The 246,561-nt window shown below is 43.3% G+C and overlaps 2 protein-coding genes across 4 annotated transcripts; both read right to left on the bottom strand.

Annotated features, from left to right (window-relative positions):
* Positions 1-53,798: 53,798 nt before the first annotated feature.
* CSTF77 (Tetratricopeptide repeat (TPR)-like superfamily protein) lies at positions 53,799-203,778 on the bottom strand. 2 transcript variants are annotated; one of them, XM_087401663.1, is made up of 24 exons: positions 203,298-203,778; positions 202,993-203,070; positions 177,256-177,318; positions 167,762-167,871; positions 151,218-151,318; positions 147,624-147,685; positions 147,370-147,510; positions 146,856-146,984; positions 137,491-137,537; positions 126,368-126,431; positions 124,739-124,859; positions 115,089-115,147; positions 114,940-115,008; positions 114,530-114,670; positions 114,359-114,423; positions 114,161-114,257; positions 113,980-114,039; positions 107,533-107,685; positions 75,539-75,608; positions 75,245-75,364; positions 74,810-74,956; positions 70,733-70,900; positions 70,323-70,580; positions 53,799-54,380 (listed from the first exon to the last, which is right to left on the bottom strand). In XM_087401663.1, the coding sequence occupies exons 1-24, from the start codon at positions 203,409-203,411 to the stop codon at positions 54,214-54,216; spliced, it is 2,604 nt and encodes an 867-aa protein (XP_087257789.1). In that variant the 5' UTR covers positions 203,412-203,778; the 3' UTR covers positions 53,799-54,213. The 2 variants fall into 2 exon arrangements, with proteins under 2 accessions (XP_087257789.1, XP_087257790.1); XM_087401664.1 differs by lacking the exon at positions 70,323-70,580.
* A 16,445-nt stretch (positions 203,779-220,223) lies between these two features.
* LOC147882210 (Tetratricopeptide repeat (TPR)-like superfamily protein) lies at positions 220,224-237,144 on the bottom strand. 2 transcript variants are annotated; one of them, XM_087402061.1, is made up of 3 exons: positions 235,435-237,144; positions 230,265-230,332; positions 220,531-220,668 (listed from the first exon to the last, which is right to left on the bottom strand). In XM_087402061.1, exons 1-2 carry the CDS (start codon positions 236,893-236,895, stop codon positions 230,312-230,314), a joined length of 1,482 nt encoding a protein of 493 aa, XP_087258187.1. In that variant the 5' UTR covers positions 236,896-237,144; the 3' UTR covers positions 220,531-220,668; positions 230,265-230,311. The 2 variants fall into 2 exon arrangements, with proteins under 2 accessions (XP_087258186.1, XP_087258187.1); XM_087402060.1 differs by lacking the exon at positions 230,265-230,332 and having other exon boundaries at positions 220,224-220,668; positions 235,435-237,143.
* Between the last annotated feature and the right edge of the window lie 9,417 nt (positions 237,145-246,561).

The raw sequence follows: 246,561 nt of genomic DNA, 5'->3' as shown, positions 1-246,561 counted from the left end.
GCATGATTGATGCAATGCATGGAAAGCCATCACATGGCAATTAATAGCATGCATGGCCGATTGAAGCGCAACAAAAGAGACATGATGTCGAATTGCTGAGATTTGTTGCAACCCCTCTCTAAGCTGAAGGGTAGCAAAAGAGATTACAAGAATATAAAATTGCCCCCTCTATATCTAGATAACAAGAATGATCTCTACTAAAAGGATCACACAAAACATCCCAAAATTTCAAAAGATAACAAGTTAAAATCCTAGGAAGGGCTTGGTTGGAACTTTCTATGCAAGACAAGTTTCCAACTTTCAAAATATGTTCATGGTCCACCTACAAGCTACAACTGAAAAATTTACGCTAGTGGTAATGTATTAAGTGCTTATCGCATGGATTTGTACATATCCCAAGAGCACGTGACCAACATATCAATTGTACAAATAATAGAGTCATAGTTGTTTGTTGTGATCCTCCTCCACAAATTTTGGAGCATCAATAACAAAGTTGCCACCCTCTTGTACTACATGACCCTTGAATTTTTTCTCCTTTTCGTTGTAACCTTCTAGTATATTTAGATCCATGACCTATCTTCTTGTAGTAGGTCCAATTCTATACTTTCAAAGGAGTACCACGCCATTTTGTCTTTTATTGGAGGGTGTTTTGGCATAGTTTAGAGTCTTTGCCATGGTGGCCTCGATTTTGGCATGACAAGGTCCCTTGACTCAGGGTGGTAGCAAAGTACTCGAAATCCATGCCTGAGGTCATCTCTCTCGAGACCTTGGATGTGGGCTCCTTTTGTTAGAGGGTTGAGGTTTCAAAACTCCTAGGGTAGTGCCTTTTCTACAAATAGATGAGCGCCTCATGAGAGTATGCCCACATAGAATAGGTTGAGCAGTTATCCCTTGTAAGATAATAGTGGGAGGGCCATGTAGCTAAACCTTTGCACAAAGATAGACAACAAAATGAGACCTAGACTCCATGAGTCGAGCCTTTTAAGGGATCTTAGACTCTGATGGATAAAAGAAAACCAATAAGTGAACTACGAACAATCATAGACATTGGGCACGTCATTGTCTAGCAAGTAGGGGTGAGACCCCAACCATCCCTCCACGTCTTAGTAGTAGACTGAGGGATTCCCCACAAGTCAAACTCAAACACTAAAGTGGGAAAGTCTTTTGGAAAACTCTATTCCTTTGTCTACCCTCTAGGGCTCCAAGCTAGTTCATGAGTCCCCACACCAATCCAACCTTAAAGGAGGTACCCCTTACCACATCCCCCCCACCCTCATCAATTGACCCTACCCTCACCCTTAGATCCCTCCTTCCTCCCCCCTCCTGCCAAACCACCTCTCTCCTCTTCATCCTCTGCACTTTGGGTTCACTCCTCTCCAATCCCCCTTTGCCTCCCTTCGTTGACATCGTAACAAAGTTGGGAATCACCCTCACCACCTGTCCCCCTCCCATACCCTTCTCGACCCCCTTCCATTATCACAACTGTTTCTTCCTCACCCTTCCTTGCATCGGCCACGTTTCCCTCCCCTCGTCCACCTCTTGGGTGCTCAATGTCACCCTCCACTTGGTCCTGGGGCGGCTAGAAAGCAGCTTCATTTTCTTAGTCCCATTCTTCTTCCTTGAGCATAGGACGTGACTACTCTTAGGTTACAAGACCCTCCCCTTTTTCTTGGACTCGTGTCCCAACCCTACCTAGGACAACCCCTTCTGTAGGAGTTCTCGTGGCTTGGACAACCTGTTCAAAAGGAATTCTGGTGGCTAGAGCCCTTCAAAATGAGTTCTAGTGGCTAGAGCCTTGGATATATTTTGACTTTCTAGATAAATTTCCACTTGCACTTTTGATTTTGCAACATTGAAAGGGGGTTCCATTGCTACAACGGGAAGACCATCCCATCCTTCTTGGGGCTTTAACTTTACTTCCACAGGGGAGGAGCAGTGAATCTCCTTCCTCTTTGACTTGATGATGAGGCATGCTCAAGATGATGGAGTGGTTGCGGTAGCAGGGGAAGTAATTGGTGATCATGCATGGACACACGTGACTACTTTCTAGCTAGCTTTCTTTCAAGGGTCATGATGGTCTACTGGAGAGACTTGATAGATCTTACGTGGGAGATTGGGTGATATGTAGAGGGGGAGCAACGACCATTTTGGCAAGCACAACCATATCAAATCACACCTTGATTGTGATGTGCCTACAATTGTGGATTCCCATAGAAGGGGATCTTCATTTCAGATGCTTTGTTTTAGGAGGAGGAGGAGGTGTAATAAGCTATGATAGAGATCTAGCAACAAGAAATAGAGAGCCCCCACGCGCTTAGGTTTACTTTGATGCCATTCACTGCTGAGAGAGAGAGAAAGAGTATTGTGATTGGATATGGCATCCATTGAGTAGTACAAGACCCATCTCAAAATAGCACTGCCTAGACCTTCAACTGACGGAGATTTGCAGGGATGAGTTCTCCTATCACTCATCCAAGGCATGCTAGGTCTAGCAGGGAGACAAAATGACCAGACAATTATTCTAGACCATTGTCCCTTGCTTAATTGTAGTATTGGCGAGATAGACCAGCTAGATGCACTCAGAATGTCAGGAGATTCTAGAGTTGACCGTTTCCTTCTATTGACATTTGTTTAAGTCCGAGGAGTCTTCCTAGGATCTTTTAGCTCGGCAGGAATTCTAGACCCACATTATGCCAATGGTCTCCTTGAGCATCAGTAGATAGGTGGAGACACCTTACACCTTTCGTTGATGATGAGCTCTTAGAAGCCCTCAAGGCACTCCCTCCACAAAAGTTCCCTAGTGATGATGAATTGATGACAGGTGGAGGCCCCTTTCACTAATGATGAGCTCTTAGGGGCCCTCAAGGCACTCCCTTTACAAAAATGACCTAGAGGATCCAAATTTTTTTGTTAGGACCGCTTCATGCATTATACAATGGGTGCTAATGCTAATAAAATTGTATTCTCAAGGTTAATTTTATGCGCATAACTCGAGTAGTTAAATTTACTAACATGACATAATGGTAGGTGGAAACAGGTCCCTAATCTAATTTTCTACATTTCTTTTTGAACTAGATGCATGATATCAGTCATCCAACAATCTCAACTCAACGCTAAGGATCATATATGTATATTTCTATGTTTGGATGTGTTATGTGCTTTTTCTTCTTTGCACTATAAGTCTAGACCAATGTCTTGGCTTTTAAAAAACATTATAAAGCAATTTATTGCTTGATGCAATTAATGTTCTTATTCACATTATTCTAATAATGTTTTGTGTTTTCAATGGACACACATAGGAGATTCAACCTGAGAGATAAAGTTTGGAATACTAGTTAAAGCTATTCGTTTTTCCACTGCCTATAACACTATAATTCAACTAGATATAAATGGCCTTGTTTTTTTCAAAGTCTCTAGTTGATCAGTGACACTTGGCCTTTGGCCAAGTAGGACTCAGTGCAATACTTCTTGCATCAAAGCACAACTCACCTGGCTCTCTTTTGTAGTTCTATTTATATCCATGAAACCATATGTTCATAATTGTGAGACCATAAGTACAAATTTTTGTAATTGTTTGTGTTCGTCTCACCAAAAAGGGAAAATCCCAATTTACTCATTTTTATGAACATTTTACACTCAAAGGGCGTAATAAATAGCCCATATATTTAAAACTATAAAAAGGGACAAGTCCAATACAAAGCCTAGGGCACAATGGGCACGATGTCAAGCAATGAAGTAGTCAGGTTTTTTCTCAAGAGAAAACTTAGAAGTACTCCATCATATATGCTCAACTCACACAATTCATATATGTACACAATACCATATATACATAGTACACACTATATACATTGCCCACCATATATACATTTTACACAAGTCCCATATGTACACAATAGTCAAGTTACAAGATCGCATGTACATAATATTTTAATTCCCGAGGCCATATGTAAATAAAATCTCTTGCAAGTGTTTATATTCATATTAAGAAAAGGGAAAGGTCAATATATACATTTTACTACCAATATGAAAAAAGAAAAGCCCAATATATACATTTTACTACCGAAGGAGTATATTTGCAACTTTAGAAAGTACATTAGTCCACCAATGCAACACAATGTTAGGGACTCAAGGAGAGGCATAGTACATAGGCCCTTTTATTGTCAAAGGATGTAGTATACACAACCTACAACTAGATATATTGTTCTACTATGTAGTTCCTCTAGGCTAAAAGGCCTTTGGTACGTGACACGTGGCCTTGGTGAATATATAACCCATATACAAATGTGTATTCAAGTGGGTCTTGTATAAATGAAAGGTGAAGACCCTCCTCAATCATCCCAGATGGCTCTTTTGGATGATTGAGGAAGCAGTGTGGCTAGGAGGCAAGGTGTGGTACACTCGGCGCTTCTCTGGCTACCATGTGGTAGCATTTGGAAGTGGTGGGTAGATTTTCTAACACGGTATTAGAGCAGGGCGGCCTGCAGACTAACACATGTACTACGTGCGGCAGTTTACTTGTGTGTGGAGGATTTCAACTTCATGGCGGTGTGGCAGCTACATTGAAAGCAACTGCACGTGAGGAGTGGCAACCCTACATGCTTTGGACTCTTGCGACTATTGTGTGCAGAAGTGGTGAGCCGCCCTACCGCTTGTGCTTGGCATGCATCTGCGCGCTCGGTGGTGCTCTCTAACTACAGTTCTTGTTTGGACTTCAGTGGTAGTTTCTATGTGTTTCTGGTAGCCATTGAATGGTTGCATTGATTTTTGGCGGCTCTTGAACCCTCTAACGGGTTACCTATGTGGTGGGGTCAATTTAATGTGCTAGATCTTTAACCTAGTGGTTGGGTTACCTTTGTGGGGAGTCAATCTAATGTGTCTTGTCATGTTTGGAAGTATATGTGTGGTCCAAACCCCCCACATGGTGCCTTGGTTGATGGAAATGAAAGGGGGCTAAAAGGCCCTTGGTACGAGCAAGACATGTGGCATTGGTGAATATATATTCCACATACAAATGTGTATTCAAGTGGGGTCTTGTATAAATGAAAGGTGAAGACCCTCCTCAGTCATCCTTGCTTGCTCTTTTGGATGACTAAGGAGGTAGCATGGCTAGGAGGCAGGGTGTGGGCCCCCAGTACTGGCGCTTCTTTGGTTGCCATGTGGCAACATTTGGCAATGGTAGGAAGATTTTCTAACAGCTCCAATGTCTAATCTTCAGTTCCACCTCCACTGAAGATGGAAATTGGAGAAGAGAAAACAACTTACATAGCTACTACTAATTAATATTTGTTACATTTTCTTTTAATTGGGTTCCACCACTCCTTCCTTTATTAATCTCCCCTCATCCCTTCCACTCATTAATACATTTAAAGAAATTTTCAATATTGTGGGTACCTATTGAACATAGGCCATATATTTACAACTTAAGCCCACTAGTGCAAAACTTTGGGTTTGCCCATGCCTCTGCAAATGCATCCACAACCACGTCCCCCTCCTGTGTGAATGTATGTAAGAGAAACCTGGAAACAAGGTCCTCAATTGTTAACAAACCAACCATACACAAAGACTAAAAAAAGCACCTGCAAATTAAAATCACCTGCTCAATCCAAGTTGTCTCTCCGCACCACCTCGCACGAACTTGCGTCCCTCTTGTGTGCCTTTGAAGGTGTGGATTTTTGTCTCCCTTATCCAGTTTGACTAGCTAACGCATATGTCATGCCCAAGGCTCTAACAAGTCAAACTTTTGCAAATTTGTACATAAACATATCTAAAACAGTACCACCATTTAAATGATATTTCACGTACCATCTCCTTGGGATTCTCTCGCATATAGCCACAGTCAAGGTATACCATCAGTGTGCGAACTAGCTCAAATCCATTATCCATTGCCCCCAATTGAACAAAACACATATGTTCTGGCAAGCAAGTACTGATGAGCCACCCACCATCTTTGACTATATGGAATGCAAATGCTAGAATATCATCCACAAGACCCATATTTAACCAATTCCACTCCGGAATCTCCTTTCTAGAGGTGCACTCAACCAGAGATGATGTGGGAAAGTCTGGCCTTATCATGCTTGCAGCTGCCTTTGTTTCTTTCTCTTCAATTGTGATGGATGGAGGGGTCAGCAACTTAAGAAAATTCCTTACTTTCATATGAGACCCGAAGAAAAATGACGTTCACATTAATAATCATATTCATACCATTTTGATTAAAATACACTTGTAAACTATTGAATACATACTAGTGCCACTTTCCATCCACTAGTTACAAGTGCACATCCAACCACTCAACTCTCACTACCCTATGATATACAACCTCCTCTGCAACTAGTAGAAAACACAATGTCAAGCAAGTACTTGCAATGCCATCTACGGACATAATATTGGAGGCACCTTTGTTCCCTTACCATCTCCCCTCTCTAATTTCATGTCATCATATCTGTTGTCCCCCTCATCTTCGTGACTACCCCTTCCTTCACCAACAGTACCAAATTGCAACACCCTACTTGCCTGCGATGCGCTCTCATCATTCCTTCTCTTGGTACGTAACTCCTTGGTAGTGGAACCAAAGTCCCTTGTCCTCTTGCCTGGCGCTTACCTCCACATGAAAAATTTGAAACCGTGCATAAAAACGATGGTAATTCCAATGTATTCCTTGAAATATGAGTGACACACTCAAGCAATGAACTGAGAGGAACACATACTTACCTTTGCGTAGCTCCTTTTCTGATTCGAGAACCTTGTTATTAAGAGGATAATCCAACCACCAGGGGCATCTCTGCATCTCCCACTCTGACAACCCACTAGGGCGTTGCGACCATGTGTCAGGAAACATGCATAGTGGCCCTTTCATTATCAACCAATCATGGCACTCTATTGGCATCTCATTTACAGCACGCTCTCCCATCAGCTTGAAAAACCACCTGCAAGCCATTCACATAACTATTAATCCATCATCATATACTATTATGTGACTTTCCATATGGACTAGAGCATCCAACATTCATTACCTATACACTAGACACCGTACAGACATAGCCATTTGCAGTTGCTTCTCTGCAACTAGTGAACTCTTCATATCGCATGCTATGTTATTGACATGGATTTTATGAAACAATGTTCCGGCATGATTTCAAATATTTAATTGCACAAACGACTTTCCAAAACCAAAATTTCTCACCTACTAAGTCCATAAACGTATTTTGGAATTGAATCTGCCGGCATGCTCTAAAATACTTCACTGCATCGCCAGGGAACTGAATGCCTAGACCATCAAATGGCACATTCATCTATCCTATCATCTTGCATGCCTTCTCGATCATTTGAGACCAATATTTCTCCCTTGCAATGTACCTCCTCCACTCCTTATTGTCACATGGCATGCCTAGCTCCATCTGCACGTTTGTATCTCCTGCAAGCACCCTCAAGACCTCTTTTTTCCTACCATTAGAAAACCCATTAATGAAACCCATCTTCCAACAAGCTGAAGCAAACAACACAAAGAAATAAACAAAAGAGATGGAAGAGAAACCTCTCGGCAAATAGTTTCGATGCACCAAGCATGGTAAGCTTGTCCTCCATTACGATCTTCCTTTTTGCTCCCAGTTTATGGAGAACAAGACGCTAAAAAATCCCTCACCATTCGTTGGATTGGCAATCGACTGTAAACGATATCCTCTACTCTCACCTTCTCCAACGCCTTGCCTTGCATCTTCTCACACTCCTCCAGTGATAGGGTCGAAGTGTCCATTTTGTTCATCTCTTCTGCTGGTACTTCTTTTGATACTCATCCTACAAAAAAAGCAACCACAAATTTTTTGACATAACATAATCTAGAAATCATTACCAAGTAATCAACCAACTCCTTTAAGGCACTCACCCTAAAAACAAACTGTCCAAGTACGGACATGGGCAAGTTATACTATGCCTTTAAGGGCCCACTCCTCTCCTTCCACAACATACCCTCAACCAATCTTTTGTCCTCCCCTGCTAAATAGTACATGAGTGTCTCTTTGTTTGCACTACCGAATTTTTGCATCATAAATATATCATGTGCTATAGTGTGCAGGACATGTACACGTGCAAGCCTATACATGGACATGCAATTGGTTAGACTACCATTTTAACACACCAAGAAACTAGAAAGTCAAAGAATAACAATAAAAATGATAGTGGATTCATACCTATTGACCTTAGTTAGTGCTAACAGCACCTCACCTTCCTATATACACTCAAACTGCAAGAACTTGCAGCAAACTCGAATGTGCCGATCCATGATATTTGAATACACTATAAAGCAAGTTCACCCTTAAAATTTAGAAGGGGGAAAGAAAAACACATGCTAGAAATAAAATTTACATACACTAAATGCAAAGGAACATACCTATGTTTATCCTCCCTAACCATGCCTTGAGTCGATGGTTTCCATCCCAAACTAGAAATTTCATTCCCTTTAGGTTGACCCAATATGGTCTCGTATCCAGTTCATTCTCAAATTGTTCGTTTACCAATTCCCATGTACGGTCTGCACATTGCCAATCCTCATGTGTCCAAGTGAGCTCCAGCTCACCCGGATGCTCGAGTGACACCAAGAAGTCACCGTTGCTGTTCCCTACTAGTCAAATATCTTTGCCAGGACACCTACATTGTCTCCCACCATCCTAATGGCCTCGTTTATGGACGAGCCTACACAAGGGTATCAGAGGCACATTCGTATCTTTCTTGACAATGAGTGTGTTTATGACCTACTACAACAAGTGCACCTTGATGTGCTTTCTATTGGTTCATAGAGAAAGCAATGAGGCACAAATGTAAAGCTTTATTCAAAGAGTGGTTACATATATAGGCAACTGCCTCCATGTTGGTAGATCCTAGATCCACAATCATCTCCATGATTATCTCAATCAGTCACCTCCTATGATCACTCACACATTGCACCAACCTGACACACCTAACTGATGAGTCACTAGAACCTTCTAGCACACCTACACTCACACACTCCTTGCATAGGACTCCAAGCTCATAGGCATACACACACACATATTAATTTGCCCCTTCATTCCCCCCCACAAATTGATGACCTCATCCCTTAGCAGTAGTACATGGGATGCTCCATGGCTTGCCCACCATCATGTGGTGACACACATGGCCCCACCCTGTGACTCACTCTTAGGATTCTTGGTTTACAACTGGGAGATAGACAATGCCAAGGTATGAAAAGCCCATGCGTCCAACAAGGAAAGAATCTCAAAAGACTAACAATCATTTAAAGATGGACTATCCATGGCAGAGAACCATTATTGACCTCACACACACATAACTTAGAAAACATATGGATCCTCACCCTTGTCAGAATTGACTTGGGTGTTGTAAGCAGTGACAGCTTTGACATTCTCTAGTTCTTCTTCTTCTTCAGTCTCTACTTCCTCAACAAGATTGGTTGAACATCTCTTCTTTGCATAACATTCCTTTTCAAAGTGTCCAGATTTGCCACAAAAGTTACACTTCATTTTGCTCTTTCCCTTGAAGTTGCTTTTGGCCAAATATACCCCTTCTTTGTAATCACTTCTTTGTTTGATCTTTCTTTCTTTCTTCTTGTAAGAGGGATGCTTCAATTTCCACCAGACTTATCTCTAGTATATTACTGAGTGTGGTTACAATAGTGCCATAATCTTCAGTGAGACTTCTAAGTAAGATGGCAATTACAGTATCTTCATCAAGATTAAACTTGATGCCAGATGACTGTTTCAAAATGCTCTTCATTGAATTAAGATGTGAAGAGATGGATTCTCCTCTATCCAATTTTAAATCAAAGAACTTGATAAGCAAGCTAAACTTAAAGCATCTTCCCTGTGCTCCAAAAACATGCTCAAGATGAGTCCACGCAGCATGAGCAGTCTCACATCCATCAATGTGATGGATAAAAGAATACTCAAACCAAGAGCAATTATAGCAAGTGCTTTTTCATCTTTGGGAAGCCATGAAGCTTCTCCTTCCCTAGTTGTAGGTTTAGTTTCTTTTCCATTTACCACCTTCCATATTCCCTTTTTCATGAGAATAAACTTCAGTTTTGTTTGCCAAGTGTGGAACCCCTCTCCTTCAAACTTATCTATTTTGAGTTTGGAAGCCATTTCGGGAAGGTCTTACCAATTTAATGGCAGTGTCTAATCCCTTTACAATAGATAAATCTTTTTGAACAAAGAAATTAGTTGTTTGGCGTATGCATAACCGGTTGGCTTCTCCCACAACCTCTTAATTGGGGTCTTTTTTACCTTGTACTTTGTCTTTGTAGTCTTCTTGGCACTTGAAGAAGATTGAGAGTTTGGCATTTTGTCAAGAAATCAACATCAATTGAACTTCAAAGAGAATTCTCTAAACTGAAAAAGAAATCTCTGAATCTTTGATTTGAATTTTAACTCCTCAAGCATCAACTTAGCATGTAGTGTAGCATCTATTTTCAAAAATAGTCAAGAAATGCTTGCAGAAAATAGAGGAACCTTGGAGGATTGCTACCTCACACCACAAAGCATCAACCAAAGGGAATTTGCTATGCAATTAATGATACTTGGAAGTAGAAGACTCAATGCAAGTCTCAGACCAAATGAAGCTTCACACCTCCAGGGCTAGCAGCATCTTCTCCACCTCCAAAAACCATGTCTTCTTGAAAAACCTGACTCGTTTTTTTGTAGTTTCTCCTCATTTCTTGAACCATTTACTCTCAAATTTCACCAACAGGTAGCCCATAGGGTCGCCTAAGTACACCTCAGACTGTTTTTGAAATGGTGGCTCCAGCAAGCTGTATCAATAGAAATGGCACGGGATGGAGCGAGTCTCAGCACAGGCTATAGAAGCCATAATCCTTCAATTACTCTTAGGTGGAAGTGAACCCTAACTAGGGGAATCTACACCTGAAAGGGCTGGAGCAATGGTGGCTTGTAGGAGGAGAATGAGCTTAAGGAAATTCATGGGAAGAAGGTGGAAGAAAACTCCATTTGGGGAAGAAGAGAGAATCTAGAGGGAATCTTCAAAGAATCTCTTTCTAGGCACTAGGATTCTAAGCAAGCTCTGATACCACTTGTTGGTTCATAGAGAAAGAAATGAGGCACAAATGTAAAGCTTTATTCATGAGTGGTTACATATATAGGCAATTGCCTCCATGTTGGTAGATCCCAGATCCACAATCATCTCCATGATTATCTCAATCAGTCACCTCCTATGATCACTCACACATCACACCAACGTGACACACCTAACCGATGAGTCACTAGAACCTTCTAGCATACCTACACTCACACACTCCTTGCATGGGACTCCAACCCCATAGGCATACACACACACACACATCAATTTGCCCCTTCACTTTCCATATCGATTGTAGCTTAGTTTTCTAGGAAGGCAGCTATCTTCTGCCTCTTTACCTTCAAGCAAATGTCAAATTTTAGAAAAGCATTCAATTATCAACCTCAATACATAAGAGCATCGCATGAATAATACGAAATCATAAATAATTTTTTATCATTCTGAACTATTTCATAACCTTTACCTAAGTATAAAAAGTAAAGTGTTTAAAACATTCATTCACATGCATGATTGAAAGAATAGTATATTCATTCAAAAGTACACATCCAATTCCTTTTTTGCCCTTTCGAGCAAAGCCTTGTAACAATTCAATGATAAAGATAGGCTGGCCATGCACTCAAAAGAGGGGGACCTAAGTGTTCTATAAACATAAGAATGAATATATTTCAAAAACATTCATTCATTCACATATGCAAGTGGAAATTTTACAAATTCATTCACATGTAGACAAGTCCGCTACTCTCTATTGGTCTCTTCATTTTTTCAGATGCCTTATGTTTTTTTTATGTATGAGGATTGGGCACTTCTTCCTCATTGATCCTCTCCAAGGAAGATATTTGAGATGTAGGCACTGCTCCAAAGGTGACCTCTGGACCTTCTGACATTATAGTCTCCTTCCATCTTCGCTAAGATCGCAAGGAATAGCGGGATCCAAGTCCACTGTTGGACTCCATCTGCAACATTTTAGGAAAGAACCATTCCATCTGAGTGAGTCTACTTGCACAAGATAATTTGCTTCCTTTCCAGTTTTCATACTTTTCTGCACATCTCTATAAATCTATAAGTCATTCAAGCTATCTAACTAAACTGATACCATTTAAACCCAAATCCTTTCATCAAAAAATGTAGTCTAGAAGAAAAATTGAGCAAGATCATTGATTGGTATGATAGGAAGCATAAAGGGAGGATTCCATTTGATGACATCAAGGAACCACCAGAGTCCTCTAGTTCTTAGCAAAGATGGATATGGCTGACCACCATAGCATTATGCTACTGAATCTTCTCCTCTGGTTGCTCGACCCTATTTAATTTAAATCCAAACAAGTGGAATATTTATATACAAAACTCCGACAACAGTGTGCCAAATCGGAGCCAAAAATTGGAAATCCAATGGTGATCATGCTCCTTATCCATCATATGTTACACCATTCAATTCAAATCCGCGACTAGGTGGGATATTTATATACAGAACTCCAACAACACTGTACCAAGACAGAGCTGAAAATTGGAAATCCAATGGTGATCATGCCCCTTATCCATCATATGTTACACAAAAAAAGGCCACTTGGCACCTTTGGAGCATCAAATTGGAATCCAAGACCTCCCCAAGCCACTCCTGTAACATCCACCAGCAACCAAGCCACGACCGCATCGGGACAAGATGAAACTCGAAAGGAATAAGAGAGAGTTGAAGCTGCGGCCCAGTGGGCAGACATTATGGCTAAACACCACAAGCATAACGTGATAGCCCCCACCCTTGGCCTTCAAATTTGGATCTCAACCTCTCAAGTGGGCAGCAGTAGCCATCAAGTTCCCATGCCCCCAATCATGACCTCTAAATTTTTGGCACAACAACAATAGTGTCTGGTGGATCCCATTAATGATCAGTAGGATTAGGATTTGCTATTTAACTTTGACAAACCTTCCTGGCCCTGGACCTCAAGACCCACCACCCCACAACATATCCCAACAAATGTAGGCCTTGAGCACTAGCATCAAGGGCAAGGAGCACATGGAACACTAAGCTACTCCCCAGGCCCTAACTTTGGCATCATAGAAGCATTTGGGTTATTGCTCTTCCTTGATCTATAGCTCTTTGGACAAGTACCAAGAGCTTAAAGCCCAAGCACCCTCATGGAAGATTGCTTCATGGACTAGTGTATAGCACACAAACCACCTTGAACATCTATAATAGGTGCCGAGAAGCTCAATTGACCACACCCACCAACCATACCCTCACCAAGCTCAAGGCAAACAACTTGATGTAAGAATTGTAAAACAAACACAATAGAGTGGCAAAACAAACACAACAGAGTGGCATCTCTATAAGCAATCAGTGAAAAGCTAAGAGAAAGGGTGCAAGATAACCATACCACTTCCAATGCTCTCGAGCAACAATTTCCAAGCTGACCATACCACTTCATTGCACTCAAGTAGCAACAACTGACTCTACTAGAGAGTGAGCTAGAAGTGGAAAAAGCTCATGTAGATGTCCAGAAATGATGTTGCATTGAGCTCAAAGAAAGTTTTGAGGTATATAGAAATAATGCCGAGCGGACTCATGCAACCCAAAAAAAACATATAGAAGCCTTGCATGTTGAATTGCATGCCCAACATGAACGCTCCCTACAATAGAGTCATTCAAGCTCTATGGCCTCTTGAGCCATTTGGCTCTGCCCAATGCAAATGGCATTCTCTTCAACCCTAGGCCATTGCAGCCATTTGGCTCTACCAGGATCCATTTGGGGGCCCAGCGCAAATGCCATCTTCAACCACCTCTAGGCCCTCTTGGGCCATTTGGTTCTACTGTGAGCCATTTGCACCTAGTGCAAATGCCATCTTCAGCCACCACCAAGCCCTTTTGGGCCATTTGGTTCTGCCAGGAGCCATTTGCGCCCAGCGCAAATGGCATTTTCTTCAGCCACCAGGCCCTCAGGATGAAGATACAAGAGGAGGGAGGATGAAGGGAGGACAAAGGCGAGGGAGGAGGGAGAAGCTTACAAGGGAGGAGCCACGAGGGTGGAGTGGCGAGGGAGGAGGGGGGACGAAGGCGAGGTAGGAGGGATTTGAGGAGGAAGGAGGGAGAATGAAGGCGAGGGAAGAAGGAGGAAGAAGGTGAGGGAGGAGGGATTTGAGGAGTGAGGAGGAAGCCATTGCATTTGATGCTCAATGCCTACTACAAGATGTAGAAATCTCATTGAAGGAAGGAAATTGTGTTGTGAACAAATTTTTCTAAGTTAATAAGCTCCCTACAGGCATCATATTTGATGGAGTCAATGCTGTGATTGGTTGCTGAGACTGTTTGTGGCCAAACTTTGGTCCATATGGTGGAGCACGCTGACATGGAAGGAGGCATACATTTCATCATGGATTCAGGCTTGTCTGATAAGTAGATAGTGTCCACCATAGAGAGGACATCCTCATCGACAATGGCTAGAAGTGATCCACACATCATATATGTTGAGGGTGATGAGTACAGTGACGATAAATGTTTTGTGAGTGTTCAGACAATGACGAGACAGTCCAAGTCGTGTCTATAGTATAGTGGAAATCCACAATGTCAGGGTCCAGTTCTCTCACACCAATAAATATTATGGAATCATCTGGTAGTAAAGCCCGCACATCTATTGGAAGTATATTTTCCTCTAGGCTTGCATGGAAAACAAGTGTAGACAAGGGTGTCTCATCCAGTCGGGCTCCTTTTGAAACTATTTGTGACAAGATATTGTTCACAAAAGAGGATCAACCCTCCACAAGTAAAAGTGCAAGATCAAAGGGGACCAGTGTTGTAGAATACATACTTTCTCATTGTGCATCAACTAGCTTAGCGACATTAGTGAGAAGGAGCGGGCGCATTATGCAGGTGGATGAGCTCCCAAGAGAGTATAATGGAGACAGCGTCTTTGAGCTACCCCCCCAAAGAGCAGATCGACCAATGGAGGGTATGGAGCTCAAATATGATAGCCACTTGTGGACAAAGCCTATAACTTGCAATATTGCATTTGAAGGCACGGTTCACAAATCTTCATGTGTAGGTGCCTTATGTGACAATCCATTGTGTCCGAAATTGTTGAACAATGGAATGAAGAATGGTGCACTTTTCAAGGGTCTATTGCGAAAGAAGTGTGATGTCAGGATGGTGCCCTCTGTCAAGGATGGAGGGTCCCTGAGGTGCCATTTTTGCAAGAAAGTACTTATGTGTATTAGTGTACAGCTCACTATGTTATGCCCCACAATGCGACATTCACTCACATGGAGGCAAGCATGCACACAAAGTACAAGTTGGAACATCAAGGAAGAACTTGATGAAGATAACATCGTTGGTGCAAGGAACCGTGCAATCAAATCACATTGCTGCTGGAATAAGGAAAATACAAATGGAGAAGAATTGGAGCCTCTAGCAAGAACACGCAAGTATCTCAAAATCCTTTATTGTTTTCTTTCTTGGTGTTTGGAAGTTTTCAATGATAAATGGGTTTTCTACCTTGATTTTAACTAGGCTGAAAAGACATTGTTGGGAAGGCAAAAAGGACAAATTTACCTGGCAATGGAGGGCTAGACAATATCTTGGAGCTGAAACGAAAACGTATGTATGACTTCTTTCATTGTAGCCAATTTCCTAGACAGGGGTTTGAGGAGGAAAGATGTTTTGTGTTCAAAATGTCCACAAAGTGTCCAGCTTCAAGGGTTGACATACTTAATCGTATGAATCGCGATGGTTCCAGTGATTTAAAGACAAGCTAAGTGATGTTTGATCACACACAGAGAGTGGTTGGTTGGAGCACTTTTGCTTGTCATGTTCTTCTTTGTATCGTACCTTGCAGGAGGTGCTCAATATAGCCACATGTGAAATGAAAGAAGAGGACACAGATGCATAAATACTCTTTTGGGAGAACCTCAACCAGGTCATGGTATGGTCCGGCTATCCAAAAGTAAGTTTTTATGATTTATGGTGGCTGATGAAGCACAAGCAATGTGGTTGGCAGTACGACATATATAATGGGGGTCGTGAGATAGAAGGAAGGGAGCAGTCTTCTCAAATGATGTGGTTCTGCAATACAACATGCATGCATGCATGGAATGTTGACTCCAACATTAGTCCAATACCAGATATCATCGCGAATGTGTGGCCTGTGTAGGAAGGAACATCCCTTACACAAGAAGAGGCTGACTATGTCACAACTGCTATAGGACTCAAGTTGGAGAATGTAGGCTCTAGTGGCAATGAAGAAAGGAATGAATGTGCTAGTTCAAGCAAAAACATGGCCCAAGAAGATTTAGGTGTGCATACTATAGGTCAAAAGTGTCAAAGGCATCGTGGCAAAAGATTCATTTTGCAATGGACACTTGATGCATGTGTCGTAGAGAGGAAGGTGGTGAAGCTTTGAGCATGAAGATTTTGTGATAGAAAGCAACATAGTAGCCAATCAGTTGGTTCTTCCTGATATGAATTGTCAATAAAGGAGAGACCAAGTTGCATGTGTCCAGACTTTGAAGAAAGGGCAGGAGCTGGAAAGTCATACTTGGCTTGCAAGCATATTTATTTTGTGTTTCTGCAAGCCTTTGGCCTTGATCCAAAGCAACATAGATCCATCAACCTGTGTTGAAGATGCAAGAGGTGAGGCTTGCCCTCACAAAAGAGAGAACTTCTTTGTAGAAGGCCATGGCCATGCCACCGCATCGGCAGTTTTGGGTTTTTGTGGGTTTGTTGGTTTATGTAGGCTTTAATGCCTCTTCTACTTAATGATTAGATGGTATTATATAACTTGATAAACTAAAGCAGATTTTTGTTGGTTTTCATGAATATTTTGTCTCAGTATGGATGCAGAGTTCAATACAATGTACAAAAAAATGTGAAAAACATTAACTAAATAATTCCATGATAGATACATGAACCAAATGGAGTAGAAATGGATAAAAGTAGAGTTATATATGTCTAAATGCTTGAGGTTGACTTTTAGCCATATGTTGTGTGTAATTCCGTTGTTTTTCAGGGGAAGTTTTTCATAAATCATGTGTATAAATGATAACATTGAGCCCTATAGTTCAAGATCTAATATAAAAAGAGAATTCAGGCTACATTGTTCTGCTCGCCTAAACTGCAATTGCTTGCCTAAGTCCACTTGCCTAAACTATGACCACTCGCCTCGTTCCACTCGCCTAAATTTCTTATTCATCGACAAATTGGGTTTGAACTTGCAAAAAAATTCACTCTATGAGACTGGTACTAGATTCTCAATGGGCATTTCATTTTCAAAGGATGGTACCTCTGTCGTGCATACACCCTCAAGGCATTTTGGATCCCATTGTAGTTTTGGTGTTTCGACACATATAGCTCCACCACTCTAGCTTGAATCCTTTCAAAATCATTAAAGTGCTCCACCTTAGCCTTTTGGTGTTGCATACCCTTTTTCTTCTTCCTTGACCATCTGTTGTTTGTTCTTGTCAAAGGGTCTAGCTTGGGATACTCTATTGCCATTAATGCATGAAGGATGGCCAAATCATTATCAAAGACTTGACATTTGTTTGTGGCACTATCCACTTCTTTTCCAAGTCCCAATTAAAATATTCACCATATTCTTCAATGATGTCCTCTTCAAGATCACTATCCCATTCTATATTTGCCACCATGAAGGTCAATACATCCACCTCTTCTGATAATGGGTGCTTCTAGCTGTATCATTTGTGCATTCACATCTAGCAACATTGATGTGTTGTCTTGTAGTATCTAATTGTTGATGTCACTTTGGCTATCACCTTCTATGGGTTTTAGTTCAAAGTAATGCGTGTGACTAGTGGATGTTGTAGAAGACGTATCATCAATATTTATTCGTATAGTGGGCTTGATTTCCCCAGTTCCCAACTTTATTTACATAGGAGTATCCCTAGCCTAGATTATGATCCTATTTGTACCTCAATCATGGAGTAATGATACCTCCCAAAGCTAGGGTCTTACCAACAATATTTGCTATGTGGTCGATCCTTGGGGAAGATCCAATATGGTGAATCATATGATGAACTTGCCTCACGCAAATTTTGAAGGCACATTGCCAACCATTCCCAGTGGCTTCATCCTAGTGTCGTTGTGGCTAGTCGTATGTTGAATGTGGCATTCCTCATTGGTGGTAGTCCCTATTCTTCACAAAGATCCTTTGTGAGAATTTTGACACTTGTCCCATCGTCCACTACTATAGGGTATTGTCCAAAGGCTTTATGCCCTAGTGGGATGGTTACATTTTTTATGTAATCCCTAGCACCAAATTTCATTGATATAGCCTTATCTTCCTCTTCAAGTGGTGGGAAACATTGTGCCAATTTTATCCAACCCTTGAAATTTTCCCACATTGTAGGATAATTTCTCAATAAGGTTCCAATCGGCATAGTGTTGATGGGACAATTGATTAAGTTGGCTAGGGCGGCACCATCCAATTGGGGATCAGTTGCATGTAGATCCATTACCCTTGGGTTGGTGGTGGCTTCAATCACCATGTCCATACTGTGTGGTGTTGGTTCCCTACCCTTGGTTGTTGCTCTTTGGTCTACCTCAAATTTCTCCTATTTATGTCTTACCCATACCCTCAAGGCTTGATACCAAGCTTTCTCCACTTAAGTGTTGGCTAAGACTTCCTTGGCTTCTTGAAGAGATTTGGGGTAGATGTACTTGGTGTTGCTTCACTTTGTACTAGGGGTTGGCAAGACTTTACTTTTGGACTCTTTACTTTTTGAGCATAAATTAGTTTTTGTCGTGCTGCTTCCTTTTGCGTTCTTGTTATCACTGGTATAGGATGGACAACACTTGGTGTAGCCACACTGTGACTCACAATGCCATTGATTCCAAGGGTACATCTACTTTTGTTTCATTGGATTGTTGAGACTTTGCTCTAAGTGGGCAATCCATGCATGCATGCCCAACTTTACAATCTCTGCACACAGGTTGAAAAGTACTTGGGCTTCCTTTGTGTGGGCACTCAACAATCCCATGGTTTCAAAATCAATCCTTATGTGGTAGTGACTATCGGGTCTCAAAATGATGGCAAAAGGATTCAAAAACATTCTTGTAATATACATCTTTGCATGCATCAAATCTACGCTTGATTGGGGTGCAATTGGCCTCCAAATGACCAAGATACGGGCCCTCACAAAAGGGGCAAAGATAGGCAATTTTTGACAAAGTCCCTCCCCTTTGTTTGGGGGGAAGCTAACCTAACCTGATGTTCCTAATTGCAGTTAGTTTGACTACCCTATGGGTTAGTTATATCCTCTCTCTCTCTCTCTCTCTCTCTCTCTCTCTCTCTCTCTCTCTCTCTCTCTCTCTCTCTCTCTCTCTCTCTCTCTCTCTACTCTTTCTCTCTCTTGCTATGGGTAGTGTGGGGGAGTCTCAAGGGAAGTGAAATCGAGGGTTCAGTGTCCTGAGGTGTGTGTGGGTGGTGAGATTGGGGGCTGAGGCAAGAGTTGTCTCGAGGTGTGTGCCTGGGTGATATTGAGGGTGCAGTGGTAGGCTATTATTGAGGTGCCTAGGGTGTGTTTTATGATGGGTAGGTCACCCAACATTGATGGCACGAGCACCTCGTAGCTCACGGGTGCCGCTATTGCTAACGCACTGACATGGTCACCGTTAGCTTAGGCATCTTAGGTGAAGGGGTTCACGATGTTAAGGGGTAGTATGAGGGGTTAAGGGGTGGTATGAGGGGTTAAGGGGGGGTTATGAGGGGAATCTAGTGAGAGGATGGGAGGGGGGTGAGAGAATGAGGGAAAAAGGGGAGAGAGAGAGAGAGAGGGGGGGGGAGGCAGGGAAAAATAGAGATGGAGGGGGTGGGGTGGAGAGAAAGGGTTGTGTGAGGGTGAGGGGTGGGGTAGAGAGGGAGCATAGTAAAAGGATGTGTGCATGTGAGGGGTAAGGGAAGTAGTGAGAATTACGCTAAGGGCTTTATGGACATTTATTAGAGAGATGGATTTTTGGCACTGTAAGGGGGCCTATGGAATGAGACTCAACTTTTGTGTAGATTTTTAGTTTTCTTTGTGAAAGGTCATGTTGACTTTTTTGCCTTTGTGATTAGGGGTATTTACGTTTGTGATTAGGGGGGTTAGGGTTAGTGTTAGTGGTAATTATGCTTAGGTGGATCTCCATTCAGCTGAGTTTTGGGAGCATATGTTCATTCTCTGGTGCATTCTAAGGACATTTCTTGTGACACAATTCCCGACGAACTGCTTTTGGTTTGGGTGAGGGCATTCGCTGCAACTTGAAGCATGGCGGTTCCTATGACAGCTGCTGTAGATAGTGTCGATGAAGGTTGTAACAATCAATAGAGGTGAGGTTTTGTAAGATAAAACAATAACTTATTTGAATGATACATGGTGGATTTCATTGCTCTCTACTAACTCTTTGAAGAAAATGGTAGTTGGAGGCTCGACGGGCAATGGTTTGGCTGTTTGCATGGACTAGATAGTTCCAAATCCCTTCTTTAGTGTATAATCTGATTAAGTGAAGGGACTTTTGCCAATGCTTACCTCTTCGGTTGTTTGCCCTCTTCGTAGGTGGTTACTCACAGTGTTTCATGAAGGGATACATTCCAATATGGGGCCAAATTTTATACGCCCCAAGAGTAATCATGAAAAGGGTTTATGATTGTGTTTTTGGAGCTATGGATGAGATTTTATTGATGCATATGCTCATGGATAACATTTATGATTGAGGCATTTTGGCACTTATTGGCATTGGGATTGCCATTGCAGTTGGCATTTTCTTTTGGGCCGAATTTGCTCATATGGATGCATAGTACATGCACATGAGTCAAATGCATTTTGTTTCTTTGAGCCTTTGAGGTTTGGTGATTTTACCTTCCATTTTGGCATACACATTTGCGTGCATCTGGTATTTGGTGTGATTTCTCTCTTGCAGGTTTAGCATTTGGGATTTTGTTCCATTTGCATCATGGCATCCTCTTCCTTGTCTGAAAAATGAGTTTTTCAGCATTAAAAATTTTGATGGGACAAACTTTTCTTTGTGGAAAGAACAGATAAGAGAGATTGGAGCTAAGCCTATAGATATGTCTAAGGATGATTGGAATGATTTGGATGCATTAGCAAAGTCTACTACTAGACTTCATCTTGCAGAGTCAATTTATTTCACAGTAACAAATGAGAAAAATATGGAAGATTTGTGGAAGAAATTATGTGCCACTTATGAGAAGGAAACTGCCTCTAATAAAGTTTATCTCATGAAGAGGTTGTTTGAGCTATAGATAAGTGGAGTGGAGTTAGGGACAGAATGGATGGGGGGAGGAGGGAATGGAAGGGTGGGATGTGGGAGAGAAGGGAAGGGGGAAGGAGGGAATGGAAGGGGGCAGATGTGGGAGAGAACGGAGGGGGGGTGAGAGAGATGAAAGGGGGGGAATGTGGGAGTGGGGAGAGGAAAGGGGGTAGTGGTGGTGGAGAGGGGAAGGGGTGGAAATGGAGGAAAAGGGGGGGGGGGTGGGAGAGGGAAAGGGGGTGGGAATGGAGGGAGAATGCGGGAGAGGGTTTATATCTTGAGTGGTGGTGGATAAGTGGGTGGTGAAGGTGGTGGAGATTGAGGGGGGGGGGGTGCGAGGAGATGGACAAAAAACGAGGTGATGGTAGAGGCGATGGAGATAGAGGGCTGTGGGGGGAGATGGATGGAAAAAGTGGTAGTGATGGTGAAAGATGAATAGAAAAAGTGGTGGTGGAGGGGATGGAGAAGGTGAGTGGAAGGTGGAGGGAATGGATGACAAAAAGTGATGGTGAAGTTGGTGATGGATGGAAAAACTGGTGGTGGAGGGGATAGAGAAGGTGGATAAAAAGTGGAGGATGCAAGGGAGGAGTTTGACAGAAAAAGTGATGGTGGAGATGGTGGACAGGCGGTGGAGCATGGAAAATCGATGTGGACGGAAAATTTGGAGGCTTAACAGACCTTGGAGATGGAAGTGGCTCGCAAAAGTGAGGGGAAAGAAATGAGGGGGGGGGTTGCTTTTATAGGATGTGGGGAGTATAAAGGTTAATTTTTGTGACTAGTGGAAGGATATACTTATGTAAGTCAACATTGTTTCTCATCCTTTTCAATAATTGGAAGCATTTTTACTCTCCTTTTCCTTGAGGGATGTGTTTGGTTCTTTGAAGGGGGTTCTTTTTCACACACGTAAACTCATGCTCCACTTTTGCTTTAGCTGCTAACCTCCCCACTAGTGGTGCCAGAATGTTGTCATTGTCTCTCCTAAGTCCAAGTTCCAAGGGTGCTGGTCACCTACGGTCGTGTTCTTGCTCATTATAGTATAGGTTCATATTCCAATGAGAGGTGTAGGCTAAAACATGGAAAGCAGATCTCGTGTGCACTCAAGTGAGAAAGAGGGCTCAATCACAACAATGGAGGGAGGCTCTTGCCTCCATGGGAGTTCAAGGGTGCAGAAGGAGTTTTCATGGTTCAAAAGGGGGATAAGGTTGAGAGAGCTAGCTAGGAGTTCTAAGGTTCAGAGAGAGTTGCAAGGTGCATGGACACAATTAAGACCAATCACATGAACACAATAGTGATCTTGAACAGTAAACCATGAAGAGTGGGAGCTTCATTCTATTAAGAGAGGCTTATACATGTTGGTCTCTACACAATTCATAGGAACCTCGAGGGTGGGAACTCTTTTTTTTTCTTTTGTAGGAGACCTCTTCGATGAGAGTCTCTCCACTTTTTGGGGGGACCTCTTAGGTCTCTAAACTTTGTGGGGGAACCTCTTGGGTCTCTACACTTTTTGGGGGGACCCCTTGGGTCTCTACACTTTTTTGGGGGGACCTCAGAAAGTGCAAGCTTTTAGTATTTCTCTCTCTAGTTTTAGTATTTCTCTCTCTAGATCATGTTTTGCAAGTATGATGGATCTTTTCTAGAGAGGATTTTGGCTATCCTCTTCCTTTTAGATTCATCATACCCTCTTTAAAGCTCAAGGTATTACAAGTGGGGCTTTACTGCTACTTTACACACACAATGATCTCATCTTTACTTGCTCTAGTCTATACTTCAGGCCTTTGTACCCATAGGGTTGACATTCCCCCAAACATTTTCTTTAAATGAATTTGGAAAATTGTGTTGTCGAGGTTTCACACATGTAATAAGTATATGTGGCTTTCTTGCGGATGTATGTCTAAGTTGATGTTCACTCAAGTAGCTTAAGCAAATTAACAGAAAGGCCTGCTCTTAAAGCTCCTTCAATTGTCGCATTGCTAATTTTATGGAATAGCCTTCTCCTATCATTGCACGGGAACAAGTATGCTCTATCATTACAAAGCTTTAGTCAAAGCTTAATGGTTTCACTTAAAGCTTAGGTGTTGCTTAAAATATTTAATGGTTTTAGTAATAGCTTCAACTTCGATTGTTTTAGGCATTGTGATACAAGTGGTGGTGCAAGATCTCATGAGTGGCTATAAGCATATTGGTAGCAGAAAATTGTAATTTACGAGGGCTTCCTTACCTTACTTTTAACATATCTCTTAATGTATCATGCCGAGGTACATAAACAAAGCAACACATTTTGGTAAAAGTTTAGTTGTAAACATTAGTAGGGTTGACAAGTGCCTTGACGGCAACACACTATTTGAAGTTGCAAACAAGGGATTACAATACTCATGAGCATTGCCTTGGAAAAAAAAGAGCATGAGGTTGGTGAGTAGGCCTTCAAGTGGAGGTTGTTTCTAATTCCAACGCACTGAGAAAGGAAAGCTTTGACACTATGGAATCCCTCACATTGTTAGAAGCATATGTACTTGTTGAATTTAATCATTGGTTTAAGTGCAGCATAGAAACAATAGAGAAAAAGGCAAAATTGTTAGAAGCATATGTACTTGCTCAATTTGATCATTGTTCTAAGTGCAACACTTGTTGAATCTAATCACTATTTTAAGTGCAACACTAGTACTTACTGAATTTAATCACTATTTTAATTGCAGCACTAAAACATTAAAGAACCAAGGCAAGATTACTAGAAGCATCTGTGCTTGCCAAATCTGATCGCTATTTTAAATGCAACACTTGCTGAATTGAATCACTATTTTATGTACAACATATGTTCTTGCTAAATTCAATCACTATTTAAAGTGTAGCATAGGAACATTAGAGAAACATGCACTTTTGTTGGGATGCTATTTTGTGGAATGAATTATTGAAAATATTCCCAAGGTGAGGGATGTTTAATGAAGACAATGCTTGGGACTATTGTATTGGATATATGCAGTAAATGTGATGCATTTGTAAAAGGATAAGTTGTCCACAAGCTTTCTATTTCAGGTGTAGTTTCTTGGGGGGTGGGAAATCTAAAAAAGTGCTTGATGAGGAGCACAAAATGTTTCAAATGTTGGGCCTGTACTAAGAGACAATAAACTTCCATTTCATGTTGAATATATGCATTCAATATCACGTAGATGCATTTTTTTAGTGTATAGCACAGGCAATTATTAAATTCTTCCTATTGAATGCAATGTATTGAACTATTTTGGATTGGATTTAACTATGTAACCTTTTGGAATTCGATCAGATTCATCATAGTCACTCCTATGTTTAATTTTAGAGGGGGATGAAGTATGAAACTATTTAAATGGATGTAGTGAGTGAAATGTGGTTCACTTGGTGAGTGCTTGATTAATTCATGATGAGATGGACAATAATGGTTGTAGGGAAAACCCTTGGTGAATATGTATGCCAAAATTTGGTGCAAAAATGTTTGATGAGCTTCCTATTGTTTTGAATAAAAAGTGATAGCCTCGCTCAAACTACTCTGACCTCCAATACATCTTACTCTATTTTATGCTTTATGACTGGTATAGGTACAGTTGCCAATATGCAAAAAACAGTTGTGGTTGGCAATGCTTTGTGCCATAGCAACACCTAGCTCCCTACTAGTTCTCCTTAAGCTACTCAATGTGATGCTTGCTATAGGCAATTGCTATTTCTAAAGCTCGCTATAATCTTAAGCAACCTCACTATAGGTGTCACATAAGAGTCACTCTCCCTCCACAAATTTTGAAGGGTTATAACGCTAAAATACCAAGACCTTCATGGGAATTTTCTTAAATCAAGAGTTTAGGCAAGCTCCTTCTTAGTGAGATTGTATTCTCATATCTTTCACGTATTATGCTTGGTTCTCATGCTTTCTTATGCTCCTACATTGCTACTCTAGTCTGCTCATTGTCCTTTCATAGTTAATTGATCATGGATGTCTTTTTGAATGTTCTATTAGCTCTGTATGCTATAGAAGCCATTAGTAAAGGGCCTCCTTTTCCACTCTTTGAGATTCAAGATAGCCCTCCATGAATTTTAGCTCAGTCTCTGCATTCTTTGCATCCATTTCATTATGTTGTACTATTATTAATCTAGGTGCATGATGTAGTTCTCTGCCTCTTCTACTCAACCAACTTTTTGCTTCCCTTGCTTGGGCCTTAGCGGCCTCAACTTGCACTTATGTCTATACAACATGTTCCTGCAATGCCTTCACTTCTCACCCCCCTAAGTTCTCCCTCATGTTTTGTAATTGTTACATCATCATATTTCCTTCTCATCTCCTCTTCCCATTGTGGCATTGTTGCCTTAAGGCTAATGCCAACAAGTATGGGGTCAAAATTTCATGGACTAAGTCAATAATTTTAATCTAGCCTCACTTGGATGTTCAAGTTATTTAGCACAATCTTTGAGACCACCTTTGAATAAGAGATTTGATCTCATATCATCGCTCTATACTATTTGAACTTGCCATTACTTCATGATGTTAGAAAAGAGATGCCTTGTTTCCTTTGAAACGACTTGAACTTCTACTAGCAAGCTCAAAGTCTTGACTCCACCATCATTGTTGACTTGTGGATGGGGGAATTTCTTACAAAGATAATGTTTATGTCTTGGATGCTTCTATCAATGGTCTATAATGTGAAAAATTTTGACAGTATTTATTGGCCATTGACTTTTTATTTTACATTGATCATCAAGCCCTATTGTATCTTGTGAATCAACCATGTACAACTGGTTGAATCACCAGATGGTTTGTACTACTCCAAGAATTCAATTTCAAGATAGTGGTGGTAAGGAAAGGGGCTCAACACTACATTGTAGATCATATGTCATGATTGATGATAGGAGAGGAGCCAGAAGGAATAGAAGATGACCTACTAAATGTCAATTTGTTTCAAATTGATGCTATGCCCAGATGGTGTGTAGACATCATTGGGTATTTAATGACAGGAAGACCACCCCCTGAACTGAGACCAATGGAGGCAAGGAAATAAATTCTAAAAGCTACTCCCTATCAACTAATTACATGTGAGTTATATAAGATGGGCATGATTAGATCCTAAGAAGATGTGTTATGCCTCATGAAATCATGCTGATCATAAGATAAGTCCATTAAGGCATAGCAAGTTGACACTTTGTGGGGGAAGCAATAGCAAGAAAATCCTCTAAGTAGGATATTGGTGGCCAAACCTTTGGGCAAATGCTTATGACTATGTAGAAGATGTGATGTATGCCAAAGAACAATTAAACCCTAGCACAAAGATTTCACCTCTTGACAATAGCTACTACTCAACAATCATTTGAAAAATGGGGGATTGATTTTGTGGGATGACCTAGCCACAAGGGGAACACAAGCACGCTATATCATTGTAGCCACAAACTAATTCACAACGTGGGTTGAAGCTAAAGCAATAAGAAAAGCAGATGCTAGAAGCATAGCAAAGCTCTTGTATGAAAATGGGATTAGATTCCCCATTGAAATTGTATCAAATAGAGGCACACATTTTGTCAATAGGGTACTCAAGTAGCTTTTGTCTGGCTTTACAATTATCCACAGAAAAAGCACACCCTACTATCCCCAAGGCAATGGCAACCCAAGTCGACCAACAAAATACTATGTATTCTCCTCACCAAAATAGTGGAGCCCAAGAGATCTGACCAGGAAAAAAAAGCTTAATGGAGCCTATCCATCCACACTAAAGGTTAGTACAGGATTTATGCCATTTCAATTGGTGTACGGCCTTGAAGAAGTTGCCCCACTAGATTTTGTAATACCAATCCTATGCACAACAGTACAAGAATGCATGGGAGACCATGAGTCCCTTAAGGAAAGACTCTATTAGCTGGAAAATCATACAGAGACAAGGTTAGTAGCCTACCATGCCATGACAGCAGAAAAATGATGAAGGCATGAATTGACATAAACCTTAAGGACAAGGAGATCAAGGAAGGTGACCTAGCTCTCCTATATAATGCCAAGGTCCACAAGGGCAAACTCAAATATCTAGATCAATGGCCATTAGAGTCAAAAAGATGAATCCAATTTAAGTTGTGTTGCTAGAAACACTGGACGGAGTCCAATTCACCGCAATAATCAATGGGAGCCTACTAAAGCACTACTATATCAACACACAAGCCACCCCCAATAATAATGAAGATTTGGGAACCCCAAATCTCTCCTAGCTAGCATTACACTATATCACGAGTTGTCACTGGTTGCATGTACGTTTTCACATGGTTTTCACACATATAGGTAGTTCAATTGATTTCTACCTAGGGCTCAAAGGTGATGACTGAGTCCTAGCTACCCTATGAGCTCCCTACCAAATTAAGCATATAGGAGGAGTTCGCACCTCACTAGTCATGCATACAACACTTACATGTTTTGAGTACCACAAAATGCCAAGCTAAAGATAGATCGATAAGATTAAAAAAATGCCTACATCACCATTAGCAAAACAACATCATGCCAAATGGCCCAAATCTCGACATCGACAACCCTCCCTAAAGCACTGACCTAAAGAAGTGCAAGATCTCAAATCACCAAACCAAAGGTTAACCCCAAAGCAACCATGGATGGTGGTTTTGGTCAGTGACATTGATGAGGGAAATCATGCAACATGCCATGGAGAGATGCCGCAAGCCCCGAAGACCTTGTTAGTTAAGAGAACTGGAGGCAGAGCCATCAACTATGCAGGATGCAAACCTAAGTTAGCTTGATGCCCAAACCAAAAGGAGCTCACAAAGAGAGAACAATACAACGTGTATGGCCACGAGTCTCAAAGTTCGGTGCACACAACTTCTTGTAGTCCAAGGGCTTGGGGAACTTTTTTGAGAATCTTCATTCCTTCTTACCAACACCTGCTATGACTGAATACATCATTAAATTCATAACATTATATCAAAGTAGAGAGTTGGAGAAGGTTAAGTATGGCACAGTAATGCATAATCAAAAGCCTATACAAATCTACTTCAGTAGGTCATCCATGGAGGAAGCTTTCTCATTTACAAAGCCACAAGATGAATATCCAATGAAACATTCGGATGCAAGATTCTCAAAAATTTAGGATTGGTTCCCACCTGGCACAAAGTCACAAGGTGGGGGAATACGACATGATATGATTCTGGACCCAATATGCCAAGAAGCAGCCAAGTTTGAGGCTTAAAATATTATCATGTAGGAGTGAAACAAATTTACATGTCAATAAAAACTCTTACACTCCTTGCTAGGGAAAAACTATAGGATTGGGCTCAACACATATCCTTGCTACTAACAAAGTACGTATCCACTATCCATAATGGCAAAAGCTGCAACAACAAGATATGAAAAGACAAATGAATCTCTCCAAACCAAGTTTCAGAGTGTAGAGACTGAGATTCAAAAGCTCAAGGAAAGCATGGTAGAGCAAGTGTAACAATAAATTCTTATACAAAATGCTTTAGAAGAAAGTAGGAAGAATGCAATGCAAGCTACAATTTCTCTACAAGAAAAACACCTTTAGCTTTCTGATGCCTTGAGCAGAAAGTAAGAGGTAGAGAATTCCCTCCACCAAATAAAAATCTCTTGTGATGAACTGTATAAATAAATAGTGCACTTAAAAGATAGCCTGATGCTTAAAGATAATCGAATCCATGCCACAACTGACACAAACAATGAGTTGCAAAAAAGCCTCAAAGACTGGAAACATCAAGTTCAAACACTAGAGCAAGAATGTACAATATTAAAGGAGCAAAATTCGAATGCCAAATGTGAGCTAGATGCTCAAGAACAAGAGATAATCCAACTCCGTGTGCTTAGTGATCAATTGCCAAGATACCAAAAGTAGCTCAATGATTCAACAGTCTAAAGCTTGCCTACACCTCAGCACTTGGTAAGTATAAATAAAAATGCATAGAGCTACAAAATCAAAAGGAAATAATTTTCAAATTGGAACTTCAAATCCTGAATCAAGCTGATGATGATGCAAAGGAGTCAACACAAGATTTGTTGCTACAAGGCTTGCACAAAGATCTTGTTGTCATCCTTAAACAAGAAGATCATCTTGAAGGACGAGCTTGCATTCAATGGAGACAATTGCAACTAAAGATGCTATATGTAGTATCTCTCTAGTATCTAGTCTTGATTGGACCATGCCAGTGAGCACAAAGGCTCTTCGAGATCTATGCCAGAAGATGAATGAGGATGACAAAAATGTGTTCTGTCTCTCAATGCATGCAAGCCTCACACATTTAAAACCTAAGGCAGTACTTCTATATGAATGCTTGATGGGAAGTCCTCCTCTTTTGCTAGTAGTTGAACTCTTACTCCCACTAAAACAAGCACCCTCAACCTTGCTGGGATACAATTCTAAGTCAAATCCCACATTGAATCTGACAATGCCTTAAAAAATCGACAAAGATCTGCCCAACGAATATATGGTCTACCTTCAATCTAATATCCCCTATCTCACTACTTTCTTTTTTTATCTTCTCAGATCCCTCCCTAACTCCAGTAACATCCTTTGTAGCTTTCCTAAAATCCATGCTAACCCATATTCCTTGCCATGCCTCTTTGCCCATCCCTCTCGTCACTTCGTACTAATCCAAGAGTCTCAATCCTAACATCCGGTAACACCTAACTTTTTCCCACCACTTGAAAATCCTTTCCTCAAGGATTATCAAGCTGCTAAATCCATTTGCCATACCCTTCTTCCACTTCCCACCAATATCCCTCCTTCCCCCTTCTTTAATTCACTACTTGCTTCCACCTCATGTTTGTCTCCTATAGCCTCTTCCTCTCCCCCAAGGCCACATATTCCTCATATCACAATTGAATTTCCAATGGAAATGAGATTCACGATTTGGATAATCTAAATCCTGACAAAATACGAACAGCGGAGAGGAGAAGAGTGGAGATGAAGAGAGAGGGCACAGCTAGAGAGCCCACCACAAATGACTTACTATACACTAGATTTAGTTGAAAATGTAGAATATATACAAACCCATTTAGGATTAGGGTTAGGACATCTAACTCTTTCCTTTATAGCACTCTATAAGTGTTAGTGCTATGCACATATGATCACATGATGTTGAGCATGGTCTCTCAACAACGTCCCTCAAGATCAACATCATGAAGTAGGCCTTCCCTCAAGATGATGATTCTAGGGAATCAAAGAAGGATTGAACATTTCATTCCATCACACTCCTTTAATGGGAATGTCCTCCCTCTGCGTCAAACCTAGAGATTGTCAGTGTTTCTGGAAAAGCTCTTTACTGAGTGCGGTAAAGATGTCTGCAACATTTTCTTTTCTATCACAATGCTGCAATGTGATGTCACCATATAACACTCTTTCTCTGATGAAGTGCTCTCTGACATCAATGTGCTTTGTCTTGGAGTGATATACTGGATTCTTGGCCAAAGCTTGCCAAAGCTTGAGCCGATTGATTATCACTATATATTGTTGTTGGCTTTGATTCATCAAAGTAATCTACTTCTCACAATAGTCTTCTAAGCCATATAGCTTCACATGCACCTATAGTGAATGCCCTATATTTTGCTTCAATCGAAGACAAAGAAACAGTTGGCTGTTTGTTTGACAACCATGATATAGCACCTTGACCAAGGAAAAATGCGTATCCATGTGTGGATCTCCTGGTCTCATGATCTTCGACATAGTCACTGTCATAGTATCCATGCAACCGTGGATGACTTCCTCTATATTCTATCCGAAACTATCTTGTACCTTTGATGTATCTCAAGACTCTTTTGGCCGCATTCCAGTGAGACTGCTGTTTTGGATTTGCCATAAACTGTGCTAGTGAGCTTATTGCATAACAAATATCTAGCCGTGTGACAGTAAGATATATAAGAGATCCGATGAGCTGCTTGTAGTACGTGTCATTGATTGTAGGCTTTTCTGAAACTTTTTTAAGTTTCAAACTCTGTTCCATGGGAGTGGTTGCAATCTTGCAATCTGCCATATGAAACTTCGTCAAGAGACTATCAAAATACTTGAGCTGACTCATAAAGGTGTTGCATGAATCTCTCCTAAACTCAATTCCAAGACAATAGTGCATAAGTCCAAGATCTTTCATGTCGAACTCTGCAGATAAGTCTTGTTTTAGCTTTTTGATGAAGCTACCCTTGCTTCCTGTCACAGTCAGATCATCTACGTACAAAAGTGAAATAGTAATCTCATAGTAATGTCTTCTCCTTGAACTTTGTAGTAGAGAGTATGATCTGCATTGGACTTCATGTATCCCAGATCTGAAAAATACTTGTCGATTCTGATGTACCAACTTCTGGGTGCTTGCTTTAAGCCGTAGAGACTTTTCTTAAGAGGGCAAACCTGATTCTCCTTTCCTAGTTTAACATAACCTGCTAGTTGTTGCATGTAGACTTCCTCGTCTAGGTAACCATTGAGAAATGCATTCTTGACATCGAGCTGGTACACATTTCATCTACTGAGTGTCTTTAGTGATATCAAGAACTGTATGGAATCCATCCTTGCTACTGGAGCATAAGTCTCATCATAATCTTGACCATATTGTTGTGCAAATCCTTTTGCAACTACTCTGGCTTTGTATCTTTGAATACTTCCATTTGGATTGTATTTCACTTTGTATACCTATTTGTTTGGTATGGCCTTCTTTCCTGGTGGAAGGTCGCATAATTCCCAAGTATTATTCTTATACAAAGCATCCTTTCTTCATTCATAGTAGTTTGCCATTCTGGCTTGTCTACTACATCTTCGAAGTACACTGGCTCTTCTGTAGCCATGATGGTAGTCGTAAGAGCATAGTTGGTGGTTGCAACCTGAATTGCTTTGCCTTTCTGAGCATATGTCAATCTGGCTGGAGGTCTGCTTTCCCTAGTAGACCGTCTGAGCTGCTGCTGTGGCTGTGCTTGGGGTGTTACTGATGACAATTCTTACTCTTCTTCATCAACCTTTTCTGTAGATGACTGTGAAATCAGTGCGTCTATCTCCTTTGTATTTGAGGTTTTCCATTCTGATTCCTCATCAAAGATTACATCTCTGGAGATAATGACCTTGCGATTGATGGGATCATTCCTCTATCTAATCTCATGACTTTGATCTTTTTGCTTGTTTGGTTTTCTATCATGGCTTTGAATTCTTAAAATCTAGAAAAGACTTCAAATTTCTCTTTCAAAAAGTAGACCCAACAATATCTGTTGTAGTCGTCGATGAAAGTCAAGTAGTAAAGTGAACCATTGATGTTGCAGGTCTGGGCATAACCCCATACATTTGTATGAATAAAATCAAGAATACCCTGTGCTTGAGAGGTGCTTCTGCCAAAGTTGGTTTGCTTTTGTTTGTCAAAGCAACATGCTTCACTTTTCCAAGAAACTGTAGCTTAGGAATTCCAATTGCCATATTCTGATTCCTGAGATCTAGCAAGCTCTTGGAATTGACATGACCATATCTCTTGTGCCATTTTGAGAATAGTGGCATTTGTTGTAGTTGAACTAACATGGCATGCAAATCTGGTATTGTAGCTAGCATTCTGTACAAGCGCCCTTCCTTGACTCCTTTTCCACTAGCTGAAATCTTTTGAATTTGTCTCTAATAGTGCATTCATCTCCATCAAAGATGACTCGGTAGTTGTGTTCCATCATTTGACCTACAAACAAGAGGTTCTTGCTGGGCTTCGGAACATAGAGTACATCTTCCACCGATCCTTTCATACAGTGAAATTGTTCATAGGGATAATGCCTGCCCCTTGCTATGTAGATGACATTCTTTTGACCTTCTAATGGTTTCATCTCTGTGAACCATTCCTGATGATTTGCCATATGATATGATGCACCGTTGTCGATGTGCCAAGGATCCTGATCTGCTTGGTCGATTTGCCAGAGTTGAAATCCTCTTTTGTATTGAAATTAGTATCTAGATACACTGTATCAGTTTCTGCATTTCCTCGTTTGCAAGAAACATATTCCCATGTTCATTTGCATAATGAATGTGACTAGAATGTCCACCACAATGATTTTCTCTTCCACGAAAATTTCCTTGATTGCTGCTGAATTGACCGCCTTGGTCGTACTGCTTCTTGCAGCAATCTCTTTCATAGTGTGCAAACTTATGACAGTAGTTGCTTGGATGTTTGACACATTGGTGGGTGCATTCCCTCATCCTTGGAATCTTCCTTGGTTGGAATGATTTCCTCTTTTTTGATGCTAATGTTGCTGAGGATGATGCTGATGCTGACCCGTCTGACTTTGATGCTGATGATGACCACTTCTCTGGAATGATCTACCTCTGCCTCTACCTTTGCTTCTGTCTGAAGCTGTGAATGCCTGATCATTGGAATGACCTTTGCGTGCATGAATGGCTTGCGTCCTGAGTTCTTCAACAAGTAGCACATACTGAAGTTCTTCTAGTGTTGAATTTTGCCATTGGATGGCAATACTTTGGACTAGATTCTCGTATCCCTCTTCTAGTCCATTCAGGATGACTTGAACCATTTTTGTTGGATTCATGGTCTCTCCTGCTACCTGTTGCGAGTTGATTGTTATAGTCTTTGATCCTGAGTATGTAAGCATGGCCGGCTTCCCTGCTGTTGCGAAAACTCTGGTTGATTTGGTTTCTCAGTGTGAGAATTCTGGAAGTGTTCTTGGACTTGTAAAGCTCTCATGCGAACATATCCCATGCTTCTTTCGATGTCTTGACGATGTTGAGCTGTCCTAGCATGACATCTTGCACATTCTGCTTGATCAGATGATATGCATACTTGTCTTTCTTTATCCCATTCTGCCTGTGCTCTAACAATGGAGGATCTACTACAGGTGCGGAAAGCTCTCTCTCTCTCTCTCAAAATAGCATTTATGTGGATAAAATACAAATTAACATTATAGAATTCTATTTATATATAGAATTGCAATTAAGCCTGCAGTGAGCTTATAAAATCACTCCAATGGAAGAGTAAGACAACTATTTATTAAGAGAATTGCAGTGAAGTGTACAATGAACTTATAAATCCAGTGCAAGAGATGAGAAGGACAACTCTTTTTGCACTCAAGCCTACAATTCGTTTGACATGCAAAATAGTTGACATTTTCTCCTTATCTCAAATAGGTCATCAAAACTATGCAAAAAAGTCTATGCCTTTCGCAAAAATGTATTTATGCTGGCGGTAAAGTCTTTGGTTGCCCACAAAGTGTCATAAGATGCCTGGGGCAATTGAAAAGAGGTATTTAGCTTGACTGAAGTCTTGCCACTGTGAAAAGCAGTGTTCGGATGGGCACCTTTTTTGTTCTGGTTGTTTGCGCCGTCATGTGGAAGAGTATACTTTCGGTGGCGTACTAGCCCGTGGTTCCCTTCAATGCATGGACACAAATGGCTGTACTGAGGCATTTCCTTGGTCAGAGGTACATATGCGACAATGCGTACATGCAAGAAATTATGTTGTTGGCAGAGGCAAGTTCATGATCTGCCAACTCCCAGCAACCTTGTCTTGCAGGTAAAAAGAGCACTTCCAGCAGATATACTGCTCAAGTATGAACAGAGGCAGGCAGAGGATTCAGTCGCTCAAGCCAGGCTTGAAGGGCTTGTTAGTATTACTCAATGTTGTGCCACTCGCAATATTTGCTATGTGGAAATCGTTTTTTTTGTTTGCTGCTTTTTGTAAAGGATGCATGGGGTTAAGCGTGAGTAAATATTTTTCTCCAGGTGTATTACCCATTCTGCAGTCTACCATGGCAAGTAGACCCGGAGATTTGCGTTTTGGAATGTCCCAATCAGGCCTGCAAAAACGTTTATTACTTGCTCATGGTCCAAAAGATGTCTCATCATTATCTGATTGAAAAGTATAATACAGCAAAGCGTTCAAGCTCAATACGTCTCTCTGTCTTTCTCACTCTACACACACACACACACAGACACACGCACGCAGGCAGCTCTGTGTGTATGGAGTGTGAGAGAGTGTGCATGTGTATGCCCTTGCCCAACCTCTCCGTCTGGCACTGTGGGCTCAATTGCCCAGCACTAACCTCTGATTTGTTGTCTTGTGTATGGTCAATTGTGCCTTGTGGCTGACATGTCTATGAGACCAACTGGGTCAGGCCAGGCGCATAACAGGCGGAAGCAGTACCCCATTCCTTATCTTCTTGAGAAACTTCCTTGGGAGTGTTTAGTCCATATCAGGTTTAGTTTCTCTGCACGTGTTCTCCAGGAACAGAGAATGAGCATGGCTTTGAAATGAAAGAAAATGGGTTCAGATTCTTAGAAGACTTACGTGTTGCTCATCCAGCAGGATTGAGAGGATTAGAGAATCTCTTTGTACGAGGACATGCCTTGCTACTTGGAGAGGACAGAGTTCCCCGGGAACCCTTGCCTTCACCAAGATTCAGGGGGACACCTGAATGACAAGCTGCATCATACTTAATACTCCTGGATAGCTTCCTTATTTCCTATTTCAGATTCTCTAGAAGACTTCAATGTTGCTCTTCCATCAGGATTGAGAGAGGAGTTGACCCAGCTCAAGAGAATATTCTCTGACGAGACTTTGCCAGACTAGAGAAGGGACATGCCTCCCTACTGTAAGAGTGCAGCAGCTCACATTCCCAGGAGCCCTTGCCTTGTTCTTCCAGCAGACCTGAAGGAAGAACGACATCATGCTTCATACTTTCAGTATCGCTTCTTTATTGCCCATTGCACCCTCATAGCATATGATTATAGGAAGCAGCAGGCACAAAATTTGGTGCAGTGTCTTCTCAGCAACTCAGATGATTATAGGATGCAATCCTGGAACTTAGAAAAGGATGCTAGCCAGCCAGAAAGATTTATGTAATCTCCCGGTGATGGAACCTGGAAGCTTCTTTGAGGTAGGACTATCAGCTGCCAATGGCCACAGGTTAAACTTCCCATAGCATATAGTGCTGCTGGCAAGAGGTCAGCACCCAGGGATGCTGCCAGGGATTGGTGATAAGAGCGAAGTTGACTGTGTGCAGGGCCCAGGAGCAATACATGTGCAGATATTCGGCTAGCCTGACAGAAAAGGTAGAAGCATTCTTGATGCGGTGCCCATGCCATTTTCTTCATTGGCATTGGCAATTCATAGAGTAGCAGAACAAAGAACTACTTTATTTCAATAGCAGAGAAGGAAGCATACTGATAAGACTGAACAGCTAGCACCTGAAGAAGCATTTTCGATGTGGTGCCCATGCCATTCTTTTCATTGGCGGTGGCCATTCATAGAGCAGCAGAACAAAGGACTAGTTTATACAATAGCAGAGAAAGAACCATACTGATAAGACTGGACAATTGGTGCTAACACCTGAAGTAAGACTCTTGTAGCAGAGCCTGATGCCAGCAATACTACCACAAGCTGATATGTGAATGGAGGAGAAAGACTTGTACCAGCTTGAGTGAGGAGGTTCAAGCTGTAGATTTTCTCGCTATGCCAATGCTCAGATCTACAAGAGAGTGGCTACACAAAACCCAATACACCCTCAAGACAAACCAAGTTCAAAGAATTGGAGGGCATAGCAACATCATTTCACCCACTACCTTGTCCATCTCAATGCTTTCCAGGATACTTGGAGGCATGACATTCTTGAAGAAGAAGCTCAAGGCTTTGACCCCTGCCAGTCTCTGCGAGACCCTGTGGAGGCTCCTCATCAAGGGGGAACCCTTCCCCGTAAGGGGGGCGTATGAGAAGATCCATCTGTGTGAAGGCTGCCATTGTCCCCGAGTGCGTGGGTGTCCTTAGAAGCCCTCGTTGTAAGACGAGCTTCCAAGGCTCTGCACCTGGGGTGAGGCCGCGAACAACCACCTTGCCAGAAGGGCTCTGCTCTGCATCTCCGGATCAATGATCATACTCTGGGAGATCTTCCTCTGGCTTAGTTTGAAGAGCTTTTGAGTAGTAGCTGCTCCTTATTGGAGCAGCTATGAATGTACATTTTTCCTTTATGAAATACTGCCTTTTACGCGTTGTGCACGTGAGACGACATCTTTTGCAGTATATCTTTCTCATGCATAGGCTTTGGAGTTGGAGGAACCTTTTACTGAAAGGGAGTTATCTGATGCAATAAAATCCTGTGGTAGATGGAAATCTCCAGGATGGGATGGTCTCACTGTTGAATTTTTCCTTGCATATTGGGATACCCTCAAGTCTACTTTTGCATATGATTAATAGTGCTTGGCAAACCAACAAATGCCGGATTCATGGAAGAAAGGGATTGTCAAGCTTCTTCCAAAGAAGCAAATATGTGAATCATTGGCTGAGTGGAGATCTATCACTCTCATGCCAGTTATTTATAAGATCATATCCAAAATGGTGTTTGATCGCATCAAAGGATACTTACATGATGGCTTCCATCTTGCTCTATATGGGTTTGTTCCTCGCAGGCATATCATTGATAATATTACAAATGCCGGATTCATGGAAGAAAGTGCTTGGCAAACCAACAAACGCCGGATTCATGGAAGAAAGGGATTGTCAAGCTTCTTCCAAAGAAGCAAATATGTGAATCATTGGCTGATTGGAGATCTATCACTCTCATGCGAGTTATTTATAAGATCATATCCAAAATGGTGTTTGATCGCATCAAAGGATATTGACATGATGGCTTCCATCTTGTTCTATACGGGTTTGTTCCTCGTAGGCATATCATTGATAATATTGCAATTCCTAGATACACAAAAAAATGTGTGTGCGCGCATCCGCCCATGTGCCTGCAATGGGTTGCAGTTGTGTGTGTGTGTGTTTTGTGGAGGCTCTTACTTGGATGCATGCTTTTTTAGTTTAGGGGAGATAGAGTTGTGACAATGTACAAAGGCTTCAAAATTTTTAGTTTATTTATAGAGAAAGGAGGATTCAAGTGATAAGTGACAAGGAAACATAAGCTTTTGGAGTTCACAATCCTACAATTACAAGCACTGCTTGTAATATGTCTAGATTTTTGACAGACTCTCATGGCAACCATTAACTTTTATGGAATGGTTCAAGATTTTTTTGGGAATTTGATGGTTAACAATATAGGGCAATATGTCAAGCATATGTTTGAGTCAATGATGGGATGTGAGCCCGATTCTAGACTTTCTTGTTGCAACTCTTTATATTAACAGCTTGAGAAATTCACAACCTTGCGTATTCTAGCTACTTATGCAACAAAAAGTAGAAGCTAAACACGTATATGTGTGTGTGCATGAGTGTCTGTGTGTTTGTTGAGAGAGATAAGTGATATGATATGATATGATTAATATGAGGACAAAAGATTGTCTTCTATTGAGGATTACAATTTGACCTCTATAGGTAGCCTACCAATGACATAAATTTTTAATGTCTTTGTGCCCATTTTCCGTAGGATCTTGCCATCTTTGTTGGCTGTTGAAAGTTCATTCTGTCTCGTACACTTGGGGGAACTTTCAGCTTCCATGATGATAAGAAGTGCCTGGAATAGACCTTCAAAAAATTCACATTGCTACGGTCATAGACATTTACTTCAAATATGAATGATTTGTGATATGCATGGAGAGATTGGACCACCACTTTGAAGCACTGAATGCTAGAAGTTGGACTCTAGGGTTTGTTTGCTATCTATATCCTCTAGGACGGTGTACGACACTATAACTTTATCCTTTTTCAGTTCATTGTCATGGCCAAAAGATATCAGATTCCTAATTTTGGTGAGATGGGAAAGCTCGATGGACCGATTACCCATTGTGAAAAAAGCCACTTAGGGTTGAGGGAGTCGTGGGAGATTACGACGGGGAGAGAGTTGATGCCTCAAGCCTATGCAAAAAATAGTTATCATAGATGTGATCTAGTCAATGGTCAAAGAAATGTGTGGAGGGATTGACTATGGGAGTGGTCTAGATGGGTTGAGGGCTGAGGCATTGCTAGATTGAAGGACACATGTGAGTAGTCAGCTCCTAGCATGAGAGGTGAGTGGTGACTTAGATTGAGAAACACAATGGAAGAGTAAGCTTGTTGTATTAAGCTCTTAAAATGGAAACTCAAATAGTGTTTGAGACTCAAATGCTCTAGAATGAGAACACGGCCCTTAAATAGGGTCTTAAGGAGCTAAAAAGTACTCAAGGGAGTACAATTGAAGAACCAAAGTTCCAAGTGGATAATGGTCATGATTAGAGAATACGACTAGCAATCTATGCATGAAAAGTTTGGGATAGAACATGCCCAGATTAAGATGTTGGAAAGTGGGGAAAAATGAGTAAGAAAGAAACCCTTGATATTAAGATAAGAAAGTAAAGGGCTTGTAATGAAAATGATTGCAAAATTACGGCTAATTTTGAGGACCTAGTGTCTCTGCTTCTCTTGCATAGGAATAGAGGAAGGGCGCGAGGAAGGGCAAGCCCAACAACAAAAAGATGAATGACAGACCTGATTGACAAGGAGGAGGCCTCATCTAGTGGAAGTAAGAAAAAGAAGAAATGCTTCTATTGTGAACAGCCATGCCATTTTGCATAGGATTATAGAAAGAAGGCGGCTGACCAAAAGAGAAGGAAGAGGTCTACTTAAACTAGCCATCAATGTGGTAATACAAATAGGGGAACTTTTCTTGGTAACAACTCTTGAGTGTTGTTGAGATTAGGTATGCAGATCTTGGTGTACCTGTTTGTATGTCTGTGACTAGTTAGAGGCACGAGAGACCTTTGTGAGGTGAAGAACGTTAGTTTTTGCTGAAACCATTCTAGGAACAAAGCTGATATCACTTGCGTGAGGGAGGTGCCTTTGAGAGGATCTCAAGGATCAGATCTGATGGATGCAAGGACTACAGAGTTATATAGGGTGCTGTGGGTGCCTCCAAGAGGTACCTAGCTTGTTTTCAAAGCAAGCATACAAATGTAGTTGTTCACAGGTGGAGAGAGAAAGGAGTTGTTCACTGGGTGGAGAGAAGGGAGTTGTTCACACCGTGGAGAGAGAAGGGAGTTGCTCATAGGTAGAGAGAGAAGAGAGTTGTTCATCGGGTGGAGTTCACAGGTAGAGTTGTTCACCGGATGGAGAGAGAGGGGAGTTGTTCACTCTGAGTGGAGAGACAAGGGAGTTGTTCAACAGGTGGAGAGAGAAGGGAGTTGTTGATGGGTGGAGAGAGAAGGGAGCTGTTCACCAGGTGGAAAGAGACACGAGTTGTTCACTGGGTGGAAAGAAGTAACGTGTTCGTCGGGTGGAGAGAGAAGGGGATGGTGGAGAGAGGAATGTAGAGAGAGAAGGGGTGACCAAGGAGTGGATGGAGAGAGGAGAGTATGTCGAGAGGAGACCAAACCACCTTCACCATCTACTACACCTAATACCAAGCCTAATCTGACACCAAGCTTCATTCTACCATGGGCTACCATACCACCTTGTGACACCAAGGACACCAAGACGCATTGTACCATCGTACCAAACCTACATGTATACGAAGCCGCCTTGTACTCATGGATCATTAGATTAGCGATCATGTGACAGCATGGATTGGTTGTTTAAATTATGGCGATCGTAGTGGGACATTGCTGGTGTTGAGTAGCAAAGAGTGAATTTTAATTGATATCCTAGGGTCCTAGAGGAGAGAGATCTTATGTTGAGTAGTTTTGATACCCTTGACGGGGTGGAGAGAAGACTTCCTTTAGATCAAACATGATACAAGAAGCATTATGTTCAATGGAAGTTCAGAAAGTCCTTAGGCCAAGTGAGTCCATTGGAGCAGTCGCCAAAGCTAGTAATTTTAGCAAAACTGTCGTTGATTTGGACCAATGGGATATGTCACGGGGACGTGAATTTCTAAGCTTTAGGAATTTACGGTGACTACCCTAGCCTCCAACTGATTAAAACATTTCAAAGGACACTTCAGTGCAATTAATTCCATGGGCCAAGGCAAGGGACTGAAGGTTAGAGAGGGGTAAAAATCCCTTTTGCTAAAAATAGCTCCAAGAGCCACATTTGTCTAGAAGGTAGATAGAGATGTTAAACATCAAAAGATGATTTTAGAGAGTGGAAACAAAGATAAAATAATTTGTTTTATGATTGGAAACAAATAACTATTATGGATATTGGATGCATTGAAAGATGTAAAATATGTTTATCAACTTTAACATAAATAGTATAACTTACAAATGAAAGCTCCTCGTAAAAATGTGATAATGATTGCATCATTAGTAGTCTAATAGGTTCTATGAGAATATTATAATAATTGTATTATTAGTAGTCTGATAGGTCCACAACACCTACGTATCCATGGGTTTATAAGTAAGCGGACAACCACTCATTGAAAACTCTAAAATAAGTGGACAATCACTCATTCATAAGTGGGAAACCACTCATTGAAACCCCCTTGAAACCTCTAAGATAAGATTAGATGTACTTACATAACCTCCAAGCTCCCCCATCTCCACCCCCATCCACATTTTGAATATCCTTTCACCTTTTAAGAATCTAAAAGTAACTCGAGGTCTTCTCCACAAGTTCAAGCATGAAATATAGTTTCAAACCAAACCCCTTTCCCTCCACACCTCTAGTTTCGATCCATGCTGCCAAGACTCAAAATTTTGTGCTTCGAACTACATTGCAAGATGAATGACTATAGGTCTTTGTCACATATAATTAATAAGAGAAATTTATAGATGCAATACAAATGAGACATTTGATTAGTATGTCGACCAAGTACATGTGTTGTAATGGGAAGGACTTCTAAATATGATGGATAAGGCATATCGATGTTATGATGATATTTTTATCAAACCCCTAAATATTGAAGAGCCTTTATGTTTTGCAAGATGGATTTTTTTGTTTTGCAAGTCAGAGGTTGTGAATTACTAGCTTGATCTTTGCTTGACCTTTAAATTCTTAGAATACAACCTAGAAATCTCATGTAGTTTAGTGACAAGAATATGCTAAAGGTTTACAAGTGGTTTTACAAGATATATCTACCTTAAATTAATTCTTGTGAACTAATCAACCACATGACATTCGTATTATAATAAGTTAGAATCCAAAAGAAATTATCCCAAGCTATTTTAAGTACAATCAATGTAATTATGTGTGAAATTTCAAAGGTTTAAACCTACCAAAAAACCAATTGGTTTTCACTTGATATCCATTCTAGAGAAAGCAAGGGGCTCAAATACATATTATTTGTTAATTGGCATAGAGTCCTTATAGCTAATATATGGTTTGAGACTTTGTTTGAACCTATAAAAACATGAGATTCTAAAATTTATTACATATGAAATATGAAACTAAGGGGCATGGATATATTGGCACACTAGTAATATAATTGAAGTGAAATAACCCAAGCACCATATCGATTCATGCACACTAGTTGTCTTGTTAAGATGGGATTGCAAATGTTTAGACACTTTTATGTACATAGTCATCTTTAATAAATGATGACTACATGTATCATCTCGTTGGAGAAAAATTAATGCATCCTCAAACCTCATTAATAGGATTAGAGAAGCGTTGACCTCATTAGAAGATACATCTAAGTAACTATGGCAAAAAAGGAGTTGATTGATAGATATTAATAGACAAATCAAAAGGAAAGTATAACATGAGAGAGACAATAAAAGCTTTCCCCCATAATGAGACAAGTAATATCCCTAATAAATTTAATATGGTTGCAAACTTCTCGGTGCAAAGTGAAAGAATTTGATGCATAGTATCTCTATATTCTCGCCCACTTTCTACTTCACATCCCATGATTGTATTTAGGATTCTGTGTGATATGTTGTATGTGTGTGTGTGTGTGCACGCGCGCACACACATGTGCGTGCACGTGCATGTACACGTGTGTGCATGTGGATGTGTGTTGTGCACTCAAGACTTTTACTTAAAGAATAAGGTCCTTGAAGGTTCAATGTGTGTTGTGCGCACATGCTCGTGCACATGCGTGTGCATGTCCTTGTTCTATGGCTGTTGGTATCATGTCCCCTAATAATTCTTTCACCATATGCAATTACTCCCAGGGATGGCTATGGGAGTAGCGGTAGGTATGGAATTTTCTCCAAATTTTGCACTACCGTAAGTATCAATTCCCTGATGTACATGAAGGTGATAGAAGCTTTTCCAAACATTGCCATGTCAGGTGTCTTCATGAATTTTAATAAGGAAAGAGTTGAATGCAGCCTTCAATGGTCTCCTCAGGAAGAAGGTGGTCAAGTTATTAGTAATGAACCAAATAGTGTGATCAAACCAAAGCGGTTGTGCTTTACAATTCACCTTTTCTTCATTGCATCTACATTTAACATAAGGTCTCTCGACATTAAAAATTTCATTAACATACTTGGGAGTTCTTTTCTTTGTTTCTGTAATCTTGCTTGTACACCTTCCAAAAACCCTGATGAGTGAAAGACATCTACTTGAAGCAAAGAGACATAGGGAAAAAGTTTGCAAGAGGATGGCTTACACTATTGGAATGTCAAAGTTTCTGGTTGCTTGTTTTGCTTTAGAAACAACCATATATCCACATGGAAGGGTGCCATAAGGTTGTATCGATTTGGTCCCATACCTTATTGTCGTGAGCCATAAGTTCTGCTTCCAGTACCCTTGGTGGGAAGAAAGGGTTGGTGTATGCAAGGCCTTAGTATCCCTTGGCATTGACTGTAGGAGATACCTTCAAATCTAAAAAAATTTTGTGCTGGTCATTATGAGAACAGAAGGTACGTTGTGGAGGGGAGTTCAATCTTTGTGGGGGAATGAAACATCTTGAGCCCATATCTTATGTAGTGTTGGGGCTACTGGGGGTTCAAGTTAAAATTTAGGAAAAGGCTTCTCATAGTGTTAGGGGAAAGCTCAACAAATTCCAGCAAAGCTTTATTGTCTTCCTCAATGGTCTAGTCTAGGGACTGTTGCAACTATTTTATGAGGTTAATCATTTCCTCCATCTTGCCTTTCCCAAAGACCAATATCCTACACCAATCGTTAAATGATAGTTGCATGACAATTTCCTTATCCACAAGGTTCATCATCATAAATCCTCTTTGCACCAAGATCTTGATCGTGGGATGCTGTTGTCAAGGGTTTGGATCTCCCTCTCATTCCTTATCCAATGAAATATCGAGAAAGGTGGTTGGAATCACTTGCGTCAACCAAGGTAAAGAAAAAGCCAAAACTGTTGTTTAATACTTGTAATCGTAGGCTCTAGCGCCCAACCATGGTTGTCATCTCTATCTATCTCAATAATTCAATAGTAAGAAGAAGGAAGAAGGATATTAAAAAGATGTGCAAATAGATCCTGCAAGTTTTAGTCCATATACATTGCTTAGCTTTGTTTGACCTTTCAATGGTAACTCCTAAACTTTTCCTACGGTGAGGAAAGTAATATACTAAGGGTCTCCAAAATCATATATATATATATATATATATATATAGAGAGAGAGAGAGAGAGAGAGAGAGAGAGAGGTTGACTAAAATATATAATAATATATAAATTCCTCTTGGTAGTCCTTTTTTATAAAGTACTCAGATTATTTAGGCCCTTGATAGCAACCGTTCTAAATCTTTCCCTATTAGAGAAAAAGAAAAGAGTGGCAATGACTTTTAATATCAAGAAAAAAGTTAATACAATAAATTGATTCAGTCATCTTGCTTATATTGTTAGTGCAAAGGCAGTAAACTCTGGGTATACCATTTTCCCTCCACTAATTTTTGTGCTGTAGTATGTAAGTGGCCGGGCATTTGCCAAAACATCTCAAAGTACCCTTTTATAAAGATCTTAAAATTCCTCATACAAGTATACAAAGGTTACCCTATAAACATCTCGTATGTTCCTCGTATGTCCAAATGAAAGAAGAACATATCCATGTAAAGCATAAGTAGTATGTTCATCACCCAAGTATTACAAACTCTGCATGCGGGTTTCGGTTCAAGGGGTCGTGATTCTATAGATAGACTACGGGCCAAGAGGATCCCATTAAGTTGAAGCCAGGTGGGTTCGCATGTTCTAATGCGACTCTATGTTTTTGGCCTATTGTTGTAGGTAGCCTTAGTGAAGGTTGTGGTTTTAAGATGGGAAAATAAAATCATTGTTATTATTTATGCTCTCTTAGGTGTTAATTTGTGGTTGGTGCACTTGTAGAGTATTGATGATTTAGGGTCCCCTTGTACGACTTTTGGGCCATTCTCATTTACTCCTCTTTGCACACTCTTAATCTCCTTCCCTTGGGCCTCCAATTTTATGCACTCTCTTGGGCATTTCACCCATACACAAGCAGGCCTAATGAATGATAGATAATTCATTCACCTTGTTTGGCCTAGATACTATCAATAATAGATGCCAATCGTCATGGAGCACTGAGCTGCCACATCCAACATGGACTCGACCAACGAGTCCATCTGAAGCCTCTTGCCAATCCGTGTGGTGTAGGAAAAGAAGGGCACCTCATCCACCATCTCAGCTAGGCCGCCTCTAGAAGGCCAAAACCACTTCCGCGGATCCCACTGCACCTCTTTCAGGGGTCTACCCTCCCATAGCCAAAGTCGCCATCTAGAGGCGTCCTGCTCTGAGATACTGGGAGGGTCAATGTGCCACTCCTTCCCCAAACGTCCAACCACTCTGATCATCTACCAGTGAATCCCATCAAGGCTCTCATCCATCTCAAGGTCACTCTCAGTGAGTGGCTAAAGTAGGCCTCCAAGTCCTACACGAAAAAAGCCGAGGTGCGTGTTGCCGCGCTGCGTCAACATCCTCAAGGGAACACCACTATGGGAAAACTGCCCCAACCATTTGATGTCTATCCAAACGTGAAGTTTTTCCCACCAGGACTCAGGAATGGCTAAGTCAATCTCGCTCATCCGCTGCCCTGCCCCTCGCATATGTGCTAGGGTGTCAAGCCTCGCCTTTGTCTCCATAGGTAGTCTGCTCCAATGACCAAAAGACCCTGTTGGACCACTATCCCACTGTGGCAAAATCTAGCTAGCATGGAGGTAAGATGAGTATGGCTACAGAGCAAACAAAAGTCAAGCCAATTGCAAAAGTATTATAGCATGAGTAAAAAGTTTCATAAAGCCATGTCAAGTGCAAAAGAACCCAATATGGGTAGCAAACCTTGACACGAGCATACGTCCCTCCTGATCTCTGACCTATGGGTGCCACATAAGGGGCTGGCATTCAAACTCCTCTTTGGATTTGGGTGGAGCATGGATGAGACCCCCTGCCACTCTCTGCCAAACCCTGTGAAGGCTCCTCATCAGGGGGGGCCCCTTCCTCATAAGGGGGGCCTCTGAGAAGATCCATCTATGTGAAGGCTGCCACTATCCCCCAGTGCATGGAGTGCTCCTCAGAAGCCCTCGCTGTAAGAGGAGATTCCAAGGCTCTGAACCTGGGGTGAGGCCACTAACCACCAACTTGCCCAGAAGGGCCCTACTCTGAATCTCCGGGTTAATGATACCCAAGCTTCCCAGTGCCTGCGGCATGATCACCGTCTGCCAAGCTACTCGGGCCCTATTGTTCCTCGTGTCATCTAAACCTGTCGAGATGAAGTTCCATACCAACTGTCAGAGCTACCCAATGCATCCTCTGTGAAAGCGCCAGCAGGAGGCAATATACCAGGCTATGGCAAGAAGGACCTGGTTTGCCACTAAGGTGCAACCTACTAGGGAGAGTTTGGCCAAGCTCCAATAGAGAAACTTGCACTGAACACTCTCAAGGACCGGGGCAATCTGTTGCTCTGCTGTGATGTCAATACCTGCTTGGCATCCGAGGTATCTCGTTGTCAGGCCCCGCGGTATCCATCTGAAGCCATAGTCACTCCCCTACTCTTGGATCTCCTGTGTCTCCTCAAAGCCCATGAAGAAGCCTATGGATTTTGTCCAGTTGATCCAAGCCCCCGAGGCCTCATAGTAGATAGCCAGGGCACCTTTGACTCTCTCTAGACTCGCTGTGGTGTACTCAACATACAAGGTCGTGTCATCTGCAAACTCCAAGTGAAGAAGCTCCTCCTCCTGTCTAATTGGGAGCCTCAACCCTGTGAGACTCACCACTTGTGATCTCAGATAGTAGCCCAGAGCCTCCGCCACAAACAAGAAGAGGAAGGGAGCTAGTGGGTAGCCCTGGTGTGTCCTCCAATAAGCATTTGACTAGAGCTCCTTGCATATAGCGCTGAAAAAAATAAAGAACACATTTGTGATCTTAAATTCATTATTCAATATGTAAGCTTCATACATAAACAAAATCATTGGATGAAAAAGGATTTAAAAGTGCACATGAATTTTGAAATACCTATGGAAAAGCAAAATAGCCTTCTTACGGTTACAATAGCAAAGTAGCTTACTGAACTAACATTATGGTAGATCCAAATGGGTGCTAGACTCAAAATTTTAAGCATTATTGAATTAGGATGCCATGTAATTCTAAGTGGGGTTGGGAAATGAACACGTGATAGTATAAATGTGTGAAGTTCCTAAGGTCATAGTAGGTACACTCAAGAGAGAACTTTTGAGCTTGCACTAGGAGATTTCACCAAGAAGCCCACTAAAATTTTAGTGTGGACTTGAGCCATGAGGCATAATTGTAAAGTGCAAAGCTACTCATCTCATTTTGTAAATTTATTTCTTCATAACAAGTGTCTGAATGAATTTCTTTAAAGCACCTTTCTTACCATTAATTAGCATCCTCCATTATCTCTTATGTTTCACTATATTTAATTCCATATCATTTTGATATTGATTTTCATCCCGACAGTGAATTTGATTCCACATTGTGTTGAAGCACATAAATTAGAAGATCAATTCTTAGCTTAGAAAATAACTACATGTTAAATATATAAAAGGAAAAAGCTTTGCAATCACACTCACTAGTATTAGCATGCCCTATTACCAAAAATCATATCTCATCCTTAACTTTTACCATCACAAAGATATGTTGAGTCTCTTTTTTCATGGTCATCTTCCTCCCTCTTCTCACTTCCTTAGTTTATCATCTAGTCCATCATCTCACCTCCTCAACAAATTTATCTATCTTTTGATGTGTAATATTTAATGTATTCAAATATTTGTTCCATTCAATCTTCCTTGAATTTAGCTCATTCCCTCATCATTCCTTGAAGACATGTCTTGAGTAGGCTCTAATAGTATATTATGAAAACATGTATTTAAGGAGGTTATAAGTGACGATAGGTTGAATGCTAGGAGGTAAGCCATTTTATTCTCAAAGACAGCTACTATCACTGTGGGAAAATTTTTCATTGTAAGAACACCCTCATTATGAAAATTTTACATGCATCACATTTTATCTAAATGAAACATATTTGAAAATATGGTAAATCTAACCTACATGCATATTTCATGATCATTTCAAAAGTTTGGTTAAAAAATGTACAATTTGGATCTACTATATTGCACTTTAGATCTACTATATTGCTTAATATTTCTTCTTTGTAATGCTACAATGTTTATCCACTACTTATTTTTGGTACCTATTTACCTCAATAGTAAATCTTTTTACTTTATGTCAATATTTGATTTCTATACCAAAGTTCATATTTAGCCCAAGTTAAATCCATTAAGATAATCATACTCGTCCATACTAATTTATGCTTAGAAAATTCTCTTCTCTCTAGGCTCATATACTACCCAAAGTGATTTATGCTTCAAAAAGCCGGTTCTCTTTAGGCTCACATACCATCCAAACTTCTTTGGCAATATCTATTATCTCATCCACAATTACTCATCTATCTCTAATTTATGCTTAGAAAAGTGTCTTCTCTAGGCTCACATAATACGTAAACTTCTTTACAAATTACTATTAGCTCATCCACAATTACATTTAAACAATAAAATGGTACAGTGCATACATAATTATTGCAATACCTTGGGTGCACCAAGCTTTGAGAGAAGATAAAGGAGCTAGAAGCGATCCAACTAAGAATGATCAACAAGATTGGACTCCTTGAGAAGGGGATCCTTCTTGAATCAAATAAAATTTTGCATAGGCATGTGAATCTATTAAGGAGTGATAGTGAAAGCGATCACATAGACTCAAATGTCAACTATGGGTTTGTTTTGAAGGAGGTCACCATGACTATTCTTCATCTAGTATAGGGCAGATGAGAAAATCTAAAGAGGCATGAATGGAAATATTTGACGAAAGGATTTTAAGTTGGGACACCTACCAATGGGTCAATGGGGATAAGGATAAAGTAATATGGTCAAGAATTTGAAAATCTAGTCGAGATTGACCAAGACTAAAAATCTAGCCAAGATTGACCAAGAAATGACTTTGATAGCAATTTCATGGGAGAATCTTGATGTGGCAACTCTATGCACTACAATACCCTTTCAATGAATTGGCGAGTAGTATCTCTTGTTGCATGCCTAGCTTGCTAACTCCCTCTATTTTCTATTGCCACTTCCCCCCTTAATAAGAAAAGGCCCTGAAATGCCGATATCAAAGAAACTCGAAATTTGGCCTATAGACCTACTATAGTAAATAGAAGAAGACAAATGACTATTGCACTAAACCTCCTAGAAGATGAAGCCGAAGGACTATTGCACCAAACCTCCTAGAATATCTTCTAGGAGGTCGCTTAGACTTTATATGCAACTTGCAAGGGAGGACAACAGTTAATCGGGTCAGAACCATGCATCATCTTTGCAAGGGGTGTGCAACATGGAATAATCATTGCAAGTTGTACTTGCAATGTTATTTGCCGAAGATGAGAGGAGGTTGCTAAGAATTTGTGTGCAAGGGAAAGCTACTTACTTGGGTCAAAGCCATACATTATCTTTGCTGGAGGTGTGTCATATGGAATAACCATTGCAAGTTGGGCTTGCTCCTTTGCATGTTGCAAACCAATCTCATTAGTGGTGCGATTCATATGCCCAAGGAGTGAACATATATCAATATTAAAATGGTGGTAGCTGTTACAAGTGAGGCAGTAGGGTATCGTTTGATGAGGAAAAGTTACTGACTCAATCGTGATTTCCCTTATCACAGCTTCAATCTTAAGAAGTACTGAGAAACTTATAGAAGATGCAATCACAAGTCAAGATTAAGAGTACGATTCCTAGAGTCTCTCCTCTTGAGGTTCGTAAGAACATAATCCCTTGGAAATATGAGACAACCTCAAAAAGAAGCCTATGGCTAACAAAAATAAAGAATTGATGGAGTTTGAGAAAACAATGGAACTTGGAAGCAAGAACTTCTACCCACTTAGAGGTCAATCTGAACAAATTGGCCAAGGAGATCACATCAATTGAACCTAGCAAACTTCAAAAGGAACAAGACCAACAAAGTAAGAAGACTTATAGGGTGCGGTAGCCTAGTTTGAGGACGAGGAAATGGAGTTGTCTAATCTCTAGCAAATGCCAAATTTTTGGTGTGATATCTTGGCAAAAGGTAGCAAATCCTTGAATATAAATCGATATAATGTTTGGATCATGAACTTTCCTAAGAATGCATGCAAGCATATTTATTGAAGCTAGCCCCATGTAGTTTTTTGTAATTTGATTAGATAGAAGATTCTTTTTTCCATGCTTGATCACACAATGCGTCACTAATGCTTTCAGGACCTGTACTACTATGTAGTGAAATAGTGCCTATAGATTCAACTCAATGCAGTTTTATCAATCATAATCACATTCTTTTGGCAATTATATTAGGATGTTGTTTTCATAATATTGAGGTTAATTGGCATTTAAAACTACAACTTTAAGACTCCCTTGTATGAGAAATTCTAAAATTTAAAATTTCTTAAAGCCATGAATTCTAACTATTTCAAAGCCTTGTCATATTTCTCAAAATAACTTTTTTTGAATATTTTAAAAAAGTGTTTCAAAAAGATCTATCTAAAAAAATCAAAGGTAATTTATTTTTCGTTGGCGTTCCGAGGAAGAATACAAAGAGGAAGCGACAAAGCAACAGTACTGCACGCACTCGAAGCGTTGAGGAAAAGAAACGACTTGGGATGCATTGCTTTTAAGGTTGGCTCAAAGGAACTCACATTTTTGCACGTCCAAGAATGTGAGGGCGAGGCGGAGGGCCTGCGCATACGCAGCCGATCCGAGGGACGTCGGGGGCTTGTGGCGGGATGAGGCATTGCCTTTGGCGGAGTGCTTATGATACACCAATGTGGTGACCGCGGCTGCCACCACCAAAGCTGCGATCCCCAGCACCAATGCCCACCAGAAGTCTATATTCAAAGGTTTTCCAAAGGATTAATTTTAACAAGTGTTTCAAGTTCTTCTTCAAGCAAAATGCCATCTTTCTTAAGCCATGTTTGGGAGTCTTGGTTAATAGACTTCAAGGCTTCTTGCTATTTATAACAAGTTTAGTGATCACATATGACCTTCCCTATTGCCCCTTTTAATAATAAACGGAGTGGTAGGAGTAACAATATTAGTATTACAAAAGGGATAGCATAAGGCAATGACTATCTCCCTCCTCTAGGCTCATACACCCTACCATAGCCTCTAGTCCTTGAATCACATGCAAGGTGGGATAACCCTCTCCAAAGGGAGTGATCCCGATCCGTTGTGTATTTGGGTATATGGCAATTTAGAAGTCAAGATAACTTTTTTGATGCCTTCAACCACAAAGGAAATATAGTAGTGAAAGGAAATAGAAGAAATGACAAGTTTGAAATACATTGAAAAATGCTATAGGGTGAATACCAAGGTGTTTCCTAGTACAAATCTATTCAAATTATTGAGAATGTACGACAAAGCAAGATGATGATCATAAAAGGTATGTAAAAGGTATGTCTTATTAGATTCTCTTTTGACAAACAAACTCTTACCATTTAGTTGCATTATAATATCTCCATCAAGGTTCTACACAATATAAGGTAATTCTATTCCCTCTCCCCATTAAATTCCTAGTCCTATCTCTCTTAATTTTAATTAATAAAGCTACGGCCCAAAGAGGAAGAAGCAACATTCAACATAGATGGTGTATGGCATGTGGAAGTCTCTTGTCCAATAGTAGGGAAACCTCTTCCCATTCTTTTGGTAGCCAAGAATCTTTGTGAGACCCTACATTTACATTCCTAGGACATAGTCAGTTTCTAATGATCTTGACACCATTAGGCCCTCCATGTTGATTAAGAATTATGCCATTACGATCCTTGTATAGATCCTCATGACTTTCTAACATTAAGTCCCCGGTATGTAAGAAGGATATATGCGAAAGAACATCTCCGAAACAAGCATGATCAAGCCAATAGCCAAGATGCCTAGGCAATGACCATCTTGTTGTTAGGAAAGGTCTCCTACAAACGATTTAAGACATACTAGATGAAGTGGTCAAACCAAATGACACTTTATTTGCATCGTGAGTTTCTATAAGCAAACTTTTAAGTATTATCTAAAAATATTCCACACATTTTTGGTATAATACCATGCGATAGGACAAGTCCATTTGACCTTTTCGTCCAGCAAATATCCCATAGGGAGTATGACACCTATCTTCATCAAGGAGTTTCAAGGAAAAAACACTTCAAGACAAGCAGGATGCCACGAACAACATTTATCCAACAAATATCTAGTTCCTCTTGTGAAAGATATGCAAGTGTAGCCCAAGAAGCAAGGCTAGAGAGGCTATCACTACTATGTTTTCCAAAGATTTACATCTAAAGGAAGAAAAAATTTTGGCAAGCTTAGAAATGAGATCAAATTGTTGACATAAGTTTTGTTTTGTTTTGAGAGCCAACTTTGCTGAGGTAGCAAATATTAATAAATGTACTTAATAGCCATAAAACCCAAATATAAATCAAAAGCTCCAAGGCAAAGTGATAGCCCAAAGACATATCATTTACAATCCATATTCTAACCAATTACCATAAAAATAGAGACTTAAATGTTTCCATGGCCATGTTTGAAGTATTTACAAAATAACCATCCACTATCCTCCAGTATAGCTCATTTAGACCATGATCTAAGAAGGATATGTTCCTTCTTTTCATGATTTGATGAAGAGAAGCAATTAGATGAACAAAATAACCCATCCTATTTTCAAAAACCTTCAATCTTCTAGACTCGTACAAAAAAGCAAGGAGTTGTCTCAACGTGTGTGGCATACATAATCAATGCTAAAATTATTGATATCATTTCACACCAAAATTTACCTTAGGACAAAATACAATGACAGAATGGAGTGTGATTTCTTGATACAAGTAGAGAAAAGATATATAAAAATAATTCCCTATAGATGCAAAATCCATGGGGGCACAGAGTCTTCCCATCATAAGACATGCACATGCTCTCAAGGCGTATTTGTGAAGTAGAAGTAGGGGGAGGCGACAACAATAAAACAAAGTTCATAAAAGATCATTATTGTAGGAAATTAGTAGTATATAAAGGAGAAGAGGGTACTGCCAATAATGTTGTCACCCCCATGTACTAGCAGCTAAATCCAATAGATGAACATGCATAGCATAAGTCAAAAGATCTCTCTCTCTCTCTCTCTCTCACTCTCACACACACACACACACACACACTTTTAAAAAAAAAAATTAGTGAAATCTTATATTTCTGTGTGGGAAACCTCAAAAAGAGGTAAAAACCCACCAAATAAGTACAAGAATTTTCTTTTACAAGCCTCAGAGCAAAAGTCATGAGGCAACCAAGTAAAAAGTTACATATCAAGCTGAAGGAGGATCAAACACAGCGTCCTCCAGCTTCAAATTATTACTCTGTAAAAACACACGCGCGCGCGCACGCATGCACACACCCCTGCTAGAAGCCCTTATCAATTTTCTCTCTCTCTCTCACACACACACGCGCGCGCGTGCACGCACGCACACCCCCCTGCTAGAAGCCCTTTATATATAAAAGAACCACCATTTGTGGTAGAGATGGGGAAAGGCCGAGTGATGGATACATGACATAATCAGTCAATGTAGTGTTGAACCACCAAGAATTGTGATTTCTCTCCTTTGAAAAAATAAGACTAATATACAAGCAGAACCAATTGCCCGTTGTTTTTATTCTGAACTTCCGGAAGGTTCTCCTGCCATCGCCCCACTTCCACCTGAAGTAGAACCTGCTGGACCACTGTTTGCAACACGTGCACGTTGCAATTGTCTGAGCCGAAAGACATCACGTGGCAGGCCTCGATTTTGAGCTGAAGTGGTCTCCTCTTCCTCTTGTCCTGCTTCCCCCCCCCCCCACACAGAAAACCTCTTTTAAATCCATCAAAATCTTTTTGACAAATCCAAACATCAAGAAATAATACCAAGCACATCAAAACTTGGAATGGTAAGAAAGTAGAACCTAGGCTAGGTTAAGATGTCCTTCAGACTGATAGGAATACGAGCAACACTCCCTCATCAGGTGAAGCAGTCTTCCCCACTACATAGCCAAGTGGCAACATCAACTCCAATAGTGTACCACCAAAGGCTTGGAAAAAGAGGACGTTATCAAGAGGGGTCAAAGTATCGTTAAGTGACGGGGTGAAGGTATATCACACATATGGTGGTGTAGAACATATTTCTGCCAAATCAAAATGAAAAAATGGGATGTAGAAAGGAATATAGTTTCATCCGCATGTTTCGGAAAAACAGCTATATTCAAGCTGAGTCTTGACTACGAAAGTGACAGATGATTGCAGGATGAAGGTCAGCTCTCATGACCTCAAGGCAGGAATATGCACATTTGCAAGCTATAAACAGAGACCTTAGTTGAAGATGCAGCACGCATATTGTTCTACTCCAGCACTTGCAAGCACATTAGGATAAAGTTCAATATGTCCTCTGTATTGATGGTACAAGTAACAAGAAATAGGTCAACCTTTTGAGCAGCTCTAGGGTGGCAAAACACTTGGACCAGGGATGACCAAGTCCTCTGACATGTACGATTAATTGCAGCCTCTTACTCTATATCTCCTCTTTGCAATGCCACCTACAACTGGCCAACAGATACATCAGCCGAGATTAGGGAATGAAGATAGGAATCTTCGGCAATTTCAGAACTAGGAAAATAATAATCATAGCACATAGGATTCTTTGATGAAGCTACAGGAAGCACATGTGCCATTGTGGTGCCCAATAAATCCTACTGAGTTCCCTGAGCACATCAATAGAGCATCCAGCCTCAAATCCATATGGATGCTGTGACAGTCAACTAGTTTCTAAGATGATAAGGATTGTCACTCCTGGAGGCAACCCTTTTCTTGATGGGAATACTTTAGAAGTATGCATGCGGCGTAAGTTGCTGGAGTCATGGGAGAAGTACATGTTTCACATGCAGCACATAAAACCTATTGTATCAGGCTATTTATGAGGACTCTGAAAACCGCCACTTCCGGATGAACTCACCCCTCTTTAAATCGCAGCACATAAAACCTATTGTATAAGGCTATTTATGAGGACTTTGAAAACCGCCACTTTTGGATGAACTCACACCTCTTTAAATTGTGATGGGCCCTGGCACATTAAGGGACACCCTCTGTGTGTGTGTGTGTGTGTTTGATCGGATTAAAGGTTATTTGCATGATGGGTTGCATCCCTCCCAATATGGCTTTGTTCCACGTTGCCATATCACAGATAACATTGCCAATGCTTATATTGGGATTGAACATGCCAAAAAACGCAGAAAGATGTTCTACTCTTGCAGGTAGATATTGCAAAAGCCTTTGACACAGTTCAATGGGATTTCATCTCGCAAACTATGCGAGCTTTGGGGTTTGGACAAAAAATGCAGCAGGTTATTTACTGGCTTTACAAAGATAGCGATGCGGCTTGCATTCTTTCTGGGGATATCTCTGATGAGTGGACTCTTCGTTGTTCGGTCCGCCACTAGGGATTGTTAGAAACCAAGAGAGTGAGAGAGCAGGAAGCAAGGGAGCTGAACGTAGTGCTTGCAATAGAAGAAGTGACTAATACAAGTAGTGGGATGGGTTTTGTCTAATTGACAAAACCTTATTCTTCACTAACCATAGTTAGTGAGCTAACTGTGGTTAGGGAAAAAAACCTCTAAATGAGGAAAAAGTACCCCTAACCTACTTATTACATTACATTGGTCACTGCTGAATTATAATAATAATTCTAACACCCCCCTGCAGTGCCAATGTCATGTACAAGGAAATGATCAATCACCAAAAGGAGATAAATTCAGGGCACTGCGAAATGCCTCAAACTTTTCACGTGAAAGTGCTTTGGTGAAGATGTCTACAACATTATCATGTGTTGACACATAGATCATACTGATCTCTCCTGCATGCAACTTCTCTCTGACATAGTAATAATGAACCTCAATGTGCTTTGTGCGAGCATGAAACACAGGATTCTTTGCCACTGCCATAGCACTCTGACTATCAGTGAGAATCGGAGAAGAACCCTCCAATGAAAGATTAAGATCAGCAAATAAATGACGCAGCCAAACACATTAAAGTATCGCTGTGAAAGCTGCCTTGTACTCAGCTTCACATGAGGAGGTAGCCACTATAGACTGTTTCTTTGCTCAACCAAGAAATGCAAGCATGTCCTAGAAAGAAACAATTCCCACTGGTGGACTGCCTAGTATCATAGTCTCCAGCCCAATCTGAGTCACTTTTAGTGCCTTATCTGACAACTTGTGTCTGAGCTCCACAGGCACGTGGGCATATGCAACACAACCCAAAACTCTGAAGTGGTCCACTGAAGGCTTTCTCCCATGCCATGCCTCATAGGGAGTAATTGTCTTCAAAGCCTTTGTAGGAGCCTGATTTAAAATATAGTTGGCACACATGAGGCCTTCTAGCCAAAACCTGTGAGGCAACTTCTTACTTGTGAGCATGCATCTATCCATTTCCATGGTGGTGCGATTCTTCCGCTCAGCTTTGCTATTCTGTTGAGGTGTAAGCCTCACTGTAAGCTGATGCATAATGCCTTTTCTTTCAGAAATGTCTCAAATTCATGAGACATGTACTCCCCCCCTCGATCTGTGCGAAGTGTCTGCACCTTGAGTCCTGTCCGCCGTTTTCAACCATAGCCACAAAGTGTTTGAAATGCATAAACACTTCTGATTTTGCCTTGAGACCGTAAACCCAAGTGTAGTTGGTAAAGTCATCTATGAATGTAACAAAATAGAGAGAACCCCCAAAAGAAGGTGTCCTCATGGGACCGCAGACATCACTATGAATAAGCTGCAATTTTCTTGTAGCTTTCACTGCACCATCCTTCTTGAAGGGAAGCCTATGCATTTTGCCAAGAATGCAACCTTCACATGCATGAGGAGGAGGCGACTCCAAAGGAGGTAATGCATCAACCATATCATGCCTCTGAAGTGTCATTAAGCTCATGTGCCCATACCTGGCATGCCATAACTCCGCATTGTGCATTGCAGCAGTGGGAGTGCTAACTGATAATGCAAGATGGGATCTTTTTTCATATAAATCAAGCTGAAAAAGACCCCGATACAAAGTGCCAGACAACTTCAAAGCATATTCATTTTCTTTGTCTCTAACTGCACACTTGTCATCATAAAAAACAACCTGAAATCCTCCTCTATTGAGTGAGGACATTGAAAGCAAATTCTTCTTTATACCACGCACATAGAGTACATCTGAAATTCTGAAATCGGTGCCATCAATGGATGTGAGAATAATATCTCCCACTCCACATACTGAATGAGAAGAATTATTTGCACAAGTGACCTTCTTCTTGGTGGGTGAAGAATGCAGAGTTACAAACAGATTTTTCTTGAAAGTGATGTGCTTTGAAGCACCACTATCAAAATACCAAGTATGTAGTGTCTCATCAACACTGAAAGAGCATTCATCCTTTGAAGAATCGTAACTGCAAGTCAAAAAAGCATATGGGTCATCATCATTAGTGGCTGTAGTATCTGAACTACCCACTGAAAAATCTGAAGTGCAAGTCAAAAAGGCATAGTGCTCTTCAACCAAGTTGGCTGCAACATCTCCTCCATCATGGCAATGTGGACCTGATGCATCTGATACAACCATACCGGAATCCCTTTTCTTTTCTTTGGCTATGCGCTTCTTGCACTCTCTTGGCTTCTTGCAATAATGACATATGCCCTTCTTTTTCTGCTTGTTTGTATCACCCTGTGCCTTATAAGAAGGCTGTCCAGAATCAGCTTTATGCTTATGTGTGGGTTGATGGGCATGTGGCTTATGCTGCCCTTTATCCTTGGGCTTGAACTTAGAGAGCATAGCATGCTCGCCAGCCCGGGTTGCCATATTTTGCGTGTTTGTTCCTCCTGCAATAGAAGTCCTACCAACTCGTGAAAGGAGAGAGGATTGCTGCCCCCCCTCGATGACAAATTCAGCGAGGTGTGGAAACCAAGATAGGACTCAGGAAGAGAGTTTAGAGTGGTGGAGATCATCTCTGAATCCGGAACGACTTCCTCAATGTTCAGCAATTGTTCCCTGAGATCCTGAAGCTTCGTGAGGTGAGAATTCATGGAATCTCCCTCCTCCATATGTGTATGGGAAAGTTCTCGCTTCAGAAAGGAAACTCTGGCATCGTTTCTTGCTGCAAACATACTCTCCAGTATTACCCAAGCTGCCATAGATGTCTTGCATGACCGAATATGAGGTATAATGAACCTCTTGACAGAAAGAGAAATTACTGAAAGAGCTTGTGCATCTCTAGAGTCCCATCTTTTCTGCTCTGCTGTGGGAGCTCCTGGAGCGGCTGCTCCAATTACCTGTGCTGTATTTGTACCTCTACCCCTACTTCCAGCTGTAGGAGTGATAGGTATAGGTGTTGTATCTGGTCTTTCTTCATCTCCATTGACATAATCCCAAAGATTTCTGCCAACTAAGATATTGCGAACCATGAAACTCCAGAAGGAGTAGTTGGTGCCATCCAACTTATCCTCTTGTGTGAGAACCCCGAACACCTCATTTGAGTTGTTCTGTGCCATTTTTGCCAGATAAACTCAGAAATACAGCAAACTGAACAAGTAAAATCCCTTCCTGGGATGTAAGATGCACAAGTAAAATCTGCAAAGAAAAATATGCCCACAGTGACAAATATTGTCACAACCTATCAAAGGCTCAAAATGCACCACAATGCTCTGCTCAATGCCCAAAAATCTGCAAAAGGTGGCAAAAGTCTGCAATTTGACTCGTACCGAGTCCAAAACTGTCTGCAAACTTCCAAACTGCTCTTTTACCTGCAAAATTGCAACCCATATGCAAAAGTCCCAATTTCTTGTGGGAAATTGCATACAAAAGAGGGCAAATGGTCTGAAAGCCCCAAATGTTGCACAAATTGCACTCTGGCTGCAAAAGCCCCAAATTTCACTGAAAAATTGCAGTGTGAGTGCAAAAGCCCCAAATGTTTGCAAGAAATTGCACCTGAAAGGCGCAAATGAACTAAAAGCCCCAAATTTCAGCAATTCTCTGCAACAAATGCAAAAGCCCCAAATTTGCTCCCAAAATGCAGGCCAAACAATGGCTCTCTGCACCAATGCTTGTAAAAACCTCCTTCCAATGTTCACTTGCAATGAAAGCTCTGCAAACAACCACCTTTCTAGAGTACCCTGTAAAGGCACCCTAACCTCAAGAACAACAACAATCCGTACAGTACAGACTGTACAACTGTCTGTACAACTGTACGGACAACTGACGTCAGCTGTGCGGCAGATTTACGAACTGTACGGTGCTGATGCAACAGGAATAGAGTTCGCATGTGTGGCGCAGCTATACAGATGTACGACAGCTGGTACGGACTTGCGGTACAATGTAGTACGGCACAAGTACGGAATCAATACGACGATTGTACGAAAGGCGCTCGATGTACGGAATCAATACGACTGACGACGTTGCAAGTACGTACGGTGACAAACAGTATGGTACAGCGGCAAACAATACAACTAACTGTACGACAGATGTACGGAATCAGTCAGCAGGGAGCATGCATACGACACACGGTGTACGGCACCTCAAGAACTGAAGCGTGGGCTGCTGTACGGACGGGAGCTGAGAGCAGATTGGCGCTCGTATGGAAGTTGTGTATGGAACAACCAACTGTGGCTGTACGGAATGATTCGCAGGTAGGTAGCTTCTCACGCTTGAGCTGAAGTTTGTGGAGGCTAGGAAGCTAGGAGCACGATCTCGCTCTGATACCAAATGTTAGAAACCAAGAGAGTGAGAGAGCAGGAAGCAAGAGAGCTGAACATAGAAGAAGTGACTAATACAAGTAGTGGGATGGGTTTTGTCTAAGTGACAAAACCTTATGGCCATGAGTTGCAGTAAAAATGAGAAAATTCTTTTTATAGAGTTTTTATTAAAAACAAGTATTTTTAAAAATTAGGGTTTCGGGCCCTATATAAAAGAATGGGCCCTCATTTTCATTTCATTGTTTAAAGACCTCTCTACTCCCACACCACCTCCCACTTGCCCCTAACATTTCCACCCTTTCTCTCACACTCTCACTCTTTCTCTCGCACACTCTCTCCATCCCTCATGGCTAGGACCAAGATCAAGGCACCATGGAGACTGGCACAACAAGACCCACCTCTAGACTCAGAGATAGAGAGTGATAGCCCCCCCCCTCTCCCCCCGATGATCCCCATCAAAGGGAGAAACTGCCATTTTGGAGGCCAAAGAGGGAGCAAGGGCTACGCCCACAGATAGAGGGATAGAGGAAGGCACAAGAGGATCATCATGCAGAGGCCGATGACTCAAAGAGCACAGAGGAGGAGTGCAAGGAAGAGCAACAACAAAGGACAGAGTAGAGGACTAAGTCAAGAGTAGAGAATCAGGGTCCACACCCATGGGGAAGAGGACACTGAGCTCTAGGTCCAAGGCAAAGAGTCCCTCCACATCCAGGACGAGGCCCTCCACATCAAGGAAGAGGCACTCCACATCAAGGGCAAAGAGGCCCTCCTCAAGTGAGGCGATACAGATTTGGGCTCTTATGATTCGGACTCTGGTCACTCATATCAATATTTCTACATTTGGTCATTGGCAACTCGATCACTGGGATTTCTTTTTTGGCTGCATTGATGGCACTTTGCCTGGCTGCCCTTTTGTCTCCCACTTGCTTCTTGACTGGAAGCATGTTCTTTCTCATCTAGAATGGAATGGACGGCGATCTTTGCTTGGGAATTCTTTGAGAGCTGAAAGCATTCACTAGTCAAAAGTCTTTCAGCCTCCCTTGACATTACAAGAACCTCAACGTTCCTACTTTGTCTCGTTTAAAGGCATCACCTCGGTTGCTGATGTTATAGATGATGCTGGTACTGTGCTCCCCTTTTCTCTAACGGCCACTACATATGGATTGGGCTCTCATTATCGTCCTTTGTGGCGACAAATTACTTCTATGCTTTCACCTCTTGTTCCGATTCCTCCTTTGAAACTCCAGGACCGGCTGGAAGATTGGACTTTGACTTCTCCAGGGTCCTGTTCTCGTCCTTTGAGGCTATCTCAAATTATTGTACCACCATTGTATAAAATCCTTTTGCCTCAACCTTGGGTTTCAGAGAGAGGTGATTCTGTTTGGTGAATGCATCGCCCAACCAAGTGGTGAAGGAAAAGATTATAGCAACTTTGGGCCTTAAAAGTACCGCTTCGGCAACAGGTTTTCTTTTGGCGAGTTCTTTTGGGAGTGTTTCCATCTGGACAGCTATTAGCTCATCGACACATTGCTCTTGCACTTGGCCACAGATGTTCTACTTCTTCGGAGACTGTGCCTCACTTGTTTTGGCATTGTCTGTGCTCTCGTGAGTTTTTTTATCTGCTTCAACAGCGCCTGCGAGCAAGATTCCCATCTGTTCCGTTTGGGAAGTTCTTGTGGCTATTTGGGTTTCATCCATCTAGACCGGAGTTTCATCTTTTCTTCGTTTGGGTTCGCTACTAGGCACTATGGACTTTATGGACATATAGGAATTGTAAAGTCTTTGGTGATCCTACTTTCTCTGTTTGGCTTTTCTAGGCGTTCTTTGCAGCAATCTTTCTTTGATCGCTTGCAGACCCGCTGCATAGATCATGCACTCTTTTTGGCATATACTGAAACTTTCAGTTGATGTAATTGTAGCACCTTATTTTGAGGTCGCTACTCATATAATATAATCAATCAAAGATTTCACCCCAAAAAAAAAGAGTGTGTGTGTGTGTGTGTAGCAGACCACTCACACCTATCCTTTGAGTTGACATTACCTAGGCCACATCTATGGCAACTCTCTCACTATCCTCCTAGAACATATAGACAATCAGCCAGACATAGATGCCTAAGGCCCCCGCCGTGCACACTCAATCAATCCATCCATGTCACAACACAACACACATTCCCATACACAATCAAAACTACAGGAAATCCACCTGAAGGATCTCTCCCAAATGGCTAGTATGACAGCAAACACAGCGCGCTTTGATAACACACTTACTACAAGACTAAACAAGGACACCCTCACAACAAAACATACCACAAAAGAGTATTAATGCTTGGTACGGTGCAATAAATGACACTGCAAAAGCAAGAGTCTTAAGCATCCTGTATAGCAACTTTCCAAAAAATTTGGAAGAAACTCCGAGAAAGGAGATCACCATTTCCTATCCATGACCCTAGCCTTTGCAAATCATATGCGGATACATTTTATGACATCCTTGATCAATCCATGCCTGATACAAAGGAAATTCCTTATTCCACCACTTCTGCAATCTTCACCATAACCCCTTGAAAGAAACCATCAGAAAGTTGCAAAAGAGCAAGACGAAGGATCAAGAGGCCTTCAAACATAACTCGTGACTCACAAGGGAAGAGTCTTGCCCCGATCCCCCGGCCAAGCTCTTCATCAATGAAGCCTTCTACAAAGGCTTTCCCACCTCCGAGATCATGAACACTAACATACCCATTCACAAGGCAAGGGATCCCATGGATGCAGACAACTACTAACAATCATGGTGCGCTACTTCATGGCTGAGATATATGGGTCGGCTATTGAGACACATATCAATGAGTGCACTAAGAGCGCAAGCAGCGAGTGACTGGCTAGGCAAGTTTCAGACGAGATCAATCAACAGTGGAACACATCTTCACTCTTAGAGCCCGCGTAGAGGAAGCCTAATATTGAAAACGAGACTATACTGCTGCTCTGCGGATTTTGGGAAGGCTGTTGCTTCCATAGGCTTGCAACTCCGATCCCTAGGTATGGCACACAATGTAGGCAGTCATGGCTTTGTATGGGAGTCAGTCTCTACTTAACGAGCTCACTTCCATTGTCAACAAACTAGGTGGCCATGGATTTCACCATAGCACACACCCTTATATATTTTTGTCTATGCTGATGATGTAGTCTTGATCTAGAATACAGCAGAGGGACTACACATGCATTTGACAGCTCTGCAGACTTTTTGTCAGAGTCTACACATGAAGGTCAACCTGGGTAAAACCAAGGTAATGATCTTGAATACCGATGAGCTCCGCTTCAGCATGCTCACTCTTGCAAGGAAACCTGTTGGAACAGTTCAATCTTATGAGTACTTGGCATGCATTTTCACAGATCCCATGAAACTAATAGCATAGGCACACTTGACTAGACAATATGCATCATTATCAAACCAGAAAGACAGTGCTTCTAGGTAGACCTTGAGCACGTGAACATGAAGTTTCTCCTTTTGATTCTCTAGTCCGACTAACTAGTCTGTATTCACATGCCTTTATATGTGAAGGGGCTACCCTTTGGTCTAATCCTGCAATACTGTTCACCTTTTCATTGTCAGAACCAATGGTACAGGAGCAAAGAGAGAATTAGTGCTTGTGTCTCAGGTCATCCAATCATTTCCATAATTTAAGGCATGCGATCATTTACTAAAGTAATATATCCCTTGAAAGGAAATAAATCCAGACATAATTGATCTTTGGGCACAAAGATTATGAATTATTGTATTACCCTTGAAGTCCATAGTAGATTGGAGTATGAAAAAGGAAAATTTCCACCTGAATTATGAGTACAAACCATTACAACAATCTATTGTGAAGCCCCTAGAGATAGAGGGAGAGACACATAGTAGAGGCCAGCCAAGCACCTAGATGGCTCCAAGCACTCAATGCTGTCCTTCACTTTCACAAAGGTTTCTGACTGCTTGTCTAACCACATCTCAATGTCAAACATTCTAACTGTGACACTGGGGTCTGGATACCTTACCTCAACAACACCTGAAGATGTCACCAAGAAAAGCTCTCCACTGACCACCACATTAGCCGTGTCTATCTCCCCCGAGTCTGAGCTGGACTCCACGTTCCTCTGATCTGCCTTCTTCTTTCTGCAATCCTTTGCAAAATGACCTCGCGTATCACAATAGAAGCACTTCTTTTTCTACTTCCTTTGCTTCTTGTTTTTCTCATATGATGAGTTCCCTCCATCATCAAATTTCTTGGGTTTGCCTATGCCAAGAGTTAAACACATTGTAACCCTTCACAGAATAATTATCCATCTGAAAAGTTCCCTGAGAGGAGATTGTATAGGGTCCGAATCCATCCTGAAGAGACAGTGATAACGACTTTTGATCTCAGAGTACACAAGGCTTCTGAGAGCGAAGTGCTCCTTTGATTTGATCTTCTAGCGATTGCATAGAGTGCAGTTTGCAACCCTCTCTTAGTATCTCCTCCGCTTGACCACTCTCAATACGGAGGGAGTGTGATGAATCGCCAGACTGTCCAATTGATATCCTCAAGGAGTGGGGGAGTTAGATCCATGTATATCCTAGCAAATTGATAAAGCCCTATGCTGCAATCCGCAGGAGGTGGTCTCTGTAGAAGCTGCGCTTGACAGCACGGAGCTCCCGTGGTGCTAGCAAAGTCCTAAATGTGTATAGCTGTAAGAGATCTTCTTGGATGACCTGTTTCACCTTGTGATATGTAAGTGGGATGGAGGAGGCCTTGACGCTATATAGAAAGGGAGGTAACCCGTCTATGTTGAGTCCCAGGCTCTCAACCCATTTGCATGTGAGTGCATACCAGCACCTTGGGTCACCCTCTGCCGCTAGTGCCATGAAGGAGGACAAGGCCAACCAAGGAAGCCAACGTTGCCTTGTGGTGCAAGAGCCATACTATCTAATGCAATATAGATACATGATAACCTAAAAGGCCGCATTGAGCTGTAGTGGGGATGCTCCGAACTCAGCCAGGATTATCTGATGTAAGACAGAGGGCTTACTGTGAATCATCCGTGAAGCATGAGAACCTGAAGCCTCTCAACTCAAACCCACTTTGTCTCTAATAGGTCTAGCCCCCGACAAGGGCTGCCATACATACCTATTGGACGAACCAAAGAGTCAAAAAAGAAGGTTTTCGTCTGTGAGTCCTGGAAAGTGAAGAGAAATGGAACCCCAAGTATGTGTAGGATGCAACCACCTCAACCGGTAGCCCTACTAATGTGAAATGCTCTCTGTGCATGGCTGCTCCAGATGTGTTGAAGATCATGACCTTGGTTTTACCAAGGTAGACCTTTAGATCATGTGTCTCACAAAAGGTATGAAGTGCATCCAAGTGTCACTAGAGACCTTCTGCTGAGGAAGAAAGTAAGACGACATCATCTGCGCACACGGACATCTGGAGCAAGGATCCTGCCAGGGAGCAACCAACCCCTCCTAAAGTACCAATAAAGGTCTCAAATAACAAGGTTGGTGATAACGGACAACCTTGTTTGACCCCAATGGTGCTCATGATCTCCTCTGTCCACCCTACACCTGGCGAACTTGACCTGAGAGTCTGATAAAGTGCATGATTGCCTAGGTGACTTTCTGGTCATACCCCAACTCTTTTGTATCAACCGGTGATCCATCAAATGTGAACCACTCTCTATGCATGGCTGCTCGCGATGTATTGAAGATCATAACCTTGGTCTTACCAAGGTTGACCCTCAAATCGCGTGACTCACACAACCCTAGTAGCACATCCAGGTGTCTCTGGAGGCCATCTGCAGAAGAAGTTTCTCGGGACCACGTCATCTGTATATAACAAGATCTGAAGCAAGGAACCCATCTAGGCCACCCTAGTGTCCTGCCATCCCTCTTTTCGATGGATCCCGAACACAAGTAATTCGAGTTTGAATCAGACTCGGGACTCCACCCTTGCCCTATCCCACAGGCCACTGGCCCTTCAAACTCCCAAAGCACTCCGTCTGCCATGATCTGCATGCCTTCCGAGATCCCCTTGGAAGATCTGCAAGGGGAAGAAGACATATCCACCAGGTAGGCCACTCAAGAGGGTGCGATAGCAGTAGGGATGCCTCCCTCGAAATCAAGAAAGCGCACCCCGATGCCATCAGCAGGCGAGTATAAGGTCGTGCGCTCCCAGGTGCACTCACCACTTGGAGAAGCATGGCTCCAAGAACTGGACGTGTGCATTGTGCACTCACGCTTCGCGTACGAGAAGTCTTGAGCTCGTCTATGTAGAGGCCAAACAAGGTTGGTGATAACGTGCAACCTTGTTTGACCCCAATAGTGCTCATAACCTCCTCCATCCCTCTGGTATCCGCACTTTGCCTAAGACCCTCTCATAAAGTGCCATAACAGACCATATGATCTCCTGGTCATACCCCAATTCATGTAGTCGTCTGATAAGGCGAGCTCTCGGTGCTGTATCAAAGGCTTTGCAAAATTTTCACAAAGCAACAATAGACCCTCTACCTCCATGCCCTGGCCTCCTCTACGACACTCCTGAGTGTGACTTTGTGATCCATGGTCCCGTGATCACATCAGAATCTAGCTTGCCCCTCTGCCCTAAGTCCCATCTCTGCAAGTTGGCTTACCTTTGTGTCAAGTACTAGTGCACATATCTTAGACATGACATGTCCAATCATGATGGTCCTATAGTCTCGCAGGCTCATGGGGTCCCCCGCCTTATGAATGGGTGTGATGGTGTCCAAGGTCCAAGTGTCTCGGAAGCTAGGACAACTGCTTCATTGAAGACCTTTCCTAAGATTGGGCTAGAGAGTATATCGCATATGCAATAAACTTAGTGCATAGTCCCTCATGATCTTTCGCTCGGCCATTATGGAGCTTCAGGTGAAAAGAGTGCAGGGGTAGTACGAGGTGAGTGCGAGAGGTCCAGGGTTTGGTTGGTGGGGGATGTCATACAATGTGCATGCATAGGTGCCACATCTGGGTGCTTGGTGTCTGTGGGGGGTGATAGGGGTCGCTGCTCAAGGAACTTTTGCCAAAAGTCCTTGGAGTTGTTGCTAAGCAAGCTTTTTGCAAAAAGTCCTTGGAATATTTGGGTGAGAGATTATGGTCAAAGTGTATATCGTCGTAAGTGATGTGAGTGATCTGTGGTATGGGCGGTATCGTGAAACGAGGGACGGAGATGTTAAAGATGAGTTAGGTGTGATTTGCCCCTAGAGGAGGTGGTGAAACAAAGAAGTTAGTGATACATGATGTGAAGGCAGGATATCCCATGATGTAATCAACTACACTGCAGCCTCCCCCATGTGGGAAATAGGTGAAACCACCTAAAGAGGGCCATAGGCTGAGACCATTGTAAATGATAAGATCGTGCATCCTACCCATATCCAAAAGTGCATTTCCATATGATATGACTAGGGCCTGCATGTCCATGTCATACCTGCATCGTCAAGATCAATGTCTGGTAGCAAGACAACATCGTCATGGGGGAAGTCTAGAAGCGATACTTGTCTTCGCATTGAAGTCCCCAATGAGGAGGACTTATCTGTAGCTCAAGAAGTCCATAATGTCCGGATGGGAGGGCTACGTATGGTGATCTCTAGCAAAATGGGATGTCTCAAGTAAAAAGTAGCATATTGCGATGAAAAGGTCTTGACTAGCTATGTGTTGGATTTGAATCTAGGGGAATCTACAATGCGTGTCCCTCCTCTCTATTGAGATCGCCCTAATGAGGAATGATCTGTAGAGTATAACCCCCCCACACCCCCCGGCCCTTGTACTCCGCCTACATCCCTCGTCTCGTCTTTGTATCATGTCTCCCATGTTTATCTGCTAACCCCTAGTAGTGGGGCGCTCTATAGAAGACGATGTCGCGTCCTATGCAGGACTCCGAGAGGTTCCCTAGCTTTAATCGTAAGGTACCGTTGCAGTTCTAGATGGTACATGATAGAGTCCTGAGTCTCTTAGACTCCGGCCCCCTATGTGTCCCACTACTATATCAGAATGCATCTCTCCTCTATCTATAGGGGTGTCAAGTCCTCATCCATGGATATCGAGGGATGGTCGCACAGTAATGGTCTATGATATAATGCGCCGGAGTGCTGTAGAAGTGTATGACAAGGGGTTGCACTCAGTTGGGGTCTCTCCCCGCGTGCCAAGCCCCCTCAACGAAATGCTGTAAGACACCTAGGGTGGTGGCCATGAAGGGTCGCATCGTCCATCGGTGTGGAAATTGTACGAGAAATCCCATGAACTCTAATATTGAGAGCCTTATTGGCCCTTTCGTGTTGCTCCAAGAGAGTGGCTGAAACGGTTGCCTTTTCAGATTCCTGCCACGTCCACCCATCTCGATGCCTCCGCAATAGCCGACTGCATGGTGGCTGTCCAGCTGGCCCTCTACTGCTGGTGTGCCACTTGAAGCTGTCCCTAAGGCGGTCAACTCCTTTAGAAGCTGTAAGATACCCTGTCTATGCCCCTGTATGAGGCTAGCCTGCTCCTATATGATAAGGAGCCCACTCTTGAGTGAAGCGGACCTGCTCCTATGCAAAGCGGGTCAGCTCCATGTCCCGTGCATGTATGATGTGTACCTTGATCAGGAGGGACTCGCAAGCATCAAGTGGGTCAGCTCGAGGAAAGTCAGGTCCTCGGAATCTGGAACTGGAATGGGCTGGAGGAGTGGGACTGGATGGTAGGGGGTGGCTGAGTGAGCTGAGGAGGGTGGGCGTGGTGAGGGGCTGTCTGGAGTAGCGGTGAGCTAATTCTAGCTGTGGGCTGTAATGGTGGCTGACTGAGGGGAAGAGGTGAGAGGAAGGACGAGGTACACCATAGGCTTGCATAGGTCATCTCTGACAGTGGTAACGTCGGTGGTGAGCCTGGTGCCAAGTCTGCAGTAGCAAGAGATGAGGTCGTGGTCGTGGTCGAGGTCGAGGTCGAGGTCGAGATTGCTGGTGTTAGCATCTCCGAAGGTGGTCATGCTGTCCCCTCCAAGGTCGGTCTAGTAGCCGCCAGTGATGATGGGATGATGTCAAGGCTGAAACTGATTGGGCCAAGATTGCATTGGTTGCCTTCTGTGTGGCAGAACTATCAAATTGCAAACCACTGCAGTTGCTGCGTCTGTTAATGTCGTCAATCTTGAACTGCTTCTCATCCTTCCCATCCTTCTTGGATTTTTCTCTCCTCAGCTTTTTCTCATTTCACAATTTTCTTTCCTGAGTTCTCTCATTCTCTCTTGTTCTTGCCTTTGCAGAAAATTCTACGAGGGAGGGAAGGGTACACAACCCTTCACTTGTGATGGATCGAGGGACTGAAGGAGGCTCCAATCCATCATCAGACCCCTTACATGAGCGGATCAGATTGGAGATCGGGTATGGGGCTGGGGGCCTTGGAGGTCACATAGGGGACCAGGGGCCTCTTGCAGCAGCTCGAGAGGTCCAGGTTCACGAGCTGACTTGTTGGGTGATCTGGATCGAGGGACTGAAGGAGGCTCCAATCCATCATCAGACCCCTTACATGAGCGGATCAGATTGGAGATCGGGTATGGGGCTGGGGGCCTTGGAGGTCACATAGGGGAATAGGGGCCTCCTGCAGCAGCTCGACAGGTCCAGGTTCGCGAGCTGACTTGTTGGGTGATCTTTACGCAGGTTCGGTGTAGTTGCAGGTGGTGTCAAGGCTGTAGCAGCTCCTAAGGCCTGGGGTAGGCCCAGGTAGCACACAGGCTAGCCCGCGCAGCTAGCAAGGCCCAAGGGGGAGTCGAGGTAGCTATGGCGCAGCGATGGCTGCCCGTAGCAGTAGCTACAGCCCCCCACAAGGGGCTTAGGCGACAGCAGCCACACAAGGGCAGCAGACCGCCCCCAGTGGGACTAGTGATCACGGTCACTCAGGAAGCGCCACGTGACAGTTGGATGAGGGGCAAGGGGAGGAATTGAGGAGCAGGGGGGACACTCGGGAGGCTGAGAGGAAGAGAGAGAGAGAGAGAGAGAGAGAGAGAGAGAGAGAGAGATCCCATTCACTTACTATCAAGTTCCTTTCTCTTTTGGCCCTCAGACTTTAAAGGTCTTGCATTGGTACTGCTAGTATTACGTCCTCCAAGCTTGGTGGAGCCATTCATACCAGACTGGCCTCTAGTAGCAGCAAGCATATCCCCTAATGCATGCCCACCTCCCTTGACTGCAAGCATATGTTCAGATTCTGTGCCAGAGCTTTCAGAGAAGCTAAAAGGTATCTTTGCTTGGAGTAAATCGGACATCACCCTCTCAACATTTGGAACGGGACCTGGTCAAGTAACAGCATAATGACAACATTGAGATATCACATTACAAAAGGATTAATTCGTGGTAGCTCAAAAAACAGGTTTTAGAACAACAAAAGGAGAGAATAAATTCACGACAACCATCAGGTATTATTAGGAAAAAATATGTTCTTACCATCAATGAGTGGAAGCTGGCTTAAAAACAAGCCTAAAGGAGGTGGCAGAACTCTGATGGCGTCTTCAACAGATGTTGATGTTACACCATCAACTGTGGGTTGTGCCAAACCAGGTGCTTGGGAGCCAGAAGTTCGTGACCGAGCAGATATTGTAAGTCCTGGCACACCTGCATAAAGATACAATCAGATATTGAGCTGTTGCTTTCATCTTGATCTCATCAATTTACTAGGATCTTTGTTCCCACCTGTTTCTTCTGCACCCTCTTCAAAGCACCACAACTTAACATAGCTCACCCCCTAAAAATTTAGACACAAAATGACTATTATTTCTATCTATAAATACTGATAAGCAACAATGGCTCATATAAATAAGCTAGTAAAAACACTGACAAATATTGTGAAGATAGCCCTTTTTTAGCCTTTAGCAGGGTATTAAGGGGTCAAATCCTTCTCATTGGTGAAAAAATCAAATCTTTTACTGAGCCAATTGAATTGACCTGATACGAATTTGGAAAAAACAATGTCCAAAGACTGCACATATAGAGAAAAATCTGCACGGGCTTGCACAAAAGGGGAAGAGGGAGTGGGATAAAGGTAAGGGGCTTGTCTTCTTTGTGATGTATCAGGTGATCTCTCACCTAAAAGAACAATAGCATAATTGGTGTGGTGATGAAGTTTGTGGACAAGCTAATAGCTGGTAGATGTAAACAAATTGCAATCTGCTTTCTCCTATTACATGTTATCCCTCTCCACACGTTATTTTAATGCCAAATCATACAACCTGCCACATTGAGCGAATTTTGTTCTATATTTCCCCCACATTTTCTTGCAGTAGCTGACATGACTCTCCTATCACAGCGATAATAAATGAGGAAGGGGGAGACCTCATCGACCTCTATGGCAGGTGACTGGTACACAATTTGTCCATCTAGGCTAAGCTTAGGGTCTCTCCTTCAGCATCTGTGCTCCTCCAAAAACAACCCCTCACATAGAAGAAAGAGCTGATGGCCTGTGCTTGAGATGTAAGTAAGCTTATAGCTGGTAGATATTAAGTTTGCCATCTCCTTTCTCCTATTGCTTGCCGTTCTCACCACTCGCACATTATGTTACTGACAGTCAAACAACCTGCCATATTGAATGTATTTTAGTCCAGGTTTTCCCCCCGTACAAAGGCTTGCAGTAGCTGTGGCGAATCTCCTAAATGCATCTAGTAAAACACTTAGATGTTAAGATTCAATAAGAAAGGGGAAGATTTCATTCACCTCTGATGGGTGAGCGATACATGCTCTGCTTGTGTAGGTTGTGTTTGAGAGTTTCTCATATGAAATTGCACCACATCAAACAAGCCCTAGAGGAGACGAGTTTGTGCCGGGGATCTTGAGCAGGTGCCCGTTAAGCTCTCAATAACTGATCTTGATGAAGGTATCTTGAGCATGTGCCCGTTAAGCTCTCAATAACTGATCTTGATGAAGGTATCTCTCCAGTTCTGAAGGAACTTGTATTTATGTCAACCTCATCTTCAATACAAATAGAGCAAGGCATCACTAATCCTGTATCTAATGATGCCAAACATGTAACTAAATCCATCTCAAAAGAGCCAATGAAACCTCCCCAATTTCATAAGAAAAAAGTTATGTTAAGCTCTTGGTTAATTTTGTGGTATGATTATTTGTAGCAAAGTCATAAAAATCGAGCCATCCCTCAGATACCTCCAATTATGCTAGAGCTGAGCATCACCATTTATGGCATCGTACCATGACATACAAAGGTTCTCAAAGCAAACAGCACAACAAGATGGTCATGTACAATAGATTGCAAAAATGGCCTATATCTAAGGAATATGCATGCTAGCTACATATGCTAGCTACATGGTACTGACGACATTGTGGTGCATTGTGCGAAGGGATCTCCTGCTTCTTCACACATTACCCACCTCAGAGTCCACACTCTTATGCCAACACTTAATCACTCAATACCCACTCTTATGCCAACACTAAATCACTCAGATTGATCCTTCCCCAAAAACCCTCACAAACCATTCTACAGTTGCCTCCACATACTACCACTATCAATTTGACCACACATTGAATGCCATATATGGTAGCAATCTACATGCTTTTGCCAAGCATCGACAACCAGCCGACGAAAGATGACCAAGCCTAACTCCTTACCCACTCTATCCACATAGCTGCATAACACTCTAGGCATTGAAGGCGTAACACTCCTTGGTTACCGCATAACACTCCTTGGTTATATTCATAGCAGGGTCAAGGGCTGTCCTTTTTCTCTCGCATGCTTTAAGACTGGAAGCACATACTTTCTCGTCTTAAATGGAATGGCATGGATGCTCTTCATGGAAATTCTTTGCGAGTAGAATGTCTTCATTGGTCCAAGGTCTTTGCGCTTCCTTTGGCCTTACAAGGCCGCGTTGCTCTTATTTTATTTGGTCGAAAGGCATACGCCTTGTGGATGATGTGTTAGATGCTAATGGCATGGTGTTATCTTTCCGTGCTACACTTAGCAAGTTTGGGTTGAGACAGCATTATAGACCGCTCTAGCACATATTGTCACAGATGCTTCACAATTTTCAGCTAGTACCATGTCTTGAGATTATACACCACCCCAAACACTTGGTCTTTCAATCAGATGATCCTACTTGTCAATCGTTGCTGTTAGCAGATGTCATGTACAAGGTTTTGCTACCTCCTCCTTGGGTTTTCGCTCATGCAAATCGCATTTGGTCTGTGACTCGTCCTTCCCGGTGGTGGAGGATAAATTTGGGATTGCAAACTCCCTCTTCGTCAACAGCTTTTCTTCTGGCAAGTGTTGCTTGGGGTTCTACCTTTTGGATAGATTTCGGCATGTAGACAGATTGCTCCAGATATTTGTCACTGATGCGTTTGAGGGAGTCAATGCCTCAGTTTTTGGCATTGCCCTAAGACTCATGACTTCTTGTTTTTTCTGCAACGACTCTAGGCACGCTTCTCTAGTGCTTGCTTTGGCAAGCTTTTCTCATTGTTTGAGATTCACCCTATCCGCCAGGAGTATGATCTTTTCATTACATGGGTACGCTACTGGATACTATGGACTCTGTCACAAGATGCTGAAAGCTATTGCACGGGTGCCTTAACATCACTAGTTACCACTCAATTGACTACCAATTACCAGATCGCCCCGCACTTGATGTTAAATATTCAACATGCAATACAACACCAACAATGCTTTGCACATCCACAAGGGTCTGCTAAAACCCACACGATCTATAGTACCCTTTAGGGTCTACATAGCATTGCCAGACAGTCTTTGGGAGTGAGCCTTGGAGTATTCAACAATGATGCTTGGCTTAATGAAGACAGAACAAGGTCACCTAGTCCTTACCTGTGACGTGGATGGGATGTCCAAAACCAATAATCTTTGAGTCTATTGGATAGTACCTTGATCACTCACATGCACATTAGATAGAGCACATTGAGTTCTTAATAGAATTCAAATTAAGTGAATTTGGAGTTGCAGTCAAGAAAGTGTGCCTAGAAAGACTAGGCTTATATTTATCTAGTTCTAATGGGTAATTAATTGTATTCATGTGTTATTCATTCGCTAATACCTGGTGTTTTTGGCTTTATGTGGACATCTCAAGATAGTTGCCAAAGGCTATTTTGTTTTGCTTCTACCATTTTAGACTCCAAATTATGGAGATATCATTCAATTTCCCAAATTATGGCAATCCTAGCCTCTACATGAGCTGCGATCTAGCACCAGTTGTCTTTTTAATCTCTTTGTATAAAAAAGTGGAAGAGTGTCTCTCAATAAGCTAGGATCTAGCACCAAATGTTGTCAAGGGTGTGACTCAACAACATTGGCAGGGGTCAAAGGACAAGAAAACAAATTACAATGCTAACCAAAATTAAATTAGTAGGAGCTTATATGATCAGCTATTACGTGATGAAGTTTACAAGTCATCCACACAAAAACTCCCAATGCCCTCAAGCTTGATCAAAATCAACTGAGCCCTTTATTAGTTGCAGAGCGAACCGCATAAATTAAGGAGAAAACATAGAAGGGTTCAGATCGAATACCAAGCATAACCGAGCCCTTCATTTGTTGTGGCAAACTAGATGCTCCGCCAGGATGCAGCCCTAGTATTGGTTGTCCATATGCATTATTAGTGTGTGCTCCCATGGCACTTGCCATAGCTGAAAGGGTACCCTGACCTAAACTTTGGCCTGACAAAACCAAACTGTCATAATGACTGAAGAGATTTCTTCATATTAATGATAGCAATCCCATGCAGATACAACAGCCAAACCTCATTCTCCCAAAAAGGAAAAAAAAGGGATGATCAAAACACTCTTTTTACACGACTTTTGAGCCAGAATAGCCCCAACACCATAATAATTTCTGAAGATTACCAAAAGATGGTCATTTACATATGTTCAAACCACACCAAAACTACTTAATTTGTATGTTATAGGCTTTTGACTCAATGGATCTTATAAATAAGGCGTACTTACCTAATCCTTGCCTTGGATCATACACAACCATCTTGGATACATCAGGCCGTATTACATTTTTTGAAGACCCAGACATCCCAGTGCCTTCAATTCCTAACAACATTGATCCTTTCTCCGAAGCTGAAACAACAAAAAGCATTACCTTCAGACTAATAAATTTGCTTTTGATGATAAGACAAATAGAAAAAGAGCAGGAATCTTTGAACATCTGAGCAAAACGAGTAGTTAGATGAACCTTTTCAAGGTCTGCATAAAAAACTCCCAAAAACCAACTAGGATGTTTGGCCATGATACCTCCAGTAAAAATACCAATTTGCAAAGGACCAGTCTTTTCTGCTTTGCCAGAGAGCCTTTGAGCAAGTAGCTGCAAGATCCAAAGAGCCACTATTAGCAAGCAATTATTTTTTAGAGCCATCTGTATTCTCTCAAACTACCTCTCTCTAAAAGTAGCTCCCAAGTCAACTTTCAGGCTGACCATTCCAATATCACCACCTTGCCTGGATTTCATTCATTATATCATTCTTTAAAGAATGATATTTTTTGTTCTTCTATGTGATAAGAGAACCCTTTCTACAAATATTTGAATGTACATGTTACAACAAGATGTTGCAAATAAAAGGGAACTCGAAATAAAAAATGATTCATCAAGACGCGCGTGGCTGAACCCAAGGAACAAATTTCTTGAAGAGAAGACCGTTTGAGCCCAAGCAAGTGAGGGCTTGGTTGAGAACAAAGGCCCTAAAGGCTGGACGGCCTAGAAAATAACGTGCTCCAAGCAATTGAGGACTTGGTTGCATAAAGACAAAGATACCAAAACAGAAAAAGGGCATCTTCCCATTAAAACAATTGATTTCCAATGAACCAATGAGATCCCAAGGGGTCATCCCCATTAAAATTTTCCTAAAAAATGCTCAAAATCCCCATCAAGGATCATCTTTAATTATCACTATGTTGATCCGTGAATACCATCACAAACAAAACAGGATGTATGACACTTGTAAAACTCAAGGGAATTTTTCTTTTTCCCTAAATACAATCAAAATTGTACGTGTGTGCATGTGGATAGTAGAGACAATATGATGTTGATAATGTTCACTCAAGATTCACCAATTATGTAACAAGGAATGGACTTGGACGAACTCTACTCATGAAAGGTCTATTATGTATGAAAGAAATGGCCAAGAGCAAAGAACTCAAGGCATAAATAGACCATGCAATGCATTGAAAACAAGTGGTAAATTGCCACCGAAAATCAATAAGGGAAGCATCTATGACATATGAGAAAAATCAGCACCCGTCAAGCCGCTCCTCACTGCACCCTACGGGTTCCAGTTTGGTGATGGCCCAGGTATCTCTCAATCCTCGTTTCCATTTGGCACGATATCATCTATACCTTGTGTGTCACATGGGAGCGAGGGAAGATGACTTCACTACGACGGCCAAAAGGTTTGCAAGGCTTCGCTTGCAAGTGTATTCTACACATTTGTGGATCAAGGCATTCCATTGGTTGTATGGTCCCTCACCCTAGCTGTTGGCCCATGTTTCTGAGATTCCCTAGACAGTGAGCTTGATTTCTAAAAGTAGGCTGCACAATAGCAAGTGAAGGCACATGGAAGCAATGGACATGAAGAAGGTTGAAACAAAATGCTCAAAACCATACTATTGTAATAAATGAGAGAGAAGTACAAAGTACACATAATAAACCAACCCTAGGACTACAGTACCTAGTGTACTAAGTGGCACATGTCATAAGTGCCCTAACTGTCCTAACTACCTATATCTAGGCCTATAAGGCGCATACCAGAGAACAGAAGGCACCGATAAATAGCCCATGGGATAGCCTACAAATCCCCCTCCATGGTATGGATTGAAGTATCACGGACATGTCTCAAAATACCTGAAGAACTAATGTCATGGTTGCACATGTCGAACCTGTATGAATATACCAACCTACGACTGTACAGAGCATAGCTTGCTGGAAAGCTTCAAACTTAGGTCGAGAAAACTTTCATATAACAGTTGCCATTTTCATGTAACAATCCAAGTAAATTGGACATCTTCTACAACGTTTTCAATTTGAGGATTACAAGCCAGTATCCACAGCATTAGAGCATGGTTTTCATTTCTCATCTGATGATGATAGTGGTGCATGTGATATCACTCTCTATCAGCAGGTGGTTGGTGTTGTTTGATATATTTATGCCATACTATGCTAGATCTTCAGTATGCGGTCTCATAGTTGAGCAGATACATGCACAGCTCCTCTATACACCATTCGCAGGCCGTGTAGCGTGTCTTTAGGTACCTCAAAGATACTCAGCATTTGGGCCTTCTTTACAAGGCCAATTCTTCACTAATCATGCATGGGTTCACTGATAGTGATTGGGCTCACTATTCTGACACCTGTGTGTCACATAGTACCCCCCTCACTACTAGCAAATTGAATGCCCAGATAATAATGCAGTGGACCAAGATCTAGTAGGGGAAACCTCAGATTTAGCATCATCATGTGGGTCTGGCTGAAACAAAGGCATCAAGCTGTCAAAAATATTTGATGCATGAACTGTGGGCTATTTTTGACAGTCCAACAAATGCATGGATGATGACTCATAAAAAACATCTCTACTAACAAAAAATTTGCCCGTGCGGGTTGGTAGACCTTGTAGCCCTTGCATTCTGAGCTGTACACAATAAAAATACATTTGACAGCTTTGTCATCCAACTTTGTCCATGTCCGTGAGGCCACATGTGCATATGCCAAGCAACCAAAAGTCCTCATGTGAGCTTATGGCCTGTCCAAGCCTTATAGGATGTGATGGTTTTCAATGCCTTGGTTGGGCATCTATTCAAAATATAATTTGCACACATGACTGCATCAAAACCACAATTTATTACGCAAGTGCTTTCATTTGAGCATACACCTGGCCATCTCCATGACTGATCTGTTTTCCTTTCAGCCAAGGGATTCTGTTGAGGAGTGTAAGGCACAGTGCACTGATGATGTATGCCACGTGAGGCCAAATAATCAGCAAATTCTTTTGACGTGTATTCAGCCCCCTGTCCGTATTTATGTTGGCTATTTTCAGCCCACTTTCATTCTAAATCAAAGCAATAAATGCTTAAAGCATGTGAAGACTTGAGATTTGGACTTTAGAGCAAAAATCCACGTGTACCTAGTGAACTCATCAATGAAAGTCACAAAACATGTGGCTGCAACTCTCATGGGACCACAAACATCCCTCTGAACCAAATACAACTTGTGGGGTGCACAACTCTCCCATCCTTGGGAAATGCAAACAACCATGTCCTACTTATGTAACTTCAGAAGTGCTCCATAAATGAGGTGTCCAAACCTCTCATGTCATAAATGTGTCTGCCAAGGTAGAATCATCAACAACAGATGCAGCAACAAGTCCAACATCCTCCCAACAGCTGTCATAAGCATCAATTTTGCAAAGTCCTCTAAGCAATGTGCCTCAACACCATGGTAAAGACATGCGTAACATCATAGACTGCACCTAACACCACAAAAAAGAACCTGATATCCACAAGTAGCTATAGGTGAAATCGATATAAGGTTTTTGCGGTTGCATAGTACATTGGCTAGAGTGACTAGACCACCAGATACTGAATTAATGGCAACTTGCCCAATGCCTTTTACTGAATAAGATGCATTACTTGCACATGTAATTGTTCCCCCCTTTAGTGCATCTGTAAGTGAGCTAAATAACTTCTGGCAGGAAGTGATGTGCTTGCTAGCACCACTCTCAAAAAACCATGCATCATAACTATCAGAAACTGTCATGCAGGCATCATGAATAGAAGGATTGTACTGACGAGTAACGAAAAAAGCCCAATAGTGATCATGTGCAAACTTGGCTATCTCATACCTGTCTCATATCTCATGTGCAAACTAGGAGCACCAGAAACTGCAAGACCTGACTACTCTTTTTCAAATGCAATTCTCTTTTTGCACTTAGTGATATCATGCCCTGGTTTCCTGCAATAGTCACATCTTTGTTTCTTCTTCTTTTCTCTAGAAGAAGATGCATCAGAGGAATGACCAGCATGTGTATGAGTGGGCTTACCAGCTAAAACTTTCCCCTTGCCATTGTTTCTATGCTGAGTGGCAAATGCCTGATCACTATCCACAGAAGCATTTCTATTCACACGGCTTTGTTCTTCCTGTAACAAAAGGGCAACCAACTGGTTAAAACTGAAGTAGTTGTCATTGCCCATGGCAACCAACCGCAAGGTAGTGGCAAAGCCCTAGTATGAGTCAAGCAATCCATCAAGTGTCATGGACACAAGCTCAGAAGCTGGGACTAACTCATAAATATTTACCAACTACTCTTAAAATCTTTAACACTAATAAGATATGCATCCATGTTACCACCCTCTTCAAGCTTTAAGTCCTTCAATTGCTTGCGGAGATAGGCCATCTAGCCTCATTCCGCACTTGATATAAGGAGGCAAGCTGATCCCATGCTTGTTTAGTTGTCTTGCATGAACGGATATGAGGGATAACTCTTTTTATCGACACAGCAATCAAGGCATGTGCTCTCCTGAGTAGGAGGCAAAGCAACTAGAGTGGAAGAAGCAACTAGAGTGGAGGAAGGGGCTGTAGTGGAAGAAGCAATACACCAATCACTAGATGAACTAGAGGCATTACAAGATGTACCAGAGGCATTAGGTATAGTGGGTCTGATCTTAATACCTGCAACAATGTTCCAAACATTCTTGGCAACCAATACATGCCCCATCATATTGGGTAATTTGTGCCATCAAGTTTGTCCTTAGACCCAAGCATCCCAAATAGATCATCTTTGTTGCCAGTCATAGTTTAAAAATGCAAGGCAAAAGCACCAACTAACAATGCAAATGAAAGGAGTGCAATCTCCCAAATCCAAAGGCAATTTACTGCACAAGCTTCAAATCTTCTCCACCGCAAAAATGTGGCTATCACAAAGTGTAACTGCTGCAAAAAGACTTCCAAAGGCAACAAGGCGCCTTTCTCCAATTCCAAGGAACCAAAATAAAGAATGTTTTGCTGGAAATAAAAGAAGTCAATGCAGTAGGATCTTACCAAGTGACCTTGACCAAGATGACAGCAAAGAAAATGCTCTCAACTTGCAGACAGGTAGCCACCCTTGTAGGAGAGGTGAAAAATGGACAGCAAATAGCAGCTGAGGGTGCCAAGAAGTGTTGGAATATGATGCTGCAGCAAAGGAATATGCTGTACAGCACTCAAAAGCTTGTTTAGAAGCTTCCACGAGTGAAGACCAGCAGTCAAAAGCGGTATTCCAGCAGCCCGAAGTGAAGGACAGTTGGAAGACTTGTAAATGATTGAGCTGAAGTTGACTTGAAGGAAAAGACTTCGAAATAAATGCAGCAGCAGCAAAAGGTAGTCGCCCAAGCGCTAGAGGAAGAGGCACCTGTTGTAGAGTCTCCCATGTAGAGTCAATAGCAGCCCGAAGTGAAGGCACCTCGAAAGATAGCTAGGCGGCGGCTCAGTAGGGCTTCAAATTGCAAGAAAGAAAGAAAGCAAGAAAGAAAGTTTATTAAAGTCTTCGGAAGACCGATGGGTCTATGAGACTGTGAAAATCCTGATACAATGAGCTGTGGTAGTGGAGCTACTAAACGAGCGTCCATACCAATGCAAAATGCAAAATGCAAAAAAATGCAAAAAAGAAAGAGCTGGTTGAAAGACAACAAAAGGGCTGCTCTAGAGTAGTTGCCTAGGCTGGAGGAGAATAACAGAGGAGGTTGTCAGTGATGGAAAGCTCCGAAATGGCTTTAGATGCTCACATGTGCAGTCGCGACCTGAGAGGAAATGGCGACCAGCAAGAAACCAACCGCCAAACAGCCACCAAAGAGGTATGGAGGACTCGGGGTGGTTGGAAATGGCTGAGGGATGAAGCCTTGACCTGCTCTAATACCATTGACGGGAAATGGAAGCAAAACCATACTACTGTAATGAATGCGAGAGAAGTACAAAGTACACACAATTAAAAAACACTAGAGAGGGAAGTACAAATTAAACCCTACGGCAGGGTGTCCTAGTAGTACCTAGTGTACTAAGTAGCACATGCCATAAGTGCCGTAACTGTCCTAACTGCCCATATCTAGGCCTACAAGGCACATACCAAGGAACAGAAGGCACCAATGGATAGCCCATGGGCTGGCCTTCTTCCACACATGGATAGCCGATTTGTATGGTTGGTTTTCTCTTAAGTATTAATAGAAGGACCTTTTCTTTGGGAAAAAAATGGTTGTTGGGTGCCCAAAAGAGGTGAGGATGTATAGTCATGGGTGAGAAAGACCATCTCATACTCATTGAGTTGCACATATCTTGCAAACTCTATGTTCGCCAGGTGCACCCCCTTACTTTCGCATTTGCATTTGCATGTCAAAGCTCATATGGGCTGGTTCCTTGTTGCCTATTAGTAGTCCCTCTTGGAGAGTAATTTTTCCATTGAGATATTAGCATCTCCCATTGGGTTGATTTCTGTTCTGTAGAAGGCCATCATCTTTTTACTTCATGCCATATCTAGCCTAGGGATTTTGCCATTACAACCCCTACAACGGTGGTTTCTGTCTAGAGATTTGACAAGGCTATTCCAATGGTCTATTCATTCAACAATTACCTATGTATTTGGTTGCCTTGATTGCTTTGCAAGGATTTCATACATGTTCTATCTTACAAATGTAATAAGTTAATGGCTGAAGTTTTGCCTTCCATTGGAATCATGCATGTCTCTACAAGTGAAACCTAGGCATGGGAAAGAAAGCACGACAGGAACGGTAAAATATGATACACAACAGCAAAGGATACAATCTGTCAAGAAGCAGCCCCTAAGCCCCAAGTCCATTTCATCTTGCCCATATTTCCCCTTGTGAAGGTCAGTTCCCATCCCACAAAAGCCCCTTGTCAAAAGCCAAACTATACCAAGTCCCATTAGGTCTATGCTTAGGAGAAAGCTGCCCAAAAAACCTTATGAGCCCTCTGCTTATATTTAAAAGACCCACCGAGCTATATTTATGATCCCACGCTAAATACGAGGCTTATGCCTTTCCTACTACACTATTGCGATAATAGCCACGTTTTCTCTAGAATAGCTTTAGTTTTTTTTACTAATTTCCCTCCCACGGAATCTAAACCTCATCCAACGCTAGCTCTAGTCGACCTCAATTGTTGCCAACCTTGATTGAAAAATGCTGAATCAATTCAACTTTGAATTCAAACATAGTTGTTTCAATGGTCCCTAGCCTCAAGAACTAATTATGTTGGCTCATACCTATGATAACCAAGTAAACATGTCATTCAAGTTAGATACAAGCTGACTAGGGTTAGCTCAGGATGTAACATCATTTTTTTTTCTTTTTTTGAACATTTCCTCATAAATCAAGGCAAAAAAACTCTTTAGTATAGATAAAATTTGTCAATCATCCCTAGCAAAATATTCTTGACTCAAACTACTTCATGTACAACACATTATCCCTACCATAGACTTCACATATATGAAAGATGCAGTGTCCCATGCCACTTTGACACACAATACATTTTTAGTTCCATGATATATTTGGTGCCAAGGCGTCACAATGGTTATTCCACTCTTCGGAGAGTTACACCCTCTTCTCACGAAGAAATAGACAGGCAGCTAGTTATGTGGAATGAATCCATTTTGGATGAGCATGGAAAATCACTAGGAGTGTCACATTATATGTAGTGGTCTAGATGGGAGAGGGGACCTACTTCCACTGTAGGTGCCTGGAAGGCTTTTAGACAGCTTCCAAAGGATCAGAGACTCTTATCAGTTGGCCACCTCAGAGGGAGTGCAATCAGGATGCATCAGATAGATGCAGCCATACCAGCACATTGGATAGATATAGATGACTTGCCGATCACATAGTCCACTTGATTGGGAGCTTTTACGGGAATGGGTGTTCCCTTACAGGTCATTGCCTTGCGGGATGCACATGAGGAGACCCTTGTCTTTAATGTTTAGTCGGGAGGCAGACTTCTCATATCTTCAAATGATATTCTTTAGGAGGTTGCCTTCCAACCTGTTAGGATTGCAGGTTACATGGAGTGGAGCACGGACTCACAGTGGTATCTTGATCCTAACCCTGTTCTCTTGGCACTTGGGTCTTGGAGACTCTGGTTATATGGTGGTTCTCCCATCAGGTTCTTGCAGTGGGACCCATAGGAGTGGGAATGGATTGATGAAGGGCACCGAGAGAAGAGCATCCCCTTCTTTCGTTACACAATCTGAAATGCTAGGAGATTTCAGCTTACCAATAGAGGTTGGAGGCCCTCCAGAGCTCCTCATTCGGATAGTTTTCATGTTTCTACAGAGGTGCACAAAAACTTTTGGAGGAGGCTCTGAAAATCCCTCAGAAACAGAAAGATCACTCTCTTCTTTTAGCTTTCTATTCATGGAGGGATTGCAATGAACCTCTGGAGATCCAGGTTCGGGGCTGACCCTACTTGTCCTCAATGCCACGCAGCAGTTGAGTCAGTTCAACATTGCCTTTGGGAGTGCAGACAGGCGAGGAGGTTCTGGAAGGGTGTTGCCAGGATTCTTTGCATATTTCATAAAACACCCTTCTTCATGACCTGGGTTCAGTGGCATGGTTATCTCTTACTGACCCTCAGGTGTTTTTCGAGGGACATGACTCGGACTCATCCTTCATTATACGACGACACTCTGTGGAGTCATGCTCTCTCCAAGATGTTCCTTTCACTCCTTTCAAAGCTGTTCATGCCTCGGTAGACACATCTTCGGAGATTCTTGCTAGCATTGCAGCTTGGTATATTTGGAGAGCCAGATGTATGGAGGCGATGGAGGGTTCACAGATTCACCCTTCCCAGTCTATGGTCACTCTATGGACTGATACTATACACACGTTGATGGCCATTTGGGCGAGCATGTAGGAATCCTCCAGAGCAGTTATAGCCAAGAGAGAGATTTTTTTCAGAGTTTGCAAAGGATCTCCGTTCTTCTCTGAGTCTGCTTCAGGGTTGAGGTGGTATTTTCAGCCTCTGCCTTGGATTTTTGTTAGCTCTTTTTTAGTTGTTATTTCTTTCATGCATGACATGATGTACTCCCGCAGTTGAGCTTGCTCTTGCGGCTTTCATCATACGTAATGAAGTAGTCTTTTTTGGGGGGGGAAAAACAATAACCCATAAATGAAAAATAGACCTTAAATTCCTCAAATGATAAAACAAACTTGTCACATCCATTTTACTTCACTTAATCTCCTTACTTCGAAGTTTAAAAGAACTTAAATACAACAGTCTTACTAAAGCTCTTGACCATACAGGAAACCATTACAGGATCAGAACACTAATTTAGTAGTTTCATACAAAAGAGATTGAGGAATTTTTTTCTAATATCTACATAGAAGTCCAAGGCTTCATGACATGCAATTCATGGCTACAATTACAAAGCCAAAAGCTTTCTATCATTGTGATGTAGCTAGTCCGGTACACATTAATATCTCCATGAGATCGCACGAAAAATTCAATCATCATGCGTGCAAATAGTAATGTTCATTCAAATTCAGGCCACCCTCAAGTGCCTCTACAACTTACATGTCTCCTTGGACTTACACTCCTATTCGGACATAGACTAAAATCCACAACTAGTTCCAAAGTATTCAAGTGTCCCAACCTTTTGAAATTGTCGGTTCCATTAATCCATTAAGAGGAGGGAGTGTAGCTATGACATTCAAGTTACGTACACATAAGGTACCTAGCTACTATATGGCATCTATACGGCAGAGTAGATTACACTTCTACTCACATAAACAAATTGTCCATTATATTGTACAATTAAGAGATACATATCCCTTAATCTCACTAATACAATCATATATCACAATTACATACCTGACTAACTTGCATCAATCACAAATGAAATGTTTATGAAATAGCATCTATCCTTCGAGACTGTATGTCTTGGTGTCCCACACCACCAAAGCAAACCAAGTAAGTAATTGTCCTTTCAAAACTCAACTTCTTAAATGCCAAGGACTTGATAAAATAAACCACGTGGTTTCACTTTTGTGACTATATACAATTATGTTTGAGTAAAGTGATAAGCTTTACTCATTTAACAATTGTCAATGCTTAAGTCAATTCATTCAAACAGTATAGAGATTTGTGCAAAGCTTAACATGATGTAAATTATGCCAAGATGGTTAAACCTCAAAAGTCTAAGGACCATTCGTCTAACTATGAATGAGTAAGGCTCAGGGATGAGGTCGGATATATCCAATATCCGTATTAATCTAAGCATACGATTGTAATATAAGTTGGTTTAGACTAGAGCTAGCTTTGGACGAGGTTTAGTTCCCTTAGAGAGGGCTTTTGATAGAAAGTAGGGTTGCTTTAAGAAAAGTGTTGTCATCGTGGGAATGGTCTGATATTAGTAGCATAACACTTATATTAAGGTTGCTAAATAGGCAAATTGGGCTCTGTAATGAATATGATTTGTAGGTAGAGCATGTGTTGGCAATTACGATTTGCCGATGGGCCTGCCTAAAAATTGTGATTTTGACTTGAGGGACCAAAGCATATGTAGGATCGCAAAGGCGATCATGGAGGTTCTAGTTAAGTGTGATTGCTAGGAGCTTAAGAATGCAATTGGGAGAATGTATGCCATGCATGATTGCATGGAGGCCCCTTGAAAGTAAGTTGCTCAGGCTTCGGGGCTATAAGAGCTGACAAAGGCATCTAGAAGGTGCATGAAGCTTTTCAAAAGATAAATTTAGCTTTGGTCTGTATAGGTTTGTCCTAGATTTGGAAATCTCTTATAGAAAGATTTGCTTTAACAAAAAACTTAACACACTATTTCAGGCCAGTTTCGAGTCTAATTACACTCAGTTTTATCTATTCAGTTCTAGACCCAAATCATTAGCTTGCCGTGGAGCCAAACTCCATTACCCACATTTGAGAGAGCTGAATCTAGTATTGCTAGCCTGCTGCCCCTGCCTTGGAGTTTGCAGAACATCAATGATTCAATACACCATTCATCGAGCATACGTGTAAAGTGTCCGGATAGAGATTGAGAACTGCTGCTGCTCCCCGCTCCCTCCTGCTTCCCTCCTTGCTGCTCCCTCCCTCCCCCCTCCCCTCCTTCTCTTCCGCTGCTGCAACCCCCCCTGCGCGCTGCCTCCTCCCCCTTGCGCGCTGCCTCCCCTCTGCGCGCTGCCTCCTCCTCTCTGCGCACTGCCTCCCCCCTCTGTGCGCTTCCTCCTCCCCCCTGCGCGCTGCCTCCCCCCTGCGCGCTGCCTCCTCCCTCCCCTCCCCCTTCTGCTCCCCCCTGCGCTGCTGCAGCACCCCCCCCCCGCTGCCTCCCCCTTGCGCACTACCTCCTCCCCCCCGCGCGCTGCCTCCCCCCCGCGCGCTGCCTCCTCCCTCCCCTCCCCCTTGCCTGCTGCTCCCCCCTGCGCTGCTTCAGCCCCCCCTCGCTGCTGCCAGCCCCTCACCCTCCCTTCCTCCTCTCCTTGCTCATTCCTCTCCCTCTCTCCTTCCTTTCACCCTCTCCCCTCATCTGGAGTACCCCTATTTTTGTTAGGGGTCTCCTGGGCTTCAGGAAAGCGGACGGAGTTCTTTTTTTGGTTTTGAATCGGCCTTTCCCACCTCGATTGACGAATGGGTTCCCATTGTTTCGTGTGGTAGCAGAGATCCCCCCTCTTCCTGGCGAACCCTCTTCGGCTACTGAGGCGGTCAGGATGGATGGGGTACCTAGGGTTAGGGTCATTGTCCAGGACCCCAATATTTCAGATGACCACATCATGCTACAGCGACCCGATGGGTACTTCTTCCGCCAGAGATTTGAGGTTGCAGGTCGGCAGGACCAATGCAGGATTTGCAGATCATCCCAGAAAGCAACCATCTCGTACTAGCGTACGACAGAGAGCTGGAGCAAGACCTATCGCTCCATAGGCACCGCCTCAGACACGGGCTCCCCCCCTCCTAGGGCTACCCGAGTCCCTCCTGCACCTCGCACCATCTCTGGCCCACGGTGGGTTCCGGCCGTGGTTAGCCCCTCTACTTCAGATCACACATCCACCGCTTCGGAGGCTACCCCCTTGGAGCCTCGGGAGGAGACTAGTGTTCAGGAGCCTTGTTCGACCCCATCCTTGGATCAGGCTGTACCTTCCTGAGCAGCCCAGGTTGTTGGCACCTCGTCCACAGCACTTTTTGATCAAGATCCAATACAGGTGCCTCCTTCTTTGGATAGAGGGAAGGGGGTCTTACATTCTATCCCTGCTTCGGTAGGAATCCTCCGTAAACCCTCCCCAGGACTCTGACTCAGTGGAACTCCTTTTCTGCTTTGGATGACCTCTCTAAACTCCCAGATGATGATTTTGTAACTTCTACTTTCGGAGAGCCAGTTATCGGCATCCCTTGTGAGAGAACCTTCTCTCTTTCACCTGTGGACTTTCCTCCCCTTCGACCTCGTGTGTATGGCAGGAGGTCAGCTCCGGCGGAGGGTTCTTTTTCCGCCACCAGGTCGGGTAAGGTATTCCAACCCGCTTCCTCCCGCCGATGAGGATAGCCAATTGGAATGTACAGGGATTGGGCGGCATCCCTCATTGCCATCGCAGACAGCTGATCAGGAATCAGCTCCATCCAGGTGTTTCAGGTGGTTCCCTAGACATTCTTTTTCTTCAGGAACACAAATTGGATGTCAGAGATTGCTCCAAGTCAGGTAAGCTGCTTTCAGGCCGAACTTTTTGGCTTCCTGCCTTGGAAACCAGAGGAGGTACATGCATATCAGTTTTACATTCTATTCTCCCTCTGATAATTGGACACGGCATCATAACCCCCTCCAGGGCCCAGTGGGTTTTACTTCTGATTGACGGACATAAGGTTGATTTCCTCAACCTCTATGCTCCGAACAACAGAGGGGACCGTGTTCTATTTTGGAAAGAGTTGCTCTCGTGGGCTGACATTGCAGATTCGTGGATTATTGAAGGTGACTTCAACATGGTTGAGGCACCTTCTGATAAGCAAGGGGGCAGAGAAGGTGGTATTCATTCCCTCGAGAGAGCAGCTTGGGATGCCTTCTTATTCAGGTTCAGTGGCAGAGATGTTTGGTCAGATGATGCATTGCATATTCAGTCTCAGTCACTTTTGTTTTCATGGTCGAACCATAGGGTGCATATGCCTATCCATGCTCGGATTGATAGATTCTATGTGGATGACTGGGCTCTTGATAGAGAGGGGACAGTTTGCATTGCACCTGGTGTTTCCACTTCTGACCATTTTCCAGTAGTTCTGTCCATCTCAGAGGCCCATTTGAGAGGACGATCTCACAGTATCAGGATCCCTGATGCCTTATACACGGATGAGACTCTCACAGAGGCACTCTTGGAGATCTGGGTTTCTCACATGCAGGGGGGGTGGGCCGGTCCTTCACATGTGGCCACACCACTTGCCAGTATCAGCGACTTTTATCACTCCGTTGCTAGTGCTCGGCGAGGTGAGGTACTCAGGCGGGAGGTTGGTATCCGCCGACAGTTGGCAGCCTTGCAGAGGGAGGAGCAGAGACGACCATCAGATGCTTGGATACAGGAGCGCCTTGCTGCGGCAAGGGCTCACTTGCAGACATTGCTTGATCAGAGAGCAGAGTATGCCTTCCATGCACGGGAGTCATTTTGGATACAGATGGTAAGGAGAGTCAATAAACACTTTTTCTCTACACTTGGTCCCAGACATAGTAGAGAGAGTGTCAGGCAGCTTATTGACTTTGACGGCGTTTTGCAGTCTCATCCGAATACCGTCTTGCACTTAGTGACAGCTTTCTATGCCTCCCTCCTTTCCACAGATCCTGACACACAGGCCAAAGATGTGGCTAGAGAAGAAGTTTGGCAGAGTTTACTTAAGTTGGTCTCACCAGAGATGATATGCTTACTTGATGCACTCTTTACCAACACAGAATTCAAGTCTACCCTCTCCGCCCTTCATAACGGGAAATGCCCTGGTTCCGATGGTATTACTCCTTCTTTCTTTATAGCCTTTTGGGATATGATAGGTGATCCTATTACTTCAACCCTGCAAGGCATTTGGGACTTGGGTGAGATGCCTGACTCACTGACCGAGGGACTCATACACCTTATCCCGAAAGGTGGCAACATGAATTTTGTATCCCATTGGAGACCACTCTGTTGGGTACTTTATACAAAATCCTTGCCAAGGCGATCAGCATCCGATTGCAGCCCCTTCTTCCAGACCTCATCCATGATACTCAGACAGGCTTTGTGCATGGCAGGAGCATATTTGACAATATCTTTTCCTTTTGGGAAGCCACTGAGTGGGCTATGCAGAGCGGGCAGAGGCTAGCAGTTCTACTCCCCGACTTTGAGAAAGCCTATGACACAGTAGATTGGGGCTTTCTTGAGGGCACTCTTCTACGTTTTGGTTTTTCAGATGCATGGATTAGAGGGGTGGCCTCCCTTTATAGATCAGCTCACAGCCAGGTTTTGATTGGAGGGGTAAGGGGTGACATATTTCAGATTTCCAAATTAGTTCGTCAGGGATGCCCTTTGTGGCAGAAGCTATGAGTATCTTCCTTAGATCTCACGCTGAGCTTTTTGGGTTGAGATTGCCCTTGAGACAGGAGCAGGAGCTTCTTGACTGTGAGTTGGCTGATGACACTGCTATTTTTATTGAGGCCTCTTCGCAGTCACTTGATTCTTTCCGGACAGCCTTGAATATTTTTTGCTAGGCTGCAAGGGCACACATTAACTGGCATAAATCCTTCGGCTTTTGGATAAGTGATGAGGAAACTCCAGACTGGGGAGCTGACCTTGGCTTTTCCTGGATTCAGAGGGGTGTTCCTGTCAGATATCTGGGATGCCAGGTAGGGTTGGGCATCTCTCCAGCACAGCAGTTTGCCCCAATACTAGAAAGTATAAAGAAAAAGCTACTTTTTGGGAGCTCAGTCCAACTCGACCTTGCCTCTAGAGTTGTGGTAGTGAACCAGGTTCTTTTGAGCCACCGCCTGGTTTGTGTGTTCTTGCTGGTGCCGGTCTAGGGATTGCATCACTCAGCTCATTAGACCAGTCAAGAATTTTTTATGGAGTTGATGGCACAGCACATGTTGCAGCGAGGGTGGCCTGGAAGATCATTATTCTCCCTACATCTGAAGGGAGCCTTAACATCATTGACCCGGATTTGCAGTGCATGGCATTGCTTTGTAAGGTGGTGGTGAGGGGACTCATGCCTGGGCAGAAACCTTGGAAGGATTTCTTTTTTGGACGCATTCAGGCTTGCACACCAACCTTGGGAGATGATTGGGTGGACAGCCCAAGATGGATTTTTACTTCAGCCCCTCTTAGATCTCCTGCTTCTCCTCTCATGTCTGCCATCCTAAAAGCTTGGGGGAGCTTCAGGAACACTCTTCGAAGGGTTCCGCCCTCTACCCTAGAAGAGATTGATAGGCAGCCGGTCATTTGGAATGATAGTATACTTGATGAGCATGGCAGACCACTGGGCACTTCCCATTACATGCAGTGGTCTAGATGGGAGAGAGGCCCCGCCTACACAGTAGGTACTTGGAAGGCATTTATCAGGCTACCTGAGGATCAGAGACTGCAGTCCGTGAGTCATCTCAGAGGGGTAGCACGCAGGGTTCAGCAGATAGATGTAGCCATCCCGGTGGAATGGGCAGTTGAGTTGCCTATTACTTCCACCACTTGGATGCGAGCTTTTTCGAGGACAACAGTTCCTCTAAAGGTGATCGCTCTTTGAGGTCTCGGAGAAGATGCACTGGTCTTTTACGTTGGGGATGGAGGTATACTCTATAGATCCACGGATGATATTCTTCTAGAGGTTGCCTTTCAGCCTGTCAGGATTGCTGGTTTTGTGGACCATGGAGCGGGCTTGGAGTGGTACTTAGACCCCGACCCTCTGCTTTTAGCCTTGGGATCTTGGAGGTTGTGGTTGTATGGAGGTGCACCTATCAGGTGCTTGCAGTGGGACCCAGAAGAGTGGGAGTGGATAGATCATGGGCACCGAGAGAAAGGAATTCCCTTTTTTCGTTTCACGGTTGGTAATGCCAGGAGATTTCAGCTGAACAGTAGGGGTTGGGTTCCTCTAGAGCCCCCCATTGGGACAGCTTCTCATCATTGCAGATTTGCGTAGGAATTTCTGGAGGAGGCTCTGGAAATCCCTCAGAAATAGAAAGATCACTCTTTTCTTTTGGCTTTCTATTCATGGAGAAATTGCAGTGAACCTGTGGAGATCACGTTTTGGGGCTGATCCCACTTGCCCTCGCTGTCATTCTGCAGAGGAGTCAGTGCGACATTGCCTTTCGGACTGCAGTCAGGCGAGGACTATTTGGAAAGGGGTTGCGAGGATACTTAGCATTTTTCATACTTCCCCTTTCTTCATGACTGGGGCTCGGCCGCATGGTTATCCCTTACTGGGCCCCAGGTGTTTTATGAGGGTGAGCCTTCTTCTTGGGCACTCTCGGTCCGCCAGCAGGTGATAGAGCCCTCCTCTCTTCAGGATGTACCACTTACTCCCTTCAGGGCTTCTCATGCTTCAGTGGACACCTCTTGGGAGATCTTGGCTAGCATTTCCTCTTGGCACATTTGGAGAGCCAGATGTACAGAGGCCTTGGATGGCACCCAGATACACCCTTCACAGGTGTTCACCGGTATTTGGATTGACACGGTTCACACTTTGATAGCCATTTGGGCTAGCATGCAGGGCCCTTCACGGGCAGCCTCTTCTAGAAGGACTGTTTTTCTTCGAGTTTGGAAGGGTTCTCCCTTTTTCTCTGAGGTTTCTACTGGATTGAGATGGCACTATCAGCCCCAATTCTTTCTTTTTGGCTCTTGAGCTTTTCATGCATTGCATGGTGTATCCAGTATGGAGCTTGCTCCAACGATTTTCTTTAATACTTAATAGAAGTCTCTTTTTGGGGGGGGAAAAAAAAAACACCATTCATCATGTGCTGCAGACCGTTGTTTCCTGCAGCAAATCTTCGGGCTCCAAGAATGGACAACATTACAATTTTCTAGAAATGATTACAATCTAGAGTATAAGCTGAAGCTTCATTAGTTCCTATGAGTACCTTGAAGATTTCCCTAGGAAGCGACTTCATTGGCAGCTTGTTTGTGTTCTCGTAAGTGTATCTCCCCTTGAACTCTACCTGTCTAATATTACATTCACCCTTGCATCATGAAAGGTGTTGACAGCAACAATCCTGGTTCTCTGAAGGGAGCCCACAGGACAAGTTATGAAAATGGGTTTGTGCTTGGGGTCCAAAAACCAACGAGTGCTCTTTCAGCTGGCTCAAACAAGAAAGCAAGATGTTCGAACTTATTCCAAATCTTTCTCTTGCAGTCCCAAAAGGACAAGAGCATGAACCTTTCACTTATCCTCCATACTGAGAGGCATTTGCAGAAATTGGAGAGGACATACAGCACAATTAAGGCCAGCTTTTAATAGTCCACTATATTCCGTTTAGGATGACATTGCTCCTCTGTAACACAAGATTTTGTACAGTCATGTCAAAATTTGAAATCAATTCTTCAAGAATCAGATTATAGATTTATTCCTTTAAGAAATTCATATTTAACTTGTTGAGTCTTTTTCCCCCCCCCACCCCAAAAGGAGGACTTCTATTAACTATGAACAAAACCCAAGAGCATGTTCAAGGCAGAAATACATCATGCAAGCATGAAAAAAAACACCCTTGAATGGGCCAATAAAAAGCTCCTCAGAGCAAACAAGAAAGAACCAAGGCTGAGGCTGATAGTGACATCTGAACCCTGCTGTGGACTCCGAGAAAAAAGGGGAGTCCCACCATTCCCCAAGGAAAATAGCCCTCCACGCAAAAGCTGCTCTTGAAGACTCCTACATGTACCCCCAAATGGCCATCAGCATATGAATAGTATCTGTCCAAATAATAGCCAAAGTGTGAGGAGGGTTCCGCTGTGCATCTGGCTGTTCAAATATGCCACGCTGAAATACTCACCAATATCTCCCCATAAGAATTCGCATAAACGGGCCTAAAGGATGAAAAGGGAACATCATCCAGAGAGCACGACTCTACTAACTATCATCACATCGAGAGAGCCCAAGAAGAGTCATGTGTCTCATAAAAAACCTGAGGCCTCAAAAGAGAAGCCAGGCCACCAAGCTCCAGGTTATAAAGAAGGGAAAAGGAGCAAACATATTCAAAATCCTCTCAATCCCCTTCCAAATGATACTCACTTGTCTGCAATCCCACAGGAAATGTTGAATAGATTCCTTAGGGATTTCCACGGTCTCTCCTACAAAAAACTTCTGCACGTTCTCTTAATGAGGAGCTCTGGAGGGTCTTCAACCTCTACAATTGAGCTGAAATCTCCTGGCATTACCTATAATGGAATGCTCTTGACTCCGCGCCCTTCTTCAATCCACTCCCACTCTCTGGGGTCCCACTATAGAAAGCTTTATGGGGACTCCTCCATAGAGCCAAATCCTGCATGAGCGCAAGGATAGAAGTAGCGGGTCTAGGTCTAGGTATCATTGTGAATCTAAGCCGTGCTCCATATAACCTATTATCTTGACAAGCTGGAAAGAAACTTCCAACAAAATATCATGTGTAGATCTAGACAGCTTGCCTGTTGTCTGAACGTCGAAGACCAAGGCATCCTTACCTAATTAATTGTCGTGGTGTTAAGACTTGAATTGGAATACCTGTCCCTGTGAAAGCCCCCATCCAAGTAAAGCAAGAAATAGGTATGTCATCTATGTCAGTCCAATCCATGGGTATGGCTGCATCAATTTGCTGAATTCTCTTTGCGCATCCTCTGAGGTTTTTTTGAGAACTTTACAGGATCCCGTAGAGAAGGCACGGCCTCTCTTTCATCTAGACCAGTGCATATAATGGGAAGTGCAAAGTGGTTTGCCATGCTCATCAAGTATGCTATCATTCCACATGATCGGTTGTCTGTCAATTTCTTCCAGAGAGGAGGGAAAACTCTTCGAAGACCACTCCTGAAGCTGTTCCAAGCTTCCAAGATAGCCACCATAAGAGAAGGAGGGAGATCTGCGATGGGCTGAATTAAACATCCATCTGGTAGTATCCATCCAGTCTTCACCCGAACAAGTGCAAAACGAATATAGAAATCTTTCCATGTCTCTTGCCAAGGCATAACTCCTCTTACCACAACCTTGAACTGCAAGTCTGGATCTATGATATTCAGACCCCTTCCCACGTGGGGAAGGATCAAGGTCTCCCAAGCCACCCTGGCTAAAGCGTTTGATGTACCATCTAGTCCACTCCATAGAAAATTCCTTATAGGCCTCTTAAGTTTAGTGGTACAATCCCTAGAACAAGAGCAAACAAACCATGCTACAGGCCAGAAAAACGTTGTTAGCCACCACCACTTGGGAAGCAAGGTCAAGTTTGGCTGAATTCAAAAAATGAAGCTTCCTCCTGATACTCTCCAACACGGGAGCAAATTGATGTGATGGAGAGATACACATACCGACCTGGCATCCCAAGTATCTAATAGTGACACCCCTCTAAATCCAACTGAAAGCAATATCAGCTCTCCAATCCAGAGTGTTCTCATCACTAATCCAAAAGCGATTGGATTATTCCACGTGCACCTGCTGAAGCACAAATCAAATATAAGGCTGCACTGAGGGAATTAAGAGTCTGAAGTGTGCATCCAGGAAAACTACAATGTCACCTGTCAAATCACTATCTAAGAGCTCTTCCTTCTATCTCACAGAAAGTCTCAGCTGAAAGATATCAGCTAGATATCTAAGAAACATACTAGCCTCACCCACAAAAGGGGGCTAGAGGGCATCCCTGATGAACTAATCTAGGAATAAAACTCTCTCCCCTTATCTTCTTATAAGCACCTAGCTGTGGACTTATCTGTACAATGGGAAACCCCTCTAATCCATGCATCTAAAATCCAAAGCAAACAAGGGTACCCTCTAAAGAATCCTAGTCTACCCTGTCATAAGCTTTTTTAATAGATTGGCCAGCTTCTGGCTGCTCTGTATGGCCCTATTGAAAGCTTCCCAATGAGACGATATTATAAAAAATGCTTCCACCATGCACTAAGCTTGTATGCGTGTCGTCAATAAGATTTGGAAGAATGGGCTGCAAACGCAAATTGATTGCTTTAGCCAGAATTATGTAGCAAGTGCCCAAAGAGTGATTGGTCTCCATTATAACACCAAATTCCTGCAGCCTCCATTTTGGAATAAGATGCATGAGACCCTCTGTAAGTGAATCAGGCATAACTCTAGAGTCCCAGATGTCCTACAGGGATGAGGTAATATGGTCCTTAATCTTATCCCAAAAGGCAATAAAAAAGAAAGGTGTAAGCCCATCTTTGCTCTTATGAAAGAGAAAAACATGCCGTCTTGTATTCTGTATTGGCGAATGGTGCATCAATTCAGACTCGCATATCTGGTTTCACCAACACAGGAACACTCTAAGTCAATCAACTGCGAAACACTCTCTTTACTATGTCTCGAGCCTATAGTAGAGAAAAAGTGCTTATTGACTCTACCTCCCAACTGACATATCTAGATGAATCCAAGAACATGCCTAAGCTCATCCTCTAAAAACGAGGGTTTCCATTTTCCGAGCAAAAACCCCCGAGCGACAAGCGGACAAAAGATGGGAGGGTCCAAATATATAGGCTCAAGTCATTTTTGGGGAGCAAAAAAATCCAAATTATTTCAAGAAATATGTAAGTAAATATGAAATATTGATAAATAGATATAGATATAAATATACCTTTATATAATATACATATATAATGTCTAAGTGGTGACTTATTTACGACTTTCAAAAATCCTTTCTTTTCCTTTCACCATTTGTTGGATCATGAAATTTTGAGCAAATATCCTCTTTACAGTTCCTCAAGATGACCTAAGAAAAATATATAATACCTTTTTAATAGACCCTCTAAGTGTATTTTGCCAGAGGAATATGGTTTGAAGAGCTTGTCCCAACCCTATTCCGCCGGCGGAATACCCTTGGAGAGCCTACGCAGAAGGGGTCATAACTTTTGCTCCTTAGCTCAGATTGAGGAGCTGTAAAAGGGAAAAATGTTCAGAATCTCATAATCTATGCAATGGTAGGCTTAAAATTACACTTTTTATAGTTATAAAAGAGAGAATTTATAAATTTCAAGATGTATATGAGAGTTACAACTTCTCCCTAATTCATATTATGGTAAGAAGGAGTTCAATAGAGACCACATTTCCTTAAAAGTACTTAGGTTTGGAGAATTGGGAATATTTTAAAAATCCCTCCCTTGCCTTCCCATATTTAATAATGTATTAGAGATTAATTTATGATCAATTATAATGGCTTCAAGTATGAGGTTTCTAATATCTTTTTCCTACTCATCCAAGGAATATGGTATACAATGTATGAGAGCTTCAAATATGGAATTGCTAAAGATTAGGGAACTCTTTTAAATTGATTGAATTACCATAGTCCTCAAAAGAGAGTATGGTAGGAAGGTATTTATAGGAGTTTCTGAAGTGTTCACTGTTTGTTCATATATAGATAATGTTCTCTAAAATTAGGATTATAATGAAAAATAAGTAAGTATATGGTTCCATAAATGAGAAATTAAGTAGGAATTGTATATTCCTTTGAGAAATATACAAGCATAGTTGGTGTCAAAAATTATCGCTCGGACTTTCTGCTTGGAAACTGTGCACATCCCTCTAAAAACACAACACATAGTGCAATTTCAATCTCATGATAGTCACTAATAAGGTTAAAACCCAGGGTAGAGAAAAAGTGTTCATTGGCTCTATCTCCCACTGAATGCAAAATGACTCTCATGCATGAAAGGCATACATTTCTCTCTGATCTAACAATATCTACTTATGCGTCCTTGCTATAGCAAGGCGCTCGTGAATCCAAGCATCAATGGGACGTTTCTCCTCCTCCCTCTATAGAGCTGTCAACTGCTAGCGTATACCAACTTCCTTTCTTAGAATCTCACGTCTCTTGGTACTAGTAATCATATGATAGAAATCACTAATATCAGAAAGGACTGCTGCCCACGAATGAGTGAGAAGGCACTCCCCCCTACATATGAGAGGTTGAACACGATAACGCAAATGCCCAATCATACACATATTGACATATTTTATGTTGATGATTGGGCATAAGGCTCAGTATTCATTTCTCCGAGGATTTCCACCTCAGATCACTTTTCGATGGTTTTGACGATTTTCAAGCCTCAGTTGAGAAAAGGCTTGCAATATCAAGATTCTAAATGCCTTTAATGCAAAGAAGAATCTCACAGAGGCGACTTTGTAGAATTTGTTTGAGTTTTTTTAACTATGCATACTTTATAATTCAGTAATTTCAACCATTAACCATTAAAGAATTCCATTTGAACGATTCTTTCATAAGAAATATCTTAGTTTCAATCAATAGAAGTTAGACACTTTACGAATGCCTTGTCTCAACAAGAGAAGCCTTAGTCACGTGACGTTTAAAAAAGTTTTCTACGACTTGTGGGCCAAAAGTGAAATTCAAGACATGAAAGAAGAATAGGGGACAACATGAGCTTTTCATTGGCGATGTCAAGATAATGTCACTTTTGACATGGATTCACCTCGTCTACTCTCTTACTCTCTCTCTCATAAGGCTGAAGTCACATATTGGATTAGGTCCACGGATGTCCCATGCTTAGGTCTAACTTTAAAGAGAGTTATGATCTATGTCTCAAAAATGAGACCATGAACTTAAGCTTGACTTTGTCATATTCTAATGTTGTAAGCATTGAAGTATCAAAGTTCCACAAATGTAATTCCGCATAACAAACTTAGTCAATTGAGTTAAAATAGAGATCCTTAAATCATCCTAAAAATGAAATTTGGATTCCTTATTGAGATTCCAAAGAAACTTGTACATTTATGGACATCATCCTACAATGATTTCATGATCTCATGGGTGAAAATTATGAAAGATAAAAGCTGATCCTTTTACTCAAGGGTCAATGGTGTTAAGGCATGAAAGCTAGCTCACATATTTTGGGACCTTGCCTCATTATGCTACCAATTATTTGGTATTACATGAAATTACAGTTTATCAAAATATGAATACCACATCTACCTAGATAATTTGTCTTGGTGGTTCAAATAATACTAAAATTTACGGAAGGGACAAGAGGCAAGAGCTAGGACTCAGATATGGGCTCTGGAGATACAAGTCATAAAACAAGATGTACAAAATTGAAGACTTGCCTCTTGACTATTAGTCCATGCCCTTGGGTCCTAGATCGTGGTTTCTCATTCCAATCAAGAGAGCAGACATTCGCTTTGATTTTGAAAATCATGCATAAAGTGCAATTCATAACATTCACCTTTTCAACACTAACATTTCTCGACTCACATGTCATGACTCATTCATGAATCATAATTACTAATAAAGATTCAAGAAGATTTTAATTATTATTTTTTTCGTGAAAGAGACTTCTATGAAGTATGACAAAAGCTCCGAGGGTAGAGCTCAAGGCAAAAACTCTTCCCTCGGAGCTTTTGTCATACTTCATAGAAGTCTCTTTCACGAAAAAAATAATAATTCTTTTCGTGAAAGAGACTTCTATGAAGTATGACAAAAGCTCCGAGCGCACAGCGCACATGAAAGAGACTTCTATGAAGTATGACAAAAGCTCCGAGGGCACAGCGCATGGCAAAAGCTCACCATGCATAGCATGAGAAAAACTGAGAGGAGAGGGTCAAGTCCTACTCAAACAAAAAGGCCTGATGAAAGAGACTTCTATGAAGAATGAAGAATGACAAAAGCTCTGAAGCCAGAGCTCAAGGCAAAAGTACACCATGCATTAGCATAAGAATGCTGAGAGGAGACGGGTCAAGCCCTACTCAAACAAAAAGGCCTGATGAAAATCGAGGGCTGAGGCTTTTTTTTGTGAAAGAGACTTTTATGAAGTATGACGAGGGCAGAGCTCAAGGCAAAAGTACACCATGCATCGCACGAGAAAAACTGAGAGGAGAACGTCAAGCCCTACTCAAACAAAAAGGCCTGATTGAAAAAGCCAAAAGAAAGGAGTCTATCACTGAGAGGCTTCTAGAGCCTTCTCCAAAAAAAATTCTGCAAATTTGCCGAAATCTGAAACTCCTCCCAGGGACTAAATTGCAACTTGCAAGTTACAACTTACAAGCATGACTTTTTGTGTGTTTTGGAATAGGCCATTTTTTCTGTGTTCCCAAGACCAATAGGGTATTAAGGGCATATCTGGCTCTTTTTAACCCTTCTACTCTAGCATGCTTCAAGCAAAAATATCATGTGGAATTGCAAGACACAGGCAAGAACTTTAAAAAAGGGATTTTGGAAGATTCCAAAAAATCTGGCTGATGATGTATTTCAACTCCCTTTGCTTGCAGCTCCCTAGGATAAAAGACAAGCTGTCTTTTGCATAATGCTCCTCTGCTACAGCGCCAACTAGCTTCCCAAGAGCTTTGATACCATGTTGGACGGTATTATGTAGCAAATGAATCAGAAAAAAGGGGGAAACCAGACAGATTTCATTGATTCACTCTCATAATCGCAGAAAGACAGGAGCACACAAGGCTCAACAAGTCAACCTATATATTACAGAATTAGGGTGTTGACAACTATAGATGGATGTGGTGATGCCACATGGCAAGACAAAAATTTTACAGGCCCATTACACAAGCATGCCGACCTAGCTGAGCTTAATGGATGTCAGAATTTCAAAATCACCACTTTGTGTCTAGAGTGGCATCAACTTTCAAATAGGCATTGTATCTCAGGTCTGACAAAAAATAGTGTTCAAACTAGGCTTGCAAAATGAATTACATGGTTGGAAGGTAACCCCATTGGAAGACATCTCATGTTTTGCTACAGTGTATGATAACACAATGAAAAAAAAAACTGAATCATCAAGGGACCCCACTACCGCTTCCTCTTGAGCAAAATCAGCTCAAAGAAGGGTGGTCTACTGAAGGAGTAACTCTCATATGTCATTGAACTCGTGCTCCGGCTATCATTTTGCTGGCATACTTTGCTCCACATAGTTAGCTTGATGCCATGTATTTATCAAGGACATCCAAGTTTTTCAAATTCATACTTGGTACCAAAATTCCAGCTTCCAATTGCGATTAGACACTACATATATTACGTCAACTTTGCAAAGGAGCGGATGGAGAGGCTTTTGACAAGATTGTCCCAAGCTTGGAACTTCAAACCATTTTGACAAACTTTAATAAGTACAATATTATTTTAAAACTGTCATGGTTTGCTTATAGAATAAGCAATTAATTGTGGACTTTAGGCCAAATCTTATCGTGATCAGCGCATTCTTATACGCAAGGTTGATGAGACTATCTCTATATTTGTAACTATCTCTATATTTGTACCTGTTAAAACTTTCAAGGATTTGACTTATGAACTCTTTTATTGTGTCTTAAAGCGTTTTGTTCTTTGATTGATTTGCAAGGTACTTTTTTTAAAGAACACTGAAAGATGCGTTGCGTAATTGTACTTCGGAATCCTGATAAATATTGTCTTTAAAACAGCTAAATCAGATGGTAAAGCAATAACATAAGGATGCTTTTCCTTTGTAGTCACGACTCACCAGTAACATGGACCACAGAAATGAGTTACTCCCTGGGCAACGCTGTCGAGATTGCAAAGACCAGGATGCAGCTTCTAACAATCATTCAACCTATAAACTAACAACATACATACTAGGGTCAACATGCCACTTACTTGACATCCCCACTCACTTCATTAGTGTGCATCAGTAAATCTGACAGATTCCTATTCTATCTCTCTCTTGGATCATGGGCGATGGCATATCAGTTGTTCCACCCAGCCATACTCTCGTGGATCGCATTTTTCAACAGATACGTATTTTGTTTTTTTCCTCATGCATATCCACAAGACCCACAACTCCCTAGATGGTTCCCCTTGCCACATGTCAACATTTTAGCCCTTTTCACTTGGTGCACCATTTACCCCTCTCTTGGGGCACATTTAAACCTTTTGCCCCTTGGCATTATTGCACATTTAGGTGCACCTAGGCCTTAGCACTCACAACCACCTAGTCAATGCCATTTCACCCTCACCTAGGACCTTGGCAGTTACTTCTCTTGACCATTTTATTTACGCACATTAAATATTACGAAAGTCGGTCTTCTAAGAGAAAATGCCCACCGATCTTTCCGAGGTCATGCTATCTCGGCTAGAGCATAACATTCCTTCCCTCTTCAAGCATCAGCGTCCTCGATGATGAAATTTGGGAACACTCTCCGTAACTCGTATACGGATTCCCAGGTAGCTTCCGATAGAGGCTGACCATGCCATGCAACCAACACCGTGGGTATCTTCCGATTTCGTATTTGCATTGTTCCTCGGTCCAGGATTCTTGTTGGATTGCATCTTGCATTATCCTCTATCTCCTGAAACAAAACCACACCTTTGATTAGTGAGTCGCCAATATGCAAAAATTTCTTTAAACGAGAAACATGAAACACTGGGTGCACCTTACACCCCGGTGGTAATTCTAATTTATAAGCTACCTTGCCTATTCTCTTTAGAATTAACCGGCCCACAGTATCGAGGTGATAACTTAGCACACTCTCCTGAAGTCAACGACTTCGAGTGCAAAGGAACTCTGAGAAAAACTTTTTCTCCTTCCTTAAATACTCTTATCGACCGGTTTTCATCCGCATACACCTTGGCTCTATCCATAGCCTGGCGGATATTAGCTCTTGCAAGTGCTAGCATCTCCCGCATCTGAACTACAAAGTTCACGGCACTAGGCACTTTCTGAGGTACTCCAACTATAGTTGGATTTGCTGGTCTATAACCATAGTTCAGCTCAAACGGACTGAACCCTGTAGAGGAATGTTTTCTATCATTGTAGGCAAACTCCAACAATGGCAACCACTTGTCCCATGTATGTTGCCTCAATGATACATACTGTAAAAGTCCGGGTGGCTTCACCTGCTCGGCCTTGCTTACCTGACACGAGAAACACCGTGTCACATATTCATGAATATGCTTTTTCATCTTTGGCCAAAAGAAATCTCGCTTCACGAGATCATATGTCTTCTCAACTCCTGGGTGTCCCGCACACGGGCTATCATGGCACTGTCGAATGACTCTCTGCCTGAGATCATTCTGACTAGGTACTACAACCTTGGCATTTCTTTCTAGCATACCATCCCTTATGGTATATCTTGCATAAGTTTGGCCTTTTCTGGATGCCAGATCATCCGTTTCATTTTCCCCGGGTTTTAATACATGAGCTTTAGGCCATAAGCTCTGAACAAACTCGTCCACCTTCTGAGTTTCTCTGATCTCGGTCATTAGAGCACTCTCTAATACCGTGAAACTCAGGTTGTGCATAATGCGAAACAACGCATCAGCCACCTTATTATCTTTTCCTCTTCGGTACCGAAACGTTAGATTAAACTCCTGCATGAGCTCTGCCCACCTAGCTTGGCGGCCCCTCAAGTCAAGCTGTTTACAAAAATGTTTCAGAGTATCATGATCCACATCCACATAAAACTCTGAACCATACAAATAATGCCTCCATGTTTTCAAAGCATGGATAACTGCATACAACTATAATTCATGAGTTGGCCAATTCCTTTGAGAGGGAGAAAGCTTCTTGCTTTCAAAGGCTACTGGCCTTCCCTCTTGAAGGAGAACTGCTCCTACCGCAATGCCACTTGCATCGGTTTCCAGGAACAACGGTTTCTGGGAATCAACTATTTTTAACACCGGTCCTGTGACCACAGCTTGTTTTATGGTGTTAAAACTTTCTTGTTGATTTTGTCCCCAAATAAAAGGTACTTTATCCGAGGTCAGATCAGTCAATGGCGATACGATTCCGGAATATCCTTTGATATGCCTTCTATAAAACTGGACAAATCCCAAGAATGATCGCAACGCGGTCAGACTCTGAGGGATTGGCTAAGTTAGTATCGCAGCCACTTTCTTCGGATCCATTTCTACCCCCTGTGGAGTAATTATGAATCCTAAATATTCAAGCCTAACCATACACAGTATAGTTTTCTTTTTATTTACATAAAGACTGGCTTTCCTCAAAGTACTGAACACTACTCTTAAGTGTTCACGATGCTCAGTAATACTTTTACTGAATATCAGGATATCGTCAGTAAAATGTACTACGAACTTTCCGATATACGGACGTAGCAAATCGTTCATAAGCATGACGAATGTCGCTGGAGCATTGGTAAGTCCAAAGGGCATTACCAAAAACTCATAATGACCAAACCTGCTTCTGAAAGTGGTTTTGTGCACATCCTCGGCTCTAATCCGGATCTGATGGTAGCCACACTTAAGATCTATCTTGCTGAAAATCACGGCTCCATGTAATGCATCTAGCAAATCATCAATACGAGCCATCGGATACCTGTGCTTAACAGTGATATTATTCAATGCTCTGTAATCTATACAGAGGCGAAACGTATCATCCTTTTTCTTCTTTAATATCACTGGCGAAGCAAAAGTGAGAAACTTGGTTGAATCTGCCCCAACTTGAGGTATTCCTCCAGTTGTCTACGCACCTCCGTCTCTTCCGTGTAACTCATTCTATAGGGAGGTCTATTCACAGGTTCTGCTCCCGGGATCAGTTCAATCTTATGCTGAACTTTCCGCTCTGGAGGTAACCCATAAGGTAGCTCATCCCTAAAACATTCAGAGAACTTCTCTGATATCTCTTTAGCCAACTCGGCCATCTTCCCATCTTGGGTAGCCTCAGTGCTAGTCGATGCATCATCAATCGACTCTACCGATGCTATACACAGACACAGAAACTCTTTCGGAGTCCTCCGAATTTCCATGGCTGATATCAGTGGTCCTCGAGGTAAATCCTTCTCACCTCGCAAAACATATTCTACCCCGTTCATCTTGAACTGGTAAATATGCTTCTTCCAATCAATGGCTGGATTTTTTCGAAAATGCCAAGCCATGCCTAGGGCTATATCTGCGTGAGCAAGTCTAGTCAATTCAAAGTCTAGCTTCTCAACATAGTCCTGAATTCAAAGTTCCAACTGGGTAACCCTTTGGTCCCATACTTCAGTTGAACTTCCGTCCGCCATCCTGACCGTATAAGCATAGTCAGACAGATTGGTTTTCAACTTGAGCCTCTTAATCAGCTTGGAGTTGATTACATTGTGTGTTGACGCTGAGTCAAACAACACAATCACATCATGACTGGCTACTTGCCCTTTCATTTTAATCAACTTGGGCTCATCGAAAACCGTACAGCCCGTTGCTGCGGGCTTGGAAAGGATGTTATCAGGTGCACCGCTTACTAACTTAGTAACAGACACACTTAACAACACAGGTACTAACCTCTGAGAAGGTCCCGCCAATTGCATCTGCATATGTTCCGCATTGGGACTCTCCTGCATTTCCGCGTCGCATTCAGATATTATCATATTAGCCGTGCGACGGTCTTTATTCAGTGGACAATCTTTCCACTGATGTCGCTGAAGGCAGCCGAAGCACAATCCTTCTTTTCTAGCTTTCTCTTTTTGTTCAACAACGAGGACTTTGACCAAGCCTGGGCTGCCATTGGAGTTATTTTCCTTTTCACCCCAACGGTGGTACTTGTTTTTGCTGGTCCCTCAACCGGCTTCACCTGCTTGATTTGGCCACTTGGCTGCAAGACACTTGCCTTTGAAGTCCATTTCCTCTGGAATCCCCCTTTTCTCGGGTACTCATACTGAGTCCCTACGCGCACAAATCCACTAGATCTGCCTCTGGCATCCTCATAGTTCAGGGCTACTGCAATAGATTCATCTAATGTAGTCCCATATTTAGCCCGAACTTCCATTTTAATTTTGTCATTCATTCCATAGATATAGTCTTTTAACTGAACCGACATAGGGAGAGGGTCTCTTATTTTCATGACACATTCCCTGAATTTGTCAGTGTACTCCGCCACCGACAGACTCCTCTGACGAAGATTTCTATAAGCATCCCAAGCTCGGGATTCTTCATCAGGTGGAAGAAAGTGTTTCTTAAATTCAGCTTTAAACCCTTCCCAAGTGGTAGAAGCAACTTGATCTTTCTGTTGCTTTATCCACCATCTATCCGCTGCCTCAATAAACAGGTGAGTGGCCTCACAGATTTTCTTGAGATCAGATCTGATCTCACAAATGGCGAAGGCTTCTTCCCACTTGTGTAACCAAACCTTGATCACATCAGAACTGCGCTCGGTCATCCGACCAGCGTACTTCTCCGGTCTATAGTTAGCAATATTAGGCACCTTGACCCTCGCACGCTCTGATGAATGTATACTGGGCTCTCGCTCTGATGGAGCTTTGCCCTTATCAATTCTAGATGGTCTAGCCGACAAGGCTTGCACCATCTCCCTAATCTCATTCTGACCAGCGTTCACTTGAAGCTGCTAGTTCATAATTTGCTGTAAAGCATCTTCTAATACCGAAATCCTACCGACCAGAGTAGGTGTTGTGTGATGGGACATTTGTTGTTTAGACCGTGCTCTAGACTCACTAGGATTCACCCTGGAATCTTGTCCTTCTGCCTCCATAGTTTCAAAAGGCAAAATAGGTTTTTTTTTTTTTAATTTTAAATAAATAGATTTCCCTTTTGTTATGCAGGAAAAATAAACAACAGCCTCTGCTATACAGAACAAATCGACTGCAACTCAAAATTTGTATAGAGGAGAAAAAAAGTGCTCCCTGGAAGCTCCACGCAGACTGAGTATGCGCGTTTCGCTCTGAGGCAAGCTCGAGGGAAAAATTTGATATTTCGTGTGCCTCTCGCTTTCTTATTTTCCCTGTGTGCAAATCTGTCACGTCAAAAGCATTCACTGCCAACTGCACTCAGAATTAAACTTGTAAACATATGGCTTGCAACTGCCGCTTTGTTCTGGCCCTTCCAATTCGTCACGACAGCTATGATACGTAGGTCATCGCCCCGCTCCGCCTTCACTTGACTCCACGCAGTCGCCCATCGGTGCTCCACCAGGGAGATCTAGGCCTGGAATTCGTTGACTGACCGAATCCCCGTAGGCTCAGTTTCCGGCATAACCACTACTCCGCAAGGCCCGTCTGTAGAAGGTGCGCCATGCTATCGCAGCCCGTTGCCCATGTGTTCCGCTCGTCGAAGGCCTCCCTCACAACAACTCAACCAGCGCGCTATTCTACCTGGAACCAGTTCCTCGTCGTCACATACCACCACGAAGATCATCGTCACGGGCAACGACCTTGCAACCCGTCGCACGTCACGAGCAGCTGCAAAATTTTTTTTCTCCGCCTGCTGTCCGTCACAGCTTACGAACCCCTTCCCTTACCTTGAGCTCTGATACCAATTGAAACATTCCTATTCTATCTCTCTCTTGGATCACGGGCGATGGCATATCGTTAATTCCACCCAGCCATACTCTCGTGGATCGCAGGTTTTCAACAGATACGTCTTTTGTTTTTCCTCATGCATATCCACAAGACCCACAACTCCCCTTGCCACATGTCAACATTTTAGCCCTTTTCACTTGGTGCACCATTTACCCCTCTCTTGGTGCACATTTAAACCTTTTGCCCCTTGGCATTATTGCACATTTAGGTGCACCTAGGCCTTAGCACTCAGAACCACCTAGTCAATGCCATTTCACCCTCACCTAGGACCTTGGCAGTTACTTCTCTTGACCATTTTATTTACGCACATTAAATATTACGGAAGTCGGTCATCTAAGAGAAAATGCCCACCGATCTTTCCGAGGTCATGCTATCTCGGCTAGAGCATAACAAAATCAATTACATTGAAACGCGTTACCCCATTCACTTCATCATTGTACATCAGCAGATACACTTATGTCTCTAGAACCAAATTGAGGTGCGTAGTTCTGCATCATACATGAGATAAGATACAGCAATTACGTTTTGTTCAGTCACCACTTTCACAAAATCTGCCCAACACTGCAATACACAAAGAAACTCTGATATCAAATAGCATTAATTCACTCAAAGACACTGTAGCCAAAAGTCCACAGCCATCAGACTGAAACACTGTCCCTGGCTACAATTTTGCTTTGCTCTTTTCACAAGCTCCCACTAGATGGAAATCAAGTAGGAGAGATCAACATGGCTTGCTCAAGCCTTAATTAGTGAACTTCACAGCAATCATTGTATGTCGAATTCCTTGTCAGTTGTATTTCAATGACCTTAACATAGAAGCATAGCATCCATACATTTCTGACATGGGAGATAGTTGCAGACCCTGTACCTGTTGGCGGCTAAGGTGATCCAAATCTTGTGATGAGCAAGGCCACAAGTCCAGAAAACGATATCGGGAAACCAGCTGTTGCAAAGAGGTTTCTGACAAAATCATTCCATCATCTCCAGTTTGTACTAAAGCTTCCTTTCTCCTTTGCTCCACCTGTGAAATCAGAAAGATACCCAGTAAAACAACTAAAATATGCTTTCCCTTTCCTGCCTTAAAGACTCTTTTTCTGCAAGGAAATATGCAAATATCCGTGCTTTCAATTTGGCAAAAATGCCAAACTAAGACACCCTAATGTTCTGACTGACACAGAATGTATCATTAACAGCTGTCAGAAAAATCCCTTTTTTCATTATACTTTCCATCAGCAAACACTTACCTTACATTTCATCTAATAAAAACATAACTTAGGCCAATAAAATGGAAACCTAATTTGAAGGCTCGTATACAAAGTCGATAACACAGAAAAAAATGAACAGGGCCTCCTCCTCAGTCATGATTGGTATAAACATTTATGTCATCATTCTACGTACACTGCACAAGGTGCACTGTTCAACCTGTCCCAAAGATTGTTGAAGTAGTTGACAAGGGACTAAACAGAAAACTAGGAGGAACTTGGTCCTGTTTCTTTGTTTGAGATGTGCTATGTATCTTTTTAATTCGTCTCTCCACCATGATTTTTGACTTACAGGAAGCTCACATTTTAGTCATAATACAGAGGAAGGAAGCAAAAATATACCATCTTTAGCTGCTACTAGTCTGCTGAAAGAACATTAGTAAAGCTCATTGCATAAGCAAAATAAATTAAAATCCAGCTACTTGATGCATCCAAGCTTCAATAATTCGAGTGACAGGAAGATGGATTCAAGAGAGGGGAGCAGCAACAGCTTTGAGATCAAGATCAGAGTACGCGTACAATGCTCAAGAGGCCTCCTGGACTCAGATCGCGGGAAGGTGCAATAAGGATTTCTTCTCCATGATGGGGACAGAAACATGGTATGGAGCACAAAGCTTTCTAGAAAGATCCTTTGGTGGTCCAACAGGTCGCCATCCTTCTACTCCAAGAAAAAAGGGAAGCCATTCCACTCCATGAGGAAAATAGTCCCCCTAGCAGATGCCGCCCAGGAAGACGCCCGCATGCTCACCCAAATGGATTTGGCACAATTTCCTCTTATATTGATGGCAAAAGATCCCGTTGACCAGCAAGGCAGAAATAATCCCCAATTCAGCAACTGTGTTAGGAATGAATCAACCAGCAAAGAACAATTGAATAACTACAAAACTTGGCGGACCGTTTGAGGCCAACAATGGCTACTGTTTAGGGCAGATTTCAGCAGGGCATGTCTCCAGAAAAGGGGCGACACTCTGATATGAAGCAGTTTGGGGCTATGGGGGTGCAGCAGCAATATGAGATTCCTCCTATATAGGTGGCAAGCTGAGCAAAGACAACAGGTAGCTCACCTCATCCCCGTATCACCTCACAGATACTTCCATTGGAAAGCGCACATTTAGATAAAGCTGCCCTGAGCCAAAATCGTGCCTCATTGAAGCTTGAACTAGACCTTAAAAAAGAAAAAAACATAGGCGACAGCCTGCAGATCTGGAACAGGGACAGATATAGATCAAAGGCGGTGACTCTGCTATAGGATGAGGTACAGCAAAGGGAAAACCAAAGTAGAGGTATTAACAGCTACAAATGGGCTGATTTCCTCAAAGAAGGGAAACAAATGTATGGAAAACAATGGTAATAATATAAATTTGAACATTCAAGGATACAGGGAAGCATTTACTTTCCAAGTTATGCACCAATTTAGTCCTAACTACAGAATGGCTCTGTAAGTTGGGCCATAGCTAGAGAGGACTTACTTGAATAACTCCATAAGTTTACAGAAGAGCAGACAGTTGATCCAACTTGGTAGGACTAACAGTCCCTAGAGTCATACATTGACTAAGAAGACTAAGCCTCCCAAATGAACTAGAATCTAACTAGAACTAACAGTCCTAGGCCTACAAGGCTGTACCAGGGCTAGGTCTAACAATTGTATGGGAAACAATGGCAATAATGTAAATTTGAAAATTCGAGGATACAGGGATACACTTACTTTCCTACGGAATGGCTCTCTAAGTTGGGCCATAGCTAGAGAGGAGTTAATTGAATAACTCCATTAGTTTACAGAAGAGCAGACAGTTGATCCAACTTTTAATGCAAGCCTGATACACCTAACACTCCTCTCATCAGTTCTATGCACTTGGTTGAGCACAAAGATGCATAGGTATTTCTTTGTGATTTGTTTATATTGGTGGGAAGTTATTTGCATTAGATTGAAAAGCTCTAAGTTTTTGTATGAATTTGCTGATGTTTTCCCTTAGGATCTGCCTGATAATTTCTTCTGGTCTACTGAAATTGAGTTTGGTTGACTTTGCTATGTGGTATAAACAGCAGAGATGTCGACCTCTACAACCTCTTCAGCCCCGTATATCATAGGATAGAATTAGTCTAGGAGTTGCCCCCATTTCTAAAGTTTCCTACAGTTAAAGCAAAATGAAAGAGGAGGAAGTAAAATGGTAATTATCTGAGCACCTTAGAAAAGAGTAAAGTCAGCCTAGGACTTCATCGCGGGCTGCCCCAATTCTTTTAGTTAGAAAGAAAGATTGGTCTTTGCGATCATGCATAGATAATTGTGCCTTGACTAAGGTAGCAACTAAAAATAAGTAACCAATGATAAGGTACTTGATCAGCGCTAACTATTTTAGTAAGATTGACTCAAGATCTGAGTATCATTTCACTAAGATCTATCCTAATGATGTGTTGGGATAAGTGTGATCAAGGGCTTGCTCTATGGTGCATAAGTGCATCTAGGGGAGTCAAATGTGTGTTTGTGTGTGTTGTAAAGGCATATCAAGTGCTATGATGTATCTAGTGTGTGACCTAAGTGACGATGTAAGCCAAAGGCTCCACATGGGAGGTTCCTTTGATTTAGGCCAGTCCCACTGATGTAAGGGCTGATTCCCACTGATGTAGGGGCTGATTGCCACTTATGTAGGGAAGGTGCTACCTTCTCCCCCTTTCTATAAGAGAGAGTCACCTCTCTCACAATCTATAATAGAGAACTACATTTTGGTTTCATCTTGTGCTCTCAGTCCTCTTCCAAGATGCATCTATTCTATCCCACGGGATTCTACACTTCGTATCAGAGCTTTAGGTTCTAGATCTAGCCTAGCCTAAAACCTAGTTAGGTGCCACATCATCATCTCCTTCCTCACCTCCATCTTCCACCTTCCCTCACCAAAGTCGATTTTGCAAGTGAGATTTCTCTTCAAGCTCGCATTCTCACCCTCTCATCTTTCGGGAGAGTCTTCCCAAGGTCATGGCGAATCTACAGAACAAGCTATACACGCTATCTCGCCATTTTCGGGGCGGCATTTTTTCAAGAAACTGCGTCGACCTTCTTCTTGGTTCTCACCATGGAGAGCAACATTGTCAAATCCCTTCAAGAGGGAGCTCGGCGACATCACTACCTTGTTGCTCATGAAGTCTGAGCTCATTTGGAGCAATATTCGGGTCGAATTCGTCAAAAAAACAGTTCGGGGTTCTTCTACAGTGTTGGCCGACGTGCCTACATGTTTTCCTTCCTCACCACTGCAAAATCCCTCTAAGTTTCGGCCTCTACATGTCGATTTGGAGCAGATTTTCGAGCTGCCTCTTTGGCCATGAAAGCTTGACCATGCTAGTCTAAGTTTGACTTTGGGCAGTCAAAGTTTGACTGGTAGTCTGACCAAGACTTATTTTCAGTTTACTATGCTCATTTTCTAGCATGTTCTTGGTCATCTTTGCTTGGACATCTTGCATAAATGTTGTTCTGACTAATTGCCTCATGCTTAAGTCACATAGAGAAATCCAAGTCAAAGTATTCAAGTTGTCACTCTTTGAAGGATTATTTTTTATTGCTCATATTTCACTTGTAAGGCACTAGACACTGCCCTCGGGTAAGACCTTGCCATGGAAGCTAACACCTTTTCTGATAAAGATGATGGAACTAGTTTCCATACTTGGCAAACAAAAGCTAAGTTTATGCTTATGAAAAAGGGGATATGGAATGTTGTGAATGGAAAGGAAAAGAAGTCTACAAAAGAAGAAGCTAATTGATTGATCAAAGACAAGAAGGGCTACTTCAACAAAGCAAATCTGGCTGAAGGAAGAACTCCATCAGCAAATGAAGAATCAAACTTTGAAAATAAAGACTATGCTGAGGTTCTCTGCCTGGAGTAGTACTCCAAAAAGAATATCATATGTTTTCTCTTTTGTGAATCACCTCTGGTCACCATATGATGTAGACCATGTGATATGTGTTTTGTCTATCCCATTTCTGTGAACCTCACACCCTTGGGAACCCTTGCTAGCATGAGATCCTAGCCATAGATTCATCCCTGACCACCATGAGATGGCATGAGAAACTATGAGACTAGATGTATCCTTGACACTGCAAGAGGCAAACCCTTGAGGGAGGGTATGTTGGGATAAGTGTGATCAAGGGCTTGCTCTATGGTGCATATGTGCATCTAGGGGAGTCACATGTGTGTTTGTGTGTGTTGTAAAGGCACATCAAGTGCTATGATGTGTCTAGTGTGTGACCTAAGTGATGATGTAAGCCAAAGGCCTCCACATGGGAGGTTCCTTTGATTTAGGCCAGTCCCACTGATGTAGGGGCTGATTCCCGATGATGTAGGGGCTGATTGCCACTTATGTAGGGAAGGTGCTACCTTCTCCCCCTTTCTATAAGAGAGAGTCACCTCTCTCACAATCTATAATAGAGAACTACCTTTTGGTTTCATCTTGTGCTCTCACTCCTCTTCCAAGATGCATCTATTCTATCCCACGGGATTCTACATGATGTACACAAGACTTGGTTTGGAACTCAAAAGGATTATTCTCGGTCTAGAGTAATACAATTTGACTTGAACATTCTCATGCTATGTTCATGACGTTGATGAATAGTGTGCTTAGGCAAATCTAGGCAAGCTTGTGGTAGTCTACCTGAAGACGTTCTTATCTTCAGTAAGACTAAGCAAATGCATTTAGAGCATTCAAATTTAGTTTTTGAATTGCTTAGGCACATAAATTGTATGCCAAAAAGTATAAATATGACTTTGTTTGTATAGAGGTAAGTACTTGGATGATATTATCTCGGAAGATGGGATACGTATGCATCTAGAGAAGGTCAAAGCTATTCTAGAATGGCCTAGTCTGACTACTTGAGAAGAGTTGCAACTACTCCTCGGTCTCTTAGGCTTTCACCAGAGCTTTGTCTAGGATTATGTTAAGGTGGATCAACGTAAAGGAAAGGGTGGATGAAAGAAGCTAAAAGATGTTTTCAGCCTTTTAAACAATTGATATCACTAGCTCAGGGTTAAAGGTAGTTGAACATAATAACTTTGATACTTGAAACTTATGCAAGTAATAGTTGTGGGAGCCGTGTTGATCCAAACTGAATGATAAATAGCTTTTAAATGTGAAAAGTGCACAAGAAAAATGAGTCAGATTTTAGGAAGTTACATACTGAGTTCGTAGAGTCTTTGAAGGGCAAATATTACTATCATCACATTTACTCAAAAACTTAAGGAGTTGTCGAAGGAAAGGGTGCTATGGAGATTATGTATGTTGATGGTAAGCATTCTATAGTTTCAACACCACTGTTGGCATTGAAGAGCAAATACCAAAAAACGGTGAAGTACTCTTTCCAAGATGAAGTAATAGTAGATACGGTCGGTAAAGCACCTATAGCTGGTGTTAAAAAGGACAAGAGTGGGGGATAGTATACCCTAGTAGATGGTTATCTACACAATAAAATGTTAGTAGTTGACAAAAGTTGAGGTGTCTTGGGTGCAATTTTCTTTCATAAGATCTTGAGCACATGTTAAAACTTCACATTCATAACAAGAGTCGCTTCCCGTAGATGAGTAGGTACTCCTCTCAGAAAGCACATGCTCTGTGATGAGCCACCATATCACTGCGTTTTAACACGACTTCTAATAGATGCTTCCTGAAGAATGATGATTTATGCCAATGATCCGCACGTCATGTAAAAGGTAGCTAAAACCCAAAAGGCTTGTCAATAAATTACTCCCAGCTCAAAAGCTGTTCCGTAAAACCTACAAATCTATGCAAAGAAAGAAAGAAAGCAGAGGTAAAAAGGAAACCAAGGGCTTTCTACCCAATATCTTTTGATAAACATCACCGCTTCTAACCAAGCTAAGCTGCACTACTTATTATATAGCCATGCTAGCTATACGATTACCATGCTCAGCTGCAAGCCAATTTAAACTAGTAATTGAATCTTCCATATAGATCAAACTTCCACAGAAAGAAGTACATTGGTGAAAGGTAGCTATCAATTATCACTCATAAGACATCTCAACTGGTATTCATGGTGGCTGCTAGTAAATACTAACCTTCAACATACTTGAAAGATCGCCATATGTTTGTTCAAACCACATGAAGCGATTCCATACCTGAAGGAAATAACAAGCATGTTGCATTTGAAGTGTTGATTTCTGGAACTATCAAATGAAACTGTCATCCTAACCCTCATAACATGGTCTGTCAGGTCAAAGACAAGAGAGGGACACCCACCTCAACAGATTCATCAGGAGGAAGAACACTCAAGGCTCGCTCAAAAAGGACTCGAACATTTTGATCATCGTTCAAGCGACACAGAAAGTCTGCATATCTTAATCACCAGGAGAAAAATAAAAGTCAGCAAATTACAAGAAGAGTAAATCTTGTGTCGCAACAGCAGGGAAGCTATACTTATGAAAGAAGAGAGCTTACTCCAGGACATAAGCCGGTTCATGAATGAATTTCTTCAATCCCATTTCAAAAATATTCCGTGCAAGCTGTAGGAAAATTAATTGCACCAAAGACCAAGCCATAAGATACATTTTTATAAGTAAGCTTTAATATTTGATGGAAATGCATGAATTTCCCTGAAAGCAACCACACCTTGGAATCCTTCTCAAGACACAACACCATGATAGCTGCTGCCACATACACATGGTATGTACAATGGGGTGACTTTCGAGCATCCACCAGTATTTTCAGAGCAGCATCCATTCCCTCAGTCCGTCGGACAAAATGCATAAGCTACCAAAACAAGAACCAATCAAAAGAGAAAGAAAACAAGCTTCGTTTGATAACAACCCCTCCACTTGTGACATTTGTAGATGAACACACACGGAGACGAGCTTGATTTAATATCAAGCCCTCAACTTGTGTCTTTTGTAGATGAACACACACTTCAACAGCATATAAAAACCATCATGTCTTGTATCGTCCTTGCATTCCTTTAGTCTTCCCTTTGAGGAGCCCATAGCTTCTCTTTGGACATTGAGTATAGGACGTATCCAGTATACCTGAATGTAAGCTAAAGCAGTACATGTGGCTGTGTTTCTCACAAGTGTTTCATACACCTTCTTGGCCTCCTGAGAAACAAATCAAGGAACAACCTTAGCTTCAAGAACTAACAATGAATTGCACAACAGCTAAAAAGTGACATTCATACCTGGATGCCACCACGGGCTTCTTCAAACTCTGCATAAGCGTAATGTAATAAAGATTTCTCTGCGCCAAAAAAAGGGGTGAAAAGATGAGATAAAATGTACATTACTCGAGTCATGAGACACATTCTACTTAGCAAAAATGAGAGCACATATCACCGCATCAGAGATGTGATCAGCTCAATGTTTAAGCATGCTAAGTTAAAAGGTACTTATTGAGGATAAAAACCCAAACACAAAATCCTTTCATCACAATATTCTTGAGCAGAGAGAGACTGCTCGAGACTCATAGCTGCTGCACCTCCCCATCACCTCCCTCCCTCCTGCTGCCTCCTCCCTAACTCCCTGCTTCCTGCCTCCCTCTCCCTCCTCCCCGCTTCCCCTTTCCTGCTCCCCGCCTGCCTTTCTGGCCCTCTGCCTCACTTTCCTGCCCCCTGCCTGCTTTTCTGGCCCCCACCTCCCATTCCTGCCCCGCTCACCCTTGGGTACTCCCCCAACCTCCCATTCTCTACCCCCCAACTGACATTCAATGGCCCCTGCCTCCCCTCTCCCCCTCCCCCTCGCCCTCCCTCATCCTCCTCTCTTCTCCTCTCCCTCTCTCTCAGCCTTGTTCAGCCCCTCCACTCTCAACATCTCTCAGACCTCCCCTCTCAGCCCCTCCGCTTTCAACCTTTCTCCCTATTGACGGATGGAATTTCCTTTGTGTTCGAATCGGCCTTTCACCTTTGATTGACAAATGGATAGCCATTCAGCCAATCCTCTACCGCTTCCACCAGCCGTGAGAAACTGCATATTTTCAAAAGACAAGTTGATGCAGCTCTGAAAGAATGTGGAGCTCGACAGCTCCACCACCCTCTTCACACGCATCCATGGGTCCAACCCTTCAAGGTCACAGGCTAGGGACTGGATGCTTGATGCCTTACCTACAAACCTCAGTCCCACGTTTCCGATATTTGATAATTGGGAGGACGAAGCTTCTTCCAAGTGGCTTCTGATTCTCCTAGGACCATGAGCACAATGCTCTCCCTTCTATATTTGTTTGTGGTTGAAGCAATGAGCATCTTTTTTAGATCTCCGGCAGCATTACTAGGTTGAGACTTCCCTTGAGAGAGGATGAGGAGATCTTGGACAATGAGGTTGCTGATGAGCTATTTTATTGGATGCCACTTCATAGAATATCACTTCCTTCAGTGCACCGTTGGATTTATTTTGGTTTGCAGCACATATTAATAGGAATAAATCCAATGGCTTAAGGATTAGCAATGAGGTCACTCCAAATGGGGGGGGGGGGGGGCCATGATTTCGGTTTTATTTGGATTCAAAGGGATGTTTCTACCAGATACTTCGGTTGCCAAGTCGGTGTGGCTCTCTCTCCTTTGCAGCAAATAGCTCCTGTGATGGAGAGCATCAAGGGAAAACACTTGACCTTGCTTCCAAGGTGGTTGTTCTCAATCAAAGACTACTAGCAATGGAGTGGGTTGGATGGTTTAACAAACACCAGAACCAAGGTGGATTGGGAGACCTTGAGCCTCCCCGTGTGAGAAGAGGGCCTCAATATCAGTGATTCAAACTTGCAATGCAAGGCCTTGTTGTGCAAGGTGGTGGTTAGGGGGCTTTTGCTAGGACAAGAACCTTGAAAATATTTTTCCATTTGTCGCATACAGTCTTGTTCTCCTTCCAAAGGTAGGCATTGGATGGATAACACTAGGGGGATTTTTACTTCACCTCATCTCAGTGTTTCTTCCTCCCCTCTCATGGCTGCTATCGTAAAAGCTTGGGGCAACTTCAAGAGTTCTCTTCAAAGAGTTCTCCCTTGCTCTATAGAAGAGATTAACGTGCTCACTCTTTCGAGGCCTCAAGTCTTTTACGAGAGGCACAGCTCTTTGGCACTATCCTTACAGACCTTCACATGACTTCGTGGATACTTTTGGGCGATTCGGGCGAGCATGAGCGTGGCAATTTTTGGAGATTCAAATGCACAGAGGCTTTGGATCGCACCCAGAACCACCCTTCACAAACATTGGGTGCTATTTAGACATATAATGTACATACTTTGATCTCTGGATAGCCCATGAGATAGCCTACAAACCCCCCTCCATGGTATGGGCTGAAGTATCCTGGACATGGCTCAGGATACCTAGATATCTAGTGTCATGGTTACACATGTTTGTCCCGTAGGATATAGCAACCTATGACAGTACAGAGTAAAACAAATCAGGTTACAAAAGGTACTAAGTTTAAAGCTTGCCGAAAAGCCTCAAACTTAGGTCGAGGTAGAGCCTTCGTAAAAAGATCTGCCAAGTTGTCTTCAGTGGGAGCATAAGACAACTCAATATCACCTGCTGATAATCGCTCTCTGACATAGTGATAGCGAACCTCAATGTGCTTTGTGCGAGCATGGAAAACTGAATTCCGTGCAACAGCCAAAGCACTCTAACTATCAGTGAAGATGACGGTAGGAGCAGTCTGACATGCACAAAGATCTGCAAGTAGCTTCCGAAGCCAAGCACACTCCACTGTAGCTGTAAAAGCTGGCCTAACAACCTGAAACAATATGCCATAGATTCTTGGCAACCAAAACATGTCTCATCATGTATGACCACATGGGGTAATTGGTGCCATCAAGCTTGTCATCGGCCCCAATCAGCCCAAACAGATCATCTTTGTTACCAGACATGGCGCTGAAATACAAGGCAAATGCACCAACTGGCAAAGCAAATGAGAGAAAGGCAACCTCTTAGAATCAAATGCCAGAAAAACTGCCCAAGCTTCAAAGCTTATGTCTGCAAAAGACTCTGCTGTCCCAAGGTGTACCTATTGCAAGAAAAATCCCCAAAAGGCAACACGAGGTCTTCCAAGGCAACACGAGGCCTTTCCAAAATGCAAAAGAAGCAGAAATTGGAAAAAGCCAATGCAACAACGGTTTACCCAATGATGAACAGCACTGACAAGCTCTGAAAGCAACAAATGAGGGCTGGAAATGAGAATTACAGCAAAAGAAGTACTCCCACGAGGAGGAGAACACGTAGAAATGGAGAAAGAGATCCAATGGAGAGAAGCTCGCAGCCCAGGCAAAGGGATGCCAAATGAGGGAAGGGCTCAAAGAGAAGTCTATGGATCAATTCAACAGCTCCAAATGGCTCCAAACGCCGGCACGCAACTTGAGGCAGCTCCAAAATGCTGACGCACAACTCGAGGCAGCTCCGAAATGCTGAGAAACCTCAAAATGACTGGCGCGCACCCCGAGGCAGCTCTCGTACTGCAGTAAATGCTTGCTGACACAATCTGTACTGCAATAAAGGCTTGCTGACGCAGTGTACGGATTTTTTGGCACGGTTATACGGAATTTTCTGATGCAATTGTATGGAATTTTCTGACGCAATTTTTGGCAGTGTCGGTATACCTGTACAGAATTTCTGACAGTTCCATACAGCTATACGGATTTTCTGACAGGTCCGTACAATTAGGTTTTTGCTGCATAAATTGCTCAGATTTGCTCCAAATTTTAGGTTTTTCCTGTAGAAATTGCTCAAATTTGCTCCAAAATGCATCTCCTTCGCGGTAGCTGCTCCAAAATGCGATCTTCTCGTGTGAGAATGAGATCTTTCGCGACATAATTGCTTGGAAAGGTCTCAAACACTCATGGGAGTGTGAAAACCAGCAAGACCAGCAAGAATGAGGGCTCCAGAGGCTGCCAAACAGCTTGGGAGAGCTGTCAATGGCTGAGGGAATGGATTCCCGACCTGCTCTGATACCACTATTGGGTGTTGGAAGCAATGGAAGCTCAAAAATGGAAGCACAATGGAGAAAAACGAGATGCTGTAATAGATTGCTGCAAAACTGAAGTGTGGAGGCTCAAGGGAGAGCCAACATAACAAAACCCTAGAGCAAGTGTCCTAACCGACCTAGATGGTACATAAACTAACTGTACCAATAGTCCTAACTGACTATAACTAGGCCTACAAGGCTCATACCAGGGTATAAGTGGCATCTATGGATAGCCCATGAGATAGCCTACATTAAGGTGCAAATTCAGCCTTAATCTTAGTGTTTTTTGAGCTCTATTTGATGAACATGCTATTTGCACATATAGGGAGCCTTTTTTCTCGTGCTTTGCATGATGTATTTCTAAAATGAGCTTGCTCTTCTTACTAAGTCTTTCCATTGAAAAAGTAAATAAATAAAAGACATGAGCTACAAAAGAATACATATTAGCTCTAATGCAAGGAAATTATATAGAGACTTATTTATTTCAATGTAAAAATATGTAGGATTTCCTCCTTGCATGAAAACAAGGCAGTGATGATATCGAACAAATGGAGGAACATGATCTGAAACATTGGATAAATATATGCAAACCAAGACGAGGAAAGCTAGTCATTTCATGAGCCACAAACTGCCAACCTATGGCAGCTTTTAATTCAATTTCATTTAATTCAACTCATAATAGACCTCATCTCCTCACTGTATGAAAACAATGCAAATTACGGTGTCAAACAAACAGAGGAAAATGAGTCAAACCAGACCAAGATCAATAGAGAGTTTTTTTACAACTCACAATCTGCCCACCCATTTTTTTCCCCCAAGAAAAAGACTTCTATTGAGTATGAAAGGTCCTCCCTGAGAGAAAATTCAAGGGAGAAAAACATCATGCAGTACATGAAATAGACCCTAAAAGGGCCCAAATAAACTCCTAAACGGAGCAATGAAAAAACCAAGGTAGAGGCTGAAAATGCCCTACAGGTGACTCTCGAAAAAAAAGGATCCTCCCCATTCCCTGAGAAACACCGACCTCCTAGTAGAGCCTGCCCGCAAAGAGCCCTGCATCCTCAACCATATGGCCATCAAAGTATGTAATGTGTCTCAAAGATGATGGCCAAAGTGTGAGCGGGATGAACCTAGGAGTCGTCCAAGGTCTCTGTACATCGAGACTTCCATATATGCCAGGCTGATATGCTCACTAGAATCTCTAAAGATGTATCAACTAAAGCATGTGCAGGTCGATGTGGAATGGTAAGCCTCCAACCTCTTAAGATGAGCTGAAATTCCCTGGCATTACTCGAAAGAAGGAGAGGCTCTTCTCTTGATGCCTTGCATCAATCCATTCCCATTCTCCGGGATCCCACCACACGTACGTGATTGGGACCCCTCCAGAAATCAAAATCTTAAAGAGCCAAAGGGAACCTGATTTGGGTTAGGGTCTAGATACCCAAGAAGCTCTGCTCCACATGGCTTGTAACCTTGAAAGGCTGAGAAGAAAAATGCATAAGTATATCCTCCCATGATCTTGACAACCTACCTCCAGAATGAACATCAAAGACCTAGGCATCCCTATATGAACGTGAAAGTCCGATGACCTGAGAGGGATCCCTGCTCTTGTAAAGGCTCCCTGCTCTTGTAAAGGCTCCTAGCCAAGTAGCTAGAGAATGGTGTTTATCACATGGAAGTACCCAATCCATAGGTATAGCTACATCTACCTGTTGAATCCTCCTTGCACTCCCTCTGAGGTGGCTTACAAATTGGATTGGCCGATCATCTGGGAGTCTTTTAAAATCCTCCTAGGAGCCCACCGAGGAAGCAGGACCTCTTTCCCATCGAGACCATTGCATGTACGAAGAGAGACCCAAAGCTCTCCCATCAAGTATGCTATCATTGTACATGACTGGCTACCTACCAATCGCTTTCCGAGAGGCAGGAGGAACTTGTTAGAAACATGGTGTGAGGGAGGGGGGGGGGGAGAGAGAGAGAGAGAGAGAGGCTGTGAAGAAGTGGTACACAAATGTAGAATCCATGAAGGATTTCATTCATTCATCGAGTATGACATGATAAGTAAAGTACAAGCCTTCTATAGGCTACATACTTACACACTTGCACCAACTGCATATGGGATAAGTCCCATAGTGACAAGTGGCACTCACACATGACCACTCAAATGACTAGTACTGTGTCTCGTAGTACTACACACTAGCACATTACATCAACATACTTGGCTATGATATCTCCAACATTCCCCTTCAGAGCAAAGAGTGTGAGACCCAACACGCAAAGAGTAGGCCGATCCCCCCTCAACGCAATACTGCAAAGAGCAAGTCCAACTATCCCAACGCCTCCCATGTGATAGTGACTTCTCAGTCAGCATTCGACCGGCAAGGCAAACCATCACTCGTCACCCCCCCTTACTCTGAACTGGGTGGTCAATACCATCAAACCAAAGGCAATACATTCATTTTTGGGGGACAACCCAAGGCAGAGTACCTCTTATTGACTCAAAATGCATTCACTTTAGAGGGACAACTCAAGGCTGAGAACCTTTATTGACTCAACACAAGCACACATAGCATAGAGCTAAGCATCATCTACCACCTCAGAGAGGAATAGACCATGCAACATAGCAAATGACGCTTCCGGCTCAGGTCCAGTAGATGTAGCATAAATATTCTTGAGCTTGTCCAAGTTCTCCTTAGCTAAATAGTGAGGTCAAGTTGATAAAGCAATTTGTTGACCAACCTCACACCAATAAGCGCCAGTGCTTTGTCATGCTGTTCATCCCTAGCTGAAGGAAATGGGGATGAGTCTGCATCACGAGGACGAGGCTCCATAGTGTCAAATTAAGGTAGCAAAGACAACACGCTGAAATAGATAATCAGCCAATAAAGGAGCATGTCTAGGGCTCTTAAATGACTCAATCACTTGAGAAATCACTGAATAAATGTGTCCAGCAACTGGTAGATGCCCCAAAATGCAAAAATGAGCCAAGTGATGTGCACTAGCGGGTGTCGAAACCACTCCACGTGCTGTAGCAGGTCAAGAAGGCTCAACAGGGTGCTCCAAAGTGCGAAGAGGAGGCTGTCCAGTGGAAGGCGGTTCCATTGAACAGTCCGAAGTGAAGTAGCAGGCCTCCACAATGAAAAACGCATGTTATATGTATGCTAGAGGCCCCAAAACAGCTTCAAAATGCTTAGGCGGCTATTCAAAGTGCACTAGGGTGCTGCAGCAAATCTTCATGCAGAGAAACGATTGATTTTGATGTGTTGAAAGGCCGAAACACCTCAAGAGTGGCTGGAAATGCAGCTCCAAGGTGATTTAGGGTTTTGAAATGCTGGAGCAGATGAGGAAAACACTAGAAATCACCTTTGATGTAGGCGGTTATGCTGCAGCAGCACCAAAACAGCTCGAAATTGAAGTAGTAGCTTCAAACTAGGTCGAAAATGCCTCCAAAAGTCACGAAATTCTGCAAGAAGGAAGAGGCTGAGCAAAATTAGGGTAAGGTTAGGGTTAGGGTTTGGTCAGAGATGATGTGGCAGGGCGCTATGGCAGGTTTACTTGCTTTGATACCATGTTAGAAACAAGGTGTGAGGGGGGGAGAGAGAGAGAGAGAGGCTAGGAAGTGAAGAAGTGGCACACAAATGTAAAATCCATGAAGGCTTTCATCCATTCATCAAGTATGACATGATAAGTGAAGTACAAGCCTTATATAGGCTACACACTCACACACTTGCACCAAGTGCATATGGGATAAGTCCCATTGTGACACGCGGCACTCACACATGAGTCACTCAATGACTAGTACTAGGTCTCCTAATACTACACACTAACACATCACATCAACACACTCTTTGGGTTTGATATTTCCAATAGAACTCTCCAAAAAGTACTCGTGAAGCTGGCCTAGGCTTTCAAGATGGTAGTCATAAGAGGGGAAGAAGGGGCTCTAAGATTGCCTTATGTAAAAATCAATCTGGTACTATCCAACCAATCTCCACCTATGGAAGGAGAACAAAATTGTATGCATCGAATGAAAAAAATCCTTCCAAGGTTCTTGCCCTAGCATAAGACCTCTGACCACTATCTTGCATAGTAAAGCTCTGCTCTGCCAGTCTGTGTCTATTATATTAAGGCCTCCTTTCCAATGGGAAGGATCAGGGCTTCCTAGGCCACCCTAGCTCTGGTATCTGCCAAACCATCCAAGCCACTCCAAAGAAACTTCCTTATCGGCCTTTTGAGCTAAGTGATGCAGTTCTTGGAATGGCACCAACAAGAGCATACGAACCAAACCGTGGGCAGTAGTACCTCGTTGACCACCGCAAACCTAGAGGTGAGGTCAAGTTTAGCTTAACTTCAAAAAGGAGTTTTATCCTAATACTCTCCAACACAGGGGTGAATTGTTGCAAGGGAGAGATGCCCACACCGATCTGGCAGCCTAAATATCTGGTAGAAACACCCTTCTAAATCCAAGTGAATCCAAAATCGATCCCCAATCCGTAGTGTCTTGGTCGCTAATCCAAAAGCCATTGGATTTATTCCAATTAATATCTACACCTACTGCCAAATAAAACAAATCCAAAAAAAAGGTAAGATTAAATGGATTGGCATCCACAAAAAAAACAGTATCATCAGCCAATTCACTATCCAAAAGATTCTCTTCTGTCTTAGGGGGACTCTCAACCCGACTACATCTACCTGAGCTCTCAAAAATAAGCGCCATGAATAAGTAAAGAAACGGTGCAAGAGCGCATCCCTGTCTGACTGATCTCGAAACCTAAAACCTGAAACCTTTACTCCTCTAATAAGCATCTGGCAAGTCTTTGGCCAATGTGCATAGCCCACAGAGAAGCTTCCCAAAATGAGAAAATGTTATCAAATATACGTCCACAACACACAAAGCCCATTTGGGTATCATGGATAAGGTCTATAAGAAGGGGCTCCAAATGCAAACTGATGGTTTTGGCCAAAATCTTATAACAAGTTCCAAAGAGAGTGATGGACCTCCATTGGGATATAAAAGTTGCGAACAAATAAACAGAAAAGACTAGCTACCTTAAAAAATCAAAGCTACAAGTTGAACCGATAATAGCTCCAAGAAACATTTAGCACAAAAACACCCATACTGACTCCATCGCCACAAATCTTAAGTCTCCCATACCTAATTGTGCCCTAAGGTTGATTGTCTAGTGAGCATTCCAAATTAGACATTAATTCAATCCCAAATTGTTCAAGGACTTAATACACTGCACCCAGATACATCTTCATGCCCTCAAAGATGAGCTCAAGAGATCATTCCTGACAGCTATCAACGCCTTCCCATGTTCATCATCGTCTTAACTGAACCTTCAGACTAACAAGATCTAAAAGCGTTAGTTGTGTAAATAGTTGGTACCTTTCATAGAGATCCTTTCTTAGATTCCACAGGAGCATAGCTCATCTGATTTTGTAATCATACTAGAGTTTGATTCTTGAAGTAGATTCCTATTAGCATGTAGCCTTTCATTACTCTTTTTCAACTATTCTCTTATACCACAAAACCCCATTAGCAAATGAATGTTTACACGTTGGGACCCTCTAGTTTTCTTACAGAATTTCTAACATCACAAACTCCATGGACTTTGCTAAGGATCATTCTGAATTTGTTTTACATTGACACTGGTGTAATTTGAACTCAATTTCATGTTTGCCAAAGAAAAATGGAGCATAAACAGTTTACAATTCATTGCATGACCGTTCCACATTTTTGTATCCATTTATCATTCCCGTTTGCTTGTTGGAGCCACACACCTTATAGACAAGACAGGCTTCTGCCTCCTTAGCGGTACATGATAAACATTTCATTGCATGTTAAAACTGCCTCATCTGTGTTGCCAAATGAGGAATCACAAACCTGGCAAAGCCTTGAGAGCCCTTTGAAAAACCACTGCAGCTGAGTCTGCAGATCCATTCTGAGCATGCCATGTAGCATAATCGTACCAAATATCCGGATAATGGTACAAATACATAAGGCACTGGTATCAAACATAAAAACATAAGTATGCCAAAATTTAAAGAATAGTCTCTGCATGAGGGCATAGATTGAGAAAATGCTGTCGATTTGAAACATATCTTGAGATCATTTTCTGTTCCGCAAAAACCTTCATCATGGAAATCATATGCTTCTAAGAAGCATTAGGTAGACCACAAACAGTAGCATACTAAATACATGATTCAAAGAAGCAGAAATTTGCTGATTGCTGCGACATGGCGACGGATGCATCCACAATGTTGTTGGTTGTAAAGGATGTGATTCAAGAACATGTCATCATGTATTCAGCCCTTTGCATCCTTTTTTATGTGAGATTCCAAATGTAGTGACATGATTGTATAAACAGTAGAACATCAGGACTTAGACTTACTTTGGGCTAAAATCGGATTCAGGTATAGGCAGTTAACTAATTGCTTGCACAAAGGGAGTTTTGTAATTAGATTGTCCACTAAAAGTTTCATGGAAATAGTCATTTGTGCAAGTTAAATTCATCTGGTCTTAATGGAGGGCCTTAAATGCTAACTCTACGAATGCAGATGAGCCCTGAAGATACCACATCCACTTAGATAGGCTGTCACTTGATCTTCCTAAGGCAAATTCATCTGGTCTTAATGGAGGGCCTTAAATGCTAACTATAAGAATGCAGATGAGCCCCGAAGATACCATGTCTACTTGGATAGGCTGTCACTTGACTTTCATAAGGCAAATTCTTTTTCTTATATAAGCAAAACCATCTCTATATATCTCTACCATGCTGTAATCCTAATGAAGAACTTTGGTTTGTACGAGTCTCACGCTGGTAACTATGCTTTCTTCATGAAGCCTCACCTGAGACGTGGTCCTACAGATCTTAGCATCATGGATCCACAGGATATAACTTTTATTCCTATTCTAGCTCAGGACCCCTAGCCTTCTTTACCGCCTGGTTCAACTTGAGAGGTAGTATCCATGGGAGCTAGTATTCAGCATTACTTTGTCATGGATCTAGTGTTTTTTGTAGAGCAATAATCTTGATTCTGCTTACATCAGCTCCTAGCCCTCACACCATCAAAGTATCTCTGTTATTGTTCACAGCAATCTAACAAAAGGAAGAGCCTTGATAAAGACAAAGATTTCAAGCATGTCTAGGTTGACACGTAAATTCAATCTTTGAAACAGTAACATACCATTGCAGTGCACAACATTATTAAGGCCTTGATACCTTAGGGGAGAGCAACAAATACTTCTATAAGCAGTCTGTTACACTATCATACCATGAAGGTTTGACGTGTATCTAAGGAGGTAAAGGGAATGAGATTCAAAGGAAGAGCCATTTAAAGAAGTTCTCAAAGACAACATCGGACAGAACTTCAATTTCCATAGCCCCTAATTGACCAAATGCAAGGAATGAAGACCCCGTTTCCAACAAAAACTTTCAAGGCCTCGAGACACATCTTTAACAACTTTAACTCCCAGCCAAGGAATGTTATACCCGTTACAGGAAGTCAGTACCTGTTCGTAAGTGAATGCCACTCGCTTGGTCAAGGATGCAGGATCTAATTTTTGAGGATTTCCTCTGCGAACAGCAACACAGTTGTTCAGTACACAAGGGCCAAATTTTGAAATATGATTCCTAAAACTAAGGGCACATTTCTTTTTACCAACTGTAACGAAATGCTCTGCTTTGTTCGTCTAATACAATGCTAGATATGATACTACACAAAATAAACAATCATTTAGCCCTGTTACTTTAATACCACTTTCAAGTGCTTCAAAATCCCAATTCAGCCTTTCTAGAGAATTAAGGAAAGGATGGACAGGGAGCAAAAACAAAATGAGGAGAAAGGCTTCATAATGATCGTGAAAGACCCATGAGACTGCAAAATCTATTCATAAGAAAACTCAAAGGAAGCTCCTAAATAAGATCTCTCACAATGTCTCACAAAGGAAGAAGCCATCCTTCTTGATTGGGACCATAATAATGATAATGACTACTAGCAATGCATGTCTTTCATTCAAAGAAATAGATTTTCCCAGAATGGATTTCTTGATTCTATGAGGAAGAATATACCTTTGTAAGACTAGAATAAGTCCAATCATACAAATTTAGAATTTTTGTTGTTCTAAAGATCAAAAATCTACAAAGAAAATAAAAGAGAAAATCAAAGAGAAGAAAAAAGAGGTAAACAAAAACTTTTATGAAAAACAAAAGGAAGACATACTTAGCAAGCAATGATTCTATGAGGAAGAATGATTAATTTACTCTAGCATCCAAGATCCAATGCTGCAAGGAGAGTGGCATGGTTTTTGATGTTCAGCTTGCATTTAGATCTGGTCCAATTTAGGATCTTCAATGACAAATTTTTGGTATGTAGGAAAGAGGAGAGGTGAAGGGTCAGAAGCAACTTGAGGCAAAGGATGATCCTTTTCACAAAGTCCAAGTAGCCCAATATCAAACCCAGGTGAAGAAAGGTCGGACTTAGGCCTCCGTACGTTACGCCAAAGAGCCAAAAAAAGCTTGCCAAAGCACACATATTTATACACACACGCACACACCCCTTTGTAAGACCAAAATATATCTGATAGTAGAAATTCCAAATTTCTACATTGAAAATAAAAGAGAAAAGCTGATAATTTTGTTCAAAAACAAAATGTAGACACACCTAGCATATGTTGTCATCAATGCCCAAACTCAATGCCCAAACATTAGCAGCTATATTGGGTTTCTAAAGATCCGCGGTGTCTCTTGGGCAAAACAAACCCAGTGCTTACTAAAATACGTCAACTAAATAGAAGGGAAAGATAAATAGAAACAAAGAAGAAAGAAAGAACGTAACTAAGCAATAATAAGCAAATTTCTACATTGAAAATAAAAGAGAAAAGCTGATAATTTTGTTCGAAAACAAAAGGTAGACACACCTAGCAAGCAAAGCAATGCTTATGTTGTCATCAATGCCCAAACATAAGCAGCTATATTGGGTTTCTAAAGATCTGCAGTGTCTCTTGGGCAAACCCAGTGCTTACTAAAATACGTCAACTAAATAGAAGGGAAAGATAAAAAGAAACAAAGAAGAAAGAAAAAACGTAACTAAGCAATAATAAGCAAACATATCAAGAAACAGGGAGGGAAAAAACAAGAAGAATGGAGGAAAGAAAAGGCCAAGAAAGAGGACTGGGAACAAGAAAAAACAGAATGGATTAATGAGAAGGTAAAGCTCCAAGACAAGATGCATTCACTGGGTGTTGAACTACAGCAAATGAAGGATATGCAAATGCCGTCAGACGGGAGTTGCAAAGCCATGGAAATACTCAGAACAGAGAATGCAGCTCTCAAAAAAGAGATGCGGCCATGCAGGTCACAATGATTGGGAAACATGCTGAGATCACACAACAACTCAATAAAGGGAAAGAAGAAATGCTTGAATGGACAGCAATGGTTAAAAAGGGATCAGTTGCACCCAAGAAGGAGTTTATCTCTGAGACTCTAGAGGAAGAGAAAAGGAGATCCAGCAAGGTCTTGAATGTGCTTGTAAGGGGCTTGACGGTGGGAGATACCCAAATGGCAGATGCCCAAGTTTTGTTCACTAAAATGGGGGTTAATCTCACATGCGAGACAGCCTGGAGAGTAGGTAAAGCTGAAACACCAATGAGACCCTTAGTACTGAAATTCCGGAATGCCATGGATAGGTCCACCATTATGAGCATGAGAGAAGCATTGAAAGGGACCAGGATACATTTGGATGATGATCTAACCCTCCTACAGCAAGAGCACAGAAAGAAGAGAATGGTACGGGTAATGGCAGCAAGGGAGGCAGGAAAATGGGCTGTATATAGAGATGGTAAAGTCATTATCCGCGAGAAACCAGCCAAGGAAGAGAAGGAAGATGGGGAGTTATGACGGTGTCAGACCAATGGGATGAATGCACATAATGAACTCAAGATGGCAGTGTGGAGCTGTAATGGCACACTTTGGTTTGACCCAGGAGGATTCTCGGAGACATACACTAGGAGAGACATGATCTTTTACACCGAGACACATGAGAGTCCAGAGAGAGGACTGCCCACTGTGGCAAGATATACATGGGAGTCAGCCCACCGGAAGGAAATGAGGGGAGACAGTGGAGTGTGTGGCTCCGGAGCAGTGGCCATCCTCTTCAGATCACATTTGAGACCCCTCATTTCAATGGCTCCAAGAGAGGAACACGCGCGACATATGTGGGTCCGTGTCCAGATACCTGATGCCCAACCAATCTACATGGCAGTGTGCTACTTTCCCCCAGATACATCACATTATGCACACGCAGTCACTACGAAGGGACACACCCCATATGAGACGATACATGATGATCTCATTGAGTTCTCCAGACTAGGAGAAAGCCTCCTTCTTGGTGACTTCAATGCACGCACACGTGACAAGCAAGCGGGCCTACTTGACTTTACATCAGACTCTCTCATAGTACCAAAACTAGACACTGCGGAGCTTGGGACGGTGAGACACTCAACAGATGCATCACATGACGGGATACGGCCGACATCTACTTGACCCGGGGGCTATCCATGACCTAATCATATATAATGGCCTACAGAAATGACAAAAATGGCCATTATCTGGTGGGTTCACTTGTTTCCCGCATGGCAGAGGTACTAGTACAGTGGATTACATACTCGGTCCCCTATCCTTCACCTCACGGATACACGACTTCGTTGTGCCCCCTCCCTTGCTAGGTGCTGACCACTCATACCTATCCTTCCGTATCTCCACCACTACGCCAATCACATGGAGAGCCCCCCCCACCCCCACTTGTGTACAGGTCCACTTTGACCGGACCCTTGACCCCGTTTACGTGAGCCATTTGGCACAGGAGCTCCCAGGTTTACTACTTGAGGACGAGGTAGACCTCACCCATGCATCAGACACCCTTGGCACAGTGGTCACAAATGCAGCTATCAAATCTTTCCCTACGACTCGGCCTGGGCGCGTTTCAGTAGGAAAGATGCCTCAGAACCCCTGGTATGATGATGAGTGTAGAGAGATGAGAGCTTACCTCAGACGTGAGCAAGCCCTTGCCCACTTGACACCACCTGAGGCACAGAGGATCTCAAGACGGCTGACACACCGCAAGCGGCGGGCTTTCCTCACCCATAGGATGGACAAGGTGATTAGTTCGTTCAGAGGAGGGGATCCTACTATTGGATGGGGGCTCCTATCGGAGAGGAAGCCGCCTATCCCCATCACAGACCCGGGTGTTTGGCACACATACGCATGCTCTCTCTATCATGTTCCGATGCAGGCACCACCTAATATGACCGCTATGCCTAGACCCGCCACTTGTCATTTGTTCACTGCACAGAACGTGCGGGCGGCACTCCGTCAGCTACATAACCAGAGAGCACAGGATCATGAGGGGCTACGGACGGAGCATTTCGCACACAAGCACGAGGTTTTGGCCCCGATCCTAGCACAGATGTTCAACCATGCCATATGCCACAGCTTTCCACCCTCCTGGAGCACTACCACCATCGTCCCAATACACAAGGCAGGTGACCCCATGGACACTGGGAATTACCACACTCCATGATTGGCCACACTCTGGCCAAGATCTATGGATCTGTGCTAGAGAGGGAGATCAGTAGTCACACAGAGGCACATGGGCAACGTGCCCTAGGATAGGCAGGATTTCGGAGACAGCATTCCACCCTAGATCACATCTTCACACTGAGGGCTATCATTGAGGAGGCAAGGTCGAGACGTCAAAAAGTCTATGCTTGCTTCGTAGACTTTCGGCAGGCTTTCAATACTGTCCCATGATCCCGCATGATCAGGAGACTCCAAGAGATGCAGATCCCAAAGGTTCTGATTTGGGGAGTGATGAGCCTATATGAGTCCGTCAGAGGATGAGTTCGCACCCCAGGAGGCCTGTCAGGCTGGGTGGAGAGCACGATTGGGGTGAAACAGGGATGCCCCCTCTCACCAACTCTCTTCAGCCTCTACATTGATGACATCACATCCTTCATAGATCGCCGCCTAGGAGGCGAGGGGTCACTGCTGGCTAATTTGTTGATACTGATACTACTATATGCGGATGACATAGTCCTCTTGTCGTCCTCAGCAGAGGGTTTACAGAGACATTTGGAGGCCCTCGAGGAGTTCTGCACAGAGAGAGATCTAACAGTTAACCTTGAGAAGACCAAGGTTATGATCTTCAACACCTCATACCTTGTGCTCCATCGACATAGCTTCACTTACCGAGGTCAGCCAGTAGAGATTGTGCAGTCCTAAACATACTTCGGTGGAGTTTTCACTGGGCCAGCTTTCACAATGATCCATGCAGCCGAGCACACCTCACACGAGGATATGGTGCTCCGGCCTGGCTAGAGCAACAGTGTTTCCAAGCGCACTTCTAGGACCCACCGACGAAGTGCTGGCTTTTCGACACCCTAGTGAGACCAACTGCCATGTATGCAGCACTGTTCTAGGGGTGTGATATTTCAGCAACAGAGTGGAAGAGATTTGAGCGGCTACAGATAATCATGGGATCCAGGATGATTCGAAGTAAGCCCTCAGTCCCCCATCACCTAGTACAAGCAGAGTTTGCTATGACCCGTCTTAAGATCGATGCCACCTTTCGGACAGTGACCTTCCTCCATAGAGTCTAGGATCTACCTCGTGAGAGGCTACCGAGACTGGCATTGGAATCCTCTATCCGACTGGCAGAGAGTGGGTTTGACACAGCATGGTATGCACGCGTCTCTGCTTGGTTCGCCAGTCATGGCATTCAGATGGACAGGCTCCCTCCTTTTCAGCATAGCATGGATGCACCCCCCAAGCTGATTCCGCGAGATGAGATTAACCGCATCATACGGTTAGACCTCCTCCAGCTTCACACACAGGTCGAGACCGAGGAGCATTTTCTTTGTATATGTCTCGCCTACTACTTTTTCAAGAGGGACACGGGTTTGGCCCACTCTCACGACTAATCCACTTCCATGATCAGGTCTGCATCGGGCTCTACCTGATGGAGATGTGGAGACACAGAGAGACACTACTGAGACGGATCAGAGAGCAACAGGATGCGACCACCACGTCAGAGGACACTGAGCATAGAGGCAGGTCACCGACTTCTATGCATTTGAGTTAGCTCCAGGGCACTCGGGAGTAGAGGAGGAGAAGCTAGCTCACATGAGAGATAGATGGGTCAGTAGAGGAGTCAACACGACACCACTACCGGACGAGGGTCACGGGGGTCTCACATGTGACAGGAGACCAGAGCACACACAATTGAGGTTGGACCTATCTCAGATCTTCTCAGAGGCCACCGACAAGCACACAACTCGACAGATGCAGATACGTGAGCTCTTTGTGCCACACCAGAGAGCTATCACGGAGCCTGGATACATGGAGCTAGATCATGTTCTTAGAGCATTAGCCCTGAGCACCTGACATGCCCCACTCATGTTACACACTATTTGCCTGACTTGATATGATGTACTACATTAGTATTTCAGTTTATGTGTTTTCTAGTACTCAGTGAGGACCTTAGCGAGCCCTTCGCTCCAGCCCACTGTGGCTTGTATGAGTTTACTTTGTTTCCGCACTTTTGTCCCATAGGCCCGTGAGGCCTCCCGCGGACGTCAATACATCTCTCTCTCTCTCTCTCTCTCTCTCTCTCTCTCTCTCTCTCTCTCTCTCTCTCTCTCTGTCCCATGGGCCCATTTTGGCCTTTAGTGGACAATAATACACTTTCTTTCTTTCTTTCTTTCTTCACCGACTCCGTATCGGGAGCGGGCGACCAGAGGGGATACCCTGGGAGAGTCGTATCTAACACATTGTGTGAGCGCCATGAAGTGCAATTAGAGGATCACTTTTTCTTCCGTTGCCCAATCTACTATGAGATTTGTGGACGATACCATTGCCTTTTCAAAGACGGATTCTAGGGCCTCTCTAGACGCCTCCTATACCCAGGTCAGAGATGCCTGGCAGCTTTTATTCACGAGGCAGCCTGGCATGGATCGAGGAGACAGGAGCATGGGACCGTGCTTGGCCCATCCCAGAGTATAATCACAGACTTCTTCCACGCAGAGCAGGTTGCTATCCCAACCACGGTTAGCATGAGAGGCACAGACCCTGAGACCAAGACGCGGCACACCCGACAGAGGACAGACGCACACATCACACTCATCACTGACATCTCCTCTATTTTCACACTTGGGGTGCAACTAACCGTCAGGTGTCTGGTAGCGGCCAGGAGGGCTTGACGGATTACTCATCCAGATAGCAAACAACGATCCATTACGAGCTTCTTGCCTACACTACCTAGTCTGTCATTGCGTGTATCTTGACGTTCCGTATGCCTATTGTATTGTATTGGATCAAACTGCATCTCCACATGAGCTTGGTGCGCCAAGATGGCTGTATATGATTATGGTGGACATGTACGATGATGTCACTAACTTGTCTACAGTGTTTTCTAGCATGGGCTAGGATGCTCGCTTAGTAGCTCCACCCTTCTGCTCATTGTATCAGGTTTTTCTTCAGTCTGATAGAACCATCGGTCTTTAGCATACTTTAATAAACTTTATTTCTTTCTTTCTCATATCCAAACCCAAAGACCCTTAGTCTTAAAGGCCATTTTCATCATAGTAACAGAATCTAGATTTGTGCTATAATAACCTCGAGCTGAGTTGCCATGTGCACTCCTCGATCTTCGAGCTTCAAGAGGAGCTTGGACCCTCAAAGCAACGCCTGGAGGGACCCCAGTCACAGAGATGGAGGCACAGATAGCCACGATACAGTCGGCTATAGCAGAGACGACTAGATGGGTGGACGTGGCAAAACAGGAGCCCGCAAAGACAACTGTTTCAGCCGCCATACAGGGCAGCAGCAGAGGGCTTTGAAGGCCCTCAACATCCGGATACGAGGAATCACGCGAGACAGCACCAGCACCACTACGACAACCATGGAGGAGGCGATCACCTTTGTGACCACTACCATGGGGGTCCCCGACCATGGCATAGAGGGAGCATGGCGTGTTGGGAGAGATCCCAACCAAGAGCATCCCCTAGTCCTTCGCTTCAGAGATTCACATGCTCGACTAGCGACACTCCGACGCCGAGCTGCTCTACGAGAGCATCCCACCTTGTCCATGGATCAGGATTTGACACCACTACAGATTGAGGAGCGACAAGTTCTTCTGCAGCAGCGGGTTGCCCGCAAGGAGGGGAAATGGGCTGTGGTCCGAGAAGGTAGGTTGTTGACCGGCACCCGCCGTCGGGCTCCCACCCGTACCCCCTAGGCGACGGGGCCTATGAGACTCAGATTTTCGAGACCCTAGATTGCACCATTTGGAACTGTAATGGTACCTTATGGTCCGACCTAGGGAACTTCTCGGAGTCTTATATAGGACGAGACATAGTCTTTTACACGGAGACACACTAGAGCCTAGAGCGTCCACTACCGATAGTGGCTACACATGGGAATCAGCCTTCATGGATGAGATGAAGAATACAGGAGTCGTCCGAGGATCAGGCGGAGTTGCAATATTGTACAGGTCTTCCCTTGCTGGAGCCATCTCCATTAGCGGAAGGACGCACACTCCAAATTCATGTGGATCCGGATCCAACGCACAGACACCAGTGACCTTTTCATAGCAATATGCTACTTCCTGCCAGACACATCCCACTTCGCCAGAGTGGCACAAGAGGAGGGTGAGACTATACAATTTCATTTAAGTCTCTCCCAAATGAGCATTCCTAAGAAAAAAATGCTTAGATAATCTAGTTGATAGGACAATGTACCGAAAGAATTCATCACGACATTTGCTAGTCGCAACATGGATGAGAACTTCACAAGGAGAAATTTGCATGCCACTAATACACGCAAACATATATCTAGATGAATCCAGGAGCATGCCTCATGACATTCACAAGGTTGAGAACCATGAACTCAGGACTAGCTATAAACCGTTGGCACAGCGCCAAATGGGGGGTAGACCATATTATAACATATGCTCTTACACTTACATACCCACACCTTTTTTTTCCTGATGGAAAGGACTTCTATTAAGTATGAAAAAACCCGCGACAACAAGCTCAATTCGTAAATACATCATGCAAGCATGAGAAAGAACACCCTAGAAGAGGCTAATAAAAAGCTCCTCAGAGCGAACAAGAAATAAACCAAGGATGAGGCTGAAATTGCCATCTCAGAACTGTAGTGGACTCGGACAAAAAAGGGGATCCCTTCAATTCCCTAAGGAATGTAACTCTCCTAGCAGAAGCTGCTCGTGAGGCTCCCTACACGCTCGTCCCAATGGCCATCAACGTATGATAGCCAAAGTGTGACAAGGGTGGACCTAGGATCCATCCAAGGCTTCTGTACATCTGTTTCTCTAAATATGCCATACTTAAATGCTCCACGAATGCATGCCCGGGCCTGAATTGTGAGAAGGGAACATCATCCAAAGAGCACGACTCAACTCAATGTCGTTGTATCAAGAGAGCCCGAGAAGAGTTATGTCTGTCATAAAAGACCGAAGGCCCCGAAAGAGAGAGCCAAGCTACTAAGCCCCAGGTCATTAAAAAAAGGAATGATACTGAAAATCCTCGCAATCCTCTTCCAAATGATCCTTGCCTGTCTGCAATCCCATAGACAATGTTGAATAGATTCCACACCAAAACAGCGTCGAGGACAAGTAGAGTCTGTTCCAACCTGGATCTCCATAGGTTCACTGCAATCGTTCCATGAACAGAAAGCCAAAAGAGGAGTGATTTTTCTATTCCTGAGGGATTTCCAAAGTCTCCTCCAAAAAACTTTCTGCAAATCAGCAAAAATCTGAAAATTCTCCCAATGGGGAGGTCTGGAGTGCCTCCAACCCCTACAACTAATCTGAAATCTTCTCACATTACCGATTATGTAACGAAAGAAGGGAATGCTCTGCTCTCAGTGGCTTGCATCAATCCACTCCCACTCTTCGAGATCCCACTTTAAAAGTTTTATGGGGACTCCTCCGTATAGCCAAATCCTCCATGAGCCCAAAGAGAGAAGAAGTGGGTCTAGGTCTAGGTACCATTGTAAATCCAAGTAGTGCTCCATATAACCTAAGATCCGAGCGGTGCTCCATATAAACTAGGATCCTAACATGCTGAAAACGAACTCCCAATAGGATATCATGAGTAGATCTGGACAGCCTGCCTCCTGTCTAACATCAAAGATCCAAGGCATCGTCATCTAACTGTGGTACATCTATTGGGACATCTGTCCCCATCACAGACCCCATCCAAGTAGAGCCAAAAAAAAAACCTATCATCCCAATCCCTGGGTATGGCTGCATCAATTTGTTGAAATTCTATTTGCACTTTCTCCGAGGTGACTTACAATCCTCTGGAAGTTTTGTGAAAGCTTCCAGGATCCTAATGAGAAGTGCCAAGTGGTCTGCCATGCTCATCAAGTGCTATCATTCCACAATATGGACTGTCTATCAATCTCTTTCGGAGAGGACGAGAGGATTCTCCGAAGGGTACTCCTAAAGCTGCCCCAGGCTTTAAGGATAGCAGCCATAAGAGGAGAAGAGAGAGACCTAAGATGGGCTGAAGAACACATCCATTTGGTAGTATCCATCCAACCTCCACTAGAAGGTGTACAAGACTGTACGCAGCGCGAATAAAGAAATTTTTCCATGACTCTTGCCCACACATAAGTCCCCTTACCACAATCTTGCAAAGCAAGGCCTTGCACTGCAAGTCTGGATCTATGACATTTAGACCCCCTTCCCTCGTGGGAAAAATCAAGGTCTCCCAAGAAACCCTGGCTAAAGCATCTGCTGTACCATCTAGTCCACTCCATAGAAAATTCATTAAAGTCTGAGTGATGCAATCCCCAAAGTGGCACCAACAAGAGCAGACGAGTAGAACCTCGCTGACAACAAGCACCCCGGAAGCAAGGTCAAGTTTGGCTGAACTCAACCCACACCCCTATTTTGACCATCCATTTATACAAAATCTTCATATTGAGTTTCTATCAGCACTCTGGAGGTGAAGAGCAGCCGTAACAAAGGCTAGCACTAAAGGAGAAGGTTAATCAAAAAGTAGTCGACATTCTCTTCATTCAATAGTAATATCAGCAAGCTGCAACATGAAACTTCACAAGGTCAAATTCGCATGTCTCTAATATAGCAGGAACAAATATCTAGATGAATTGGGAACATGCCCAAACCCATCCTCTGAAAACACGATATAGTGTGCAGTTTCAATGTCATTGGCAGTCACTCACAAGGTTGAAAACCATAAACTGAATCACGCATAGCAAGGACTAGCTACTATGACAACGCCGATCAGTGCGGTATCAATGTCGTCGATGAGATGCTAATAGCGTTTTCTAATCTTCCATGCCTTCCCGGTAACCACCAAAAATATTCATTTAATTTATGGATTTCAAAACCAAATACCAAAAAACCAAAGAGGCTATTCTTGAGAAAAGACCTAATGGTAGCCTTAGACATCTCCAGTGATTCTAGAAAGAAAGCCACAAGAGCATCAAAATCAAAACGTGACAACCAGTTAGACTATTGACACCTTGCAGCTAATAAAAAGTATTAGTTTTGAGCCACAATTTTTAATAGAAAGATTTTAAATCTTACTTTTCGAAGGCCAATAACTGCTTCCAGGCTAAACATTGCTGCTCCTCCTGCATAAAGCATTAAACCATAGCCTCAAGTTACAGTGGTAAAGCATTTACTTTGCATTGCAATGCAGCAATGTCTCTGAAGACTCTCAGAAGATGTTCACCAGTTCTTCAAAAAGATTAAGATGCCAAAGCTACCCTACGCTTTTTTCTAATAAGTTAGAAAGAAGGTTTCACTATCAAGGCATCCTGGGAAAAACAACTGATCTGCTAAAAGCTACTACTATATCAATAAAAAACTAAAAGCCAAGGCTGCATGTGCCAAGTCACTCTTGCTTTTTATTTGCATGTTGGCCAGCCCTGAGCCACAAGAGTATCCATTGCAGCAGCAATGAACTCAAGAAAGCAAACGATCGTATGAAATGCAACATCCACTCAGAAAGAAGTAACCAAAGAAGTGCATCATGAAAGCTAATTTCTTTAAGAACTAGAATACCCATGGTCAGAAGCAACGCTGCCTCAAAGTTAGCAGTGAGGCCAATGCTTCTTTGTAATCTCTAAATATCATTTTTATATTGCTAGGGATGAAAGTTTTTGCGCTCAATGTTTAGATCAAACCTTCTTTATGAAGTAGAGAGCATTATAGCAGATAGCTTTTCAGCACACACACAAGCTAGATAAAATATAGCTGCCGACATCATTGAAAAATATAGTAGTGAGCTGGGGAACCATCTGTAGCAACACCATTTTTTTAAATAAATTTGCATAGAGTTGACTAGTCACTGGCAATTGTCTATCGAACATTGTTCATGTAATGGCCACTACTCAGACAGACAGTGCTCATGTTCTTTATACTGCTCATCGAGGAACTGGCTAGCGCAGTCATTGTTAATAGTGTACTGCTTCCTGAGATATCCGACAGACAGAATTAAAGCAGAGCGTAAGTTTGTACATAAATGCATGACCAGACCACATAAAATCCACAACAATGTGCGTCTACTCACAAAAATCATATGTTTACTTATGAAATGCCTGCCATAGTAAATTATAAACATCAGCACACAAGGTTGAGGGTAGGATACACATCTAAAGGTACATCCAGTATGCTGTTCATGCATTCTATACACGCAAATCAGCTGAGCTATTATCACCTCTTTGGATATGAAGGAAAACTCAACCACGAGACAAACCACCATTAGAGCGCAAAATTACACTAGTATAGTCCTCAGATGTTGTTTCATTGCTTCAGCATGATAATAAAAACAAAAATGCATGGTTGGTTCGCTGCTAAGAAAGCTATCAGCATGAAGGGATCACCTCATCCTCGACACAAACCTTTGACTGGCAGGTAACAATTAAACCATACAGACAAAACTCATGTTTCTTGCCCAGATTAGCATCCAACAGAAATAAATCCCTGCAGCCCATGCTATCAGACACCTCTAGGGCCTCCAGATGTCTCTACAGCCCCTCCGCTCAAGATGATATAGGACAATGTCATCAATGTATAGCAATATATGTATCATGAGGTTGGCAGTAATGATCCCTCGCCTCCCAGGCGGTCTATGAAGGATGTGATCTCATCAATATAAAGTCCGAAGAGAGACGGTGAGAGGGGGCAACCCTGCTTCACCCCGATCGTGCTCTTGACCCATTCCGATAGCCCTCCTGGGGCACGAACTCTGACTGACTCATTCTTCCTTTCATTCATGAGGAGAGCATTTTCAGATAAAACTTGGAGTACAATTGTCAAATGCTCTCTATGTTCTTCTTCAGTCTTGCTGAACATGAGAATGTCATCAAAGAAGATTCCTATGGTTTCTAAAGTGTCATTCCATCAGCCGATTAAAAATGGTTGGGGATTAGTTAGGCCAAATGGTATTACCAGGTAGTCATAGAGTCCAAAAATTGTCCGGAATGCTGTGTTATGAATGCCCTCACGCACCGTACGGACCTGATGGTAGCCACTTTTAAGATCTATGCGGCTAAATATTTTAGATCCTCCCAGATGATCAAAGATATCATCTATTCAGGGGATCGGAAAGCAGTTTTTGATAGTCTGCTTGTTTAGGGCTCTACAGCCTATACACATCCTGAAAGTTTTATCTTTCTCTTGGACTAGTAAGACAGGAGAGTAAAAAGGAGAGCTGCTAGGTCGGATCAAATCCTTATCCACGAGTTCTTGAACCTGTTAAAAATTTCATCCTGTTCAGTTTGGCTAACTCTATAAGGAGGTCTCTTCGGAGGTGAGGATCCAATAACTATCAATCTTGTGATCTTCCTGGAAGGTGACTACGAAGTTCTGGAGAAAAACAACTTGAAAACTCCCTAAGAAAATCTTATCCTTCTTGCATAAGAGGATTTGAGTTTTCTTCATTATCTTGCTTTGCACGTACAAAAATAAGGAAAGAACACATTCCTTTCTGAACTAGAGTGGAAGATCGTGAATGACTTACCATAGGAATAGAGTATCCTCACAATCTTGTTAAAATGCTAACATCTCTACTATTATGTTGACGGGCTAGAATATTCTTTGTGTTGGGTTGACTTGCTTATGCCAAGGTATCCCAAGAATCACATCAGCCCCTTGGATTGGAACCACCATGAAAGATAACGGTCTAGGTACCCTTGAATGTGTACCCTTAACTTGTCGACGAGAGGGTACCTAAAAGCCCCAAATGCTTCTTGGGACTCTCCTTGGTCTTTTGAAGCTATCCCCAAATTCTGTGCCAACTCATGAGAAATTAAATTTTGAGTAGCACCACTATCCAGTAGAAACAACATGAATCGATCCTTTACCTGACCCCAAGTTTTGAGGAAACTATGGCAACCGGTGTCACCTTCGTTTTGTGGAGTGGTCTCCACGTTGTTGAGCACCAGAGTCTTCTTGTTTTGGCATGTCTCCTTGTTGTTGTTGTTGGGGTTGGATTTGGTGGCCTTCGGGCATTCGTAGAAGTTGTGGCCTTGTTCACCACACTTCAAGCACCATCCCTCGGAGTAGTACTTTTGCTTTTGCTGAAGAGAGAGGGAACTGAAGGATCTTTCATACTTCTTTGGAGGAGGCTGATTTCCCCCCTTCTGCTCCTTTGGAAAGTCTCTCCCCTTTTGCTACTTCAAAGAGTCTCTCTGGAACTTTTTCTTATCTTTGGGGCTGCATTTGTTGGAGAAGAGTAGCTTCTTCTCTACCTTCAAAGCCACATTGATGAAGCCCTCCAGAGAAACAGGACCATTGATATCTACTTCATTCTAAATGGTATACCTTAGTCCAGCATAGAACTTTCTTTGCTGTTCATTTTTATCCTTTCTACTGAATGCTTTGACTTTAACAAAGTATCCCAAAAAGGAGTAACATACTCACTTTCTCTTCTTCTTGTTGGCGAAGTATGTCCCCTTGGACCATCATGTCCCTCTTGAATTCTTTAGGCAAGACGTGGTCTTGCAGGTGCTTCTTGAAGTACTTCCAGGTATGGGCTTGCTTGCCCTAGCAGCCCACCAAAGCGAAGCACGGTCTTGCAAATGTAAGGCTGGAAATCAGAGCTTGTCATACTCGTCTCCTTCAAAGAAGTACTCGAGATCTCGGATCCAGGCCAGCAAGACTTCAGGCTGATCTTCTCCCTTGTACTTGTTGAACTTGAAGAGCTTATCTCCAAGGGGTGCTTTATATTTAACATATCTTCTTCTACTTGTGCGCCTTATAGGAGATGGACTTCTGAGCCGCTTTCTAATCAAGGAGGGAAAGCAAAAGATAACTTACCCTCCATGTTGAAGTTGTGGATGTCTACACTGCCTCTTTCATGGGATTGGGGCCCTGGTTCGTGAGATCCCACTTGGTTACTTTAAAGACCTTGGATATGATGGGCTATATTGGACAAGAGAGAACTCAATTCATGGATGTTAGTAGGAGGATCAGGATCATGAGTTGCCATGATGTCGAATTGACTCAATAGAGGACAAATGAGAAAGGACTTAATAAGAGAAAGCACAGATTAACGGACCACTACCTAGGCCCTAAATACCAATGCAACCACTCTGTACTGTTTAACAACTTGGGCCGAAGTAATTTACAGATTTATCTTGCAGGCTTTTTCAAGATGCTCATAGATGCATGTTGGAATGGAGATTGCATGAATGAAAATTTGCAGAACTTGATAGATTGCTCAATAAAGAGTAATAGCAAAGAGAGAAACACAATTTGGCAGAACTCTTTGAACTTCCACTGAGATTGAGGGCTAAGACGCCCGCCAACCCCCCACCCCCCCCTCTCCCCCATCCAGGCTCTTTTGATTGCACAAGACCATCAAACTATGTCAACAAACCTCCACAAATCCTATGCAAAACTATACCATGTTTCACTAATTTTTTTTAGCATTCTGCCCAACACGTAGCCACACAAGAATACACCGCTACCATAAGGGGTGGTTTTCCAACTATTCATTGAATTACTTAACAGAGTAGAAGTGTGAAACATAATATTCCTCACAGCCATGTGCTATGTAGAATTGATTGAAAAGAAAAGTTCAGCTATTATACATAGAACAGACCAAAAGGAAGCCAGTCCCAAATCCATATTGCAGACAACATACTTCTAGTTGCAGAGATACCACCAAGAAAACATTTTCTCGCATCACAGCCTTGGTTCTGAAGTACTCTTCGACTTCACTGAAGTCACCTACGACTACTATTAGAGGCCGCCCACCACAATAAAGCATCATTGAGTGTTTTTTTATTATTATTTTTCTTCAAATCAGCTTGTATCAATTTACTGATTTTGTTTCATAATAACTTCAAAAGGTAACAGCATCTGAAATCTAACTGAATTGTTCAAAAGTACATATATTCTTATAGATCTGCAGCTACGAATATGCACTCCTTATAAAAGATCTGGATATAGATGAAATCCTCCGCAAAATCTCGTGGCAAATTACTGCAAAAACTCTCTCCTTTGCTCTCTCTCTCTCTCTCCCCCTCTCTCTACAAACACACTAGGGACCAAGACAATCGTCGGGCTGGACCCCCCGAAGGTTTTTATTCATGAAAAGAGAATTTGAGTACATAGTTCAGCATAGAGGTGTCTACTACAAATTTCAAATGTGAATCCCTTTTACAAGAGCTTCAAGCTCATTTCAAAATGGCAACATGCCACTTGTCAAAAATCTAGACTAAATCCTATTACATGCCTCTAAGGGAAATTTATGGGATCTTCGAAGCACTTGGTCGCGCGGGTGGCCTTCGAAATGCTTGCTACGCTCCAAATTGCTTGGGTCTTTCGCCCCTCATAGTACTTGTACCAATTAATTAAAGCCCACTACCATGGCACCCATTAATTGTTAGCACTTTGCATGCAAATAATAAACGGAGGACTAATCCTAGTCACGGTGGATGTCCCCACTGAACACTTTATATATATATTCTCTGGTTGACCAGAGTCAACGCTCTTGATCATAATTAAGGCGGATTTGACCAATGGTCGAGGCGCCTTAATTATGGCCAAGTCTCTCCAACCGAAGCTGGCACATCTCTCCAACCCAAGTTGGCACAACTTGATTGACTGTAGTTAACCTTCTTGACGCATGCCAAGTCTTGTTGACTGAAGTCAACACTCCCTGACCGTAGTCAGCTCTGTGGTTCTCTGGTTAACCGCAGTTAACCCTCTTGATAATAAACCAAGTCTCCCTGACCGAAATCAGGCTTACTTAACCAGAGTCAGGTATCTTTGACCGTAGTTAATTCTTTGACCATTAAAAGAACTCTTTTGACCACAATTAACCTAATGGAAAACTCTTTAATTATGATTAAATAAATGGTCAATTGTACTTTGACTTGGGATATTTACATTATGGTGACATCCCCTCGGCTTCTAATCAGTTAACCTCAACTGAAAAGCTTCCTTCTAAACATCCAAAAGCTGTGGATGATCGGTCTTCATCCATCCACATGGCATCCAATGACGTATAATTCTTGAATTTTAAAAGATACGTGTAAAACTCCTTGCCCTGAGGGCCTTTGCGTACAGTATGGTACACAATCTACTTTGGCTGAAGGACCTCCTTCAGCTCATCCACTTCTCGTGGATCCATTGATATTGGCTCTGTAGGCTCTGGCCCCTGGAATTTCTTTAGAAGACTCACATGGAAAGCATTGTGAATCCTCCAATGCTCTAGCAATGCCAACATGTATGCAACCTCATTTATTCCTTCTGTAACCCTGAAAGGGCCATAGTACCTAAAAGATAACTTTGCATACACTTTCTGTTTGCCTTTAAACTTGCAGAGCCTAGCTTTATTGAACTTCAAAAGTACCCAATCCCCTTCCTTGAGATCTAACTGTCTCCTATGCTGCTTTTCTTGAGACTTTTCAATTGCTGTCTGGACTTGGCTGAAAGCTGTCTGGAGGTCTCTCACAAACAAATCAACTGTAAAATTTTCATCTTGGGTCCTTAGTATAGGTGGCAGAATCACCTTCCTATAGATGACCTCAAAGGGGGCTTTCCCTGTAGAGCTGTGTAATGTATTATTGTAACTAGTCTGAACCTTGGTCACCCACATAGCATTTCAGCATATCCAATGTCGTAAAATTTGCTGCTTTACTTTGACCATCTGTCTAGGGATGAAAAGAAAAAGAAAAATTCAGATTCGTCTGCATATTATCAAATAAAGCTCTCCAGAATAGACAGGTCATTCTGGGATCTCAATCACTCGCAATGGACTTAGGCATACCATGGTGCTTAAAGATCCATGCCATGAAAAGCTTAGCCATATGATATGCTTTTATGGTTTTGCGAACCGGAATGAAGTGAGCTTGCTTCCTGAATCTATCAATGATAGTCTAAATCCCATCATTCCCTGACTTTGATCTTGGCAAATCAAAAATGAAGTCCATTGCAATACTTTCCCACGGTGCCTGAGGCACGGGAAGAGGCATAAGTAGGGGAGAGGTATTATGGCATTCAGTAACAAACTGATGTATATCTTTTCGCATCCCTGTCCAAAAGAAATGCATTTGTAGTGCTTGAGTTGTTGCTGTAATTCCTCTATGCCCAACATAGGGAGGTGAATGGCATTCTTCCACAAATCTTTTTCCTCATCTCTTGGGTGATGCATAGGCAGCCATCTTTCATTAGATACCCATCTTTCAAGGAATAGTGACTGGTGGACTGTCCCTCTTGCATTTGCGGTAAAATCTCACCAAAATCTGCATCCTTAGCATATTGCTCCATTATGTCGTCCAGGTCCTGATGATAAGCAATAGTTACATTGTTGACCTGGGGTCTTCGGGACAAAGCATCTGCCACTTTGTTCCGAACTGCCAGAGTATGGACAATCTGAGAATGATACATTGACAGCATATTTGCCCATTTCATATGCTTCTCGGAGAGTTTTATATGAGTCAGGAAATATCTCTGACTTGGTGATCTGTTTTAACAGTAAAATCTGCACCCAAAAGATAATGCTTCCATGTATGGATGGCATGAATTACAGCTAGCAACTCTTTCTCATAGATTCCCAATTATCTCTCTACATCCCGGAGTCTCCTACTCTCCAGTTTAAAGTGCCCGACTTCATCAACTTGACACCCATCAAATCTTTTTCCAGCAACCTTTGATGATAGCGTGTTCCAAGGGAACAATTACGATTTGACCAGGGACATGTAAAATTTAGCTGAGGGCTTGGAGGATGTTGAGATCAGCATGTTTAAAAAACCTGGACAAGATTAATGATTTTTTGCATTAGAAGGCTAAAAAGCTCAAGAAATTTCTGATTTCCAAGAAGGGATCCTAGAGTAGAGGCAGTTATACATTAACAAGGTTTGTGGTCAACAAACTAATGCCTAGATTTTGCTGGCAGCTGTTCACTATAAGAGCTAGCTGCTCTTACCTTTCAAAATTTCAATTATGTGACACCTATAAGTTAATTGCTTCATTTAAAAATCTTGAAGCCCCAAAGGACCTGGGGACTGAATTTGAGATCTACTTGCCTAATTACAAGTTATCCGGGCAATTTAGCTCATGCTAAAGAAAAAAGGTGAATTTTGCTTTCCACCTAAGCCAACCTCCACATTAGAAAAGCAGCTTCTGACTAGCTTTTCTTGAATGTACTTTAGAGATAGTTAAGCAAGGTGTCCATCCCCTAGATGTACATTAAAGATTGTCAAGAAAAGTGTCCGTGCCCTAGACGAGAACCTGCTCCTTACAACTCTGCTCTCCAAAACAAAATCGTAGCTCAGACAAGATCAAAACTCAAAAAATGCTCACGCTCCTTCATGCACCAAAGATGAGAACTTGCTTCTCACAACTATGCTCTCCAAAACAAAATCGCAGTTCAGACAGGACCCTGCAAGGGAAATTCACAACTGAAAAAATCCTCACACTCCTTCATGCACCGAAGATGAGAAACCTGCTTCTCACAACTTGCTCTCCAAAACGAAATCGCAGCTCAGATAGGAAGTGCAAATAATCACAACTGCAAAAATGCTCACGCTCCTTCATGCACCAAAGATGCATGCTTATCTATTGGATCGATCCCTCAGCCACCCACCATACCTCCCTACTCCCTGGCTGATTGATGTGTCATATTCTGGGACAGTCGTACATTCTACAGTACCATTGTCATCTTCTGAAAATGCTTTCCAGTGTGCAAAAAACCTAGCCTTAATACATAAACATACCAGAGCAGGCCTCACCCTGAACCCTTAACCTGATTTTGGTGCATTCCATTTGTGCTTAGGTCCACCTTTTTGCTTACACATTCTGTAATTTTTTCATGGTGTTTTCTCTTGACCTCACCATGTATGTATTTTTACCAGATTGTTTGACTTCTAGCCCTTAAAAATTAAATCACCCCTCCTAAGGAAAACCAAGGGAAAAACGCAACGAAACAAAGCATGCAGAGCTCGTGATGCCTAGCTTTGACCCCTAACTTGCCTATCAAAGTTACAAATTCACAGCCACACGTCTTCAAAGCACTACTCAGAACACAGGATACCATTTCATCACGCATAGCACACTCCTAAACTGTAATCACGATTCACAATATATTAATGATTAAAAGAAACGTTTTTAAAGTGAATCAAACCACAAATGCTTATCTTTAAAGAAGCCAGGACCTGCATTAATCTTCCATTTTACCCCCTACCCCCTGCCCCTCCTTCCCAAGAAAAGCAAAACATAATAAACAAACTAAACCAACCTCACCAGAAAAACAGAAAAAGCAAGAAAATCCATAGAGTAGGCCAGATTCAAACTGTGATATGAACCAAAATTTGTCACAAAGGCCTACACTTCCAACCTCCTGACTAAAAACTTTTACATAATAAGAGACAGCTTGTGAATGCTAGATTTTAAAATCATCAAGAGCTAGATTGAAAGGGGGGGGGGGGACTTGCTTTGAGAGACCCTGTGGGGGGCACAGCTAGCATGTTTGGATCAATGCGGTCGCAGTATTTCTTTCGCTCCCTGTAAACGGCCCTTGCACTGTAATGTTTGGGCTGATATTCAGCTAGAAGACTTTTTGCCTGCAGCAGCAGCCCAGGTAAGACCTCAGAAAAGCTGCTCCTCTGCCACACATCAGGAGTGGCTCTCTTCCCTTCTTCACCTCATTCCAGCTCAGGGAAATTTGAATTTCCATGGGAAAATCTTAAGCAATCATCCCAAAATATACTACTATACATAGCACAACTTTCATTATGATAAGTAGTCAAAATGCACAACGGAAGATTTAGAACAGTTTTGTCAAGAAACTTCTTCAAACCAAAAATGAAACCCATAAGTTCCATAGGCCACACATGATACTTTCCAAATGGGCCAAAAATTGATGTATTACTCGTGTTTTCTATACATATGCTAGAGCTACAATCAGTGAATAACACTGATAGCAACAAATCGAGGGCAGCAGCCAACCAGAGGCCGGCTGATGGAATTCTCAAAATTTTCATATTCCTTCCATAGTTGCTCCACAAGGTGTATGGGCACCAATATAGCCCTCTGGTATGCCTTGCGAACAGCTGTCATCCTTTGTGATTCTTCTTGAGGTGATGCTGCCTGCATTCATCAATGTCAGAAGTGGCAATACAATGTCCGCACTAGTTAGAGCAAGAATCAAATAAAATTCAGCTGCTTCAGAATCAAAAAATTCCACAAAGCTCACACCATACCGGAGCAGCCTTCAAGAAAGAGATGTACTCCAGCCATACAGGTCCAGATCCAATGTCCATTCCTACAACATATTGCAAGCCATCGACACAAAATACGTGTGCACATAATACATCTCCACAAGCTTTACTATCAAAATTAAAGCAGAAGGCAGCATTCATGGACGTTTAGAATGAGAATTCTTGCCAAGCCTCTTCTTAAAGGCACCTTAAGTAACAGCAAAACATTTCAATATACCTTTGTAAGACTAGAAAATATCCAATCGTACAAATTTAGATTTTTTGTTCTAAAATCCAAAAATCTACATCGAAAATAAAAGAGAAATAACTTGCTAAGCATAATCATATTGACTCCCGTCATGGACACCAAAAGACTCCGCCACGATGAGAGCTAGCCTTTGCTTTCTGATGATTTTGCAAAAGACGGAGCTAGGTTTCCTATGATGTTTACAAAGTACATGTGTGATAGGGACACTGAGAAGAGGCACCTTAGCATGAGGCACCAATAAATGAACTCTCCGATGCAAATTCAATTCTTTTAAACAAAGAGCACCACTACCAAGCCTTAGCCACAGAAATTTGATCTACTGATGCGGGGCATCTACATAGATTCTCAACTAAATGGTGCAACCAACCCCTTGATGCACAGCGGAAGTTGTTTACCCAAGGGCCTTCACCTTGAAAGCTTCTCTCGGTCCTACACTCAACCGATACTGCAAACAGACACTTGAGCATGATGCACACAAGTAGCCCCAAAACTGAATCCTTGATTACACACAGCTATTAAGAAGCTTCACCCAGACCGCAGCCATGAAGGGATGGTGAGGATCATGCGTCCCTTCTTGTAAGGGTACTGTAGGATCCAGTGTGCTCTCTCAAGCTTGTCTCTGACTCATCTTGTAAACAGCTCTCAATGCGTGAATTCTATCACCACTCCAGTGTCAGGCTACGTTGCTCTTGTAGCACAGCTTCTAGAATGCCGCTCCTGCTTATTGAATTTGGTCATGAAACTTGCCACTTCTAGCACACCGCAAGGTCTCGTCTTTGAAGAACCCTATGTCCAGCAACTCTCAATGGCTTTAGCAATCCTAAATATAGTCACCAGAAACATTTCAAAGCATTCAACGGGAAATGTTTCAAAACATCAAAATGTGAAACGTTTCAAAACGTTTCCAAAGGAAAGTGAAAGTTTTGAAGCGTGTTATTGTACTCTCTAATGCAAAAAATGTCTATGATATGTCCCACATGTATGTGGTATGTTCAAATGATGCTAAACAAGTAGAATTCTCAATAATACTGTCCTTGACAATGGCATATAATCCGTTAAAGTATGAAATATGTATTGTCATCATTTATTTCCTACCCCTTCTCGCTCACCGCCCCCCCTCCCGTAGCCTCTCTGCCCCTTCTCCCGTAGCCTCTCCTAGCTGGGCTGAACCCCTAGCCCAACTAGGGGGTTAGCTCAGCCAGGGGGTAACAGGAAATATGGCCAACAAAGCATGGCCCAGCCTACCTTCCTCCTCTTCAAATTCTCTCTAACCCCGAGTTGGGCTAAACCCCCAACCCAACCCGGGGGTTAGGTTAAGCCAGGGTGTGAGGGGCAAACCAATGTTTCATTGGTTTGTGTGGGTTAGAGCATTAATGAGGGGGCCACGTGGCAGCCCCTCATGCACACCTACCCCCTTCCTCTCCTTCCAAGGCTGGTAGGTGATGTTTTTCTCACTTCTTGCTTCCTTCATGCGTTTCGAGATCGCCTTCCCCCACGTTTCTTGCAGTTGCATGCATTTCGAGGCAGCCGTACGGCTGTACGAACTGCAGGTGCTAAACTCAGGGAGGATGTATAGTTGCTTGGCTTTGAGTGGCACGCAATTTTAGGCATCTTCAAGGCTATACAAGATAGTACGGTTGTCATGCACGCTTCCCAAGACGGGCTGTACGGACAGAACATTTGATTGGCACGTGAGCCAAGATGGCTGAATTGCATTAATTGCTGGCTGTATGGAAAGATGCACGCATTTCTAGGCCGATTGTATGGACTTTCACGTGCTGCTGTGCAGGATACAAGGCGGACTGTACAGATGATTTTCCTGCTGGTACGGGTGATTTTTCTGGCTGTACGGCTGTTTTCTTCTGCTGGCACGCATCCCAAGATTCCTTCAACGCTGTTGTGCACCCCCTTTTTCCCGCTGTACAGACTGCTCAGCTCCTCTCTCCTGCCCGTGATCCTCCTGCTCCCTTTCTATCTCTGATTCCAGCCCGTTATCTCTCTTCCTTCCCCTCTCCAAGCTGCCATTTCCTCCTGCTAGCCTCCACACTGGATCTGTTGCCCATGGAGGTTTTCTGGATTGGAGTTCCTTGGAGCTGATCTGGAGCTGGGTTGAAGTTGTTTGAAGCTGGTTTGAGTTCTCTTGTCACTATCCCTTTCACATTGATTGCATTTGTTGTTTGGAGCTTCCTCTAGAACTTACAGGCTTAAGAAGACACTCAGTTACAGAGGGTGTGCCTGGGAGAGTGCCAGAGGGGCAGTGTATTGCATTTGGATGCCTTGGGGCTGCTTGAGCATTCTGGGAAGTGTATGGATGCCTTGTCACTAACAGTTGGTTACAGTCTTTGTAGAATGCTTGGACACCTTTACAGTTGGTCATGGACAAATGGTGAGCGCCTTAGCTTTGCCTTGGCACTTGGCTACTAGTGTGTGCACTAAGGTTTGTCTTAGACAGTGGAATTGCCTATGGGGAAGAGCACAAGGGTGAGCTCTTGCTGTATGTACAAATCTCAGTCTTAAAGAAATAAATAAAAACCGGAAGGGGCGCCAAGAGTTTGGGGCCAGTGTGGTGTCTTGTACTTGGTTTCATTGAGCAGGGGCACTCTAGCCTCCATCCAGTTATTTCTCAAATTGTTTCTAAGTGGTATTGCTTAAAATTAAGTGGTTGGAAATGATGCAAAGTGGCTGTGATTAATGAATATGCAATGCAAGTTATGGTCTACTGCCCTTTAGGAAACAGCTTTAGGAAACTGAAGGCCGGTTACAGAGACCATCTAACCTAATGGTTGGATTAGCCTAAGATTAGGGCTAGAGTTAGCATGAATGAGGTTTGGATCCAATGGATGGTGTTTTCCCATGAAAGGCAAAGCAAGAGTAAGGACTGAACGTACGGCTGGGAGGTGAACTACTAGCTCAACCATGAGGGGGTTTTCATTTGTTTATTTTTAAGAGCAACCAATTCAAGCTCTGACTCGATACCCTTCCAAGGTAAAGGCATCTACTCCCGAATCGGAACGTTTCACCAATTAGCCAAGTCAACTTGCCTCATCCTGAGTTCGTTACTCAAGTCCTAAGGGTCCTCAAACTCAGTTCAAAACATCCTCAAGCATTACTTCATATCAAAAGATTGTTACATGTCATCACAATCATCACTTCCTTTTGTACAGACCTTGTTAGTACCCTCAACATTCATTACATGGTCAACCCATTAGTTTGTGAAATAATCTACCCATATGGTTACAAAAGATAAATATGGTCATAAAAGAATTCTAAAAACAAAAAGTTCTCTTATAGAGATCCCAGCTTTTGGAAAAGGCTTGGATGCAACTGACCTATGTGTCCAAGCATAAAATCAAAAGCCTTCTTAGTTTCATCTCGACCTTCAGAAGCTCGGTTCTCATTAACTTTCCGAATGAAGCGGATGTAGCACCTCCTGCATCCATATCACTAGCGTCAAATCACATAAGAATATGCCTGTACGTCCACATCAATGCACAATAACGCAAGCACAGCAACTATAAGTTAACATTAGTTCACCCCAATATATGTATATATATATATATAGCACCTTGTGCAAATTGCATCTAATTGCTACAATATTTTAACAGCCTTTCAAAATGTGATCTAGTCGATAAAGAAGACAAAACTTCAAATTATCCTCAATAGTTGTAAGTTAGAAAAGTTCAGCTCAACTTAAAAGACCCCCACTGTTTTCTAGACATCGACTTTACCGACCTTGCCTGTAGACCAGATCACCTGCTGTCCCACAGTCTAATTGCAATATACAAACAGCCAATAAACACACAGCACATGAACTGACAGGCAGCCATGCAGCAAGCAAGATCCACCTATACCACTTGCAATCAGATGGCACACAGGTCTGTACATCACTCCTGCAGCTAATTTACAGTATATCCAGGTGGGTTCTGCAACAGCAAACCATGCACAATAATATAGTCTGCCTGACAAAACACCCCTCCAGGGTTGTGCGAACTGGTTCCCAGCCAACCGTTCAGCCCTTGAAAAGATTCACCCTGATTCACAATCATTTGACCTCAACTAAATCACCTCCCAGGGTGATTTGCATTCAAGCTTCAGGGCTCAATGGATTCCTAGAGGATTCATAGCCAGCCTGGTGCACCCCCTCGCAGGTTCGTCACCCCTTTGGGGTTCGCACCTACAATCACCTCGAGTACTAGAACCTACTCCATGAAGCGAAACCAGTTTCTTCCTCAACACATGATAGAAATTTGCAAGAGCAGCTTCAGCATACAAAATGCATACCTGGCACCTCGCACTTGCATACCTTGCAACGTTTGAGGGCAGCTCTGATACCAAATGTAGAGTCCCCTTAAATCTAACCATAAACACAGATCAAACAGTAATAGGTAAAACAAGTCAATCAGCGAGCGACTCACCTCCAGCTAGAAGAGATCGGACTCCCACAAGCCCATGCCTATAGCCCTATTGTGTACATTAGAGTCCCATCTAGGATATAACCATAAATACAGATCCTAAAAGCAATCGGCAATACAACAAGACAATCAGCAGGCCACTCTCCCAGTCACCCCCACTGTGGGCTAGAGATCAAACTCCCACAAGCCCATGCCTATAGCCTTGCTGTTCCATACCACCAGAACCCGTTCCCAAGGAACCTTTGGCAAGTGATAACTTTTGGATGATGACAGAGTGGATCACGTGGACTTGTTAAAGAACATGGAGCTGATAAGGATGGCTATCAAAGAAGCTTCCCAAAAAGCTCCGATCGCACAATGCAGTAGATTTATAAATCAGACTCTGTCAAACGCATGAGCATTCATCCGAATACAAGTCCGGACATGATTTCCACGATGAAATTTGTCTGATGGTTGCAACTACTCTGAGAGTGACATCATGGAAGAATTACCAAGTCCAACCCAGGTGAAGTGTGGATGATGCAGAACAATTTCCAGATGACAGGGACCACACCATCAGCGGGCAGATATAAAGCTTGATCTAGAGCTGTAAGGAGCCAAACATAAAAGACACCTTCGTTGTGTTGCTCAGCGCTCTTCACAGGGAGCGAATGGAGCGCATACTTCAAGTGGGCTGCGGCTCACAACTGCTCATTGAGAGGGAGTGTCAAAGGATTAGGGTGACCTCCCCGGTTGTCAATGAGGAATAGAGGGAACACGGAGGGGGAGAGAGGCTTCCATGCACACAGGCTGCCCCATGCACAGCATGCAGACATCCTTCTTGGGTTTGCCATTGGCCCATATTTTAGGGCAGATCTGAGCCACACATGGGCCCTGCATTCATATTGAAAGGGCACACGGGCCTGCCTTGGACCTGGGCATAGAAGGCATCGGCAGTGGAGGTCTTATAGGCTCCACAGAGCAAGGTCTAGACGGCAAACAAAGGAGGCTGGTCAGACAAAATAGGGAGCTGGTCTAGCCAAGTCAGTAAACCTGCAGACTGGTTGGCCGATCAAGCCCCCAGTCAATCAGTTAGGGAGGCACAGATGCAATCAGTTCATATACCTAGATGAATCCAGGAACATTCCCAAACTCATCCTCTAAAAACAACATAGTGCAGTTTCAATCTCACGAGAGTCACTCATAAGATTGAAAACCATAAACTCCATCACGCATAGCAGGGACTAGCTACTATGACATCCCCACTGACGTCATCAGCGCCCAACAGTGGGTGTAGACTATAGTACAAAAGTATGCTCTCACACATACAAATCCACACACCCACACATACTTAAGCATCAGTTCAGTCTATTGTAGACTGCTTCCGGCTCAGGAGTGCATACCCAGGCACCACTAGAGCCAGTGCAAGGCAGTAACAAGGGCAAAGAATCAGCCATCTGTACCAGGCTTCAAACATGCACCAAGGCACTAGAGTAGACATGTAGGCCATTCTATGGGCTATCCATAGGTGCCACTCATTCCTTGGTATGTGCCTTGTAGGCCTAGTTACAATCAGTTAGGCCAGTTGGTACAGTTAGTACATGTGCCACTTAGGACACTTAGGACATTTAGGACACTAGAGTAGACATGTAGGCCATTCTATGGGCTATCCATAGGTGCCACTCATTCCTTGGTATGTGCCTTGTAGGCCTAGTTACAATCAGTTAGGTCAGTTGGTACAGTTAGTACATGTGCCACTTAGGACACTTAGTCCAATTAGTTTTGTTATATTGGCTCTCTCTTGAGCCTCCACTCAGTTTTGCAGCAATTCATTACAGCAGCTCGTTTTTTGTTTTCTCTCTATAATGATTTGAGCCTTCCTCGACCTAACATTCTTGCTCGTTTGCTGGTTTTCTACACACCGGTGGGCATTTGTGGCCTCTCCAAGCACTTCCGTCGTGGGAAGTTTTCTTTTTGCCCGTGAATATTACGTTTTGGAGCGCTTGCTGCGAAGGAGGTGCATTTTCGGACCATTTCAATTGTGGGCATACATGTGTAGCGGCTTTCTGTTTTATGGATTCCGTACAGCTGTACGGGACTGTACAGAACTTGGCGGATGCATTTGATGCCCGGTTAGCTGTACGGAATTTTTCGCCTACCGGAAGCATTTATTTTCTGTACGGATTCCATAGAACGCGTTTATGACTGTACTGAACAAGTTGGAAGCTGTACGGATCTGCTGCATTAGCATTTAAAGCTGTACAGTCTTCATTCGAAGCATTTGCAACTATTTTTTACCTGCCTCAAGGTTCATGCCAGCGTTATGGAGGCGTTATGTGCTTTCTCGTGCTGCGTGCCGATGCTAGAAGACATTTCAAGCTTGCTACAGTGATTTGAAAATCCCTCCTTGATCCCATTCCTCTTCATTTGGCTTTCCCTTGCCTCGGGCTGCGAGTTCCCCTCCATTGGATCACTCTCCCTTCATCTCCAAGTGCTCTCCTCCTCATGGGAGCACTCTCTCTTGCTGTAACTCTCATTTCCAGCCCTCTCTTGGCATCTCTCATTGCCATTTGCTGTGATTTTCACCTCTCCTTCAAGGGTGAATCCCTCTGCTCACATTTAGAGCCTTTTCCCAGCTGTATTTTTGGGCTACATCATTGGGTAAGTCTCGTTTGCATTGGTTCTTTCCAATTTCTGCAAAACAGTCTGTTCTTTGCTTCATTTGCATTTTGGAAAGGCCTCCTATTGCCTTTTGGGAAACTTTTGCAACAAGTACACCTTCAGACAGTAGTCTTTTGCAGTGAAAAGCTTGAGCAACATTTTGCCTTTTGATTCTCGGAGTTTGCCTTCCTCTCATTTGCCTTGCCAGTTGGTGCATTTGCCTTGAATTCCAGCACCATGGCTAGCAGCAAGGATGATTTGTTTGGAATGCTTGGGGATGAGGACAAGCTTGATGGCACAAATTACCCCATGTGGGCATACATGATGGGGCATGTTTTGGTTACCAAGAATTTGTGGAACATTGTTTCACGCGATGAAGTCACCAGGCCTACTCGTAATGCAGCTTCTGGTGCTACAGCTACTGCCTCTAGTACTATAGGTACTGCTTCAGGCTCATCTGGTGATGGATCTAATGCCACTTCTGAAGCACCTGCATCTTCTATCTAGTCTTGCAAGACAATAAAGCAAGCGTGGGATCAGCTTGCATTCTTATATCAAGTGAGGCATGCGCTGCCTATCTCCATAGGTAGTTGAAGGATTTGAAGCTTGAAGAGGGTGGTAATATGGATGCCTATCTAACCAGCGTGAAGGATTTGAACGAGCAATTCGCTAATATTGATGAGGTGGTGCCTGATTCTCAGCTTGTTCCTAATACCCTTGATCGGTTACCTGACTCTTATCAAGGCTTTGCTACCACATTGAGGTTGGTCGCAAGTGGCAATGCCAACCAATATTCCTTTGACCAGCTGGTTGCTCTCTTACTTCAAGAGGAACAAAGCCATGCAAACCGCAATGCTTATATGGCTAGTGATCAAGCCTTTGCTGCCCAGCATAAAAACAAAGGCAAAGGCAAGGTTTCAGCTGGTAAACCCCATCATTCACATGCTGGTCACTCCCATGATGCTGGTCACTCCCATGATGCTGCTTCTTTGGGGGATAAGAAGAAGAAGAAGAGATGCAACTATTGCAGGAAACCTTGGCATGACATTTCTGAATGTAGAAAGAGAATTACATCTGAGAAGAAGAAGAAAAAGTCTGGTCTTGCAGTATCTGGTTCACCTAGTCAGATGATCTACATGAGTCAGCCAATTTTGCTCAAGACCAGCATTGGGCTTTTCTTGTTACATGTCAGTATAATCCTGATGTTCATGATATTCATGATGCCTGCATGACAGTTTCTAATGGATCTGATGCCTAGTTCTTTGATAGTTGCGCTAGCAAGGGCATCACTTCATGCAGGAAGTTATTCAGCAAACTTGAGCATGCATCTAAGGGGGGAACAGTTACATGTGCCAATAATGCATCATACACAGTGAAAGGCATTGGGCAAGTTGCTCTTACTTCTCTGGTCACTCTAGACAAAGTGCTTTATGTTTCATGCATTCGCAAGAACATCACCTCTATTTCAGCCATCGCTACTTGTGGCTATCAGGTACTCTTTGATGGTGTTCGGTGTGCGGTTTATGATGCTACACATGCCTTTACCATGGTGTTGACTGGGACATTGACTAGAGATTGGTATAGACTTGATGCCTATGACAGATGCTTGGATGATACTGGACTTACAGATGCAGATGCCTATGCTGTTGATTGTTCTACCATTGCAGATACCCATTTGTGAAATGAGAGCTTTGGACACCTCAACTTTGGGGCTTTGGTGAAGTTACATAAGGACGGTATGGTTGTTGATCTTCCCAAAATGCATATGCCTTCAAAGTATGTTTGTGAACCTTGCTTGCTTGGTAAGATGCAGCGTTCTGCATTTCCCAAGGGTGGGAGAGTTGGTGCATCTTGCAAGTTGTATGTGGTTCATAGTGATGTTTGTGGACCCATGCGGGTTGCAGCTCTTGGGGGATTATATTATTTGGTCACATTCATTGATGACTTCACCAGGTATACTTGGAATTTTGCTTTGAAATCCAAATCTGAAGTTTTTATATGCTTCAGGCATTTTATTTCTTTGGTTGAGAATGAAAGTGGACTGAAAATTGCTCACACTAATACATACGGGAGAGTGAATATATGTCAAAGGAATTTCCAGATTTTTGAGCCTCACGTGGCATTCATCATCAATGCATTATGCCTTACACTCCTCAGCAGAATCCCGTGGTTGAGAGAAAGAATAGATCAGTCATGGAGATGGCCAAGTGTATGTTGAAAGGCAAGCACTTGCCTAATTGGATGCCGCTATGTGTGCAAATTACATTTTGAATAGATGTCCCACCAAGGCATTGAAGACCATCACACCTTATGAGGCTTGGACAGGTCATAAGCCCAGGATTTCTCACATGAGAACTTTTGGATGCTTGGCATATGCACATGTGCCTTCTCAGACACGCACAAAGTTGGATGATAAAGCTGTCAAATGCATTTTTATTGGGTATAGCTCAGAGGGCTAGGGCTATAAACTCTACCAGCCCGGCACTACCGAGTGTTGTATCAGTAGCATGTTTTTATGAATCCTCCTCTATGCCTTTGCTAGACTGCAAAAACAGCCCAATGTTGATGCCCCATCTCTCTTTGACAGCTTGATGTCTTTGTTTCCGTCATATGCTCATGATGATATCACATCTAAGGTTGCTGCTCCTCCATCTGTTGGTCATTTGCAGCCACATGTGCAGCATGATATTCAGCCCCATTTACAGCCTCAGATGCCTCAGCTTGATCAGGACATTGTGCACAAGGCTCTTGACCAGGAGAGAGAGCTGAAATGCAAGAGCCCAAAGGTCCCCCGTTGGCTAATTGACACATTAAAAGACAGCAAACAGAATACTCCTCTGCCAGCCCGTACTACAGCAGCTGTCCGCAAAGAGCATGCTAATTTGGTTACTTGTGCATTGGTTGCTACAGCATGCAATGAAGAACCATTATGCCATAAGGATGCCTTTCAGAATGATGAAGGCTATGCAAGCTGAATTGGATTCTAACTATCAGAATAACACTTGAGACTTGTGTGACTTGCCTCCTGGCAAGAATGCCATTGGAACTAAGTGGGTTTATAAGATTAAACAAAAAGCTGATGGTTCAATGGATCGTTACAAAAACCGTCGTGTTGCTAAGGGCTATGCTCAGCAGCAAGGCATTGACTTTGAGGAGACTTTTGCCCCCACTTCCAGAATCACTACTATTCGCATTGTTATTGCCTTTGCTGCCCATTTTCATTGGGAAATACATCAGCTTTTCTTTATGGGCACTTGCAGGAAAAGTGAAGAGACATGGAGGTAGGAGAATGCCAAGCTAACTAGGAACGGAATGGAAATATGGAAAGCATAATGGAAAGGCATAATGGAAAGCAAATGAAAGAACAAGTGCTAGGCAATGATAACCAAAATACTCTCATGATATGAGGCTTGATGTTGACTGTTGTGATAGACAATACACAAGTACAACACTATATAGTATGCCACTAGACTCTAGAAACTCACAATGTCTATGGGATATCTCCCAATATGACACGTGGCATGTCTAGGACTCACTAGACTATAAAACCACACCTAGACCACCTAGAACACTCATTTTAGACTCACTTTGGCTTCAAATTCCAACCCCCCTCCATGAAGGCAAGGTGAGAGACTACTGGAATGGAACCAAGAATAGACATGACAATGACGGTCATCAAAACTATACATGCCGGTCTAGAACTAGACATGGTTCCCACACAATCTCAGAGGCGAGTGGGCATGGCTCAGAGGCTAGTGAGCATAACATAAAGATCTCATCTAGCATGGCTCAGAGGCTCATCATGCATGGATGCATGACCAACTCAGAGGTCTAGGAGACCAATGCACCAACAGCCTGGAACTCTCAAGCCAGGCCTAATAAACAAATAGACCTATCAAAGCCAATACATTTGGCTCCCACAGTACATCCCCCCTTGGCTTCATGACAAGACATGTTAGGAAGCCACACATCAAAATAGAAAAACCAATACATCTTTTTAAGAGAACTATCCAAGGAAGAGGACCTTTAGACTCAATGAAAACCAAACACTCAATACATATCATTTTAGGGGGGCTACCCATGGCAGAGGACCCCAAAATACACCAAGCTGTAGGAATAATAAAAATAGATCTCTTAGAAGTAAGAGATGTCCTCCAAGTAGCTAAAGCACATGTGTGCACATCCCTGCGAGTCGATGACGATATCGATGAAGCACTAGGCAAGGACGCCCCAGAAGATGTGTCGGTGAAGTCCATGGGGTAGCTAAATGGAGCACTCACATAGTGACTCTCAAAATGGCTAAGTGAGAGTCACCGATGTCGAAGTAGAGGCCGAAGGTGTCACGAGCACTCAAAGAGTAGGTCAAAAGTGGACTCGGGCACCAAGGACAATCGGGGTGGTAATCGGAGAAGTCGGGAAGTGTTTGGAGCTCACATCAAGCTCGGAGCAGCTTCACTTGTTGTTGACGGAATGTGGAGCAAGTGATGGGCAGAGAAGAGGGTCTGTTGAAGGACAGAGGAGCTTGGAATTAGATTGGAAGTAGCTAGCCTCTTTGTACATCTGAGATGGGCTTCAAGGCCTCCTTATTCCTTGAGGAAAGCTAGCTCTGATACCATATGAAGAGACATGGAGGTAGGAGAATGCCAAGCTAACTAGGAACGGAACGGAAATATGAAAAGCATAATGGAAAGGCAAAATGGAAAGCAAATGAAAGAACAAGTGCTAGGCAATGATAACCAAAATACTCACATGATATAAGGCTTGATGTTGACTGTTGTGATAGACAAAAGACAAGTACACTATACAACACTATTTAGTGTGCCACTAGACTCTAGAAAGTCACAATGTCTATGGGATATCTCCCAATATGACATGTGGCATGTCTAGGACTCACTAGACTATAAAATCACACCTAGACCACCTAGAACACTCATTTTAGACTCACTTTGGCTTCATATTCCAACAAAAAGGTCTATGCTTCCCAACCTCCTAGCTTTGAGGTTGAAGGTTCTGAAAGTAAGGTATGCTGCCTATAGAAAGCCCTCTGTGGATTGAAGCAGGCACCCCGGCCTTGGTATTTGCTCATTTGCTTACACTTGGCTTTCAGAACACCCCTACTGAGGCTACTCTTTACATCCGCAAGAGTGGGACAGATTTTCTGATTTTAGTACTCTGTGGATGACATGCTTGTGACTGGGACACATGCTGAGCAAATTGCAGCTTTTAAGCTTGATTTGCAGAAGACATTTGCTATGTCTGATCTTGGTCTTTTGCATTACTATCAGGACATTCAATTTGCTGTCATTTTTATGTCACAATCCAATTATATTTGACAACTTTTGCAGCGTTTTCAGTTTGAGGATTGCAAGCCAGTATCCACACCCTTAGAACCTGGTTTTCACTTCTCTTTTGAGGATGGCAGCGGTGCATGTGATCTCACTCTCCATCAGCAGGCAGGCAGTTGGTTGTTTGATTTATTTATGCCATGCTAGTAGTATACTGTCTACAGTTGAGCATATATATGCACAGCCCCTCTACACACCATTGGCACGCTGTGAAGCATGTCATCACGTATCTCAAAGGCACTCAGCATTTGGGCGTCCTGAGCTGATCCTTCACTTGTTATGCATGGATTCACTGATAGTGATTGGGCTGGCTGTTCCGACACCTGTATGTCAACAAAGTGGCAACTGTTTCATGCTTGGTACTCCATGCATCTCTTGGTTCAGCAAGAAGTAGACTACAATTGCTACTTCTAGCTGTCGGGCTGAGTACAGAGCAGCTTTTATAGCTACAGTGGAGTGTCTTTGTCTCCGGAAGTTACTTGCAAATCTTCATGCATGTCAGACTGCTCCTACCGTCATCCTCACTCACTGATAGTCATAGTGCCTTGGCAGTTGCACGGAATCCAATTTTGAATGCTCGCACAAAGCATATTGAGGTTCACTATCAATATGTGAGAGAGAGAGAATCAGCAAGTGATATTCAGTTGTCTTATGTTTCCACTTAAGATAACTTGGCAGATCTTTTTACAAAGGCTCCTCCTCGACCTAAGTTTGAAGCTTTCCGGCAAGCTTTAAACTTAGTACCTTTTGTGACTTGATCTATTGTACTCTGTACAGTCATAGGTTGCTATAACCCAACAAAATGAACATGTACAACCGTGACACTAGATAGTCATAGGTTGCTATAACCCTACACGATGAACATGTGCAACCATGACACTAGATATTCAAGTATTATGAGACCTGTCCAAGATACTTGAGTCCATACCATGGAGGGGGGTTTATAGGCCATTCAATGGGCCATTCATTCCTTGGTATGTGCCTTGTAGGCCTAGTTAGAGTCAGTTAGGTCAGTTGGTAGAGTTAGTACATGACCCATTTGGGACAGTTAGGACACTTAGTCTAGTTAGGGCACTCAGCCCTAGGGTTTTGTTATATTGGCTCTCTCTTGAGCCTACACTCAGTTTTGCAGCAATTCATTACAGCAGCTCGTTCTTTGTCTTCTCTCCTTTCCACTTTTAGTCCGCAGCAACGCAACAATAAATACGGACATGGATGAAATCAAGCAATAGATTGAGGCAACTACGAGCAGATCTTTTTGATGTTGACAGATGCAATAGATTGAGGCAAATACGAACAAATCTAGTTGATGTTGATAGATGTAAGTACAACCTTATTTTATAGGCTGAGCAGCCTTCTCTTCTCTCACACTTACACCTTATAAGTGAGGCCACACGAAATCATATCAAATCTAATCTAAGACTTGTTCCACTTGGACGAGTGGTCCATTTGCACAAGTGGGACAAGGACATTTACCCCCACAAACGTGAGGGACACTCAATCTAGGACTCTAGGAATCTCACACATAGTTGATATCCAACAACCCCCTTCGACACTAAAGTGAGAAGATCACAAAGAGACCTTCACACAGTTGAACGTATGGACCCACTACAACTACTCACCTAAACTCTCATGTCAAGCCTAGTAAGGGGAATTTGACCTTCATACCTGTATGCTGGTCCCTCCTAAAGACACAAGTGGGGGTGAAGACCAACATAACACCCCCCTGTGGACAAACCCCCTTGCTCTAGGCAAGGTATAGAAGATATCATGAAGCCTTTTATAGGACAAGGCACACATAGACTCAAGTTATACAACCATTTCTGGGGGACGACCCAAGGCAAAGTACCTGACAAATGCACAAAACGCTCATTTTACACTAATGCAACCGTAATGCAAGGGAAGTTTCAGCTCTACCTTAGAGGCTGGAAGCCCCCCCAGAGCTCCTCATTGGGAGGATTTTTAGAGTTTTGCTGACTTGCAGAAATCCTTCACTAGAAATCCCTCAAGAACACAAAAATCACTCTTTTCCTTTGACTTGAAGATTGTCGTAACCAGTGGTGGAAGTACCTGTTTAGGGTACTCTACTTGCCTTTCTCCTAAGAAGTCTATCCAGCATTGTCTATGGATATAGGTGAGGGTCATTTGGAAGAGGATTCCTAGTCTTATGAGCACTTTTGTTCCTTATCCCTTCTTCATGACTTGGGGTTCGGTGGCTTGGCATTGGTTATGAGACTCCCTCATGGGGAGGCAAATAAGGGTTCCTAAGGTATAGGAGTCTTCGATGAGGTGCTTTGTGATTGGTGTATTGTGGACTCTTTGAGATCTTCGAGGTGGCAATTGAACATGCATTGGTCAATTGGAGTGGCGCTTCTACAATTTGCAAGGAGGTTTCTCGAGATAGATCGTGGCATTGACCAAGGCAGCAACAAAGCTACATATGTGCATGCAGATGAAGATTTATGTCCTTTTGTCCAGGCCGTGTACCTTAATGGGTCAATGTAAGGTCATAGGTAGAGCAGTCGCTCATAGGGTTGAGCCTCATCTTCAATTCGGATCCTTTGTATTGGCAACAATCTGCAGTAGCAATGCACGGAGATCTTTTGTCGATGTCTGTCCAAAATCACATCATTATATAGAGTCCTTTGTTCCATTACTGTATTGGATTCTCAGGTTCTTATCAGAAAATTCATTGGGTTATCTATAATGCAAAACTTCTGAATGCTACAGCAGTAATAGTCGTTTCATGTGACTGTTCTTATCATTTAATGTGGTCAATGAGAAGCTTCGAGGTCACATGCAATACTCGGATACTGTGTCTCTAAAACCTAACATTGGTTTAGATCTTTGGAGATTGAAGAACCAGTGAGCAATTGCTCGAGACAAGATGGACCTTTAGAAGAACGAGAGAGTTGGCGTAGGTTCGCTTGTACAATTAAAGGGCCAAACTTCTCCAGTTAGAAACTATCAACCCAACTTTGTCTTATGCACAAGAATCTATGGAGTGTGTTGTCTGGGACCGAGAAAAAACCGAAGGGTAGTAGCCATGATGCTGACAAGATTCCACTCTAGGAGCAGAAGAACGAACGGGCCATTGGAATGATCGGATGAGCACTAGACCTTATCATCTCGACGTTGCAAAGTTAGCTATAGAAAACTGGGGTAACGTTGGAAACACTATTTGGAGTAAAAATGAAACTTTTGAAACAAGAGCTTTTTGATCTGGAGATGGGTAAAACTGAAGGGTTAGCTGCTTATCTCAATCATGTTCAAGCTCTCCAAGGTAGAAGACAATGATAAGAAATCCATTCTCTTGAAGAGATTGCCTCCCAGGTATGCAGAAGTTTGGCCCCACAAAGTATTGATATCGTACTTGAGCCTCTGTTCCAACAACAGACCTCACAACATAATGTACCACCATGTTAACTTGAAGGAGCCGCACTCTCTAGCATCCTGAGTTGCCTTGTGTCAATTCCCATCGGAATCCTCCTACGGAATTGTCCCAATCTCTGGGAGAGTTTCAAAGGATAGATTAAACTCGCAAATCCCTCTCCACCTATGAACGACATCAAAGATATCCCTGTGCAGATGGGTGAGAGAGATGACATACGCAACGTTACTGTGCCTTTGATCCACAAGGCATATAATGAAGTCCAAGCCATAGTGGATGGTGGAGCACGCGTAAATGTCTTATCAAAGGAGCTCTACGATGAACGTTACGTTTAGATGAAGACGCAGATTTTCAAGATTGTGTGGTACTCAATTCGTCACTTCAACCTCAGTCATTTGTTTCCCCTTGCCCCATGCTATGCATTCCTCTTGATGATATGCAGCCGTCAAGGAGGGAGATGATCTTCTAGAAAAGGCAATTGCCTTGCATACCTAGAAAAACAAAGGGTCACAAGACAAATTGACAACTAATGGCACTGCCACCGCAATTCAATGTTAACATTTCGCGATCCTATTAGGGAATGCAAATATAATCTTGACATTTTGTAGAAACTTGCAGAAGACGTGACTCTTGATTACTTTTGGTAGCAACTTTTAGAAGCTTGACATTGTGTAGAGAGGAGGTGACCCATGATTACTTATGGCAGTAACTTAATACGGTAAGGGATGTTGCAACATCTATTTGTAGACATGCATAGGTTTTGTTGTCTATTGATGAAGACAAATTGAACATCATCTAGATTGACTACAAGCTTCATGATTTTGCCACCATAAGTGTGAGCTTTCTGTTGTGCATATCCTATTCTTTCCTATAAGCTCCTTTACCATTCATAGCATTATTTTAAAAGGAAGTCTTAAGACGTATCCCTCGTAATTTTAATGGCATACAGCTCTATGTGCATAAGTCAAGCCATTTGTTAAGGAAAAAAAACTTATACATAATGGCTACCTATCCCACCTCACTATAAGAAATGAGCAGTTTGCAATGTTTCAATACAAGTCTACAAGTTGTCTAATGCATGGATGTTTGAGGATTGCAATAGATTGGCAACACTGAACTTCTTTTTGATATGCAACGGTTTAAACAATTAGTAACTCCTTCACAAACTCATTAGAGAATGGTGCGTGTAAGTTGATCGAATCGAGCCATGTAGCAGGATCCCTATATATTATCCCTTACTCAAAAAATGAAAACTTCATTCTCCAACGCAAGTCGGAAGGTTTCTACCGGATCATTAGTTTACACTCTTCTAAGCACGGAGAAAATAACCAAAAAACATTTCCTATTGGTTATGCATGAATTTACATACATGCAAATGCAAATGCAGTTATCAAACACTAGGGATCCTAATAACTTTAGCTCCGTACTTATGAGGCAAAAGCACATATTTGAAAACTTTCTTTGGTTCTACAGCCCAACACTTGATTTATCTCAATTCTTCCACATAGCAATCTAAACTAGATCCATTGATATCTTCAAGAGGGCTCAAGCTGGGAGATCATATTCAATATCACGACTAGGGATTTGATGTGCTTTAGATTAACTATAGATCATACATATAAGTGAAGCTAGTAGTATAAATGCCTAGGTGAGTTCCAAGATATCTTAAAGCAAAAGCATGCAATTCGCCATCTTGGCATACCCCTCAATCAAAGCACATAGGTACTCTGCACCATGCAAAGGCAACCATGCCCATATGGTGTAATTTGCCTAGCAAGTTCCACGATATCATAAAGCGAAAGCATGTAATTCACCATCTTGGCATGCCGCTCAATCAAAGCACATAGGTATTCCGCACCATGCAAAGGCAACCAAGCCCATGTGGTGTAATTTGGGGATCAACGTCTAAATGAAATTTATCCCAACCCATGTCAGCATCATTTGTTCCATCCAAAGGGGGTCAGTTTCCACCACTACGATCTCAAATTTGTGATGTCCTTGTCCTCCTACAATCGTCATGTCTCCCATTATTTAGAGTACCTACATTATATCTTGGGAAAAACATATATAATCAACCATACATCATTTTAAGAATGAGAGTCTTTTGGTTTTGCTTTAAATTCCTTCAAAAGTGCTATTCCTCTGCCGTTCACTTCCCACTTTCCATCATGATTCCTGCTAGGCAGCCTTAAACTTGGCTAGTTCCGTTGCTTTATCCTTCAGCTGAGCTCTTGTAAGTTCCTCAACTACCCATAGCTTAGTTCCTTTCAGCTTGTAGGACTGTTGTAGGATCTTGATCGTGAGTTAAATGTAATAACAGCATGACCTTTATGATGACTAATACAGACTGATGTAGTTTCACCCTCATCCTCAAGTTATCAAGCTTGTCGTCCTCATCTATTGTCCAGTCAATGTTAGGTATGGCTATTTTAACATGTGTTCAGGTATCAGTGAATGAAACCTCCTCATTGTACGATCCATCTGGGAGTCCCCCATTCCTGATCTTTAATGCATTATCATGTCTGGCTTCATGTTCCGTAATCTCTTCTTGAATATCAGCTTTGTTTACCTTTGCTCCAACTCCACAATGACCTCCTGCTTGGCTGTCTGCATTTCAGTTTGAACCAAATCCTTAACACTAGGGGTAGGTGGGGAAGCCTTGCAAGACTTTAAAACCTCGTGACTTACCTCCTGCTCCCCAAGTCCTTCAAGAACCTGGATTCTAGCTATAGCATATGCCAAGTGTGTCCTCAGCTCTCTCTCACTTAATCTTGTAGGACCAAAATATGTTCACGGTATCCATTAATGGGGCGGCCAAAAAGACCTCCTCTCTCATATATATGTGCATAAGGAGAGGGTATTCGAGCTGCAACTTAGCATATCGCGCCCTACTGGAAGGGGCTGCTAGAGTTGAGGGAGTTTTCGGAGAAGAGGAGGAAGAGAGGCTGTGCCACTCTTTGCTAGCCATTTCTCCTATTACCCCCTAGCTGAACTAACTCCCTAGCTGGGCTAGGGGTTCACCCCCCAAACGAGAACCTTTGCTACTGACGAGACTTGGCGGCACTGCTGCTCTACGAGGTGACCAGATGGAGACTACAGCAGGACTATGTAAGAGGGGGGTAGACAAAGGGCTACAGGGAGCTACGGGATAACGAGGTAACGAGATGACATGACCAAATGGGACGGAGGTTGGACGAACGTAGGCTACTATGGATATCTACAACGGAGGTCAAACAGAGGTCTACAAACAACCAGATGGATATCTACGACAAACGAAGGCTAGGATGAATGAAGAGAGAGAGAGAGAGAGAGAGAGAGAGAGAAAGAGAGAGAGAGAGAGAGGCACTAGCAAGAAGGCCAATGACTCCTCTTCCAAATGCCTAGCTTCAAGAGAATGTGAGATACATGTGTGTGCGTATGCAAGACTCAATAGCAGGTGCAATCGGCCCCCCTCTGTAAAGTATTTCATATCTATATCCAGTAAGCAACTAAATACAGTTGGAGGACTGAAAGAAAGAAGAAATGAACTTTATTAACATCTTTGAAATACAGTTGGAGGACTGAAAGAAAGAAGAAATACATCACTCCAGTGGTTTGTCCCCCAAAGTCATGGGGTCTCTACTCCGTCGTGTCCCTTGCTGCCCCTGACTCAAGTCACAGAAAAAGAATCTGTGATCATCCTCTAATGGCGGTCCGGCAAGGCCTCTGGGCTCTCCTATGTGCTTGCAAAAGCCAACCTCTATGGTGCTAAGTCTCGAGGAGAAAAATTCGCCACACACCAACGATTCAAATGGACCACAAAAAGTGTACCAAAATCTAGATCTCATAGTATGCAGGGTGTCTAAATGCAAAGTGCTCCTCTGCCTCAACCTCTATATCTCACATGGAATGCTCTCTGAACGTCCTATCTTGATAGGTAGCCGATGAGAAGATAGTCTAACAATGCAGTCAAGCAACACTGGTTACACAACTTTGAAGAAATAAGCATAGGAATTATACACATATAAGCAGAAGGATATATATATATATATATATAAAATTCAGAGTCAGCCATATGATGCAAATAGCCATATCTGCAACTTTACCAAAGATCAACATGTAGGCAGTTGAGCAAGCATCGACTAAATATTTGTTTTGTTGCATCATCATTGTTTGCATTCATCTGTGCCTCCACAAATGACCTCCAATATCTTGCCTGCAACACTTCAATATAAGCAACAATGATCCACAAGATTCCCTATCAATCCATATAGCACACATTCAAATTCCGTAAGGAGAAACCAGATTCAAACAAAACAAAGATACTATAACATCAGTGACTTGAAAGGTTAAAGAAAGCAGGATAAGAAGAATGCAAGCATTAATTATGAAAGTTCCAAATCGTCCCATTGCCATTACAACCTTGAACAGTCACGAGTAAACAGGTGGCCTTCACCACAGAAAATGACTAGTAAAACAAGTAAAATGATGTCTCAAGAGATCCTTCTCTATAGAGGTACAAAAATAGCCTTCACAAGAATTACATGGGCAAAAGAGGGGACAATACAATTGTGGCAAGATGCAAGTTCCAATTGATTTTAAAACTTTGAATTCTAATCATAAGAGGCAGACGAGAGAGGAAACTCAAACGGAAGAAGATGCAAAGAGTTCACATAGGATTACTAAAAGCCATGCAAAAGCAAAGGGCAGGGATCCTAAATGTGCATCACCATATTCTAGGGCTGTAGGGTAGCTCCATAGGCAATGATGGATCACTTATGAAGCCTTGTTGTTCTATAAGGACATGCCATCTTGCAGTAAAGCCACAAACCAATGGGAGAGGCCTCAACATGTCGCTAGCCAGAAGTAGATCTTTCGTGGCCAGTGAATGGTCCAAAGCCGTGATTAGAACCTAGAGAGGACATTGATATGACCTACTGCTGGAGCCAATGCCTCTTGTGCAAGGGGTCCATGGAAAGGCAACTATTTGAAGTCACCTGCATATACAGGTGCTATTAAACAAAAGGGCACCAGCTCAGACTGCCTAGACTGCTCAAGCCAGAACAACTCTCCAAGATCCCACTCCTGAAGAGGGTCTAACACGACCCCAGAGCTCCATTTTCACAAAATAGTTGTATTTGGAACGCATATGTTTCAACCAATGCAAATAAGGCAAAAGAGTCAAAAGGGGTAAGAATGCAATTCTCATTTTACAAATGGTGAAGGTATGCTTCGAAGGTCGTGATATTTGGGTATATGGATTCAAACTTCACATTCGTGAAAAAGTAGTTTTTCCAACAAAAGAAATCAACACTTTGTGACTTTATCAATTTGTTTTGTTTTGTTCTGAGAGCCGGCTTTGCTGTGTGAGGCTTATCTATGTCAAGACAGATCGAGTGGATATGTGGAAGTTAATGCGTTAGAAGATGCAAAACAGAACACATTAATTATTGCCTGCTTGGCGTGGACCAAAGCTGGTCAATGAAAAGCACCTCCTTGAATACATGCAGGCTCCATCTTCCTTTTGCTAGTGCCTTGAAAGAAGTTGCAATGAAGAAAGCAATTCCTTGATAACCAACCAGTTGCAGGATGGGGAGCCAAGGGAAACGGGTCATCGTCCCGTGAGGCACTGGGAGAGAACTCAACTTGGAGATGAGCCTCTCATAATTGCGCATAGCCTTCAGCACTCGGGAAGGAACTCAACTTGGTGATTAGCTCTAACACACTGAGAGCATGTGTCAGTGTGTTGGAGCTCACCACCATATTGAGTTCCCTGTCCGCTGTCGAATGTTGTGCTCAATTGAGCTCACCTCCAAGAAGAGTTCCCTCTTCCAATGCCTTGAAAGAAGTTTCTATTAAAAAGGCTATTTCAATTACAAGATGCTCGTATTGTCCTCCCGGAGCCACAAAACAAGCACAAAGAAACAACCATAGAAATGACATAGAAGGGTGCACGCTAGCTCACCTGCAACGATGACATTTGTGAGAAAAAGACTCCAGTCCCCACTGAGCCAGGAGCTAATCTACTCGCACAATCAACAGCATAAGTATCTGCATTTGCAAGTCCAGCACCATCCAAGCATCTGTCATATGCATCAAATCTGTAAAGTCCTCTAAGCAATGTGCCAGTCAACACCATGGTAAAGGCATGTGTAACATCATAGACTGCACACCTAACACCATCAAAGAGAGCCTGATATCCACAAGTAGGAAAGGCTAAAAGGGATATGAGGTTTTTACGGATGCTCGGTACATATAGTACATTGTGTAGAGTGACTAGACCACCAGATACTAAAGTAATGGCAACTTGCCCAATGCCTTTTACTGAATAAGATGCATTATTTGCAAATGTAATGGGTCCCCTCTTGGGTGCATCTTCAAGTGAGCAGAATAACTTCCTGCAGGAACTGATGTGCTTGCTAGCACCAATGTCAATGAACCACGCATCAGAAGCATCAAAAACTGTCATACATGCATCATGAATAGAAAGGTTGTACTGACAAGTAATAAGAAAAGCCAATTGTTGATCATGTGCAAATTGGGTGACTCATGCCTATCATCAATAATAGGAGCACCAGAAACTGCAAGACCTGACTGCTTCTTTTTAGATGCAATTCTCTTTTTGTACTCAGTGATGTCATGCCCAGGTTTCCTACAATAGTTACATCTCTTTTTCTTTTTCTTCTCTCCAAAAAAAGATGTATCAGAGGAACGACCAGCATGTGTATGAGGGGGCTTACCAACTTGCCCTTGTTTCTATGTTGAGTGGCAAAGGCTTAATCACTAGCATTTCTATTCACACGGCTTTGTTCCTCTTGTAACAAAAGGACAACCAGCTGGTCAAAAGCATAATGGTTGGCATTGCCCATGGCAACCAACCGCAAAGTAGTGGCAAAGCCCTTGTATGAATCAGGCAATCCATCAAGTGTCATGGATAAGATCTGAGAATCTGGAACTACCTCATCAATATTTGCCAACTACTCTTTCAAATCTTTAACACTGGTAAGATAGGCATCCATATTACCACCCTCTTCAAGCTTTAAGTCCTTCAACTGCTTGCGGAGATAGGCCACTCTAGCCTCATTCCGCACTTGATATAAGGAGGCAAGCTAATCCCATGTTTGTTTAGTTGTCTTGCATGAACAGATATGAGGGATAATAACCCTTTTTACTGACAGAGCAATCAAGGCATGTGCTTTTGCATTGCGTCCATCCCACTGAATTTGCTCCTGAGTAGGAGGTAAAGCAGTTGTAGTGGAAGAGGCAGCTGTAGTGGAAGGAGTTGTACCAGAAGAAGCATTAGACCCATTGCTAGATGAGCCTGATGCAGTACCAAATGTACTGGAAGCATTAGGTCTAGTAGGTCTGGCCGTAGAACCTGTAACAATATTCCAAAGATTCTCGGCAACCAAGACATGCCCCATCATCTAAGCCCACATGGGGTAATTTGTGTCATCACGTTTGTCCTCAGATCCAAGCATGCCAAACAAATCATCCTTGTTGCCAGCCATAGTGCAAAAATGCAAGGCAAAAGCACCAATTGACAATGCAAATGAGAGGTGTGCAATCTCCCAATTCCAAAAGGCAATTTACTTCACAAGCTTCAAAGCTTTTCATTGCAAATATGTGCCTGTCACAAGGTGTACCTGCTGCAAAAAGACTTCCAAAGGCAACACGAGGCCTTCCAAGGCAACACAGGGCCTTTCCACAATTCCAAGGAGCCAAAACAAAAGCCTGTTTTGCTGGAAATAAAAGAAGGCAATGCAGTAGGAGCTTATCAAAGATTTTTACCAAAATTACAGCAAGAAAAAGGCTCCAAACTTGAGGACAGGTAGTCACCCTTGTAGGAGAGGTGAAATGGACAGCAAATGGCAACTGAGGGTCCCAAGAGAAGCTGGAATGTGATATTACAGCAAGAGTATATGCTCCACAGCAATCAAGAGCTTGTGTGGAGGCTTCCACAAGCGAAGGCCAGCAAGAGAAGACCTTGAAATGAATGCAGCAGCAGCTAGAGGTGACAAGCTCTCAGCCCGAGGTGAAGAACCAGCAAATGAGAGCAAGGGGGCTGCAAGAGAGCACTCCGAAATGCAGCACCAGGTGCAAAAGATGAAAGTCGGCTGATATGGGGTACTCTGAATTGCAGCAACAGGCTGAAAGTGTGCAAGTCGGCTGGTTTAGGGCTGCTGCAGGCCTTGGAACAGCTCGGGGGTGGCTTGTAGAGCTCCGAAATGCTGGAACAGGTCAAAATACAGCAAGAGGGCCGCACAGACGTAGACACCTAGGCTGGAGGAGCACCTAAGAGGTGATTTCCGATGATGGAAGTGCTTGGAAAAGCCTCGGGTGACCACACGTGCAGCTGCGCCTCGAAATGTGTGCAGACTAGAAAACCGACAGGCCGCCAAACAGCCGTCAATGAGCACTAGAGGGCTCGGGGTGGCTGGAAATGGCTAAGGGGAGAGGCCCGGACCTGCTCTGATACCACTGTAAGCTAGGGCAAGCAAGGAAGCAAGGAGGAAAAATCAGTACTGCTATAATGATTGCTGCAATGAATGAATGAGTGCAAAGTACATATATACCTAGATGAATCCAGGAACATTCCCAAACTCATCCTCTAAAAACACAACATAGTGCAGTTTCAATCTCACGATAGTCACTCATAAGATTGAAAACCATAAACTCCATCACGCATAGTAGGGACTAGCTACTATGACATCCCCACTGACGTCGTCAGCGCCCAACAGTGGGTGTAGACCATAGTATAAAAGTATGCTCCCACACATACAAATCCACACACCCACACATACTTCAGCATCCATTTATACAAGGTCTTCGAACTGAGTTTCTGTCGGCACTCCGGAGGTGAAGGGCAAACTCAGCCATGACGAAGGCTAGCACTAAAGGAGAAGGCTAATCAAAAAGTAGTCCAAATCTCTTCATTCGAGCTACAACTGCATGTGAAGTCTAAACAATTTCATTTTAGTCCCTCCCAAACAAGCATCTAAATCTAAATCTTAATCTAGCTAATAGGGCAACGCACCATTTAAGCTAGAAAGAATTATTGCAATACCAGCAGGCCGCAACTTGGAATTATTGCAATACCAGCAGTCTGCTAATACGGCAGAAGCATATACCTAGATGAATCCAGGAACATTCCCAAACTCATCCTCTAAAAACACAACATAGTGCAATTTCAATCTCACGATAGTCACTCATAAGATTGAAAACCATAAACTCCATCATGCATAGCAAGGACTAGCTACTATGACATCCCCACTGATGTCATCAGCACCCAACAGTGGGTGTAGACCATAGTATAAAAGTATGCTCTCACACATACAAATCCACACCCACACATACTTGAGCATCCATTTATACAAAGTCTTCGTACTGAGTTTCTGTCGGCACTCCGGAGGTGAAGGGCAAACTCAGCCATAACGAAGGCTAGCACTAAAGGAGAACGCTAATCAAAAAGTAGTCCAAATCTCTTCATTCAAGCTACAACTGCTTGTGAAGTCTAAACGATTTCATTTTAGTCTCTCCCAAACGAGCATCTAAATCTAAATCTAAATCTAAATCTAGCTGACAGGGCAACGCACCATTTAAGATAGAATGAATTATCGCAATACCAACAAGCCGCAACTTGGACAAAAACTTCACAAGGTGAAATTTGCATGTCCGCTAATACGGCAAAAGCATTGACCTAGATGAATCCAAGAACATTCCCAAACTCATCCTCTAAAAACACAACATAGTGCAGTTTCAATCTCACGATAGTCACTCATAAGATTGAAAACCATAAACTCCATCACGCATAGCAGGGACTAGCTACTATGACATCCCCACTGACGTCATCAGCGCCCAATAGTGGGTGTAGACCATAGTATAAAAGTATGCTCTCACACATACAAATCCACACACCCACACATACTTGAGCATCCATTTATACACATAGTATAAAAGTATGCTCTCACACATACAAATCCACACACCCACACATACTTGAGCATCCATTTATACAAAGTCTTCGTACTAAGTTTCTGTCGGCACTCCAAAGGTGAAGGGCAAACTCAACCATGACAAAGGCTAGCACTAAAGGAGAAGGCTAATCAAAAAGTAGTCCAAATCTCTTCATTCAAGCTACAACTGCTTGTGAAGTCTAAATGATTTCATTTTAGTCTCTCCCAAACGAGCATCTAAATCTAAATCTAGCTTATAGGGCAACGCACCATTTAAGATAGAAAGAATTATCTAAATCTAGCTTATAGGGCAACGCACCATTTAAGATAGAAAGAATTATCGCAATACCAGCAGGCCGCAACTTGGACGAAAACTTCACAAGGTGAGTTTGCATGTCCGCTAATACGACAAAAGCAAAGTACACCCAATATAACAACACCCTAGGATAGGGTATCCTAGTAGTACCTAGTTTACTAACTGGTACATGTACAAACTGTACCATATGTCCTAACTGCCCATAACTAGGCCTACAAGCAACTTACCAAGGAATGAGTGGCACCTATGGATAGCCCATAGAATGGTCTACACTGCCAACCAAAAAGCTAGGAAGCTACTTTAAAAAAGACTTGTAACACTGCAACAAGGTACTACAACTAGCACACAAGCTAGCCCAACAAGTACTCACTACATAGCAAGTTCATAATATTTTCTTTTTTACTAGATCTAAGGGATCACTATTAGTGATTGCCAGCTGGTAAATATAACTATTAAAGTAGGCATGAGATGGGGGTCACCTTTTCCCATGTCCCACTCTTTCTCAAGTAAGCCTTTGTTTGTACTACGATTATTCACAACATCATGTTCTATTGACGAATATCAAAATTTCACACATACTTGTAGAAGCTAGCAATACTCACATCTAAAACTTATTTTTATTTCTCTTATTTTCCTAATTTCCAAATCATAACAAAATCTTGATTATCTTATTTTGAATGTTGTATCATATGTGAACAATTTAAAAAAAACCTTAACGTTCTTACTAGTTTTCTCTCTCTCTCTCTCTCTCTCTCTCTCTCTCTCTCTCTCTCTCTCACAATTGATCCACTTCCATGACCAGGTCTGCATTGGGCTCTATCTGATTAATATGCGACGACACAAAGAGACACTATTGCAACAAATCAGAGACCAGCAGCAGGAGGTGACCGCACCACAAGTTAATGAGGCAGACCAAGGACAGAGACATGTCATAGGGTTTTATGCCTTTGAGTCAACTCCAGGACACAATGGGGTGGAGGAGGAGGAGCTAGCTGATATCAGGGCAGTATGGATCAATAGAGAGAGTCGACACGATGCTTCCGAGCAAGGGACGCAAAGACCACTCACTACACTAAAAACGAAAGAGGTACGACCTATTCAGCTCTCCTCAGAGGGGACAGACAGAGATGAGGCATCACTCTTGACATAACCCATCGGATCCATAGATCAAGGAGACCATGTCCTCCGCCATAGTGCGAGACAGCTCAAAAGACATAGATCCAGGATATCCTCGCAGCCCACCGGAAAGCCACCACGGTGCCGGGTTTCGGCTTTTGAGTCTCAGCTTTCACTTTGTATTTGAGTTTTGTTTGAGCTCTTGAGCTGTTTAGCTTAGTATAGCACTCGGCAAGGACCCTAGTGTGACCTTTGCTTCGACCCTTCGAGCATCAGCTTGAATTGAACAATCATAGAAAGTTTTGCAAAAGTGGCAAGCCGGGTAGAGAGAGAAGCTTATTTTAGACAAGGGCTGCACATCTAAAGCTTTCTTCAAAAGCTTACATGCAACACACATGCACACACATACGCGTGCATGCACACACACGAGACAAAGGTGTGTCAAGGAAGTTATTCCTCCACCTTCTCTTCATGAGTGACATGAGCCTTTTGACTTTGCTTGTATTTGAAGACCTTCAAAAAATAGACTCCAGACCATGTTGGCAAAGGGCCGGACCAGTTCGGCTGGCAGCACGTTCAGTTGGCCCATTTAGGGTTAGATTGGCTAATCTGGCGAGCCAGATCAAAGGGCCTAGTTCCCTATATAAAGGCCCCATTATGGGCACTCCAAGCGATCATTCTGCAGGAGTCTTTGTACAGTCCAGGAGCACGCACAGAGGAAGATCTACATGCTGTGGAAGAGCCACATTGTAGTGCACAGGAGGATCAACAGGGGGGGAGCAGGAGACTCTACTAGAGCAGACACGGAAGTCTGTAGGAGGTGCACGGTGATCTAGGAGAGGTCTACAACATTAAAAGGGACTGATGGAAAACTACGAGAGCTTATGCCTTATCATTCATTTGGTTGGGCAGAAATGACTTTCACTTTCATAATGTCTATGTGAATGCTGAAGCTTTTTCTTCAATGGCTGGACAGGAAAGAAACGATATAGTGAAGCAGATCCAGGAGGTAAATGGACAACTTGCCAAGTTGATGCAGCAAGACTTGTAGTTGCACCATACTCTCAGCTAAGCTGGCTGAGGAGGGGCTTAGGATACCCAACATGCTTTTCTTCTTACTTGGAACTTGACAGATCATGCCGCCACCTTCTTGAGTCCTTGGAGGTGGTTTTTTGAGATGGATACAGAACATACCCCTAGTAAACGTTTTAAAAAGGTTGATAATATAACCTCTTTTTCCTTTTTCATTCAAGGTATTGTCCTTGCCACATCTCGACGTCAAGCTGTCACACACCACCTCGAGTACCACTGCAGAGAAGAGTTGCAGATGCCAGCAGTAGATCTCAGATATGTTCCAAAGATGCCATGACTCCCGCAAGATCCCAGTCGAGCTCACACAGAGCTCAGGCTATTCATGACTGACAAGACATATGATGCAGGACACAAGGCATGACACGGTCCAATACTTGGACTCTATTCCTATTTTTTGCAGTAGCTCATAGGAGGAGTGATAGACAACTCTAGCTACCCCCTGGGCGTGTACTCTCGTGTTGGTTTCGGTTCTTCTTGGTCTCATATGCTTTTTGGTCTTCTACAAAGTTTATTAACCTTTTTCTTTCTTCCTTTCTTTCTCTCTCTTTTCTCTCACACACACGGCAATCAATGGGCAATCAATGATATCACAAATGGAACAATGTTATGACATACAATCTGAAATTTTTGCAAAGACATACACAGCCACATTGCTTCTTTAGCATTCCTCCCTAGCATTCTTTTGCACAAAGAAAATCTTAAGGCTTCATGATTCATGACCTCAATAGACCTGTAATGAACATAACCATTGTAGATTAATGAAGTACATCCACACGACCAGGCAAGGCTGTCCTGTCTACTCATCTTAAATGCACAAAACTTCCGGCAACAGAATCACCTCTTCATGAACAGATCTTTTCACACAAAGAAAAAGTAAGACAGGGCTTATATTTGTGCTTTCTTGCTCAATATGTCCTTTTCTTAATTGAACCCTCATCATGTGCAATTAGATGCATATTTTCTCAATCAAAACCTCAAACAGCCTATATTTCAATAATTGAGAAATCGTGATACTTGGGCGGCCACAACAATGTAAACTTGTTCTTTCAAAATGGACACCCCACAACATGAGATTGCATAAACAAAAAACAATGCAATGTTGCTCACAAATGGGGCTTACCGCTGTTGGAAAATTGGATAATAGAAGCTCATACAAAGCAGCTGCTTCAGATACAGGCCTTGCCTGCTGCCAAAAGAACCCATCAGAAACTATTTAGGACAATATATGCAGGTTGAATCCACCAAATTCTGCAGACACACCGAGCTTCCTCACATCAAATTATAACTTTCTATACACAACTAGCTTTTTTGCATAAGGAGCTCTCCTCCCCCCGCCCCCCCCCCCCCCCTCTCTCTCTCTCTCTCTCTCTCTCTCTCTATATATATATATATATATATATATATATATACACATTTATTTATTTGCCAAGCAAGGTATCCAGATGGACAAGCTTCCCCCCTTTTCAGTACAACATGGATGCCCCTCCTCAGTCGATCCCACGAGACGAGATTAACCGTATCATACGGTTAGACCTCCTCCAGCTTCATACATCCCGGACTACCGAGACCACTTCTTGAGAGTATCAAAGGAGGGATTCATCATCAGACCGTAGTATCTCAAGGACAGAGAAGTCTCACATGCATTGAGGATTGCCACTGGTTAGATGCGGGTTTTGTCCCATCAGTTGAGGATAGAGGCAAGGAGAGCAGCAGGTACACCGTATACCTAGAGAGCAGCGGGTTTGCACGCGGGCGGTTGAGACAGAGGAGCATTTTCTTTGTGTTTGCCCAACCTACTATGAGATCCAAGGGCGTTACCACTTGGGTAGAAGCCATAAAACCAACCGGTTCAGTTACATGTATAGGATGATCATCATCATCATCTGAACTTGAGTCTCCATCAATTTGGGGATCCACAAGTCTCTTCCTATCATAAATTTGGCTTCTCTTGAACTGGTCCAACCTTTTATTAAAAGTGGCAGACATGTTCTGCATCCTTTGGTCAATCCTCTGATTATTGGTCTTAATCTCATTAGTTAGCTCCTTGAATATCTGTAGCATTGGGTCCACACAATTCTTTATGATCTGCTCTTGGTTAAGGGATGTTTGTACTTGAGGAGTTGCTGCCAAATCCCCTTGAACATTGCCAACATGAGGATCATTGGGTTCAGAAACTACAATCTGATCATTAATTGCTTCCTTCTCTAAGATGGGATCAAGGATACCCATTGTCTGCTTACTAGCTTGACCTATAGACCTCTTTACAGGCATCTTTAATGACTCGAATCAAGAGTAAATGCACTGTCTTAAGCCCTGATAAAAAACCAATACCAAAAGCCCCAAATGCTAGTTTTGCCCTAATTTCGAAGGTTAAATTTTTGAGAAAAAACTTGAAATTTCCCACTTGATGAGGCGATCCTTATGCTAAGAATGAACCATAGAGCCAATCAGAAGTAGAAAATCGTAACATTGCACCTGGATTACAAGAAATTGCTAGAACATTTGGCAAATAACTGTCCTGCGCTAGCTATTGCAACTGAATTTCGAGTTTCTCAGTAACAAAAAATCAGATCACTATCAAACTTTATCAGCTGCATCCATGGAGCTGGGCGACCATATGCACTAAGGCTGACCCAAAATGGAGTTATAAATCTGAAATTTCGCAGCATTTCTTCTGTTCCAGCCAGTCAAATTTGCTCATAGCTCCTCCAAATAGTCTTAGATCACCACCAGACTTAGGGAGCAGCCTTATGAGGTTAGGGCGAACAAAACAAGCCAAGAATGCCCTAATTTGGTGCAGGAAGACAGCAGATCGTTGCTTTCTTCACTTTCTTGCGCCAAAGAGAAAAAAAACGTCAATGTTGACTCAATCCTCCTTCCTTTTAGGAATCTCATGCATAGAAATAATCAGGGAAGCAAGGGCTTTCCACTGATGTAAGAAGCCCCAAATTATGAGCATTTCGAAAATTAGGGTTTCTCAGAGCCTGCCATGTGGCAGCTCACAACAGAGAGCACTTCTGGTGCTGAATTTTTGCAGAGAGGTAGGCTCTAGGCTCAAGAGTAGATGCTCCAAATTTCAAAGTGATTGGACAAAAAATTTCCCACCAATTCCCACGAAAAGTGCTCTAATACCAATGCAACAGGACTGCTCCTAACTGATAGTAAACACACCCAAACTTGGTAGAATATGCAGGAAGGTTAGAATAGAGTAGTACCTTATGTTTTAGGAAAAAAGTAGGGGTAGAAGGTCATGGGCTGGACCTGCAACAAAGACTTGTGAGGGGCTGCACAAGGACAGGAGGAAATCAATCCTTTTTAGAATTCAGCTGAGTGTTGGAACTCTTGCTGTGTATTCTATTTCAGTAATGAAGTACAAGTCATGAATTCTCTTGCCAAGTACAACTAGAGCCCTTATATAGGTATGGCCCAGGGTAGTACAAAGCAGTATTGCTTATGGGATTACCTCCTAGGATGCCACGTGGCAACTTATGCTATCCCCTAAAAAAAATAAGAAAACACTTACAAGCCAATAAAGGCCTTTCTACTAACTTTTAGCCTAAGTAAAAAGTAACCCTCTGTTACACTCTTGGACTTCTAAGTTTGTTTCCTCAAAATCATTAAAGGACATGGGGTCCTCTCAGGGACTTGCGACGGTATTAAATGTTAGTTTTAAAACATTGTATTAAAACATTTTGAACGTTTTTAAATTAACCTTGGGGTGTTTTAAAACGGTGGGCGATGAGTATAAGACAGCTTTTCGTACAAAGTATGGACACTATGAATGTTTGGTCATGCCTTTTGGGTTAAACAATGCCCCGGCCACATTCATGACACCAATGAACGACACCTTCAGGCCTTTCCTCAATAAGTTTGTCATCGTTTACCTCGATGACATCATCGTTTTCAGTAAATCCTTACATGAGCACAAACAACATCTTCACCAAGTTTTTGAAGTTCTCCATGCAAATTCTCTCTACATCAACGTTGAGAAAAGTGAGTTCTTCAAAACCCAACTCGAATATTTGGGACATGTTATTTCATCTCAAGGCATCTCTGTGGATCCCAAGAAGGTCGAGGTAATCCGAAACTAGCCTACTCCTAAGAATGTTCATGATGTCCGCTATTTTCTCAAATTGGCAAACTTCTACCATACAAAGGTCTATCAGTTTTCCGGGATTGCAACTCCTTTGTCTGAATTATTGAAAAGCACAGCAGTTTGTCAGTGGCTTCCCAAAACGGAGTATAGTTTTCGACAACTCAAGCAAGCACTCACTACCACACCTGTTATGGCTATTGCTGACCCAAACATTCCGTTTGAGGTCATGACCGACGCTTCCAACATTGCTACAGGAGCAGTCTTGATGCAAGAAGGCAGAGTTATTGCTTTTGACAGCCATAAACATTCCAATATCCAAACCCGATACCCGGTTTATGATAAGGAGTTTCTTGCCATTATACAAGCTTATCGCTCTTGGAAACATTATCTCATGGGAGCCGACTCGGTGGTAAACACAAACCATCACTCTCTAAACTATATCATTACTCAGCTAGTCGTGAACGCTCGACAAGCATGCTCGGTTTAGTTTCTAGCCAACTTTCGCATAACCATTGAGTACATTCCAAGACTACGCAATGTAGTTGCAGATGCTCTCAGCAAGTTAACTCTACCATCAGCTGTAGTAATCTCTACATTATCTGTGGATGTTCTGAATTCATTCATGTAATGAAGGGGAAAAAGAGGCCAAGTTAGAGGCCCTTTGGGTGGAATATGTGGAGGGACTATATAAGTCTCCATCCACCCCCTACTCTGTACTTTTTGATGTGACATCTAATCCTATCTACTCTCCCTTCCTCCTTCCTACCTACGCTCACTCACTCTCTCTCTCTCTCTCTTCCCTACTCCCTCTCCGTCTCTCCCTCTCTTTCCTACCTCATTCTCTCTCCTACCCTTTCCTCTCCTTCTTCCCCTTTCTCTCTCTCTCTTCTGCTCCTCTATCCCCCTTTCTCCAAATCTGTCCCTACCGCTTCACTACATTGGTATCAGAGCCCAAGCTCTTAGCACCTGACCCTCGCTGAGTCTTGCTATCAATCGTAGTTTGCAAGCGCTTCAGGCTAAGGAGAACTACTAGCCCCTCATCAGCCAAGCTACGTCAAGGAAACAAGCGTGGGCTACCAGCGAACAAACATGCGCCACCAACGAAATCTAGGACACCAGCAACAAACAGCACGGACGTGCACCATCAACGAATCCTTGTGCACCATCAACGAGGTGCCGGATTACGTAGTTGCCCAACAGCCTGTATTGCAAGTTTGAGCCTCAACTCTGCTCCAGCTTCCCCGTCGTTCCCTACTTCCAGCAATCCAACCCCCTGGTCGTCCCTGCTCCAACCCCCTAGTCGTCGCACTGCTCCAACTCCCCCGCCATCCTGTCATCGCTGCTCCAACTCTCCCGAATACCATCGTTGCTCCAGTTCCCCTGCCGTCCTTGCTTCCCTTAGCCAACCACGCCATGGCCGCCACACTTGCTGTCGCCGCACCACACCGCGCTGTCACCATTTACCTTGCCAAAAAAACCTTAGACCTTCTTCTTTCCTAAGGTTTACTAGTCAAGGTTAGTTGGGAAAGTTAGGTTTGGCTAGTTTGGTTAGGTTTAGTTAGTGGATTGAGTTAGGTTAGTAGATTGGGTTAGATTAGGTTACGTTTAGTCAGTTAGGTTTAGTTAGTTTGGTTCAAAGAAAGGAACCTTCTATAAGTGCTCGCAAAACTTTATACAAAACAGCAGCCCTGAAGGTGCTGAGTATGGAAAAACCGTTAAAGGCTGAAAGAACAAAACCAGCCTGTTCCAAAGAAACCCACCTTACTGCCTAGGGAATCTCTGGTACAGGGCTAACGGCCAAGTGGGGGGACTATACAACCAACAAATCCCTTGCAAAGCGAATATGTAGAAAACTCTTGCAGGGCAAGCCTTACAGAAATGTGTGCGCCTCGCGACAGTCGCCCTAGAGCTCGGGGTCCCATGCTCCTAGGTGGAGCACAGGGTGTAGATGATATCCTGCTAGATGGCGACCAAGGTAGCCGAGGGTGGAACCGGATGCTCGCCCTGTCCTAGGTGACTTAGAATTCCATCCTCTTTTAGGGGCTTTCCACAACCCTATTTGGGTGAACGACCCTTCTTCCGAGCCTCTCCATCAACATTTTCGTGCTCATTACACAGGATTTTGTTATCCATTTCTCCTTGCCTATATTCGAGCTTCTCTCTCCAGGGCCAATCACCATGGTGTTGGAAAGGTCACCTCCCCATCTGTAAGCCCCCATATGAGGAGAGCATGGGGGAGGGAGACCTAGGGCATTACCCAACAGAAAAAGAGAGAAAGGGGCTGCCACATAGACAGCATCATGGCTGTCATGTGGGCAGCACATCTAGAACTGTTATGGGCAGGACAGAGGGCCAGAAAAGTGCGGAAGCATGGCAGATCTGTACGGATTACAGATGCCTGCTGTACGGCTGGTTTCAGGGTCACGTACGGAGCTCAGGCAGGAGCCCTAGAGCTGGAACAAGCCCGGAGCAGAGGCAAGACAGTCTGGGATAGATTGCGATGGATCTAGACAGGAGGCGCACTGGCTGCAGTAGGTTTTGGGGGGGGGGCTGCACCCTGTATTTATAGGGCATCTACCCTTGAAAGTTCGGCCAAGGGCCCTTGTAATGAGTGCCCCAAAAGGGCAGCCCACAGTCCCATAAATAGGGAGCTGTGGGTCGGTTTTGGTCGGCCAGGGGCAGGTGGCTGAACCGACCAGCAGTCGGCCCTTTCTAGGGCTGCTGGGTCGGTTGGCTGGCCAGGCCCTTGGGGCCTATATAAGGAGGCCATTCAGGCCTCATTTGATCATCATCTGGAGCAGCAATTCCAACAGCAGAAGGAGCAGCAGCAGGGCTACCTTTGGGCCTACAGTCAGGAGGAGAAAGAAGTACCTTGTGCTGCAGACTTAGCTTGCAGGAGGCTGCCCACCTAGACTGGTTTCCAGACAGCAAGGTGGAGAAGATCATTCTAGACGGAAAGTCTACTCACGCTCAAGGTGGAGCACGCGGACTCTAGTCTAGAGATAGCCAGCAGATAGGAGAAGGACTTTGTGGTAAGATCAGAGGACCACACCATTGGTGGGACTCTAGATCTGTCACTCTTGTATTGTGTCCATAGTTGTGGACGGAAATATATTATTTGGTGGTTTCTCTATCTAGTTTGGTTCATTGTCTATTGATGACTCTGCACACCTATTGAATGCACATAAGTAAAGAAGTTTGTGATTCCACACCCACACCGCACACTGTGTGAGCTCCTGGGCATTATTTCCGCTGCGTGTACCCTCTGTCGGGTATTTTCTAACATGGTATCAGAGCCCAAGTAGGAGGCTCACAGGTGTGGGAGCCTGAAGGCAGGGACCTTGCTGAAGGACGACCCTGATTCAGAAGCTCTAGGGAATCGACTTCCACGACTGGAGGATTGTGCCCTTGCGAGAAGGAGGGTGACTCAGGTTCAGTCAGGTGAGTTCAGAGTTCTGGTTTACTGAATTTGAGTTTGGTTGACTTTGTTGTGTGGTATATACAGCAGAGATGTCGCCATCTACAGCCTCTTCAGCCCCTACTATCCCTTCCTCCTCCTCCAGTCTTCTCTCTTTCACTATCCCTAACTTTGGAGAGTCTGGGAACCTGGACGGGACTAATTACCCGATCTGGAAAGTGAAGATCCGGAGTCATTTAGTGGCTCGGAAGTTGTGGAAGCTGACCACGGGAGAGGAGTCGAAGCCGGAAGACTTGGTGGACAGTAAAGGGAAGGTACTCATGGCAGTAGACAGAGAGGAGCTTGAAGCTTGGGAAGAAAGAGATGCCCATGCCCTGGCAATAATCATAGGGACTACGGCGGACTCTGTTCTTCCGCATATCCAGCTGGCCGAGACGTCAGTGGAGGCGTGGGCCACCCTGAAGGATCTGTACGAGACAGATAATACCTCCGGATCGTGCTTCTTCAACATCAACTCTACAATCTTGATATGGAAGAAGGCGATACGGTACATAGCCATTTGACGAAGGTCAAGGTGGTGTGGGATCAGCTGGTAGCAATTGGTCAGAAGACAGGCTCATGCCATCTGGCCTTGATGGTACTGAGGAGATTGCCTCGGAGTTTCAAGAGCTTTGTTACGGCTGTGACAGCAGGACAGAGGACCAAACCTCTGACATTTGATGAGTTGTCCATTATTGCTACAGGAGGAAGCTCGGGAGAAGCTCTACAACGAGGACAAAGACGACAAGGCGATGTTGGTAAAGGATTCCGCTGGTAAAGGAAAGGGCAAGCCTAACGGTGGCAAGTCCAATAAAGATAACTCTGACGATGAGGGGACTTCGAAGAGGAAGCACAAGAAGAAGTGTTTCTATTGTGATACGCCCGGACATTTTGCAAAGGACTGCAGAAAGAAAAAGGCGGATCTGAAAAACAAAAAGGATTCTGACTCAGATTCAGAGGGAAAGGCCAAAGCTAATGTGGTAGTCGAAGAATTGTTCCCGGTGACATCACCGAGTGTTACCGAGGTAAAGTATGTTGATCCAGAAGTCACAGTAAGGATAGAGATGTGGGTCGACGAGGAGTCAGATGCCTTTGTGAAGGTGAAGGACAATATGGAGCGCTTGGTACCTTCCAGGTGTGTAGCTGTTGATACTGACACGAGGGTGGATTCCATGGAAAGCCCTGGGGTCTCATGGTCAGATGAATGCTGGACTTCAGAAGGGGACAGTACAGGATTACACAGGATCTTGGCGGGTGCCTCATTGAGATACAGGGTTTGCTTTCAGAGTGAACATTCAGGCAGTACAATAGTCTGGTATGTATTTGATATTCTGCATTTGAGCCTTTATAGCATGCTGTGGGGAGATTCTGCTCTTCATTTGTCTCAGGTGATAAGAGATTGGAAGGAATTGGCCTTCTTCGAAGGCAGAAGAGGGAGTATTGGTGCTTCTTCAAATCTCGGACACAGATTGCTAGAAGGTGGTGGACAAAGAGTACTGAAGCCAGAAGAGTACCTGCTTGAGAACTCAGCGAGAGTTCATGGTCCAGATTATCTTGAATATTGAAACAGACCCTCAGAGCATGGTGCCTGGAAGAGTCCAGGTTGTTCACTCATTATGAGGGGGACGACTGGAAGATCGTGACGCCTGGGTTGCTCAAGTTCAGAGGCGGGAATGCGACTGAAGGAGGTGCTACTAGGAGGTGCTACCAGAGATGGACCTATGTACCAGGATGGTGTGCGGAAGCAGAACCGGATCTGGTGGAGCAGGAGCCACTGGATGCAAAGCCAGGAAAAGATTTCGACACCGAAAGGTTCCAGAGGACTACGACCAAGGAGTTACTGGAGCATCTTCATCGACGTGTTGGCATTGGGCTGAGATGTGTCGGTGAGAGGGGGTGTTGGAAAGGTCACCTCCCCATCTGTAAGCCCCCATATGAGGAGAGCATGGGGGAGGGAGACCTAGGGCAGTACCCAACAGAACAAGAGAGAAAGGGGCTGCCACATAGACAGCATCATGGCTGTCATGTGGGCAGCACATCTAGAACTGTTATGGGCAGGACAGAGGGCCAAAAAAGTGCGGAAGCATGGCAGATCTGTACGGATTACAGATGCCTGCTGTACGGCTGGTTTCAGGGTCACGTACGGAGCTCAGGCAGGAGCCCTAGAGCTGGAACAAGCCCGGAGCAGAGGCAAGACAGTCTGGGACAGATTGCATCTAGACAGGAGGTGCACTGGCTGCAGTAGGTTTTGGGGGGGGGCTGGACCCTGTATTTATAGGGCATCTACCCTTGAAAGTTCGGCCAAGGGCCCTTGTAATGAGTGCCCCAAAAGGGCAGCCCACAGTCCCATAAATAGGGAGCTGTGGGTCTGTTTTGGTCGGCCAGGGGCAGGTGGCTGAACCGACCAGCAGTCGGCCCTTTCTAGGGCTGCTGGGTCGGTTGGCTGGCCAGGCCCTTGGGGCCTATATAAGGAGGCCATTCAGGCCTCATTTGATCATCATCTGGAGCAGCAATTCCACCAGCAGAAGGAGCAGCAGCAGGGCTACCTTTGGGCCTACAGTCAAGAGGAGAAAGAAGTACCTTGTGCTGCAGACTTAGCTTGCAGGAGGCTGCCCACCTAGACTGGTTTCCAGACAGCAAGGTGGAGAAGATCATTCTAGACGGAAAGTCTACTCACGCTCGAGGTGGAGCACGCGGACTCTAGTCTAGAGATAGCCAGCAGATAGGAGAAGGACTTTGTGGTAAGATCAGAGGACCACACCATTGGTGGGACTCTGGATCTGTCACTCTTGTATTGTGTCCATAGTTGTGGACGGAAATATATTATTTGGTGGTTTCTCTATCTAGTTTGGTTCATTGTCTATTGATGAGTCTGCACACCTATTGAATGCACATAAGTAAAGAAGTTTGTGATTCCACACCCACACCGCACACTCTGTGAGCTCCTGGGCATTATTTCCGCTGCGTGTACCCTCTGTCGAGTATTTTCTAACATGGTATCAGAGCCCAAGTAGGAGGCTCACAGGTGTGGGAGCCTGAAGGCAGGGACCTTGCTGAAGGACGACCCTGATTCAGAAGCTCTAGGGAATCGACTTCCACGACTGGAGGATTGTGCCCTTGCGAGAAGGAGGGTGACTCAGGTTCAGTCAGGTGAGTTCAGAGTTCTGGTTTACTGAATTTGAGTTTGGTTGACTTTGTTGTGTGGTATATACAGCAGAGATGTCGCCATCTACAGCCTCTTCAGCCCCTACTATCCCTTCCTCCTCCTCCAGTCTTCTCTTTCACTATCCCTAACTTTGGAGAGTCTGGGAACCTGGACGGGACTAATTACCCGATCTGGAAAGTGAAGATCCGAAGTCATTTAGTGGCTCGGAAGTTGTGGAAGCTGACCACGGGAGAGGAGTTGAAGCCGGAAGACTTGGTGGACAGTAAAGGGAAGGTACTCATGGCAGTAGACAGAGAGGAGCTTGAAGCTTGGGAAGAAAGAGATGCCCATGCCTTGGCAATAATCATAGGGACTACGGCGGACTCTGTTCTTCCGCATATCCAGCTGGCCGAGACGTCAGTAGAGGCGTGGGTCACCCTGAAGGATCTGTACGAGACAGGTTACCTCCCGGATCGTGCTTCTTCAGCATCAACTCTACAATCTTGATATGGAAGAAGGCGATACGGTACATAGCCATTTGACGAAGGTCAAGGTGGTGCGGGATCAGCTGGTAGCAATTGGTCAGAAGACAGGCTCATGCCATCTGGCCTTGATGGTACTGAGGAGATTGCCTCGGAGTTTCAAGAGCTTTGTTACGGCTGTGACAGCAGGACAGAGGACCAAACCTCTGACATTTGATGAGTTGTCCATTATTGCTACAGGAGGAAGCTCGGGAGAAGCTCTACAACGAGGACAAAGACGACAAGGCGATGCTGGTAAAGGATTCCGCTGGTAAAGGAAAGGGCAAGCCTAACGGTGGCAAGTCCAATAAAGATAACTCTGACGATGAGGGGACTTCGAAGAGGAAGCACAAGAAGAAGTGTTTCTATTGTGATACGCCCGGACATTTTGCAAAGGACTGCAGAAAGAAAAAGGCGGATCTGAAAAACAAAAAGGATTCTGACTCAGATTCAGAGGGAAAGGCCAAAGCTAATGTGGTAGTCGAAGAATTGTTCCCGGTGACATCACCGAGTGTTACCGAGGTCAGGTATGTTGATCCAGAAGTCACAGTAAGGATAGAGATGTGGATCGACGAGGAGTCAGATGCCTTTGTGAAGGTGAAGGACAGTATGGAGCGCTTGGTACCTTCCAGGTGTGTAGCTGTTCATACTGACACGAGGGTGGATTCCATGGAAAGCCCTGGGGTCTCATGGTCAGATGAATGCTGGACTTCAGAAGGGGACAGTACAGGATTACACAGGATCTTGGCGGGTGCCTCATTGAGGTACAGGGTTTGCTTTCAGAGCGAACATTCAGGCAGTACAACACTCTGGTATGTATTTGATATTCTGCATTTGAGCCTTTATAGCATGCTGTGGGGAGATTCTGCTCTTCATTTGTCTCAGGTGATAAGAGATTGGAAGGAATTGGCCTTCTTCGAAGGCAGAAGGGGAAGTATTGGTGCTTCTTCAAATCTCGGACACAGATTGCTAGAAGGTGGTGGACAAAGAGTACTGAAGCCAGAAGAGTACCTGCTTGAGAACTCAACGAGAGTTCATGGTCCAGATTATCAGGAAATATTCACTGGTGGCAGACCTTGCCAAAGGAAGGACGGGTTGAAACAGACCCTCAGAGCATGGTGCCTGGAAGACTCCAGGTTGTTCACTCATTATGAGGGGGACGACTGGAAGATCGTGACGCCTGGGTTGCTCAAGTTCAGAGGTGGGAATGCGACTGAAGGAGGTGGTACCAGAGGTGCTACCAGAGATGGACCTGTGTACCAGTATGGTGTGCGGAAGCAGAACCGGACCTGGTGGAGCAGGAGCCACTGGATGCAAAGCCAGGAAAAGATTTCGACACCGAAAGGTTCTAGAGGACTACGACCAGGGAGTTACCGGCGCATCTTCATCGACGTGTTGGCATTGGGCTGAGATGTGTCGGTGAGAGGGGGTGTTGGAAAGGTCACCTCCCGATCTGTAAGCCCCCATATGAGGAGAGCATGGGGGAGGGAGACCTAGGGCATTACCCAACAGAAAAAGAGAGAAAGGGGCTGCCACATAGACAGCATCATGGCTGTCAGGTGGGCAGCACATCTAGAACTGTTATGTGCAGGACAGAGGGCCAGAAAAGTGCGGAAGCATGGCAGATCTGTACGGATTACAGATGCCTGCTGTACGGCTGGTTTCAGGGTCACGTACGGAGCTCAGGCAGGAGCCCTAGAGCTGGAACAAGCCCGGAGCAGAGGCAAGACAGTCTGGGACAGATTGCGATGGATCTAGACAGTAGGCGCACTGGCTGCAGTAGGTTTTGGGGGGGGGGCTGGACCCTGTATTTATAGGGCATCTACCCTTGAAAGTTCGGCCAAGGGCCCTTGTAATGAGTGCCCCAAAAGGGCAGCCCACAGTCCCATAAATAGGGAGCTGTGGGTCGGTTTTGGTCGGCCAGGGGCAGGTGGCTGAACCGACCAGCAGTCGGCCCTTTCTAGGGCTGCTGGGTCGGTTGGCTGGCCAGGCCATTGGGGCCTATATAAGGAGGCCATTCAGGCCTCATTTGATCATCATCTGGAGCAGCAATTCCACCAGCAGAAGGAGCAGCAGCAGGGCTACCTTTGGGCCTACAGTCAGGAGGAGAAAGAAGTACCTTGTGCTGCAGACTTAGCTTGCAGGAGGCTGCCCACCTAGACTGGTTTCCAGACAGCAAGGTGGAGAAGATCATTCTAGACGGAAAGTCTACTCACGCTCGAGGTGGAGCACGCGGACTCTAGTCTAGAGATAGCCAGCAGATAGGAGAAGGACTTTGTGGTAAGATCAGAGGACCACACCATTGGTGGGACTCTGGATCTGTGTCACTCTTGTATTGTGTCCATAGTTGTGGACAGAAATATATTATTTGGTGGTTTCTCTATCTAGTTTGGTTCATTGTCTATTGATGAGTCTGCACACCTATTGAATGCACATAAGTAAAGAAGTTTGTGATTCCACACCCACACCGCACACTGTGTGAGCTCCTGGGCACTATTTCCGCTGCGTGTACCCTCTGTTGGGTATTTTCTAACACATGGCACCGAAGCGTGTCCCTCGAGATGTATCGCATGACACTGATGAGGCTCCTCAAAATGGGCAAGTGCCTACCACAGTGGTTGCATCCACTAAAAACTGTGTTTGCGCTAGGGTAAGCAGCCTGCACCCCAGCAAGGGGACCATTCAGACAATCAAGATGTTTTGTCTGCCCCACGCAGGGGTTTTATGGCAGATGCCCGTCGTGCCTATGAGCATCAATCTTCTGGACCATTGCACGTACACCAGCTTGGGGATTATCTGGACATAGATGATGCATTTTCTGTGCCACAGAGCACCTTCTTGTAGATGTCAGGCCATCTTTTGGCTCTCAGCTTTCTGCATCTATGCAGGCTGAGCCGTCTCTTTTGGGCCGACCCGTTGGTGTGCATCAGGCTAGTGCTCCTTTCACCGCACCAGCGAGTATGCCTGGAGTAAACTTGGGTTTATATGGCAGCCCACACCCCTGGGAGAGAGGTCAGTCCTCTTCTTAGCCCTTTGGTATGCCATCATTCCAGAGAGATGCATTTGGCAGAGAGACCCAACCCGGACTTCATGCACCTATCGCTCCGCCAGCGAGCACATATAGCAAGACACAGCCAGTGCATCAGATGGCAGCAGCTTCGACGCAACAGGGGGTTGGTGGTGGGCAGCCACCCACTTTTGATCACATGTTGGCAGATTCTTTGTGTTCATACAGGGCCCTACCTGAGGCCATCAAACTTGAGATGCCCTTCTTCGATTATGTGAACCTCAAGCATGATGATGCCCGCATTTTTGGAGGCTACACACACAAGAATTATGCAGCCAAGGATATGAAGGACAAACTCATAGTGCATAAGTTTAAATGGGACACTCGCACTCCCAATGAGTTGGAGGAGTGGCTCACGAAGCTGGAAGACTATTTCCGCTTCTACCACAAGTTTGAGGAGGAGCGCATCATTTTTTCAAGTATGCATATGCAAGACTATGCCCACACATGGTGGCGATACATGACGGATTCGCCTCAGAAACCAACCACTTGGAGGGGTTTCAAAGGATTGATGGTCACTACATTTGTCTCTCCGCTTGTATTGGATCAATACTTGGCTGAATTTTATGCCTTGTCACAGACCGGTATGGTCCAAGAGTACTTGCAACGTTTTTGGAGGCTTTCCCTGTTTGTGCAGGATGTATCTAAAAAGGGAAAGCTGCTGCGTTTGCAAAAGTATTTGAGCCTAAATATGCTGGCAAGCACAGAAATGCCATGGGCAGCTCACACGCTATGGGGTATGACACTGAGCGAAGCCTAAGTTTGCTGAGTGGACTGACAAGAAATCTGCAGCAGCACCATTTCCTCGCTTTCCTATTGTCTCGGGTAGTAAGATGCCATATGCCAAGCCTTACAGGTATCCTGATGCCAAGCCGGGACGCAAGCCTACTGCTGGAAATGAGCAGGCTGAGATAAAACAGCATACACAGGCAATAATGGACAGCAGAAAGAAGGCCAACTTATGTTTTAAATGTGGTGAAAGATGGACTCCTGAGCATAGGAATGTGTGCAAGATGCACAATAGTGGTACTGCCAAGCTCAACATGATCATTGACCTCTCAGATGACGAGGATTTGTTTGATGCCCCAGGTTCTTTGGATACGTCTCAGGATGAGATGGCACATACACATGATGCAGCTAAGGCTCCCGACACTAGAGCCACGAAGGGCACTGACTTTCCTTTTGATCCTGGTGGTGCTACTGCGCATGACACTCATGCTTCGCACTCGTATGAGATTCTGCCCACTGGTGGCATGAGAGGCCGTAGGCCAACACTCTTTTCTGTGGAGCATCACGATGCGATACCTTTTTATGCACGTGAAGATGCAGGTGGTAATGCTCATGTGAACGAAAATGAGGTTTATTGGGATGCCCAGCCAACACTTTATACTATTTCCATGCATGTCCTGATGGGTGCCAAAAGTGTTGATACTATCAGATTAACAGGGATAATTAATGGCAAGATTGTGCATGTGTTGGTGGACAGCGGTAGCACCCACAGTTTTGTTAACAGCAAGACCTTACAAAGGGTGGGACTGATTGCTACTGAGATAGACCATGGGCTGAGAGTAGAAGTGGCCAATGGACAGCATATGATCGGTAGATCTTGTTGCCAAGATGTAAGGATTAAGTTCTCTGATGACTATACATTTGCAGGTGATCTCTTGGCACTTGACATGGGCCCAATAGATGTTGTCCTGGTTGCAATCACTGGGCAAAATCAGCATGGATTTCAATGCCTTAACACTCAGCTTTGTCCACAGGGATGGATCAGTTACATTGCATGGTATTGCAGCTCCTAAATTGCAGGTCATTTCAGCAAGGCAGTTGGCCAGAGAGCTCAAGAGGGGCAGCGCCATATATGCATTAAATGTGTTAGTAACTAAAGAGGGTGGTGTTAGAAAATACCCAACAGAGGGTACACGCAGCGGAAATAATGCCCAAGAGCTCACACAGTGTGCGGTGTGGGTGTGGAATCACAGACTTCTTTACTTATGTGCATTCAATAGGTGTGCAGACTCATCAATAGACAATGAACCAAACCAGATAGAGAAACCACCAAATAATATATTTCCGTCCACAACTATGGACACAATACAAAAGAGACAGATCCAGAGTCCCACCAATGGTGTGGTCCTCTGATCTTACCACAAAAGTCCTTCTCCTATCTGCTGGCTATCTCTGGACTAGAGTCCGCGTGCTCCACCTTGAGCGTGAGTAGACTTTCCGTCTAGAATGATCTTCTCCACCTTGCTGTCTGGGAACCAGCCTAGGTGGGCAGCTTCCTCGCTAAGTCTGCAGCCCTGCTAGCACCTCTCTATCCTCCTGAAAGTAGGTCCAGAGGGTGGCTACCTGCTGCTCCTTTCTGCTCTTGATCTGCTGCTGCAAGTGATGTAGAAATGAGGCCTGAGGCCTCTCCTTTTATAGGGCCCAAGGCCCCCCTTGAACCAACCGACCAGCCAGCCCTAAATGGGCCGACTGGCTGGTCTGTAGCAGCCCTAACCAACCGACCAGTTGGTTGGCTGGTTGGCTGCCTTTCTAGCCCTATTTAAGGCCCTTTGCTGGCCCTTGTTCCAGGCAGGGTCCAGCCCCTTTGCTGCTGCTGTCCTACCACCTGCCAGCCCTGCTTGCAGACCATAGACCTGCCCATAGTCTTTGCCAAGGACCCTGTCATGCAAGCACCTCTGCCAGGCCCTTCTACAGCGCTGTACAGTTCCGTACATTGCTGATGTCATCGCGCCTTCCATAGGGTCCTGCTGCAGTCCACTGAGTGCCTCATGCCAGGCCTGATCCAAGGCATTGTGTCCCCGCCATCTTCCTGCACATGAGCTGCTCCTGATGCAGCCTTTCATCCTTGGGATACCCCACCAACCATGAATGCTCCAGATTTGTCCCAGATCCACACATCCAGGTAATCTCTCTTTGGGCACATCCTGCCCTAGGTCTCCCTCCCCCACGCTCTCCTCATTTGGGGCCTTACAGATGGGGAGGTGACCTTTCCAACAGGTGGCACTCCCCGTGTTGATGATTGTGAGATGCAGAGATTGCTCTCAGAGTTTGCAGATGTGTTTGCTGATTTGCCATCACAGTTGCCTCCGAGAAGAGATGTAGATCATGCCATAATCCTGGAACCTGGCAGTAAGCCAATCAATAAGGCCCCATACCGACTCTCTAAGGTAGAACGAGAAGAAGTGGCAACTTAAGCGAGGGACTTACTTCAGAAAAGTTTCATCACTCATAGCACTTCTCCTTTTGCATCAACTGTGCTCCTAGTGAAAAAGAAGGATGGTTCTTACCGTATGTGCATTGACTACAGAGACTTGAATAAGGTCACCATCAAAAACAAGTTTCCCATCCCCAGGATAGATGACCTATTGGATGAACTCAAGGGTGCTCAGTTTTTCACTAAGATCGATTTGAGGTCCCGCTACCATCAGATTAGAATGATAGTTGGGGATCAGCACAAGACAGCCTTTCGCACGGAGAGGGGACTGTATGAGTTCAAGGTGATGCCTTTAGGATTGACTAATGCACCAGCTACCTTCCAGGCACTCATGAACAAGATTTTGCAGCCTCTCCTTTTCAAATATGTGCTGGTATTTTTTGATGACATCCTCATTTACAGCAAGGATAAGCATGAGCACATCAGACATGTCAAGCAAGTGCTGGTAATTTTGAGGTTGCATCAGCTTTATGCTAAAGCCAGCAAATGCACTTTTATGGCAAAAGAGGTTGAGTATCTTGGTCACATTGTGAGCAAGGATGGCATTCGAGTGGATCCTACAAAGGTGAAATGCATTGAGGATTGGCTGCAGCCACGCAACCCTACTCAGTTGAGGGGATTTCTAGGTCTTGCTTCCTTCTTCAGGCGCTTTATTCGCAAGTTTGCCAAGAAGAAGGATGCTTTTATGTGGTCTACAGATGCACAACGCAGCTTTGAAGACCTGAAATTCGCCCTCACTCATGCTTCTGTGTTGGTATGCCTGATTTTTCACATACTTTCATTGTGGAGGCAGATGCCAGTGGCAAAGGATTACGGGCTGTGCTAAGACAGGAACACGGGGTAATTGCTTTTGAAAGCAAGAAATTGGATGCCAAGGAACTAGATTATCATGTGTATGATCAGGAAATGTTGGCTATCCTCCATGCTTTCGAAAAATGGCACCACTACCTGTACGGTAGCAAAATCAAGGTTGAGACAGATCATAGGACACTCAAGTATTTCCTTACGCAGCCCAACGTGTCAAATGTGGGCTTGCAGTTTGTCTGCCATTTCTACCATCTACCAGGAGTGGATTCGTGGTATTCAGGAAGAATACATGCAGGATTGTAAGGCAGCTTCTGTATTTGTGGAGTTACAGAGGCCATCGAGCCAGGGGCATGCTGAATTTAAGCTGCATAATGGGCTGTTGTGGTGCAAGGACAGAATTTAATTGGTGCCAGATTCAAAGTACCGACTGCTGGTCTTACAGGAAATGCACTCATCTCCTATGGCAGGACATGCGGGTATTACGAAGACATATGAAAAGGTCAAACAGAGCTTTATCTCGGATGGCTTGTGGCGGGATGTAGTTAAATTTGTCAATGAATGTTTGCCCTGCCAGCAAAATAAAGTGGACAGCCGGTTACCCGCGGGTCTCTTGCAGCCATTACCTATTCCAGAAGGAAAATGGAGACACATTGCCATGGATTTCATCACAGGGTTGCCTTCCACAGAGCGGGGATGGGATAGCATTTTTGTGGTGGTTGACAGAATGACAAAGCAGGCCCATTTCATACCCACTAAGACCCGTTATTCAGCATCACAGGTTGCTTGGCAGTTCATCGTTTCCCTCGGGAGATTGTCAGCGACAAAGATGCAAAATTTATGGGTCACTTTTGGCAGGAATTATTTACAGCAATGGGTACTTCTCTTACACCTAGCACTGCTTACCACCCTGAGACGGATGGACAGTCAGAAAGGGTGAATAAATGGCTGGAGGAGTATTTGAGGCATTTCTGTCATGACACACAAAAGTCTTGGAATAAGTCATTGGCACTTGCTGAATTTTGTTACAACAGTACAAAGCACATCTCTATTGGCATGAGCCCTTTCGAGGCTATGTATGGATGCATAGTGGGTATGCCATCTTTAGTTGCAGACATAGCTGTGAAAAATCAGCAAGAAAGAAATGACTTGGAGAGTATGGATGCCCTTCTGCAATTGGCTAAAAAGAATATGCAGGATGCCCATGCCAAGCAGAAGAAGTATGCGGATGAACACAGGAGGTATCTGTCTTTTGAAGTAGGGGATTATGTGCACTTACGCCTCCATAAGAACCGTTATGCCTCGCTGAAAGGTAACACCAGCACGAAGCTTGCTCACAGGTATTACAGTCCCTATAGAATCATCCGCAAAGTTGGCGAGGTGGCGTATGAGTTGGAGCTACCCAGGACCTCAAGGATTCATAATGTTTTCCATGTGTCCTTGCTGAAGCCACATGTCGGACAGCATGTCCAAGTCCTTCCTGAGCTACCACCTATGGATGAGGAGGGCCACATACTCTATGTTCCGGAGCGCATCATGGGTTTCAAGGATCACGTACTCCGAAACAAAGTCTACACCGAGTATCTTATCAAATGGCAAGGGTTCCCTGAGGATGAGAGCTCATGGCAGCCAAAGAGCATTGTCTAGGACAACCCCTATCTCCTACCGGGCTGACTATTATTTGCTGTTTGCTGCACTATTTAACAGCCCGCATATGAAATTTTAAGGGCAAAAAAGGGATGGCTGTAATGAAGGGATAAAAGAGGCCAAGTTAGAGGCCCTTTTGGTGGTATACGTGGAGGGACTATATAAGTCTCCATCCACCACCCCCTACTATGTACTTTTTGATGTGACATCTAATCCTATCTACTCTCCCTTCCTCCTTCCTGCCTGCGCTCACTCACTCTCTCTCTCTCTCTCTTCCCCACTCCCTCTCCATCTCTCCCTCTCTTTCCTACCTCATTCTCTCTCTCCTACCCTTTCCTCTCCTTCTTCCCCTTTCTCTCTCTCTCTTCTGCTCCTCTATCCCCCTTTCTCCAAATCTGTCCCTACCCCTTCACTACAATTCAAAGGGAAGTATCTCAATGATAAAGACTTCGGCATAGCACTACAAGTTCTTTCAAAAGATCAACCTTCGACTTCCGAACAGAAGATTTTCTCATCCTATTCTTATACGGACAACCTTCTGTATTATCAAGATCGCATCTGTGTCCCTCATGACAAGGATGTTCAACGTCTTTTGTTAAAAGAGCATCATGTAGTTCCTTATGCTGCCCATCCAAACATCAACAAGACTTACAGGTTACTCACTGCAACATACTATTGGCCTCAGATGAAGAGTGGCGTCATCAAAATGGTTACATCTTGCTTATCTTGTCAACAAATGAAAGCAAGCCGTCAACTTCCAGTAGGACTACTTCAGCCTCTTCCAGTTCCAACTGAAAGGTGGGAAAGTATTTCCATGGATTTTATTACAACACTACCACGATCCTCCAAAGGTAACGCTCAGATTATGATAATTCTTGATCAATTGTCCAAAATGGCCCACTTTGTTGCTTGCAAAAGAAGTGCACAAGCTCCGGACATCGCCAAACTCTTCATACAACACATCTTCCGACACCATGGATTGCCCAAGAATATGGTTTCCGACAGAGATCCTAAGTTTACCAGTCACTTTTGGATTTCACTGTTCGAATCTTTGGGTACAACTCTATTGTTCAGTTCAGCCTACCACCCAGAATCAGATGGTCAAACTGAAAGAGTCAACCGCCATCTTGGGAAGAGTATCTACCACTCTTTGAGTTTGCTTAGAATAACTCTTTCATAGTGCCATCAGCATGACTCCATTCCAAGTAGTTTATGGACACACTCCGATTGTACCAACGAATTTTGTACGTCAACATCGAGTGGCCCTAGCTGATCAACTGGTTCAAGAAATGCAAGACACTCTACTCCAAGTCAAGGATCATATGCGAAAGGCGCAAGAGCGGTATCAACAATCCGCCAACAAACATAGACGTCACCTGGAATTTGAAACTGGTGACATGGTGCTATTATTTGTAGCCCCACATCGCTACACGACGGTCAAGTCTGTGTTTCCTAAGTTGCGACCAAGATACTATGGACCTTTCCGGATCGTCAAAAGAAATTCACCTTTAAGTTACAAATTGGAATTGCCACCATCATGGAGTAAAATCCATCCAACATTTCATATTTCTTGGCTAAAGACGTACATTCCAGGCGATGAAGCAGTTCCTCCTGCAGGTAATTATATCCCCGAAATCAAAGATGATTATGTTCTCCTGAACGACCGACGCTACTTGGCAATCTGATGAAGACTTACAGCAGTACCTTGACATTTTACAGCAGTATTTTCAGAATTTACCGCGATATTTTCTATACCAGTTCATTATCTCCACCAAGGTCTTATTTTATGTGGGAGGGGATGTCACGATCTGTGACGTATTCCTTTCTCTATACCTTAGACTTATGGATGGTTTGATGAATGGACACTTGTGGAAGGGTATGCCCTTTCGACGAGACACTTCACTTCCTATGAGGCACCCATACAAATTTAGAAATTTTGTTGTTCTAAAGATCAAAAATCTACAAAGAAAATAAAAGAGAAAATGAAAGAGAAGAAAAAAGAGGTAAACAAAAAATTTTATGAAAAACAAAAGGAAGACATACTTAGCAAGCAAAGCAACACTTATGTCGTCATCAGTGCCCAAGCATAAGCAGCTATACTGCGTTTCTAAAGACCCGCGGAGTCTCTTGGGCAAACCCAGTGCTTACTAATAAAATACGTCAAATAAACAAAAGAGAATGAAAACAAGAAATAAAGAAGAAACGAAGCAGGTGATTAAGCAAAAATAAACAAGCGAGTCGAGAAACAAAAACTTCCAAAAAACTAGAAACTCTCTCTCTCTCTCTCTCTCTCTCTCTCTCTCTCTCTCTCTTTCTCTCTCTTTTAAAACATAAAAAGCTAAATGGCCCTTTACACTTGTGTATCGTTTCTACAAAGAGGCAAAAATACATTTCTAACTTAGAAAGCACAAGTATACTCAAACAAACTCTCTTTTGAAACTAAAAGAAAAACGGGCTATTCAGCTCCCCGCTTTTTGTTTTCAGCTTATGTTCAATCATTCTAAACAAACGCTGAAACACCATAGATAAAAGACTTCATATCTAAGAATGTGCGAACTTTTTTCATTATTTTCCTTGGATTATACCTCTTGTGTAATAGTAAAGTGATCAAATTACTACATTGAGTGATAAAAGACTCCTTAGTTGTACAAAGGCGGGAAAATCTATGGAATTGGGAAGAAATGACTCCATATTTTGCCAAATCAGAAATGTTTGAGTCAATGTGAGGCATTTTTATAATAGAAAACACAAGAATCCCCTCTTGAAGTGCAGTTCAGTTCACAAGAGTCACGAGGATAGATTCCTTCTCCAAAAGCTCTAGCGTCTTTGTACATAAAGTCTTGAAAGTTAGGAACATCTGGAACAAATAAATCATCTATAAAACGCCTAACTCACTAAGCTTATGTAAAATGATAGGGCAGGTATTGATAGAAATAAGACGTTGCATAAACTCAAATTCATGAGTGAAAAGATAAAAGTTTGCTAAAAGGACGGCACAATTAGTACCCATGGGGATTCCTATAACTTGTTGAAACAAAGAATCACCTATTGTGATGTAAAGATTATCTAAAAGAAAATCTATCCAAGAGCAAACATCTTCTACACTTACCACCTTTGTGTATCTTTTCTTTTTAGAACCTATGTCATGATCTTTATTTTTTAGCCACAAAAAGTCAAAGCATAAGGCTGTTTTCTCAACTTTTAGCACTTTGCATCTATCTTTGTCAAATCTCAGCTTGAAAACTTCAGCCACTAGCTTTTTAATTCTAAACTTCAAGTCTTCCAGCTCAATCTTTGTGTAAAGCGTGGTAAAATCATAGGTTTAAAGGAGAATAGGAGACTCTTTTTCCTGAATGCTTCGAGAGGAATTAAAAAATTTTACAACAAGAATCACTCCTACAGAGTCATTAAAATCCAGCTTGAGTTCGAGGGGACATCTGCCTCTTTTAATAAGTCCCTCCAAAGTTCATGGACACTAGGCAACATGGCTTTGAAGCAGTAGCTTAGCCATTTAGAGACATTCGTCAAAGTAGTCTCACAAGCAGCTGCAATAAATCTTGGCTTTTTTGGAGTTTTGTGAAATTTCCAAGCAGCACAAAGAAAAGGTATGCTTGGATTGCAAACAAACCTAGAAGACTTGCAAAAACTCTGATGTTTTGAGATCAAGCCCTTTTGAGAAACTAAGACAGGGGCGTAAGTTTTGGGGGACGAGTTCACTTCTCTCAAAAGACATTGTAAGTAAAACTTTTTGCAAATAAAAACAAAGTTATTGGAACATTTGTCCACATAAGAAATGACAAAATTCCTATGGAATTTTCGAAGAAGAGTTTCATCTTCTTTAGAAAGATGGTTACTTTTCTTTGAGCAATTAACCGAAGGGACTTCTTCTAGTTTCAAAGCAACTTTCTTCAAAATCTTCCCTTTCCATTCTGATAAGATATTTTTAACTCCTAAACATTCTTCTAATTGCAAAACAAACTTTGAGATTCCCTTATTGATAGCTTTTAAAAGGCAAGACTCTTTAAAAGAGTACAATCGAAATTTCGTGCCTTTCATGAAAAGGTCTCTTAGGTTACTAGAAAGCAAAATTGAGGTATCAGTTGTGACTACATGTCCTAAATCAGCATCAATAAAGCTTTGGAATCTCTTACTTTTACAACAACAAGGTTCTTTAAGGATAGAAGATTTTGAATGCTCTGAAAGCCTTTTACCTATCTCTCCATAGTTGAAAGCCTTTTGTCCTAAAGTTTTTACATACTTCCAAGCTACTACTGGATGCTTCCAAATTCTTCTCACAAAATGAGGAAGAGAATCCATTACTTCAGGAGACTTCAAAATGGAGTTTAAGCCTATCTTGTCAAGTGAGGGAGAAGTAAGAATACAAATCAAGAGTTCCTTATTTAGATAGACTTCTTTGCTTTGAAAGGAAGCTTTTACTTTTAAGAAGCGATCCAATGAAGTTTTAAGTTATATATAATGGAGCTTATTTAGATTCAAATCCTCAAAAGAGAAGTTTTCCAAGGCGCATTGAAGTTTAAAAAGAACTTTGACATTATATTTTTCAAAAACTTTTATTGAAAAAAGACCCAATGACATTAATCTATCTAGGTAGAGTAGTCTTCTTTTATAGTCTTGAGAAGCAAAAACTCTTGGAGCTGAGGAAGTTAAAGGAACTAAAGGAGGAGGGAGCGGAGGAAGAGGAAGTGAGGGAGGCAACTCACGAACTACATGTGAGATTGCAAGAGAGCTAGGACAACCTTGTAACATAATTTGGTTTCCATACGATGTTAGGTGTATGACTATGTTGGTAATGAGGTATGTTAAAGGGCTTGATATGAGTTCTCCACATCAAAGGGTTCTTTTTAGAGGTTCTTTTATTTTTACGAAGAGTTGATTTTCCTTCCAAATTAAAACCTCTTGGGAAGAAAGTGTGTAAAGTTCTCATCCAAAACAATTCACGAGGACGAACAACCTTGTAAAAGTCCTTGGCATTATTAAAAGTACAAGTTACTCAATGCAACTTGTTATTGGCCTCAAATGAAACGTGATGTCATTAAGATTGTTACACCTTCTTTGTCTTGCCAACAAATGAAAGCAATCATAAGACTTACCATCATGAATGACTCCTTCAGCCACAATCTATTCCAACTGAAAGATGGGAAAGCATCTCCATGGATTGCATTACAATCTTGCTTAGTTCCTCCAAATGTAATGCACAGATTATGGTAATCATTGATCAGATGTCCAAGATGGCACATTTTATCCCTTGTAAGAAGAGCGTTCAATCTCAAGATATCACACGGATACATTTTCTCACTCCATGGTGTACCAAAGCACATCATATCACACAAAGCATCGCAATGAATTGCATAACAATCTTGCCTAGTTTCTTCAAATGTAATGCACAGATGATGGTAATCATTGATCAGATGTCCAAGATGGCACATTTCATCCCTTGTAAGAAGAGTGTTCAATCTCTAGATATCACCACGGATATCCATACTATACATTTTCTCACTCCAAGGTCTACCAAAGCACATCATATCAGACAGAGATCCCAAGTTTACTAGTCACTTTTGGATTTCTCTCTTTGAGTCTTTGGGCATAGCAATACTCCTTAGTTTAGCATATCATCCAAAATTAGATGGTCATACTAAAAAGTCAACCAAGACTTTGAAGACATGTTAAAGTCACTAGTCAAGAATATCTTCTTGTGAAGACAACAACTCTTTCCTCACGACTCCTTTCCAAGCAATCTATGGACTGGTAGAAAAGATCCCACATGAGCCCACATTTCTCGATGGTTGGATGAATGGACACTTGTGGAGGGATATGCCCTTTCAACAAGTCACTTCCCATGCTTCACAAGAGCTACGACGCTCCCAAAGAAACACACACCTATGAAGAGGACACTTCTATTTATGAAGAAGACGCACACCTCTCTTTGTGCACACACCTTTTCATGTGTGGCTCCACTCTCTATATAAGAGAGGCCTCATTGTACGGATCAAACACTACAGACATTTTATGCAATACATATGTTCTTATTCTCTGCTATCATTATAGTTTCCTTTCTCCTCAGCTCACTGATGAAATTAGATTACTAGGATTTCTTATAGCATCAAACACACATCCAATCTTATCGCGTAGTTACCCATTGTATAACCAATTGTATTGACTTTGCATCCGAATCAAGCTGCTTCCGGCATAAGTTTGTAACCAAAGACTCTAAAATAAGAAACATTGGGTTTCCTACCCATGATTGCCTCCTCAAGTGATCACCATCCAATAACTTTGTGGGACATCTTGGATGCCCATGGCTACCATTTTTGGAGATGTCCTTACCCTAAGTAAGAACCCCTAATAATAATACATTACTTTGTTAACTATGGCGTTCGACTATCATGAGTCATGCGATATGTCTAAACCTTGTTACCAACAATAGGTGCAAGTCTTTTGCTCGTAACTATCACGAATGGAGCTCTACTAAATATTGTTAATCATGTTGTGTTCACAAGTAACCAGTACCTTCCTCAACTTTTCACAAGGCTGGTCATAAGGGTTGCTCTTGGTCAACCAGCATTATCGGGCCAACCATCTTTTTCTTGCTGTGATTACTCATTTTCATAGACGGCCTTCTCATAACCAGGACAAGCTTCAAGATAGGGACTTCATGTTCTCCAAGGCAAAGACCATAGTCTACACCCACCCGATCAGGGATCAACGTAGTTTTAGACGACGAACACAAAAAAAAAGCGAAAAACAAAGGGTTGCAAAGAAAGAAAAGGAGAAGTGAGTGCTTCGCTCTTTCCTTGTTTTTTTTCTTTTAATATGCGAATGAAAACGGGTGAACGCTTCAAGCTATCGATTCTCCAGCTGGTAGGTGTTTCGCTTGACCTGAGCTTCGCTACCAATAGTGTTCCAAGCTTCGGTGTCATATCGGTCTGCAACGATGCGCTCTCTTGCTCGCCGCTCCTGCATTAAAAGGTGCTTAGGAAATAAAAATTTACCCCCACAAACCCCTCACGTGATCCCGCAAAGCACAACTAGGAAAGAAAAAAAAAACCTAAAAACGCTGAATTTTGTAATAAACGGTATCAATATCATTCGGACGTGCAAGATGAACAATTCGGATTCTCTGATAGGCCCATCCCTTCGACGTCCACGAAAGACAGGGAGCTGCGAGCATTGGAATAGCTAACCTTTTCTGAATGCGCGGGACCAAGTTGAGCCAACAGCCTCGCCAAGGACGACATTGGACCTGCCGCTTCCGCCCTGGGAGTTGCTGGCCCATCTTTTAAGACAGGCCGGCTCATGGCTACTCAAGTCATGGCAGGCTCCAGTTTTGGCGCAGAGGAACCCCCTTCAAACCTCGCAGAAAGAGTTTTCGCCGTTTGTCGTTAGGTGAAGGAGAGAGTTTGCGTCCCATAACTCATGGACGAAAACCAACATGTGCCTAAAAGGCCGAGCAGAGCAGTGCACGAAAATTGAGAGAGAGAGAAAGAGAGAGAGCAATTTGAGGAATTGGTGGCTAGAGCAGTGCAAGCAACTCAAACGGTGTTACGTCTTGACATCTTGGGTTGGGTCTTGTTCGTTTCGTATGAGGGTGTGGCCTCTCTTCCCTCCCCCGCTTTGAGAGCCGCCTTTCTCTCTCAGCCTATTCATGCCGAGCATGGGGTAGACAAACTACGCAAATACCACGTCTTACTAGGTTGGGTTCCTAGCTGTTGAAACTCCGTTGAATGATGCCGTGCAAGTGCTTTTAATTCGTGCTACTTAAGAGGGATTGGTGGGTCTCAATATCATTTCAAAAGACTTAATGATGAATAAGATACAACTCAAGCAACTAAAGGCGTCCCAATCTCGACACCTGACGAGCCTCATGTCACACCTATTGGCTAAAAGATGAATGCATATGCATGGGAGCTATTGATTATGTAGTAAGATTGATTGTAATCATTGTGAAGGACATTGTTTGCCCCCCTTGTTCTTAGGAAGAATATGGCTCAAATGAACCAAACTATTGCATGATTACAAAACACAACAATGACAATCAAGACGAGCAACGACAAGGTGAAAATATGCACTAACCCGCAAAAACCACCAAAGGATCAAAGACTAAGAGATCCCAAGGTAGAGTAGTGTAGTGCTACGTGTGATAAAAAAGACAATCTCTGGGGATAGGATGACCTACAAGATAACGAACAGGCCTATCTACTCGATAGAGCCTAAAGGGTTGTTGGTAGAGGGCTACGTCCTTCAAAATTATCAAAACTCTCAAAAATTATACATATGGGTGAAATTGGCCTATTTTAGGTTCTAGCCAAACTAAAGAGTTTCAAACTGTTGAGAAGATAGCAAAACATTCCCTACAAACTTCATCGACAGCAATCAAGAGGGAGACTTGCTTGTACATGAACCTTGCACTAGAGTGCATCAATTAGGAGTAGTACCTGAGCTTCTTCACAAGCTGAGCATGTGAAAAGAGTTGCTCAAAGTTTGCCTACCAAAATTCCTACACTAAGTTCGAGCGTTGTTGTTCAAGTACACTGCGTTAAGGGGAGTCCCCCCAAACTCCCAAACTAAACGCTATACAAATTGATATTATACTAATCCAAATTACAATAAAGTAAAGGAAGAACTAGACCAATTGCTTTGAACAAGTTTCATCTATGCAGTTGAACAAAGTGATTGATTGTTTCCAATTGTCGTGGTAACTTAAAATTTTCATTTGTACCATAAGCTGAATGCCCAAAATGTATCACCAAATGGGATCGACATGAACTATTTTCATTCATCAAAGTAGGATGCACAAAAGATTGCCTTCATCTCATCAAGTGGGCTAGCAATGCATCAAGGTGTGCCATTTGGGCTAAAGAATGCACCTCTCTACTTTCCACCATAATGGGGCACGTGCTCTCTCTAATGTATCAATGGAGTAGTCGAATCAAGTGCATTGACTGTTGCCCCTCATTGAAGTCAAGGTATGGACCCCGAGTAGAAGGAATTGGGTTAGTACTTGTTAGCAAAAGCAACCTTTCCAAAAAAGATGCCACGTGATCAAAATCGCTTTAAAAGCATGGAGCTACATGCTTATTATAGGCCATTTGTATCACTAAGAGCCAATAAAAAGTCTTAAAAATATGGGTTTAACCTTGTGCAAGACTTGTCATATTGATGAGGTATACCGTATCCATTGGACAATTTGGCACTAAGTAGATGACATAAGGTTATACAAATTAACACATAAGGTTATACAAATTGGAAAATGGTGAACCTTGGGAGTCATTTCCTAGGTGCAAAGCATAGCAATCCATAAACAACTGCCAAAATTATAAGATTTGCAATCAAGCCTACTAAGTGAAGAGCTAAGGAATGAGGCAAAATCAAACAAGAAAAGGAATAAATGAACAAGCAAACTTAACTTTAAACAATGACCAAGGCAAATGAAGATCATTACATTAAAGGACAAAAACAACAACATTATCATCATTAACAACAACTAATACAAATCAAAATCAAGGTAATGGTCAGCATCAACCTACAAGCATTAAATTTTCCAAAATAGAGGAAATCAATTCAATAAAAGACCATCCCAACAAAGAGGATATACTTTAAACACATTTGGTGCACTTATTATTACAAGTTTGGACACTATGAAAGTCATTGCACAAATAAGCAATCTGATCAAGAATATTAATACAAATAATAAGAGAGGTTATGGAGGTAGAGGAAATCATCATAGGCACACTCACAATTAGAATCAATATGCAATTCATTAATAAGATAGAATTTGTGTATAAAGCCCTTAGAGTGACTACTTATCCATGCCATCGCCATTTTTTACACCATCCTAAGCTTGCACTTATTTGATGTTGAGATTGTCATTCCCAATGCCTTTCCTTAACATCAACATAATGAAGTTGGCCTTCCCTTATGATGCTTCCCTAAAGATGATGATCCTAGGGGTTTAAGAAAAACTATTCCATTGTCCAAGGTAAAGATAAATTGTCAATTTTATATGCAAGTGACATGAGCAATCTATAGATAAAGATTGCAAATTAAATATGGATATTTGATCCAGGGGAGGAGGATGACGAAAGGCTACGCTTATAATATTGATAAAACGTTAGGATATGTTGATAAATAATCACTAAAGAATCAACTATGGAGGAGAAGGTTGAGCATCTTTGTCATCAAATTCAAATAGGGAGTGAATTGAAGAATGTATATAGATGTCATTTTATGATCATGATGTTGGCCTTCATGGACATTGTTAAGGATAGTAATCCAAGATCATTGTGTGTATTCATGTAATGCACAATAGAGTGGTGAAAAGTGCAATGGACCATGAAGCTAAAGGGTCATTTACAAAGGTATCCAATGATAATGTGTATAGCTAGGTGAATGTGGGCTAAATGTTTACGATCTCTTCTTTGCTCTAATTTGTGCTCTCCCTCCTCTCATATTTCATGTACGAGTGGCTCTCATCCTGCTTGGTGCCCATTTTTCTTATTTGATGCCTTGTTCCTAATGAGGTTTGAAATTCATCAATTAGTCTAGAAATCAAAGGGGAAAAAACTGAACGTTAGATCCCAAAATTCCAACATTACTTCATGCTACTCCCTTGGCTTTCTAGAAACCTATCCAATTATCTTTCTCATGATCACCTAATTAGTCTAGGCAACATTCGTTCAAAGGATATCATTTTAGCAAACCATTTCTTGAAACAAAACTGGCAAATGTATAGGGGTGGGGTGAGGCCTATGATCCAACTCATTTTTGTATGTGACGTTTCTCATTCGACCTTCGATTAGTGGGGCTGGATTTTTTGGTAAAAACAAAATCATTATACATGCTTACCCAAAAACCTACATTTCACCAAAGAACACATAATTTATGACTCCTACAAGTTATTCATATGCAATATACTCACGAAATTTTGCTACACCTGATCTTGTTTTGATAGTATTGGTATTTGACCAATTTGGAGACTGTATAGGTTTTAACGCTTCCATACCCCATGAGTGAGCTACCCTAAGGATAGATAATAAATCTTATGCATAATCCTTGGAAAGGAGAGTATTAGAGTGAAGCATGTCCACATACCGCTTCTCCCAACTTCCAAAAAAGGAATGCAAATAAATATATGGCACCCAAAGGCACTAAGGTGATCCCCTTATCTAATAATCATACATGCTAAGCATGTATTGTAAGTATATCCATACCTTCAATTAATGGTACAAGACCTTTGCCTAGTAGGAATAATATCATTCCAGGTGTAGATAGATCACTAAAAAAGTGGTGTAGCTCTAGAATTGAGTAAAGCCAGATTGGTGGATTACATTGTGTCCCTCCAACATTTTTCTTTTTTAGCACAACTTGCATTCTAATTGACAACTCCATATGGTTATTTGACTTGACGTCTTTTGTGAAGTTTAATGTAATAATGGATATTTTGACGAACAAGCACAAACAACCACATCAAAGTCAATTGCATGCTCCAGTTGGTGTTCATTATCAAAGACTACTAGTACATGAGAATTTGGTAATTCTCTTTATACATATATATATTGTTTACGAGGTACAAGACTCCGATATAAATTAGGATAGTTTGCTATTCTGACTAAGTTCATCCTGCATGTTGGAGCAAACCAAGTTGCAATGCAAGGACCAAATATTCATATTCCCTCTCTCATATATTTAAAAAGCACTTAATTGTGATTTGAATAATGAATCTCACTCTCTCTCATTACAAAACACCAGCTCTCACAGCCTTATCTAAATGTTGAAAATAGATATATAAGCAAAAGGCCAATTGCACATAACACTTTGTAACAATTCATCATCGATATTCCGAGATCCGATACAATGTTCTGTTGATGACTCTTCACATCTTGTACTGATGTTTAGCATAGTACAATGAGAAGTGGAGTAGTTGCCTGCAAAACATTAATAAATAATTTTCATCAAGCATTCTTATAGCCGTACGGTCATTGCATATGCATTATTTAATCATACTGGTTTATGCACTCCATATCTCAAGGAGTAATGAAAGAGATTACAAGTCACTCGAAGAAGCCTTGATGCTATAAAGCTGGAAACCTTGTAACTTACATAGTTTTAGAAAAAGCTAGAAACATTTCATGGAGAAAGAAAAAGAAAAAGAAAGAAATTTTATTAGAGTCTTCGGAAGATCGATGGGTCTATGAGACTGAAAGAAAACCTGATACAATCATAGTAAGGGTAGAGCTACTGAAATGAGCATCATCACGCATGCTAAATCCTAAGTCTAATCATACATAATCAAATACATCTAGATGTAACAATGAAAAGAAAAGGACTGGAGTAGAGCGGAATCCTCCGTATGTCATGTCCCCCTGGCTGGTGCATAGGCACTGATGGGATGCTGGTGCCCGTCAAGGGGTGCCGTGCATCTCGGTATCCTGGACGAGGCTCGACGCAAGACCAGAGCCACAGTGACTCCCATGGGATGTATCCCGGGTCTAAACAATGGCGGGAGGTCCCCTTGAGTAATCTGTGTGTCCCCTCGATGTCTCGTGTGTCATGCTGTGATCGTCGAGTTGGGGTCTCTATCACGTCGGCGGCTAGAGACTGGACGATCAATGTCACTCGATGGGAAGAACTCTGTGATCCTGCTTTGATAGGTGTCTGATGATGTGACCAAGCCCCGTCGCCTGAGTAAGTATTTTCTATGTCGGATTCCCTCGTGAATGAAGGCCGCCAGGCATCTCTGATCTGGGTAGGCCAGGAATCCCGAAAGGAGCCCGGAGCCATCTCTGAAGAGGCAGTGGTAGCGACCTCGGATCTCGTAGTACACTCGGCACCTGAAAATAAAATGCTCCTCCGACTAACCTCCTAACAGTCGCACAGTATCCATAAGGGATGCTCCCTAGGAATCCCCTTTGCTTTGTTGCTCTCTATGCGGAGGCAGCGTAATGATACAAAAAACTGTCCGATAAAGATCTGTAGTGAGTGAGGCATATGAAGCTCAGTGTACCCCGGTGGTGTGATGAATCCCTCCTCCGAAATGCAAAGATAGCCTCAGCTTCACTGGAAGCTCCCTCGGCTCCAACCAGATCCTAAAGGTGTGTAGCTGTAGGAGATCCTCTTGAATGACCTGGTTGGTACATCGCCCAATCGGGATGGTGGGTGGGAGTACCGGAGGGGCATCTAAACTGTAATGAAAAGGAGGTATCCTATCGATGTGGAACCCTAGTCTCACAAACCATCTGTGAGTCCGTGCATACTAGCATCGCTCGTCTCCCTCTACTGCCAACCTCATGGAGGAATCGAGAGCCAACCATGGCAACATCTGTCTCCCTGATGTGCAGCCCCCATATGATCTAACCCAGTGTAGATATGTGATGGTCTGAAAGGCTGCATCTAGCTAGAGTGGAGAAGCACCAAACTCGGCCTGAATGATGTGATGTGGTATAGACGGTTTCCCCCAAATCATCCGTGAGAGCATGAGAATCTGCAAGCACTCCACCCGTGTCCACTCTATCTCTGATATGTCAGGCCCCCAAAAGGGGCTGCCATACATACCGGCTGGTCCGACCAAGGAGTCGAAGAGAAGAGCCTTGGTCCGAGGGTCTTGGAAGTGGGAGTGAAAGCACTGTCTCTCTAGCCGAGCCAATGAGGCGTATCCCCTGCTCAGTCTGGCCTACATCACTGGTCTCATCGTGAAGATCCGGCCGAAGAAGATAACCCCCAAGTAAGTGTATGAGGATACGATCTCAACTGGTGACCCACCCATTCCAAATCATGGGATAAACAAAAAGCCTGCAGTGCATCCAGGTGTCACTGGAGCCCCTCGGGTGTGGACGACAAGAGTGCCACATCATCTGCATAAAGAAGAATCCTGATGATGATCTTGACAAGTGAGCAACCGGTCCCTCCGAACGTCCCCATGAAAGTCTCAAGCTCATCGATGTAGAGGCCAAACAGGGTCGGTGATAAGGGACAACCCTATTTGACCCCTATGGTACTCAGGATCTCATCTGTCCAACCTGCGCCTGTATGAACTCGTTGGCCTGAGACTCTCTCATACAGTGCCATGACTGCCCAGATGATCTCCTGATCAAATCCTAGTGTCTGTAGGCGTGTGATAAGACGAGCTCGAGGTACTGTGTCAAAGGCTTTGTGGAAATCCACAAAGCAACAATATACCTCTCCTTCTGTGATCTAGCCTCCTCAATGACACTCCTAAGTGTGAGTATGTGATCCATAGTCCCATTGTCTCGCCTGAAACCGGACCCTCTGCTCTGAGCCCTCTCATCTCTGTGAACAGGCTGACCGATGCATCCAATACAGCTGCATAGATCTTGGACATTAGATGTCCAATCATGATAGTCCTGTAGTTACTCGGGTCCATGGGATCCCCTACCTTGTGGATGGGGGTGACAGTGTTGAGTGTCCAAGTGCGGGGGAAGCCAAGGCAAACAGCGTCATTGAATAGCTTTGCTAGGATCTGGGCTAACGTGTCAATCCCATATGCAATAAACTCAGTGCATAGCCCCTCGTGATCCTTAGCTCTCGACCATTGTGCAGTTTCAATGTCGCGTCCTGACTCCCCCTCTAATGAACAACGTCGTGCAAGTGGTGGGACGAGGTGTATGTATGAGGTCTGGAGTGGTGGGCTCGTGTGGGACATCATATAGATGGTGTGCATATGTGTGCCAGACTCTCGTGTCGGTGAGGGGTGATGGGGACCTATGCTCAAGGAATCTCTGCCAAAAATCCTTAGAGTTGTTGCTGTACAAGATGTGCAGCAGCTCCTCCTCATTTTGACGAAGAAAAGCCTGCTTCTTCTGACATACGAGATGTCGGTACTTGCATACCGTGTCTGGTGTGTTCGGGAGGTGACATCTAGTTTCAAGTCGAAGCTGTCGGTGATAAGCCTTGCACTCCGTATTGTACCAATTGTTACAGGGTACAGAACCAAGAGGTGGTGGTCTAGTGGACCGTGTGGTGTGGGAAAAGATTTGGCGGGCAGCCTCGTGGAGTGTGCGACTAATCAGGGTAGCACAGTCCTCTATGAGTGGTATGTGATTGATGTAGGTTAGGAGTCTATTTAGGCGTCTAGAGTAGGCCGGCAAGAGGCTATGATCAAAGTGTATGTCATGGTAGGTGTCGTGCTTCCTATGTGGTGTGTGTGGTGTGGCTAAGCATGGAGTGGCGATAGTGAAGAATAGGTATGTGTGATTGGCTCCTGGAGAGAGTGGTGCTACGGTGAAGTCGGTGATACATGAAGTGAAGGTAGGGGATCCCATGATGTAATCTACTACACTAGTGCCCCCCCCGTGTGGGAAGCAAGTAAAACCACCTGAGGAGGGCCATAGGTCGAGCCCGTTGTAGATGATGAGATCATGCATCCTGCCCAAATCAAGGAGCGCGTGTCCATATGGTGTAATAGGCTCGTGTCGGTCCCCGATGAGGTCCTAGTCATACCCGCTCCATCTAGGTCCATGTCTAGAAGCATGATAGAGTCGTCTCGGAAGTGCAAGTGTGGTGCCTGTCGCGTACTCATCCTGGCGTTGAAGTCCCCAACAAGGAGAACTTCCCCGTGGGCCGAAAGGTCTAGGATATCCTGATGTAAGGGTGCATATGGACATGTCTCACCCTCTTCTTGTGCCACTCTGGCGAAGTGGGATGTGTGGCGGGAAGTAGCATATTGCTATGAAAAGGTCACGGGTGTCTGTGCGTCAGATCCGGATCCACATGAATCAGGAGTGTGCGTCCTTCCTCTCAATGGAGATGGCTCCAGTGAGGGAAGACCTGTACAATACTACGACCCCACCTGATCCTCGGACTCCTCATGTATCCCTTGTCTCATCCCTGAAGGCCGACTCCCATGTGTAGCCACTGACTATCGGTAGTGGACGCTCTGGGCTCTAGTGTGTCTCCGTGTAAAAGACTATGTCTCGTCCTGTATAAGACTCCGAGAAGTTTCTTGGGTCTGACCATAAGGTGCCATTATAGTTCCAAATGGTGCAGTCTAGGATCTTGAAAACCTGAGTCTCATAGGCCCCATGCCCCTAGGGGGTACAGGTGGGAGCCCGATGGGTGCCAGTCAACAACCTACCATCTCAAACCACGGCCCATTTCCCCTCCTTGCGGGCAACATCCCATTGCTACAGAAGAACTCGTCGCTCCTCAATCTGTAGTGGTGTCAAGTCCTCGTCCATGGATAGGGGGGATGCTCTCGTAGAGAGGCTCGGCGTCGGAGTGTCGCTAGACGAGCATGTGAATCTTTGAAGCGAATGACTAGGGGCTGCTCTCAGTTGGGATCTCTCCCAACACGTCATGCTCCCTCTATGCCATGGTCGAGGACCCCCATGGTGGTGGTCACAAAGGTAATCGCCTCCTCCATGGGCATCGTGGTGGTGCTGGTGCTGTCTCGCGTGATCCCTCGTATCCAGATGTTGAGGGCCTTTGAAGCCCTCTACTGCTGTTCCTGTATGGCAGCTGAAACGGTTGCCTTTGCGGGCTCCTGTTTGCCACGTCCACCCATCTAGTCGTCTCTGCTATAGCCGACTGTATCGTGGCTATCTGTGCCTGCATCTCTGTCACTGGGGTCCCTCCATGCGGTGCTCTGAGGGTCCCGAGCTCCTCTCGAAGCTATGTGATGTCGTGTCTGAGTCCTTGGATAAGGGTGCCCTGCTCATGTATAACGCGGACCTGCTCTTGGGTGTATCGGGCCTACTCCTGGGTATAATGTGTCAGCTCTGCCTGACGGGCCCGGATGCTGTGTATCTCAGCCAATAGGGAGTCCCAAGCATCTAGCAGGGGCCTAAGATGTCCTGATCCAGGTGGGAATTGGATCTCGAGAGGGGTCGGAATGAAGGTGGGCTGCTGAGGTTGTACTGAGGGTGGGGACAATATGATCTGGGCGAGGGAGTGATATGTAGGAGTAGCGAGGTCGGACAAGGTGATGAAGGATGGCTGACTGAGAGGTAGAGGTGATACGAAGGGAAAGTATTGTGGAGCCGTGGCTGATGGGGCCAGTGGTGAGGCTACTGGAGAGGAGACCTGTGATGATGATGCAAGAGAGGGGGAGGAGAGAGGTGGCGTAGATGATAAGGCGGATGATGGTGGTGAAATAGTGGTGGTAACCATAGAGGTCGAGGATGTGTTGAGCAGGATGCTTTGGGTGGGCCCCTTTCTTCTGAGCCATGGTGCTGTCCACTGTCAAACCGCTCTGGTTGCTGTGTTTGTTAAAGTCCTCTAGATTGAGTTGCTTTTGTGTTTTCGCCTTGTCACCATTCCCCTCCCCATCTCCACGCATATGCAGATTTGGATCGAGGGGTCTCCTGCCTAGTCTCCTGTCCTCATCCCCCTATTCCTTTCATTATGGGGGCAAAGAAGGGACTACAGGAGGTCGAAGCTGCTTTTTTTTTTTCGGGGGGGGGGGGGGGGGGGGGGGGGAGTGGGGGTAGCAAGGGGTTAGCCGAGGGGGTAGCGGGGGGGTTAGCCGAGGGAGTAGCGGGGGGTAGAGAGGGGTAGCTGGGGGGGGTAAGCGAGGTAGCGGGGGGGTAGCGAGGTAGCGGGGGGTTAGCGAGGTAGCGGGGGGGTAGCGAGGTAGCGGGGGGGTTAGTGAGAAGGGTAGCAGGGGGTGGCGAGGTAGCATGGGGGTCAGCGAAGGGGGTAGCGGAGGGGGTTAGCAAGGGGGTAGCGAGGGGGTAGTAGGGGTAGCGGAGGGGGTAGCGAGGGGGTTAGCAGAGGTAGCGAGGTGGTACGGAGGGGTTGGCAGAGGGGGTAGCACAGGGAGAGGTTGAGCAGAGGGGAGGTTGAGCAGAGAGGCGGGGCAGGGGGTGGCGAGGTAGCGTGGGGAGTAGCGAGAGGGGGTAGCGCAAGGAGAGAGCAGGGGGTAGCGCGAGAGGAAGGGGGAGGAGACAAAAGACTAAATAGATGTTCATGATATGTAACGATCAGTAGCATTGACAACTAGTTGCAGTCACCATTATACGTTATACTTGTTAGCACTCCCTTGCTACGAGAGTGTTTTTAGCAAATTTTTGAAGTCAGAAGTGTAAATTTCCATTTCTTTGTGTGTTTCCTTTGACCTTTCTTTCTAATTACTTTGAGAACGGTTTTCAGCCTCTCTCTCTCTCTCTCTCTCTCTCTCTCTCTCTCTCTCTCTCTCTACAAGAGCGCTTAAAGCAAATTTCAAAAGTCACAAAGTGTAAATTTCATTTTGTTTTTGTTTTCCTTTGACCTTTCATTCTAATTGCTTTGAGAACGGTTATTTTAAGCGTCTCTCTCTCTCTCTCTATCTATCTATCTCTCTCTTTCTCTTTGTGAGCTTTTTGTGAAGCCCAGCTTCTACAAGGGCAAGTGCTTGTGGATTTCACATCAAGGCTACATTGACCCATCAAGATATACACGGATCCACTTCCCTAGTCCTTTAGGATCTCTCTCTCTCTCTCTCTCTCTTTTTGTGAGCTTTTTGTGAAGCCGAGCTTCTACAAGGGCAAAAGCTTGTGGATTTCATATCAAGGCTACATTGACCCACTAGGATATACATGGATCCATTTCCTTAGTCCTTAAGGATAATGATCGGACAATTTTGTGTCTCATCGCATTGACTACACATTAGAGTGGGCCAGTAGAGGCCATATCTAGTGAGGGTCGCATTCGTACTCTATGTGATTGGTAAGAGATCGAGTCGGACGAGTACGTCACTTCCAAATGCCCGGAGTATTATTAGATCTAATGTCATTACTAGTGTCTCTTCAGGGATGGTTTCACACTCTCCAATTTCTTATTGTACCTAGATCAAAGATGTTTGGCAAGTTTCATTCAAGAGTCCGAGTGACGCAAAGAGCATCTGCTTAGGACACATAGGCGAGATCAAGGTGTGCACCTAGACTCCACTCAAACCATGATCACTTAGTTTTTCCAGCCATACATTATGGACGAGCAGGCCCCTAGGAGATGGCGGAGCTAAGGTCCATAGCAAGAGATGTGATAGACTCGCTAGCGGGTTGATACACAGATCAAGCTTGTGGACCTTCCCTCATTGGCCAGATCGGAGACATGATTGATGGGGGTGACAGTGGCACTTGTCCAACATAGAACCATAGCTAGGAGACCATATCCGACCACACATATTGATCGTCACCAGCACTCTATCACAAGTTTTATGCCACCGTAGCCTCATACATCGCTGGAATCCCCCTTGGGCTTGACCCTTTTAACACTTGGCAAAGGATCATGTAGTGATGCCACACCACACTTTTCTCCCTCTCCATGGACTCAACCATTTTTATGTACTAGTGTTCTATTATTATGTTGTATTTGTCTTGGGTGTTGATGCCTGCTTAGAAGCTCCACCCACTCACCTCATTGTATTGGGTTCTTTTAGCCTCTTAGACCTTGCAATCTTTCAAAGACTTTCAATAACTTCTCTCTTTCTCTCTCTCTCTCTCTCTCTCTCTCTCTCTCTCTCTCTCTCAATCACGAAATTCCAATAAGCCATGAGGCGGTGTCCACAAGCATTCGAGGAGCATAACTTAGATCTCTTCTAGCAAAATTGTTAAGGGGTTGATGTCGTTTCTTTGTAAATTAGTTGATTCCTTGAAGATTATCAACATCAATAACTCCAAATTTTGATGGATAGAATTCAATATCAATCTGTTTGCATTGCAAACATGAAAGTCGTATGTACATGCCGAATATGCATCATCAATGGACAAGAATTTCGGACACTAGTGTTCTTATAACAAAATCAAACAAGCAGGAGCACATGATTTCTCAATATCCAAAACAAATAGCTCTAGGTTGTATATACAAAGGGCTCATTAGTTAACGAGGGCAGTAATTACTAATGACTGGATGATAATACAAATGAGAAATAGAGCAATTGCATACCAATGCAAAGTAAAAGATGATTTCTTCTTGTTGCTTTAGGTCATTGCATATGCTTTATCTTATCATATGTTATATGTCAAGGAGGGATGGAAGACACTACAAGTCATGGGAAGAAGTATTACTGCTTCAAGATTTCACTGTGTACACAAGTGGAAGCTTTTTACCTTACCTCGTTCTAGAAAAAGCTGAAACATTCCAAGGATGCAGAAACAACACATAGATTTATGTGATATTTGCAGCAGTGATCTTCAGATTGCAAAGTAATTGCACATAATATTGTATAGCTAATGTTGTTATACTTGGTAGCTTTCCCATACCACAAGTGTGCTTTTAGCAAAAACTTGGAAGTTGCCTAGTGTGATTTTCCATGTGTTTTGGTGTTCCTTTTAACCATTGTTTGTAATTGCTTTGAGAACGATTGTTTTAATCTACCCTCCCTCTCTCTCTCTCTCTCTCTCTCTCTCTCTCTCTCTCTCTCTCTCTCATCCTTGTCTTTCTCAATTATTGCTCCCAACAAACCTCACAGCATTGCCTTCAAGTGTTCAAGGAGCATGTGAGTAGATTTCTACCTGTCGTAACTTTGTAAAGCGATCAATCGCTAAGGATAATGGACATGCCCAAGGGAGTGATCCCCTAAGAAGTTCAAAGCACATTTTAACCTAGATGGGGGGTTAGTACTACTGGTAAAGATTGTGAAGGCTGGCTTGTAGAGTGTTTTCCCTCTCTTGGGAGGCTTACAATCTTGAAATGTGGGACAATATGATACAAGCAAGCCATTTGGTAAGTTTTGGGGAATCAGGGTATTCTAAAATAAATGCTAGTATCTTATTACAAGGGCTTCTTCTAGATTGGTTCCAATGTTATGTCATGCTATTCTATTTACTTTGAATACTATAATCTTGAAAATTAATTACATAACATTTGTCTTGTCAAGTGTGGTTAAGGACATTTTTAAAGCTCATAAAGCCTAGTAATTTCAATTGCCAAGTCAACTCTTATGCTTGCACATTCACGTATGCATACTGCAAGCTCTGTGAACCATGGTATCACTAACACTGTCAGTGAAACAACAAGATCTACTCTGATTATGTCCACCAAATCTCCAAAAAATGCTTGACCACGATCCTAGCACAGTTGTTCAACCATACCGTATGCCATGGCTTCCCACCTATCTGGAGCACCACCACCATTGTGCTGATACACAAGGCAGGTGATCCCATGGACGCTGGGAACTACACACTCTTATGATTGGCCACACTTTGGCTAAGATATATGGGTCAATACTAGAGAGGGAGATCAACAGCCACACAGAGGGTCACGGGCAACGGGCACTTGGCTAGGCAGGTTTTCATTGACAACACTCCACCTTGGACCACATTTTCACCTTGAGGGCTATTATTAAGAAGACGAAGTCAAGGCATTAGAAGGTCTACACTTGCTTCGTAGACTTTCGTAAGGCATTTGATACTATCCCCCACTCTCGCCTGATCAGGAGGTTATAAGAGTTGTAGCTCCCAGAGATCATGATTTAGGGGGATCATGAGCCTGTAGGAGTCCGTCAGAGGAAGGGTACGTGCCCCAAGAGGCCTATCAAACTAGCTTGAGAGCACTATCGATGTAAAACAAGGCTGCTCCTATTAGTGACTCTTTTCAAGCTCTATATTGATGAGATCACTTCTTTTGGCGATCGCCTAGGTGGAGAGGGTTCGCTTCTCGCTGACCTGATGGTGCAAATATTGCTATACGCCGACTACATAGTCCTCGTATCATCCTCAACAGAGGGACTGTAGAAACATCTAGAGGCTCTGGAGATGTTGTGTAGAGAGAGAGACTTGATAGTTGACCTCGGGAAAACCAAGGTTATGATCTTCAATACCTCACGAGCAGTGTCCCATCGCCATAGCTTCACGTACCGTGACAAGCCTATGGAGATAGTGCAGTCTTACACATTTAAAAATAGTGTTCATCAGACCGAGTTTCACGATGATCCATGCGAGTATGACACGATGCACACGACAGGGTGCCTTGGCCTGCCAACTAGAGAGGCGATGCTTCCATGCACACTTCCAAGACCCTCGGACGAAGGGTTGGCTTTTTGATACACTAGTGAGACCAACCACCATGTATGCAGCACCTTTCTGGGGGAGTGATATTTCAGTGACAGATTTGAGAGGCTACAAGTGACTATGGGATCCATGATAATTCGGAGTAAACCCTCAATCCCCCACCAAATTATACAAGTAGAGTTCACCATGACTCCTCTCCAAGTTGATGCCATCTTTCAAACAGAGGCGTTTTTCCACAAAGTCTTGGCCTTATCCTAGTGGAGATTACCGAGGTTAGCATTAGAGTCCTCCAAACGAATCGCAGAGAGTGATGTTGATACAGCATGGTATGCACGAATATCCACGTGGTTTGGTAGTCATGGCATTCAGATGGACATACTTCTTCCCTTTTAGTACAATTCGGATGCACCACCCAAGATGAGATCAACCGTATCATTCAGTTGGACCTCCTCTAGCTCCATACATCTAGGGCTTAGGGGGGAGAGGAGTTCTCCACCAAGATCTAATTCTACTATGACCACTTTCTGAGGGTCTCAGAGCACGGTCATGTCATCAAACCTTAATATCTCGAGGACAAGAGAGTCTCACATGCACTGAGGGTCGCCATCAGTCAATAGTGAGTCTCATCACATCACCTGCAAATTGATTTCTGCTCTGCCACGTAGCATTTCAGCAGATCCAAAACTACTGAATTTACCACTTCACTCTGACAATCTATCTGGGGATCCAGATAGCAGAGGACTTGCACACTATGCCAGATGGAGGAGATCAAGATAGAGGAGCATTTTCTGTGTGTCTGCCTAGTCTATTATGAGATCCGAGGAAATTGAGGTCCCGCCTATTGCTCAAGGGACCATTAGAGTCGAGGTGTCACCCTCAACATGGCTCATCGGATAGACACCACGAAGAGCACGACCTCAAGAGACGACCCGCCAAAAGGAGACGAGATATCTTTGGAGAGGTGCCATGGCAGAAGGATCATACATGACACTCTTTGGACCGCTCAAGGTTTCCGTGTTTTTGTGTGTTTCAAGTACTACTTAGTATAGCATTCAGCAATGGCTTTAGCCAGCCCTTTGTCTCAACTCATTGTGGCCGGTGTGAGTTAATTTTTTGGTTGTACTTCGTCCATAGGCCTGCCAGACCTCCCGAAGACGTTAATACATCTCTCTCTCTCCGCCAGACCTCCCGAAGACCTCTCAAAGACGTTAATTCCTCGTCCCTCCTGCCCCTTCTTTGCTTTGAAGTCTGCCCCTCTTACATGGACCCATCATTCCACAAATCCAAGCTGTTCTAGCAAGCACAAAAATGCCAAATCCATTCAAAAAGCGCAGGCTTTCTCCCAAGCAATAGCGCTCAAGAAAAGAATGCTCACAAATACTACAGAGTTAAGCAGTATGTCCACCACATACTCATAGAGTTGATGTGCTGCTATCAATCCCATCTGCTAGACTTGTTTGAACCTCAGGCTCAAATCCCAGAAACAAAAAGATTTCAGAAGAAAACTTGGAACAAGAGACATATGCCTCCCTGAATTACCTATGTAATCCTACAAAATGTTGGAAAGGCAGAAGACTTTCTTTGGTGGTGACTGCAAGATGGTCAAGGACCAGTCAGACCGTTGTGAGACATGTTCATATTGAGGATAAGGAATCTTGGGAAAGTATACTACCTGATAAATTTTGTAAGACAGCCTTGCACGCTATGACTTGTATGCTGGCTGAGACCTGTTTAACATCTAGACAAACCTTGCGATAAACAATAAACAATTCTTCTCTGCCTAGTTTTTATTGATCTGCTGCCTTTTCGTAGCTGATATCCAAGTTGCTACATTTAGCATATGTCCCACAGGTTTTGGCAATGGCTTATTTCAAAAGGCCAGATCTATCTGTCACAATTGACATGCGCACCGATCACTTTCTGATGAGCATATTACAGCTGGTACAAGATGACTAACCTGATTTCCTCTCAGTTCAATCTTGAGAAGTTATAACCATAAACAGTAGCTTGTTACTCAATAGGAATTGGTATATTATTCCCAACTAACCTAAGTCTGTTTCTTTTGTCTTCTAAGGTTTCAAGTGTGAAATTGAAATGTGTATGAGCAAAAAACAAAGCACTCACACTGGTCAATGAATACCAAAACTCAAAATTAAGTTTCGATGCTTCACCTGCAATGAAATGATGATTATTCAACAATAGTGAACAGATGCTGGACACCTTGTCAAATTCTGTTACAACTAAAACGACATTGAAGCAATCCCAATGGACTGCAACAGCACAAGGTTAAAACCTTGAAGAAGATATAGATTTATTTTCACAAAAACCGATCTAACTAAAGTAAAATGGAAAAGAGATGGTACTTTGGTCGACCTTGAATACAACTATCTCCAAGCTTCTCCTTAAAAAAAAACAATTTTCCTTTTGTATAATCTTGTTACTCTCCCATCTTTACGAGGCGTGAGAGAGTATTGCTTGCTACTCTGTTGTGAGGCTCTCTTTTCAGCACCTCCCTCAGATCTGCTATGCCTAGCTTATACCTCTCAGTGCTCTCGTACAAAAGAGCTCGCTGCAGCAGCATGGAAGCATTGTTTTTATCTAGCTCAAGTACCTGAAATGAATAAACAAGAAGTTCAGAGACCACAAATAAGCACACAGTTCTGCAACATCGAAAGAAAACTTTTGAGTACCTGTGATGTTGTAACCACAATTCAAATGTACAGTCTAGTATTGAGCTCTGTTGCTGAATAGGCATGAACATAGCTAGAGTTCGTTCCAATTGTAAGCCAACAATCAAAATTGTAGCATTCACTAAAAAAGGCACTTGATTAGGCACAAAAGTTCATAAAATTGGAAAGGAAACTTGATACTGGTCTCTAATTAAAATCTTAGAACACAACTAGATGCAGGAGCAAGTTTCACCAGTCTATTCATGTCACCGCTGCTTGTAAGTTTATTAACTAGAGCCTTGGAATCACTCCCAGGCAGTCACCCCGTTTTCAAGAGAACAAAGAGAAACATCACTTGGGGAGAAAAGGGAGAAAGGGGGTGTCGTGGTAACAACCGAGCTTATGTCACTCTTGAAGTTTTGATACTTTACATTTCCATCTATTTCGGGTGTTTTCTGCTGGTGGAAAAGTATGACATGAACATGCATACAGAAAGTAGGCTTTATCTCCGTGCTTCTTGCCTAAGGTACACCAGTACAGCAAGAGCACGGCTGTTCTAAATTACAATCCTCGCCCTTTGTAGACTTTAAATAGAAGACAACAATTGACATCCAGATCAGTCGCACCTCCGATGTATCACAGTCAATGCAATCACGAATATACATGCGAAATGACCCTCTTCATGAATCACAACAAGACTCAGATGGGAAAACCGTTGTCCACAAGATACAGCCTTCAAAAGGTCTGGCAGCTCGCTACAACGAAATGCCAAACAATGGCACAATGCACAAACGATCCTGCAAATTAACCTGCGAATTGACCTTGCAGAAAAAAAAGACGAACACCTTCACCGTGTATGGAATTGTTAGTATAGATTTTGTACAATGGTACGGACAGTGTACGGCCCACATGACTTGTTGTACGTTCGAAATCTGTACACTGATGTACGGACGGACTTGTACAGATGTGCGGGCGGAGTTGTACGGATGTGCAGATGGAGTTGTACGGCAGGAGCACTGACAGTACGGACTGTCAGTACGATGCAAGCGTACAAAATGCAGGCGTCCTTATACAGAATAGTGGCGCATATGTATGGACCGTGCAGCAGCTGGTGCGGGCCTGGTGCAATACGATCGGATGTACGGAATGCGGATTGTACGACCACCAACGAAATCCGTACGGCGATTCAGATCTGCTGGTGATGAAGGTCGTGTGCACATGCGGCGTCAGAGTAAGGAGTAGGTAGCTGGTACGGAATCCATACAGTCGTACGGATTGTACAGAATGGGCTGGAACTAGAGGCGAATGTGCAGCAGGAGAGAGCAGGAAGAACCTGCTCTGATACCAAATGTGAGAAAATAGAAGCAAGAGCAGGAGTGAGCAAGATGGAGAGTGAGCTGAACATAGGTCACTCCCAAAAGTGTACTAAACTGAAGTGAAAAACTGAAGAGATGAGTGTTTTGTCTAAGTGACAAAACCCTATCTAATCACTAACGGTAGTTCGAGATTAGACCGTGGTTAGGGGGAAAAACCTCTAAGAGGGAAAAGTGCCCCTAACCCACTCATTACATTAGATTGGCCATTGCCTAGAATATAATAATAATTCTAACAGACCATCCCACTGAATCTGCTCCTGTGTAGGACTCAAAGTACCTATAGTAGTAGATACAGTTGCTCTAGAAGCAGCATTAGACGCATCACTTGAAGTAGAACCAGAGGCAAAAGGTACGTGTAGGCCTGGCCTTAGAGCGTGAAACAATGTGCCATAGATTCTTGGCAACCAATACACGCCCCATCATGTATGACCACATGGGGTAATTTGTGCCATCAAGCTTGTCACATCAGCCCCAAGTATCCCAAACAAAACATCCTTATTGCCAGCCATTGTGCAAAAAATGCAAAGCAAAAGCACCAATCTAACAACTAAATGAGAGGAAGGCAACCTCTCAAAATCAAATGGCAAAATTTTGCTCAAGCTTCAAAGCTTATCACTGCAAAAGACTCCGCTGTCCCAAGGTGTACCTATTGCAAGAAAATCCCAAAAGGCAACACGAGGCCTTTCCAAAATGCAAATGAAGCAGACATTAATAAAGAACCAATGCAACAACGGCTTACCCAATGATGTAGCCGAAAAAGACAGTAGTGAAAAGGCTATGAATGCGAGCAGAGAGGTTCACCCTTGAAGAAGAGGTGAAAATGAGAGCAAATGGCAATGAGAAATGCCAATAGAGACCTGGAAATGAGAATTACAGCAAGAGAAAGTGCTCCCACGAGGAGGAGAGCACTTGAAAATGAGAGGAGAGTGATCCAATGGAGGGGTACTCGCAGCCCGAGGAAAAAGGAAGCCAAAAGAGGAGGAATGGGCTCAAGGAGAGGCCTCTGGATCGCTTCAAAAATCTCCAAATGACTTCAACAGGCGGCACACAGAACGAGACAACACTAGAGAACTTCAAACCACTGAAAAATGCCTTGAACAAGCTGAAAAGATCCTCTAAGAGTTCTGTACAGCAGTCCGTACTGTTTTGTACGGACCACACATGGACAATTACTGCAGAAAACAGGCCGTACTGTCCCGTACTGGGATTAATTGTTGCACAGCAGGTCCGTACAGCCTCCAACAGGTATTAAAAGCAGCATACAATCTTCCGTACAGGCCATACAATGGTGCAGTAGCATTAAATGCAGACGTGTGGAATCTGTACAGGCCATACAAGCTGTACGGAATTTTGTACAGCAGCTGACAGCCTCCAACAGGTATTAAAAGCAGCATACAATCTTCCGTACAGGCCATACAATGGTGCAGTAGCATTAAATGCAGACGTGTGGAATCTGTACAGGCCATACAAGCTGTACGGAATTTTGTACAGCAGCTGACAGCATTAAATGCGCAATAAATGCTCCAATTTCAGCAGAACAGGCTCCAAAACGCTGATTTCCCGCACGAAAAGTGGAGTTCCCGCGACGGAATTGCTCAAGGAGGTCACAAGTCCTCATGGGTAGGTCAAAAACCTAAAAAACTGAGCAGACCAGTAAGAATCAGGGCTCAAAAGGCTGCCAAACAGCTTGGGAAATCTGTCAATGGCTGAGGGAATGGATTTCCAACCTGCTATGATACCACTGTAGGCTAGTGCAAGCAATGGAGCTCAAAAATGAAGGTGAGAAGGAGAAAAACGAGATGCTGTAATGAATTGCTGCAAAATTGAGAGTGGAGGCTCAAGAGAGAGCCAACATAGGTACATAACAAAGCCCTAGGGCTAAATGCCCTAATTGGACTACGTGTCCTAACTAAGCTAAAAGGTACGTGCACTAACTGTACCAACTGACCTTACTGATTGTAACTAGGCTTACAAGGCACATACCAAGGAATGAGTGGCACCTATGGATAGCCCACATGACCTACAATCCTCGAAGTTGGAACAAGAAATCCTCGAAGTGGCCGCGCAACGATCCAGAGGTTGTGTCGACTTGGCAACATATGAGGTCCAATGCAGGCGAGACCAAAAGCGGATGCTTGTACAACACCAGTAGTTTCTCATGGCCTGCTCACAGTTCCTCTCGTCATCCGCAGTACCCACAGACCGCGCATCAGCAGTAAGTCTTTTATTTGCACGGGATGCTTCCATCTCTTAGCACAATTAAGTGGAGTATTTTGTAGCAACTCCGACAATGTTTTCCCTTGGGTCTACCAATCCAAGGGATCATTTACTTTCCACAGTCGCTACATGCAGCGCCTCAAGGTTTTCCATCCGTAGGGGTAGTGCATCCATTTCCACATCGTGCTCTCGGGGGTCTGGGGTGAGCTTAGCTTAGATGATGAGACTCTTGGGTCTACCATCCACGGGGGTCATCCAGCTTCAGCAGCCTCTTCTCTTGGAGTCTCCACCCGAGAGGATCAGTCACATCATGCAATTACGTCGGATGGGTCTTTCACTTGTCCAGCAGCTTTATCATATCCAGTTACCTCCTCTAGGTCTTCCACTCCGGGAACTCAATCAGCTGGATCAGCTTTAGCAAGGGAACAGATGGTTTTCACAGCTATGAGGGATGGGTCTTCCACCGTTGGAGATATCTCAAACCCATTAGCCTTTTTCAATAGATGAGCCTCTTGGGTCCATCACCCGAACGAGTTGTCTATCCCTCACAGTTAGTTCTCTTAGGGATGCCTCCCGTAGGGATATCCCAGCTGCAACAGATATATGTGATTGGTCTTCCACCCATTAGGCCTCTTCATCAGCTCCGGCCAGTTCCTATAGGGCTTCCATCCTTGCAGCTCAGTTAGCCACATCAGTTTTAATCGGCATGACTCACATTTCACCTTCTTATCAGGAGTGTTCAATACTAGGGGGCTCAATCCAATCCCACTGGTCGTGATGCTCAACAGAAGAGGGTGTCTCAGGCGTTTGTCAGACCATTGTCAGGCCTCGCAGGAGGGAGTATCCTCATAAGTGAAGTCACGAGTATAGCTATCACCTGTACGGAGGTTGATGATTCCTCGGCAGCTCGTGAGGATAGTCATGCAATTCCCTCCGCAGCTCCCCTTCCTCGGCACTTTAGGAAAGTAGCTGCAGTACCAATCAGCAGAGAGGTTGACAAGGCCTTCCCATCATTGTGTCCTGCACTCTGGGAGGTTAGTCATACAGTGTCCTCTCCATCTGATCACGAGCCACCAACAGTGGCAGTGACCAGTGTTTGGTAATGACAACAGTTCGGTCGATTCATTAACAGTGTGCTCAATAGCCTTCGTACTTCCTCAGTATCTCAAGGGGAGATGTTTAGTCCAATATCCCATCAAGAAGAAGCTATGCCAGCCATCTCTCAGTTCTTTCGAGAGGCATACCAGTCATTCATGATAGACAAGGTGTTCTCAACAAATTTGGACATCTCACAGTTCTATCATGTGGCATTTAGGGGAAAAGAGAAGGAAAAAAGAGAGCAGAAAAGAAGAAAAGAGAGGAAAAAGAGAGAAGCATTTGCTTATGCTTATGTTCATACCCCTAAATGCCACATAAGCATGAGCATACGCAAATGCATATGCTTATGAAAAGAGAGAAAAGAGTATGAAGGAGAGGGGAAAAGAGAGGGAAAAAGAAGAGAAGGAAGAGGGGAAAAGAGAAGGAAAAAAGAGAGAGGGAAAAGAAGAAAAGAGAGAAGCATATGCTTATGCTTATGCTTATGCATGAGCATATGAGCATATGCTCATGCATAAGCATATAAGCATAAGCATGCGCAAATGCATATGCTTATGAAAAGAGAGTTCAGTTGAGTCATTAGAGGGATGCCCAGCAGCTCCTCCGTTCCTTCAGAGAGCATCCAGTACACTCTCTTCCTTGGAGGGGTGCTCTGCAGTGCCAATTGCCGCTCAGCTCCTTCGGGAGACAGCCACAGTTCCATCTCTCTTAGAGTTTCTCCAAGAGGCCGCTACAGTTTCCACAGCTCCTTGCATCACACAAGCTCTTTGGGAGACATTTCCATCCATAGTACCGGATTCCAAGAGGGTGGCATGGTTTTCATCCTCAGTAGTTATCATGCCAGCAGAGGAGGCAGGTTCATTCCAGCTTTCCCTCACTACAGTCATGCAGACAGCAGTACCATAGTTTCCTGGAGTGCATGCGAGTGTTCTAAAGGTCCTAGGTTTTTAGTTTTGGTTGCCTAGCTTCAATGGCTTTCTCATTACCCCAGCAGTTCCTAGAGTAGCACTAGCATTTCTATGTCAGTGGATTTTCCACGGTGGGGCACGGTGGGGAGAATGCATGCCAACAGTTGGTAGCCAGTTTCATGCCATTGGACTTCCGGAGTGCAGTGCTCCACATCAGCCGCCCAATCAGTCCCCAACAGGTCACGAGGACAGCAGCCAGTTCCTATGTCCAAGAGCCTATCAAAGTGCCATACCGCCAAAGGATCAGGAGTTCGAAGTAATAGTGTGGTGGGATGACTGGCCTCAGCAGTTCGGCTTCCAGTCTTCACAGCAGTACTGGTTCTCAAGAGTTTTATCAAGCCCTTTGCAGCAGCACTAGATGAGCCGTCGTGTTATCATAGCAGAACATTCGTTCCTCAGCCCTTTGGAGCAGCACTAGATGAGCCCGAGCCCCAGTGCCAAACTGTTATTCCTCAATTCTTTGGGAGAACAGTCAAGTTTCGAGCAGCCGTCGGTGGTCAGCGTGATCATATTGGCTCCACAGATTCGCTTAGTCCCTCAGCAGCTATCATTATCCAGAATTTAAGATTATTAGACATATATTTCGTCTGCATGGATTGCCTAGATCCATAGTGTCAGACAAAGATGTTAGATTTACCGGTCATTTTTGGACAGCGGTATTTGAGACACTAAGGACTGAGTTGGGCTAGATGGATCTAGATGCCACATGTCATCATCCTAGGGCCTTTCCTAATGCATCTTTTCACCCCTCTCTTGGGATGCTTTAATTTCCTTTGCCCCTAGGCACATTGCTTGCATTAGGCCCTTAGCCTTAGATCCACCTAGTCTGGTGCTATCAGCCCTTACCTAGGACCTTGACATTAATTCCCTCTCGATCATTTACATGAAGCGCAAACAGATATATTACAAACATAGATCCTTTAAGGGAAATGTCGATTGATTCTTCCGAGGTCATGCTACCTCAGCTAGAGCGTAACATTCCTTCCCTCTTCAGACATCAGCGTCCTCGATGATAAAGTCTGGGATCACTCTCCACAACTGGTATACGGATTCCTGGGTAGCTTCTAATAGAGGCTGACCATGCCATGCAACCAACACCGTGGGTATCTTCCGATTTCCCACTTGCATTGTTTCTCGGTCCAGGATTCTTGTTGGTTTGCGCCTTGCATTATCCTCTATCTCCTGAAACAAAACCACACCTTCGATTAATGAGTCACCAGTATGGAAAGATTTCTTTGAACGAGAAACATGAAAATTCTAATTTATAGGCTACCTTGCCTATTCTCTTTAGAATTAACCACGGCCCACAGTATCGAGGTGATAACTTAGCACACTCTCCTGAAGTTAACGACTTCGAGTGCGAAGGAACTTTGAGAAAAACTTTTTCTTCTTTCTTAAATTCTCTTATAGACCGGTTTTCATCCGCATACGCCTTGGCTCTATCCATAGCCTGGCGGATATTAGCTCTCGCAAGTGCTAGCATTTCCCGCATCTAAACCACAAAGTTCGCGGCACTAGGCACTCTGTGAGGTATTCCAACTGTAGTTGGATTTGTTGGTCTAGGGAGATGGGGCTCGTTGGAGTTAGTGAGAGGAAAGAGAATAAACTTTTACGTGATTTTGATTCGATTTGAATTTCTCTGTGTACTCTCACGCTCTAGCAAGGATATGGTTGGGAGGAATATTTGTGGTGCTACTCCTGTGATCTGCAGTAGTGTAGAATAGGAAAAGTCTGTAACACCAGGTATGGGCACATGAGCTATGGCAGCTTAATGACACTACATAAGTATGAAATGGTTGATGCATTGCCTCCTTTAGAGTCACCTCCTCCTCATGCATGTGAGGGTTGCATCCTTGGCAAGATGCATAGATTTCCTTTCAAGAAGGATTGTGAACGCTACATGCAAATTACAGCTTATTCACAGTGATGTCTGCAGTCCCATGAGGACACCTGCTTTTGGGGGTTATCTTTATTATGTTACATTCATAGATCACTACACCAACTACACTTCGATCTATGGTCTTAAGGCAAAATCAGAAGTGTTTATGCATTTCAAATACTTTGTGGCTATGGTTGAGAATGAGACAGAACTCAAGGTGTAGACACTTCGCACAAATCGAGGAGGGGAGTATATGTCTCATGAGTTTGAGGCATTTTTGAAGGAGAAAGGCATCACGCATCAGCTCACAGTGAGGCTTACACCTCAACAGAATGGCAAAGCTGAGCGGAAGAATCGCACTCTTATGGAGATGGATAGATGCATGCTTACAAGTAAGAAGTTGCCTCACAGGTTTTGGCTCGAAGGCCTCATGAATTTTGAATCGGGCTCCCACAAAGGCTTTGAAGACAATCACGCCCTATGAGGCATGGCATGGGAGAAAGCCTCCAGTGGACCATTTCAGAGTTTTTGGTTGTGTTGTATATGCCCACGTGCCAGTGGAGTTTCGACACAAGTTGTTAGATAAGGCACTTAAATGCATTTTTGTGGGGTGAATCAGTGGATGCCACACTTGCTGTTGGATGCCTCATCTACTTGTGCAATACACGGCCTGATATTCAATATGCAGTATCTCAAGTGAGCAGATATATTCACAGCCCAAAGACAACACATTGGCACGCTGTAAAACGCATCTTCCGTTATTTGCAAGGCACAAAGTCTTTTGGCTTGATGTTTCCTAAGGGGGGTGACTTGCAAATGCATGCTTACAGTGATTTAGATTGGGCTGGAGACTATGATACCAAGCAATCCACTAGTGGCAATTGTTTCTTTTTGGGCAAGGGCAAAGCTTGCATTTCTTGGCTGAGCAAGAAGCAATCTACAATGGCTACTTCCTCATGTGAAGCTGAGTACAGGGCAGCTTTCATAGCAACAGTTGAGTGTGTTTGGCTGCGACGTTTGTTCGCTGATTTTCGTCTCATATTGGAGGATCCTTCTCCAATTCTCATTGATAGTCAAAGTACTATAGCGTGTTTCATGCTCGCACGAAGCACATTGAGATTCATTATCATTATGTCAGAGAGAAGTTATATGCAGGGGAGATCAGGATGATCTATGTGTCAACACATGACAATGTTGCAGACATCTTTACCAAAGCACTTCCATGTGAGAAGTTTGAGGCATTTTGCAGTGCCCTAAACTTATCTCCTTTTGGTGATTGATCACTACCTTGTACACCACATTATAGGTGGTGTTAGAATTATTATTATATTCTAGGCAGTGGCCAATGTAATATAATAAGTAAGTTAGGGCACTTTTTCCTCTTAGAGGTTTTTTCCCCTAACCACGGTCTAATCTCTAACTACGGTTGGTGATTAGATAGGGTTTTGTCACTTAGACAAAACCCTCGTCTCTTTCATTGTTTTTCACTTCAATTTAGTACACTTTTGGGAGTGGCCTACGTTCAGCTCACTCTCCATCTTGCTCACTCTTGCTCTTGCTTCCGTTTTCTCACATGGTCGTGATGCCAAAGCACATGCCTTCATTGCTCTTCCATTCAAAAGGGTTATTATCCCTCATATCCGGTCTTGCAAGATAGCTAAGCAAGCATAGGATCAACTTGCATCCTTATATCAGGTGCAGAATAAGGCAAGGGTTGCCTATCTCCACAAGCAGTTGAAAAACTTGAAGCTTGAAGAGGGTGGTAACATGGATGCCTATGTTACTAATGTGAAGGATTTGAAAGACCCTAAACCGGTTTGGAGGCATTAATGAGGTGATGCCTTGTTTCTACTCTACCCTTGATGGGTTGTCTGATTCTTATTAGGGCTTTGCTTCTACATATTGTTGGTCGCAGGTGGCAATGCCAATCATTATTCTTTTGACCAGTTGGTTGCTCTTCTAAGTTCAGTAGAATTTGCAGGAAAGTTAAAGTAGTGTAGTACCTTATGTTTAGGAAAAGGGTAGGGGAGGAAGATCATGGGCTGGATCTTCAACAGGGACTTGTGAGGGGCTGCACAAGGACAGGAGGAAGTCAATCCTTTTTAGAATTCAGCTGAGTATTGAACTCTTGCTGTATATTCTATTTCGGTAATGAAGTACAAGTCATGAATGAATTGCCAAGTACAACTAGAGGCCTTATATAGGTATGGCCAAGGGTAGTACAAAGCAGTATTGCTTATGGGATTACCTCCTAGGATGCCACGTGGCAACTTATGGTATCCCCTAAAAGAAAGGAAAAAAACACTTACAAGCCAATAAAGGCCTCTCTACTAACTTTAGCCTAAGTTTAGCCTAAGTAAGAAGTAACCCTCTGTTACAAGGATGCAACATGGGAGTCATTACAGAACCTCCAAAGGACATTCCCGGGTTTTTTGGCTAACTCAAGAGTGAGTTCTTAGAGGAGGGGAAGTATGTCATGTGCACGGATTGGTATCTGACGTGTACTGGGTACACAAGACTAGCTCAAGTAGCCTGGGGAGGCTTAGGGCTAGGCAGGCTTGATTCTCGGGTTGAGTGGCAAGGGTACGATCCGGTTAGGTCTTCGCTATTTTTAGCGCTTGGGGCCCGAGTCTACATAAGGGGCCCAGAGGTTCAGTTCTCGAAGAGCCGATGGGAGCAAGTCTCGTTCCCAGTTGCTAGGTCTGATCCTGGATTGAGTCGCGGACGCGCGCCTGCATCATAGCGTAGCCCAAGGCCCAGCAACAAATCCCAAGCTTCACAGCGCCACCTGGTGGTATGGGACACCAGGCTGGTTAGGATCTGGTTGGGAGTTCGTGCTAGTGGCTCAGCTCGTGGCTCGGAGGGGATATCTCTTGATTCGGGATCGCATCCCATAGATGTCATGGTTGGGTGGTGAGCAACCTGCTCAGTTTCCTCACGTTTGATGTGTTCTTGTGTTTGCTTGCAGATCAGAGGTTTTAGGAGTGTTGGGGTCATGTCAGGAATATCAATCACCCCTGAGTCATCTTCATGTACCACCATGGTGGTCTTTTCTCCTTTGCAAAAGTTTTCTTCTTTATGGCTTTGTTCCTTTTGAATCTGATTTTGAACATGCTTTTGTTTCCTTTGTTTTGAGCTTAGGTGCTAAAGCTCTTTCATTGTCTAAATAGGGTTCAATCTCTTAAAAGACAACATTCCTACTGACCAGTACCTTCTATGCCTCCTTGTCGTACTAGCCAATAAGCTTTAGACTCACTGCTGTATGCAACCAACATTCACTTCCTAATTTGTTTATGGTGTCTTTATGGACATGCACCCATGCGTCAGCACCAAAAACTCTCAAATGTTTTATAATGGGCTTCTTACTTGAGACTCTAGTCTGTTCAGAAAGTGGACAGCCATATTAATTGCCTCTACCCAGAAAGACCTTGGAACATTTTCACCTCTGCATGCTCAAACCCATCTCCATGATTGCCCAATTCTTGTGCTCTACCACCCTGGTTCAATGGGATGTACGTGATGTTGTCAACTGTTGTTTGATGCTATTCTCTTGAAATATGCATTCTCCCCCTCAGTTTGTTTTAAAAGCCTTGAGGTTCTCTCTTGTCTCTTTTTCCACCTTAGCCCTCCACTCTTTGAATTTCTCAAGAGCTTGTGACATCGTAGACAGACAATATATCCAAGTCATGCTACTGAAACCATCAATAAAGGTTCTGACCCAAAATGTGGTCTGGTAGACATGGGCCCAATATATCTGAATAAACCAGCTCTGGTGGCTCAGTCGTGGCCTCCATCGGCAATATACCTGATGTTGCTTGCCTTCCATGCAAGCGCTGCAAACTTAGTTGTCGAGGTCCCCGCACCATGTGCATCTCTTCCAGAACCATGTATTCAATGTGACCAAACCCCTCACGCCATAGTCTAAACATCCCTGCATCACCTTGTACCATCATTGCACTAATCTTGCACAGCCTCTCTCCTTCAATGCCAGTCACCTTGTCCGCCGCTTTCAATTTTGTTAAAAATGACTCTCATCCTGCTTTTAGCTAATTGACTGATAGAAAGCAGGTTTTCACATAGATCACATACATACAAGACATTTGTCAATATCTTCTCAGCTATACTTGTTGTGAATGGAACAATCCCAATACCCTTGATTGGGTGGCTGCGATTCTTCCCCATCATAATGGATGATCTGATACTAATGCCAACCAAGTTCTTGAACCATTGCTTTATCTTTGACGTGCTTTGAGGCTTCACTGTCGGCATACCAATCATCTCCTCCATCTGTCACTACAAGTGATGAGTAATTCTCGGTAATCTTAACTAGGAAAGATTCCTCTGTGATATGTTGGCGGCCTTTGATTTGGGACTTATTAGACTTTTATTTTTCTAGGCCCCCTAGTGTCCTACTTTCTCACAAGCACTTCGTCTTTTCCTTTGAATCTTCCAACTTGTCTTCTTAGGAGTCTCCATCAGCTAGAGGCTTACCCTTGGCTTTCCCCCTCGCAAGAAAAGCCTCACCATTGGATCCATCAAACTTTTTCTCACGAGTTTCTTCCTGCAGTAGTAGAGGCACTAGCTCTGTGAATGTAACTAGTGCCGAATGTTGCCTTGCAAGCATGGTTGACACAAAACCTTTGTAGCTATTAGGAAGCATGCCAAGCAAGACGAATCTGTTTGTTGAATTGTGATGTGGTCCTGTATTGAGTCCCTCTCATCCATCTTCATGTTGTCAACTTCTATCTCGACTCTCGAGGTCGAGGACTCTGCCTATGCTTGAAACGTCATATCAGCAAGTTGAATATGCGGGAGGACCGAGTCTGCAGTCGTGCTAATGATTATGGCTAGGGCCTCTGCATCACGCAGTACTCAATCTCTGACTGCAAAAGGATCTACTGGTGTGACTACTACCCCAATAGCATTCTTGATGTCCTGGGGCCTCGGCTCCACTCGTCGTCAACTCCCAAATTACCCTCACCACAAGGTGTGGTGATTTGTATCATCAAGCAAAGCTTGGGATGGGTAGTCTGCTAGCCATGACAAGGATGTAAAATGCTTAGGAACGAGAGTGAACACCTCTTCAGAAACTGTCGATTGTCGTATGTCTCTGAAAACGAAGTCACCTCTTTCTCATGAGGGTCTCCTTCCTTCAATGCTTGGGGTGTATCACAAGAGTCGCAGACAAGGCTCTAAGAACAGCTGTAGCACCTGTATGTAGCAGAAAATGAAGAACAGTACGAGGCAAATGAACCCACAGTAACAACAGAAAGAACTCCATCCACTAGTGTGGGAAAATAGTAGCTCAAGGATGACCAGAAAACCTCTAATGGGATGCTGGGTAAAACACAGCCAGGTGTGGCTGACAGAAGACTGAGACAAGAGGAAGGCTGTTGTTGCCTGTGTATGTTCCCACGTGCCCATGTGGATTGGGATGCATAGAGGCAAGAGCCTCCCTTTTATAAGGAATTCCCAGCTCTAAACCTCGCCAACCAGGTTCAGCCGACAAGCCGACCAAATCTGGACCAGCTAGAGCCGACTAGAACAGGTCGTGACTTGTTCTAGTCGACCGACTTGGCCAACATGTTGACCCAACCAGGTGGACAACCTTAACTGTCAGTTTTGCTAACTGAACAGGTCGGTCCTGCACGCCTTCCATACGCTTGCATCTGCAGCAAATCTGCTCCGGATATGTTGCTCCTACTGGTTGAAATCTGCAACCCGGACAATGTGGCACTTGGGTCTGTACCATGATCACTTTCAAACGCCTCTAGAGGCATGACAGTTGTCTATCAAGCATGCTATTAGGCGAGGTGCCACGAGCACCCAAGTCACAAGTCATAAGCCATGTTTACTTATTTGTCTTGGACACCCATGAGGTGGCCAAGAGCACCACCTGACAAGGGAAGTCATACATGGCCAAAAGCACCAAAGTCATACATGCCACAAGGCAGCTGAGCATTATGGGCCAGCCCATAAGGAAGGGTTCTGCACTTGATCCTGGCATCCTTTCAAAGTTTGAGCATTTGTACATGCATCCACTTTGGCTCATACATCACCCACATCTATCTTTGCTTCCCAATTCAGTGGACAATGTGGCACTTGGGTTTGTACCGTGACCACTTTCAGACGCCTCTGGAGGCATGTCTATCTATCTATCTATCTATCGATCTATCTAGATGAATCCAGGAACATGCCCAAACTCATCCTCTCAAAACAGAACACATAGTGCAGTTATAATCTCATGATAGTCACTCATTAAGTTGAAAACCATAAACTCCATCGCACATAGCAGGGACTGGCTACACGACGTCCCCACCGATGTCATCAGCACCCAACGATGGGTGTAGTCATAGTATAAACATATGCTCTCACACATGCAAATCCACACCCCCCCACATACTTGAGCGTCCATTTATAAAAAGGTCTTCGTACTGAGTTTCTGTTGGTACGCCAGAGGTGAAGGGTGGACTCAGCCGTGACAAAGGCTAGCAAGGAGAAGGCTAATCAAAAAGTGGTCCAGATTCTCTTCATTCAAGCTACAACTGCTTGCGAAGACTATACGATTTCATTATAGTCTCTCCCAAATAAGCATCTAAACAAATAATAATAATTGCTTACACAATTTAGCTGATAGGGCAACGCATCACTTAAGATAGAAATAATTTATCTGTATGTCGTCTATCAAGCACTTTAACAAGGCCTTGGGCGTCAAATATCAAACAGTTAAATTTAGGCCTTACCCATCCTTGTGTAAGCAATTGAGGCATTAGGTTCGTGAAAGATTTAACAGGCAAAGCAGAATTAATTACGAAATATTACCCAAGCCCTGTACTAAAGGATGATATGAAGCGCAGTAGCTCTGCCTACAACTGCATGATTCTCATCAGTGCTAAAGAAAAAACCATTTTTTAGCGTATTCTGCAATAGTTGAAATTGAGAAGTATTTATCTGCGTCTAGCATTTTCCATGGTTTAGCGTAAAACCAGCCACCCTACTTGCTTTGGAAAAACCTGTGTAATTGGAGGGTTGTCCTCATCCTTAACACTGGACCAGTGGCAGGGAGAGGGGGAATGTTATTCAATTATGAAAATGTTTCATCTTTAGAAAACGGGAGTATTATTTGGATCTAACAAAAGCCCTTAAAGTTAAGAAGAAGAGGATGGTGAGCACCTTGCTACAGTCGATCACAGCCTTCTTATAATCCCCAACTTCCTTTAGGCAGGAAGCTCTGCAAGTTAGCACCTCAACTAGCATGGAATCGTTCGCGCTGCTTTCCATTATGTTTTCAGCCCATGACAACCATTTTATCGCATCTGCAAATTGGCCCTGCTTATAGTACTCCATCCCCTTATCCTTTGCAATCATAGTAGTCACACCAGGAGGAGGCGGAGGAAGCCCTTCCAGCTCTGTGGTAGTCCCACCCTCATTCGCCCCAAAATCAGTTTCCAGTCCCCAGTCATTGATCATATCAGAATTTTGGGGAACCGCATCAGAATGTCTTTTGGTAGAAGACCACAATGCATCCATCAACGGATCCTTCGAAGAAGAATTTTTCACAACAGATTCAGAGGAGCCTGATACAGAACTTGTCGAGACACTTCTCTTGCTGCCAGATAAAAGAGAAGCAAAGGGATCTGCGCCCGTAATTCCGTTTGGTTGAGAAAAGCCATGCGGAGGAGCGGTAGTTCCTACTTTGGACGCAAAATCGAAGAAGTCACCAGAATCCACTTTAGAGGGCTTCGTAACATCGGCGAAGAGGTCAATGTTGACATTAGAAGAAGCTGCGAACGGATCCTGGGTGGCAGAAGAAGCTCCTGTTGTGAATGCCGAACCTTCCTGAAAGTCTCCAAACAGATCGTCGCCACCTTTGTTGCCTACGGAGGCGTTAACGTTCAGAGGAGAAGCAGAATTCGTTCGAGATTGAACGCCTTCAAATGCGCCCCAGGCGTCGTCAGACGAGGCCGAGTTTGAGCCCGCAGCAGCTTTCAGATCGTCACCTGCATTTGAGCCAGTTGAGAAAGCTGACACGAAATCCCCCATCTCCGAGCTGTCCCTAATCTTGCTAGCCTTGATGTCCTTCAGAGGCGCTCCCTTGGGCAGGGATGCCATCATCGAGTGCATCGTGAATGAGGATTGCGAGGTCTGCTTCATGGGGGCGGAGGAACGACCCAGGGATCCTCCGAGCAGATCTCCAAACAGCTCAGGCGCTGCACCCCTGCTTAATCCTCCCACGAGGCCGATCGAGCTACTTCCTACTTTCGAGGTATCCAGGGCTCCCCAACTTTTACCCGAGATGTCCCCAACCATGGAGCGGGCAGGCCCGTCCAAACTCGCGCTTCCAAGGTTGTTCGAAGCCGCGGAGGAGAGGGAGGTCCAAGAGGGCTGCCCATAGGAAGAAGAGGGAGGCTTCTGAGTCCACGACGCCCCTCCTGGGGGTGCCTGAGGCATCCAGGAAGGGGCGGGACGAGGCTGAGGAGGTACGACATCTTGCTTTTGCTTCTGTGCGCTGAGAGTAGCTCCAGACAAGGATTTGGAAGAGCCGATGCCCAGCCCAAAATCGAAATCGTAATTGTTGAGCGGCGTCCCTGCTTTCTCAACGTGCCCCGATCTGCTGCTGCTGCGCGGGTTCATGGCGGATCGTGGCTCCTCACTTCCTCTTGCTTCTTCTGCTCTTCCTCTGCACACAACCAAATTGAGCCCTACAGAAATGCCACAACCAGGGGAAGGGGGCAACCGTCAGCTCGATCTACGGACTCTCTCTCTCTCTCTCTCTCTCTCTCTCGTGTGTTGGTGAGCTCCCCTCATGCAGTGAGTTGGCTTCCCATAGAAGACGATATTGGCTTGCATTTTATGATTTTTTGACGTTTCTCCCTGGATGTATTTTAGGCAATCATCTTGTGAATAGGCCTATTAATTCATTTGTGCTGGCGGGGAGGGGGGAGAGGGGGGGCGGGCATGGTGCTCGATTAGGCAATTAACCTAAGGTTCAGGGCCGATTAACGTTCACAAAAGGTTGGAAGGTTCCAGAGTCTAGAGTGGAGAGTGGGTAGCTTCTAGGAGAAGCTTTTGCTCTCCAAAAGGTTCTAGTGGCTACTATAAAGAGCAGACCAGGCTAGGGTAGAGGAAGAAGCCTTCCGAGAGGGTGGAGAGAGAGGGAGAGGGGAATGTGGAGAGGAAGAAGGAGAGGCAGGACATGAAGCTAAGGGAGGAGGGAGAGGAGGCGACGGTAGGAGAAGGACGACAGGAGAGGGTATGGCAGAAGGAGAGGGAGCGGAGGGAGCGTACGCAGTAATAGAAGAAGGCAGAGGGAGCGGAAGAAGAAGAAGGAGCAGCCGATTAGGGCGATTAAAGCATAGGTTAATTGCGGAGAAGGAGCAATCGATTAAGGGGATTAAAGCTTAGGTTAGTTGTGAAAAGCAAGAGCTGGGTTAATTAATTAATTCAAATAGGTAGCAGAAGCAAATAGGTAAGCACGTCCTTGGCAATTCGAAAGCAATTCCTTGGCATTCTTGTCTCAATTTGGAGTAGATATGCATTGCAATGTGATCCACCATTTCTAGAGAGAGTGGATGGAATGTGATATTAGGTGGTGCCTTGGTTTGAGAGAGAGAGGGAGGGAGAGTATCATGATCCGCTAAGACCAAGGTATTAGACGAGTGCATCTCATACACATTTAGGGACTCCGAGCCCATCATTGGGGCCTAGGCATTTGTGGTGGTTTTGAACTTGTAACCTTACCAGTTGTAATCCATCTCAATATTTGTGCAGTGAAGTTGTAACTTGTTACAATGATATGTCTTTACTCATATCTTTCTAGAGATGATATGGAGAATTTCCATACGAATATTATGAAGTCATTGTATTTTTGCTTGACACTAAGTGTACACGTTTGACTTGAAGTGATTTCAGAGAGTACACTCGTCTCTCTAGTTTTTGCTCTTGAGAGTGTGTATGTAAGTAACGCCATGCTCAATTGCTATAGTAGGATCAATTGGTGCTACTTTCTCGAGGGTTATTCCTTGCGTCTTGTGAATTGTTTATGCTACTACTAGTTTGGATTGGGTATTGTACTCTCCTAGTTGTAAAATTTCCGTTTTGTCCAATTTGGACTCCTTTACTGATAGGAAAAATTAGCCTCCATTTTGCATTGCATTTGAATGACATAGATGTTTTGCTTGATAGCGTGTGTGTTTTTCTCATGTGCTTGTTTGTAAAGTCAATCCAATATGATTGTATTTAAAACATACCATGGGCTCCAATTACTAATCCATCAACACTATTCTAGTTTCCTTAATTCAAGCATCATTCATATTCTTAGCTTTAATTCTTTATGTAAACCTCCAATTATATTGATGTCCTTCTATAATGTAGGTTTAATTGGGTCATGTGAGTGATGTTTGTTGCTTGCTTGAAAGATTTACACCTCACCATTGCATTAGCTCAAAACTATGCTCATTATAGAGGTGAATGGATGCTTGCAAGTAGAACACACGAGGGAGTGTCAAGTCACTAGGATCTTATTTAATATCATTTTCATCATGTGTGCTTGTTTTGAATTTGTTTAGTACCAACATGTCATCTTGTTAGTGCATGGTTGTTGAAAGTTCATAGCATTGAATATAGCCTTTCCAAAAGTTAAAACCTAATGCATTTTCTTTTTGAAATAACCAACTATCATGCACAAGTTTGATTTGGTATAGGTCTCCTATCGTTATTACATCACTCCACCAAATGGAAAGTTGCAACTATGTGTAATGTGTCGTAACTATTTTTTACTTTCTCCAACAATTGTTTGCCAATCAAAGGCATTTCATCTAAGATCATCTCTATGTTTGTTGTACGATCCTTTTCTTTGTCGTTTGTAATTGTGTCCATTGGATGTATTGATCTATTGTTGTTTCACACATTATCTCAATATAATCAGTAGGTAGCATTTGTAAGATTTTTGCTATTCAGTACTATTGTCCACTCAATAGTCATTGTTGACTTCTTGAATTCCAAACTTCTAGATGCATGATGGACTAGTATTGGTAGAATAGAATAAACCACTTGGAGGGTGTGTTGAGTCTTTTGATTCTTGTTATTGCATCATCATTTTCGCTTCTAGATGAATTACGAGGTGTTCAAGAGCGCTTGTGTTAGCCTCGCACCTCCAAGCCCTAAGCTATTTGGGACTCAAACCCCTTATACGAGACTCAAAACCTGGAGTGGTGAGGCTTGACTCCTGCGAGACACTTAACCCACAGCTTGCAGCTGGAACTTGCAGCTGGAACCTACAATGTGTGAGCTGGAACTTGCAACTTGTGCCCATTGCCTATAATCTTTGACCTTGGGGTATTTGGGGCTCAAACTCCCTGAGCTTGTACTATAGTCCTTCCATGGCTGTAGCTGTTGAAGTAAACCATGAAGCCTACTCACCCTACATTCAACGATGACTGTACTTCGTGGATGTTAACACAACACATAGCTCGTGCAAAGATACTCGAAATTGTTTGATCGAGATCCTCAATGCATGTGGGAGATGAATATAGTGTAGCTCGATGACTCGGTAAACCCCTCCTCTAAGATTGAGTAGAATGGATGAAGCCTCAAGGGTATACCAAAATGGTGGTAGTTTGTCCATTTATAATCCAAGGCTTGCAAACCATCTACATGTCTAAGCATACGATGCCCTCTAATCCCTCTCTACCTCCAATATCATAGATGAAGTCATGGCCAAAGTCAGGGCCAGCTCTGGCAATTTGCACCTTTCATACACGTAGCCTTCTGTGGACCAGAGATGCACCACTTTATCGAAGAGAAATGGACAAGTACATTTTTAAATTTCTTGATCTAATAACTTTCTTGTGATAGTTTCTTATGTTCTAAAATAGTACAACTCCTCATTACCACAAGCATACATAGACATGTAAAAAGTATAAACATCACTATCTGTAAATTCCAATTCTGGCTGTATCCAATGGAAGAAATAATCATACTTGAACTCTCTGGAGAAAAGTATGAATTTTAATAAAAACTATTTACAAGCTTTTAGATGATCTTTTTGGATTTTTTTGTTGGTTGAGGCTTTTTATGGAAGATAGTTTCTAAAACAATACAAATAACTCAACACCACACACATACATCAACATCTTTTTAAAAAACATACCACTATCTATAGATTCCAATTCTTGCTACCTTCAATGGAAGAAACAACCATACAATAAATTTCTAGAAAAAGTAGGAATTTTGATAAAAACACATTAACTTATTTACAAAATTTAAATTAAAACATTCATGATGACAGATACACATTCAATAATTTCATATATATATCATTAAAAATAGTACATTATGGCTATGTGATCAAATCTAAAAAGGCCAACTCTATTCTTGAGAAGAAAGCCTACGATCTGTGGACACATGCTTTCACAAAATTCAACTTATGCATCAATATGGGAAGCCAACACAAATGCACCATTATACTCTATCCATATGCAATAGTGTGACAAATTATACATCAAAATAGATTAGAAAGCCTATGATCTGTGGACAAATGCTTTCACAAAATTCAACTTATGCATCAATATGGGAAGCCAACACAAATTATACTTTATCCATATGCAACAGTGACAAATTATACATCAAAATAGATCATCCTAACAAAAACACTGAGTGGGATAACCATAAAATGTAAAAGCGAAAATGATGATGCAATAACAAGAATCAAAAGACTCAACACACCCTCCAAGTGGTTTATTCTATTCTACCAATACTAGTCCATCATGCGTGGAATCGCAACAACCGCTTGAGTGACACATGCGGATGGCTCATGCCTTGCATTGCTCTCACAAGGAGTAGCTTGGAGTGGAGGCTCCATCGGCATCTCTTCAACATCCCCACCATAGGTGAGTCACCGTTGAGACCACATTTTTGGCACCGCTGTCGGGGAATGGAGGTATGCTTTTGCATTGCACTTGCCTTCTTTCATTATCTACCCATTGCATAAGGCTTCAAGCTTAGTCCCCATCATTTCTCACTTCTTCGAGCCTATCTCAGAGCTCCTTCATGTGCTTCTTTGCTTCTTCTCTTCTATGCCTTTCCATGTCAACCAATTTTATAGTGGTTTTAACTTGCTCTTGTGTCTCCTCTACCTTGGCTTCTGCACCTTTGAGACTTTTCTCAAGTTGCACTACCTTTGCTATATTGGTGGATTTCTCTTGTAGAAAAGTCACCTTCTGAGACATCTGCTTATCATATTGCTCAAAAATCCCTTTGAGGATAGATGCCATCAGGTGCATTGCAACTCCAGCGGATTGAGACAACGATTGGAATTTGCCATCCATGCAATTTGTCAGGTTAGTTAACATGCTTTTGGAGGTCAGCCTTGAGAAAGATACATTATGTCCTTTGAGCTGCTCTACTGCTGCTTGAACCTGCCAGAACTTGCAGGTTCCTCTCGTATTAGGAAATAAGTGAATGGTCTTCTTCAGCACATCTTGGAGGTCTATTGGCAAGCTCGACATCTTGACTCCACCATCTTTACTAATCTGAGCGTTGGGGTATATGTCTAGAATATCTTGTCTCTTCCACTGCTTCTAGAAAAAGTGTGCTTGCAAACTGCCTCTAGAAATTCCTAGAGCATTTTCAATCACGCTTTCATTGATGGTAATCTTCTGACCTTGACAAACTAGTTATCCCTCCTTCATGTTCACTTCCTGTACCAACTTGGTGAAGTTTTGGACAGCATCCAAATTGGGCTTTTGAAGAGCGAGAGAGGAGCTCCCATATGTCACGATTTCAAGATCAAGGGAGGAGGGGCTCTCGCACTGTGCTATAGAGGGGGAGGAAAGATTGTGTGAGGAGCTCCCAGACTGTGCAGGGTCCATTATGAGAGGGGATAGAAGTTATAGGAAGAGTGCAAGGGAGATAGAAATGGTCGAGAGAGATAGAAGATGAAACAGTGAAGGAAATGGAATAGTGGAGGCTTGAGTTTGCATTTCGATTGCAAGGGAGAAAGAAATAGTTGAGAGGGATAGAAGATGTAGTGAAGGAAATGGAATAGTGGAGGCTTGAGATTGCAAGGGAGAACGAAACGATCAAGAGGTATAGAAGATGAAATGGTTAAGGGAATGGAATAGAGGTTTGTAGCCCGACTCCATTGTCAAGGTGAGAGCCACCGCGGTGGTTGTAGCCTGGCTACTACTGTCAAGTGGCCCGCAATTACCGAGCTTCCAATTACCACCACCACCAGGTGTGCATGCATGACTACTACAAGTGTAGTAAATTACTAGTCCCTAAGCTTGCATGCTCAGGAGAGTACTAGAGTGCATGGTAAGTAATGAGGAATTAGAGGTGATTAGGCTTCATGATTTACTTTTGTGGGAATTACTGCCCAATGGTGGTGGCGGTCATTAGCCATGTATGTTGTGGTGGCTACAATTTTACCGTGTCACCTCTCACCCACCACCACGCTTAAGCATGCATGATCACTACGTAGTAAATATTACTAGTCACCAGACTCGCATGCTCAGTAAAGAACTAGAGTGCATGGTAATGAGTGATTAGAGCTTCATGATTTACCTTTGTGGGAATTACTGCTCGATGGTGGTGGCTCTCATCAGCCACGTATATCGTGGCTAAGATTCCACCAGGATGGTAGTTAATTACCAGCCACCAGAGTGGCACTACATGGGGTCTTCTTCACAATTACCAGCCTATCTAGGGTGGCACCGAAGATTTCACTACGCTGGCCTGTAATTAATATGGATGGAACCCCGGGCTCCAGCCACCATGGTGTAGCATTTGGCATTTTACTACGTTGCTCTGATTTGCCCATGCTCTGCTACTTTGCTCCACACCCCTCCTCTAGCTCTTTTCCGCCCCTGCTCTAATTTGCTCCACACTCCCTTCTTCAACTCTCGTCACTCATCTACTCCCCTGTTCATCTAATACTCACCCACTCATCTTCAGCATGCCTACTACCACCGCCCTTCGATGGTCTGTGATCCCAATGTTCTCTGTCTTCTCATATAATGTAATTGCGTGTTGCACTCACTTAGAGTAGAAATGCTAGCACTAGTGGAGACCCTTCATTCCCACAGTCGATTCCCCACACATCTGAATGTCATCACCTTAGATGACATGCTCACAGAGGGCCTCTTTATGGTTGTGTTGTATGGATCCCCCCTAGATGTCAACGAAGGCCTCGGAATTTTCAGAGTAGAGTACTCTTAGCTTGTTGGGGGGCCGTAATCTGAGTCTTGGCAATGTGCATGGTCTTCGGCCTCTCCATCGTATCCTCCTTTGGCTCCCTAAAAATTTTTAATGCCACAATCTGGACTGGCAAAAAACTAAGTTGTACAAATTCCCTCTTGCTCAGATGAGGCTCTCAGCAATGGTTGGATGTAATCTTTTGGCCTCTCAACAATATTTTGGCTCACTGGATGTAATGTTTTGGCCTCTCAACGATCTTTTGGCTCACTGGATGTAACGTTTTTGTCTCAGGCATTTATGTAATCTCTTTTTGTTCAATTTGAGGCTCTCAGTATGCACTGTTGTTAAATTTTATATTTGAATGGTTATGGCCGCTACTTGTTGTAATCTTTTGGCCTTTAAGGCTCAGCAATTGCCAAGTTTTTATAAATGTACGATCCTCTATTCAATTTTTGCTCAGTATAAGTTGATAATTTTTATATAACCCGTTATTGGATGTAGATGTATATTGTAATCTCTTTTGCTCAATTTTCACTCGATAAATTGTACCTTTTTTCTCATTTATATTTACTACAACAAGGACTAAAATACTAGGAAAGAAGGACTACAATTTCTTTGGTTTATGACCAAAATAGCACTAAAATAACTCCAACGACTGCACCATTGTCACATGGAGATACATGTAGAAAAATACAATTAAACTTTCAGAAAATGCAATTAATAATATAGCCCTTGAGGGGCCCCCTCTAGGGGTAAGGGCCATATCGATGTGCATTATACAATATCTAGGATGCCATTAGATAGAAATGGCATGTCGATATGGCCCTTGCCCCTAAAGGAGACCCCTTAAGGGCTATATCATCAATTGCATTTTGCTTGGTTGCACAACGGAATACATTTTCCTTGGTACATAGATATATAACTCAAAGAACTAGCACGGTGGCATTCATAGATCTCCTTTTGTTTGTTAGAGTGCTAGTCGTCATAGACCTCCTCCTGTAATACGTAAAAATAGATAACGAAGCTATAACTCCAAGAACTAGCGCGGTGGTCTCTCCAAACCGACCTTAAATTATGAGTGATGATAGGTCGTCAGGCCTGAGACTGCATCGAGGCGATGCTCAAAATGATAGATTGTGTCTCATTATTATGCCAAAAACTAGCTCGGTGGTCTCTCCAAGCCAACCTTTGCATGGACTGCAGGTAAAGATGAGACAAAAGGTTGCACGATGAAAGGTGGTCAGGCAAGAGATTGCACTGCGACGGTGTTCAAAATGATAGATTGTGTCTAATTATTATGCCAAAAACCAGCGTGGTGGTCTCTCCAAGCCAAGCTTCAATTTTAATGATCTGCATGGGTGCGTGCCTAGTGACAGGTGGCAAAATTGCAGCAAAAGGCTACACGATGATAAGTGATCAAGCGGTATAGGGAAGTAGCAAGCTAAGGGTGTCCACTTTTTGTTCACTCCCCAATCCTTAGGAGGTGGAAAAACAAGCTTTTTAGCACACAAAAATGCAAATCTCACCTACCTCCCTATGGATCTAGTCTTTGAAGTCTTCTGACACAACATCACACTTGCTATTGTGCACACAATCATATAGTCTGATCAAAAATTCGATGCACACACAAAAAATTTCTTTGTGTCACACGGCATGGTTCTAGGGTGGTCACACGTTTGTCACGAACAGAGAGTGTCATATTAAATTATAAATTTCTCACTCATTTTAGATTAAATGTTATTAAAACTTTGTAAGTGGTCTCTTTGCATTATGTAGAGCTTAACTTGATTTATTGGTAATTTTTTGAATGATTTATCTAATTATAAATAATTATTTATAATAAATAAAGTCATAAAATACATGCATTTTAGTAGCACACCACATTTTTTTAGTATTTTGAATAATTAAGCAAATCCAATTCAGTGGAAGGTTAGTAGGCACATAAGGGTGTGTGGTTGAATCATCAAATCCCAAATCCAACGGTTAGATTTAGGAAGATTGAAGTTTAATTTTTACTTTTACTCCTTAGAGGATCAACAAAGAATATTAAAAATAAATCTAATAATTCTCAAACATGACCAAACATTTCAAAATTTTCAATATTTTTAGTCCTCTGCATGATGAATAAGAGGAAAAAATTTTGGTTAAATTTGAGTAAGGAAAACGTACGATATGGCCTCCAAGATTGAAATCTCCCTTTTGTGGGGGAAAAAGGGCCACCCAAGCCTAATACCAAGACAAGGTAGGCTTGGTATTAGGCTTGGTGAGGTAGGCTAGCAGCATCACCGACCCTAGTGGCAAGCCTTTGGAGTGTGCATGCTGCCCATGAGGAAGGCTAAGTCATCAAAACCATGCCACGTTGTTAGACCATGTGGTGCCATGTCATCAAGGATATGTGACATCACTCCTTGCCATGTCACCTTACATTGCCACATGTGCTGCCACATGTGCCACCTCATCATTCCACATCATGAGCCATGTCATCACACCTTGCCACCTTGGCACACCTCGTCAACCTTGCCACGTCACCAATCCCTCCACCTCAATTTGCCATGTCAATCTACCACCTCATGAATGCCAACTCATCATGCCACATCACCTTTCCATGTCATGGAAGAGACTATATTGCCACATCATGACCATGCATGGTGCCACATCAGCCACATGTATACACATGACGATGTGCGAGGCATAGAATGCCTCGATCAAGGTATATGACCTGCATGAGGCATACAATACCTCGATCGAGGTATATGCTCTCGATCAGATCATATACCTCGATCGAGGTATTCAATGCATTACGCATGTATAAACCTCGATCGAGGTACCCCTCGGTCATATATGATCTGGGCATAGCATACCTCGATCGAGGTATTTGAAGGTACAAAACTTAGCCAATTAGTTTCAATCTTGGCACCAAAACTTAGCCAATTAGTTTCAATCTTAGCACCTCTCCACCAATAATAATGAAGAGCAATCTAAGAGCAATCTAGTGGATGAGTTGAGACTCTCTATAAGACACCACTTTTTGGTTCATTTCACCCATTCTTAGCCATTCTTGCCTCCTCATCACTTTGTCACACCTTCCATCCTACTTTCATT

The sequence above is a fragment of the Dipteris shenzhenensis genome, chromosome 30 (genome assembly GCF_047967505.1).
Source record: "Dipteris shenzhenensis isolate YYH24624 ecotype China chromosome 30, Dip_SZ_1.0, whole genome shotgun sequence".
NCBI lineage: Eukaryota > Viridiplantae > Streptophyta > Polypodiopsida > Gleicheniales > Dipteridaceae > Dipteris > Dipteris shenzhenensis.
The sequence above is the reverse complement of the archived record's forward strand: the minus strand, read 5'-3'. Positions and strand labels throughout refer to the sequence as shown.

Excerpts from the sequence above, each read along its gene's own strand:
- CSTF77 (XM_087401663.1), bottom strand. The coding sequence starts at position 203,411 with ATGAGCCGGCCTGTCTTAAAAGATGGGCCAGCAACTCCCAGGGCGGAA. Across the intron at positions 115,009-115,088 it reads AAGCCCGTGGTGGCATCCAG|GAGGCCAAGAAGGTGTATGA; the intron begins GTATGAATGTCA and ends TTTGTTTCTCAG. Across the intron at positions 114,671-114,939 it reads CTGCTTTAGCTTACATTCAG|CTTATGCATTTTGTCCGACG; the intron begins GTATACTGGATA and ends TTGTTTTGGTAG.
- LOC147882210 (XM_087402060.1), bottom strand. The coding sequence starts at position 236,895 with ATGAACCCGCGCAGCAGCAGCAGATCGGGGCACGTTGAGAAAGCAGGG. Across the intron at positions 220,669-235,434 it reads CTGTGATCGACTGTAGCAAG|GTACTTGAGCTAGATAAAAA; the intron begins GTGCTCACCATC and ends TATTCATTTCAG.